At 38.5% G+C, this 288,358-nt stretch overlaps 2 protein-coding genes and 2 long non-coding RNA genes across 16 annotated transcripts; 3 read left to right on the plus strand and 1 right to left on the minus strand.

Moving 5' to 3' along the window:
* Positions 1–13,030: 13,030 nt before the first annotated feature.
* LOC120505822 lies at positions 13,031–31,201 on the minus strand. Its single transcript, XR_005628334.1, has 3 exons — positions 31,055–31,201; positions 23,863–24,046; positions 13,031–14,022 (listed from the first exon to the last, which is right to left on the minus strand). It is a non-coding gene; the product is annotated as an uncharacterized LOC120505822 (long non-coding RNA).
* Positions 31,202–33,433: 2,232 nt separating this feature from the next.
* DGKH (diacylglycerol kinase eta) lies at positions 33,434–193,284 on the plus strand. Of its 6 annotated transcripts, XM_039716582.1 has the most exons (31): positions 33,434–33,754; positions 39,439–39,624; positions 113,618–113,728; positions 115,952–116,032; positions 131,716–131,820; positions 132,139–132,271; positions 138,835–138,941; positions 140,040–140,165; positions 141,330–141,432; positions 143,122–143,284; positions 145,700–145,808; positions 146,103–146,242; positions 147,822–147,906; positions 150,252–150,337; positions 151,744–151,843; positions 153,056–153,329; positions 153,786–153,914; positions 158,204–158,338; positions 160,089–160,206; positions 160,653–160,763; positions 160,918–161,014; positions 163,462–163,569; positions 166,430–166,543; positions 166,833–166,967; positions 168,065–168,231; positions 169,360–169,465; positions 170,283–170,375; positions 174,516–174,635; positions 175,028–175,136; positions 176,528–176,658; positions 182,436–193,284. In XM_039716582.1, exons 1-31 carry the CDS (start codon positions 33,698–33,700, stop codon positions 182,523–182,525), a joined length of 3,729 nt encoding a protein of 1,242 aa, XP_039572516.1. In that variant the 5' UTR covers positions 33,434–33,697; the 3' UTR covers positions 182,526–193,284. The 6 variants fall into 6 exon arrangements, with proteins under 6 accessions (XP_039572516.1, XP_039572517.1, XP_039572518.1 ...); XM_039716583.1 differs by lacking the exon at positions 176,528–176,658; XM_039716584.1 differs by lacking the exons at positions 113,618–113,728; positions 115,952–116,032.
* A 15,024-nt stretch (positions 193,285–208,308) lies between these two features.
* Positions 208,309–252,912, plus strand: AKAP11 (A-kinase anchoring protein 11). Of its 8 annotated transcripts, none has more exons than XM_039716676.1 (12): positions 208,309–208,360; positions 217,006–217,113; positions 222,691–222,807; positions 226,263–226,310; positions 227,724–227,858; positions 228,702–228,966; positions 229,423–234,070; positions 236,396–236,551; positions 240,264–240,377; positions 241,092–241,138; positions 243,549–243,709; positions 248,600–252,912. In XM_039716676.1, exons 2-12 carry the CDS (start codon positions 217,054–217,056, stop codon positions 248,744–248,746), a joined length of 5,898 nt encoding a protein of 1,965 aa, XP_039572610.1. In that variant the 5' UTR covers positions 208,309–208,360; positions 217,006–217,053; the 3' UTR covers positions 248,747–252,912. The 8 variants fall into 8 exon arrangements, with proteins under 8 accessions (XP_039572610.1, XP_039572611.1, XP_039572612.1 ...); XM_039716677.1 differs by having other exon boundaries at positions 240,294–240,377; XM_039716678.1 differs by having other exon boundaries at positions 236,441–236,551.
* A 26,152-nt stretch (positions 252,913–279,064) lies between these two features.
* LOC120505829 lies at positions 279,065–281,015 on the plus strand. Its single transcript, XR_005628339.1, has 3 exons — positions 279,065–279,240; positions 280,027–280,145; positions 280,848–281,015. It is a non-coding gene; the product is annotated as an uncharacterized LOC120505829 (long non-coding RNA).
* The last annotated feature ends 7,343 nt before the right edge of the window (positions 281,016–288,358 follow it).

A 288,358-nucleotide genomic window follows, 5' to 3' on the forward strand; every position in this document is an offset into this window, starting at 1 on the left:
ATCCAGGCATTTCGTACTTCAGGAGGAATTTGAGTTACTCCGGAGTGATGTTTGGCTTAGATGTGAGATTTTTGTGAAAGGTCACGTTGCAGAAATAGACTTCAAAATTGGCATATTCCAGCTAAAGGTAATGCTCTTGGATTTAAGTAAAAGCTCAGGAGTAAATGTTAGAATAATTTGTGGAAGCCTGAAGCTTTCACGATAACTAAGCTAATTCCAAGGAAAATCAAGTTGAGACTTGGTTCTCTGCACCAGTAGAAAGACTGTGGGGGACCCTTATGGAAGTAGAAGCCAGAGTGAAGCCACCACCTTTATCAGCTGTACTTCAGGTTTTGGCTGTCTCAGCCGGGAGGATTTTGCTCCCACAGACCTCCCATTTCCTGAATGTTTCCAGCACTGAATAATTATCCAAAGGGAAGCCTTTAAAGTGGGACCTAAGCATCAGTTTAAACATAGACAACCTAGACTTCTTAGCCCCCATAGGATATTATGAACTAGGAATGTTGGTCTCGTCCTAGATGTTTCTGCAGCTCGGTGTTATGTGCATTAAACACTTACGAGAGGTGAAATTTCACCTCTTCGGCATTTCCTTTTGGCTCGGGTATTGGTTAGGTGTGATTTCTATTCTTAGTACCTAATATAGGTCTGTGAACCTGTTTTCTGGGTCTAAGGCAGGATAAACTAAATTGAAACATCCTTTTATGGATATTGCCCTAATTTCTTGTAAGCTGAAGATCACAAATGCTGTAGGCTAAAGATAGGCTAAGTAACAAGAAAGTCTGTTGGAACAGACTAGAAGGCCAATGAGGCAAAATAACAATAGAATGGTTTATAAATATATCTTAGCAATCTGGGATATTAAATTAGAAGACTACATTTTTCCTCTTTGTCATAGCTATATCAAAAAAGAATAAATAGCAACAGATACGCAAGCGATTAAATGCATCACCTGAATGCTGCATAGGTTTATGCTATGCTGAAAATAAGGAGACATTTCAGTTTTGTACAGGTTCAGTGTTTTCACAGTAATTTCACACTGTGAATGTACAAAGCCTCCTTTTACCTCTGTGTGTGTATATGTATATGCACCTGTCAAGCTAAATGCTTTAAATTTCAGCTCATTCTGAGTCATGTATCTATAAAATGTTTTGCTTTTTAAAGCATTGTCTTAAAATTCTAAATTAATCAACTTTTCCAAAACTTCAAATTCAGCCTGAAGTTCAGCATCCAACTTTCCATCTGAAAACTATACTTACTGATTTTCAAACTGTTGCTGTGAAAGATATAATGGAAACATTGTAATCTCTGTGCATAATTATGGATATGGCAATTTTGTTGCATGTATACATGTATACACAAACACTTAGATGCACAACTTGAATGTTACACTGTTTTTAGGCTATATGCTCAGTCCTGACAGCACTCAAAATTTAATGTAATGGTGTGAATGCATAGAATCAAGCTTTTTCTTGTATACGTGTGAAATTTTTATCTGGCTGCACAATATGAAATTATTGCTTGAGTATGGCATCCGCCTCACTTGCTAATCATAACTGATGCATACAGGCTTTACATATCTGGTACTTGCTCAATCCTCTCTGTGGAAAGCGTGATTCCGTCAGTGGTTCGGTGCTGTCATGAAGTGAAGGATTTAGCAGTCTGCATCTGGTGTGTTTGTGAAGGCTTTCAGCAAGATTTACAGCACTGGTAACAAACAGCAATTTCATATTTTCGTTCCCTGACTTAACAGCACTCTTATTTGGAATGTCAAGTTTCTTAACAAAAATACTTTTCCTTTGATTAGACAGAAAAGAACTTACTCCAAAGAGTGAGAGCTCTAAAAGCATCCCTCTGAGTTGACAGTTTCCAGACTATTCTCTCTAGTAGCTGTCAAGTACTTTGCTGTGTAGCTCTAGCTGCAAGACTAAATTAGACACAGGTGCAGACTGTAAAGAACAATGCATCATCTCTGCCTAGTTGTAGTCAGTTCTCCTACACCAGAAGAGAGAAGCTTAGATGAAATCCTGGCTTCATCTGAACTTCATAGGAAATCTCCCACTGAATGCACTGAGGCTTGAATTTTACTGAAATGGTCTGGCTGGACTACAGTAATGGGAGTAAGTCAGTCTTCATTTTCTGTTAAAGCTTTGTCTAGAGGGTAGGTCTAACATTAAACTCCTTTGAAACTATGTCCAGAGAATGTGAAGAAACAAAAAAGGGAAATCTCTTAGAATTCATACAATTCCCTAGTGGTGTGGATTCCGTCTGGTGATGCTAACAGAGAAACTCAAGCCATTAGTGGATACAGGGCTTCCTTACCATTAATTTTTCTGAGATCAGGAGGATACTTATGTATAATTTCTTTTCAGTTAGGCAAAATTAGTTTCCTTGGATTAAAATTTAGAGTTGTTCTCCCAAATTAGCTGTAGCTGCCTTAAATAGTAGATGTAGAGAGAGACAGATTTGTTGTGTATAAATTTTGAACAAATATAACTATTATTTCCATGGAGCCACTCTAATTCTCTATAGTGAGTCTTTGATATACCAGAAGGTGCTTCTCTTGAATTATATAACATTGATTTGTAACAGTATAAATGAAATAGACATGGAAATGCACAGCTGTTTCTTTGTTTACTTGAATCCTAAATTTGTCCCCCTGTTTAATCCAAGTTGATATAAAAAAATAAATGGATCCACCAATAATATATGAAGGTTCTAATGTAAAATGTCTTATCTCCTAGTTCTTGCTAAACTTTCATTCATTATGTCTTTCTCTGTATCCAATGGTTGTTAGAATATCCACCTCTTTCCTCTGCTCTCTTATATTATAAGCAAGAGTCAGTGCTATAATTTGTTCTACAAATGGTGTTTATGATAGATCTCCCACCCCAGAATGTATAATTACTACCTTTCTTGTTAAGAATTGAAAGACCTTTTTTGTTAAGGATTGAAAGATTTTTGCTATCTGTTTGTATGGCAACTTCCTTCAAGAAATTAAAACCCACTCTGTTAAAATCCACTCCATTAGCTTTCTTGGTATCTGTTCAGACCCCTCTGTCTCTGAGTTTTTCTGTGCTGTTTGCACTGTTACACTGAATTAAAACAATGAGTAAGGATAAAGTCATTATTGATTTTTGTAAAAAATAATGATATTGAGGTAAGGAGGTTCTTGCCACCTGATTGCTGAGTGGAAGGTTGACCTAATAGCCTCTAGCTACTTGGAAGTACATTTCTTGACGATCAATATTACAGAGAGAAAGTCTGGGGATTTTTTGGTTTTTGGGCTTTTTAAAAGGAACACAGAAGGTAAGAGAAGTGAGAACTCTGCTGAGTGGTAGTACACATTTGAATATGTGTTACGGTATAAATGCTTAGAGAGTATAAAGGCCATGAGTGATGGCATCTGTAATTTCTTATGCCAAACTCCATCTGTTTTCAGTAGTTTGCTACTCCACCATTCTTTAATAATTTGGGCAGAAATTTTTCATGCTGGATTTCTGCCTCAGGCAGAACACTTCTTTTGAAAACTTGAACAAAAATAGCTTAGCGACTTTTCAGAAAAGAAAAGAGAATGTTTTACTCAGGAGCAGCTATAACCCCTGCATGAGTGGGAAGGCTGCATGGCAGAGCAGCCACATCACATGAAGGAAATGCTTACTGCTTTCCCTGTTGTTACTGGAAAGTGAAGGAGAGAATAAAGATTAAAACCTTTGTCCTGCCTGATAAATCTGCAGCTGGTTTTACCCACATGAAAACAGTTCTAAAATTAGGTACTTCACTATACTTCACTTTTAGATCAAGGAGAAGAGCTCTGCTAAGAGAGTCATTCTGGTTTCAGAAAGATGCTTTTTGATGATACCTTTTTTTTTTGTATGTGTGAATCGTGAGTTTCTGAAAAGTGGGGAAATAGATAATAGTTTAACAGGTAGGTCAACATATTCTGTTTATAGAAAGGATAATCTACTAGAAAACTGCACTGGTTGAGCCAGACTTCCACATCATTTCTCCTTCTGTGCTTCTTCAGAGCAGGGGGACCAGGAGCCAAGCTTAAAGGGACAGTTAGAAAATTGTGAATTAAGTCAAGGAACCCGAAGGGAAAGGAGGCAGGGGAGCATGAAACCATTACATGGATGTTGGGTGAGTGTAAAAAGTTATCTCACAATCACAAAATAAGCTAAGTTGGAAAGGACCCTCAAGGATCATCAAGTCCAGCTACCTGCCCTGCACAGGACATTGACAAGTGTCACACCATATGCCTGAGAGGGTTGTCCAAACTCTTCTTGAACTTTGTCAAGCTGTGATCGCTTCCCTGGGGAGCCTGTTCCAGTGCCCAACAACTCTCTGGCTGAATAACCTTTTCCTGATATCCAACCTAGACCTCCTCTGACACAGCTTCAGGCCATTCCCTGGGGTCCTGTCACTGTCACTGTCACCACAGAGATCAGTGCCTCCCCCTCCTCTTCCCCTCATGAGGAAGCTGTAACTGCTCCCCTCAACAAGGGCTCCCCTCGGTCTCCTCCAGGCTGAACAGACCAAGTGAGCTCAGCTGCTCCTCATACAGTTTCCTGTCAAGGCCCTTCACCATCCTTGTCATCCTCCACAGCCTCAGTTTAATGTTTTTCATATATTGTGGCACCCAAAACTGCACACAGCACTTGAGGTGAAGCCACCCCAGCTCAGAGCAGAGCAGGACAATCCCCTCCTTTCCCTGCTGGTGATGCTGTGTTCAATGCAACTCAGGACAGTGTTGGCCCTCCTGGCTGCCAGGGCACTGCTGGCTCGTGTTCAGCTTGGCATGGACCAGGATTCCCAGGTCCCTTTCCATGGCACTGCTCTCCAGCCTCTCATTCCCCAGTCTGTCTGTACATCCAGGGTTGCCCCATTCCAGGTGCAGGATCAGGCACTTGCCCTTGTTGAACTTCATATGGGTGATGATTCCCCAGCCCTCTGATTTGTCGAGGTCTCTCTGCAGGGCCTCCCTGCCCTCAAGGGAGACAACAGCACTTCTCAGTTTTGTATCATATGACAGCTTGCTTAGTATCCCTTCCAGTCACTCCTGTGTCCAAGTCATTTATGAAGATGTTGAAGGAGCACAGGGCCAAGGATGGAGCCCTGTGGAACCCCCCTAGTGACAGGTCACCACTCTGATGTCACCCTATTCACTACAACCCTTTGTGCCCAACCTGTGAGCTAGTTGCTCACCCATTGCATAATGTGTTTGTCCAGATGTGAGCTGGACATTTTATCCAGCAGGATCCTGTGAGAGACAGTATTAAAAGCTTTACTGAAATCCAAAAACATTACATTAGTGGGCTTCCCTTTTTTATCCATCAGGATCCTGTGAGAGACAGTATTAAAATTTACTGAAATCCAAAAACATTACATTAGTGGGCTTCCCTTGATCAATCAGGTGTGTTACCTTGTCATAAAAGGAAATTGGCTCTGATAAATGGGACTTTTCTCTCATGAAGCTGTGCTGGCTGTGAGCAATGGCTGCATTGTCTTTCAGGTGTTTTTCAATAGTAACAAGGGATGAGGTTAAGACAGAGGCTGAAAGGAGCATGACCATTGTTTTACATCTTCTGAGCACCACTGGAACCCACAGTACTCTTCTGCTGACAAAAATATTTTCGAAATCCACTGAAAGTATACTGAAATGGTTCACTCATGCTATTTGTCTGAGTGGTAGGGGCATCTCTGCTCTTCTGATGATGCTTTACTTGGACTTTGAGGCAGGAGTATTGTTTTTATTTAATTCTGTAATTGGTATTTATTTTAACTCTAGAAAAACTAAAAATGCTACAGTAAAAGAACATGGCAGAATTGCATGAACTGCATGAAGTCAAATCTTCAGGAATTAAATACCAAAATGGTATTGTTACATGAAGTATGACAAAATTGTTGATATATAACAATATGTGTGTAATATAACTATATTGTTATCATTGCTATTGATACAAAATTTTCTTACAGAATTAGTGAGATGACCAGATGCTGGGGTTTCACTGGCTTCACAGATATTCATAGTTTGACAAAGCCTAGCATGCATTGACAATGCTGATGTATGAGCTAATGGATTTAAGGAACGCCTAGCATAGTATTAACACTTCAGCAAAGACAATGACCCCTTCAAGAAGAGAGAGACAGAAAATCCACACATTGAGATCCTGCTGCTGTCTCACCTCCTGAAGAAGACAGTACCTGGATACTGAATACTACAGTCTGAGGAACACAGGGATGTGTGTTTAGAATTGTAGACTAATTTAGGGTGGAAAAGATCTTTGGATTGAGTCTGTTAACATAACGCTGCCAAATCCAGCATTAAACCATGCCCCTAAGCACCACACTACATGTCTTTTGAATACCTCTACCTCCCTGGACAGCTTTTTCCAATGCTCGTCAGCCCTTACTGAAAGAATTGTTTTCTAATATTCAAACTATACCTCCTCTGGCATGACCTGAGGCTATTTTCTCTTGTCCTATCACTGGTTACTTGGGAGAAGAGTCCAACCCCCACGTGGCTATGGCCTCCTCTCAGCCAGTTGTAGAGAGCAATAAGGTCCCTCCTGAGTTTCCTTTTCTCTGGGCTGAGTAACCCCATATTCCTCAGCTGCTCCTCATACAACATCTGCTCCAGACCCTTCACTAGCTTTGTTGCCCTTCTCTGGACGTGCTCCAGCACCTCAATGTCCTTCTTGTAGTGAGATACCCAATCCTGAACACAGAATTCGAAGTGCAGCTTCACCAGTGCCAAATACAAGGGACAATCACTGCCCTGGTCCTGCCAGCCACACTATTTCTGATACACATCAATCATCAATGTAGGGTATCAGCTCACTTGTGTTTTATTTGATTTATCTGTACTTGCATCAGATGTATGTTTACTGTTGTCCTTCCTATGTCCTTCTGGCTGTCATGATCCTCTAAAACAAATCTGGTATCCTCTTCACCCACCTCAACACTGGTGTAAAATATCTGCCAAACAAACTTCACTGGTTTGTATTTAGTGTTTGACTTCATAAACGGAGTGTTATGCAACTGGTACATAAAGATGGTTAGGAGAGTGGGCAGGTAGTATCTGGGTAAAATACACTAGTTCCATCCCAGTCTTATGTGCCTATATTCTAAAGCTTTTTCAGACACAGCCCACAGCTCAAAGGCAGCCACAAAATGTTAGTAGAGCTGTTAATACCTTAAGAGATAAGCAAAATCTGATCAATGATTACCTGAAATCTTTATCTCTTTTCATGTTGAAATGGTAGGTTTCCTTTTTCCTTAAGTTGTAAACAACTTGGCTTTTCCTAATGATTATGTCTCAATAGACTGCCTTTTGCTGTCTGCAGAAGATTGCATGGAATAAGCTCCAAAATGTCACTGGTGGCATGTGCCACAGATGCAACATCATCAGTAAAATGCCAGATTTCCTGAAGGCAGGAATAATGTTGCTCCCCTATAATTCAGCGTCATCCCTGTGAAGCACAAGCTAATTCCGTGTATCACAAAGGTGAGGTTTCAATAAACTGTGAGGCAATCTCACAAGCTCATGTTTGCTGTTAATGAATACAACTTTGCTGTACTCTAGCTGCAGAACATACAACATTAGTGCAGTAGAGCCTGAGGCCTTTCATGGGGTTTACGTATTCCCAAAAGGTGAAAATACTTATTGCCTCATTTCTGAACCTTTCACCTCTCTGTAGTCATTACTTTTGTGTAAAATTGTCAACACATCTGGCTGGTCAGAGGGCAGAGCTGTGAGTGGCACACAGTGAAATATTTACTTCAGAACGAAAGCTGAGGTGAGCACCCAACTGTCCCACTTAGACATTAATATCCCAAGTCCTTACTTAAGGGAGCTGCCAATGAATTCCCTGCTGGCATATGTTCTGGGTCCATCTAACAGGAGAGTTCACAGTCAGCAGCCTGATCCGTTGACCTTGTCAATGTAAATAAAATACACAAAATTGCGCCTTCTGTGCTGTCATTTGTGGGAAGAGGCATTGTGGCCTGCATGTCATGACTGCATTAGCATTACATGAACACAAATGAAAACCTTCACAGGCTATACATGTATGAAAATGCAGATTTAAAATAGCTCTAAATAACCTGGTCTGAGATTTGAAATCCCACAGAGTTTCATTAATATAATCTCTTGTGTGTAATATAAATTAGAATGAATGACACTACTTTTTTTTCTGGGAATTTTAAACTGAAAATTGATTAAATCTTTTTTTAACGTGAATGGCCTAAAATTTTTGGAAAAAAAAAAAGCCAGCTGTCATGCAATCATGATAGGATTTTCTTTCTAAAAGAAAAGACCTTGAAGATGTTTGTCATTCATCTCTTAAAGTCTACATTTGAAGTGAAGCACGATCTTTACTTGAAATCAGGGCAAGACTGTTTAACACAGGTCCTCCAGGGAAAGTCTAACTAAGAATTCTCTTAGTGTTTTTAATACAGCAGCATTGTCTTTTACACAATAGGCAAAGACAAACCTTTAACAATCTGATTGTTGTTTCAGCTCTTTGTTTTACTTTTCCATTACGTTCAGATGAAACAGTTCACACTAAAAATTAGAGACATTAACTGCATGAACCAAGGATAGATTCCAAAAGAAGATGCAGGAGATACAAAAACGTCTTTCTTTTTAGGTCAACCAGAATTTCAGTGTGTGAGTATGAAACTTACTTTCACTTGTTCTCTTTGATGTACTGTATAATTTTATCAGACAGTCTCTCTGGGAAGATTCGATTTTATGACAAGTGAAAGAAATGTGAAAATGGTAATTATGGGGAGATTAAACTACCTCTACATTGTTAGCTCATGCATTAGGAGATGGATTTTTTTTCCCTTTTTTTTTAAGTGGCTGTGTGGTAAAATAAACACTTTTAAAGTCCACAATGGAGCCTCTTAAATAAGAAAAGACCTCCAATTCCTCTGAATGTATTTTGACAATTGAAATGTGATATCTGTCTGAGTAGAACAGAGCAACCCAACCCATCTCAAATTTCACTTGCTGTCCTCAGCAATGGTATTTTTCTGTCCTAATATCTTAAATGGATTAATGTTCTAAGAAAGCTTAAATGGGATTGTGAAGCTTTTGTTTGCACTTGGGACAATATTCTTCTTCATTGACAAATTTTCTCTCAGTGTTCATTGTTGGTTCTTTCTGAAGGTCAGTTTAAGGACATCTTAAAAGTCTTGCCTCCATTTCTACTTTTATTTCCTTGCTTCATAGCGTGCTGAAGTAGTTCAAGAGCAGCACAAAGCATGTCAGATGCAGTTTTGTCTTCAAAAGCTCAGAATTTAAGGGCTTAAGCCAGTTTGCATGCAATTAGTCAGTCATACTTTGATTTCAAAGAATGAGTACAGTTATTCAAGTGGGTAGGCGTTAGCAGAATCGGTCCAAGGAGAACAATTACACAAGTTCACAGGAGAGAGGATTTTTTTGTTAAAACTTGAGAGTGCTTTGGCTGTGTTTTCTATTGCACAAACAGTAGCTGACAATCTAATTACCACTGTGTTGTGTGCTATGGAAGCAGGGAGTACAGTGGGTAAGAAGGGAAGGTACTAATGCCCTCTTATGCAATTTTTCATTCCAGATCAACGCCTGAAATCCCTTTCCAAGTAAACATAAAAAGGGGAGTAGGAATAGGTATGAGCTCCTCTCTCCACTCTCTAAGCTGGTCCAAGATGAATCAGCTCACTGCCATGTGAGGGAACAGGCCCAAGTAAAAATGTGGTAGCTTAGTATCTCAATATGCAGGAAGTTGACAGTGAGATTTTTTGCTATTGTTCTTAATTATTATTCCCAGAAGTATTAGAAGGAATTTGAAGAAGGGGAGGTGGGAGTCCAGTAAACAGGGAACAAATAAACCTGGGTGTAACTTCACAGGTAGTTATGAAGAGCAGCTCACACCACTTATTTAACTTCAGATTTAATTGTGCAGCTAATTGCTTAATTACATCAGAATCTGGTTTATGTCCTACTTGAACAGCAGTGTTATCTGGGTTGAGGACAAAAGGAAAGAAAATCAACAGTATAATTTGAATGTATTCACAGGAAGAAACTTCTGCTCTGGAAGAGTTGTGCCCCTTCAGACATAGCAGTACCAGTGGTCATGAGATTTTCCTTCTTCAGATCTGAGTTTGTAAACCTGACACCTCTCGTTTGCCTATAAAATACAGCAGTCACAAAGATGTTTGGCAGCCTATGCTAACACTAACAATATTCAGCAATAGTTCAACTATCAGATCTTATTTTTTCTTCCCTTCCCACTTCTCTTTGCCAAGTCCACTTTTTTGGCTGCCCTTTCTTTTGCAGTGTAAGATCTTTGAGGCAGGAAATAAGCCTTTCTGCTGTAGTTTATAGATGTTAAACACAGAAGGGCTCTGATCCACCACAAAACCACTAAGATCATGATGCAGATTATACAAATAAGCCCAAGACAGAGTTCTATGTTGCTTAAAATTAAATAAATCTTCCCCAGATTATGTATGGATCCTTTGAAAAATAAGACTAGGCCACATTGTCTTATATTCATCAAGCAATAGAATATATCTATGTTGCTGAAAGATGATACTTGCTAGAGGCTTAGACAAGGCATTCCATATTTGTGACATGATTTAACTGTGCCTATCTTTATTTTGTTTCACCAGGTCTTAATTTAGACCACTTAAAAGGCTGCTTTACATAGGCCTCTACTTATCCAGTCCCTGAAATCATCTAGAAGACAGAAGAATGACCAAAAAGCAATACAGTATAATTGTATTTTTTAAGATGAGAAGAGGATTGAGAATACTTTGCATGAATTGTAGCCCAGACAGCTGATACCTGGGGCAATAGAAAGAAATACAAGTTTAAATGATGCAATCATCAGAAATGAAATAGAGTAATTGCTGTGTATAGATTATTCAATTATTATAATAACATTATAGCCACACAACACCAGTGATGGAAAAATTAAAAATTGAAAATAAAGTATCTGCTGACACACAAAAGGGGTGATCCACTAGAGGGAGACAAACGGAAGAAACTATTGTAGTTGAAAACATCAAAGAAATTAGGTGGAACAAACAGGGAAAGTGTTTAGAGAACTACACATAGTGAATTTTTATTCTTTTTTGCATGTGTGTGTAAGTAAATCAGCATTTTTACTTCTCTTACTTCTTTGTCAGTATCACGAAATGTGTGTTTTGATGCTCCAATTTAGTTGTTATCTTGCACTGGGTGATTGGGAATTTGCACAGAATAGTTTTATATTGCACTGTATAGCTTATGTTACATTATGTGGTTTGTTACCCCATTTCCCCATCACATGGTCTTTCCCTCACCTATCCCTGTACCCCCTGGTGGTCTCTCGCCTGGGTTACCCCTCCCCTCACCACTCCTCACTGGTATCCCATTGGCTGTCGACCTCTCCCTCTGTCCCCATCCCGGGGTATAAAAGCTCCCTGCCACCAGGGAATGTCCTTTTTTCTCCCATAAGTTTGTCCACTTGATGTATGTCTTGGAATAAAGGACAAAGCTTCCCACGCGGAGGAGAGCGCTTCTCAATATTTTACCTTCATCTATGAAGTATCATGTGGGCAAGGGTCTGTAGCTAGCTGGAGTGGACCCCAACAGCCCAGGAAACATGATTCTTCAAATGTGGAATTTAATTTTAATTTCTTGCCAAGTGGTAGCTCAAGGAAAAGGTTGCCAATAAAAATATGACATCTGTATTTTACCAACCCTATTACTTGGTTCTGTAAAGATTTTTCATTATTAACAAGTCTGTGGGAAAGAGCCATCATTTATATTCTTTCTGTTTCTTGATGGAAGAAATGAGTAGTGCAAAATATCTTTAATGATAGCAGTATTTCAGATTGCTTTTATAGCTCCCAGGGTTTGTAAACAATTGTTTATCAATCTTGTAATTCAACAAGTTGATCTACAAAGTCCTCCCGAAAAGTAGGTGAAATAAAGGATTTTAGTACAAGACTGACCAACACATAAAGTTGGTCAGTCCCAATTTATGTGGTGGATTGACCTTGGCCAAGTGCCACTACCTACAGAGATGCTTGTTTATTCCCTGTTTCATGTGAGAGGGAGATAAATGAGTGGCTGTGTGGGTGTTCAGGTGTTGGCTCAGGTTCACTTACTACAGTCCTCCTGGACCCAGTACAAAAGTCTTCCTCATCTCAACAAGATATTGATGCTTTTTGTGGTGACAGTGCATATCCTGGGCTGCCTAGTGTTGCTCTAACTGGAACAAATAGAAACATCACCAAAGTTTGAGCAGCCAGCAGAAGGTCCACATTATACTCAGAAAAAATAGCAGACAGCCTGAAAGGACATTTCCTCTTAACCTAAGGCAGGTATGGTTCAGATGAATTTCTTTGAAACATCTGTTTCCTTCCAGTGGGAACTTTACCTCACTAGCTCAGGTCAAATGGGTTACTTTGAACACCCAAAGGCAGATGAAGCAAACCCAACTAACTACTTACATCTTTGTCTGATTTGAATCGTTCTTTTTTGTATGCATTTGAAACCTCTTCAGCTGTGACAATTGACATGCCCTGTATTCTAGTTCCCCCTTATCCTAGAATTAAAGATTTTCCCCTACTTTTGCTTTTATATTCTCAGTGTTTTTTTTCCTGTGTTCTGACACTATTTGGAATAATACATACCACTTTATTTGGTAGCAGTTATTACAGCTGTCTCCTGCTGTACTGGTTAAGCTGTGGGCTGAGACAGCCCAGCAAAAGAAAAAAAACTGAAAATTCATCAGTGACCTGAGCTAAATTTTCTCATGCTTCTATGCTTACTTCTCCAGTTTATAGATAATCACCATATGTAGCTCAAAGTATTTGCACTCCTCTCCCTTTATTGATGAAAAGGATATTTTTTTGTTGAGGAGCAGAAAGAAAACTTTCCTTACTTGTTTGTCAGGACAAAATACAGATACTGGGTCACTAATTATCACCAAAGGAGTATCAGGGACAGACAAAGGTGATACAGAGACTTTATCATCAGAAGGTATGAAAAGGCACTTTATTATTAGAAATTCACAGTTCTTATAGAAACAATGACTTGATTGGCTTTTAGGAATCTTCTCTCACTTACTGGTCAAGAAGGGACAACTCCTTCTTGTAAACATCTTTGACAAACAGAGATTGCCTGTCAGGTGCAGAGATTGAGATAATAATTGTTTTAATTCTTTCACTGAGCTTTCTCACAGCTTCTCAGAGTTTCCCAGGAAAATCCTGGGAGAGCTATGTCTCTCTCTATTCAAAGGATATGTGATTACCACACTGCCCCACTTTTATCCAAAGAAATCCAATTAAAATGTGTCTCATTGTTTGTAACTTTTAGAGTATTTATTTTCATTGGGGTTTTTTTGCACAATTGGAGGCCCTAAAGTTTTGAAGAAAAAGGACTTTGCTCAGGAGGAGTTCAGTGACACCACTGCATGGCTAAATATGCCCTCCTGTATTTTAAATCCATCCTTCTCTCCTTCCTTCCTTCTCTCTCTACCACTTTTCTCTTCTGTCTGATCCTCCTTCCTTTCCTTCTTTATTCCTTCTCTCTTCCCTTTGTCCTCTTACTGCTTCTCTTCCAAGCCTTTTAATCTGCTAACTGTGTTTTGTTTCCCACATAACCACACAACTTCTCAACATTCTATTTTTCTTTATACTACCTCTGTTTCTTCTGCTGGACTGCATTATCACTGCTACTCACGCATTGCACATTAGAAATCCCAAATCTTGTCAGTGAAGTTGGATTCAAAATTTTGATTGAGGGCAGGGCTCCATCTCATCTTACTGAAAACAGCAGACTTAACTCTGCCTAAAACAATCTAACCCTAACCCACATTTGAGACTCACATTAGAGCACCGCAGTAGGTTCTGCAACTTTTAACCTGAAAGGCAGGAAGTTACTGGAAAACAAGCTCCTGTTTTGCAGTCCCAGTGGATAACACCCACTTGGATGAAGTTGCCATCTGTTGTTTTCTTGGGTTATGTCAGAATATGTGAAATAATCTGGAAGAGAGAGAAGCAAAACGACAGAAAAATGCAAGATGGAAATTATGTCTGGAAAATTACTGCTGGGGCTCTACAAAACAAGACAAGGACACAAAATATTCTGGTTTAGATCTGGAAAATACCTGCTGGAGCAATAAATGTGATTGCTCCAATCATCAGAATGTGGCTGGAGTATAAATAAAGCTCCCTGGCTGCTGTAGATCCAACGTTGTTATTGTTTTTCTTTTTCATATAATTTCCTAGGCATAAATGGACTGAATACTGTCAGTGGAAAATGGGCCCAGAATCATCAAGAAGGACATGTAAAGAAGCAGCTAGATTGAACAGTGTGTGTATCTAATGATGGGAACTAAAAGTGTGACATTCCATTAGTCTCTTCCTTCCAGCAAAACTGAATTGTAATAAAGAATCCAGCCTGCACCTTATAGCCTGCCTGTAGTTACAAGGCAGGAAAAGGGGACAATTTGAGGTATAGGGTTACTATCAGAAGTTTTATCAGTTAAGTGATATCACATATATTTTCAGTTTAAATAAATTTGAATTTTAAATAAATTGGTTTAGGATTCAAAACCAAATAACATGATATCTGCTGGTGAAAATTAAATAATGCTGTTTATCCTCAGAAGCTTTGTTTGTTTTTCTCCCCCCTGCTATCAAGGAATACAGACCCATAATATACAAAGTACACACAGATATATATTATGTGCAGTATTGCACAAGACCCAAAACTGCTGTATTGTACAGAACATACATGTCCTTAAAATATTTTCAGAAATGTTTAATAGCAAATGTTTCATCAAACTGTTGTATCATGTTGTATATGAAAAGAAAAAGACTAAAACAGAGGTAGTTAATTTGTTAACTTCTGAATTTAACCAAACACTTAATATACCACTAATATTTATTGTTTTTATAAATGTTATGCATGTCTCTAAGTGGTATTTAAATCTGATTCTCTTAAGCTGAAACAGTTTTACTGACTCAATGATACAAGCATTTCCTGAAAAAGGAGGACATATTTCCTGTATATTGTTAATATTTGACAGCACTGATCCTAAACGAGTAGAAACATGACAGTGATTTGCAAGGCAGCCTTTAAAGTACAGTTGAAATTCTGTATTATTGTATCCCACGTAAACTCATTTACTGAGCAACAATTACATAATAAATTACATTTAAACCCCAAAATAGACCCTGTTGTCCTTATTTCAGTGATAGAATTAAGCAGAGTTAAAAAGGAGAGCCGATCCTGCAAATGAGCTCTCAGCTGACAATACTTTGTGCCCGTGCACTGAGGTTTCCTCAGTTTCAGAGCACACAATCTGCAGAAGTCAGGTCCATGCTTTGGGTTCCTCAGAGGAGGAGAGTTTTGCCCTCAGTGCTCAGTTTGAAAATAAAACCCACCAGATCCCAAGAAGACTTCTGAACTAATCTTCACAGAAGGGACAAGGTATTGTAGGCTTTTTAATGTTAATACCAGTGTTTGCAACAGCATTCTAGATTCTACAGAGAAGGCAGTGGGAAGTCTTGGATCGAAGAACTGACAATTGGTTGGTGATACTCAGCAGGGACATCTTGTCTCTGAATTTGCAGTGCATCAGGTCCAATTTGTGCAAAAACCTTCACAGGATCTTAATTGTAGACAGGCTACCTGTCTACAATTACACACACTAAAATAATTGGATTAATGAAAGTGGAAAGAAACACATAAGCACTATTTTCAGGAACAAATAGTGTCACAGCTTTCCTCCTCACTGAAGACACAAGGAGATCCTTCTGCATTAACTGTAACCAAAACACAAATATCAGAAAAGAGCTCCTTGGCCCTTCTACCTCCCACAAGAAAAAAAAAAAAAGGCATGTAGCAGGAGCCTATATTGGTCAAGAGAGTAAAAACCAGTTATTACTGTAAAATAATAACAACACAGTGCAATCAATCTTCTTGAAGTGTTGCCTAACAAAAAGTTTGATTATATCTTGATCACAACTTCTAATTCTCAGTACATGGAATAGTGATTTAGTTGGAGAGGAGTCTGTCTTCCTACACAGAAATATGCCAGGAATTCCAATGATCAGAAATTAAGGCTAACTTCAATGGTGGAACAAATAATTCTGATTGCTTTGTAACCTTTTGATTCTTTTTTTGCAAGTCTGGTGGACATTCAGTGTTCTGGCCAGTGTCAGTGTTGGCTGCAGTGTTGCACCAATGTCAGAGATGATACAGTTTCCTATTATACAGCAAAGATTGTGTCCACCCTTACTAAGAGGATCACGCTGAGAGCATATGTTCAGTCTCTAGCTTCCATGACCTCAGATGCTTTGCATATTTCTTCAAAGTATTGTTTAGCACATGACTGCCCTAAAACTTTCATAGTTAGCTTATCAAACAGCTGAGAGGGCTCACTCACCTGTATTCTGCAGTATTTGCTATTCCTGCAAAATTTATGTCATCTGGAAACAGTTATAACACAGTATGCTTGCTTGCTTTCGAATTAGTGATGATGGTTGAGAATAACAGCAAATCCCTTTTAGGACCTGAAGCAACCCTTTAAAGATAAGGCACCTTTCAATCAGTGGAATTTTAAACCACTGATTATTATCTTAATTTTTTATTGTTTTAAATTCTGTTACCATGCCAAGAGGTACCAGATCAGATGCCTTATAGAATAAGCACATGTGTCCACACTTCCTCTTTGAGCTTTTAGTTTAAAGACTTCATCCCACACTATTTGCAGAATAGAGAATTTATAGAATCACTAGGTTAGGAGAGACCTTAAAGATCATCAAGTCCAACACATGCTTGTGCCATGGAAACAATAAATAGAATGTAAAACAAGAATAGAATTGTATCCCTAATCTTTGTAACTTTGACAAGATTCAAGTAAATATATTGTGTATATCCAGTGTCTTTGAATCAGAGAGTCACTATTATAAGGCTGAAACACCCTAGGTTTTACTCCAGTGCTATCCAGTAGTTTTAAAATAAATACTATGTATTTTCACAGTAGTATGCTATGCCCCAGATAACCAATCTAGACTTTTTTAAGGTTAAAAGCTTCCCTACTGCCAGAAGAGGATAATGTCTGCACGTTTTGTTTTGTATAAAATATTCCCTTTATCCTCTATACAACTTGAACCTGCCATTTTCAGTAAGACTCAATAAGTAAAGGCTTTGAAACTCTCTTGGCACCTCTTTAAATGCCACTTTATACTGTCATGTTCTAAGAATCCAGTCCTTTTTCTTGTACTGACAAAAAACTAAAACTACTTGCCTGGTCATGATCCTAGGCATTATTTTTTTTCTATTCAATTTATCTCCCCGCTTCCTGTTTCCTTTTTTGAATCTCTTTCCAACATTTCATTTACAGCCAAGGTGAAGTTGTTGATCAGTTGCTTGGGTAACCAGAGCCCATATTGCTACACCAGTCATGGGAGGACAAAGTTCCATGAGAGCTTTTTGCCTACTACTTTCTGGAGTAGGTTGTAAAATAGCCAATTCTGTGAATAATCTAATTTAAATCTCCAAATTCAGTTCAGTATTACTGCATGGGTTTTCTGTAAATCCTTGTTGCAAAAATTTGCAAACTCATTCTTTAGGTTGTTTAAATAGAAACTTCTCGCTCTATCAGTGCCTATGAAATAAAAACTTGGAAATCCCGTTTTATATGTATATATAAATATAAAAATTTTGTAAAGATTAGTTAGTCCTATCCTCCTGCTGCTTCTATTTTTCTGAAATCTGGATTTGTTTTGCAGGAAAGTAAAAAGTGAAATCACTTTGTGTGTGAACACCATGCCAAGGACAGGGATAGTTTTTAAAAGTGTGGTGATAGACGAGTACTGATGCAAGATAATGCCAAATTGCACCACCTACACTGTACCACTTGACACATGAAAGTTATTTTTGTAACATCCTGGTGAATAGTAGCTTGCAGTCTCTTCCCTTCTCTTCTCCCTTGAGATCCACAATTTCTTGTGGAGGATATTTCAGTTCTCACCAAAAATGCAAACAAAGAGATGAGACTTCAGTCATGCAGCACAAGTCTACCCAGACTGTCCTTGTACTTCTGATGGAGAAGACCACTTTTTCTCTTAAAAATATTCTCTCCATAATCTGCTTCTATGCCAAACAACCTGATATAAAACATAAGTTAGAAATTCAGCAAGACAAGAGGGGAGTTGTGTGGGTGTCTTAGCAATAGCATTATTCTAAAAGAGAAATCATGCCACATCAAGTGATGAAAAGCAACCCTACTACATGTGGGAGCAATATGAAAGACTACTAATTCTGCTTAGTTTTGGTCTTTAATGAGATGGGATGCTCTTCACTGACAACTGGTTGGCTTGAATTTCTTCAAAATTGGAATGAAATTCAAGCTTCTCTGAGGAAAAAAAAGGAGAAAATATTATTTATATCAAAAGAAAAATGCAAACAAAAAATAGTTTAATATGTCAAGACTGATTCAATGGAAGAGGTTTCTTCAGAATTTTCCCAAACAATATGTCAATTAGCATCTCACAGGCATTATCTTTAAAGGGAAAATTTGGCAAGGCAAAGCAACAAAGGGTAAAAAATAGTTTATATGGAATTTGTCTTCTAGGTGAGCTGGGTGACAGCACAGTACTGTATTGCATCAAGTGTTTTATTGTGTAGCGTGAAGATGATGAGTTTTAACAAGTTAACACATTATGATGAAGTAAAGATGTTGCATTAATTTAATGGCAGGAGGTGTATGTTATTCTCCATATTTCCCTCAGTCTACAGTGGTGCTACCAAGATCTCTGAGAGAAGGTATCAAGAAAAAGAAATTAAAATAGACTGCTCTTGTTGAAATTACCTGTTGTCTTTATTTATCATTTGCCAAATATTTTAAAATCACACTTGACAACCTATAATGGCAAGGGAAGCACCTTAGGATTACTGCTGTTTGTTCTTCCCTTTCTTCCTGTACCTGGGAGAGACTGCAATATGCATACTTAAATTAAAGCCTGAAATTCAAGGATATGAATTTGTTGTGCAGGTCATTTATTTATAGCAAGCTGGCCATAACATGGCTGGAAGGGGATGAAAATGCATTCTACATGCGTGAAAGGCAGCAGATGGATTTATTGACTTCAGATGCAGTCAGAAGACACAAAGTGACATTTATTCCTTAAGAACCAGACACCGCAGAATTTATCAGTCTGTGTATCTACACTAACACAACAGATTGTGACTGAAAGGTTTAGCCTCCTTACGCACTTGTGTTTAATTTAAATCCGTTATTATTGTGTTCAATGTTTATGTTTCTATCCTGCTAATCCGTTTTTTTGCTTTTTTTTGATTACTTTGTATGAAAGAACTTGAATATGAAATCTGTTCCATATTAAAGATTAGTGACTTCCATTTGTCCTTCCATTTGTCCCCCTTTTTTTATTCCTTCAGGAAAAAAATCTAAGAACTGAGTCCACGTAGGTGTGACGTACAGCAAAATCTAGCAGATGGATGTCAGACATAAGCTAAGAAAGAACACAAGATAGCAAATTTGGATTGCCCATTATCTACCAGAAAGTTGTCTGGCATGATGTCACTTGCCTTTCATGTCTTTCTGATTTTCTCCTGTCTGGAACAAATAAAAATGGGTATAATAACTTTTTTTGTTCTTCCTGTACTGCCTGGAATTGCACAATTGTACTGTGTATTTCTAAACTGTTTTTCCAGTTTTCTTCAAATGGAGGTACTTTTAAACTTTCATTTTATCACTCTGCAAATATTTTCCTTTTTTTTTAAGTAATTCCCTCATTTGTACTAAAATTTTCAATCAAATATTTCCTTGAGTTTTCTGAATAACCATGATCTAATAGAAGTAAACAAACAAAGCACCTCACCCTTAGGACTGAGCACAAACTATTTACACTGCATTTTATGGATGCCAAGAAATCACTATGCAATACTGTAATGTACGCATGAAGAAGTAATTTCATCTTCACTGCCTTCCATGGAGCTGCAGAAATTATACATTTAGTCTGATGATCCTAAGAGTGTGAAAGAGTGTCTGTCTTATTTTCTAGTTTGTTTTGGTCTTCTTGTACTCTCTTGCTTACTTGAGGTGGAAAGGAATGGTATGGTTGAGTGAATCAGAAAGCTGTATGTGAAAAAGAAACCTATATACTCTTTTAAATTCTTTGTTGATGGGAAAGCTATGCAGAAGCACAGAGCACAACACCACAGTGCTCTCTCTGCTGGATACATACACACCTCCTCTATTCAGTCCTGTCTTCCCGTCCCTTCCCTTTAGCTAGCCTTCAGTAGATTCTCATTTGCATTTTCCCTCCTCCTTCCTGCTGCTCAGTTCTGCCAACATACCTCTCCTCATGACTTCCACTTCCCTTCCCATGCAGATAAGTACAGCTGAATAACTGCATGCCTCGGCCACTTTTACATTGTAGTACCAGTCCCCTGTGATAACTCTCAACAGCTCAGTCATTCACTGTGCTCCGGAGAATCCAAGAGCACCAGCTACATGGAACAGGAGGAAGTGTGAAAGGAGATGCCACTCTGCCTGAGTACAGAAGGGGAAGGTTGCTGAAATCTTGCCTTTTTATGGCAAAACAAGGGTTGGAGTGATGGGACTGATCTTCCCATGCACCTATAGTGGGAACCAGATTTGAAAGGATGATTGAGGTCTTACACCTCTCCCCCTTCTACACCCAGCAGGAGCGTCAATTGGAAAATAAAAAAGAAGGCTGATGCACCCTTGAGGGAAAGTTAGCTGCTAAAGTCAGTGATGAAGTACCTCTCTTTTGCTGTTTGTCCTCATTTCATTTGCTAAGTGAGAATTTTCCTGGGTCTGTGTGGTGTCTTAATTTAAAAATGTTCCCATTTTTTTGGCAGCTGCAGCTTCCTCAGCTTCAACGATTCAACGTGTAAAATTGCTATCAGCACCAGGCAGGCTCTGCATGCTTTTACCCTGTCTTTTTGGAGGGAGAATTATCAGGCGTCTTATCCCTGTAACTGCAGATTACTCAGGCTCCTGAAGAAAGTGGAGGCTACAGACTATTGCGGATAACCTTTGTAAACCGCTTCACTTCAAAGGAGTTGTAGCTAAGGTAGTATGACACAAATAAGCAACATGTTTGATCTCATAGTAAACAACCAGCTTATGAAAATAGTGGTGGGGAGGGAAACCATCTTTCAGCTTCTGCTGTAAGAAGACCCATTCAATATCATTAGGTAGAAAACACAAACTCAGGGCAAATCCTGCAGCTCTCCTTCCCAACTCCAGAAAGTCTCCTCTCACTCAAAGACACAGGACTTAAAATAGGCTGGTAGGGCTCGTCTTCTTCACACTCCCACAGAAGATGTGTGAAAGGGCTGCTTCACTCCTTCAAAGGCCAAACAGAAAGATTGCAACAACCAGAGCAGAGTGTCTGAGGCTTCTTGAAGCTATGGTGCTGCTTTATTTTTTGCCATTAGCCTAGCAGGTTTGGGAGAGGGGAGAAGGGGAGGGATGTTTTGCTTATTTTAATGCTAAGAGAAGTTCTGCAAAGTTCTGCATGTCAGTGCCTTGTTTGTCCCTGAATCTGTTGTAACCCAATGCAAAAGAGGCTATTTGTGTAGCTTAGGAAGAAGTCAAATTATACAAGTTCTATTTATATGCCTAGATGAGTCTACGAAAAGGGTTAACTGTATCCCAAATACTTGGAATCATTAATCATTGCATCATTAATAGCAGCAGCACCGCTTTGCACCCATTTAGGCATCTGTTTTTCCATTGATTTCTCAAACAGAATGTCTTTTATGCCCTGTTCAAAGGGTTTGGGTGTTGGGATGTTTTTCTACAGCCTGGTACTGATAGTTGCTGGCTCATAGAAAAAACACAGACCTGGTATTTAGATGAAAGTCTGCTTGTCCCTGGGACCTGTGCTGTAGGATTTGGCTGTCTGAAGCCAGGAAGGATGATGGAAGGAGGGATATTCACTGAAGAGCTTTGGTGCATTGAGGAGCAGGATTTTGTGCTTCACCCAAGAAAATAACTCCACTTGGTAGTTTAAGGCATACAGCTCTAGAACAGATATTGCTGAGTAAGGATCAAGTTTTCCTTCCTATGGCAGTTGTGAAGGGTATACTATGTGAGGCAGAAAAACAGCTGGTAGCATCTGTAGCTCAGGTTGCATAGTGCTTTCCACTGTTAGGGGTATCAGGGCCTTGTTAGAAGGGAGGTGTTTAAAAACACAGCAGGAGAGTTCCTTAAAGTGTAGATGATCTGAACACAGTTTTGTCACACCAGTGAGGGAAAGTATGCAGTGAAGTTCCGAGCCAATTTTCTTTGTCAAGTGAGCCATGTTCATGCTGACTGACTTTTCCTTTTTTTTTTTTTTTTTGGATGGCAAGTATAAGCTAATAAGTCACTAAGAAGAGTGATGAAAATTATGAATATCAAGAAATACCAAGTGGTTTCTCATCTACTAAATATCTGGATGTACCTGTAGCTGGAATGAATCAGGAGATAAAAACATGTGATGAGACACTGGCTCAGACTAGGCTTTTGCACAACAGGACCATATTGAGTTTGCACAGACTGCCTTAATTTTGGCATTGCCTACCTCTATGACTGCTTCATTTTGTAGCCTCAACATTCTTTTAAGGCAATTATTCCACCGTATGCAGTGCACAGCTCATACTAGGAACTTGTGCAGCTTATTTGTGGAGGCACAGTCTGTCACAGGAAATGTTGAATACCATGTGGGTTAAGGAACATTAAAGAAGAGTCGAGTCTCTTGAGGGACACATGGGTGGTATTCCCTGGAAAGCATCCCAAAGTATTTTTAGCTATGTATTTTCTCAATGTAGGATGAAAATAAGCCAAAAAAAACAGGCAAGATTTATCCTATGCACTGTATGAGTGCATGAGAGACTCTGCATTCAAAACTACAAGAGAATGGAGCTCTTTAATCTCCAAGTAAAAGAAGAAAAAGACCATTAAACTTCCTGCACACTTTTGTTAGGTGGTGCTTTTCAAGGGTCTTCAAAGATTGTCTAGTAGCACTGAATTTTGTGCTTTGAGGAGTTGGCATGCTACTGTTAAATCTACCTTGAGGTTAACGAATCTTCATAAAGACATCAATATTTGTGGATTCACATAATAAAAGATGTGTGAAATTCAGCAGATCAGAGGTGAAGCTCCCCTTTCTGGGCTGTTCCATGCCCTGAAACAGGTTTTTTAAATTAATTTTCAAAATGTAGAGCAATGACATAGAACCTGATCTAGCTATCTCCATCTGCCTCCATGAAGGTAAGTGGTCTCATTCCAGAATTATTCCAAAAAGACTGTGCTCATTATCTGTCCAGTCTCTTTTAAGTCCTTGTTTCTCCTGTTTCCTACATCATAAATTCTGGTGTTGTAATCCCAGACTGGCCAAGGCATTCTTCCTTAAAAATCAGTACACCAAATTCCATTCCTACAGTGACCACCCTGATGTTTGTAGTGCCAGAGTGTTATGGAACACTCCCTCCCAAGCTAATTTCAAAGCAGGTCCTTGTCACCACAGCTTCTTTTGGCTTTTAATAATAGTATAATCATTGTGACCCAACATCCAACCAACTCACCTTTATGGTTTCTGAAATTTTTCAGCCAGTTGACAAAGAAGTTATTAATTCTTTTACATTATTCATTTACTAAGACTACTACCATCCTTAAATTAATTGGTGTGCCCAGCTCACACAGCACCCTCCCAAACCACAGAACTCAATGTAGGTCAAACTGGAGGGAATTCAACCTCTTCCAAATAATGCTCTACATCTAAAGACACTCAACTTGACTTTGAAACAACAAGTTCAAAGTAAACCATTCTTACCTCCAGCTCTTTTCCTGAAAGTGTTCCTGTTATGGCTGAAGAATTTCCTTTCCTTTTTTTCTTTTCAGAAATCACTGGCAAATTCAAAGGTATCCCACGGCTTGGCATTTGTTGATGGAGAAGGCACAATGAGATTGCTCTTTGGTATCTCTGTTTATACTCTCAGTCCAACTTGGCTGTCAAGCTGTGGTTTAGCAACACAGTGAATCAATTTTTTTGGGAACTTAGTGTCAAATCTCAAAGCCATTGTAATCATAAGAATGCATTATGTGGGTGCAGAGTTATTCCACTGATTTGTTAACAATAAATTGAAGAGAGAATTTTGTCCTAGCAGATTAATGTAGATTTAATGTGGAGCAAGTAATTCTCTGTCTAGGCAACTTTACCTTTATGCTGTCTTCCTAAAGCCAGCATAAAATAAACATAAAATTGTAAAGTGGATGTAAACACTCTGCTGTGTGCTCTGGCTAAACCAATTGAAATGTAGTCATATGCTCTTGCCTGATTTTTATCAAATTTGTACTGCTAAATGATGTACAACTGTGTAGAGCTGGTATTTAATGATCACAGAACCACTGTCTGAGTAGTCTACCAAAAACAACAACTCTGTGGTTAGAGAACTGAAGACATTTCACCTTAACATCTGCTCTTCACTGAGAATTACAAACAACCTCATCAGTGGAAGCTGTCATGTCTAATAAAAGGACAGCTTCAATCATTGCTATCTAGGAGATCATTGGAAGAATAAGATGAAAGATGCAGAAAATGTGCATCCACTGTAGAATTTTTAGTACTCTGGTATTTATTGTGACCCATACTTCCTTTAATGATAAAATATATTGTTTTTGTGGCAGGATAAGGATACTTGTATGCCCTTATTTGCTGTAATAAAATAGATTATTTTTTTTCTCTAACCTAGAGAAAATATATCATATTTCTGTGATTATAAAATCAAAAAATTCCCAGCTGATTATCTGGTCAGAAAAGATTATACACCATATATGCTACAGGATATTTTACTTGCTATTGTGGGTTGACCCTGGCTGGATGGCAGACATTCATCAATGCTACTCTATCACTCTCCTCTGCAGCTTGGTAAGGGAGAGAAAATATAATGAAGGGTTCATGGTTTGATATAAGGATAGGTAGACATTGCTCACCAAGTACCATCATGGGCAAAACAGACTTGATTTGAGAATATTAATTGATTTTATTACTAGCAAAATCAGAGCAAGATAATAAGAAATAAAATAAACCTTAAAAACACCTTACCCCCACCCCTCCCTCCTTTCCAGCTCTATCTTCTCTCCCAATGGCTCAAAGAGACAGGGAGAGGGGATTAGGGTCAGTTTATCACATGTTGTTCCTGCCACTGCTCAGGGAGAGGAGTCCTTCCCCTGCTCCAGTGTTAGGTCATCCTCACTGGAGACAGTTCTCCACAGACTTCCCCAGTGTGAGTCCATCCCATGGGCAGCAGTTCTCTACAAACTGCTGAAATGTGGGTCACTCTTTCATAGATAAAGATATATATTTCCTACAAAATTTTTATTTCAGTACAAAGTTTTGCATTTTTCTGTTTAGAAATATATTTGCTTATGTTCACCTCATCAGGCAATCCAAAGAATTTGTTTTAATGATTTGTCATTTTCATGGTTTATCATCCCCTTGGTCTTCATGACATCTACAAATATTGTCACTTAAAGTCTGCCTGTCTCTAACTCTTTCTCTGCTTGTTTCCATGGGATTCAGATGCTTTTATCTTAGAAACAGTTGCCTAATAAATCTGGCTGACCAGGAGCTGCTCAGTCTCTTCTAAGTTCCTCAGATTGGTACTTTTCCATCCAAAGCACAAACATTCCCACCTGGCACAGTTTCACCCACCAGGTCGCAAACATGAAACCCCCTCTAAGCTTCACAAACCTCACACAGGAAAAAAAAGTTGCTTGTAAATTGTATCACTGTTCTGACATTGTAGTAGTACAGAAAAACATAAAGCATAAAGCATCTTCAAACTTTGTCCTTAATTTACCCTTTTGCTATTCACCTGGTCAAAACGTATATTCTAGTCCCCATTGCCTCACTCTACCACTCCTCACAAGGGAAGATTTAGCTCCTCAGGTATTCACAGCCTGGTGGATCTGTTCACAGTGACATGAGCAAACAGATCTGTCTCCCATGCTGCACAGCATCCTAGCAGGATGACAAACCTGTCTTTCCCAGCACTCCACACCCTCTGTGGTCTGGACTGGCAGAACCCACCAGCAGTCACAATTCTTCCATCCAGTGACGAGAAAGTTCCATGACTGTTGCAAAAATCTCACTAGTCTTATTTCACCACACTGTGAAGTAAGATTTTTAGGACCAACTAGGTTCTAGGGAATATGGTTGCTCCTAAAATATCAAGGAGGGGGTAGAAGTTTACATGCCCGAACATGCTTTTATTTGGCAGTAATGGAGATTGGTAAATTCTATTAATAAACTCCTTAAAGCTGCAAGTCGCTAATAGTAGCACATACTTGCTCATTACACCTCACTGTAGTACTACTAATAAAAAAAATTTAACTGTGCAAATCTTCACTAAGACAATAAAATATTTTTCTCTAAAACCAAACATTATTCACATGCAAAGTCTGTGGTAAATGACACAATGATGTCCATGTTCAGGACCCATTAACACCAGTCCTCACCCCTGCACATTCAGCTTTTCTAATCTAAAACATACAGTAATGTCCTTTTTGCTTAGTTTTTCATTTATCTAAAATAGGTTTGGTTATATCTAACCAATGTTAATTTGGAGTTCTCCCATTCACTGTGTTTATTTTGTGGATTAAGACTATTTCTTTAAATTAGAAATATACCTTATAAACAAGGCTAAAATAATATGAATTTATTTTCTTTTCTGGTAAGTCATGTTACACCCTCTCTTTATTAGAAAGCAAAAATAGCTATACAAACAATCCGATGGGATCCCTTGAAAGTAATATGTGGGAAGACTATTAGAGCAATGCCAGAATTTCAAATCCACATTAAGTTAATAGAACCTATGAAAAACTTTGTGGAGCGATTTGTCTCTGAGATAATTGAATTTAAATTACAGGATTTATAGTAAGAATTATTTTAATCTTGTTATACTTGACTCAATTGCTAAAAGCATCCGTTTTACTTAATATTGGTCTTTGTGGAGTTACTAACATATTTTATTTGTTACTGTTAGAAAAATGTCTCATTTTAGAAAAGTAAACAGGCACATCCTTCATTCTCTACTGTTTCTCATAGTCATCTTCCTTCCTCTCATACCTTCTTTATAGAGCAGATATTTCTCCTCTGAAATCTGTCAATTTGCAAGGTTCCCCACTGAGACTGTGTTCTTTCAGCATATGCTTGAAATGAAATAAATGGGACAAACTGCATCCTTAAAAGTAAACATATACTTCACTGGCTTGGCCACAGAAATACTCTGGTTTTTAGCACTACATCCACCAACTCTTGGGGAAACAGTTTTCTAGGGTTTTTTCTTTTCTGCTAGGACAATATTTGTCTCAGTACCCCCTAGCTCATCTCCAAAGAAGACCAGGACCATGGATGTGAGTCCATTATGTTACTTATTCAGATTGGCCACATGAATGCATTCATACTCATCCACCACATTCACACATCTAGTTGCCTCTTCCTGTCATTTGTGCAAGCAATAAAACTCCTCTGGGAAAATTCTGTCTCTTTCCTCTATTAAGCAGGGCAGATTGAGAAAAAAAATATTAAAAAGTTTTAATTTTTATTTGAATATGTACCTTGATACACTTAGGAAAGAAAAATTACCAAAGTAGGAACATTATGTACTGATTTGTTGTAATTGGAAAGCAATACTGTGCTTATTAGAACACAATAAAATAAATGGTTCCATCTAAGTGCCAGGCTATTGGGTGAGCTAAATTCTTTCCTTTTTCCAAACAAATAATTTTGCCACCTGTTTTCTCTTTTTAAAGTGTTAGGAGCAAAGCTCTTTTCTCCCACTCTCGTTTTTCTTTAGTTTTTTAGAGATTGTTTAACTAAAACCTCTACTTTAGTTCTGAGCATTTCAGAAGTAGTATATTTATAAATTTTTCTGTGATTTTGAAGTATCACATCAGTAACCTTCATGCTTTACTAATAATTTGTTTTTCTCTTTTAGAATAAATGTTTGTCAAAATGTTGTACCTGCAAGGTCTGAATGAGTTCAAAGTAACGGATGCAAAAGTTTGTGCCAGGCATCCCAAAGTGGGCAACCACAAATGAATGCTCCATCAGAGGTGTTTGGTTCATATGTAAAAACAAGGTTAGAATACATCCTGTGTTTAATCATTTCAGGTCTTTCAATAGGAAATGAAACTTTAAAAAAGGATCAAAAGAAGGAACTTGGGAATTACTGATCCATCACATAAACTTATATTCCCCACAAAATAAAAATAAAATGTTCCTAATTACTTACAAGATTACAGGGAGGGGTGTAACTAATACAGGCTTTTCATGGACAAATAATGTCAAACAAATCAGGCCTGTGGATGGGATAGACTCACTGAAGCTTTTGAAACTGATGTGATATTTTCCTAGGAAACCCTGTTTCACCTGAAATATTCCCTGGTGCTCACAGATCTAAAAAGATGCCACCAGGAGAAAGGTCTGCTTTACACACAAACAGGAAGGATGTCTGAGTACTCTCATCAATGGTCAGGATGATCAATCAAGGAGTACGTCCATCGCATCTGGGCAAACCCAGGCTGATGTTATTTAAGGTGAGGCCTCAGCTGGAGCATGCAGCTCAATGGGCACTGCATTTCAAGCAAGCCACAAGCAACATCTCTGAAGTGTGAGCTGAGAGGTCTGTGATGAGAATGAAATTAGGTTGGTTGAGAGTAGAAGTGTGTGACAACAACCTCTAAGCCCAACAAAGTTATTAGTGAAGACTCACGGAGTGGTTTCCACATATTTATGGGGAATGAGATAGAAATTGGGCAACAGGTTTAGGTCATTTACTAGCTACATCCTCTAGGAAGGGTCTAAAGTCCTTGTCATCAGGGGTCTAAGAGATTGGAGTGAATTGCTCTTTCCAAAGGTGTTTTTATGAAACAAAGCTATTGGTTCACCAGTATCCTTAAATAAATTAATTAGTACATGGCCACAGCCAGGAGTACTGGCAGAGGTGGTTAGTGAAGGTTAGCAGTGGTTTGAGGAAGCACCACCTACAGCCATCTGTGCTTTCATGTCATTTTCCTTCTGACTTTCAGAGTATCTGTTGACTTCAGCAGAAAGTCAGAGCAGTCAAAGAGGTGGGATGACAAAAACACCCTCCCCACCACCCCTGCCAGATGTCTCAAAATAAAGTCCACAGGGAAAATACCATTCAACAATGTTAGTCCCTGATGTTGGCACTCAGAAAGAGGTGTTGAAGTAGTTCTCCATGCCAGCAGAACAAGCAAGAGGTGCTAATAGTGGTGGGGGGTGGGGAATTTCGAAGGGGAAATAAAAATGCTGTGAGGAAAATGAAGTGGACGGTAGATTGCCCTTCCATGGCTCTGCTGCTGTTCCAGTAAAACACTTTTTCCCAAGGCTTTTTTCTCAGTGACTTCTTTCTTTCTGAAGCACTTCATTTAGAAAGTAATTCTTCCAGCTGCATAAATGATTTCCCACTTGTAAAACCCAAAAATCAAGGGAATTGTTAAAAACCATCCTGTTGCTTACAGGTAGTTAGTTGTGTGCTGAAGCAGTTGTTAGACTAATGAGAAGAAAAATAATGATGAACAAGAATGCACATGTTGGAGGAAGTCCATGAAAGAAAACTGTAGGCTGAAAACATTTCTCAGGTGCCAGTGTAAGTTCCAGGAACTAGGCCATGTAAACTGGGAGAAATGCAGAATTTGTTCAATAGTTTAGATGCTCTTACAAACAGAAAGTAGTGGATTTGAAGGCAACTATCAGAATGTTACTGAAAAAATATACCTTTATTTTTTAAATGACCCAATTTTAACTTCAGTTCTATCTGAAAGATACCAGAGAGGTACGTACATTTTGCTCTGCTTTTAATATATTTTTCATTTTAATGACCCAGTGCAGGTTGTTGCTACCTGTCTGGCTGGCAGGAACTACCATGTTGATGAAATCATACCTTCAAGTGTTATGCAAAATTATTTTTAAAAAAGGCCAACTGGCGTGTTTACAGTGAAGAGAATAAAGAACAACATTTCCTTGAAGAATTTACTCTAATTAGGTTTGATAACTATATGCAAAGTAAAGTTGAAAGTTTCATGTTAGCATAAATTGATGAGAATTAGTTTATATTTGCTATGTAATATACGCTGAATGCAATGCTGGTGGAAAAATACAGAAAAATATTAAAAAGCTCATTCTTTTAGTGTCATTTTACTTCAACTTAGGAAAATTATTGAAAGCTCCTTTTTCCACCCCCAGAGAAAGGAAATGCTTGAAGTGGTGGGGACCTTCTTGTGAATGTCCAACCACAGCACTGGAATCGAAGTTCATATATTTAAGTGTGTCAAATATATCCAAAATATTTTGCTTAGAAAATGCAGGCTATTTTCAATTAACTTAATGTAAAAAAAAGTCGATAATGAAACATTTGATTTGTTGTTCAAGTTTTCACTGAGTCATTGAGGGCAGGGAACAAAAGAGAGAGAGGGAAAGGAGGCAACTTTGAATACACTAGATAGAGTAGCCTACTACCAAGAAATTAAACCCCTAATGTCTAGACTGAGTTGGAAAAATTGGAAAAGATTTAAAAAAAACCCAAAATAATCCAAAGAAACAACATGACTTGGAAAAAAATATAGAAAATCAGAATGAAATTAAATTGACCCCCAGGCTATGTTGGAGATGTTTTGATGCAGTTTGGTAGACCTGATAGGAGAACTACTGCTCCTGCTCCAGCTGCCTCCAACAGGTTTTTCTCCCAGTCCAAGGAGAAGGAAAGCAAACAGCTGGTCACTCCTTGTTCCAGCAGGCAGCTCCTCTACCCCTCACTAACACATCTTGGGTGTTTTCTTCCCCATAAGGATTAGTTGTCACATCCTTGCCTTGGGCCTAACTTCAGTTCCCTTGGCCCCCTGTAAATGCAGCAGTATGCTCCCAAACAAAAGTACCCCAATAATGCTGTGATTCTGACATCTGTCTTTAAATTCTTTGTTGGCTTTGACAGAATTACCTTTTCCAGCAAAATCCTTCGCCTGTGATTTTCAACCAGTTCAGTCAAGCAGCAGAGAGACCTTGGTCTCATCAGGAACTGTGTTCTTCAACTCAGTGAGCAGAGGGAAATCACACAGGGCAGGCCTCCCTTAGCAAAGACAGCAATCTGTCATCCTGACAGAAAGAACGGAAAAATCAGCTTTGGCATGCAGGAGCCCAAAAGGGCAGGGCTGAGCTGAATTGCATTGCATAGGTTGCACTTAGACCAAGCAGGATCTGTGCAGCAACTGATGCCTGTCCGTATTCAACAAGACCTTGAAATACACCTCCAACCTAAGTAGGTTGTTATAATCTTCTGGGGCCTATACTAGCTTTCCACTTATGGAAACCAAGGTTTGAACTCCGGGGAATGAAATGAGGTGAGCACAATTGCATATCTAGTCACAGGTATAATTCAGGACAGAAGAAACAGAAAATGGGGCTGGAGGCACAGTAAGAATCTGAATTTCAGGGCAAAAGGGGATGTATAGTGTGTGAACTGAAGTAACTTTAAAACTCTTAGAGTTTTAAGAGACTCAGTATTTGTGGTTCAGCAAGCAAGGGAATGTGAGAGACTATATATGACATATATTTGATGGCAGGTGACTTTCACTACAAAGCTCCAGCATGACCAAGGCTAAAGAGGCCAGATGTGTAGAGGGATAAACAATAACCATGTGAGATCCTCCAGTGCATCATGAGGAAAGGAGAGGAACTGACTAATCTTACTCTGACACTCCTTCTTAGTGTAAAGCCCTTTATAACATGACATTCCTCAGTAGCTTCTCACACTCAGGGAACAAAGGGAAGGAGGCCAGACATCCTTGGGCAACTGTTGCTCACCTTTAGCTTCAGAAAGCTTCCTTCCAAAAACCAAAATGCTTTAAGTCATCTTGTTTTCTTCCTTTTGAGGTTACACTCATACCATCAAGGCAGTTCATCAACTGACTCCTGATAAACTTATTATCAACAAAAATAGTTCCTTTTTCTGCATCTGGAAGAAGTGCACCAATTTCGGTTCCTCAAATGAGGTGAGCTGCTGTGGCAATTCTTTGGGCCTGGCTTAGTGGCACCATCTCAACTTCATGGGAGTATTTTATAGTCATAGTTAAATGAGTAGATAAGTAGACTAGTAGATTCATCTTTTTGCACCAATAGTACGCCTACATCTTTTAAAATTGATGGATTCAGCAAAAACTAAAGCTCAGATGTCAGTGTGCCTTTTTTTGGTATGAAAAAGCTTTAAAACACAAAGAAAATTAAAATACATTTTTAAAAACCAATTACAAATACAAATTCCTTTATTTTTTCTTCTGAAATACACTTTCTTGTCCATGTTTGTGCTTACCAAGTAGATGACCTGAAGATAACTTGTTGTAATCAAACATGGTAGCTGCAAATTCAAAAGGGCAGGCTGAATGTAGAATGAAGTACACCATTATTTTGGATGGTGACTACACAAATTTTTTTCTCTCTCCTTTTCTAGATTTTCACATATCCCGCTATTCCACAAAAACAGGGAGAAAAAAAATGAGTGAAAGTGTTGAGTTCAAAGGAGATACAACATCCACTTGAAGGGTTTTGATGCTTTGGCTGATGTTCAAGAGGATGCTGGTATCTAGTAAACCGAGAAGGCTGAAGTATACACACTGTGTATTAATAAAAGGTGTAACAGAGGGTAGAGAAATCCTACTGCTCCATCAGGTTGGCATGGTGGCCCCGGAAATTAGGACCCCACTGTGTCAGACATGGCCTACACACCTGTGCTGTCTGTTCCACAGTGGCTCTGCCGCGTCCCAGCTCCCCGGAGTTTGTCTTAACGTGCCCGTGGGACCACCCGGTGCCGCTGCGGGGGAACGAGGCGCTGTTCCACCCTCAATTTAACATCCAAAGGGTGTCAAAAGCCCAGTACTGAGGAGTGGGGTCAGAGGGCTGTCCCAGCACCAGGGCCTTGACCCCGGCCCCTCCTGGCTGGCTCGGGGCAGGGTGATGCGAGAGCAGCGATGCTCCCTCCGGGGCTCCCCGCAACGCCCAGCGGGGCCCGCCGGGGCCGCAGAGCCCGCGCTCCGGGCCCGCTCCGAGGCCGGCGGGGCCGGCCTGGGGCCAGGGGAGGCGGCGTGTCCCCGCGGGGCAGGAGCGGCTCCCGGCGCACCGAGGGGCTTTCTCCCCTCGCCGCGGGCGCATCCTCGCCCGCCGGCCCCGCCGCGACGCCGGCAGCAGGAGCGGCCGTAAACCGGCTTACGCCAAGGCGATTTGCCCGTGATCCGCCGGCTGCCCGGGCGGGAGGGGGCCGGGCGTGCGGGGCGGCCGGGACAGCGCGGCGGGCGGGAGGCGGCGGTGATGTGAGCGGCGCGGCAGCTGCAGGCCGGCTCCCCCGGGAGCCGGGCTGAGCCCGGTGGCCGTGGGAGGGAAAGGAGCCGGGCGGGGAGGGAGGAGGGGGCCTGGACATAGCCGGGGGAGAAAAGGGAGGAGCGGGACCGGGGTGGGGGGAGGACGAGCGGCGCCAGGGAAGCGCTGCCAGCAGGAGCAGCGGCAGCGGCGGGAGGGAGGCGCAGCCCGGCGGACCCAGCTCCGCTGCCCGTCGGCGCTCTCCCCGCGGAGGTTGGGGACCTGCTGTGGGGTGATGGAGGAGCATGGGTACCCTTCCTATAGCGCCCGCAGCCCCGCCTGGGAGGAGCTGGTAGGTACATGCGTGCCTTGCTGTTGCACAGGCGTTTCCAACCCTTTTTCCTGCCTGTATTGTTCAGCCGGGGGGTCGGGCTATCATCCTTATCTGTGCCCTCCAGCCCCCCCTTCCCTTCTTCCGACCCCGCTCCACGCCAGAGCCCTGCCGCCGGCGCTCGTCCCCTCCCCGCGGGGAGCGGGGGGTGGGAGCCTTTCGCCCCCGCCGTGTCTGGCCATTTGCTGACGAGCTCGTCCCTCTGGGAGACGAGGAGTTCATTGCCCTTTCTGAGTTTCACTGTCCGGGTGGAAAGCCTGGGATTAGCACCGAGAGCCTTGCCTTCAACTTTGCCGAGGGGGGTGGGTTGGATGTTGACACCGTTAAACTCCTTCTCTTAGCACCGCAAAAGCAACGTGTCCAAACAGCGTTGGGAGGCAGCTTTCAGAAAGAGACACACACTTTCCCCCCTTTCTTCTTCTGGAGCTTGGCTGCGAATTGCTCCCATCGCAGCGGCGAAGCGGCACAGGGCTGGGGATACCCCGCTGTCACCCAGCCGTGTGGGGAAAGTGTCTTTGGGCCGCTGCGAAGGGAGGGGAGCGCTCAAACTGGCCAGGAGGAAAGCTGAGGCGAGGTGCTTTGCGGTTTGTTTAAGCAACTGGAAGACCCTCCTTCCAACCAAAGGAAATCATGTCACCGGCATCCTCAGCAGGCGATAAAATCAGATTTCCCTTTTCAGGGCAGTCTGGTCCCGCTCCTGGGCTTTTCTCCATTGTGCAAACACACACACACACATCAGGCAGGGAGGGCTAAAAATAGGCTTTGGGTAGCTGCTTGGGAGATTTCAGGCTATCTAAGAGGTCAAGGCTAGGCTGCCTCTGGCCCTGAACTTGGCGAGGCAACATGAAGCATGGACCCGTGCCACTGCTAAGCTCCCCTTTAGATGGCTGTACCATGTTTTGCTAACTCGTTTTGTTGATCCAGGTTTTACTTATAAACCCAGTTTTAAAGAGCAAACGGGCGAGACCCATTCTTTGTGTGGCTTGGTGTGCACACCCTCAGGAAAGCAGCAGCAAAGCCCTGGAGATACCCACAAGGAACTAAGCTCACTCACTTCCTTGTTAGGATTTGTAGCACTCACAAATATATTTTTACTGTCCTAATATTTGTTGTTAAGTTGAACATCCCCCTTCGCTGCCCTCTGCAGTCCTCAAGCCCCAAAACTGTTGCCGGAGATGCAGCTGTGATAGGGAAAACAGCTGTATGTGTGTTCCGGTAACATGGAGCTGACATTGAAAGGATCAGGCAAGGAAAACCCAAGATTTTTGCCTGGAGAGATGAAGACATCGTGGGAGGAAGGCAGCAAAGTCAATTCCTGTGAATGTGTTATCCTATTAAACAGTGACATTTAAATTGCTGCCGTCATCCAAAACTCAGCTGAAACTCAGAAGGCAGATGGATTGCAGCCCCTCTCCGCTTGGAAATGCAGAGTCCTGGCTGAAGCATCCAAGCCCGGTTCCTTCCGTGCACACGGCTTAGATAAACAAGGAGCATATCTTTTTTTTTTCTCCATTTCCCCCTCCCCCAGTAAGGGCCAGGATTTGGGTCATGTCTATAACTTCATTGCTGCATTTGTTAAAGAGTACATCCATGAATGCAGTTTTAAGGTTAACCACTGCACTGATTTCCTTTACAAGACTCTAATTTCAGCTGATCCACTCAATCCTTTACCTGGTAACCTGATGGTAACATACATGATCTTTGTGGCAAGAGCTACATTGTTCTTTCCATCTGCTCATAAGCAGGCTTTTTATGATAATGGGGGCAAAGGGAGATTTAGGTGAAGACCTGAATGATGAAAGGGAAAACATATTATACTCTCTCCCCTGCTCTTAAAACATGAAACAAAGGGCAGTAAGATAGGGAAAACTATTTTTTGCAGGTTTTGTATCTGTGCAAGTTAATAACCTATGTAAATTGCCAGATTATTGAGAAATGCTCTTCCTATAGCCATTCTGAGAAATAAGTTATGGACATTACATGCAGTGACAAGTCCTTTGCTCATCAGGGTTGGATTTGTCTGTGTACTGCTTCAAATTTCTATAAAGTCCTTTCCTTAACTCACACCACACTTTTTAATGGAAAAGCTCTTCCTGAATCCAGCAAGAGTTGTTCAAAACCCCATAATGGAGCTAAGTAAAAGTGACTTAAAATGTAAGGCTCACTCTGCATTCTTGCAAGGGAGGTTTGGTGGCTTTGTAGTACAAATGGGCAAAACACATGACTCACAAAGCTCTGGACACAATTTTCATATTTTATATGAGACCTGAGTCTTGGCTTTACCTTACTTTTCAAATGCATACCTAAGTCCTAACACAGTCACAAAGCATCTGTTTACTTTTATTACCTGCCCTGGTTTGGACCTTTTAACTTCGAAGCACACAACATAGTTTATTAGTTTCCTTAATATTGTAACCTACAGGTTATAGAATTCCCTTGGCTAATCCCAATCCAGACACAAGTGATGTAGTTACCATTAACAGTGGTATGGATACATGTTGTTATATTTTGGCTTCCTCTTTGCTAAGTAAGGAAGTCGAGAAAGAATAGTATCACTAATTCGATCTGCAGAGGGAGTTCAGACAGGCAGATCTGAAATAAACTTGTTCAGAGTGGGGAGTCCAGCTGAAAACCACAGCTATCACTAACCACCAAAATTAAGAAAGATTCAATAAAATCTTTTAAAGATGGTGAATAATGCATTGTTAATCTGACACACTATTGATTCAAATTCCCTCAGAAAAGCTTTCTGAGGTGAAGGATAGAAAAGCATTACCCTTTAGTTTATAGATGCCAAAGTGACTTAGAAAAAAAGATGTGCAAATGTTTGTTACAAAGGGAATGAGTTTTAGGGCTGAAATCCAATAGTGCAGCAATCTGTATTATAAACTATAATCTTCAGTGCAGCTAGAGTGCATGTGTATTTAGATTTTGTTCTATATTGCATATGCATTTTAGTGACACATGTCCTATTGGAACTCAATGTGGTTGAGTTAGAATGTTCTCACAGTGTATATATATGTATGTTAAATGTACACAATATCACAGTGTAAATATGTATGTACTGCATAAAGGGCAGTTTATCAGCTGATATTAATTGCTGTAGCACAAATGATGTCAGTAGAGCTGTTTTTTGTTGTTTGAGTGTTTTCCTTTAAATGAGTATCCTTTCTTTATGCTTTTTAGTCCCTTGCTTCAGTTAGGAAATTTAAGGTCATTACTAAGAAGTGTGAAACTGTTAAGTGAAAGACACAGCACATGCAAATACTGTATGTGTTTTTAATGGCTACACATAGTCCCACATTGCTCAAGAGCTCAACTTGCAGAAGTCTAGTGGTACCATTTGTGCCAGAGTATTTGTAGCTGTGGTCACTGGGCTGAAAGGTGCTATCCAATATTTCTCATATTGAGTCTGACATCGATCACCTGGGAGAAATCCAGCTGCGAGATTAATGGATAGAAGTCAACAACTGCAGACTTTATAGCCCATAACGTCACATAATCCACTATGTACTCCACAGAAACCCATGTTCTCATATTCTTGTTGAAGCGTTCTTGTGGGACATTTCTTATCATTTGCAGACTTAGGTTATTGCTACTAAAATCTACTAAATACTAAAATTAAGTAAACTGAGAGAACATTCCTAGTACTTTTTGGTTTTTTCATACACTCTGCAGTTTACCAAGACATGAGGAAAGAGACTTGCTTGGAAGTAAAAGGCTTCCACAACCACACTTTTGTGTTTGGATAGTCATGAGTGAGGAAGAGCACACTGAGGTAACCCAGGTGAAGATGCATGGTACCCTCTGCATGGTGCAGAAAGTGTGCAGCTAGTAGTGCTGACAGTTGAGCTCTAAAAATGAACAGAAGTTGAAGAATTGTATTTATTCTAACAGTAACTACTACTGTTCAGCCAGCACTATTTAATTCAGTTGAATTAAATGTAGCCAGTCTTGCTTGTGTTCCATTAGAACCAAGTGTTTCTCAAATCACAATTACTATTATGTGCAATATGCTAAGAAACTATATCTTGTTGTCCCCTTGTAATATTCAAAGACATTTACCTTCAAAAGAATTAAGGAATTACAGTGAGACATGTTCTGGCATAATGTGCTGTTCTCTAAATTCACATGGAGAAGAGGAAGAAAGGAGGGTGGAAAGACAGTGTCCATAAACATTGCTTTTACTATCTTTCTTCCTAGCTGTGCCCTAAACTTACGTACTGAGAGCAATGCATACTTGCACCTGCTCAAGTTTGATCCCATGCTTTGAAAAATGGAGAACTCCCTCTCAGGTGAAGAGTGAGATAAGACAGAATTAGTCCTTAGTTTCACAATCATTTTGAGATGAGGTATTAATGATAGGATTTAGGCCTTATTAATATTTTGATAGAGCATGTAGGTAATTTGATCAAAATGCCTTTGAAATAGAACTTAATAGATATTTTGAATTTTTAAATGTTACTTTTGATATTTTTTAAAATATAACCTCCACAACTGGTCCTATGTGGAGGTGGGCAGTAGAATTGTATTGGAAGTATCTGCTGCAGTACACAGAAATAAGCCACAAGAACTCCAAGACTTCATGGAAATATTGCTTTCCCCTATACTACTAGAAATAAAAACCCTAATAAAAGAAATTGGCTGGACTATACAAACTCTGGACTATTTGAAATTCAGACTGTGGCAAGGTGTCTGCAGTGTAGGATAGGTTGTACAGTTGTTTACTTTTCCTCATTAAATGGTTTGTATTTAGGTACTGTGGCATTATATTAGCATGTTAAGAGATGTTATTTCCCTTCCTGGAAATATAAATAGAATTGTGGGAATATAGAAGCCACAAGCATTGATTGCTTTCTTATGCTTAATCCGGTCCATGCAGCTAGGATTTGTGTGTTTTATTTAGTATTGCTGTGATTTAAACACTTATTTTGAACACTGACTACATACAAGCCACAATAATTTCAAAGTCCCACAATTCAGAACATGTGGTGACATTTCAAGATTGTGTGAGCTGCCAGATCTGAGATGAAAAAGGAAAACTGACCCTTGCTTTCCCCACAAGTAAGGGCTGCTCTTTCACAAAGACAACAATGAACAGAACAAGAAGAAAATTAAGCTACTATGAGAAAATAACTGGAAAGCAATAGATACATCTACTAAAACTGTCCAAGGCTTTGGCGCTGATGGATAGTTACCACGGGGGCCGGAGGAATAGCATACAGATAAGGAGCCACTCGCACCAGAAGCTGTCTGTCCCAGTCCCGAAAGACATCCTGCGCTCCCCAGGGAGAGCGGCACAGCCCTCGGCCGGGACAGGGCAAGGTGCGGCACGGCCCCCGCCCGCTTTCGCCGTCCTTGCGCTCGGAGCTCGCCATTCGCCCCCTCCGAGTGTCCCCGGGCGGCACAGCTCCGGTGCCGCGCCCCACCTCGCGGCCACGCCGGGACACTCGGGGAAGCCCTGGCAGGTGCGGGGGCGCCGGGCGCCCTCCCCGCTGCCCGGCCGGACCGGCCCCGGCGCTCACCTGAGGGGAGGGCACGCTCCTGCCGGGGGCGGCCCGCGCGCCGCCTCCTCCTCCTCCCCGGGGAGGGGAGCGGCAGCGGCTGCCCTGGCTGAGCCGGGCTCGTGTGCTTTCTCTCGGTAGGAGTCCGGGAAGATGGCCGGGGCCGAGTCGGGGATGAGCGGCGCCGGGATCCCGCTGCAGCCCCAGCCCCAACCCCCGGCGGCGGCGGCGGGGCCGGCGGACGAGTCGTCGGACAGCGAAGGGGAGCACGAGGGCCCCCAGAAACTCATCCGGAAAGTGTCCACCTCGGGCCAGATCCGCAGCAAGGTAAGGGGGGCAGGAGCCGGCCAGCCCCGCCGCCTTCACGGCCGATTTCTCCATCCCCATCCCAAAGCGGGGCTAACCCGGAGCCGGGGACAGCCGCTGCATCCCGCCCGCATCCCCGGGAGCGGCGGCGGGCAGGCGGGGGGGGTTGTGAGACAACCGTGCCTCTTCCTTCCTTTCCTCTCCCCTCCTCCCCGTCCAGCTGTTGCGTCCACATCTGTCCCCGGCTGGCAGGAAGAGCCCCCCGGGGCTGCGGCGCTCCGCTTGGCCGGAGGGGAAGCTGCCTGCCCCGGCAGCCGCCCTGCCCTGCCGGGCGTCCTGGGTGTGGGGGAAGCGGCGGGCTGCCTCCCTCCCTCCCTCCTTCCCTCCGGCTCCTCTTCCTCGGCGGCGGGCACCGCTGCCGCGGGGATCCCGCCCTGCCACCCTGCGGCGCGGGTGGGCTGGCTCAGCGAGCCCTTCCTCGCCACTTTCCATACCCGCCGCCCACCCTTCTGAGTTCCCCGGCGGTCCCGGGCAGCGCTGCCGTGCGCCCCGCCAGAGCGGCAGGCACCGAGCCCGCGGTGGCACGTCGGGCTCCTCTTCGGGAGCGCCGCCAAGGAGGGAAAGGCGGCTTCCACTTTGAAAGGCACCTCGCAGAAAGAGAAGTAAACTTCTATACATCCTCGCTCGTAGCATTGCATGCGTAAAGCAGCTGTCAAAATTTTAGGTTAATGCAGGTTTTTTTGGCTGTCTCGGGCTGCCGAAGTTGTCCCAGTGGAATTAACTTTTTTCGTGGATGTTGAATTTATTTCATTTCCCCCCCCCCCCCCTTATAAAATCAACAAGCAGGCATTTGAACGCATAAACATAATGAAACAGACTTGCTGTGTAGATCCCATGACTTTCTACAAACCGTGGTCCACAGTCAGTGATGGGCTCTGCACAAAACCCCCTTGGAGGGAGTTTATTGATGCAATGACATGAAGATCAGGGTTTTTCTTGGAAGTGTCTGTTTTGAGGGGCAAAGTGACTACATGCAGGCCTGAACTGATCACACTTAGGGTTTGACTTCTACACAATAGGTCATGTGGTGTTGTTTCCTCTACAGAGCACCCATTAAAGTTAGTTTGTGAAGTCCTGTCCGGTTGGTGCTGTTCTTCCCTTGGGCTTTTGCACCATGCACTACGTGCAAAAGGCCACCTTCAAACAGTGATTGTTAAACAGTAATGTTACTCCGTTATGTGAGGTGGAAAGCAGTTTTGTTCCTGAAACCTCCTAAACAAGATGTGTCATTTCATTTTGTTGCTAAATGTTAATTTTGCATTTACTAATGTTAGGCCTGGTTGAAAGGTTACTAGATTAAATAATATACAACTGTTTTATTGTGTTGGAAAGGTAGTTCTACACAGATTTTCAGCTTTAACACCCTTTTGTGTCTTCAGAACGTTTTAAAAGTTACAGAGCACAATGCCTTTATTAGCTGTACTGGTATTAATGCATTTGAGTGTTTGCTCTCGAAGAGGTTGATACTTGCATGAGGAAAACATGCCTATTATGAATGTTATCGACACAGGTTGGTGAGTTTGAGATCCCAGCCAATTCTTGCCAACTGTTACAGACGGGTGGGATATTCTGTATCTGAAGGTTGTGAATGAATGCTGAGCTGGGATCCCCTGAAGATCTAAGACAGCTCTGCAAGTCTTGCTTTTGCTTATCTTAGCTTCAGTCCCAGTTCTATTTCTGTGAATCAGATATATATAGGAAAAACTGACTGCTGACATAACTGGAGTTAAAATGTTGCTTTACTGGTTGCAATTTACAATAGTATGCAACTCCAAATATAAACATCTTTCTTTCAATTTAATTAAAAGTGATATATCATTGTTAAAGATGAGACCCATGTTAAATAATTCAGTAGCACTTTATTTTATAACTCACAATGCATTATTTAAAAGTAGCTATATTTAGACAGACAACTCCCATTTAGTTTAAGGGTGTTGTATGTTTGCTGTTGTAGTAGTTGGTGATCAGTGGTTACATGAAACCACTACAGCAAGGAACATCAGGGAGCTGCTCTTTTACCCAGCCAGTCCCTTTCATTCAAATTAGATTTGTTAAGCTTCACTTACTTGGTGGATGTGTTTGTAAGCTAAGGTTTTAATTAAATGGATTGAGTTTGTTTTGCATCTAAGAATAGACTTTTGAAAGAACCCAAAGCATGTATATTACATTTATCATTGATGCTTGTGGGCCATTTAGGACTGTGCTATTTTTCTCCAGAGGTTGCTTATTTACTTACTTGAAGCATTTCAGTGATGTGGTATCGATTCCTTAGCTCAGAACTATACCCAAAAGTCTCCACTGATAATTGTTTTTGTTTTACTTAAGGAAGATGTTATTTTTAGATGTTTTGGTACAGTTGATCATTTGTGAAAGCTACCATATGGTGATACTTTGCAGACAGAATCACTCAGGAGTGGATTTTTTTAATGTGTGTATAACAAGATTTAGGAAATATACGTACAAGAACAAACCACCCCTTTTACTAGCACAAACAGAAGCCTAAAAACTTCTAACATCTGTAGTTCTCAAAGGCAGTTTTTACTCTTTGCTCTTTTCTTCCTAAATAAAACCAATTGATTACTTAGCTGAGGGCAGGGGGTGAATAAGAGAATGAGAAGATGCAAAGCAAGAGTATTGTATTGGCAGATGTAATTACACCAAAGTTTATTGCTTGTTTGTGATATGCTAATGATTGGTTCACAGTTCTGTTTAGAAGACTGTTGTCCAATTTTGCCATAGCTTACCCACAGTGGATAGCAACTTCCTTGGCAAGCTGTTAGCTTGATTTCAGTGGAACTACTTTTACAGTCAGTTGCTAAGAAAAACAGGTTGGTGATATGGCTGGACATCATTGTAACTTCTGTTATGGGTGCAGTTTTAGTTTATGCATATCTATCTCTTAAATTTTTAGAATACTTTAAAGCATATCTGTGTCAAAATGTGGCCATTGTTAATTACACCAAAGAGAAAACTTGAAGATCAATATGTGTTTGTGTCTGCCAACTTGAGAAGGAGGGAAGAAGTAGTGGTGTAAAGGACTATTCTTTAGGCCAACATGTTGCTTGTCGCTAGGAACTCTTGGCTAAAGCCTCACACTTGGCTGTAGAGTGACACTGTAGCAAGTAGGTACCTTTAAGGAAATCAGGACCAAAACTGATTCAGACTTCTGTAAAATTAAAGCCAGTATCTTTAAGTGTCATCCTGGAAGGTTTTTGTATCTGTGGAGTTTGTGTTCCATGGAGGAAACACTAGTGAATAAATGGATGACAGGTATGCTGTGAAGTTTGAGCACTTTTGAGCCAAAATCCCTAATGGAAACAACTCTTCGTTTTGTAATGTCTACTCATCTTTCCCCCTCATTTTGGGATACCTAAATATTTAGCACATAAAACATGCCTGGGTAAAAAAAACCAAAAAAACCAAAAACCAAACCAAAACAAAAACCAAAATCAACAAATATTTTAAGAATATATATTTTGGATTTTTGAAAACTTTTTAAAACTGTAGTCAGACAGTTTTGAAGTAGTGTATATGATGATACTGTGTTACAAGCAGGGTTACACTGGAGATTGAAGTAATGGAAAGTTCTCCATGTGTGTGTTAAATTTGGCTTCTTCATTTTTAAAGATGCTGGTTAAGACAGGCAGAGTCAGTGCCTTCCTTAAACAGATGACTTCAGTTCTTGGGGCTACAGCCTGAAAACTGCCTGTCATCAGCTGGCTTCTAGTTGCTTTAAGTTAATCGCTCTAGTGCAAAGCACATTCCTTAAAAAGATGGCCTTTCTTCAGTTCTTTATAGCAGAAACGTGTCGACAAGGGAAAGTTCAAATTAGAGCTCACACTTTTTCTCTTTGAATTCTCCTCACCTTGAGGATCAGAAGATTAATAAATGAAACAATCCCTGGGCACGTGGAGGTATAGTTGTCAGATGAGCACAGTTACAGCTCCCACTCTTGTCTTGAGTACTGTGCAAAAAACTGCGTATGAAGAGTAGCACTTTTATCACTGACCTAGCTTCCTATTTTAATGGCTCCATATCCAGTTAATGCAAAACCTCTGTTGGATATGTGTTTTGCTCTCAAATCTGCATTGAGTAGCTGGCCTCTGTTTATTTTTGCATGAAGCAGACATTCTGGAGCAGAAAGTACAATTTAGGAAATGCAAGAAAATGTGGTGTATTGAGTAAGATAAATACACTTGTAAGGTATGTGGGACAAAGCTTTCTTCCTCTCCTTCACCCCCAGTGGTTTTTGTTAGTAATGAAATTGCTGTAACGTGGGAGATATTCTGAAGCAAGGCTGTGTTATAATTAGTGGAGATAATATAGTGTTGCTTAGTTAAATTGCAAGAGTTGTTACTTGACTTTTCTTATCTGAGTTATTAATATTTTTTGAGGTCTTAAATCATTATGGAGTAATAAAAGTAAATTAATTAAATTCCCCAATGTGGTTTTATTTGCCTTCGCACCAGCCATTTAGGAACTGAGCCTTCAAAAAGTTTCTAACCTTTTCCATATGGTGACATTTGACAGTGCCAAGTCCCAGCAGTCACTTCCTGTTTGTTTCTGGTATACATTTCTCTCGGTTCACCATAGCTTGTTAATTCACCTAATGTAAAGTGCTGTGAGTGATAGCAGTCTTCAAATGCATGAGCATCATTCTTTGCAATGTGATCTGGTTTTCCTTGTTTTAATGGTTCCCAATTTACTCAACTAAATAGTGGTTAAGGAAACGTGATTTTTTATGCACCAGAAGTTCTCAGGAAAATACCATGGTAGCAAAGTTTACCCCACTGGAGATCCTTTATATGCATTAGGATTGTGCGACTCTGCACAGCTTCAAAATGCACTGTGCAGTGGTTCATTCCTTTCTGGTTAAGGAAACGTGATTTTTTTATGCACCAGAAGTTCTCAGGAAAATACCATGGTAGCAAAGTTTACCCCACTGGAGATCCTTTATATGCATTAGGATTGTGCGACTCTGCACAGCTTCAAAATGCACTGTAGTTTGTAATGTATTCTGCAACTGCAGTAATATGAATAGTGTCACTAGCGAGGAAGTGCACAGCAACTGTCCTCAAGTTCTTGGCACCTGCTAGTGTTCACAGAACAGACTGAAGGGTGCTATGGGATATCTGTCTTCAGTATTCGTATTTAACATTATTTTCATTCTGCAATTAAATTTGTGTACTGTATATGCATCCTTACTAAAATATCTCACCACCTTTTTTTTCCCCACAACTGTTGTAAAATCAGGCAAATTTGTTTCTCTCACCACGTCCTGGGGACTTTAACCTATTTTTAAAGTGGAATATTCATTAATGTGTATTCCTGATACATGCAACACACATATGTATGCACAGGGCAATATATTTAAGTTTTGATATGGAGATATATATATATATATATATATAAATATATATAATTCTGTTCTAGAGTATGCCTGGATAAAGCAAACCAGTTTCTAGCATTAAATGGTGTGCAGTATTTGTTGCTTCTCATAATTGCTGTGTGTCTACATAAGCTTTCAAAACAGAGTCCATTAAAGGAAAATTTCAGGCGAAGACATGATAGTTTGGGGAAGCTAAAAATGACTGAACACACTATGTAGAAGTAAGCAGGGTTAGAATGGAAAGAGTTACACTATTTAAGGCACAGTGGTCATTACCACTCCAAATTCTGACACATGTTTGTATAAAACTGAAATGAAATCTGCTAAGGCATTTTAGTGATGCATGTATTGGCAAAGCTTAAATTGCTAGCTAAGTAAAAGAAAGGACGAGCTTGTAACATTTTACAGTAGGTATTTGCAAGCAGGTCTTCAAAGAATGTTGCTTTTGAGGTTTGAGTTTTTTTGTGGTTGTGTTTTTTGGGGTGTTTTTTTTGTTTTTTTTTGTTTTTTTTTCTGGAATCTTTAAAGTATTTTATTTTGTACTGTGAGATAACATGAATTACCCTTTTTTTCCTCCCAGCCAGCTGGGTGAGCTGTGAAGGTGGAAAAAAGATAATCACACTTTCATCTTTAATACAAGATTTTGATTATTTTATGTTTTGTTCCAAGGAGGTGGAGAATGCTTTTCTGCAAAAAAGATTGGGTGAAACACTTTGAGTTTATTTTATACTTTAAGGAGAGTTTCTGTTTTTTAAGAAGCAAAAAAGAGTCTTATTCAAGAATAAATGATAACTGGGAATCCCTTTCTGAGATGCCTTATCTTGCGGACTTCGTGTGCAGAGTCTTGGAGACACAGAACAGCCATGCCAGAGCTCAAGAAAGGACTATTCTATAGCTGGGTCTTTATCCATGTAAGGCTATATAGATCATTTGCAAACATTTTGAATTGTTTCCAGCAGTTACGTCAGAATGCAGGATGCAGCAGTGTTGTATGACTGCTGTATGACTACTGGATGACTAGCTGGACTAGCCAAATTAGTGTGGATATCTAAAGCAGAATACCTAGAATTACAGTGGTTTTGTATTTGAAGTAGTGATTAAAAGAGCAGTCTGTCTGGCTATCACAAAGCCTTTTTCTGGAGGGGACTGGTGAAATTCTCTTGACTAGCTGAAGACAATAAAAGGCAGCTTAGACCAGTGTTGCTCTGGAACACTCAAAAGGCTATACATATATATTTCTTTTAAAACAATGTTCCTCTTATATTCTTTGAACTCTGATCAGCCATACTTCTCGTAAGGGATCTATAGGAGAACATATATAGTTTGTAGACCTCAAAATCTTAGCAAAGCAAGAAGGTAATGTGTGGATTCATTGATGCTCAGAATATGGAGTTTTGGGTATAAAAGAATGCTCTGTAGTCATGCTGTTTTGGCTGTTTTCCTCTGACAGGGATAATTAAGACATAGTTTGATGTCTTGTGAGAGCACTTCAGTAGCTTACTTGCAAAGGAACCACAAGACCAGTATTTTGTTCTGGTTGGCCATTAAATTTTTGAGATTTTTTTATTATTTGCAAAGTAGGGTGAAATGATGTCAACAACTGCTTGAAGTTGTTGACAGCATGCCTAGTTTTGTTTGGTGTTTTTTCAGTCTGATACTTTGGTATCTGAACTTTGCCTTTATTAAGAGAGAGAACCTTTCTTCGACCTTTGTATTTGCCACCTTTTTACATTGCTGTTCTATCCTTTCCCCTCTGGCCTTGAAAAAATCGGTTGCATTTTCCAAAATCTTATAAAAATGTAAACAAGGTACTAAATACGTGTAGTAACCATAACTGTATCATACTAAATTCAAGCCATGACTCTCAGTTTGCTAGCAATGGCACACACACACATAAAAAGGTCTGGCTTGGGGGCATCCATAAATTATATTCTCTATATCATATTGAAAAGAAGCCTCATTCTTTCTTAATGTAAACACTGCATTTATCACTGCAAACAAGCTTAATGCTGATCCAAAATAAATATTTCATTGATATGCTAAAAATAAGAGCACCACATTAGATGCTATTTAAAATGAATTAAGAGATTTATTCTATTACACCATTTGTGCACATACTGAAACACTTCAGTCACCCTGTACACTTCTATGTGACTAATTACTTCTTAAAGTTAAGCTGGTGCTTAAGTGATCATCAGATGTGGGTCATAAAAATTTTGTATACAAAGTCAAATCATAGTTAACTTAAAAAAACTTTTACCATGTAGGAATTCTCATTATATACTGCACAATTAAGAACAAAGAGCAAAAATATTTTTTTAGCTAAGTTTTTTGTTTGAATAATATCCCTGTTTGGGAATATTTCACCACTTAGATACTGAAAGCACATTAACAAAACCTGATCTTGTACTCTTGGGACAGTTAGCATTATTGTAATGAATTCAGCAAGCTTTTACATTTGATGAGAATTTATTTGTTTATTAGATGGGCAGCACGAGATTTATGATGATCTGGACAATTCATTTCCTTGCTTTTAGGCACTTGGGGTTTGCAAATTGTGTGAGATCGCTCTACTTTATTGTCACTTAGCAACCTGAATAGAGTTTTGAAACTGAGTAGTAGCATGTGGGTGGCCAGTCTCCCTCTACATTTTCCAGGTGGGAAGCAACAGGAGCCCCTCTGTGGGCAGTCCCCAGGAGGATGCGTTGCCAGGGTCTTTCTAGATGTGCTCACCGAGGAGAACCGGCTGTGCCCTCGGTGTCATTTTGCACTTCTGGCATAGTTCCATGCTGGGAAGATCTGCTGAGGTTTTTCATGCCTGCAGAGATTTAAGTGGTTCTAAAGACTGTCATGCTGCTCTGGTCAGTTATGTCCTGTTGTGTGGTTGCTTAAATTTAGTAACTGAGTTTGAACGGCTTCAGTTAGACTGCTGGTAGTCCTTACTGCTGCTGTGATTCTCTGCAGTGAGAGGAAGGTCAGTGGCATCTCTGCTTGTAGGAAGGGTGGCTTGCTCTGGTTCAGCTGAGGATGTTGGCGAGGATCAGCATGGCTATCCAGCAGGCCCAGATGCCCATCAGGCAGAGACCTCTTTCCTCCCTGTGTATACTCTCTGTTGACTGTGAGGACGGGCACATACTTCTGTGTTTGTTTTAACGCTCCCATAGAGACATCTTGCATTGTGTTCTCTCCCTTCTTTCCTGCCTGCTGCTCTCATGGTTTCTTCAGGAATTTGAACAGAGAAGGGGTGACATCCCTTTTCCTTTTAGTCTATGCCTCTTTAAGATTTCTCCCAGTAGTTCCCATAAGGAGACTTAACTGCCAAAGACCATGAAGTTTGCTGCGTGTGGAGTCTTGGAGAAGGTGCAGGTATATGAGTTTGCTTCTTTTAATAGATTCACCCTTCACTGCCTCCTCCTTCAGTGGTACTGATCAATCCTGGGAGCAGATGGTTCACTGTGGAGCTATTGACTTGAAAATTAATGCACCCTTTTTGCTGATTTTTCAGCTATTGTCATTTTTTGCCTGAGGCGTCAGGGAGCTTCACATGAGTTGCTCTCTAGACAAGCATTGATTGGCCTCAGTCTCAGAGATCTATTAAAGTGAATAAAAGGGAGCACAAAGGGTAAAAGGGGGCTTGTGAGTCAAGGATCTGAAAGAATATAGTGGTGTTCATGGTGTAAACAGTATTTTTTTATTATTATTGTATATAATGATACATTTATAATATGTGGATTCTGCCTGGGATGAATGCAGAGGGGATGCAGATCTGTAATGGGGAGCTAGTGTGATTTACTTGGGTGTGAGATGAAGAACCAATGTTTCTGATTAAATCTGAACTTTCAAGGAAGTAAAAAATATTTTCCCCATTTGCACAGCTTCTCATTAAAGACAAAACCAGGAATAACTTTCAGAACCATCTATCTGATGTTAAATTTGATTTTCTTTCCCCTGAGTGAAACTTCACTCAAGCAAAATGTTCATATAACAGATAAAACCAGGAATAACTTTCAGAACCATCTGATGTTAAATTTGATTTTCTTTCCCCTGAGTGAAACTTCACTCAAGCAAAATGTTCATATAACCTAGAAGTTTGCATTATGAGGGTTTTACAGGGGGAAACCAGAATTTAGGAAAACCTCTTTGTGTGGCTTAGTGGATTCTTGATTTTTTTTTGTAGGTTTGTTTATTTTTAAAAATTTGGTTATAAATGAATGTTAGGCTAATAAACATGATTCTGTGATGCTTCTGGAAGCAAAGAAATAACTTTTACCTGTACAGAGTCCACTGGTTAGCATTTTGTAGAGAGAACATTGACTAAAATGTGCCTCAAAACTATGTGCAGGTAAGATGAAATTTATACCTGAGATGGTTTGCTGCTTAGGCTGGTGGTCTCCAATCCTCCCCGATCCACTGGCAAATAATCTGAGAAATTTAAAGGCAGGTTGCACAAGTTAGGGTCTGTGTGTGTATCCTGTCTACTAGATGACACGTTTTTCCCCTGCCCAACTTGGTAATTCTATAAAAGGCATTTAAAAAATCCTTCAGGCTTCAGTGGGTTGTCAGGTTTCTATCTGTGCTGTTCATGCTGCATTGCAAGACTCTGTTCTGCTTCTTCTTCAGCATTTCAAAGGAACTGAAGATACTAGTAAAGTACAGAACTTCTGACGAGCTCCTGTCAAAAGCAAGCTATTAAATGTGCTGGCAATGTCAAGCTGTATGTTTAAAGACCTGTCTTTAAAAATGCTTTTGTGTGTTATCTCATGTTACCTGCTGTTGCCAGGTAAATGCAACTGCCGTGAATAGCTTTTTTTGTAAAAAAGAAAAACCCAAACATATTTTTTATTCTAGCTTCCTCAAGCTTTGCATTTTTCCACAGTTGTGATCATGTGTGTGTTTCAGATGATCTTACTTCTTGCATAGAGAACAATATTTAGAGCCCAGAGTTCTGTGTGTGTGTATATGCATACAAACCAATTCTTTATTTTTTTTTTTCTTACATTGTTTAGGGTAAAAAAAGAGGTTTTTTTTCCTATTTGAAATATTTGGTTGCTGTGTGCACCATTGAGGAGGAGATAAAGAGTTAACATCATGGGCTCTACTCCTTCATCAACCAGGGATCTGCTGCCAGCAGTTTTACAAAGGGCTCATATTTCAAATTACCCTTTGAGATTTTGATAAATCTGTGTCCCTGAGAGGTTGTCAGGGTGAGGTGTTGGAAATTACAGGGAAATCTTGTATTTTTCTATTTGAGTAAAACAAAATAAAAATAAGTTATAGCCAGAGCAAGAGGCATATGAGCTTCTGCTGAATTTTCTTAAAAATGATTATACCTTTCCTGTGAAATATACCCCAAGGTTATTTGTAGCTGGTTTACAGTTTAAATTACTGTGTGTAGGTGTAAGAGGTTATAGAGAGGGACTTCTTATAGGAAAAAAAAGTTTATGAATGTTTCAGGATCATAAAGGTAATCTGGGTTGGAAGACACTTTGAGAGGTCATCTGTCCCACCCCCATGCTCAGAGCAGGGACATTTTCAAGGCAACCAACATTTGGTTGCCCAGAGCCTTTTCTCTCTGAATGTCTTACAGATAGATTGAATGTGGTTCCTGATTTATTAAAAATTAGGTATTCTCTCTGCCTTTTACACAATTGATGAGGATAACCTGTGTCTGCTGAGGATGATTTGTCAGTATTTAAAGGCCTGATTAAAATACCTTCAGGAGCAAAAAAAACCCCACCAAAACACAGCCCTCCCCCCAAAAAAACTCCACCACTAAAACAAATTTAAGAAAGGTCTTAAAAAAGGAAAGTGCCTTTCTTTTTCCCTCCCATGCCTCATAACATGTGGCAGCAGTGAAATGATGTAGTTGCTGTCTATTTATAGATTCAGTTATGTGCTAGTGTACACTTATTACACCTAATTAAGAGTATGCTAAATGACTTGTTGTTTGCATTACAGATACAGCTATATGATTGCAGATCAATGGCATGGAATTATGTTATGCCTTATCAAGGTCTAAAGTCTTTCTCCTCTCTGTAAATGAAACCTCCCTGTCCTGATTGCTTTTTTTGAAAAGTCTCCCTACTGTGGCTGTGATTTATTTGCTGAGAGACTGTTTGTATGCTGATTTAGTTAATATTTGAAAGCTAGATTTTGAAGAGGGACTCAGGGCTCGGGAAAGCTGGGATGTGTTGTAAAAGGAAATTGCAATAATTTAAATAATTGCTTCCTTTTATTTTTTTTATCTGTTTGTTTCTGGTGTAATTCTGTATTGCATTTGATGACCTAGGATTTGACAAAGGTGCAGTTCATCAAGATGCAGTTGAGGGTGCCTGGATAGTGCTACATCATTTTGCTCATTCTTCTAACATCACTGGGTCTGGCCATGGAGGCTGATATTCACCTCTTGGAGGTGGTGACAAATGACTCAGAAGTCATGAGTATGGTACAGAAAAAGACCAACATAAATGCAGCAACAAAATGTGTGGCATTGGGACTTGATAAAATGTAGACTTCTTGACTTCTTGGTCATTCATGTTCTGGTTATACTTTTAATGCTTTCCCTCTGGTAAGTTTTTTATCACGGAAATGGTTATCAAGCTGTTCAAGCTGTGCAGTTTAGTTGATAGACTATGTCTTTTGTTTGAGCCCAAGCTTCATCTTTCATGTTATTTAACCTTCTACTGCATAAACTTTGTCAGTTGTTGCCAACACCACTCATCAGTTTTACCACAGCATATGATGATGGAGAAATAGTGATTTCAGCTCTTCTCCCCAAGGAGTTAAGCAATACTAAACCTCTGATTCTTGGTGTGTGCAGAATTCTGTTATGTACAGAAAAGCACTTCTGTGTTTTTCTTTTACTGTAGAGATATGTAGTGTAATTTAAACAAAAATAAATTTATAGTAAGCTATATGACAAAAAATATGCAGTATCCACAGGAAAAACAAGGTAGCTGGTAGCACTGAATTTTGCTTGAAAAATTTGATCAATGATTAGGGCCTAAAAATGTATGCAATGTTGTATTAGAAACACATCTAAAAGAACTTTTGTTCTTTAAGTAGCATACAGTGTGTAAAATTATTGTTCATCTTGATAGTTGCAAATAAGGAAAAATGTTCTAACACCTAAGGTTTAATGGTGGCTTTTGTTTTAATTTCTAAATTGCCTTATTCTTAGGTGGAAAGGTTGACAATCACTATCAGTATCTTACAATAGACTTAGTTTTTCTGTTCTTTAGAAACTTCTAAATTTCATTGAATCTGCACTTAATTTTTACTCTAGGGAATGGAGTTTTCAGGGGGGATTTTCCATACATGCTATCTGAAAATTGCTTATTCTCAGTTTTAACAGACATACTATGATGTTTTTAATCGATAAAAATAAAATTGTCCTTTTATATATTGGCAATAAAATGAATTCTGAACTGAAATGAGAATGTGGTCTTGCATGTTTTATTGCTCAGAGATAATATATAGTGAAAGCTCATCTGAGAATATTCAGGAAAAAACACTGCTCATCATTGCAGTCTCTTGGCAACCTGTGCTGGGTTCATTGCATATAGGCAAGCAGCTGCCTGAGCATTGGTGGGAGGTTATCTTTGTTATTTTCACAAGTTACATAGAGGAGAGTTTGATTTGAAATGTCAGCATCCTGGGATTTGAACAATGGGGATATATCTGCTTAACGTTCCTAAAAGCTTCAGTGTAAAAGAGTGCAGGATGCAAAGGGCACTTTGCACATTTCATCAGTGCAGTTGAAACAGAATTTAATGTGTGGAACAGCTTTCTTTTGAAGGTAGATCAAAGCAGAGGCAGAGGATTGTTTGCAAACAAGAAAGTAATTTAAGAACACATTTTTTGGGGCAATGTCTTGGAGTCCTGCAAGTACACATCCCAATGAATACTTAACTGTCTGTCTCAGTGACCTCTAAATCTTTTGTTTGGGCCTTGACATGGGCATAATGTTGCCAATGAACAGGACTGCTCTTACAGCTTCTAAGGGTGTCTTCATGTGTCATCACAGCCAACAGAAGCTTAAGTGAAGGCTTAGTGAAAGAGAGGGTGTTTAGTACATCAGCAGGGAGGGATGTAGTACTTATATCACTCGTATGTAAGCCATGCTTCAGACAGAGAACCAGACACACAGAAATAAGGAGTATCTCTGGAGTAGAAGTAAGAGTGAGAAGTGTGATTTTAGTGCTTTGTGCAGAGTTCTTAGTCTACTAACCTGCACTTATAGTAAACAGATCACACTGCAAAATTCTATAGCAAATAAGCAGCAGGATTGAAGTGCCTGTAGATTTTGCTGGCTGCTGCACATGTGTACCCAGAAATACCATGGGCAGCTTGCTCAGGAAAATGACCTGTGGGAGTTCCATGTCCTGCTCCATATCAGGTATTGCCTTTTGTAATGTCTTTGTGACAGCTTTTCTCCAGGAAGAGAGGTGCTTACAGGAAGGACTTTATTCTGTGGGTGGATCTTAAAAGGGACAATATTGCCTTGAGGGCAGTGTTTGTTCTCTGAAATTTTTCATTCCTTTTCTGCAATCTGTAGCTTCTGAGACACTCCTTGTTTGTTTTCTTTGTTTTCTTCAGGTGGATCTCTTCCATGAATTTAGTATATTTCTAATTACTACTGTTGGAGGCCAAATAGAAAAATGTGACTGCTTATCTTAAAAATCCAGCTACCCCTTTCAATCTTTCAGGAGTGAAATCATGATGTTCTAAGCTTTATATGTGTTTTGACGATAAGAACATATTTTGATTTTAAAACATTTATTACTCTAATCATTTGCTACACAAAGAGGGAAGGTGTAGTAATCTCGTGGGACCTGCCATGAGTGAGTTGTTTGAAGCTGTTTTCTGTTCTTGTCGCTTTTCTTTTCTGAAACAACTGGATAGCTTCAAAGGGCCTGTGTTGCAATGAACACCAGGGAAGGGTGCTGGGCCACAGTGATGATCAGATATGGCAGAACACGAATCAACAACTACTTTCTTGGCTGGGACGAATGTCATGACCTGTGGTGAAAGGACCTGTGGTGTAGGAATCTGTGCTAGGGCAGGATCTGTGCTCTGGCTGCTCATCAAAAGGAGGTGCTCTCTTCCAACTTTGGTGAAATAACCAGCCTTTTTGAGGTGTAAGTGGATGTTCTCACCTTTCTTTTTACAGCATGTACTTCATAACTACTTTTCCAGTAAAACTGTGCCTCTACACGTGGTGGTGATGATGATTATTTTTATTGCATCATGCTTTACCACTTCAGCTGATAATGTCAAGGAGGTGTCTCTCTGGAGGAGAGCAGTGCTGCAGTGAGGTGCCCTAGGTAGCCCTAAATAAACTGCTTGCCTTCTGGATCCAGCGCAGCCCTCTTGGGCTTTGTTCCTAACAGAGCTAATTAGTTGGGGTATTACGTCATGCTAAAGCAGTTATCTTGCTTCCAGTTCCAACGTGCTTCATTTAGCAATAGCTCACATATCTCTTCAAAATACAACATTGTATTGTTTAGGCCAGTCCCAAAATACTTAGGAGGAGAGATTTATAACAGGGTGGTCAGTTCTGCTTCCTTATTTCTTTGGACTTCGCACAGTACTGAATTAGCTCCTCATTTTGGGGGGATTTCTTTTACACTGCTTGCAGACCTGTTTTCTACTCCTCCTCTTTTTTTGCTTGTCTTTTTTTGTGTCACAACCAAAGTCACCTTTCTGCATCCTAACCAGCCCTTGCTGTTTTGCTTCCTCACTCAAAGTAATGATTGCTGGAGGAGTACCCTGCCTTCCCTTCTCTCTGTGCTTATTTAGGAGTGTGGTAACTGAAAGATTACATGAGGAGGGAGAGGGTTTTGTGTTCTTGCACTTGACCAGGAGAGGAGAATCCAAACCTTAATGTGTTCTGTGTAGGAGCAGTATTTGCCTTTTACTGCCTGCATGGTACAATGAAGTACCACTGAGCAATGTGCAGCAACACTTGAGAAGCATCCTGGTAATCACCTTACTTCATTCAGGATCTGAGATCACTGGAAATGGAAAATGGCAGGGGGTTGGACCTAGATAGTCTTTAAGGTCCCTTTCAACACAAGCTGCTCTAGGACTCTATGATTCAATGAAGAACTCGTATTTTCAACCTCTTCATTTTTTTTTGTAACCTGTGTCCGCAGTAGAGAGTTAGTGTAAAGCTCAAGGAGAAGTAGATTAAAAGTGTCCTAGTCCAAGTAGAAATGTTGATACTTTGAGGTGGTCTAATCAGGATCAGAACTTCCTTGGTACAGAATTTTCCAATGTGTGTTTGTTGCCTTTTTTATTTGTTTGTTTTGTTTTTAATTGTCCATTGACCTAATAAATACAGTTATTGTCGCTAACAACACTGCTATAGCACACAGTGACAAAACCCAGATAACTTGAAATTGGGCTGACACTTGATCCTTTACTCACACTATTGTTCCATAATATTTTTTCCTCCATGACATCGTGAACTATGAAAGTGCCAACATTTTTTTTAAACTGCTTAGCCTTTTCTTCCTTCATGCTATAACCTTTATGATTAAAAATAAACTTTTTTCCTTATTTTATTTAATTTTTTTTTAAATTTAGTGTACATTTCAAGAGGATCCTGGTGGCCATGTGAGAGTGTTTAACATCTGTGGTGCTTTACCACCACATATTCCAAGCAGTTGTCACATACATTTATCTGCAGGGGTACAATGACATTTTTCTCAGCAGCTGTATCCATGACAACAACTGGGAAGGTCCATGCCTCCCCTTCAGTTTTGCAGAAGAAAGTGAATTCTTACCTTCCTAATGAAAGGCCCAGAAGCAAAAGCTGTGTGATTTTAATTGTGGCATATTCTCTTCAGTCATTCAGTAATGACCACTCCCAAGTGTTTTAGGATCAAGAGGTACAGAGAGAAGAACAAGTGTCTGTTTCATGACCTGCTATTACCAAGGAGGAATTGTGGAAGTATTTGAAAAATGAGGGTACTCAGGAAGTTTATTTTATTTTCAGTATGGAAGTCTGTACAAGGTGTGTAACTTAAACACTTATGATCCGAGATATGCGGGAGAGTGTATCATTTTGAAAGGCATTTTTGTACCACAAAAGAACTGCTCTCCCTGTATGCCTGATAATCAAAGTTCCTCCTGAGTAGTGCACTGTCTGTCTGTCAATGTCATCTTTAAATCTAGTGAACAGTATGTCAAGTAGTACAGAAGCAGTAGTTGGGTCAGCTCTTCAAGAACACTCAGCATCCAGCAAATCCAAAGTGACTTATTTGCATGCCTGAATGGAACTTGTTGGTGCTGAATGCTCTTGAAAATTTGAGAGTGTTTAAAGCAGTTTGGTATCATGAACAGAGCAGAAGATGGAGAATAAAACAAGTAACTTTATTTTGCCTTTAACAGAAATCTGAGTTCAAGAACAAGACTAATATTCACATGCTGCTAATATGTGGGCTGCCAAAAAGCCCAAGTAATTTCTTAGGAGATGAGATTTGGATTGCTGTGAAAATGAAGGTATGAGACTTATTGCTTTGGGAGACTTAACATCCATTTTGACACCTCTTCATAGTGTCATACTTTGTAGGCTGTTCTCACAAGTAGTTTCTGGACTTCCAAGAAAAGCCAGCTTAACCAGATTTTCAGATCACTTATTGCTTTAAGAAAAAAAAGAAACACTATGACAGATGGTAGAAGTATTTAAATTGATTTATTCATAGTTACCTGTACAAATACTGTCTATTTTTTCCTCAGATGAATGAGAGTGTGGGAAACAGGAGAGGAGACAGTTTGCTTACTGTTTTCTGTGTCTTGCTTCCTGGTGAGGAGTGGGGAGGGCAAGGGGAATTGGTACCTTTAGTTTTTGTTAAATTGCAGAACAGGGAGGCCACAGAAATTATGGAAGGAGATAGAAGGGCTTCTGAAGAACGTGTCCAGTTGAGGGAAGCCCTAAGAATTGCCAAACTACAAAGAGATTTACCCTTAACTCTTTTTATGTGGTTGGGGAGAGGTTTGCGTGCAAAGCTTTAAAATGCCTAGCTTGGTAGTTCTGAATTTTCACTATTTATAGCTTTATTATACATTATAAGGAAGTATTATTTCCAGGGTTCAGAGTTATTTTGTGCCCTTTGCTATGCTCACCCAGAGGAAAAGGAGCTAGAGGCTGGCTGGCTAATGGTTCTGTTATGCCACCAAACATCAGTTCATGACTGTTTAGGCTAAGATCAAAAGCTTTTCCATTCCCAGGCAAGAAGAAGAAGAAGAAGAGGCAGCTATGACAAACTTAGGAATCCCAAAGGACAACCTGGATCCTCCTCTAGAGAGAAATCATTCCCCAAAAGAGAGAACAGAATGTCTGGAAAGGCTGTTACAAAGCCATTACATGGAAAATCTGTCTGTTTACCCATCAGGGCATACACAACCCTGGCTTATCTGATGATTTGTGAGAGAAGTGGAGGCAACATAGGAGCCCTTGGGAAAGGGAGAGAGAGCCAGATTTACATGGGTTTTGGAGTGGAATAGAGAAGTCTTTTCTACCTTATTATGAAGCTTCTGAACTGTTCCATCAGAGGAAGTTGAAAAGACTTCTTGCTGGAAAGGATGTTGGGATGATGTCTGTTTTGTTTTGAGCTCCCAGACAAGCAGCAAAAGACCGCTGTAGATCTGTCCCAGTGATTCAAACCCCAAACCTTTAATCTTTTCTTGTGAATTCTAGTGAATTAAGTAAATGGAAGTTCTTAATCTTGGCAAATTCATGGGTATGATAGAGAATATGACCCTCTTATCCTTGCAGGAAGTGAAGAGAGCCTTGGAAACCAATTAATTGGAAAATCAATTAAAAAGAGATCATTTCTGTTGCATGAGCATAATTACCTTTAAGAAAGCTTTGATTTTGATTTTGCAAACAAAAGTGGCAGGGTAAGAACTGGCTGCTTTCCTGAAATCTCCGTCGCTCGAGTAGTTTATTACTGTGGTAACAAAGTAGTTTATTGTGAAATGTCCTTAGTCCTGGTTTTGTGTCCACAGACAAACTTCTGTTGGAAGTGTTTAACCAGAAGAAATGTATGTTACAGTAAATGTCCATGAGTTTTCAATAAGTTGACTCCAGAGAATGACCTTTGGATGCAGCACGTTGGCTGGGCATCTGCCAGGCATTTAAGGTTCCTCTCTGTTTCTCAGCTATGCGTGGCATGGTTGGAGGGGTCAGCTTCCCTTTTCTGGCAGGGGGGGAACTGATGGGCAGCACCTGTCACAGTGAGTCAGCAGGACTGGACTGGCATTGGCTGTGGCATTCCCGCACCTGTCAGGAGCAGGTGCCAGCCAACCTTTGACAGTCAAAGGAAATAGTGATTCAAGAATAGTGGCACACTCTGCAGTCAGTGTTTTACTGCTGTACCCTGGGTTAGTGCCCTAGGAATCTCCTCCTATCCCTGTTTCTGGGAGCGCTGTGCTTGCTTCTGTTCCACAGCTTAGTTTCTTTTAGCTTCTACATTTGTTACATCATTTCATTGCAAATGATGTTTGGTTTATGCTGAATGCATACCTGATGGAACTACTCATTTGAGTTCTTGGTCTCTATGCCAATAAACAATATACCTTGGCAGCACCCAGCATTTTTTCCCAGTGAACATGTCAATGGCTTCAGGGACTGGATGGCAGCAAAAACTCATGGATGACCTTGAAATAGGTGTATTTTTAATAATCGCTCCACTTTGTTGCAGTTTTTTTTCACTTTGTAGTTTTTTGTCCAACAAATTTATCAAAGCCAGAACCATAAGTTTTCTGAGAAAAAACTGTATGGAGCCATAATTCAGCAGTTCAATGAACTTCTTGGTTTCAAACCTTAATATTACTTCAGTGAATCAATTTATCAAGAGAACAGGCTATTTCACTAGAAAGATCTGAAAGAGGGATAATTAACTCTATAGCTGGTTCTGTCTGTCTGTCTTTTGTCCAGTGGAGTCTGGAAGCAACTTAATAGAATATAAAGTATTTAAAATTTCATTATCTAAAATTGCTTTCCTTAATTCCATTCACTTTACATGTTGTAACACTGAATTAGTATATATTCTGTTCAGAGCTGCTAATGAACTACATTCTCTTTACCTGGTTATTTCTAGGCTTCTCTAATAAAGTAATGAACTAATAACCTTCAGAGCTGAGGTACAGCAGATGTATCTGGAAAGGTGTCTGGTAATAATGGTGATAATAAACAAAACAGATCATCATCTGTTTTGTTATAGATAACAAACAGTGTAAAAGTTGAAAAGAGTCTAAACTATGGGGGTTTTTGGGGAGTTTTCTTTGACACAAAGGAGTCTATTTTTTGATATATATAATTTTCCAGCTAAACCTTCTGCCACTTAGGTTCACATTGTCCACATATCATGTCCATGCAACATTTGTTAAGAAGGTTTTTTAAAATAATTGCTTCATAAATTCAAATATTAATACATTTTTCATTATCTTTTGTAATGCTTTGCCTTCAAGAAAATGCTTTATGATGCAAATAAATATAGATAATATCTGTCATCTGAAATGCTTTTAACCATCTGTCTGAATATAAAACCATAGTGCTTTTTGAGGTGAAAATAGATTGTCAGAAAAGCTATATGAAAAATTAATTTAAAAGCTATTTTTCTAAACCAAATTGTTTTACATAAAAGTTGTGCAATACATAGAGCTAACATAAAGTAATACAGGGAAATGCAGCTTTTGTGTTGTGAATGGGATTATCTTTTCTATAAGGAGTAGTTAAGATGGGATTCATGTCTCTTCATTTCACTGATACCAAGGTTAGTCATCTACCTTGTTACCCAACTCCCTCTATAGCTAGTGGAAAAAAAAAAAGGAACTTCTCCAAAGCAATTACTCTCATTTGCAACCCCTATATTTTGGGCATCCCTTTTATTTTTCATCACTTCCTATTATCTGGCCAAATTATACTTTTTTCAGTCAGTGATGGGACTTGCTAACATGGAGCCTGATGTATGTCGGGGTTTCTGTAGGGTATTGCTCCTTCCCTCATCCCTCTTCACAGTAATTTAGTTTGGGTGTGTAGTAGCCATTCATTCTCTTCTGCTGTAATGTACATACCTGCTCCAAGTAGTTGGAGATGATCTATTCCACTTCCAAAAGGGTGACAGGTTTGGTGCTCAGTAGGAATGGACTTACCAAGTCCTACCTAGCATTTAGGTCACCTCCTAAAATGCTGTATTAATTACCTTAGAAGAGCTGGTTAAATAAGAACCTAAACAAGGTGGTTGTGTATTTGGATAGCAAGAACAATTCAATTACAAATAACTTTCTGAATACTCACAGTCAGGTTTTCATTCCCTGTTCAAGGCAAATTTCACAGATCTAATCTTTCTCATGTCCTTTCCCACTATACAAAAAATTACTTCTATTAGGGTAGTCCTACCAGTTTAAGACTGATGTGTAGAAGTACAGTGTCAAGTGTTTTGTGATTTATTTTGTTACTATCTTAATGGAAGGTATGAATCAAAATAGCAAAAGAAAGGGAATTGTGTTTCATTTTCTAGGTGTATAAATGAATTCAATTAAGAGCTCAGCTGACTTCTGCAGAGGCAAGATCTGTATATTAGGCATTAAAATTGTTATTTGCAAAACAGAGAAAATATATCATGTAAGGAACACCAGAGCAATTTTACTTTCCTTATGTATAAGTAAATAGGTGGTATGTGTAGAAGATGCACTTTTAATAAGAACAAAGGCGAGTGCCATTCCTTGGTGCTGGAATATAAATAACTGTTTTTTCTTTATTAGAAGATTGCTTTAATCAACTCCTGGTTTAGACAATAAAAGATACGATTTTTATTTTTTTTCTTAATACAGGCACTAGGTAAAGATGTTAATAGAAGCCTATAGGATGTGTAGACAAGTTAAGGTGTCGTGTCAAGTGGTTGAGGTGACCTGGGAAGGGAGAGGGCTTTTGTTCAGTAAATATTACAGTATTTTCACTACTTCATGTTGCTTCTATGCTTTTTCATACCCATCCTTTACTCCAGTGCATTTGGACGTCACTTGTGTCATTGCATCCATCCTCCTTTTTTCTTCCTTTGTGTCATTATCCTCCCTTTTCTGTATTTTGGATTCACACCTGTGTCACTTGTGCTTTTCATATTTCAGTCCTTAAATTACCCATGGGATAGAGGTCATTTCAAGGAGGCTTTTGTGGGAACATGAAAGCTGCTGGGAGATGAGCAGAAATGCTTTCTTTTCTGTGTTTCATTAATTTTCTTCATAACCCCCCCATCTCTTACCTGACCCCTGGGCAGGCAGCGAGGATGAGCAGGAGTGGCTGCTCCCTCCTTCAAATTCTTGGATGGCTCCATCTCATGTTCCCCTCCAATCTGAACCACGCCAATGCTGATAAGAAATGCAGATGCTTAAAAATATCGCAAATAGCTGAAAATATTTGGAGTGTAGTTTTTTATTTATTTGTAGATGGAAATTCTCTTTTCCTTCAAAATGTTGTGCTCATGGAACATCCTAAACTGGAAGCTCAAAATATTGCTTTATATAGCAGCATTTCACTCTGCAGTTTAACCAATCGGGTGAATTCTTTCTTATTAGATTATGTGGCAAGTAATAGATCTGACTGAGGGCAGTGGCATATAAAAACCTTGAGAGGCAGAATAGCCACAGTACATACTTGAAATCCTCTATTTTGCAGATTTGTGGGAAAACTCCTGGGAAATAAGAATTAGACTAGACTTTTGGTTTTGTCAAAGACATAGTTCTAGAGAATCAGTGAAGCAGTAAGTATTGTAAGAATATTAAGCTTGTTAACTCTTAGGTGTGTATCTGTAAAAGCAGATTTCTCTATAAAGGCAAATGTGTTGTAGAATGATGGATTTTAACTGAGCTAATATGAACAGTAACATAAATTCAGTAAACTTGTGCAGTGAGCATAATTTCTTCTAAAAAAGATGTGTTTTATAATCAGATGTGTTTTATATGTTGGAAGAAATCACACTGGTTTCAATATTTCTCAGCTTTTCTGGTCTTATGGCTATGAATGCTGTATGTTTTGTTTCGTTGTAATTTTTATGTTATTTTGTACTAATCTACAGCTGTCTTTCTCTGTGTAATGCATGTCATTATCTGTACCTGATTTACCTTAGTAATATGAAGTGGATAATTTGTTATTTGTGTAGCATCTGTCTTTTTATATTTTCTTTAATTGGAGGTATATAAATGTCACTTACTTGAAACTATTTTACCCTCTTCCTCATACTGTTTTCTTCTCAAACTTTTCATACTCACCAGTAATAGAAAAGATCCAGAATATTGCTGTGCAGGAATCAGACTTACATCTTTGTGTTGCTGCTGGAGGTAAAAAAATATTATCATAGTTTTATTTCTATCCCAATTTTTATGATGATGAAAATGATTAGTGATGAATGTGTAGTGTAAAACATTTCATAATGAGTTATTACAAGAGAAATGCTCCATGGTTTGTGGCTGCCTTCATACTGATTTGCTTAATTATTATGTCAATTAAAAAATACATTTTGGCAACAGCTAAATCATTAGCTTTCTCTTGAATCTTTTTACACAAAATTCAGATACTTTAAATCTTACTTTACTGAAATAACTATGTACTTGACATTGTTGGAACAGGTATTTAGAACCTGTCAAGGATAGTATTATACTATGTTGCTGAATACTTACTGATGTGTGCTGGTAGATAAATTGGTGGTTTAAAATACTTTATTTTCAAAGCACAAAGAAGCTAGATAAGTTGCCTGTTGAACACACAGCTGCATTCTTCTTTTACTTAAGTTACTCTTAAATGTGACTGCTAAATGTCAACTCTTAGCACTGTATAGTATTGAACAATTAAATAGGTTTGGTTTATTGATGTTTATTATTATGCAGATTTTGTCTGCGTTGCTGTGAAGCAGGCATGTTCTCTCAATATCATCATCATCATCAAAAAACATCTTCGTTAAATTGTTAATTTCATTGTTCTTTAATTGTTCATTAAAGATTTCTAGTGAAACACTGTAAAATACTAAACATAAAATTAAATCAAAGAAAAAAATTTCCCATCTCAGTCTTGACTAAGTTTCCCATGTGAGTACTATAAGAAGTACTGTAAAAATGGGAAATCTATTTGGAATCAATGAAGTATCCCCACAGCAGGATGGGAAGGCTTATAGTATCATATCTTGTTATGTACTATCATATAGATGAACAGACAGACTTCCCAAAGATGAAGGCAGATTAAGCACATGGGTTGTGTCTGTCATGCTCATGTGTTATGGAAGATCCGCTTGCTAGGATGTAGAGTGAAAATGCTGGATAATGAAACAAAGGGAAAACCTGAAATGAATCTGTCAAAAAAGTGCACAAGTAAATGCATTCCATTGTTTGCAGGAGATTTTGGTTAGTTCAAACTTGTGTCAAAGCCATGAAAACTATCAAGTCCATTGTACAATGGAGCTTTTCCTGGTCCTGTGTTTGATACATCTGCCTTGCTAAAGAAGTTACTCCAGTGTACTTAACTAATGAGGTTGCATGACTTGCTAATGTGTTTGAAAATTCCATCTATTTTTTCCTCATCTCAGCTTCACTGAAGAGCATATTTTATCAGAAAGCTTACCATTTTTCTGTGGTTTGGGCAGAGTTTTGCAAAACCATTAGGAATTGCACTTTCCTCTGATTTCAAGTGAGGTTTTGCAAGTTCTTTTTCTTTTGTGTCTTCGTTGCAATGTTATCCACTCCAACTACTGGAGTGGTGAAACCATACCGATTCTATTAATTATTGGTATCTGCATTCAGAGATGAATCATAGAATCATACAATATTCTGAGTGGGAAGGGACTTAGAAATTAATGCTTCCCATGGTGCTTTACTTTGAGTTTTTTGGTTTGTTTTCTTTAAATTTTACTTTATTTTGGTGTTGCCATTTGCTTCTTTTAATTATGCTGGTGAAGTTTTATGATTTTCTCTGTAAATGAGATCTTTGACATGATCTTGGATGAAAATAACTTAAGAATTGTTATTGTTATTTTAAACTCAGTTATTTCATTGATCCAGGCTGAATCACCATAGCTGACAGAGAGGTGGAATATAGGTCAGTGTATGGGTGATGGAGAATAGGAAGGAGAGGGTGAGCATCTTTAGTTTGCATGCAGGAGCCCACCTGTTGTGCAACCAAGTCTCCTACCTTGTCAAGAGAGAGAGGGAGATGCCTCTGAAGGCCTCCAGAGGGAGATCCTGTCCACCTTAGTTGAAGTGCCTCAAGTTTAAAGGGGATTCAGAGTAAAACTTATAGTATAATTAAGATTACCATACCAGCTGCTGCAGCTCCAGCATTAAAAATGTTTAAAATTAAGTGGATTCATTTCCCATGAAAAAAAATCTATTTAAATTTATAAGTTATAATAATTTTTATTTTAACCTTATGATGCTAAATTTCACTCCTTATATTCAGATATTCCTCTTTATAAACATAAAACTGCATGTCCCTAAATATATGTGAAACAGAGAATATGTTTTATTTTTCATCTGTGCTCTATGTTGATATCCAGATTGCTATTTAAGGAAATACACTGTAAAGTAAGGAAAAACAACTAAAAATAGGACCTACTAACTAATACACACTCATCCAAATAGAACATGTGGAAAACTTCCATTGAGCATGCTGGAGATTAATTTTACAAAAAAATTATGTTAAACTGGGGATAAACACAGCCTTTTAACAGAGGAGGGGAGCTACCCCAGTCTGTTAGTTTAAAACTAGCAAGGAAATGGGGAAAGGAAGAGGGAGGTTTGTGCAGCTTGTGTGGTGAACTTGCTCCGGCTCAAAAATAATTGGGGAAAAAAATTAGGGAGCAGAACCAAGTGAGAGGAAAGCTGGGATGTTCTCTTAGGGTGTGTCTGTATATCTATTGTTTTCATGTTATATCAGCCCAGCGGTGTTAAGTATTTTATTGGATTATTAAGTCTAATTAAAAAGGTCAGATAAAAGAGAAACAATCTGTTTTGAAATGAGATGGGGGAAGAAGATATTAGCAAAAAAAGTAAATACATTTTGTTGAAAAGGCGGAAGATTAGAAGGAATGAGTAAGAGAGAAAGGCATGATCTGTACTACCAGTGTTGGTTGCTATAACCGAGCAAGTTGGAACAGACCTGCAGTGTACCAGGAAGTGAAGACCAATTATTTGTAGAGCATGAATTATGTGGGAAGGAGAATAAAGTCCAATCTTTCTGCTTCATTTAACCCAAGTGCTGAAATTTGTACAAAGGCCTGGTTGCACTGCCATTTTGGTCTATCACTAGAGTAAGGATGAGGTTAAAATTTCCATCAAAATAAGGTAGTATTTTGGCAATAGAGTAGATGCCAGTATCTTGGATTGTGTTGTTAATTTAAATCACAGTTTAATAAGCATACCTCCTTATTTTGCTCAGTCTTATCTTGATAGTGTAATGTATCCCCATCACTAGGTTCAGTTCTGCTTTTAGGAATACCAACAGTTTCTGTGATACAAGAAGCACAGAACCCTGGAATGGTTTGGGTTGAAGGCACATTCAAGATCATACAGTTCCAACCCCCCACTGGATCCACTAGACCAGGTTGGTCAGAGCTCCGTCCAGCCTGGCCTTGAGCACTTGCAGGGATGGGGCATCCACAGCTGCTCTGGGCAGAGGCACGAGTCCAGAGGAGGGCCAAAAGGCTGATGTCTGTCCTGTATTGGGGAGCCCAGAGCTCAATGCAGTATGAACAAAGGGAAGAATTTTTGCCAACAGTTTAAGTATCTTTGCTTTTTTTTTCCCACAGAAAACTACTTTTGAAGAAGTTTTCATTTATACATTTTTATAGGATATTCAAGGGAACAATTTTAGCTTGTATGGAACATAAAACAGAGAAAATAAATTCTCTAACTGAGAAGAAAAATGCAGATTGTTGACTGTTACGCATCGAGTAGATGATGTTTGGGGGTTTGGGGACTGGAATGTTTTATTTCCTATGAGATTTTTTTTTTTTTTGTAGTTTAAAGCCTGTCCTAACCAGATTACCAAGCAATGTTTCCTTTTTCATCCAAAGGAGAACAACTGCATGCATGGGACTATATATAAAGTAACTGTACCTTCATATTGCACTGAGACATTTTACAGCATATGAAATTCTGATGTGCAGAACTGAGCCCACTTGACTGTGCTGATCAATAAAAACATGAAACATTAATTGCTTGAGAAATAATTGAGTGTTTACAATTTGTAGAAAAGAAAGGGATGAATGCAAGCGAAAAGCAGTAACTTGTAGGAAATAGAGTCGATCATTCTGGAGACAGGCAGCTCTTGCTATTTGTTGTGAATACTCTGGTTTAATGATTATAACTCTTGTTAATTCAGACAACAGGTGTTAAGATGATGAGAACAAATCCATTGTTGTGTTTTGCCAGTTCTGTTGTGAATTTTTAGTTCAACTTCAGTAAATAAGGTCCCAGTGCAGTTAGTGGAAACCCTGGGGTAAGAGTCAAATGAAGCCTGCAGACTCTGCTCAGCTTCCCTTAGTGCATTACACAGCTGGATGAAACTCTGCATCAGTGAAATGGTGGTGATAACCCTTCCATGTCCCCACAGAATGGGAGCACAGTCAAGTACATCAGAGGGATGGGTCAGTGAATTGGAGATAAATTGGTACTGCACCCAAATCTACTGCTTGGTTTCATTTTTTAAAAAAATAGTTATACTGTTCTTTGACTCATCTGCTTCACCTACTGTCTGTAGTGGATGATGGAAAGTAGGGGGTCAGCACCTGACATGTGGAGCAAAAAGCCTGTGTTGTCAAGAAAAAGGAAATTTAAAAGTATGGGGTGAGGAGTGACATGTAAGGGTAGAATCTGAGAGCTTAATTATTTGAGGCGTAAGTAACAGTTGAAACTGATATTCATTGTTTTGAAAGCACTTTAATTTTTGACATTTTTCTTATATGTTCTGATAGCTTTAAAAAATTTAAGCATTGAATCAAATAATAAAGCAATTGAATTAGAGATGTAAAGAGGCCAGTGAGTAATCCCTGTAAGTAAAAAAGGCTAGAGTTTTTTCTTTGCTTCAATTGACTTTCAGATATTCACTTTCATAAATTTCTAAGCTATGGCCTATGAATTAATTAGTGCTTTTGGGGACTTTGCAGACAGGAATACAGTGTAGTAGATCTCCTAATTTCCATGCTTGTCAGTATTGAGCAGCAGTGTGAAAAAGAGGACTAGAAATAAGAGTGGTTAATGTGCTCTGCTGTGGATGCAGGCCACAGTCCAAATTAAATTAATCACATTTTGTTTATCTATTTATCTATTTATTTATATATTTATTTATTTACAATCTGGCTGTCTCCATCCACAATTTACCTTATTCTTGTGATGCAAATTTTGAGAAAGAGATGTAACTGATGTCTGTGTGTGCATATATGAAAATGCATTTATATGCATATTCACATTACACAAATATATACCAAATAAGCATAGCTCTGCTGCTTTTGGCTGGGATAGAGTATTTTTTGGTGCCCATTGTGGAGCTTGAAGGGTTCGAGATGATAACAGATTTGATAGGAGAGTGCTAGATTGAATTTATATCTGTTATTGCTGTTTAGCTATTAATTGGCTTCTATGTTTGCCATGGGGCTTGCTGGCCTGTTAGAGTCTAGTGCTCCTTAGTGGCTGCTTTTTTGCAGTGATTGTTGTGGTTTACCCCCAGCCAATAACTGAGCACCATGCAGCCGCTTGCTCACTCCTCTCCAGTGTTTAAAAAAAGACTGGCTGTGGCACTCGGTGCCATGGTCTAGTTGAGGTGTTAGGGCATGGGTTGAACTTTGATCTTGAAGGTCTCTTCCAGCTTAGTGATTCTGTGATTCCAGTGGAATTGGGAAGAGAAGGAGAAGGCTAAGTGTGAGAAAACTCATGGGTTGAGACAAAAACTGTTAAATACGTAAAGCAAAAGGCGCACACAAACAAAACAGGACAAGGAATTCATTCCCCACTTCCCATGGGCAGGCAGAATTTCAGCCATCTCCAGGAAAGCAGGATTCCATGAGCACGTAATGATCACTTAATGCTGTCATTCTGAATTTCTGCCCCTTCCTCCTTCTTCCCCAGGTTTCTGTGCAGAGTGTGACACTGTAGAGAGCATCCAAAGGATGGCAACCAGGATGGTGGAGGGCCTTGAGGAGTGGCTCAGGTCACTTGGTCTCTTCAGCCTGGAGAAGAGGAGGCTGAGGGGCAACCTCATTGCAGTTACAACTTCCTTGTGAGGGGAAGAGGAGGGGCAGGCACTGGAACAGCCTCCCCAGAGGCTCAAGAAGCATTTGAACACTGCTCTCAGGCACATGGGGTGACTCTTGGAGATGGTCCTGTGCAGGGCTTGGAGTTGGACTTGATGAACCTTGAGGGTGCCTTCCAGCTCAGCATATTTCTGTGCTTTTGTTACGTGTTGTGAGATACTCCTTTGGCTGGCTGGGGTCAGCTGTCCAGGTTGTGTCCCCTCCCAGCTCCTTGTGTGCCCTCAGCTCACCCATTCTTGGGGTGGCATGAGCAGCAGAAAAAGCCTTTATGCTGTGTAGCACTGCTCCACTGTAACAAAAACTTACCTGTGTTCATACTCTTTTCAGCAAAACACTAAGGCTTGGCACCTTCCTTGCTACTGTGAAGAACTTAAACTTTATCTCAGCCCGAACCAGCACATTAGTTTTTATAGATATTTATATTGAGATTTGTTTTTTGTTTTTTGTTTTTTTTTAATTATATGCATACATGGAGCCTTTTATACACATATAGACTGTACTCCGACATGTGTCTGTGTGTATGTATATCTGTGCATGCTAGATGTGTGCACTAGGCATGCATGGAAATTTTTAGGGAATTCAGGGGTGTTAGGGGTTTTTGACATATTTTGCCAGCAGAGGAGCATGTGCGGATTTTTTTGTTCTCTATTTTCTACCCCCAAAAAAGTCATTGAGATGAATCGACATGTAGTGGCATCCCTGCTTTACCTCAAAGAGGAGAAGATTGTTTGGACATGATTGTTGGTTAGAAAGGCCATGTCTTCATTACAGCTTTTAAACAGATGTGTAATTGGTGGATGGGGTTGACTGCTTTCTGTCAGGATTCTGTGAGTCACTACAGATGAAAGTTGACAGCATCTTCTGGATCATGGTTGTTTTCTAATTATCCATTTCCACTGTCTTGCCTTTAATTTAATTAGCCTTTTTTTTTTTTTTGTATGTGTATGTGTGGTTAAGACTGAGTTATTAGAGGTATAACTGTCCCCTTAGTTACTGAATTTTCCTTGTAGAAGTATATATATATCTTACATATAAAAATCTGCTTAGCTACTATTCAGTAATAACCAATTTCCATCTGTTTTGGAGGCTGAATAGCTAGTTAGAAATGAGAACTGAGGCTAACTTTTCCTTTGAGTCTGGAAGGGAGAGAGTAAACAGTCGTGTCTTTAAATGATCTTACTGCATTAACTGGGATCCTGTCAGGTCATTGTAAGAAAATATTAAAACCATTAAAGTGGGTCTGAAGGCAAATGCATTTTCTTAAACAAACTGCTGATGAATGTTGATATGAGATCCAGTGATGGAGTCAGCTAAGTAGGATAATCAGACTAATAAATGGAAATTTTCTTTTCATGTATCAACTTGATTGGTTAGCTCAAATAATTTTGAGACATATGTTTTAGAGACAAGTCTTTAGTGTAGTATTTTTGTGAGGTCATTAATAGAATGTTCCTCACAGTTGATACTAATCTTCATAGTTCAGCATTGTGCCTGCTTTCCATCTAAAACACCTTTACTTCCAACCCACAATCCTTTTCAAAGACAGTTTTATGCCGAGTTAAAAGATCTATAAACTGTGGCCTGATCTCAGGTTCAGATTTAGTCTTAAATTCTTTGTGCAGTATATTCTGGGTGGTGTGAGAAGATAATTGGTTTTGTATATTTTTCATCATCTCAATTTTATTGTGCTCATAGTCTGCTGAATGATACTACTCGTATTCTGCCTTCATTTTGCTCCTTTATTTTGCTCTTAATCGACTTTGATAACTGTTACTGGGGGGGGGGGAACGAACCCAAAACTTTAAAAACTTGGTTTTATCTTTGCCTGTTTTAGTTTGCTGAGTTAAAAACTGTAATGCAGTATGTACACTTCAAGCATTGGTCAGAGATATTAAACAGAAGTTTAGTAAGTGATCTGTTTCTCTGTTATCTGCTATATTAATTTTGTCTTCCATGTTACATTTGTATGTGTACATCAGCAGATACTTTCACCTAACAACTGGCAACATCTGGAAGAGTCATCCATGTAATATTATTGTTACTTTTTTTTTCTAAGAAAAAAATACCTGTTTAAATAGCTAGAATATTCAAACAGACTTATTTTTAAAATTTATTTCTGCTCACTGCTGCCCAGTGATCATTCTGTACATCATTCCTTTGATTGGAATGTTTTTTTAATCTCAAATTGATGTTTTGATAGAAAAGCTGCTTGTAAATACAGAATGACATAAAAATGTAAATTCTTGAATGTTAGAAAAAGCTATTTTTAAAACTCTGCTTTAATGTTCCAGTGGTTTACTTTAAGGAACAAACAGTTCATTTTTAAACATCCTGCTAGATGCAACTTTTACCAAATGAGCTGGACTGGGATTTTTTTACATGTGTTCCTTCATTGCTCTCGTACGCTGGATGTCCTCATACCTTCCCTTTTGGGTGTACAACTGTATTTCCAGCGTGTGAAGGTGTCTGAAGGCTGACAGATTTCTTAAGCTTGTCTGCAGTGATCTGGAGCATGAGATTAAAGGTTGGCTGTCCCCAGCAGAAGGAGTACTTGACATTCTTGGCTTTATTAGACATATGACTGTACATTTTGAAAAGAGTTTAAAATCGCACAGATTTAAATAGTCAACTATCAGTGGATTTGCTTGGTCCATATAATGTTTCTAATGATGAGAGAGTGCAAGAAATCAGAGAATGTATTTTCAACCATTGACCAAGTTAATCTCAGATTTTCAGCTCTTCAGAATTATTGTTATTGAGATTCTTAGAGCAATTGTGTTGGGGTTTTAGGGGTTCTCCTTTTGTTTTTGTTTGTTTGTTTGTTTTTTCACATATTAGTAAAGAACTGTTATTCCTATTCTCATATCTTTGCCTGAGAGCCCCTTAATTTCAAAATTATGATAATTCAGAGGGAAGGGATTTACATATTCCATTCCAAGGGAGGCTCCTGCCTTCCTTAGCAGACACCTGTCTTTCAAACCAAGACAATTTGATTTAATCACTGAAGCATATATAAAACATCATAAAGTAATTTTTTTTTTTCAGGGAGGTCTAATGTAGTTCTCTTAATTCTATGTATGCATTTTTGTGGATGACCATTATATTCTGCCTTCCTGTTTTCACTTTAACCATCAAATGTGGGAATTGATACAGTCACCCCCTTCTGAAACTGTAGAGACCTCAGATAAAAACAACTTACAGTGGTTGTTAGCAATCTCCTGAAGCATGACAACTAAGATACCTACAAATACTGTTTTCAGCTACTTCAGTCCCAGTATTAATACACTTTATTAAAGAAGAAGAATGTAAGAAATAAGTGGTTTGAGTTTGATCTTTCCTATGGACCATTTTCCTTATTCATCTTCAAAGGGAGGAAGCAGCCAGGCAATGTAGGAGCAAAGCAGAAATGAACACATATAATGTACATGCAAAAATCCCAGGAGTCGGAAATATAATGATGAATACCTGCAGTGGGTAGTAATAAATAAAGCCTACATATTTTTATTTATTTATCACTGTTTTGCAGTAACTGTAATCCCTGCACTGGGTGCATCATCAATCTTTCTGGCAATTTGTATGCAGACAGAATTCTGCCAAAACAAGTCATCTGCTTGGATTTTCACTGTCAGGACTGACTTTCATTTGCCTTGATCAAAATATATCTTGAAGTTTACCGTAACCTAACCTCTTGATCTAAATGTTACATTTGTAATTAGCTTTGTGTTTGTGAGTTGGTTTGTGGTGGTGATGAGGGTGGCTTGTGTTTGGTTGTTTATTGTTTGTTGTATTTTATTTAACTGAGATATGGTATTTTTCATGCAGAGAATCCAGCTGACTTTTAAGCATGAGTATCAGATATTTGAGTTTGTAACTCAGAGAGAGAATTAGCAAAGTAAAGCAAACAATAAAAAACGCAAAGCAGAAATGAGTCTAGACCAGCAAAAAATGACAGTCACAGCTAATATTCATCTCTCCTAATATTGGGCCTGTGATTTCCACTTTATAATCAGCAGAGAGAGACAGGCATCATTAGGATGATGTCTGGTCTGCTTTAGACACTTCAGGATAAAGCACATCAAATATTTATATGATATAACTATATCAAATAATATATTTTATATATGTATATATATAAAATATATAAATATATCAAAGAAAAGGGTTTTCTAACCTTTTCTCCACTGTCTTCCCAGGCAGGCTTGGGGGAGTGGTTGGGACAGATCCCATGGTGCTGCCTCCTACCTGCATCAGCTTTTGCAGGAAGAAAAAAAGGGTATGAAGAGAGGTGCTTTGTCCACACAGTCCAAGTGCAAGGTCCTGCACCTGTGTTGGAGCAGCTCCAAATAGGAGTAAAGACTGGGAGAAGTCACTGAGAGTGGCCCTGGAGGGAAGGACTTGGAGATTCCTGTGGGTGAAAAGCTGGACATGAGATGCTGGACATGAGCTAACAGTGTGCACTTGCAGCCCAGAAGGCCACGTCCTGGCCAGCATCAAAAGCAGTGTGGCCAGCAGGTTGAGAGAGATGCTTCTCCTCCTCCTCAGCCCTTGTGGGACGATACCTGGAGAGCTGCATCCAGCTCTGGGGACCTCAGCACAAAGCTGTGCACCTTGTAGAATGGGTCCAGAGGAGGGCCACAAAGATGGAAAACCTTCCCTACAACAGAGCAGGCTGTGAGAGCAGGGTTGTTTAGCATAGAGAAGACTCCAAGGCGACTTTATTGCAGTTTTACAGTACTTTAATGGGGCTTATAAAATGGAGAGAGAGGGACAGGACAAGAGGCAATGGTTTTAAATGGGAAGAGGGCAAGTTTGGATTAGATGTCATACGGAAAAGTGGGTGGTGAAGCACTAGTGCAGGTTGTCCAGAGAAGTTGTGGATGCCCCGTCACTGTAAATATTCAAGGCCAGGTAGGATGGGACTTGGAGCAACCTGATCTAATGGAAGGTGTTCCTGCCCACAGTGGTGGGGTTGGAACTAAGTAGTCTTTAAAGTCCCGTCTGGCCCACTCCAGTCTGTGATCTTTATCATATTGCTTCAAGTCAGGTCTGTGGTACAATCGCAGGTAGGATTCTGAGTTGCAAAGGAACCAGCCTAATGACTCACAAAATAAAACTCATTAGAGGAAAAAGCTTTATATCTTTCAACAATAGGGAGAAATCTAACGAAGTGATGACAGTGGGTGAAATAACATTTTCCATCTTTGTCATGTTAGTAGAGTTCATCCCATCCTTCCAAAAGAGGATTTAGCTGTACTCTTCAGTACATGTTGAAAGCATAGTTAAACATCAGCTACTTTTTTTTTTTCCTTGGGTGTATTAGTCTAGAGAAAGAGCCTGTGTCTCTTTTGTTACTGAATATTCTATTGACTAAATTATTTCTGTGCTTGATGTGAAAAATGAGAGGTGATTTCCTCTTGCATAGTGTTTGATAGATTTTCTTTCCTATACCACTGCTGGGGAGTATTTATGGGAGGGATAATGGACATACTAGTCCCCTTTTATTGTCCCCGTCATTACATATGGGCCACTGATTGCCATAGGGAGAACAGCTATGTAGCGTGTCTCCACATCCATATTTTGTCTGTGTCCAGCTGTGTCACTTCTGTTCTCTCCAGTTCCTGTTGCGTGGAATCATAGAATGGTGTGTGTTCAAAGGGACATTAGAGATCATCTGATTCCAGCCCTCCTGCCATGGGCACGGACTTCTTTCACTGGATCAGGTTGTTTGGGGCCCCATCCATCCTGGCCTTCAACACTTCCAGGAATGGGATATCAGCAGCTTCTCTGGGCAACCTCTTCCAGTGCCTCACCACCACCCCAGTAAAGACTGTCTTCCTCATACCTGATCTCAACCTGTTCTCTTCCTGTTTAAAACCATTCTCCCTTGTCCTATTCAATTGGATATTTAAGGTCCCAAAATTATTTTAGGGACAGCTGAGACCTCGGATTGCAGTTGTCAAAGACTTTATTAGAGCAAATCATAGCTATATCAGAGACTACCTTCTGTCTATGCTTAGAGAAATAAGTTTAATTTTAGTAGCTGATCAGACATCGAGGGGAAAGTGCTTGAATTTCAAGAGCAGTTTCTAGGCTAAAGAGGTGCATTTTTTCCCTGTCCCACGATACGACTAGATTTACAGAGGAACACAAATCCCTCTCGAGTCATTAGCAACAGTGCTGTCTCTTTTAGGACAGTCTAATGGTATATTGACATTTCAGAGCAAGGATTTCCTATGATTCAGAGCCAAATCAAACCTGATGAAAACATTTAAATAACAAAAGTTTTGAAGAAAGATGGCTCTGTGTGGATGTTTTGTAATGCTGAGAGGATGATTGGACAGGATTACTGAAAAGTCAGTCATTTGGATTTTGGAAACAATTAATCATAATCTTCTATAGTCCACATTTTCTGGTGAAGAAAGGGTGCTGCTTTCTCACTGTGTTTAATATTTTGGGCGCAAGGACAAGGAGATTTCAGTGTCACATGTTACATAAAGTTTGGAGTCTTTGACTGTGTGACACCTCCCTGCCTTCCCCCTCTCCCTCCCTCTGCTCCCCTTGCCAAGCTGTTTGAAGCTGCAATGTAGAATATTTTCCATAGAAACCTCCATGGAGATGTCTTTGTGCAGTTTTCTTTGTAGTTCAACACTTGGGATCAAAATTTTGCTGGTTCTTGGTGGTAGCGGGTACACTTTCAGTAACTACCAATTCTGACATTGTCTCTCTCTCATAGCTGGCTCCCTCTGCTTTCCCTGCCTGATCTTTGGGCGTGGGTAGGAAAAATCAACCATGTACCAGAAATTATACAGCCTCAGACAACTTTATTTTAATTGCATGTGGTTGATAGACCAGGAACAGTATGAGATGGGAAAGGAAGAAATGAGGTCAGCATTGCTCAGATGTGGAAGTATCATTTCACTGAGATGAATTTGGGATTTGTACACTATCTGGCCCACGGCTACTGCTTGAATTCAGACTGCTGCTGTCTGATGAACTACACTTTTAATTATTTTTTAAGGGCATCAAGAGTCTGCAGTTGATGTCCTTTTCTTCTTGTCTAGGTTGTCTAACACTTCATTAAAAAAGATTTTTGTACCTCTATTAAGTCTGTTATTTACTGCAGGCCTTTGGAAATCAGAAGAGATAATTGCAAAGCCAAAAAAGTGCTTTTTCTTTGTTGCTTGAAATCCTAGAGTGTTTTTTTTAGCTACGTTACAAAAGATTGAAAACAGATACTCTTTTTCTCTTGTTGCTTTTGTTGTCTGCAGAATTTTGGCAGCTTGTCAAAACACTGCCTGAGCACAAATATTCTTATCAAAATCTGGTCCTACACCTTCTGTCAGCAGCGTACGGTGCTTTACTGGGAAGGAGGGGGGAAATGGTATCACTTGGAAGAAGAAATTTGTATCACTTCTTCAAGAAGGGCAGGGCTTTTTCTTTTTTTATTTTACAATACATGGTTAACAGATGGACAGAACTCCAAAGGTTTGGCAAGAGTGAAGGCAAGATGCTGGGGCTGTAGTCTGAAAGTGCCATGTCTCACCATGTGTGTAGGGAAGAGATTACAAGGATAGGAAAGCTGATCTTGTGAATGAGATGAGTGATATACAAAGGAAGACATATATGAGTCTCACTTCCTCTTTAAAGGACTAATTAAAACAACTTCAGCATGGATGGCCACTAAAATTGCAAGTTGTCTGCATTTTGGATGTTATTTGTGGCAGAACTGGACTCTCACAATTTCTCCTGAGGTACATGGGAACATTACGTGATAAGTCCATCTGTGAACTACAGGAATGAGTAGTCTGTAAAATTGTGACTGGAGACAAGTTTTGAAGTTCTGTCCCCATCTCCATCGGTGATTCACTGCCCTTATTTATAGAAAGGGAAAGTTATGTTCTTATTGCACAGGGAAGATAAGAAGATAACATGCACTGATGCTTGAACGATGTGATGATGAAAAGTGTCTTCTTTAAAGAAACTTAACAGTTCTGAAGGCAACAGGAAGACTGGGTAGTGTAGCATCCCCAAATGATCAGGATAAAAATAAATAAATTATTTTCTTGCTCTTTGAGCAGCTTATATTCTTCTCACTGTCTCGCCTGCCAGGAGTTGAGGCTTCAGTGGAAAGAAGTAGTGTATCATTTTGTAATTGCAGATCAGTAAAAATACTTTTGGCATTTACAGAGCTAACTAACAACTGCTCAGCCAAACTCTTCTGATTTAGTAATTTCTTAGTGCTTGATTTTGTCACTTAAAAAATTGTTCAGTGACAATATTTTTCAAATAAAGATAGAGCCAGTATAGATACTCGTTTCTTTGCTTCTCTTTCTCTTATAAATGTAAAAAGGTTCTCATGGTCCAAATAGTAACATTTGTGTTGCTACTGCTGACCGTATAATCGGGGCTTTTAATTTCCTGTGAGAAAAGTTGGACTGGATTTTAAAAAAAATTGTTTTGTGTAAATAGTAAAGTGCTACAGAGTGTAATTAAATGTCTCTGCTGGCCTGTCATACTCAAGGAGATAGCTTCTCTGTTTTTGGTGTTGTGGATAGAAGTAGATGTTTTGCAGGCTGCAAGGGGATTGTATCAAACTTTCTCTCAGGGTTCTTTCAGCTAAAGCTCTTTACTAAGAAATTCTAGTAATTATTTCAGTAGGAAAAAAATTCTATTTATAGCTCAGCTCTCTCTACTCACATGTTTTGGTGGTTCTTTTGTTGTTGTTAAGTTCCTAGAGAGCTCTAGGAATGAAGGGAAAGTACATCTCCCAAAGTCTTCCTTAAACAGACTTTTCATCTTCTGCTTATTCTGCAAAGAGCACATTACCTGTTTTTGGGCAGTCTTCTCCTAATAGGAATAAGCAGCTTCCTGTTATAAACTCATGTCCTCCTCAGTCTGTTTCTTGGAGAATGGGTCTGGTAATCAGGATTTTCCAGAGTGTACCCCATATTGTAGAATTGATCCTCCTCTTCTCTGTATTTAGTTAATTCTTAGAAATGAAGTCTTCTGCTTAGCAAAAGAAAATTTCTGTGGAAAAGAGAAGATACTAAATTATTTGATTTAATCACTTTCTGGTGGCCCAGTAGAATGTCTGTTCTTGGGACAATGCACTCTGAAGAATTGTTTTGTGAGGTAGTTCTCCAAGCTGCATTGGATATCCAAACCTGTTTAGTTGCTGAACCACCATTTATTGTTTGGTTAGACTAAACTTGTTCATCAACCTCTTGGAATTTGGTTCCTTACTGTATAATAAGAATTATCCTATACCTGAAGATGCAGAGGGGGAAGACCATTAACTTCATGTCTGTTTATTTTCTTGGTGAATTCCCCTTCCCCTTCCCTTCCCTTCATGGAGAGGTTAAATAAATTTTAATCTGATTTAAAACAAAATTTAATTCTTTAGATATGCCCGTGTCTGTGGCACCCTAACTGAACTTTGGAAGACTTGTTCATTATAAAAGGAAGTGAGAGAGCAATTAATGTCTCTCCCTTTAATGGTTGTCATATAATGACTTGTGAAGCATTCAAATTCTTTCAGTTCTCTTGGCTGAGTTAGAACTTTCTTTCAGTAGAAATTCGGGCTCTGAAGGGTAGTAGGGTGGTTGACAAACTATCGTGTGGATATGGGAAAGGAAAATTAAAGATGGAATAGAAAAGTTTTAAATTTTGTCATTTGGTAACCAAGAGAACTGTTCCTTTGGAATGGAACCTTTGATAGAATCACTGAACCACAGGAAAAAAAAAAGAAAATTATATTAATGATATATGTTTGTGATTAGGGTGATATCTTAAAGCTTAATTTTGTTTAGCAATATTGTGCATTTTCTTCCTTTCCTTAAACACTTGACCCCCTTGTGCAGATGGCTTAATCAGCAAAATTTAAGTACTGTAATCTATTGGGTAGACTTTATTCAAATTTCTCAGCTCTTTTAGAATAAAATTATTTGGTTTTCTGACCAAAAAGGTCTAGAAGATCTGCTTCATGAGAACAGAAAATTCTTTTGGTACTTAACGTGATCCAGGGTAGTACAGGCTTTAGCCTTCTTCGGATCTCAGTCACATGTGTTAAATTAGTTCTACATGAGATACATATGTGAAACTTTTGTCAATAAAGTAAAGCACAACTTTCCAAAGATGTACCCTGCTCTGGCAAAATTGCGGGACCAGGCATTAAGTGCAAAGTAGCACTACTTCTAACTCTGACTTGAGTAACTACTTGAACTGTCATTTGTAAGAGCCTAAATAAGAGATGCGGGACTCCAGGTGGCTCTTCCAAAATGCAGTTTATTACATGCAAGATGTTAGAGCAGTCCAGGGTCGTGGCCGCCAGAGCCTGTGAATACCTCTGTCAGCTTCAGCTGCAGGCAGGCCTGGAGACCCTTAGTTTAGGTTACAAATGCATTATATACTTTTCTTTGCTGAGCATCTTAATACAGTAGAACCAATCTATACCTTAACTTTTATCTATAGCCTATCATAATGAATACAATTACCATATTCATGTTGGTATTCTCCAATCACTAAATGTTAGTACATTACAGTTTTAAGCTAGAAGTTGTTTTTCAGTTTTCTTGCAGTGGAAAATTCTGAGACCTTTTTTCTACTTGCAACATTTGCTGACTTGTTTGCCTATGCTGTCTTTCTGCTTGGTAAAAACATCTTCTTGTTTGAGGTGGGTTTATCCTTTGTTCTAAGTCATAAAAACCCCCTTCTAACTAACATACCCTTTGCCTCCTTGGTTATCCAGTAAGACTGGCTCAGCAATTCTTTTCTTCTATATCAAAACTTGCTTCCATCTCTATTCCTTCCTCAGCTTCTACATTCAAAAATCTTTCTGCTAAGCATACATATCTGTGAGACTTTCTTGTCAAACTTTCATCCTTCCCAACATCCATTCATTTTAAAACCTTGCTGTATTGTGGCTTTGCTTGTCATCTGCCAGTAGAAGAAGACTCCAAGGAAAATAATTTAAATCACAGGTGAGATACCAAATTTTTTTGATGTAATGCAATAAGTTTCTGGCTCTTAGTAATCAACTGTACATAGTAGGTAAAGAGGATCATGCCAGCTCTTCAGTTTCTTCTTTTAGTGCTTAAAATCCTTAAAATCTTTTGCAGTGTCTGCAGGCACAGTTTATACCTCTGTATATACCAGGCAAATATGTAGAATGATACACGCTATAGTGTATATGTACTGTTGACATTTCAAAATTTAATTAAAAAATCTGTTCAGATACCTGCTGATACTGGTTATTTGAGAGCCCATTTTTCAGTTATGACCTTCAAATTCTTAGAATCTGTATGTAGCCCATATTGCTTTTTTAAAAGTCACGTTTCCATTTATATTTTTCCCAAGCAAAGTTTCCCAGCCACTTTTACAACTATGCAAGACTAACTTCTTGTCTTGTGATGAACATGAGTTTTAGAACATGTTGCTTCTCTGTACCCATGGGTATTGTATTTTTCTGTATTTTAGTAAGAAAAATAATTTGACCATTATTCTTTGGCTCTTTCTTTACCCCTCTTTTTAACAACAAGGATGTGGTTTTCTCCTTGGTCTTCCTGAGAAGTATTGCCCTGACTTTTCAAGGTTATTGCTGATGTTCTGTCATGAATGCAAGCACATATGAAGAACTGATGTCTTTTGCCACTTATGTTTGGGAAGGTGAGTGAAGGGGCTTGGAATTTTTGCAGCCACTGCTCGGCAGCTTTAATTTTCCCTTCTCTCCCTTCTCCAGCATGAGAAATCTTAATCTCCCTGAAGAAAAATAAGATATACAGGGTTGGGGTTTTTTTTTTTTTTCCTTCATTACAGTTTTTTATCATGTATTAATCTTGTTTTAATGACTTGCTGCAAATAGAAAAAAAATGCAGTGGAAAAGCTTTCCATTTGAAGCAGGGTTAGAATTAGATTAAATGATGAAACGATCGTTGTTTAATGGCCAGACAATTTCAGGAATAAATGTCATGCTGCAAAAAATAACCTCTTTAGTGTCCTTTGGTTATGTTAAGGTTATAAGCTCATTTGCCTATGTCTCTGTAGTCTGCAAGTCAGTGTCAGCAGAGATAGCAAGTACAGGCCATAATTACTGGTTCGTGGCAGGATGTTGAGTGTGAAAATAACTGGGTGTCATTGAAGAGGTTAGATTAACTGTTAGAGCTGACAAGATATAATTGCTTATGAACCACTTTCTTTAACAATGAACATTGTGTTACTTGAGGCTGTTTCTTCTTAGAATACTGTCTGTGTCTGGCTGTGGAACTGGTTTTAATTAGAGCTTGAAACAGCTGAGAATTAAGTGCTCATTTATTTTTAGCCAGGATAAATATTAACTAAAAGAGATTTTTCCTCAGAATAATATGAATAAAGGGCAATGTCAGACAAATATTTGAAAAAAGAGATACTGGTAGCTTAACTGAGTTTGAAACAAAGGACTTCAAGCTTGTAGTTTGTATATATATATAGAATGTCTTAATTGATTTCACCTTGATAGGGCTGACCACAGAAATTATCATAGTTCAACATGATTTTTTTTGATTGCATCAGTGTGTGGACTCTCAATAGGCCTTTCAGTTGTCTACTCTTGCACGGCAAGCTGGAGTTGTTAGTAGTAAAGTTTAAGTCTCACTTTGTCATAGCTACCTTACAAGGTGCAGGTTTGGGAATGAAGGTTTGTTACATCAGGGATGCTGGTGGATGCTAAGTTTTGAGATTTTAAAGTTTTGACAAATGACATATACAAAGAGGCTGCAGTTAATTTCTTATATTGTTCTGGACTAGATTTTATGATTAACTAATGCATGTTTCTTCTTTGTATTTCCCTTTTGTGGATCAGTACTCAACTTGCTGCACTTCATAGGGGCTTGATTTCTTCTGAGACATCAGTCAATGTGATGGCTGTCTTTGGGCATCCAGAACCTGTGATGGTTTTGTGCCCATCTTGTGCTAGTGTCTTTGTATCAAAACTTGTGCAATGGGAAAGACCCGCTGAAAGAACGTGAGAGCCCTTCCCATTTTAAGAGTGCTGACCAGCAATGGCTCACAACACAGAATTGATCCCTGTCTAGCTGGGTGCTATGTGAATTCTTCTGGAAGGTTGTTATGCCTTTTTCGTAGACATGGGATGACTATGCCTGGTCTACAACATGAAAGCTTCACCACATAGCCACATCCTATTTTGTATTCAGAATTAATGTGGTGGATGCACAATGCTTGAAACATTTCATGTGACAGTCTGGAGTATGCAAGAAAGGTGGTGATGAGAGGAGTCCATACTCCTTGGTCCAAATGCAAGTAAGCCTTGTGTTTTTTTTAAAATGTAGTATGGAAAGAAGTTTTGTCACTCCTTGAGTTGATATATTTTTATATGATATTTTACAGTTTGGTCAGCTAATGGTAAACAACCTTATGTTGTTTACATTCATGTTTTATTCTATGGAATCCATTTATTTTGTTGAAAAGTTGCTCGACTTTCTGCTTGAATTTGAAGAAAATTTGTCAATGCTTTTAAGAGGAAAATGTCGGTTTTGGACTTTCCCCTCTTTTCCTCAGTCTTTGAAACAACCAGTGAATGCAGAAACATTTTACAACAAATTTCTTGGGGACCTTTGGAATGGCTGTTCAAATGCAATCATTTTACCCCTTCTTTCTTACTCTGATTGATCTCTTCATCTCTCTCTATGTAGTCTGTACCTTCCATGGTTATGTGTCGAGTTAGTTAGGTCTTGAACGAGTTTTAGGAGAATTGTATAGCCACAGAGTGATTTGGTTTGCATTGGAAGGGACCTTCTAAAGATCACCTAGTTCCAACCCCCTGGCAAAATGCAGGGACACCTTTCACTAGAGCAGGTTGCTCAAAATTCCATCCAACCTGACCTCAAGCTTACAGGGGGATGGGGCATCCACAGCTCCTCTGGGAAACCTGTGGCAATGATTCATCACCCTCACTGTAAAAAACACCTCCTTTATTTCTAATCTAAATCCATCCTTTTGTAATTTTAAATCATTATCCCATGTCCCATAACTTTTTTCAATACAACTTCACTAAAGCTAAATCCGACCCCCAATTTTTTTTAGCTTTTGGGCTCAAATAAAAAAGAAAAAAAGAAATCACAGAAGTCTAAAGTCGCGATGTCTGGACTTGTAGACAACTTGTACAGATTAATACAAAGCAGCATTTCAAAACAGTGTGGTTGAACTTGAGCAATCCTGTGCTCAATTAAGTTTAAATTTGGTTCATTTCAGTATATTTTATCTTAGTAAAAATACTGGTCTGAACAGAATGTCTGCGTTTTAAACTAGTCCGTATCTTTGGCAAGATCCAAATTAGGGTTTACTTTGCACTTTAAATGAGACTTCACCTTTTAAAAATTTCAATCTATGCTCAAGATATCATAGGTTGGCTGATAGAGGAAGAACCTAGAGTGGGTAAAAAGCCATCAGGGCTGAAAAGTTGCCAGAAGTCTCCTCAGTGCTAATTTTAACTGGGCTACTGTGAGATTTGTGCAGTCAGAACCAGAGCAGCAGGTGACTGGCAGAGAACTTGCAGTTCATCAGTTGATACTGCTTTGAAGTTCTTCTACTCTTAGTGAGTAGGTAGTCCCGAAAATGTGAGATGACTTTTTCAGATACAAGAAAGAAACACTTTCCCAGAAACCCAATAGTGCCTTAGAAATACAGGAACAGGCTACCCATTAGTGCTTTAAGGTAGATTAGGAGCATGAAACTTTTCACCTTGACATGTCTAATTTGCTTTCTGTCTGCTTCTCATGAATAGCTGACCTGGTTAGTGTTGATAGGTGGACATTCAGAGCTACTTTATTGAGGAAGTCTGCATTGTTATTAAAGGATACTTTTCTTTCCTGGTCACAAGCTGGAATACCACACGGAAAGTTTAACTGTTAGGATACTAAAGCTGAGCTTTCCAATTCTGTTGGCACCATCAGCATGTATTTTCTTGGGAAGGAGTCTCAAGGTGAAATTTTTGAATGGTTTGTATTTCCTTTATAGTGACAAAATTATGCTTCTGTAGCCTTTTGGTGAGGACACATGAGTGAAAGAAAGGTGCTGCAGCTCAGCTAAGGAATTAGAATGAAAAGTGCATTTGCAAAACTGAAAAGTGAACTGAGGTATTTGATGGCCACACTCTAATCTGCCTTCTGTGTGTGTTCTGTTTTTTTTCTTTTGTTCTGTTTTGATAAGATTTTTCTGAGAGCAAGGAATCCAAGCCTGTGAATATTGGGAAAGATGGGTATCATAATGTGCTGTTTAATGAACATTTTGAGAGTGAAAGAGGCTCTTTGTTAAGATCATTTGCCAGGAAACATCTTGCTTTGCTTGTGTGTGATGCCTTATTAGCTTTTAGCCTTCACTGGTATGTGCATTGTGCAATGTAGGAAAGCTTTATTTGAATTTAGAGTTCCTCAAAACCACTCCAGCCTGGGTGGCTTGCACAGGAGACTGTCCTTTAGGAAGAGAGTGCTCCAGCATAGGTCTTCCTTGGGGTCACAAGTGTTGCCAGGAAACCTGCTCCACCATGGGCTCCTTGCTCCATGAGGCCACAGGTCCTGCCTGGAGCCTGCAGCAGTGTGGGTTTCTCACTGAATCACAGGGCATCCACCTGCTCTGGTGTGGGGTCCTCTGCGGGCTGCAGGTGGATCTGTGCTCCCTCTGGGACCCTCACGGGCTGCAGGGGCTCAGCTGCCTCACCATGGGCTGCACCGGGGGCTGCAGGGGGATCTCTGCTCTGGTGCCTGGGGCACCTCCTCCCTCTGCTTCTTCACTGACCGGGGTGTGTTTGCAGGGCTGTTTCCCCCACAATCTCAGCCCTCTCTTCTGGAGAGTTCTAGCTAATGTTGGATTCACAGTGACCTAATACAGCACATAAATTCTCCAGTTTTGGTAATATTCAGGTAAAAATCTGGGCTGTCCAGCTAGTCAGAAAAAGATCAAGCCTAACAGTTGGAGGATTTGACAAATAACCAATCATTTCTTGAGGACAGGCAGTCATAAATACTTGCTTTACTGAAGTTGTTGGTGAAGGTGCTTCTGTGCAAAAATACACTTTAAAAATCATTATAACAACATGTAAAAATACCAGTATTTAATAATAAAAGCCCTGTAAATTCCGATGACTGTATTGTAAGCTAACTTGAGTGATTGCTAATTAAAGGGCTATCTACACTTTTGAAGTGTAGATAGCCCTTTAATTTAAGATATAGGTACTACTAGGAACATCCTTAAATCAGGTGCTTGATTTGATTCTTTGCTATGGATTAAAACTCTGAGATTCTGTCTATCTGAGCTTTGTTCCATATATTACCTATGTTAGATAATCTATCCTTGTTATAGTTTTTAATTTCTGTTTAGATTTTAACAACTTTGCAGGTATTAATCTAAACAGTCTTAAAACATTCTTTGTGGGAGTCCTGCAGCTAAAATTGTGCTCTTCATCTAAACAGTTCAGGTGAAAATTGTCTGCTTTGTGTAAAATTTTTTAAACACAGAAAGGTTGTATATTTAGAAAGAAACTGTGTATTGTACTCTTGAAAGTCTCTGATTACAGCTATACTTTCTCCCTTGTGTGAAGCAAAGCAATGTTCCCACATGGGTAGGCTATGTAGTAAATTAAAAAGCTGTTGTCATATATGCAGGTGCTGAACTGCTTTCCAGAACACAGAAGTATAAAACAACTTTCTTAAATTATTTAGGAAGATACATTAAAAACATGTAATAGGACAAGATACTATTTAATGCTGTGTTAAATTCATCATGCCATGCTGTCTTTTCACTTCTCATCTGGTGTGAATGCTCTTTAAAAAAATATATGACTCCCTTCTAAATGTTCAATAGACTGCAGTATATATTTATATTGCATAAAAATGATTTGAAACTTCTGCCTGTCTTAAATTCTGGATATTAAAATGTCTCCCATGGCTACTGTATCTGAATGAATCATCAAAATAACTAAATTTATCTTTTCCCCGTTCTATGAATAAAAAGGTATTTTTTGCTATTTTAAACTCTGAAGCGAATGTATAAAAGAGAAGTGAGAAGTTACTTAAGGCAATCACCAAGAAGCCTATAGCAGATGGGACCTGACTTCCTCTTCCTGAATCACAAGCCATGCCTTTGCCACCCTGGTATTTACAGGCTTCTTACACAGTTTGGTAAATTCATAATTTTTCAGTACTGTTTATACTCCATAAGAAAGCTGTAGTCATTAATTTACTTTCAGTTTTGACATAAAACTGGGCAGTGTGTAAATGGTTTCCATCCACTCTTTATTTCAGGTTCCTTGTTTGTGAGGTGACATTATCAAGCCTCTAAATTGACTCAAACACAGTAGTACATGTGAGCATTTGGAAGAGATGTGAGGTGTTATTTTTAGAAATATTGTGACAAAGGCAAGCTAAGAAAAACAGGTGCAGAATATAGATATTATTTGCAGAGTCTCTTTTTGAATTTTTTTTCCTTAAGACCAAATGCCATAGAATAACAACTTCTGACATTCTTATGTTCTTGGATCAGATCTGATTCTACTGAGAATAACTTTTACATAAATATATGAGCATTTTATTTTCTACAACACAAGTGAAAGCCAAAATGCCACAGTCCTAAATGGTATCACTGACAGAAATGTTAATGAAATAAAAATATAACAGTAATTTTGTTTCCTAATTATTTATGATTGACATTTTGGCCTTGACTGCTTGTCATTTAGAGGAAAGTTTGAGAAACGTATTTCAGAAGATAGATATTATCTTAATTGTTAAGATTCATATATGTAAGCTGCTGTTAAATATGCAGTGTACTAGGTCTATTGTCTCCATCTCTATTTAAAGAAAGAATGAAAGAAAAGAGTTTTTTCGAAGTGCAATTACTTTTGTTTCTTTATTTGTCTAGTGTGTGAAACTTCCTTTTTATTTGATTCTTTCATACTACAAACAATTTAACAAACACGATTTGCCAACCAGTAATTTGCCAAAGAAAATCTGTTTGCAGCATTGTCTGAAACAGCTGTCCCCAACACAGAAAAACATATGATTTTAGTCTGCTGCATTGTTTTTTGTAACTAAAAACCCCAACATTCTGAGTTTAGGTCACAAGAAAGTGAGATGTGATAAGCTGTTCTGGACTAGTCTAAAGTACAGTAGGCAACAGATGGAGTAACACAGATGGTTAATTCTTCATGTGTGTCTGAGTTAACATGAGGTTCTGGAGTGCTCCCAGATTTGTATCTAAGTGGGGTGTGCAGAAATGGAGATTTTTCTGTTCATACATTTGAGCTAAGAATAGGAATGTGGGATGATGAGATAGGATGTTGTGAATAGCTGTGTATGTCCTGGGATAAAAGGGTACTTAAAAGGGAAGCTGAACTATGAATTCTTTGGGAACCCAGCCATCCTCCTCCCATCAAAAACAAAGGAATTTTTGCTGTTGACTTGGAGAGGACCTTGAATAAAATCTGGGCATAACAGATTGCTGTGTCTGCCTTTGGGAGTGCTGTGTCAATGCAGAAAAGGAAGAAGCTGTGTTTCCAGTTAGGAGTTCCTGCTGGAAAAAAGAGGAATTTGGCAGCTATACTTAGAATTGCTTCCCTGTGCATGACAGAAGTATCCGGATGTATAACGCAGGGTGTCATATGCTTTTGTTGTGCCTTAAACAGATGTTATCCTCTCATTGGTATTAAATAGCTCAGTTACTCAGGGAAGCATCTATTTGGCATTGTCTGCAGCCTAGACATTAGAGTGTTAAATTGGTGAAAGGGGGTTGTGGGGTTTTTTTGCCATAGTTCATTTTAAATAAAGAAAAATTTCAGCACCCAAAGTACTTGTAGAGATTAAAAGCACCTTGAGGAGTCATACACTCATGTGCTAAAACCAGATTATTAATTGACGAATGAGTGTCAAATATAGCATTACACATTCAAAACGAAGTTATTTTTGGGTACTGGTGGTTATTTTAAGGTAAGTGGCATGTTGACAGTGTAAGAACAATAGGGACAGGAAACTCAATATACAGATGAAAAGCTGGTATTCACAGGTTTTTGTGGTCTAAATGCATCTATAAAACGATATTTTTTATTTAATTCTGGAAGTAAAACTGTGGGGTTTGGGGTTTTTTTTTTTTGACAGAATGGTTTCTGGGAAAGTGTCTGTTGCCTCATGGAGCCATGCTGATTTTTCAGAAGCCCTTTGGACATTGCTAAGTATTTTTTGCCAAGTGGTGCACCTTCAGCTTTGCTGTAGGCAGTTGCTTCCTGACTAAACAGTTTCTAGTGAAGTTCTTCCCTTCAAAAGGGGCATGAAGCTGAAGAGTGGAGTGCAATAATGGGTTTCTTGCATCATGGGACACATTAAACTGTGACCTGCTGGACCACCAAAGCTTCTGTATGTCCCTCAATATAAGTGATTGTGATGGCTCTTCTGTGCTTCCCTGGGGGTATGATTGTAGGCTTTGTGCATGCTGACAACACCTGCCAGATCCAACACTTCTGGGATATTTTGGGAATCCAAAGCCTGTTTCAGTGTGTGTATCTGGACCAGGCAGATGTGGTCCAATGTAGAATTGTAGAATTGTAGAATCAGAGCCTTAGCCTCCTATACAGTACTTTACTATTTGGAAGCTGAGGAGTCTGAAGAACCAGGTGGTGAGGGGTTTTATTCCATCATGTTTTGGGACCCTAAATAGAACTTATTTTGTCCCAAGCCAGAAAAATTAGCTTCTTATTCCACCAGCTGAAATGTCTGTGGAGGATATTTGTCAGCTATCAGGATCATGCTCTGATTTGGTTTTGGTTTTCTTGAGAGAAAATATTTCACTTTTTGGGTACTTTTTCACCCAAAAGCACAGTGTCTGTAAGAAAGTTTTCTTCTGTATGTCCCCCTTCATGCTTGGCAGACATGAGGAGAGTGGAGGGGAGACACTTCTTAAAACTTATGTTGGACAATGTGTTTTAATGAACATAGATTTTAGAAGTGTTTGGTAGACAGGATAAGAGGATTTGAAAGCTATAATGATGTGCTTCTTATTTGTCTTTGATGCTGATTGGTGTGGTTGTACTTTCAAAAGTGCAAAACCAGTACCTGCATCAGTTGTGGTATAGATATATTAGAGATATATTAAAGTAGCACATGTACTTTCAATTACTGTAGAAGTAAATTCTTTTTACCTCTTTTGCTTCTGTAGAAGCATAAAGCATTGTAGAAAATGCAATAAACACATAACTTTGGAACAAAGCCTCCAGTGTTGTTCCCTAATTTGTCAGGAAGCCCTTAATTTTGCTTTTCCCCATTAATTGCTGTTGTGCTGTGATGAACAATCAGACATCATTGGGATGGATGGCAGTGCAGACATTTGCGTCCTTCTGTATTATTTATTTTAATTTTGATATCATACTTGAGGCTGTTACTCATGTGTAGGGTGAAATCTTGTATAACATTCAGGTTCTCTTAATTATATCTTCTGTGGTTTTACTACATGGAAAATTATTACAAGGATGTCTCGAGGTTGTGTTCATGGCTGAAAGTCAGCAGTTTTACTCAAATGTTTAATATTTAGGAATGAGGTTTGTCTTATTGTGTCTTCTAGCCTTGGACTGTCAGTAGTGTGATTGTATGAACATTGGTTTTGCCTTAGGGCCTTTTTTTGAGAGGTTATTAATTTTCCTTCTTTCTTCTATGTCCCCATGTTTTTTAGTTGTTCATTTACCTTCCAGACCTATGATGGAAACCTAGATGCTACATGCCTGTAGCTATTTTCCTCCCCCTTAGAGAGATTTATGCATGTAAGGTATGTAGCCTGTATACTGTTGCTAATATGTTTCTGATGAACAAAAGCTAGCTTTTCTTATGATTATTTTTAACATTTATCCCCATCTTTGATCTTTGCTGAATGGGATTGTGCTTCTTGCAAAATGCTGTGGTTATTCACTGAATTAATGTTTCCAGATATGTCTGTATGGGACAACTAGAATTTCTTGAAGAAGTGTCCTCAGTGATGTGCCTGATTGTTAAGCTCCATTTTGTTAAATATTACTTTTTTCTGTATATGTTTTTATTGAAGAAATTTGTGTCAAAAATTCAACTCCTTATTTGCCGCTCTCATTTTTATTGAAAAATAAAAGGTTTGTATTAAACGCTGAATTTTCCTAATAGGTCCTGTTGTACCTTTTTTCATGCTTGGATTTTCCAGGACAGCATAAGTGGGACCAATAACTTCTCTAGTTTATCACTTGAGAGTGGAAACCTTGGCACATCAGTGTAATGAGAAACGTGACTGTGAGAATCATGAGCATTAAATAGACTTGAGACATGCTTTGGGATTTGAGGGGGAGATCAATTTTTTTTTAAAATTTTCTTCACTTTACCTTTGGCATTTTGCCTGTTTGATTCTTAGCAGTGTCAGAATTTTGCCCACTGGGAAACCTCTATAACACTGGTGACAGATACCTTTGTTTTGGAGTATTTACACATGCTGTGCATTCTTTGGGAGCACAGTATTTATGATTCCCTTTACGGAGCCACGTTCTGTTCGTGCTTACCCGTGCGTGCATCTTCGGTTAACAGGGCAGTGGGAGTGGCACGGCTGCAGAGAAGGAATGGTTTTTGTAAAGTGGAGAAGTGGAGGTTCTGGCAGCTGCATTTGGTTCTTGCCTGTCACCCTACGCTAGGCATGAACTCTGCTCTTTCTTCTAACTGTGCAGGGGGGTTCTTGCTGTCTGTATCCCGTGTTAATTGAATTTGTAAATGCGTACAAACAAACTCTTCCAGGTCCTCTGTTGAAAAGTTTGCTATTAATCTTTAAGGATTGCTAATGCAGCTGTTAAAATGCCAGCTGTCCATCAGCAGTGGTTGTTTTCATGGGAATGAAAAAATCCTGCTTCTAAGAGAGGTATGGTAGAATCTTTGCCATTTGCCTGTGGACACAGTGGTGTTTTCTTGGTGATGTTTGCCCTTCTTGAGTAATGAAGTTTAAGGCTTTGTCTCACTTCCGACTGATCACTTGAGGGAACATATGCATGAGACATGCACATTGTCCCCCTTGTGAAAATGTGACGGAGATTGGGAGTGGATATTTTATGTATACTAAACAATGTAGTACGACCTGTGCACTTCACTATGGATGTTTTGTTTTGTTTTGTTTTGTTTTGTTTTGTTTTGTTTTGTTTTTTTTTTTGAGAAAGAAATTGCTCTACTTAAACTCAGAGCTTAACTAAATCCTCCCACAATGGGTCACATTTTAGCCTTGGCCTCTGTTTCCTGTGACCATGATGCTTAGACATGTAAGGTTGAGTTATTCCATCATCTTGACATAGCCTTGTGCTGCTGGCTGTTATCCAGAAACCTTAAAGAAATATATTTTCCCCTAAAAATAACAGCTTTTGATATTTTAATTTTTTTTTTCCATGTAGAGATGTGATAATATGATCCAGTTTAGGCCATATTGCAACCTGAATAAATTAGGATTGGTATAGCACTGCTTAGCCTCATTTTTCTTATACTGTGAGCTAATATTTTTTTGTTGTATATGTCAGAGGTTAACTTACTAAACGCTCTTGAAAGTACTCCTTCTTGGTATTTTATGCCATGAAAGAAATGGAAATTTTACATTTGATTGCAATATTAATTGTGTTGAACATTTATAGCAGCTATTGAATGTGTTGGCTGGCCAATTAGAAGTGCTCCGAGGTGCCTGTTCTCTCCACAAAAGTTCACCTCCCACCACTGAACCGGGTAGGTTATGGAGTCTTGCCAGCGAGAAATCTTAAGGGAAAAACACTGTGTTCAGAAAATGCTGCTGTATTCGGAATCCTAGGACTTGTTCTAAAAATAAACTTAATTGAAAAGATTTGTTTTCTTTTCTAATGTGGTTTGCATCACTGTTTTATTAATATTTAAATAACAGAATGTTGTAACCCGGAGTACAGAAATACTTCTGTACAGAGCTCCCACCAGAATCTTGGAAACCTTACACAAAGCATTATGATGTTTATTTTGCCACTGGCAATTTTCTTGGTTTAATGTTGCAGTATAAAGGAAGATGAAACTCTGGGCTTTCTCCAGAATGAAAACCAGATGATTAATGGGTTAAAAAGGAAAGTAATTAATTTTGTTAAGTCAATGTGCATAGTACTGAATAAGGCTTTATTTGCCAGCATATACTTGTGTGACTCTTTGGAAATTGCTTGGAAATTTATTTTGGCTTGAACCACACCTTACAACCTGACAAAAAACTGAATATAGATAATGCAAATTTCGATAAATTACATTTTTTATTTGCAATTATTTTACTATATTAGACAAAAATTTCTTATCTTCCTATCTATTTCCAAATAATTATTGTTTTTCAGTAGTTTGAAGAGAAATAATAGGATTGATGCAAAGCTCAATGACTGGGTTATAAATGAAAATCAATTTTTCCAAAGGAAAACATTATTTTTAGTAACGTTGAAGTTGCAGCTTCAACTGAAACCTCTGAGCAGGTTGGCCTCTCTTCCAGTGCCTACCTATATTAATGTCTATCTGTTTAGTGTATTGATTTATATTTCCTTTTCCCCCTCCTATATTATCCTCCCATAACCTGCTATGCTTGTTATAAATGTAGTCCTGACAAAAATAGTTGCTTGATAAATTCAGATGCAATGAATCTAAGGTCAGTTTGACATTATCAGGAGCTTGCTTATGAACAGGTTTATGACACAGGTTTTATCTTAGAAAGTTTGAGTGGGAGTACAGAGCAATTTGGGGACCAGCCAGGGATTTCTATTTGCCTCTTGAGTACTAAAGTAACAGTAAAGCGGTGAGCAGTGGTGCTTTATAGTCATTCTTCAAACAGTTATTTTGTATGTGTGTACAGAAGTTTCAGTTTTGTTATTATTTGATAATTCAGTGTATAAACTTGAGGATTATCTCTGAATCATTTTTAGCTATGTGAGAAAATAAGAGCAGACTAAAAATGATGGCAGAAGTGAAAGCTTTTTTTATGGCCAAAAGAAATAATGTTAATTACTTTTTCTAAAGTAAATCATTACTTGAATGTGATAAAAATGAGCCATTTGGAGACTGTATATTTGTTTCAGCTCCAGGCATCCACCATTGACTGTTCTATTTGAAGCGATGTTGAATGAAGTTGAAGAGGCAAAACTTTTAATGGGCTTTTCCCCCCACAACTTTAAGCTGAAATTCTGCTGATTTTAATGGAAGTTATACCACTTTGTTATATTTTGAAGACATTTTATCAGTGTTTTAAAATACTGAATTGTGTAACTTGGCAGTGTGACTTACCAGCAGATGGAGACATAAAGTAAACCAGACTGCAGTCACCTCCACTTAAAAGAACAGTATATTTTCATTTTCAGCTGTTCAGGGCTTCAGATCAGCTGCTGGTTTTAGCAAAATGTAGTAAAATTTAGCTGTTTGCCAGAGATCTTATCTCTTCCTATGTAAGATCACTTAGGTGGAATTGGTGAGATGGTGGCCTTTCTTTTTCTTTTTATGTTCCCTGTCTTAAGCTGAGTAGAAAATTCCTTGTCCTCTCCTGTTCATCTGCCTATTTTGTAGAGAGATCAATATGTATGATATACAATGAGGAATGTTCTTTCTCTGATTTTTCCTCTCATCCCCTCCCAAAACCAGAATTTCCCTGCTTCTTATAGCAGTAGGATGTATGTGGTGCACAGTTCCTTAATCTTGCCCTGAAATTGTCCACAACTTTTCAAATTTCCAGGAAGTTCCTCAAACTTCCCATGAAGTTATCAACAAGTGGTCATTTTTGTCCCAATTGCCACTTAGGATTTTTTGTTGAGTGGCTTGAACCTACTGATTCCAGATGAAGACAGGTGCCACAAGGGGAAGGTATTCTTTTGTTGTGGGGAAAAAAACCCCTGTCTTGTCTCCCAGTGTGACTTACAGAGGAAATGTGGCATCACTGTGTGCAGGTACACACTTGCAGCATAGAGGATTTTGGTAAGAATTAAGCATATCACTTGTGCTCACCAGCTCACACTCATGTGTCCATATGAAAACTTCTTTTTCCACAGTGCAGCAACACTGTAAACTACTTGCCATGTTTACCATGTATTAATTTTGCTTTAAGTCTAGATGTAAATGTTCAAAACGTCTCTATTTCCTTAAGAAGCTATTCTATGAATTTTTAAATGTCTTCTGATAAAGGATATCATTGAGTTGAAGTAAAAACAATTAAATACAATTTCTGAAGATCTATTGAAGTAATAATCTGTCATAAATCATCCGATTACTGCAAGCATGAGGTGAAAGTTTAATTTGAAATTATGACAGAAATACACACATTGCATCCAGACTTCTCCAGTTTTTAAAAGGTTATAATATGCTGTAATTCAAAGCAAAGGTTCTAATATGCCCTAATTCCAAATTAGAAAAGAGCAATTAACTCAAGTGAAACACTTTTGTGTTTTTGAATGAAAAATAGGACGAAGGGTTAGAGCCTTCAGAATTTTCAGTCTGTTTTCGTACTCATTTTCCAAACAGTTTTTTCTTGCTGATTCTAAATTAGGGGTTAGTTATTTGTTTTTAATTTAAAATGGCCTGATGGGTTGAAATTAGCCAAGTTACACAGAATTGCTATTGGTTTCCTGGTTGCATAAGCCTACCAGGAAGGTTGTAAGAGGTCATGCTGCTGGGGAGAGCGTGGCTGCAGTTTGGGTGTGCTCTGGCTGAACTAATCAGAAAAAAAATGTTTGTAAAGCAGGGAGTGGTTCTGTGTTAGTTTTTGCATGAGGAGAGGAGCTACTTGCATCTATATTTCTGTTTTCTAAGGCAGTGAGAGAAGGCTCAGTGAATCCGGTTGTTTAGTGTCTTTTGCATTGCAATATGACTTTCATTTATAGGCACCTACAATATATGTCTTTAGGTTTCTGTAGTCCCATGGGCACAGAGTTTTATGAAATTTGCAGAAACAGTTTTAGGTACCTGCTGTTCCACGTATTTTAGTTACAAGTAATGTAGCAATTAGAGGAAGTGATAATTCTTCAAATGTAGTTAAATCCTATTCTTGTCTTTTCTGTAATACTTTCAGCAAACTTCATGCGAAGTCCTCGTCAAGAGGGGATGTACTTGGAGTTGTCTTCTGCCCTTCCCTCAGAATCAGCATTCCTTTTGAAGAGTGCGAACATGCATAACCTGTATATTCCTTCAGCTGTGAAAGATGGATCTAGCTCTGTTGTGGATCAAACAGAAATGGAGGAAGGGGTTTAGCAAAGCAGCTGTCAAACCCCTAATTTTACTGTGTAGATAGAGATGCAAATTTCTGATCTCAGTAAATAGAATATACTGACTTTTTTGTTCCACATGACACATGACGGATCAGTGGAAAAAAAAAACCCTGTTCTCTACATGTTTGAAGGCTTTTATTAACTACTACAGGAGTCTACATTAGTAGGGTAACTGAGAAAAAAGAGCAGAAAAATTGCACAAACCCCTGTTTCGTTACATGCCCCAGAATATGGAAACTATGCAAAAACAAGAACTAAAATTACACTTTGATGTTTTATCACACTTCTACTTCCTTCTGAAATGATGATGTTTCTTTTACAAACCTCTCTCACTTCTTAAAATGTTTTCAGATATTTTTTGATTACAAAATTTATCTTCCCTTAGAGCTTGTCTTGTGGTATGAGTAGTCCCTTTTTCAGAACAATTGATCATAAAATATTTTGAACCAGCAATGAAAAATCATTTATTTTGGTAAACTTTCCTTTTTAAATACACGGTAGTGTTCTGTGTTAGAAAAACACAGAAGGAGGTGTAAGAATAATACATTTGCTGGAGATCATGACTATAAAGCTGTGTCTTCTAATAAGCAAAAAGTAGTGCATTCTCTGTGAGTTATGATAATTTGGTTTATATCCATTGCAGGTTGCATTGAAAATAACCTGGCACACTGTAAAGCACAAGGAGATCAAAGGCTGTGTACAAAGGTTAAATAATGACTTCCTTGCCTTCTCTGATGGTGGAGGCATTGTCTTCTCCTCAGCGTCTACAATACAAGTCATGGGAAACAGGGGTGCTGGAAGATGTTAAAGGCATTCCAGGATTACTAAATGAATCTGTAGGGAGGGTTTTTGATTTTGGAAAGTTGATCCCATTCGCTGTTTTATAAAGAAAAAACCCAACATTTCTGTACACTGAGATACATAATTGAAAATGCCTAAGATTTTTAGACTTATTTCAAAATTGTGACTGCCCAACCAATGAATAGTATCAAACATTTAAAGGGTTTCTTTCCACTGTTGTGTCATGTGTCTAACTGTGGAATAAAAAAATCAATATATTCTATTTACTGCCATCTGAAATTTGCATCTCTATCTATACAGTAAAATTAGGGGTTTGACAGCTGCTTTGCAAATCCCTTCCTCCATTTCTGTTTGATCAAGAGGGCTAGATCTGCCTTTCACAGCTGAAAGAATATATTCCTAGGTTATCCATCAGTGCTCAGTTTGCTGGTCTAGGGTACCCCGTGCTCTGAGTCAGTTTATATTTTAAAACAGGTATATGATTTCTGAGCAAAAGGATTGCTTTTACTGCTATATTAAATAATGTAGTCTTTAATTCAGAAGTATTTTTTTGTGGAAGAGTACAGTCTGCACTAGCATTTTATGAGGCTTTTTTTCAGTGTTCTCACATTCAATGCATTGCATTTCTTAAAGATTTGTGGACAGTTGATATTGGAGTTGTTCTCCTGGAAATGGAACGTGAAGGTCTTTAAATTGGATACTGGCTCAAACTAATTGAAACCATTTCAGGCTATTTATAACTGAAACCATTCTGGCTATTTATAATTATCAAGTGAATGGAGTGTAGAGTCTCATAATTCTTTACCATTGATTTGACTTTAATTTGTCAAATTTGACTGTTCAAAAAACCATTTTGGATTTCATTCCTTCAAGGGATGGATTAGAATTACACAAGTGCTCTTAGGGAAATCTTCAGCCAGTGTCTGCACATCTGCATAGAGGTTTGGGATCTGTGAAACCCAAGAAAAACTTCTTGTTTGTGAGGAAGGAGTCAGAGTATGATTAATGTTTCATCAGGAACCTAAACAAACTATCAAAAACCACCAAAAGCTTTCTAGTACAGTTTGTTAGAATTATTTCCTAGTACAGTTTATAATTCTTCAGACAACTGATGTAGCTTACACTGGCAAAAATTCAGTTTGCTAGTATATGTGTGAATTTCACAGCATCTGTGAAAGTCTGTTGTCATACAGACACGTGTCATTACAGCTCTACCTCTTTCCAGTGCTACTAAAGTTGAATGGTTTTAAAAGTGCTATTTTAAAAACCTTGGGGGAAGCAGTCAGTAGATTTTTCTTCTGTCTCTTTTCTTTCTTCTGGGTTTTGAATGTTTCCTGCTGTAGCACCTACAAGTTCACAGCCCTCATGTGCTCCCAACTGGCAGCTAATTTTCAGCTCTTGAGCAATCAGTAACAGAAAGTTTCACACTGGTGTCTTTAGAATAGTGAAGAGGTGATGTGGCCCCATAACCACTGCGTGTTCTCTACTGTTCTGAATTTTGTTCTTTATCTTTCCTTGGTTTTATATATTTTAATTTCCTCACATACTAGGTTTGTTTTAAATATTTTAAAATATGTAAATATATCTTTTAATTATCTTATTATAGTCCTTCAGGCACTTTAAGAGGGCTTCACGAGGATATTCTTTGAACAGTACAGTAACCATTTCACAGTCTGCAGAGTGTTTAGCACAACCAGGTGTATCATGCCTCTGATTTTTGCTGTAGCAATGTAACATACAGTTTGAGAAGCCTTTGCGTGATGACTTTGTCCAGGCAGAATTTCACATTTTTCCTGCTTCTGATAATGTGACTGATAGTCTATGCTGCTGTAGCCTTGGGAGGTACGAGGAAATTGCAACAGAAAGATAAGAAACTCAACTGTTTCCCACATGCAGCAGTTAAACATATTAACAACGGAGTATTTTGCCCCTTCCATTTGGTTCATTTCTGAATGAAGACATGAAAGAGAATTTTGTAAGTGGAGCAAACACCTGCATTTTAAGGCAATGCCAGAAAAGGCTATGTGACTTCCCGGTCCCCTTAAGAGTTGAGTTCTTTCTGGGCTACATTTGGTTACCTACCAACCAAACGGAATTGTCTTCTCCCAGCCCTAAGACCTGCATGGCTTCTGCAAGGGTGGCTTTGCTGCATTTATGACGCCCCAGAGAGGCAACTCTTACCGCTCTCGGTGAAGTTTGAAGCATGGAGATTGACAGATTTAGGTATAGTGTAGAAGGGAAGCCCTTGGCATTTGTGTAGTCTCTTGATCTGAGTTATCTATAACAGTTGGACACAGAGTAAGACACTCTCCTACTTTCAGCAGATAACAGTGGAGCTTTCAGTGATCAGATTTAAGCTAAGATAGTTCTTTTCTGAAGTGCTTTTTTTTTTTTTTTTTTTTTTAAGAGACCTCTCATGAAGTTGGGAGAATGAACAGGATCTGTGGCATCATTTATTGTGATCTTTTGGGATTTGAAATGGTCATTTTGCATGAAGAAAATAAGATATCTATTTTTTTTTTCCCTGAGCCAGAACAGATGACTCCTGAAGAATTGATTTACAGATGTAATGATTCTTCTGTTTTAGCTTATGTATTTTGTGATAGGGGTCTTGCTTTAAGAAATAGATTCCTAAGAAGATGCCTTAAAGCTATTTCATATCAGTCAGCAGGAATGCCCAACCTGACTCATTTATCTAGCATTAAGCAAGGATATCCAATATGACATGGGAAGTGAAATCACAGAAGTTCATTAAAAAGTAGTGAAATGTCTCCTTGGTTGATTTACAAGAGTGGGCTGTAACATGAAAAATTCCAATTACAGAAGCAGCTTCATGATTAGAGTGGGTTATTGCATAAAATACAAGCAGAGTAACTGGCTGTGGGAAGTGAGTCAATTCAGAAGTTTGAGAATGGGATTTGGATTTTGATCGACTGTTCTGGTGGCGCTGACTCACTGTGACCTTACGCAAGTCAGTGAAGTTTTCTACATATCAGCAACTCAGCCTAAAAATATGCTATTCCTCTTACCTTTGCCTGCAAGCTTTCACTGTTGCAAATAAAAGAGCAGAAGTACCTAAAAATTATAAGAAATTTTTGAATCTTGTTCTTAAAACACTCCCTAGTTTCTCTAAGTTGCATTTTCCTGTTTTATTAGTGTTTTGCAATGTCTTTCTCTGCTGCACTGTGGAGAGTTTTATTAGAGAAAAAATTGTCTCTTTGACTTATTTTTCAATTAAAGCAACTGTTTTGTAAAGTAATTAGCAAACACACAAACTAAAACCATTAATAACTTTTGTGATCCCCTTTGATAATGTTTAACACTGGCATTTTAGTTACCATGTTATTTGTGCCAGAACAAACTGCTCAGCCTCATCTGGCTTGAGGAGGGGGGGTATTAACAACAAATTAGTTCCTAAGTGATAATATTTTATTATTTAATATTAATTAATATTTTATTATTAAAAATGTAAAGTCATTCAGATAAAGTGAGATAATTGTATTGATTAACCAGGCAGTTAAATTCTTGATTAAAAACCTCTCCTTTTTCAGAGAGTTAATGTGGCAAATAAGTTTTGTGCTGTTGAATTTTGTTGTTAGCTGCTGCTGCTACCCTCATTTGTCTGCTCCATCGTTTTTTGTCATGAGATACCTTGTCACATTCTGAGCTTTTTTATTTCTTCTAGTGTTGATTTAATGAATCATCCTGACAGCAAAAAAGTTTGTTAGCTGGGGATTAATGCAAACAGGAAGGTGATGCTTTTGCTTGCGGGTAAGAGTGACTGCACATTGGGTTACTGCTCGCCTGTTACGCTTTTGTGTCAAACGCTCCCATCATGTGCACCAACTTTCAAGCCTGGGCAAGCCCTTAACAATACTTCTTTTGGTTTTAGTATGGTTCCCAGATTGTAGGAAGGCAGGACTTTGACTTGGTAACGTATTACTTGCGAAAGCACTGAGGGGAAAAATGACTGGAGAGGAACAAGTCAGTGGGTTATAGTTCAGCTTGGCTTGGCAACTTCAAGACTCCTTTCTTTTCCTGTCTGTATTCTTTTGGCAAGCTCTGACTGTATAACAGTGCTATCAAATACATTTGGGACCCCTATATGTGTAAAAATAATTCATATTTCCAATGTATTCTATTATATATCAAAAATAGAATATCTTAGAGTAAAACATTAAAAAGTCTGTGAATCAATGTAGCTGAATAACAACAAGATATGGCACAATCAGTTTGTTATAATGCTTAGCTGAGCTGTATCTTCTATGTACTTAGAGCTATTTATACAGCTAGGAACCACTTTCACCTTTTTTTCTCCTCTATTATGTTGTGTACAGTACAAATCTAATAAATATTTATATACTTTAAAAAGGCAAGTGACTTCCACAAGACCAACTTTTTTGAGTTATGTATGATACTGGCTGATGTAACTAAGGGAAAAAATGATTGACCATAATTTACACTAAAAAAAAATAGGAATTATCTTGTCTTTTAATAACAGTAAAGCCTGAGCATCCTCTTTCATGTAGAGAAAATTCAAAAATATATGTAAGAGCAGAAGCTATTAATCATGTATAACTTAGCAACTTGCCTGAGCAAAAATCTTTACAGTTCTGTAATTTAGCAATTGAAAATGTCAACTTTCAGTAAATGACTGCCAAAGCTCTTCTATGTATATTCTCACTAAATGTTAATTTGAGGCTGTTCTGGTTTTCTATAACAAAACCTGTGTAGAATGAAAGGATAACTTATGACACTTCCTTGAGTCTCAAAAATTTCGTATTTTGATACTGCAGTTGTCCACATGTATATATGCTCTATAGTTAAAATATTTATGCTATAAAGACTCAAAAACCTACTGCAGAAATGTGCTTACTTCACGCAGCCTGAGTGCTTGCACTGCTGTGTGCTGCTGGGCTGCACTTGAGCACTGCATCACACTACTACCCCCACGTGGTCATTTGCTATAGAACAATTTTTATGAAAAGAAATGAAAGTTCTTGCCAGTTACTTTAACTCAAAAGGTGGGGATAATTTTTAGAGGAACACTGTGTTTGTGTTTTATCTTAATATTTGTTTAAGACATTAGATGGAGAGTATTGGGAAACTGCAAAATTCAGCATGTGTTATCCTTTTCACATAATAGTGTGACAAAATACTGCTTAGGCAGTTGCTAGAAGAACTACCTTTTCCAATAGTTTTTATGGCTTCATTAGAGAAACAACACCTGGAAATTTCAGGCATAGATTTAAAGCAATTTTAGTAAGTTGTAAAACATAAACCTGAATATATACAAACAACATTGGCATGAGATTTTCATTGGTATCAGCTATGCTGTATTATACTATTCCTATAACACTAGGCACAATATTTTATTCTCAAAGTAGTTTTTATGTGTAGAAACAGTATATGCATTGGAAGTGTCCATGACATTTTGCTATGTAAGAGAGTACAGTAAAAACCAAGAGTACTCAAAAATGTTCATTATTTCCTAGTAATTTCTTAGTACAATTATAGAAGGTAATTTCTAGGATTAATTATAGTATTTGCCAACCATTGAGCCCTGGACTGAACCTGATGCATTTTTCATGTAGAAATTAGCATCGTGTACTCTGCCAGGGCAGTTTGTGGAGAGGGATTTTTCTTCCATCAGTTTCAAAAACCTGTCTCGATCTTCATTAAATACAAAAAAGTGCTTAGTGGTCATAATTTCTTATTCAAATCCTGATTTTTAGTTAAGAATACACGAATCAGTCTTAAGAGGTATGAAAAAAAAATCTGTATTTACATTATCCAACAATTGCTCTGAAATAAACAGTGCTTTTCACTTTTTCAATTTTTTCCCTGGGTTTACAGTTTATGTATCCATTTATACTCTAATTGGTCTCAGTTCATATGTTCTTATTTTTCATAGTAGTGGAATGTTAGTGGAATTTTAAAATTGGTTGTATTTTTACTTTTTTTGTGGAACTTCTTCAGACAGCTGCTTAGAACCAGCTTCCAGCTGTCCTTAGAACTGGAATGTTTTACTTTGATACAAAGTATATCTCCTCACTACTGGTAAGCAGTCTCTTGTTTAATACTTGTGAGGCTTGCTTATCCAGAAAGATATCCCTACTCTTGATAGTGCATATTCTCTCTGTGGTTCAATATTGATCCTGTTTGCCTATTGAAAATGTTTCTAGGTAGGTGAGTTAAACAGCTCAGCTGGATTGTATGGCATCAGGGACATCATGTATCCACTAACAAATTCATGTAAAGACCCCAAAGTATAGTTTTTCTCAGTCATTGATTATTCATAATGAACACTGTTGTTCATATGAATAGCTGTTGATTGTTCATAGCATATCTGAATGGCTGCTGTAAATTGGAGGATGTAATCTCACACTGCAAGAGACCCTTGTTGATCTGTGTGTGACTTTTCCCACATTATCAATGATGCTCGACTTAATAATCTTTTTATCCCTTGCTCTTCTTTTGTGCCAGTTCTGCCTAAAGAATCCTCTTTCTCATTTCACTCATATCGCACCACCTTTGTCTCTCCACATAACTGTCTATGTCTACTTTTGGCATACAAATGGCAATATAACTTTCGTTGGGCCCTAGTTTAAAACTGACATATTCCTTCCTCAGGGTGTTTTACTAAATCTTTTACATATCTCAATTGTTTAAAGCTGCTCCTTGGGATGGTAATTCCTTGTTTTGTGCCCTGGACCAGATTCAGCCCATTTTTGGGTTAAATATAAATGGTATCAAAAGGATGCTCCAAGTCACAGCAAGAGCATCTTGCCTTCATCTTTGGTGTTTAAGGCAGCAAAAAGTAAAACTACTGTATTCTTGAAAAAAACTGACGAACTTGAAAAGAAAACAGTTCCCTGCCTTCAATCACCATACTTTATGTACAGAACAGTACGTTTTAGTTGTGTTTTTCATTAACCTATCACCCCATTAAATTTGAGTCTTTCACAGAGGATTATAAGTGATAACAATTTAAAAAATTATCTATATCGGAACTGTAAAAAATTGCATCAATAACCAGCCTAACTAGTAAAGTTACAAGTGTGCAGATGGCTTAATTGTTTGAGAAGCATCTCTGGTGAGATGAAAAAAAAAAGGGGGGAAAGGAAAGAAGGAAAGGAGTATTAATCACATTTGTTCTCGGACTTGTTGCTGGTATAAAACCATATCAGGAATCTGGTTGGAAGAATTGAGTAATAAGTTCAGGTGATTACTCAGGTGATTCAGAAACTGACTCTTGGTATGGGTGCTTTGACTTCGTTGTCATGTCTCTTTCATCCAGGTCTCTGTGATCAGTACCTCTGTCTACTGTCTGAAACCAATTCATAAACTCACAGTACCTCTGTCAAAGGGCATTTTAAACTAGTGTTTTTCTCTTAAAATATTCCTCTTCGAGAGGTTTTATAACAAGAAAAGTGTTACAAAAAGTAGCTCAAATTACTTTCCTTGGAATTAAGTGTAAGACCACAATTACCTAGCCTCGTCTTTGGAGCCTTTCTAATTTACAGGAGAGTAAGGATCATCCTGTAGTTTTAAAGTTTTTATCACACAGCTTTGATCTGATTAATATATTTTTGATTATTTTTAGCTTGTTTTCTATGGCTTTCTCTGCATGTGGAGAAAGTTCTAATGTATTTCAGCCTCCAGTGCAGAGATAATGGGATGCTCTGGCTTAGAAGTTTTGGTGGGTTTAGTGCTCAGGAGACCTAGTCTGCCTTTCTGCTCAAAATTACAGGTCCCAAGGCATGCATGTTGTACATCAGTCATTGCAGCATCTAAGGGTACTGTCACAGCTCAGACTTAACTGCTTGACCTGAAATACTTCAGAGTGGCTGCACCCTCCCTTCCATGACTGTCACAGTGTAGGAGAAAGCAAAATTTTCTAGGGTGTATCTTAAAAAGCCCTCCAGCTCTTGTTGAAGGGAAAAGATAGCAACTCCAGATGTCCCTTAAGTACTTAATGCTTAGAAATGGGATATATGTCAGAACTTTTTTGTACCTGTATTAAACACAAGTAAGCAACTATGAAGATAAAGGTATTTTAAGCAGAATAGAGTAGATACCAAAGAAATATGACCAGGAAATCTTAGAGGAAATCTGATTAACCATATATATTTTTAAAAAAATATTTTGCATGCTTTTCACATTTATGTTTAAAGGGAAACAAGAAAAGTTTACAGAAGGGAATCAATTTTAGTGGTAAAGAATCTCTGTAACTGAGGGCTTTATGAATGTCTTAGGAAAATGTCTTCTGGGAATAGCTCAAGGGTAGCTGACAGATGAAGACTTCATTCAAATAGAAAGAAAATAAGGGTGGTGTATTTTTGTAATGACAGATCATGTGAAAACTCAGTTTCTAGAGCCCCCGTGATTCTGTCTAGGGATTCTATGATTGGAAACTGAACATGTGAAGATTATCTTTACAGAAGCAGTGAATGCAGTCTTATGAGATGCTGTGTCCAGCTGTGTCACTTTCGTGCTCTCCAATTCCTGTTGCATGGAATCATGGAATGGTGGTGTGTGTTCAAAGGGACATTAAATATCTTCTATTTCCAACCCCTATGCCATGGGCAGGGACACCTTTCACTAGACCATGTTGCTCAAAGCTCCATCCAACCTGGCCTTGAACACTGCCAGGAATGGGGAATCTATAGCTTCTTTGGGCAACCTGTTCCAGTGTCTCAGCACCCTCACAAGAAAGAATTTCTTCCTTGTATCTAATCTAAATCTGCCCTGTTTCAGTTTCATTCCCTCTTGTCTGCCATGTCCTGATACTACATGCCCTTTTAAAAAGTCCGTCTTTCATAAGCTCTCTTTAAATACTGAAACTCATCAGCACAGGTAATAAGCTGTTTCCTATATTTGTAATGGTTCAGTAGGTACATGTGTAATATTTATGTGTAGCTGCATAAACAAGTGAATGTACCAGCATAATGTCTCTGCTTACAGAAGGCTGTTAGTGGCCTGGAAGTAAACTTCAGATCTGTTTGGCACTTACTCAGTATTACATCACAAACTAATTTTCTCCAAAATATATCAAGCTATAAAATACTCACCTACTAAATTTAATAACTCCGAAAGAATTAAGATACAGTAACTGGGACTGGAATTTCTGGTGCAAATTTGGCCTCCAGACATTGTCTAGAACTTGTAGATTTTCATAGAAGAAAATCTGCATTGAGAAAAAATTGTTCAAGGTGTAGGTTCCTCAGTAATATTTGTAAGGAATTCTAGGAAAAGAAATCTTAGAAAAAAGGTGCCGTTTTGCTCCATGGGATTTCACATTTAGAACTGATGGAAATAAAAGACAGAGAGAATGACTTTTGTCACAGTCCCAGTCTTAAGAGCAGTGTACTGCATGGGTGAACAGGACACTTATGAAAACGCTTACATTAAAAGGAAGTGTACAAAAACTGAAAGCAATGACAAGTGATCCAGAAGGAATTTAGAGAAGCAGTCATGCATGAGTGGGATTAGGAACGCCAAAGCCCACCTGCACTAGAGTCTAGCAAGGGATGTGAAGGCCAATGAACAGGTCTTGTGCAAGTACATCAGTAGAAGAAGGAAGAGTGGGGCAAACTCATGGCTGTTGCTAAATGAGGCATGGGACTTTACCCTGGTCTTTACTGTTCACACCAGCCCTCTGAAATCCCAGCTGCCTGTGACCAGTTGGAAAGTGCTGGAAGGTGAAGGAACATCAAGTTTGGGAATACTTAAAGTGCATGAACACAAGTCCAGTGGTCCTTCTGGGCTACTCATCTCAGTGCAGTGCTGAGGGAGCTGCTTGATGGCGGTGCAAGGCCATTCTCCGTTACCTTTCCAAGGTCATAGCCACTAGGGGAGGTTCCTGAGCATTGGAAAAAAGCAAATGTCACTCATATTCAAGAAAAGGAAGAAGGAGGATCTGGGGAAGTACAGACCAGCTGCTCCATCTCTATTCCTTGGAAGGTGATGGAACAAACATGTGGTGATTAGTGGCACAAAGTCCAGTTAGAGGTCAGTCACTACTGGTTTATCCCTGGGGGTAAACCAGTAGTTGGGTAAACCCAACCCTGGGGTTGTTACTGGGGTCAGTGCTGTGCAACATCTCCGTTAAGGCCTGGATGATAATGCAGGGTGTAGCTGCCAAGTGTATGGACAATGCAAAATGAGGAGAAATGTCTGATGTACCAGATGGCTGTGCTCCCATTCAGAGAGGGAGATGCTGCAGGAATGGGCCAACAGAAACCCCATGAAGTTCAACAAAGGCAATGTCTTACATTTGAGGAGGAAGAATCCTATCCCACTGTAGCAGTGGGCAGGCTGGCTGACTGATTGGAAAGCAGTGTGGCAGAGGAGGGTCATGGGACAATGAAGACCAACAGGATGCTGGGCTGTGTTTGGGAGAATTTCCAGCAGGTCAAGGGAGATGATCTTCTACTCGTCCCTGGTGAGGACACACCCTGAGTGCTGTGCCCAGTTCTGGGCTGCTCAGTACCAGTCAGACATGGCCGTGCTGGAGAGAGTCCAGTGGCAGGCCAAAACAATGGCTAAGAGGCTGGAGGATCTTTGATATGACAAGAGGCTGAGAGATCTGTGACTGCTTATCCTGAAGAAGAGAAAGCTGGAAGGGATCATATGAATAAATACAAATGTCTGAGGGGAGTAAGGAAAGCAGTCAGGCTCACTGGTACCCAGTGACAGGGCAAGAGGCAATAGGCACAGATTGAAATACAGAAACCACAACATTTTAACACAAGAAAAAAAATTTTTTTTGACTTTTTTTTATTTTTTTAATTTTTACCCTCCCTCTTTTGAGGGTGATTGGACATTAAAACAGGTTGAACATTTGCCTGGGAAAGTTGTGAAATATCTGTCCTTGGAGATACTCAGATATATGTATGGATATACATAGATATTCTTGGGTGAACTGCTCCAGGTAACTGCTTTGTGAGGTGGGCTGGACTGTATGGATCTCCAAAGATCCTCTCCAATCTCAGCTGTTCTGTGATTCTGCAACAGCCATGCTCCTTAATTGTAAATATATTGAACCTGAACCAACACTACCAGAATTAGAGTACAAGTATTTAGAAAGTTTTGTGCTACGTTATGTCTGAAAATGCTTTTTTTTGTCATGCAGCTTTGTTTACAAGTCTGTGTCTTTCAACATTCTTTCCTATAATTTTTTCGTCTGTATGAATAGGAATTGTTAATGACTTTATAGTTTCACTTTTATTACTTCTGAAGTAATCCCTATCTTTAAAAAAGCCATTTATGAAGATTTTTGATTAAAATGAAATGTCACCTCTGCAGTTGAGAGAGGGTCTGGATTATTCTGGTAAAGGAAGAAAATCTCTCCAGCTGAATGCTTTGACTCTTTGAGATTTATTTTTTATATTTTTTATTTGTGAAATATGTACCATATATATTCTTCTGTCTCAAAACCAGTTAGACTTAGCTGGTTTAAATCTCTCTGGTCAGAGCATGTGCAATTTAAAAGGAACAACTACTGAAACTCCAAATGGTAGCTGTGAAATACTGCTCAAAGTTAGCTGAGTTGTGTTACAACACCAAAACTCTTAAATCTTTGGCACCAAGTTGCAGTCCTGTGAAGTGTTTTATCCTTTTTCAGTGAATTGCAGCTGTTTCATGCCCTGATTAATGAGAACAGAGAGTGAGAGCAACATGCTGTACGTTAGTAGAAATTAGGAGTTTAAATACTTGAACTGCAGATAAAGTTTCTTCTTCATTCTCAATCTAGTATGAACTTTATATCTAAAATAGGGTATTTGTTTATTTTTTATTTTTTTTAATTCCAAGTGTAATGTTTTATCCTAATATGGCAATATCTTACTCATATTTGTTACCTGCTATAACCTCTATTTTTAAATCAGTCTGCTAATTGCATTTCACATTGCTACTAAGATATTTTTATTATGGCAGTTTCTCTGTAATTTCTTATTTACTTCATGTCTTACTGCATTACCATATGTTCCAGTTAGAGGAAGTTTAAAGATTTCTAAAAATTATTATTTATTTTAACAATAGTAGTGCAAAAATCTGTTTCCTTGGCATAGGCTGGAAGGGATCATGAAGGGAAAACAAGGTTGAGGAAGAAGGACACTGCACAGCTGTATAATTGCGTTTATTTGTATTGGAGTTTTACTTAGGTTAGAGTCCATCCACACAAATGACCCCAAAATATTGAGTATAAGAATAACTTCGGAGAAACATGGTGTTTATTGTTACACAGAAATGGTTGTGTTTACTCACAAGTTAGTGTTTTGGTGGGGTGTGTGACTGGCTTTCATTCTGAGATTTTGGAAAGCTGTTTTCTCACAGCTAGCTGGTCTGGGGTTTTTTTCTTTAATAATAGAGGGATAACTGTCATCAACAGTGACAGACTGAGCATGTGCAACTTGCTGCATTTTGAGATTTCTGTCACTGGTGTAACCTGGAGGATGTGTTAGCAGCAACAGCCTGGGGCATCTCAGTTGAGGCAAGTGTTGTGCTTTAGGCACCCCATGATACAGCTCCATTTGCTCCACTGAGCTATCAGTTCTTGGTGATTTTGTTTTATTAAGATTTTCTTGATATTAAAACAATGTTAGTTCATCAACATACTGATTTTCAAATTTATTTTGATGCTTTTTAGCTGTATAAATTCATAGATTCATTGTTTGGTTTTAATTTTCAAATGTTAGGCTCCCTTCACTGTGAACAGGAATCTTCAATAAAAATGTAACCTTGCAGTAAGCTGCTGCTGAAGTTTTTTATTCTTGGTAGATAAAATCTATTTTTATTTTGACATAACTAATGAAAATTCTGTCAGCCTAAGTGACAGTAATGGAAGCTGCTATACAGAGATTGTCAAGAAAATCACAGGCTTGGAGTTCCCGAGTCATAATTTTAATATAAATCAAGTGTTTGATTGTCACATTTTTAATAATAAAAATAACTTTCAATCCACTGAACACATGGAATATTTTAAGGGCTCTGAGTTACTATGAGCTGTGAGATTTTACCTTGTAAAGTAATGAAGACACTGTCTGCCTAAAGCCTTACCTGTGCAGATGGTAAAAATGTTCCAATACTGAAAAGAAGGGGGTTGGTTTTATTCTGGTACTCGACAAGGTCACGGGAATAGGAATTATTACAGGAGAGAATTAATATCAAAGAGTATCATCATATAATCCCTCTCTCTTTATTTTTTTTTTCCTTTAATTGCCTGGTCTGTCAAGAATCCAAATACTCATTGTTATGGTAAGTGAAGGCCTAGGCCCACTTGCAAATACGAACATCAGACTTGAAAGCAAAAGAGATGCTGTCTACATAACAGTGGAAACTCAACCTGTGACATTTTTTGCTTGGTTGCACAATAATCCACTTTCAGCAGTGGAATAGAAAAGGCTGTTCAGGAGCAGCATGTGAGTCTGGTGCATTCCCATGGTACTTTCTTATGGCAAATTAAAGGGACCACGTACAGCTACACTGTTCTTGAATTTGTCCATTCTTTTTTTGTGCTTCTGATGCTGTCTGCCTGTACAATCTCTTGTGCCAGCAAGCTTCACAAAATCACTACCTTCTGTGTAAAGATGTGTTACTTTTAATCTTTGCTAAGCTGATCTCAATGTAGTTTTGTCGCATTCCTCCGTGTTATAATGTTGTGGGCTTTGGTGAGCTATAGTTCTTCAGTCAGCTTACTTTTCCTTAACACTTTTTTAAACGCTGTTCATATCACCCCTTGGTCTTCTGCTCTTCAGTCTCTCGTGTTGTGAGGCAGCTACTGTTCTGTGAATCATTTGTGTTGTCCTTCTCTGTATCTTCTCTTAACCCCATTTCATGAGTTAGAAAGAGCAGACTGTCTGACACAACAGTGTTATAGAGCAGCAAAATTATATTCTGTCTTGGGTTTGTTGCTTTTTTTAGTGATAGGCAAAATTGCATGGCATTTTTGGCTGTGGTTGAGCTTAGAAAACTGTGAACTGTGACTCACAGATCTCTTTATTCGAAGTTGATGTGAGGATGTTAATGAGGTTTAGCTTTTTCCTTGAAACAGCTTTCAGTTCCCACCGTGCCCCTTTTCCCAATTTAGTTCTAATAAAATTTCTTCCGTATTCTTTGGAGGGAAGCCTTGTCAAAGGATTTCTGAAAATCCAGGTCTACAGGATTCTAATTTATCTATTTGTCTTCCTCTACACCTCCTGAACACATGGTAGGTAGCAGGGCAGTATTTTCCTTCACAAAAGCTTTGTTGACTTTTTCTGATTGGATACGTATGGGCTCAGCAATATTCTTTTGTGTGGACTCCACTGTCCTGCCAGGAGTGAATGTTAGTATCAGTGGTCCTTTTGGGACCCTCAGGGCTCCCAGTTCAATGCCACCTGGCCCACATGACTTAGTGATTTGGTTGGTCTACTACTTCCATATGTGCCCTCCATGTCCATGCAGCTGTTCTGATGTTGTGGAGAACATGCTGTGTGAGATAGTACCTCATCATCTTCATTGGTAAAGGCAGATGCCAAGGATTTGATAAGCTTCTTTCCTGTAGCCTTCTCATCCTTGAGTACCCTTCTCACACTTCTGTTGGAAAATTATCCTGCCAACCTGCTAGCTGTGTTTCATCTTTCAGAGCTTTATGAACATTTTGGTCTCAGCATGAGCATCTATTGCAAGGTTATCTTAAAATTCTTCTTCATGGTCCTAATTTCCTGTTTGCATCTGGCTGCCCTGTTTTATGGCCTTTCCTGTTCTCATTTTCATCCTCTTCACTTTCAGAAATTTCCTCATGTTCTCTTATTCAGTCTCCTGATACATTTTGTGCAGCATGTCCACTTATTTACATGAAAAGAAGTAGAGGGTAGACTAATCATGTAGTGGTTTAGTTTGTAGTTGCCAATAATCAGTTCACAATTAGTTTATTATTTTTTAAATTCAGAATATTTTCTCCTTTCTTTCTGTCTTTCTGGCAGCAGCAGAAGTAAAAAATTTACCTTTGCAGAAATGTGGGGCTTTACAAAATGAGTGAATTAGAAGTAAGGCAATGTGGTTGGTTTTCTTTTAAATAAAAATTGTTGGTTTGACTTTTCAGGTATTATATACTGGACACTATAAAATCTGCTGATAAAAAAGAGGATGTTTCTCATTTTTAGTGATCCGTATACCCCCAAATCCAATTTTTTTTTGTTGTTGTTGAGATTTTGGAGTTGCAGAGTTGCATTTGACATTCTTGGATAATTGAACACATATGTACTCCTTAATTTTATGAAAAATGGCTGTGATTTTTATAATTAGATTTCTTCTGCAAGATATACCCCAGTGGAACGCTGTGATGTTGTGATTGTAATAGTGGCAATAATTTTCTTTACTAATGGCTAAAATAGTAAAGATTGTTAAGGATTCTGTTCTATTCTGTTCTAATTATAGTTCTATACTTCTGGAGGGACATTGTATTACTAGATGACATGAGATGCAGGATGGGGAAGTTCAGAGGTTTTGGCAAGCTGATGGGAGGTAGTTCTGTAAAAGTGAAAAGTAGTGTGGGATTGTGGGATCTGTACTTCTTGTTTCTCCTAAATTACAGTAGGAAAGAAGTTAATGTAATTGGAGTGATTATTGCTTATGCTTCAGATTTAATGTCCAGCTGGGATTAATTATAAAAAGGCTTCTCAGAACAGTGAGATCTTGCAGCACTGTCTTAATTGCCATGGGGAGAAGAAAAATAACTACTTTCTTAAGGTGTAGTTATAGCCTGATCATTGCTTTTGAAAAACTTAACATGACCTGTGCCTAGGAAATAATGAGGACCCAAATTCAACAACCTGGGAGGTCCCTTCCAATCTCAAATTACTGGAAAGGCCCTTACTTGGTATAGACTCAGGAAAGTATTATTAGCAGATTACTTAATGACTCATTGGCAGATGGAATTTTAAACATTTTAGCATCTAAATAAAGTTAATTAAGGATATTGGGCTAAAGCTTTGTGCTCAGTTTTGATGCCTGCAGCCAGGGATTTTTCTATTTAAGATGGTCAAACCTCAGCCCAATGTAGTTATTTTTGGTAAAATGTAAATTTCATTAAGTACTTCTACTTCTTGAGTAAATGTTGACCAGATTTAAAAAAAAAAATTATGCAAAAATAAATTCTGTAGAGTCTGCGAGGTTATTTACTGCCAGCATTAAGAAGCTAATTTCAAATGTCTGACTTTCAAAATAGATGTAATTTTGAAGGTATTGGTTTATTATTAGGGATATTGGTGTTTAAGGAGTAAGTAGGAGACAATGGTTTAGTATGCATAAAAATGACAAGAAAGACTTAACTAATTCTTTCATGAGTAATACATCAAGGTTAAGGGAGTGTTATGTTTTTTTAACAGAGTTTAAAATTCGCAAAAGTATTAAGCACAATATATGTTCTGTGTCTCCTACAATACCTAGTGCACTTTAGGGAGTGTGGATTTCCTTCCATTTAGGAAATTTTTGCAGTAAGTCAGTGTCTGTCATTAATGTGGAGTACCATTTCCTTGGAACTGAATTTCTCTAGTCTTAGCATCTTCTGACCCTTGAGAAACACACAAGTCGTCTGCTCCCATACTCGTGATGAGCTTCCAAAATCTCAGAGCATGCTATGAAGCACAGGTGCTGCATGGCTACAGCAGACAACTTTGAAGAAGTGCTTGTATTTGCTAACTGATTAAATCTAATTATATCACGGAAAACTAGCTTATCTTGGGGTCTGATCATAAAATTGCAAAGTGTCTTAAAATGGGGTTTGGTGAGCAGACCCTTTCCACTGAGAATTGCTATCCCTTAGCTAGAGCAGTAGGGCTGAGACTGAATCCACTGGTCCAGGCGTTGGCATGTGAAGGAAACTTTGACAAATCTAAACTTTCAGCTACAGTGTTTGATTGGAGAGGGTTGCTTTTTTGAGGGCATTAATTCCATTGCTTTGTGATCGTTGGACCACATTTTTGGTTTGTGACGTTAGGGCTATCTAAATTAAGGTTGGGATCTCTGTACATAACAGCAGTGTTTCTCATTTCGAGGAAATGGTAGGAACAGTAAAGTGCTTTCTGCTTTTTCTGTGTTTTTATTACTTGCATTAAAGTTCAAGAGAATTTCACATCTGATAATAGAAGATGTTTATAAACTTTTGGTCTTGGTTAAGTTTCCAGAAGCTCTAGAATAACTTCAAATGATGTTTGTCCCACATTATCCAGAAATTGTATTATAAGATTCTTACCATGTTATAACATTACAAATGGGAAATGTTCTGGAAATAGTAATTTTGCAATATAATAGCCAAACATACTTGCTCTTTTTCCTACATCTTGTGTGCTTCACCACTGAAGAAAATTTGAGACTCGTGCAATTATTATTCTGTGTTTCTGTAGTTTTGTCTAATTAAGTGGAGAATTTCTCTAATCGGATGAATCCCATACACACTGGTGCAAAAAGCACACATCTTTAAAATATACTAATTGGCCTCTTACTCATTTTAAAAATGGGATTTATATAAACAGGATTCAGTATGCAGTGGAAAGGTTTGGATCAGTGAGTAATTTTTTGCCTAAAAAGATGTACATGGTAAAAATATCCCTATCTGTTATGGCTCTCACACTTTCCAAATAATAATTATCTCTAATACTTAGCTGATTTCATGATGAAGGCTTCAATTCTGCAACACACTCAAAGTCTTGCATGACTTGCATCAAACTGGATTATTCCCTCTATTTTAAAGTCATTCTTGTGCTTGAATCAGACATATTTAAGTACCCTGTTGAATTAGTATTGGTGTGAAAATTGTTTTTCTCCTCAACATAATCAGTTTTGGAACTGGAAATTACCTTCTGTTGATGGTTTTAGTATTTTTTCCCATGTTGTGCCACCATCAGTTTAATATTTGTGGCTTTGCAGCTATCCAGACAATTGAATTATTTTGTGTGTATCTTCAGAATAATTATATGCCTCTTGACTGCCTCTGCAGTTTACATGTAAAATTAACATTTTGTCAACTTTGTAATTATTTAAAAAATAGCAATGCAAAAACTGGTGGTCTGAAGAATTAGTGTCTATTTAATGTGAATAAATAAAGTTTAAATTCACAGTTATATTGAGGTGTAACATAAATTTAAAAAATCATAACTTTATATGTGTTGTTTCTGTTGTAGCTGTTTCTACATGTTTCTATATTTTAATATTTTTCAGACAAGTATAAAAGAAGGATTACTACTGAAGCAAACCAGCTCTTTTCAGAGGTGGAAAAAGCGCTATTTCAAACTTCGAGGTCGTACCCTTTACTATGCTAAGGATTCAAAGGTAATTCTATGCTACTAGTGTCTAATGCCATTTACTTGTAACTTCATTTTTTGTTTAGGTTTACAAGTTTAATACATTTAATCAGTTTAATAATAATAATTTAATTATTAGTTCACAAATGTTTTATGTAAAAACTGCTGTATATAGGATATAATGGGTTAAATTAGCTTTAAGAGAGATTGGTAATATCTCCTGATTTTTTTCGTATGAAGTTTATCACAGTTATTTTAACCTTTTTGTCTATTCAGACAAATAATAAAGACATTTTAAGGAGTTGTGGGGTTTTTTGTGGCTCTCAGATAGTCAAAAAAGTAATAACTGGATAATGCTTAAAAGTTATCACTAAGGCTGCATTCTATTAAAACTCTTCTGCTCTGATACCCATAGAAATATTTACGTGAAATCAAGATAGGCTGATTTTCTGCCAAAACTGATATATAAGGGAAAAAGCTGTTTCCCATCTATTGAATTTTTTTGGTGGGAGAATTGGGGGTGGGCAGAGGGGAATACTTATCTTCTCTTTGAAAGGCATTTCCTTCCTCCCTCCCAAGGCTGAGGCCAAGAGCATTTTGACTGACTCAGATTGTGCTGTTACATAGCTGTGGGTGTTACTCTCCTTTACCCTGTGGGGTTGCAGCATCTCATGGAAGCTGTAGGTGAGGTGCTTCATGTCTCCATCATCTTCTGTAGCCTTGTTTTCTCAACAAAACTCTAAGTAAAGGCACAGAGATGTCTCCTTGTGGGACTGTAGGACTGCAGCTTCTCAGCGCACTGTTGTGTAGCTATAATGAATCAAGAAAAGCACCATTGCTTCAGGGAGCCCAGCTCTGCAGGAGCTCTGTTGTCAAACCTCTCAGCAATCGGTGAGACCACGAGCAGTTTATATACAAGATAAGCATGGCAGATAAGAGCTCTGAGAAAGGCAACCTCAAATCACAGTACGATGCTGAGATGTTTTGAAAATGTGAGCCTACCATGTTAGATGAGGAGTATGGAATATTTTGGGTCTCTGTTGGTCTCGCTCCAAGAGGTCTGTGCCCTTGCTGTCTTGGGAACCATGGAACTGTTGTAGCATGTCCAGAGGAGAGACCCAAAGATGAGCAGGGGGCTGGAGCACCTCTCTTATGAAGACAGACTGACAGATCTGGGACCTTGCAGCAGCCTTCTAGTACCTAGAAGAGGTAAAATGGAGCTGGAGGGGGACATTTTACAAGGGCACATGGTCATAGGACAATGGGGAATGGCTTTAAACTGAAGGAGGAGCCATAATATCCATACCTGGATATTAGGCAGAAAGATGCTCTTTACTGTAGGGGTGGTGAGACCCTGGCACAGGCTGCTCAGAGAAGCTGTGGATGCCCTGTCCCTGGAAATGTTCAAGGCCAGGTTGGGTGGGCCTTTGAGCTACCTGGACCATGGCAGGGGGTTTGGAGGTATGATCTTTAAGGTCCCTTCCAACTAAAACCATTCTGTGATTCTATGATAAAGATGAGAAAAGAGGATACGAGTAGGCAATTGTGCTGATACTCAAAGGCATGCTGAATCCAGGCATGCTGAAACTCCCCCAGTATTGATTCTCCTCCCTGTGGCATGGAAGAAGAAAAATATGTTAGGGCTAAAAAACCAGACATTTTTGTTGGACTGCTCTTCTGTGTTACAAAACCCATCATTAGCATAACAAAACCTAATTGATCCTTTTCCAGAGGCTGGAGTGTTTAGAGTAGACATAAATTTCTCATGTTTGAACATCAGACAAAGGAGTAGAGGGGATCAGTTCAGCCCTTTGAGATGCATCTTCTCATATGGATACTATATCATAGCTTCCTATGTGACTTTAGGGTTCCATCCTAAAATTAAATAATTAATTTACATTTTGCTGTGTGTGAATCTCTTTCCTCTGACACTGCATTTATGCTGCACAGTCGACACTCTAAAGCTTCATGTAAAAAAAACCCCTTCTTTTAAAAGAGATTTTAAAGCAATATGATTATTGAGCCCTTTTTTATGCTCTCATGTACCATTTAGAATAGCAAGGACTGTGTTTAGGGCCAATTATGAAATTTTATCACATCATCAGTGTGTTCTATTTTTTTTGCTACTTTTATTTTCTATTTTTATTTTGTAATTGGAATAGATGCAATGAAATTAAAGCACATTTTGTAAGCATAGCTGAAAGTGGGCCCAGGCTTAATTTAATGCTTCTATGTTCTTTTCCCTTCACAGTCTCTAATATTTGATGAAGTTGACCTGTCAGATGCCAGTGTAGCTGAATCAAGCACAAAAAATGTCAACAACAGCTTCACGGTATGGAACAATTTTAACACTGTTTTTGAAGGCTGTGGATAGACTGTTACTAAGAAAATCAAGGATCTTCTCAGTTGCTTATTTTCCTCTGTTTGGAAATAAAATGTCTTTTTTTGGAAATGCTTTAATGTATGAGAATAATACCATGTCAGCTATACAGCATTTTATTTCAGTGAGCAGAAATGTGAGATGACAGTTGTTTCAAAAGATGATGATAGAAGGCCTCAAAAACACAAGATTCAGTACTTAGTGCTTATTATGGGTTTGTGCTATAGTTTCTCTTTGAGGTGACATGCTGAATTAAATCAAATGTAATTGTGTTTTTGTTTTAATTTTCTTAACATTTTTGGTTTCTTCCTATATTGGAATGTGTTTTACTTTTTTCACTGCCAATCATATCTATATATGTTTTTAAGACACATGGAAAAGCTGTCCCTACAGTTGTACCTTGATTCTGATGCTGCTGTAAGAACATAGAGTACTGTTCTATATAATAATACTGGACTATTTCTCTGAGTTCACGGGTGTTTTTTACACAAATGATCCTTCATTTATTGTTCAGCTGTCTGTTAGAACTAAGTGATAATGTCTGACACAGTTCCTCTGCTGATTCTTAGCCTTTGGAAAAAAAAGATCTTGAACATGAGTTGGTTATGAGGAATACCATTGGTGAAGTTGTCCTTTTGAAGGATATCTTAAGATGTTCCACTAACTGTAATGGCTTCTTCTTCTAGAGACATTCCTTAACTGCATATCTCTATTAAAAGGTTAATTTTTGATTTTCCTAACATTTTTAATTCCCCAGGTGACCAATATTAGTTCATATTACCAGTCTTCCTTCTCCAAAGCAGTCAAATGCAAGCCTCATGAGAGGTTCATATTTTCTCTTTGCTGTGGTACCTCCCAGGCAGCTGCTGAAGCAGTCAGAGCACTTCAAAGATGTGCTCGTGTTGGCATTGACAGCCCAGTGCGTTGTGTCAGTCTAAGCTGCTTTACTGACTAAGAATGCAGTTAAAAAAACTACTTTGACAGAAAGTCTCAGGTGAGGTGGTGGCTGTGTAAGGTACTAGCCTGTCTTTTGGAAAGGTTCTTTCTGTTGCCTAAAAGTTCTGCTTCTTCAGAAAAGTGGGATGGTTTTTTTGGGGTTTGTTCCCCCCTGCTCATCCCCCCCCTCCCTTTTTCAATACTTGGTGTTTTGGTATCCTTTGTAATCCTTTAGGCCCATTCAGCATCCCATTCTTCACCAAAATCATGTTTTGCTTCTGGTATCAAGACTTCCAGGGAAGACAGTAGTGAAAAAGGAAATCTCTGGCTACAGCTTTAACAGCTTCAGAGATACTGTTTATTTTCATGTCCTAGGTACTTTAGGGCAAACAGTGTTTTCTCTAAGGAGTCCTTAAATTCATTTTGAAAAATTATTTGGATGTAAAGTTCTCCTGGATTGAAGAGTCGTCTGATTTGACTGTGAAATATGGTAATAGTCGTCATCTTGCTTAATCTTTTGACTTCTTTCTTTGTGTTTGCCTAACCCGGTCTCCCAGCAACACAGCTCTGTGAAGTGAGACATCTCTGACCTCGTCTGCACTGGCTTGGACTCAGGGGCTGGGAGTGGAGTGGGTGGTTAGCTCTCCAGCAATACTCCTTATAAATAAAAAGAAACTTTTCTTTTTGCATTTTTATCTTCTTCCATCTTAAAAAGGTGATTCTGCCTTTCTTAAAATTACTGGTCTTTTTATTTATGTTCTAAGTGATCTGTTAGCATTCTCTTTGTTAAAAAAAAAGCAAAAATTAAATTCTTAACTTTAGCCTACTCTAGTTAATGTACTCCTCTTGTTTCTTTGTCCCAGTAGATAATATTTTTAACACAAACTGATGTGGATGGAATATACACCAAAGGACAAATTTTCCAGGAAAACACACCTTTACAAATTTATATTAAAAAATATTTTAATTTTTTGTTTGAAAATAATTTTGTCATTTCACTTAGATCGCACCCTGTCCCCTCAATTTCCCACTCCCAGCTTGTAGAAATTACTGTTTTGCCTTCTTTTGCCCTTTCTAGTTTGTCTGTTTGAAGGCAGAGGTGTGTGTGTCAAGTTTTTCCATGCTCTTATTTTGGATAAAACTCAAGTCCTAAAATTAGTCATAACACACAAATTTAAGGTTGAGTTTATTTGTAATGCACAAGCTTGCAGAATATTTTATGTAACTAAATGCCACTGTTTGTTCACCAGAATTGCTTTTGCTATCTCTCTGCAAACAAGTTGAAGTTAAAGGAAAATTTGAGGTACATAACATCTGTTAATTAAAATACAGAGCTGATAAACTTTAATCAGCTAATTTGTTTCATTTTTTTCCTTGTTGCTGATGATATTACCTTTCAGTGAACAATCAACTGACTTCTAGCAATTAGTTTCTAGTGTACAACCTTGCCTTTTAAGAGTTTATAATTGTTTTGTAGTTCTGAGCATCCTTACCTAGAGGTTAATAGGTAACCTAGAAGGAAAGGTGTCCATTGACTTCAGAGCCTTTATATAAGACACTCAAGGCTGGGTTCTTCCAACTGCCTTGTTAGGTACTAGTGTCCCAAGTCTATGGGAAGAGAGAGAAGAGATTCCAGCAGCCAGTGAGAGATTTGCATCACCCTGTCCATCAGCCACATCAGGAACCCAGGGGGCGTTTGCTCAGCCCATGGCCAGTTCAGTGGCGTGGGTGAGTGCTGAGTCCTCATAGTGATATTGGGTACTCTGTTTTCCCCCAGAACTTTGCTTCTGCCTCGGGGGCTGGTTTATGTTGGCTCAGCACAGCCAGAGGAGTGTAGCTGCTCAGCATGTTACCCCTTTGGGGAGGCTCCTGGCATGAATCAGTCTCCCACCCTCATTGCACAGAAGCAGATGGGGCAGTGACCAGTTCTGCTGAGAGCTGTAATTCCGTGTTCATTTTGGTTTGCAGGGATGCAAGTAGGCTTGTTGGTACCTTGAGTGCATTTAGACAAATCCTCTTTATTGTTCTTAAAACAAGATTTGAGACCGAATGGGGCTGAAGTGTTCTCTGGTGTGCAGGTGTGGGCTTGCAGAGCAGTGGTGGTGTGCTTTTGTTCTAACAGGTATAAGGGAAGGGATTTTAAAATACTAAAAGGATTCTTGAACAGGCATATTCAGACAATGTTCCTCAGGGCAACAGAGGTGATTATGGATTGTGATTTAAAATGAAACTATCTTTGGTGAAATTTGGGCTTAAGTTTTTTCCCTCTGCCTTGCTTTTGAGGCTGAAGAACTATGCATGTTGCTGAGGAAAAAAATCTGTAGATGTTAAGCATGCTGGCCCTCAGTAGTTGAGCCACATGGTTATATAAAATGCACTGGGCTACTATAAATCTGTCTTAAAAGTCTCGTGTTAAATGCACAGGCTTCATGTGGCAGCACCTGTATTTTAATCCATCCAAACTTTTGTTTGAAAGTCTTAATTCAGTTATGGGTTTTTTTGACAGTAAATGTGATGGAAAATAATAATACGATAAAATACTGGTTTTGAGGCACTACTTTGTATAGCTGGCTTTATCTAATTGCATCTAAGAGTAACAGAGGAAATAATTTCTCTGACATTCTGGAAGGTCCCCTCCAGGAATATGAGAGTTAACATACTATGTGATACTCAGGATAGGGATTCAACTTGTTCTAACTTCTGGGTGGGACTTGATGATGGGTTTATAGGCCCCTAAATTTAGGTATCTAAAAGAAAATTAATAGGTCTTCAAAGCAGATTTCTGTAATTGCTCAATTCAGTTTAGACTCCAATGATTTATTGACTGATTCTCCCTTAGCTACAGTAGCAGCTTTGTCATCCAGGACACCTAAAATGTAGGCCCTTGCTTTCAGCTTTCTGAATCAGGTGCTGAATCAAGTGCTTTTTGTTAATATTCATCTTCTGAAAATTGTCATCTTGAGGGGGAGGAAGCTGCAGTAGGCAGATCTGCTATCCTGGAAAGCCTACTGTGAGTTTTAGTAATTAGAGACTGGCTGGAAAGGAGACTTTATGTTCCAGCTAATAACGCTGATTACGAGGATTCTGGATATGCTTGCAGAAATGTCTAACATAGTACATTTTTGCTGATGTATTGGTTTTAGCAATGCTTCAGACCATATAGACCATAGAGTCCTGATTATTTATTCTGTGAAAAAAATACTTCCATGGAGAACATTTAAAGTGCTGGGCTTTAATAAAGTTTTCTCACCTGGTGTTATGATGCAAAGGCAGTAGAAACGTATAAACTATTTCAGTTTTATATTTTATATTTTTTATTACCTTCATTTGATTTAACTATTTTCCAAGGTAAATAATATTTGTCAACATTCTTCTATACTCTTACCTATTCTTGCTGTTCTCCTGATTGTTACTCTGCAGCATCATCTTGTAAGTGATGTTACATGCTTGACACTCAAGGAAGCCCAAGTCACAGACATCTGGGATTATTTTATAAATTAATGCTCAGTAACATTCCTTATGGATCCCAAGATTTGTCTGTTTTCTGCAGTGGCATAGTGTGAATTTTTGTGTCCCGTATTTTGGTACTAAGATCCTTCTTCTGTTAATTTGGAGCTGTCTGTAACACATAAATATTTAATCTCTGCTTCTGTGGTGTGTATTTCTTTGTTTTTACTAATGCTGAAATTTTTCAAGTCACTGTACTCTCTACTTAATACATTGCTTGGCTCGCTTTGAAGTGGCTTGGAGATCAAGAGGGGGAACTAAGTAATCAAAATTTTGTGCTGTCTGCAAGTATTCCTGTATTGCTTCTTTACACTTCTCTTACAGTTTAAGAATCATGCCACAAAATTTTGTTGGAGAATAATAAGCTCCTTATTATCTATTAATATTTTTTCATATTAAAAATTCTTTTTATTCCTTCTTTTTAAAATCTCTTAGCTTTTAATCTCATTGCATGATGGTCTTTTCAGTTTAATAATTGGTCTTTTCAGTTCAATGACTGAATTAAACATGATTATGGATCAGCCTGATCTTTTAACTTTCCTGAACAGAAGTACTTCATGTTGTTCAATTTAATTCCTTTAATGAATTAATCCCTTAATGGGTTAATTTTTTAATGTATTTTTTCTTTTTATACTAAAAAAGACCCAAACAAAATGAATGGCATTTCATTAAACTTAGTCCCTGAATGTAACTTTGTTGCAAAATTTTTTTTTTCTCTGATTTCCCCTTTTTTTGGTCAGACGTATGAGTTCACTTGGACTGAAAAGCAGGGAATTCAGCTTAATATGTTTTAAACAACAACAAAAAGATTTTGCAGCTGTCTATGGTTTTCTTGGTATTCTGTAAATTTTGATAGATTTTGAAAAACCAAAATATTTATATATGCTGATTATCCTTGGATATATTATTTTTAGACGATTAGGTTTTTCTATAGGTTAGTGAAACGAAATATTCTATTGGAGCAACTGTGCTTCAAGTGTAGTTAAAATTTATATTGTCGTCTTCTAGTTTCTATTGTTTTCTTACAGACCGTTGATTACCTTATTTCCTATCCATATTTCTGAATGTAGCATATCCTATGTCTAGGTTGGGGATGTAAAGTTTATTGGCATATGTCTTATGTGGAACCAGCTTAAAGGATAAAGTAATTCTTTTCATCTTTGAATCCTCTTGTGCAGCTGCTGTTTTAAATGGGAGGTGACCCAGTTATACTGGAAGCCCAATTCTTCTGATTTGTCAAGATTTCAAGTTGAATATTGCAACCAGTCCTGAAAGGCAGATTGTTCTTAGCACTTCATTTCAGTCCTGTTGCTTCTGACATCAGTCAGCTTTGTTTGCATCATGGAGATTAGCTACTTCTAACTGATTTTAGAGAATTAACTTCTAATATTCTCCCTGGGCTTGGGAGACAGAGGGTTGGCAACACTCTGGCAGTGTTGCCAGAGTTTTGTTATGCGTTTCACAGATAGCATTAATTTCTCTGGACTTAGACATATTTTGCTTCTTTCTTGCTACTGAGATCTTTTCAGAGTTGTTGTTGAGGGACTGCAAAAACTTCACAGAATGTGTGAATTGCTTAACCTCCCCTAAACCACATCAGGAAGAAAGAAGACAAGCCTTTTCCCAAGAAGTTTAAAACCTTTCGTCTTTGGGTTTGGGCACATATTCTGTCTTTTCAAATATTAAGAGACAAAGAGAGATATTCCTAAAGCTGGGAATAATTATCCTAAAACTTTTTTTTTTCTTTTTTAAATTCAAATAAGCTCACATCAATTTTATTACTGACTTGATTTGCCCAGAGTTCAGGCTCTTGAGCTTTATTTAAGTGCAGAAAGCTTATGGATTCTAGTGGAGGTATTCCTCTGCTGCTGTCCTGCATGTTTACAGAATCTAATTTATTGCAGTTGCATCTCAGTGGACATCAGGAGATAGTTTCTTTGCTGATAGCCTCAGGCCTCTTTCAGATGCTCTTCTATCTCAGTCTGGTTTGGTTTTTTCCAAAGGGCTGCTCACCTGAAGGTACACAGGTCTTTCTCTGGTCTTTCTGCTGCTTTTCTTTCACTTTCTTACTTCTTTAGTTTGGTGAAGTCATCTTGCTACTCCTCTGTTGGCAGGCTCCTAAGATTCTGCAGTCAGCCCTCGAAGTTCCAAACTTGATGTAAACTCCCTTGATTTCAGCTATTGCTAAGCAAACATTGCCTTGTTTGTAGCCTGGATCGATTAATCTTTCTGGTTTGCTCTGTAAGAATACTCTGGAGCACAGCTATCCATATTTTTTTTTCTTTGTAAAAATCTATTTTGAGTAAATGTCTATATATAGTCTGTGTTGATGTTCCCTTGAAGGGAGACACTCTTGCTTGACTTCTCCCTTTAATAAACCACAGGGACATGCAAGGAATGGGTTTGTGTTTGGAAAAATGTTTCTGGTTTTTATCCTTTAGATCTGCAATAATCTCCTGGGTTGGGTATGTTTTGAAATTTCCTGTGCATTCCAGTTGTGTGTTGATGTTAACAGTATATACTGATGATGCTGGGAGTTGAGACACATTTGAAGAAGACTGCTTTAAGTACTGTCTTCTGGTGAGCTAAATCCTAGTCTCAGAGGCACCATATTTTAAATTTTGCCCTTGGGATTATCAGAAGGGTCAGTGCATGGCACTGTTTAAAGATGGGGTAATGGCACATCCAGATGTTCCCCATGCCCTGTTGGCACTGTAGAGCAGGGCTGACAGATCCTGCAGTAACATCTGCAAAGGTGCTGGGGCCTCTTCTTGTCTCCAGGAGGTACAACATGTCTGGAAATGGCTCAAGTACCTCTGCTGGCTTTACCAGCATGACTCAGCTTTGCGCCAATAGCTGACTCTTGGAATGGATTTACCTTTTCCCTGGTTGTGAACTATCTGCTGTTTCATACAGATGGTGATTAGCCTCTAAGTGATGTAGGCTTTTTGATGCTCCCAGCCTGAGCAACACCCAAACCACAGAAAGAGAGGGGAAGTGCTTTGGATTCCATTTTGTTCAATTTTCTACTCAGGGTTGGGATTTTTTTTTTTCTATATTCAGGCAGTTTAGAAGTAAGACAAAAACTGAAATAGCAAATTAATATGCTTAGGAGAAGAAAAATTAGACAAAAGCAATTAGTGTGCACTTGTGATGCATTTAGGGTTTTTTCTTCCATTTAGCACTTGCTCATTTCCCCTCCCCTTCCCCTCCCATCCTCTGACAGTGTCAAAAAAAATGTAACGAAGCTGAGAGCTCTTTCCAAGTTCTAAGCGCCTTATCTCTGACTTGATGCACTGTCCCTTTCCCTAGAGTGTCTGGAGATGTTGAAGCTTTAAGTTTCATTATGAAAAAGCAATAAAACATTTCAGCTGTGATGCTAAAAATCCATAGATAAGTTGCTTGAGATTGATCTGTTACAAGGAAGCTGAACACTTTTCAGAGAGAAAAAAGGAGATACTTAAAAATGTGACCATTGCGGTCTATATTGTATATTTGGATTTAAGTTGCATTTGCCTGGAGCTTGTTTTCCACACATTTCATGCTTGGCAGAAATTTTTCAAAAATAGCTTGCAGAAAATTTACATTTTTCACTGGTGAAGCATTTTGTATGTGTGAAGTATAAGCCAGATTTCATTCTTCCTGCACTTTTACTCATAACCTATTCCCTGACATTTCTTTCTATTCATGCTTTAAAAGTGGTTAAAATACCTGGATAAACCTCAGATAGTATCCCTCACTGCAGTTCCTGTTTACCAGATAATTTTATAAATAAAGTCACTGGTGTAAACTTTGAAAAAATTTCCTGTTTCTTGTGAACAAGTATCCCTGGCTTTAGGCAGCTGAACGATGTTTAAACAGGAATCTGTTATTACAGACAGGGAAAAAAATCATCCTTTGCTGGTTTATTTTGTATAAATTTGCACCTAGTGCCATTAAATATATAACTACATGTTTTCCCTAAAGCTGAGAAGTCATCCCATCTGATAGATGTGTAGTGAGCTGGTGAAACCAAAGCTAAGGGCACAGCAGTGTGAAACTAACATGCTGAAGAAGTCTTTATGTAAGGACTTTAAAGAAACATGCAGGCCTTGAACTAACTATATATAGCAGTTTCCAGTTTACATTTACAAGAATGGTTTATTGGTTTTGCTGTATTTAAATGCTGATTTAAAATAAATTTCCAATTCTTTGGTCCAAATCCATGGAACTTTCCTACCCTGCTTCTTATAATTGTCTCTTTATAAAGTTGTACTTCTGCAGGAAAAAGGTTTTTCTGTTAGCAGTTGGTTGAAATTGAATATATGAGGTTGATTTGTGGAACTGGATTTCTGACAAAGTGATGTTTGCTGGATACTTTAGCAGTTCAAGGCTGAACATGTAACTGGATGACTTGATTTACCTGGATTCTGTTTTCACAGAATCATGAAGTGATTTGTGGGTTGGAAGTGGCCTCTGAAGGCCATCTGGTCCACCCCCTTTGCTGAAGCAGGACTACATAGTCAAGGCTGTGTCTAGGTGGCTTTTTAGTATCTCCAAGGGTGGAGACTTCACAACTGCCTTGAGCAAACAGTGCCAGTGCTCAGTCACCCTCACTGTAAAACATTGTTTCCTGATATTCACAGAGAGCCTCTCATGTCTCAGTTTGTGCCCATTACCTCCTAGCTTTTCACTGGGCACCACTGGAAAGAGCCTGGCTCTGTCCTCTTTGCATCTCCTTTCAGGAGTTTACATATATAAGATACCCCTGAACCTTCTCCAGGCTAAACAGTTGTAGGTCCCTCAGGCTCTCCTCACATATCCCATACTCCAGTCCCTTCACTGGAATGTCTGCAGTATGTCCATGTATCTCTTGTCCTGAGCAGCCCAGAACTGGACACAGTACTCCAGGTGAGGCCTCACCAGGGCTGAGTAGAGGGGAAGGTTCACTCCCTGGACCAGCATCTTAGGATATCCCTGGCCTATTTTGCTGCAAGGGTATGTTGCTTGTTTATGCTCCATTTGTTGTGCAACAGTACCCCAGGTCCTTTTCTGCCAAGTTGCTTTCCAGCTGGGTGGCCCCCAGGGTACATTGATGCCTGGGGTTGTTCCTTCCCAGGTGCAGGACTTGGGACATGTTGTTGAACCTAATGAGTTACTGCCAGCTCATTCTCTAGCCTGTTGAAGTCCCTCTGGATGGCAGTGTGACCCTTGAGTGTATCAGCCACCCCTTCCCAGTTTTCTGTCATCAGTAAACCTGCAGAGGATACAGTCTGCCGCATCATCCAGATCATTAGTGAAGATGTTAAACAGGCCTGGTCCCAGTGTTGTCCCATGAGGTACTCTGCTAATTCCTGGCCTCCAGCCATGCTCTGTGCTGCTGGTCACCATCCTTTGGGCCTGGCCATGCAACCAGTTTTCAGCACACCTCACAGTCTGGTCATCCAGCCTATACTTCATCAGCTTCTCTAGGAGGGTCTTAGGGGATAGTGCTGAAAGCCTTACTGAAGGCAAGGTGAACGATATCCACCTTTGTCTCCTCATCTACCAGGTTAGTCGTTCCTTCACAGGTTGAAAAAATATGCCTTCCCCTTGGTGAATGAACCCATCCTGACTATTCCCAACTGCTTTCTTGTCCATGTGCCTGATTATATTCTAGGCAATGCTCCTTCATTTTTGCTCACTATGGTGTAAGATAAGCCACCTAAATTACCCAGGCTGGATTCTACTGCAGAATGAAGTCCCTTTACCTTTTTCAATGATATAACTATTTTTGTACTGTCTTTTAGCTAAGCTCACTTTTTCTGGTGTTGTATTGTTGCAAGAGATACTGTGTGGGACTAAGCCTTTTCTTTTTCCTCCTAAGAGTTTTTACTGTGGGAACCAAAACCACACATTACATCAATATTTGTGAGCTTAGGAACAGTGAAATAGGAGAAGGCCAGGAAAAAGAGGGAAGCAACATTTTAGTGGAGAAGACAGAGCTAATTGTTCTGATTATAAATTCTGCATTGTACTGAAGCAAATGTAATAGCCATTTATTACCCGTCTTGCTTTTAACTCCTCCCTTGCCTTTGTAATTTATACTTTTGCCTGGCTTGACTCATCATGAAAAATAACAGTGACAATTCACCATAAAGCACCAGCTAACAATACCTTTGACAGTGACAGTGCTGTTATAATTTATTTAGTGTACAGAAACCAAGAAATTATGAATAATCTAGAAAGATGTCCAGCTGTTACCACTGTGATTTTTGCAGACAAGTTCTGGAAGGTGTGGGAGCATCAATGACCCCAGCAGTCCACTTCTACCATTGGTGGAGGTGCCTTCACCTGGCACACTCATACAGACCCACCTGCACAAGAACAGGGGAATGGAGAAAAGGGGAATGGAAAAGGAAGGGAGGCAGAGCATGTTATCCTGGTATTTGCCTTATTGACTTGCCAACATCTGTAAGCACAGAGAAGTTAGGAAGCATTTAATATTACACTCCTGTCCCAGACATTGAATATAGTCCCTAAGAAGAGAGTTGGGGTGTTCTCTCTGTATCATCCTCTCTTCATTATTTCCAGAAAGATATTTTAAAAATATCTGCCCAGAGAACAGGAAAACCATTTCCCCAGCTCCTTCAGATTCTATGTGACATTTCTACATTAGTAATTTAATTCAAGATCAGCTATACAAAGTGCTATTAGTGTAATGTCTGATAATAGTTCAGAGTGACAGAAGGTGCCTTAATGCAAATATCATGTTGCAGGAAACAGAATGCTTTACAGTAGCTGCTTTGTAGCTACTTAGGTATAGAGCACTGTTCTCTTGATTAGCAAACACTGTGTCTTCATTTCGAATTAGTAAAAGAAGCCAGAACTGGAGCTAACATGCTTTGGGAACTGTATTTTCTTATATATTGCTGATAGTAAAATAAATAGAATAAAAATTAGGCAATAGGCTTTAATCAAACGCTCTGTGATTTTATTTTATAGATTGTAAGTCTAAACCCACTGGGCTGAAGGCATGTAGAATGTTACTGGTTAGGTTATGCCCACTTAAAGAAGAAACGACTTTCAAATTTACTTTGAATTTGATGACTGTTTTTTTTTGATTTTATTTCCTTTCAAGATGTTAAGCTTGCTCCTAGTAAGTGTTGTCTGAAAGAAAAGTTGTAGTAGTGGTCCCAAACTTGACTGTAGAAATGTCATCCAAGTAATTTCAAGATGTGTATGTACATATATATATGCATATATATATATATTTTAAGAAGCCAAATTATCGTAGTGTTTGTGTGAAAATCCCAATTTAAGGCAAGACCTATGTGGTAGCAGAGTGAACAGTGATCTCTTGTTCTCTCCCTCATTCCCCATTAAAAAAAAATCCCCCTACTTTTCTAAACAGAACAAGAACATTATTGCAGTAATGGGTAGTTTTATTTCCCATTCAGACATTGTTTATTTCCTGGGATTTTTTAGGGTTTGTGTTGGTTGTCTTCAACTTCTAAGACTGTATATGCTCACTCTTCCCAATGCCCACTGCATTAAAGGTGTCTTTTATTCCAACTACCTCTATTTTATTACTTTCCAATATACTGCAGTGTCTGCTCTTGGTAATTGTCTTTTCCAAAATCAGCAGTTACTTCTTGGCTGCTTGACAATGGTGAAAAGTTTCAAAGGAAGGTAATCTTATTTATTTTTTAAGACCTTCTGACTGTCTTAATCTTTTGTGATTTGTCTCTTGCTTTGTCAGCATGTGAACTGTTGGCACCTGAGTTCCTTCAAGACGTAAGAGTGTTCTTATTTTTGCGTTACCTCAGTGGTCTCCCAGTGGTTCCTGTAACACTTCCTTTGCATTGTGTTATAGAGCTTTTCCCTCCCTCCCTCCCTCCCTTTCCTTTCCGTTGAGAGTTCAGCATAATCTGAGCAATATACAAATAGGCATATTTGGAGCAATGAAGAACAAAAAGGTAATATGTAATTGAAGAAAAGGTGCTGACTTGGGTCAGTAGAAGAGAATATACAGGACTGAATATGAATACATGGAATGAGAGAGTATTACGAGTTAAATTCAAATTTACATGGCAGGAAAATTGTTTTAATTTTGATTATGTCTCTATACAGGTTCAGTTGTCTATTGTGAATGAACTTCAAACATCCCACATAGTTAATCATAGCATTGTGTAAGCATTCAGAAGAAAGCATGCCATCTGTTTAAATGCAAATAAGAAGTTTTAGGAAGTCAATCTCAATTTAGGATAAACAAGAAAAGCTGTACTGAGTTAGTGTAAAGCTCATAAAAGTTGAATCAAAGTATAATAATAATAATAGCAGATACTAAAGAATGAAATAGAAACAGCAGAGCATATACAGTGATTCTTACCCTTGAGTCACTTCCCAACATTGACTCATTGTTGGACTTTTGAAGACCTGATAAATTGAAGATGTCAGATACTGTCTTCTATAGTATATGATGCATTTATTTGTGATGAATTTTCCAAATGCCTTTTTGGGCATTTTTACTTTTCGTCTCCTCAGCATCCTTTGGGAATACTTTTCAAGTTTAAAGAATTCTTTGTATTTAGGGAAAAACACTTGTTGTTTGCTAATGGTTTCCTTGGCTTCCTGAGTTCTTATGGTACATGAAATATCTAAAAAGTAATGAGAGTACATTTTCTCCATGATTTTGTAGACTGAAATAGATGAGAAGCTAAACAGGCTTCTTGGTTCCTATTTTATTTTATTTTATTTTATTTTTAAAATTTCAAGCATTGTTGATACTTCTTGCATATAATGCATTTTGTCTTTTTTCATGTTACTATGTACCATCTTGGAGTTCATTGTCACAAATATATAAATCAAAGAGAATATGTAGTTTAATTGTATTTACAAATATGTACGTCTTCCGACTTACCACTTTATTTTTGTAGCAGTAATAATTGATCCTATATTCATATGATTGACAGTATCCTGTTGAGCTGTTAGACTGCTGCAATGCTGTGAACTTTATTAAGTTTTTTGCACTCTGTAGTAAGAAGCTGGAATATATGAATTTCTGGTGTGTTTACATGCATTGGTTAGTAGTGTTTGGTGATGTGATTCGATTGCCAATAAATGGGTGTGCAGGGCATTTTGAAAGGAAGTTTGATGTCCCACCTTGGTTATTTATAGCTACTGTTCTGGTCCTCTGTCATACTTACCCCTCCCCTGCCAAAACTTTTGATACCAAAGGGTGTCTTCATTGGCACTAGGTAACTAGGTGTGAGCAACTGAACCAGGGCATACATTTCAGAGTGGGGAAGGGCGGAGGGATGCGCATTGGATTGTGACCAGTACTTTTGAAGACAGGAGTAATATATATCTAAGTATTACTTGAAAAGATCAAGACTAGTCAGGAGTTTTCAGCAGTATATGCAGCTGTTGTTGCTTAATGGCATTTCACAACATGTGGTTACTGGTTAGAATCAGTAATAACTATGGCAGGAGGATGGACATAATGTGCCAAGTCTTAGGTGGATTTATCATTATTTAGTCTGTACTATAATCTCATGCTATATAATAGGAAATAATCTGTGGCTTGTATTTGCCCAAATAAGATTTCTGTGTCCACTGAAACCTGGAAATTTCAGCAGAATGCTGATTGTTGGTGGAGCCAGGGTTATATTATGATTTAATGACTTTTCTTGGCTTCATTGGATGACCTGGCCTAGAAAAACATTTTGAAGTAATAAAGCGTCTGTTTGGCTCCAAACTAATGAGAGAAGCATTGCTCTTTGCATAAACTGTTCTTTAGGAAAAGCCATGGAAACCTACTAATAAACCTTATTAAATAGCTTAAGCAAGATTGAAGGAAACAGAAAACAAAGAAACTATTCCCTTCCATGTGAAGTGAGTACATTAAAAAAAAAAAAAAGGCAGGCCCAAAGGGTTTTTGCCTCCCCTCCATGTGACTTGCAGCCTGCTGCACTTCAGTTACGTCGCCTCTGAGATATGTTAAAGTGCAGCTCAATTTAATGAAGGAGTGGATAGGACAAATCAAGGCTAGAGACAATTTACGGCAGGGACTGGGTAAGTAACTGAAGCTGTAGATAAATGTTTACTAATATTGTGTATAAGTTGTAATGTCTAGCTTGTAGCATTTAAAGAATACTGAGAATTACCATTTTTTTGGTGGTCCTTTCTCTGTTTTATTTGATTTGCAAGTGTTGGTGGTACATACTAGGCAATAGATTAATGCATAATACTGATAAAGAATTTAATTTTATTTTTCAGACTTTCTATAACAAAACAAATAACATTCCTTATTTTCTTGTACTTGTTTTAAATTCTTTGCCATGTAAGTAACTGCTTTGGCTATTTTAATGCAGTGCTCAAAATAATTTCAGTGGGAGTTAGCTGATAGTTTCTGCTGCCTTCCTGTTATTTTGATTATTTTTCTGTTTAGAGAGAGGGGAGAGCAGCTTGTACTCTGAACCTCCTTGGTACAGTATTTTCAGATTTCTAGAATCCAACTCTAGACCACTGAAAAATTCCCAGCATCAACTTGTTCCAGGAATTCATTCAATTCTCCTAGTAGGATATTATTTCAACTGTTTGCTTTTGTTCTATGTGCCTTTTTATAAAGATTTGTGTCTGTTCTTATACTGAGTTGATATAGTTGGATATAAAAAGTGCTGTTTTAAATTTTTGTGTGTATAAATTTTTGTAAATATATTATCAGTATGCAAGATAGTGAAATATGATGACAGCTTTTGTGGTTGTTTAAGACTTCCAGGCATTTGGTTTTGATATGTTTTTATCTCTATTAATTGGAATGGACCTTGCAGTTGCTATGATGCAGTTATGAAATAGGATTGCAGTCTTAGTCAAATAGTCATTTACAGAATGGCTGTTTCAGCGTTTCAGTGCCTGCCATTTGAGCATTTGAATCTCAATGCCTAGACAAAGAGCTGAGAAGGTGTAATGGTCATTGTAGATTCCAGAGACCTGTACCAAAACTTGATTTGAAACTTGGGAACTGTACAAGGAAAAGCAAACTCTTGTGTTGCTGGTAGTGCAACAAATATTAAAGAAAATATTTTTAATGTAATATTTTATTGTTTAGGATCTTGCCTTTTAGGGCGTGTCATCCTTTTGCATCATCTCACGGGGAAGAGTACATTAAATATCATAGTCTGCCATGATATTTACTATCTGGATTAATCAGGATGTGTTATCTTTTTCAGATAATCACTCCATTTAGGAGGCTAATATTGTGTGCTGAGAACAGAAAAGAAATGGAGGACTGGATAAGCTCTCTGAAGTCCGTTCAGTCCAGAGAACACTATGAGGTAAGCTGACATCCCTCTCTCTGCAGCCTCTTCTGGCTCAACAGATCAAGCAGGACACAGAACTGGAGTAGTGTGAAAAGTGTGTCTAATGTCAGAGTGAACTTAATGTCTTAAGTTCACCTTAAGAACTTGCCAAAATGAGAGCTTATTATCACACTTCGGTTTAGAATTTGGAGGGAGAGCAGGCTAAATACCCTTTGGAAAATCCTTTTGATGAGCATTTCTCTATGGTCCCCTGTAATATGGAACCATGCGTAATGTCAGTCACCGTAGCTGTGTTCTGTACTTGCAAATTTGTCTTAACTTCTCCTTTACTAGACCGCACAGTTTAATGTGGAACATTTCTCAGGGATGCATAACTGGTACGCCTGCTCCCACGCCCGACCCACCTTCTGTAACGTGTGCAGAGAGAGCCTCTCTGGAGTCACTTCTCACGGCCTGTCCTGTGAAGGTAAAGTAACCATCCCTTCCCCCTGGTTATCATGCTATGTGTGTAGAGACATGGCTGCAACTTCAGTATGAGTAATGATCCTGAAGATGAGGAACAAAAGAGCTTGAAGGGAGAAAACTCTACATGAGAGTGACCTTCCTCCGGGCAGAGGGACTGCTAATGATCTGCCTCACCTTCCTGTTGCTCCAGGTGCCTTTTTCAATAGAACACTTCTCTCTGTTGCAGCAACCAGTTTGGAGTGTACAGGGTGGAGGCTTTGCAAGAAAAGATAGCATTTATTTGATTTGCACATCAAAAATGTGGAACCAAATAGTTGTACTGGTTTGCAGAATCAGGATTTCTCTGAAAAAAAAAAAATTATTTTCGGCCCCAAATCTAAAAGCATTCTTAACACTGAGCAAAGTGTTATGTCCCTTGCCCTCCTATTATTTTTTTCTCTATTGCTGCTGCCTGATCCTGCAGTACACACTGATTTACTGCTTTAAAAATACTCATGCTGTGAGGGAGTAGAGATATAGATGACTGCATTTGATGGTTCAACAGGGGAAATCCAGCACAAACAAAAAGCAAGTGTGGCTAAAACTTCAGCATTTAGCTAGAAATTATATTTAATTAACAAATAATTATAATATTTGTTAAATAAATAAATAAGCTTATTTTTTTATTCCTGCAAGTTCTGTGGAAAAGTGGTAACAAGTCTGTTTGTGTTAGGAGACAGCAGAAAATAAAGCATCTGTGTGACCTTATGAGATATATGAAATGTAGAGATATTTAATTACTAAAGTAGCTGACTGCCCAGAAAAGAGTTACAGTTACACTATTCATAATTTGATTTCTTTGGATGTATGTAACCTAACAGCCAATGCATTACTGTTATTGATGCTGTTATAATACTTGAGGATAATAATATGTATTAAGGAAATCTTACAAAGGGAACATTAACCCATTGTCCTAAATTGTCCGTGCTTTTAATGTAGCTAATGGTGCAGTTGCCAAGGAACAGGACAAACCCGTTTTGTAGAAATTAGAAGTAGCATGGTTACTTCCAGCCTCTCTGGTGTATGTTTTCCACTGTGAATAAGTCCTTTGGACAGTTTAAAGGCAATTATGGTATTCTCAATGTCTGATATTGACAGATGGAAGTATCATGTGCTTAACTAAAATGCAGTTGTATTGCCTCTGTGTACAAATACTGTTATGTTTGCTTGGGCAAGGGAAAGGAACGACTTTCATAAAGAATTTATCCATTCCTAAGTTAATACTATAGCTACTCTAAAAGGGTAATTTATCCAAAATTATCAATGTTAATGTCTGTAGTTCACCATTTTATGTTTTTCCAGTGTCTAATTTTGCATCTAAGTATGTTTTTAATATACAGGGTGTTGGCATTAACTTTACATTAGGGAAGTTCCCATAATTTCCAGATTTGGTGTTTGCCACCTTCTGTATAACTGATGATGAACTAATGCTATGTTTATCCACATTTCTGATGCCAGTTTTTAAAAGTAGCTTGTGAAAGTGATTTGGATTTCCTTTCACCGTTCTACAGTTTAATAATCTAGTATGACCTGGAATGTTTTACATGTAGATACTGTGATATTCTTTTGTCTATTAATAAGTTTGCCTCCTCTAACTTCTTAGCTTCTATTTTATATCTATTTTCTTCTTTTTTTAAAAAAATAAAATAAGATCCTTAGTTTTATATCTGATCTAAGTCATTTGACATTTGACTCTTACTGTTATACTTTATACTTTCTCTGTAATCATGTATTCATGTTAAAACCCATCATCTCTAATTTCTTCAGCTAAAAATGCATTTTTGTTTGATACTTGCTTCTATTATGTGCACTTCTAATGCATTTAATAATCTATTTTTTTTTCTTTATCTTACCTGTATTAGCAGTCTATACAGTTTGAGAGGACTATCTGGAAAGTTTGGAGTCTTAACATTGCCCAGATTTGTTCTGTGCTGCTTTTCCCCATTACATAATTTTAAAAACCTGTTTAAATATTCATGTCTGGCTTTTCAAACCTCCAGCAGTGCTTTATACTGGGAATCCATTTATATCTATACAAAATTCAGTTATTTGTGTGGTCATTGATCCCAGGCTACTCTATTATGCCTTGTATTGAAAAGCATGAGAGCCTCTTTCAAGAGATAATTGAGCTCTTCCTCCTGTTAGTGGGTTGGGTTACTGGCACACCAAGTTGTCTTGAAAGTAGCTTAGAGTCTTTGGGGTCTGATTCTTGACTCTTAATTATAGGTAAAAAATAAACCCCATTGCAGATGTCTTGCAGCTTTTGACAGTTTAGTTGTCCTGTAATATTTTAGTATCTTAAAGTTGCTGTTTTCCTGCACAACTACGTTTTTAAAGTCTGGCCACAAATCAAGCCTCATTTCTTTTGGAGATGGTGGGTGAATGGAGATGATGACTTTTTCTTCAGGGCACCTTCCATCCCAGCAGCCTTTGGCAAAGGTTGGCCAAATTAATTGCAGGCCACCCTGAAGACACTAAGACTTGTGGAAACCAGCGTAGAAAACGATGGCAGGTTAATACCTTTGCTAGGTGAAAGACTAGTGTGAACTTGCACCTTTTTAGAAGTCAGAGAACTGATATGTATCTCAATCTGAAGATGTAAGTTATAAAAAACCAGGCTTCATTCTTGCTACTGCTCAACAAGCAATTGACTTCTAAAAAAAATTAATCAGACTCTCCTTTGAGGTGCAATGCTGTTCTTCCAACAGGTTCTTTCTTTTGTCTTCTCAAAAGATAATCTACTTTTCCAATGTTGTCTCTGTGTTGTGTTGCTCTAGCTAAAGGACTGATCCCTGCAATGTTCATCCAGTCTTTGCTAGGACAGAGGAATTATGACCTCTGTGCCTTGCTTTAGGAATTATTCCAAATCAGCTGAATCGAGAAAGGATTTTGGTTTTTATGCTCCTGAGAGTTTAGCTTCAATATGGAATGTTTAGGCAAAGAAGCTTAAAGAATGACATATTATTATCTACAGAAACTCTTCCAGAGTTCTGTAACCTCAGTTACTCTGTGTCAATCCTGCATTTCTATCTAAGTCATTGCCAGTGGAACACTGCATTTATGATTATTCTCAGAAATTTACTTTTTCATGTAGCATTTTGTTTATCATGACAGGACCTTGATTGTTGAATTTCAAGCATAGCTAATAAGTGGGAGAAAGCTCTCTCTTAAACTGCATTCTCCTGTGATGAATCGCACAATGTTATAAGAACACTTTAGGATGATGAAGTCAATCAGTAAGAAAATACTGGGATTAAATTACCTCTGCAAATGCACTTTGTGCACTTTGTCTTTTTCCATTATGGCTGTGGGGTTTTACCCACAAAACCGTGTTGTTCTTACCCATTGCCCAGGGAATTGTGTGGGCGCTACTTGCACAGTCATTGCCTCTGATACTTTTGCCATATTTTCTGCACAGTCTGGAGAGTGAATAGTGAATGAAGCAGCAAGAAATGAAGGGATGCTTGTTATTAAAGAATGAAGGAGTAGTAGAAAACTGTTCTGTGACTTTATATCACATGTACACTTCTGTGATGCTGGGGAAAACATTTAAATAAGATCTTCGATCAAATCAGTAGTTGTGCCTTCTTTATAACCAGCAACCTGTATATTTTCTATTACTGAAGTCGCTGATGCTTTGAAGATATACAGTATTGAAAAAAAGTCTTAATTGTAGTAAGTGGGTGCAACAACAACAACAACAGCAATAATTAACAATAATAATAATAATAATAGTAATAAATACAACAAAAATAACTAATAATAATAGTAACAACAACAACAACAATAATAATAATTCTAAAAAGCCAGGAAGAAATTAATATTGATGGCTGAAAAGCAGTATTACATTAACTTTTGGTCAATAAGGCAAATACCTGTTGAAAATTATTATGAAGCAGAGTATGGCACAACCCCATACTTATTGAGAACCATCCATTACATACAGTGACTGAGAGTCCTGTTTTCTAAAAGTGTGTGGTCATACAACCAATGACTGCACACCTGCATTCAGAAACTATATTACAATATTAAGTTTCCTGAGTAACTTAACTTTTCTCGTGTTTTAGCTTTCATTGGCAAAGTAATGGCAGTTGATGTCTAGCCATATGTCTGCATATTTTCCAAAAGATTTCAGGTATCAGACTGATTCATTAATGAGATTCAGTGTAATCTGAGACAAAAGAAGCTAGGTCGTAGTGGTAACTAATATTGAGGTTTGATTCAAAATCTTCCTTTCTTTGCTTGCAAGTTGCATCTGTGTCTTAAGGTTATTGTTGTTGGTAATATTTAATGTTCAGACTAACTTAAATTGTTGTTTCATGATAATGAGGTTGCAGGGGGGTGACCCAAAGAGTCTGATCTGAAATTTGGTTGGTAGGTTATTTATAGTACTTACAAAGCAAACATTACTTGTCCCTTGCCATCTACACAGTGGCTTGCTGCAGCTCTTCAGAGCCTGGGATTGATTTTGTCTTTGCCTTGTTGAGAAATAAGCTGAACACAGGGTTCCTAAGATCAAGTCAGTAGGGTTTCAACATTCTATTACTTTGTAATTTGTAATTTCCTATTCCCCCTCATCCCTGATTTGTTGTATTTTGATCTGTGTGGCAAAGAAAGTGCTTATCATTTATGTGTAGGGGGCTGAATTGAGTGGCATGTCTTGTCTGAAACATGCAGATGGTGAAAACTGCTCATGGTCCATCACTTAAAAATATGGCCTTTATTTCTGTGCTTCTTTGAGATCTGGCTTAATTACATGTTTGGAACCATCTTAGGTTGGCAAACACACAGTGTGATGTTGAGCTGTTTAGAAAAAGTGAGTCAACCCTGTTAGTTGACAGTTATGGGATATTTGCATGCTTTGAGTCTATATTGGTCTTGCTCCAACAAGTCCATGTCTTTCTTAGGTTGGGGGCCATTGACCTATTTGAGTGAATCCAGAGGAGTACCATGGAGATGATCAAAGGGCTGGAGCACCTCTCCAGTGAGGAAAGGCTGAGAGAGTTGGGATTATTCAGCCTGGAAAAAAGAAGGCTCTGGAGTGATATAATTGCAGCCTTCCAGTACCTGGAGGGAGCCTGCAAGAAAGATGGAGAGAGTTTTTTTACAATGACATGTAGGGACAAGAGGAAATGACTTCAAACTGAGAGTAGGTTGAGATTAGAAAGTAGGAAAAATTCTTTACTGGGACGATGGTGAGACACTGGTTGCCCAGAGAAGTTGTGAACACTCCGTCCCTGGAAGTGTTCAAGACCAGGCTAGATGGAGCTCTGAGCAACCTAGTCTAGTAAAAGATGTCACAGTCCACAGCAGGAACTAAATGATCTTTAAATGTCTCTTTCAACCCAAATAATTCTATGATTATATGAATGCTTCTTTTTGAAATGACTCTGTAAAAGCAATGAAACTTCTTTGTTTTCTTTCCTTCTCTTTCTTTCTAGAAAGTAACAAAGTGAGAGCTGAGCACTTACTTTCACACATCTGCCAGAACAGTGAGGATTGCTCTCAAACTCAGATGTTGCTTACATAGTCTCAATTCACTTTTTAAATTGATCTGGCAATGGATCAGTGGAATTAAAATGGAAAATGTATTATTCACAAGACATTTTGTACTATGGCTTAATGTTTTTTAATGGTAGATAAGCGATGGGCCAAAGCCTTGATAATTTCCTGTCAAATATTTGTTTGAAAAGAGACTACTACTTCTGATCTACTGGCTAGTACTCATAAACCTTTAATGGTCTTTGCCAAAATAATTTATATAATGCACTCTAAATAGAATTACATCATGCACTTCCAGTAGAAGAAATACCCACGGTTTGGGTGCGTCAGTCTGTTTGGTCTAATATGGTATGGTTAACTAGGCATATTAATTGAGTTGAACAAAATTCAAATAGTTGTTAGGTTGTCCGAATGTCTGCCTAACTTGTGCTGGGTATTCTCTTTGGCAGACTTTTAACAAAGAATGCAGTAAAAAGTAAGGTTCTTCCTAATGTGATATAGGCTCTGGGAAAATTTTGTAATCCCCAGTATCCTGAAAAAAAATATCACCATGTAAACCCTTCATTTTCTCATGTTCTGAGAAAAATAGGCCCAGCATGGTGCCCTGAAAGCATCTTTTGAGCAAAGAAACAGAGCTCCTGTTTCCAAATACTCTTGTAAAACAGTCTTCCATGACTTCCTGCAAATTTAAGTCAGATATCTGAGTCATGTTACCGGAGAAACGGAAAAGGCAAACACATAGTTAAAGATATAATGTACCTTGCACCTGAAAAAAGGGGGGCCAATGTGGGTTTCAGGGCACATTCAGCATGGGCTACAGCTAAGCAGTTAACCCGGTTTAGAGAGTTAAAGCTGGAGTGATTATGAGCTGAATTTTCTTTTAGTTGTTTTGTGTCGTGTACAACACTAAGTGATATGTACTTGGCTATTTTACGGTATGTCTGTGTATAATTTTTTGAAAAGTGTGTATCACTGAAATACAGCAAATAACACAGGATATATATGTTTATCTATGTCTTGCAGTGTGTAAGTTTAAAGCACATAAAAGATGTGCTGTCCGAGCAACAAATAACTGCAAATGGACCACATTAGCCTCCATTGGAAAAGACATCATTGAAGATGAAGATGGTGTAAGTACTATTCATTTTTACAGTATTTTCCAAAGCTGTTTCTTCTTCAGGAAAAACAAAAAAAGCCCAGCCACAGAAATATTCCCATGTGACCCATTGAAGTTAATGGTAGGTGGCTAGTTTCCTGAACACTGTTCAAAGATTAACATGGTATTTAGAACAAAAGTTGCATTCCTATCTCACAAGACAAGTCTACCAACTGTGGGGCGCTAGATTGCAGATGTATTACAAGGTTTTAAAGGCCACATGCGGAGAAACTGCAGCTGGAGAATTGCTCCCAGAAGTTCCTACTGCTCTTAAGCTAAGGTGGTATTTTGCACTGTTACATGCTGTTTTGGCAATGTATTTTTTGTCCTCTTTCCCTGGAGCAGTTCCCCGGGAGGCCTGTTTGGAATTCACTGAATTGGGAGGGGATTTTGGTGATGAAAGCAGGAATTTTAAAATTAGCAGGAGAAACAACAAAAGCCTTTGAGAGGTTGATTGTGATAAATGGACTATTTTTACAAACACAGCTGTGTATGAACCACTGGTGTGAAGCTTCTTCTTAGAAGGCTGATACTAAGTTGAACACCTGAGTGTCCTGAGTTGCCCATGGTATTAATGGGAAAAAGAGTGCACTGAGTAAAGCTTTGCACTGCATTTGGGACTGCTTTAGAGAGCCGTGACTTACCAGCCATGGTGAGTGGGTAAGTGAAGCGACAGAGGAATTCTGCTGTCCTGCCTATTTTTATGAATTTTAGGTATTTTTAATTGGTTTGTGTCATGTAGTCAACATAACTGAGTGGGAACTTCTTTGTATGGCAGAGACTCTGGACTTAACTGCCCCATTGTGTTATGGTTTATTGCTACCATGAGTGAGGCAGGTCTCCCTTCTTCAGGTGTCGTGTTTTCTGACTAGCATGTGGAACACCAGAGTGGTCCATTCATTGCAGTTGCCTTCTGAGCATCAGTGTCCCTTATCCTGGCTGACCAGCATACCTGTTTCTTTGATGAAAGGGTACAGCCCTGAGAAATAGTTTAAATCCACCTGTATTTGAGAGACAAAAGCCTTTAATTTCTCTTTCTGGGTACTGAACTCTAATGACTCCTTCTCCACAGATAGCGATGCCTCACCAGTGGTTAGAGGGAAACCTGCCCGTCAGTGCCAAGTGCGCAGTCTGCGACAAGACTTGTGGCAGTGTTCTACGCCTGCAGGATTGGAAGTGCCTTTGGTGTAAAGCTATGGTAGGTGTGCTGAGCCACATCCAAGCATCTCGCAGTTCGACAGCTTTAGTGCTTGCCATTACTTTTGTTTTGTCATTCCACAACCTGCTTTTGGATTAAGAAGGAGCAGGCAGCTTCTGCAAACTCAGGTCTCTCTAGCATTCAGAATTTCTGATGACTGTCCTACTTGCAGAATCAATTTTAAATACACCCGCAGATGCAGCTTTTCTTTAATAGGTGTTGTCATCTCCAATGTGTTTTCTCTGCATTCTTCTAGCTGTTGTTCTTCTAGTTCATTCTGAACTGAATGTTCAGGTGCCTGATCTTTATGTGTAACAATCATATGTTACTTCCTTGTATTTTTTTTTGTAGATACTGCTCTATTAATATTTTAATAATATGTTATATTCATATTTATTAATGTAGTAATGTGTTTATTAGTGTGACATCTTGACTTTGTCTTCTTCAGGGCAATCTGTAGGTTGCTGATTGAAATTCTCTAACTCACTACTACTGTTTCCCCAATATATAGTTTTCTCTTAATTGTATCAACTTGTCTAAAAAGATGGATTTCTTATGCAAGTCAGCAGTTTATTTATTGTTGAAGTTTCTGGCATATAGGTGTCCAAGGCTCTGTGAATGAGTTGTAGAAAATGATTGGCATCTTCAGAGGTGACTTGAAATTTAGATGGAATGTAGCCACCTCTGCATGTGCCTCTCTTTCCAATATATGTGGAAAAGGCCTTTGCAATATGGAGTTTGTTTTACCCAACTTTGGGAGATGCGTCTCGCTTGGTAGGTGTGCTATCTTTAATGCAGATGTGTGTTCCAGAATGGCCTCAGTGAACCAGGCAGGTTCAGAGCTATTGTTTAGCCTGCTGCCATCAGCACAGATGCTGGGAGCTTGCTTCTTCCTTCCTTGTGGATAGGGGCAAGTGATTCCCTTGAAAGGATAATTCTTATCTGCTATAGTGGTAGCGGAAGTTCTCCAAAATAATGTTTTGTTGAGTTAGTAACAAGGCTCTGTGGTTGGACATTTGTGGTTTTTTCCTAGTCTCACTCCTTTTCCCTCTCCACCTAAATGTTAAATATGAGTCCATTTTTTGTTACATAGATAACATAATATCAGTTGTATTTTCACCTCAAAATTTGCTGAAAGAAAACAATTATTTGTTTCTTTTGTAGGTTCACACAGCCTGTAAAGATCTGTACCCTCGTAAATGTCCACTTGGCCAATGTAAGGTATCGATCATCCCTCCAACAGCACTAAACAGTATAGACTCCGATGGTACGTAATACTGTAGTGTGTTCAGTGGTACCTCTGCAATTCCAGTGCCTATTGAGATCCATGCAAATAAACAAGGCTAAAATCCTTCTGCTGAGCAGGTGAATGCAATCTGCAAATTTAGAGAGAAGTATAATTTCTGTGTAGGTTTTTAGAGAGTTATTCAACTGGCATGTTTTTTAAAGTTGCCCCAGCAGAAATTTTCTTCCATTTTATTTATGACCCTTAGAAAAATTTCAAGTGAATGATCAGAATCCTCAGATGAAGTGGGCTGATACCAGCCTAGCATACACCACTCCTTCTGTGAGTTCTCAAATTTTTGATAATTTTGTATTATGCAGAGATAAGTTAACTGAACAACTCAGATCCAACAACTACTTTACCAGGCTTAAGAGAGGAAGTGCTTCCATAGCTTCTCTAATTTATTTTTTTTAAAGATAAGCAGTGTAAAAATCCTGCAACACACAGATAAAACTCAGCAAATGCTCAAAACTCAGAGATGCTTTTTGGTGGTCCAGGACCGAGACACATCATCAGCGGGAGACTGCACTTCAAGGCAGAGAGTGGATTTAAAAAAGAAGTATCACAAAATCTTAACAATTTTAATTTTATAGTTTGTGTCAATGGTAAAGTAGACCAACCCCATGAACACAATTAAATAAATTTTGTTACATGAAGTTAGTGAAAGTGATTGTGTATGCTGTATATATTCACTCTATTTATTTGCTTTGAGGTGTCTTAGACATCATGCTGTCATTTATTACTCATGCCAGGAAGATTGTTCAATATGTGAAATTAGTTTTCTTGGCATTTAAATTAATTAATCAAACCTTATTTGAAATGAGACATTACGATAATATGGAATTAAATTAGCATCCCTTAATGAATTTTTTTATTTGTAGCTTTAGTATTTTTTTAGTAATTGAAAACAACATAATCATTTTAATACTGCTGGAGACAAATGTCAAAACCTATACATGTGATGTCTGATTTTGGAGTGTTGCTGGGAAACCATTACCTCCATGGACTGGTCATGTTAGCGACAATAATGTCCATTAGTCCTTCTGACTAAGGACCTTATAGAGAGCCTGCTGTAATTAGTTAAGCCCTGCACTGGCTTTAATAAGCTTTGAATGACAGCTGAAGGTCTTCTGTTGTTCAGTGATTCTGTTATACTGAATAGTATAACCTCAGTCTGAAAAAATGGATTTTCCGTGAGGTCTCACCTGAGAGGAACTGAGTACAAGTAACTTAAAATCTGTGAGTACTCTTAAAAAGCTCATACAGACATGACATGAATTATCCAGTTCAACCCAGTAAAGGAAAATAATATTGAAAACCAAACACTTGTAACTGAAATATATATTGAATTATGTGATAATAATCTGTGAAGATGAGACTTAAGTATTCTAAAAGGTTAATGGCAGTTGAAAAAAAATAAAGCTATTGTCTTCAGGATTTTACCAAATCTAGGCACTGAAAATACCAGAAACAAACAAAAAAAGAACTGGTAAATCTTGCGTAATATTTTTTTCCTTGCAGGACTAATACTCAGTTTAGCATTTACATTATGCATGATAAAATGTACTCCTTTTGTCCTTCATCCCTATCTTCCTCTTTCCCATGATTTCTTTTTGTGTTGTTCATATTAGGAAACCTTATTTATTTCATTCTTTCTAACTATGTTTACAGGTTTCTGGAAAGCCACATGCCCGCCATCCTGTGCCAGTCCTCTTTTAGTTTTTGTTAACTCAAAGAGTGGAGACAATCAGGGAGTAAAGTTTCTTCGTCGATTCAAACAGTCGTTAAATCCAGCTCAGGTCTTCGATTTAATGAATGGAGGACCTCACTTAGGGTAATGACCTTGGAAACCTTGAGCAAACCTTTCCACAAGGGAATTAGGTGCAAAGTATAGTGTTGTGTTCCCCTTGCTTTTTACAGTGTTATATCCCCTTGTTGCTATAATTCCATCACCAATATCTACTCTGACTTCCTAATTAAAATCTAAGAGACAATACAATTTCAAGATATATTTCAAGGTCTTTATAAATTCTGGTGTTTGAAGAGTTTGTAGGATAACATTTTCCTTCTAGAAAAGCTCGAAAATTCAAAACCAAAAGCTCTTGGCTAGCTTTGACTTCTGTTAACCGGTAAGGCTCAAAACTGTTACAAATGTGCAGATGTTTTCCTCTATCACAGGAACTTTAATTTTGCTTTATGCACAGTTGCCAGGTGCTGTTCTTCCATCTCACGTGCATAATTCTGATATTCCTCTGGCCTTTTGTTGTGTAGTAATGGAATAAAACTATTGTTTAAATGTTCTCTGTATCTTTTAAAATTCTAAACACAAATGTTAGCAGGGGGGTCTGCAGTGGGTTGATGGACAAGTACCTGAAAAATTTTTCACCTGAAAATTATGTCCAAAATATGGTTTGTGCAACATATGGAAATAGTCAAGAAAATGATCATCCCAAAGAATTTGGAGCAAGAACACAAAACCAACTGGCATTTCTCCCCAAAATCTAAGGGTTGATTGTTGCAGAGACAGCAATGAAATTTGCAGAGTGATGGCCACAACTCAATCATCTTTGCACATTAATGAAGATTAAATTCATGTCCATGTTTCTGTTGCCTAACTCAATTCCATTCAGGTATAGTGATGTGGTTAAATGGCCTAATACTATCAGTTACAACAACTAGAAGCACTAATTTTTGTACTCTTAAAGAGGTAGAATTATACTTAATGATAAAAAGTATATGGAGCAAATCCACAAAAATTCAGTTCAAGCAGTGTGTAAATAATACAAATATAATTGTTTAGAGCTGTGGATTATAATAATTTGTACTGTGTTATGGACACATCATAATAACTCTGAGTTGTAATATTATTTTCAATATGACCCTGATGGTCTGAGCTGAATCCAAGTCACTTTTAGCTAGAATTTTGTACATGTAAATATAATGACATATAACATTTGTCTTAATTGATTAGACAGTGTTTGAAAGGAGTATGAAAGTTATGTTTGCAAGTTCACTTCCTTCACATAGTTGTGCCATGGCTGAGATGACGCACTTTGATTTTGCACAGAAATTGCAGTTCATGTCAGGGGCTTTTAACTACTTCTCCAAAACAATTTCCAAGGAGAGATCCTTAGCAGGTATTCCATCAGATCACACTGATGTCTTCTTTTTTTCCTAATTGATCTGAAAAGCAGAGGTGCATGCTATGAGACAATGTATTGCTAGGGTCTTTCTCCTCTTTCTCAGGATAGGATAAATTGCTCTGGTATCAACATTTTTTCCCCTTAAGTATCTGCTTCTTTTGTTCTGACTAGGTATGTGCCCATTGTATTCAAGTACACATTATTTTCTCTAGAAAAAATAGAAATGCTTCAGAAATTTGTGATCTTGTTATGTTGCTTTTTAAAAATGGTTTGAAATTATACATATTCTGGAAAATAACATGCATTAAAACCAAATATCTTTGTTGTTAGTATTTTAAGGGTTTATACTTTCCAATTTTTTTTTAATTTAAGTGCCTTTTGTTTTTATCTTTTGCCTGCTTCTTCACATCTCATTCCCTTTTTCTCTATGTCTCACCTTTCTGCATTTTCTGTCTCTTGTCCTCCTTTTCTGTACTGTCCAAATGTTATTATGTTATATTCTGGAGATCTTAAAAGTTAGAGAACAGGAGGAAGAACAATAGGAAGTGAAAGCAGCATATGGCTTTAAGGATATAATATTAAATACTTGTATTGTCTTATATTGTTATGATCACCTTATGTTTAAGAATTGCTTAAATGGTGCTTACATTTAGTTAGCCCTGTGCCCACAAAAGCCTACTCGTATTGTGGAGCACATCCTGTCATTGTGTCTTAACCTCTTCTCGTGAAAAATCCCCAGTGGTGCATTATGCTTCTGGCTGAAGTGAGAAGCATGGAGCAGTTCCAATTTTATCACTTAAATTTGGATGTTTTAAAATATTAATAAAATCAATAAAATCAGACTTATAAAATCCTGAAAACAATATCAAGGGATTTTTTAAAAGAATAATTTGGCATGTTATTTATCAGAAATGTCAGTATAAGTGGAATATACAGCGACAGATGGGCTGCAGATAGGTTAATTAAATAGATGGTTGTATCCCCATACCCCACAACAATAAAAGGGTTATAAAGATGCTGTGCACAATATTTTCTTATAACAATTTCTAATGACTGTCACTGTTCTCTTGCTAATGGATGTAACTGGCTCTGCATTTTCTCTGCAGTTTGCGGTTATTTCAGAAGTTTGACAACTTCAGGATTCTTGTGTGTGGTGGCGATGGAAGTGTTGGTTGGGTCTTGTCAGAAATTGATAAGCTCAGCTTGCACAAGCAGGCAAGTGTGCATATTTACTTTCTTTGCCTAGACTGACTAGGCTTAATTTTGTGTGATTACCTTTTCCTTGACTTGGTTCTTTGTTGCATCTCTGTGTATGAGGAAAATCAATAGTTTAATGAAAGTTTTCAAGTTTTCAAGGACAAGTTGTAGCAGAATAGCACAATTTGATTTTACAGGCTTTAGACATCTTCTATGAAATTAACATTTGTTGATTGAAATAATAAGCATTTGTAAACACTTGTATTTTTTTCTAGTTTTCAATAGTAGATTTGTTTCTGTGTTGTGTTTCAGTGTCAGTTAGGAGTGTTACCCCTTGGTACTGGAAATGACCTTGCTCGTGTCCTTGGCTGGGGTGGATCCTGTGATGATGATACACAACTTCCTCAGATTTTGGAAAAACTAGAACGAGCCAGCACGAAAATGCTAGACAGGTAAACCTAAATGTGGATATGCATCACTTACTGTGAGATTTAAATTGTATTTATTTGGGTTTTTGATGGCCTAAAATCCATCTTGGAGAATTGGTGTTCTGTGGGATTTGTTTTTTGAGTGCAGGTCTTAATCATGAAGGAAGCTGCAGTTGTGATGGGGACAGTTCTTTAGCCTGCTTTTTAAACTAAAGAGTCAGAGGGATGAGTGGTTGATGGAACTGGCAAGTGTGCTGTCCAAACATATTCAAAAGTTGACACCTTATTGCATGGCTGAGGGAGCTGCATAACTGCCTGTTATAAAAAGTTGTGAGCATTAAGAAATTGTGTAGATTCAAAACTGATTTGAGAAATTTTATGGACTCCATTCATGCTTATTAAACACCAATTATGATAGCATCTTTATTTAGAAAACACCGAGCTCTCTGTCCTTGGATGTGGGGAATACTCACCTTTGTGCTTTCACCCTTTCCTGAGGCATCAGCTGTTGACAAGATGTGGGGCTAATTGGATCCATGACTAATATTTCTGTTTGAGGCAGTTTCTTAGTGAAAAAAAAAAGAGATCTTCCCCCTCCCTGTTTCATGGAATTTTCATCCATAAAGAAAGGCAGCAACCCCATTTAAAAAAAAACCCAGAGATGATGGTGATCACGTTGCTCCAATGGAAGTCTAGCACTGCTTTTCAGAGCAGTATTTCTTACACTATTCCTATCTCTCGTGAGTGCTTCTTTTCTTGCACTAGTTACAAACACTTGAATGTCATCGTAAGGAATTTTACTTTAGGTTATTTTTATGAAATAGAAAAAAGTGCTTTTTTTTATTTTAGGCTTTTCTGCAGACTACTTGATTGCTTTACAGCAAAGTATGTAGAGGAATGCTTGTTACTGATCCTCAGATTCTGAAAAACTTGTAGATTAAATCAAATTTCCCTTTTTCTGTAGCAAAAAAAGGGCTCTGTTTCATTTTTTTGTATAATTTCAGTAGACTTGCTCCCAAGACCCATCTGCAGTGGTTATTTGCCCTTTTCAGCAGGCTTTGAAGGATGTTGTTGCTATTAGTGCTTTCATACTATCTGTGCTGTCAAGTGCTCTCCTGGACCACACACAAAAAAATATATATACATCAAGGAAGACACTACATCATTTGCTTTGTTTTCATGCCTGCCTCCTCTAGTTGAGATGGAAAGCTAATGTCACCTTAAAGATTTTTCTTTAGGAAGATATCTAGTTTCCTTTGACTTCTGCAGTATGTTTGTATAAATTATTTTATAATGTAAGTGGTTTTTTTTCCAGAAAATCTTTATTCCCTTTATTGATAATCCCATGAGTTTTTCACAGATGAGACTGATAATCAAAACACTAAACAATAATCTGAGTAATAAAACAAATTATTACCTTTAATCTCTAATTTAATCTATTTAATCTCTCTAATTATTTCACCCATATAGTTTACCACTATAAATTAAGCTACTTTTTTTTTATACATAGCTATTCTGTGGTGTGACAGTGAATTTTATTTTTTTTGTTAATAAAGTGGAAAGAGTGTGGAACTAACAGTCTGGAAACTTATGTTTCTTTCAGGTGGAGTATAATGTCATATGAACTGAAATTACCAGCAAAACCTTCTATTCTTCCTGTGACTGCAGAAGAGTCAGAGGAGTGCCAGGTGCACTTTAACTTTTGTTTTGTGGTTTCATGTACTTAACTTGGAGCTTCTGGGATGACAATAGCCATAATTAAAGCATTTGTGTGAAAAATAGATGTTTTGTGATCTGCTAAATGAACTAAGGCCTTTTCTTGCTGTGTATCTCAAGTAAGTAAGGTTTCCAGTTCTATATTATTTACCTAAGGAGTTTCCAGAAAAGCTGTCTGAAAAATTTCTTCCTGAATATATATGTATATTTTAATATGTATTAAAAATTATACTTATATAGCATGTTAAACAAGAATGTAATCTAGTGTCATATTATTATGTAATATAATAATACTATATATTTAGATAATTCTTACATATTAGTATATTTTATATATATTTTTGTATATAATAGTATAATTTAGTACTATGTTACTGTACAACAATGTATATACTATGATAATATACATAAATATTTAAAAAACATTTTTTTAATGTACAAAAACAAATGTCTACTATGGTGAGTTTGGATTAAGCATTGAGAAAAAGCCCCCAGCATTTTGGAGGCAAGGGTTTTATTCCTAAAGAAAGACAGAAGCGTTTTGCAGCTTGAGTTTGATCAGGTGATACCACAGCTTTCTCTTTGTTCATTGAAAGAGCTCAAAATCCTAAGTATCATCAAAGAAAAACTTAGCCAGTCTTCCAGACTAGATTTGTGCTTGTGCTAGCTGATGAGGTTTCAAATTTGAGAGGAGATGCTTTAATCAAATTAATTGGCATGAAAAGTCTGACTGAAAATGAAAAAATAATATATTCCCAAGAAAGTTAATGCATATCAACTGTAGCTCAAAAGTACTTGAGAAGCCATAATTAATCAGCAGTCTCTTGAACAATTTAATAATTCAGGCTCTTTTAATTGGCAAGGAGGTTATAACCTTTGATGGATTGCTGGATGCAGAGATGCAAAAAGGCTGAGATTTTAAGGGGGTTGCTTTGCACACAGCTTGGCTTATGGTGTCAGCAATGCAAATCAAGGCTTTATCGCCTCTAATTTTTCAAGAGTTAAAATTTTCAAGTGTGTCTTCATCATCATTTTGTTCCAGTTATTTCTGGCTTTGAAACTTTTTTTAGCCCCTTCTGAAAATGGAAGGAACTGCTTGCTCATATAAAACTTCTTTTTTAGCAAATGTATTCTGTAGGCTATATTACCTGTCATTACTTGAGTTGGACAAAACCATTTGCTTTTGAGTACCCTGTTCAATCTCTATTTTAATAGGATTTTTTACATTGCTTACTGAGTTAGGCCATTTCAGAAAAAAAAATAATTAACCTTATAGTAGGTGTTGGATTATGCCACAGTTTGAAAAGCAAATGGAAGTTCATATATGATTCTTTTCTTTTTCTCTTTCCTTCCTCCTTTCAGGAAATTAATTCCACTTGGTTTCCTGAATTCTTGTACTGGTGTTTGAAAAACAGTAGTTCATTATTATGGATCAGATGTTTATGTTTTGTTTTCTCCTTTGAAATGAAAACTGATTCAATGTCAGAGTCCTACGATGAAGGTTTTAGAAGAAAAAACTGAAGTGGTATATCTGCCTGCTCAAAATCAGAGACAAAAGCATGCTGAGAGATTTCAAGAGATTCTTAAATGGAGCTGTCAGAACTGCATTTATTTTTTAGCTTTGGATTTGGAATTTTGTTGAAATTTTCTTTTAAAATTGAGGTCTGGATCCAGAGCTATTTTGAGATAGGATATAGTGTGTGAGAATACATTTTTGATCCACTCCAAATATTTTCCTGAGTGTTTTGTAATTTGTAATTTTTAATGTTCTTGTAAAGACTAAGCCCTAAATGGTCTGCTCCTTGAAGATTGGTTTTGATAACATTATAGCTGTTTGGCAGTCTTTGTTAGTTGTGGTTCTTGGGAAGTGAGAGCTCACCTGACAGTAAAGTGAAAATTCCAGATTACAACTGCAAACTTGAGACTTGTTCTTATTGAGCAATTTGTTTAAGGAAAGCTTTGCTTATTTTAGAAGTAAAAGGTATTAGGTTATAATTATGTAGGTTGTTATGAATCCGAGTAGGTAGATTCTTTTCTGCCTCACAGACTGATTTTAGCCTAGAAATAACTTACTGTTTTCTTTACAGGAGGAAAAGAACTGTGGATCAAGTTCTCAGATGCAGTCTAACTTTGAATATTAAACATCTGATACATAAAATACACATAAAATGCATGTAAAATCTTCATTGCCAAACACTTGGCCTTGTATTAGATCTGAAATGAAAATCCTGCTATTTTTGAGGGGTTTAAACTCACTACTTGGTGTTAAACTGCTGGAATGTGTGGAAATTGAAGTCTCTTTTCTCTCTATTTTCAGATATCTGCTTATGAGGATTCAGTTGCTGCTCATCTTGCAAAAATTCTCAATTCTGATCAGCATTCAGTTGTCATATCATCTGCCAAGTGAGTCAACCAGTTTTATGTATGATGTGGGGGATAAATTTCTTGTGTAACATCATCACCATAATAGCATTCTCTCTAAGCTTGATTTCCTTATGGATGGCCAACTGGCTTGGCTTAATATATCTTGATTTATATCTTTTAGAGTGGATGTTCTTTTCTGCGAAATTTTTAGATGGTACAGTTGTAATGGATGGCTTAATACTAAATTTAAAAAATAATCACACAGTATTTATATAAAATGCTGTTAAATCATTCCAAATCAGTGCATGGCTTAAATAAAAAAAACTTACTAATGCATAGATGTGATCTACTTCACACTGCATTTCTTCTGGCTATTTTTTGTAAAGCATATGTTTAGAGGACAAACAATTTCACCAGTGTGAAGCAGAGCTTAAGTAGCTTTGTTGTAGCCCTGTCTATATCACTTCAATCAATACTGATCTAGGACATTAATGGGATTTTTTCCCCAAACTGAAACATTTTGAAGTGAGAAAAATTTGGCAAATCATGGACATCATCTGAAATCAGAACTCTTCTGTGTATACCTTCTCTATGAAAAATATCTTATGTTTTGCAATATGCAAAAGACCAGTCATAGAATTTTAAAAAATACATCTGCATATCATCACATATTTTTTTTGTCATAAAAACAAGTTAACGAAATTTCCTTTTTAATCCTATACATAGCACATGTAGCATATTAAACTGCAGGATATTATTAACTCCAGATTCTAAATTCATTCTGTACCTTGTTAAATCTGTTTAATTTGTCAGAAAAATGTCAACCAAATGAACAGTACTAAGCAATTAACCTCACTTCATTAGTAAGTTTGCTGTCTCTCTGAGTGCAGGTAACAAGAACCAAGTATTTTCCTGATTTACACAGTGAAAATTCATTGCAGCTACTGTAGTTTGCACAGATATGGTTCAAAAGCATGAGCTATGCAGTGGGATGTGTGTGGCCATATGCTTTCATCTAAGAAGTGCTTCCTTAAAGTCAGTATATTTTCTCCATGGTTTTTAAGCTCCAACTGTGCATGTGAATTTGCATGATTGTGTCTGAAGTTACCAAAGGGAATGCAAGTTTGCAAAGTCCTCTCCTAAGGAAGGTGTACAAGCAAGGGCGTGGATAAAATCAGTCATGTTGATTTCAGATAAGAGGCTGAGATACAAAGTATGCCCAAGCTTAAGTGAAAGAGTTTTTGGTTTAAAGCTTATCATTTCAATTTTGGAAGCTATGGAAAAGAGTGTCATCTGATTTACAAGTATGATCATGGAGTTCAGTTTCCAATAAGAATAATTCATAGCAGTGTACATATAAATAAATTGCCATAAGAATTTAATATTCAAAACATATCTATTTAATTTCATTTGATTTCTTCCCTCTCCTTTTTTTTTACCTGAAGAATATTATGTGAAACTGTAAAGGACTTTGTTGCCAAAATAGGGAAGACTTACGAAAAACCAATGGAAAATGCAGAGGAAGCTGATGCCATGGCCATTAAAGTAAGATTATGACTACATTCAGGTTTAAAGTTGTTGGGTTCTTCAAGTTCATAGCTCATGGATGTTTAATTTTCATATTGCTCTAGAATGCCCAGCTTGGCTTTCATTTCAACCAGTGAGTTCAAAATTCTTATTTTCTTATTGCATAGAGTTAATTATTTCCAAACCGTCTTTAAACTCTGAGATCTCTTTAAACTGTTTACACTTTCTTTATTCATAAAGGATAAAGTTCATGGTAGCATACATAGAGATAAAAGGATTTCTTTTTGCATTAGTTATATTTCTAAGGATTAAGTTAGCTACAGGAAAACAATAGGATAATGAAGAGTATGCTGCAAGAATGAAGGGGAGACAGACCACAATGTTAAAAATAGTGGTTTAAGCTGCAAAATACAGAGATCATGTTGCAAAAACATTGGGAAAGAAAACAACAGAAGGATTTGGTATGAGACACAAAATTTACATGAGCTGAAAATAAAAGAAAAAACCAAAATCCTTGGCAATCCCGGAGTCAGAAAATATACTTGCTAGTGGCAATTTGTGGTTCACGTTCCCATCCGGTGCACATTTTAAAAAATTAGTTTTTCTTTTTAACTGTTCCAAGGCCAGAGAGTGTTTTCTTTCTCTTAGGTGCAGAAAATCCTTTCTTGTCCTTTGTACCTAGAGAGAACAATTACTTAGTGTTGGGGAGAGGCATTTGACAGTCTGAGTCTGGCTTGAGCTACTTGCTCTGTGACAACTCACTTGCTTAAATATACAGCTGTATTGCAGAAAAACCCCCATGTGTCTCAGTCTAAGAGCTGATAGATACCTCTCAAAATTGGGGTACTGAAAAACCATATGTGGGCAAACCTCTGGTGGTTTTCTGTGCTGCAAGTTGTTGGGAGAGGGGTAGGATGCAATCCATACAGTTGTGGGGCAGGCTGAGTTAAGCATGGAGTATTATTTGAATATAACTGGAGGGGTTTGTAACATGATTGATCTAGTATGGTTTAGTGTCACAGGGTCTGCAAAAAAAACTGTGCAGACCTACTCATAATCTGATATTCCAAAATGTTGAATCTCTTTTTGGATTTTACCTAAGAAATTACATAGACACTAAAGACACCTGCAGTTTCATATATAATCCGGTACCATATTTCGTGAAAATATTCACATGTTCACTGTTGAATTTTTTTTTTAAATGTGTGTGTCTTTTCCACTTTGTCTTAGTGCTCAGAGTTAAATGAAAAGCTGGACCTATTGCTCCAGGCTCTTCACACAGAAGCCCAGGCTGCTCCCATTCTCCCAGGCATTGCTTCCCCCATTGTGGAAGAAGAGCCAGAGGAGTTCTCAAGTGAAGAATCCCTGTCTGAAAGTAAAGAACAATTAGCAGAGTGTGTCTCAAAGTCTTCCCAGAAGCTCTTCAAACCAAGGCAACAGTTAATGCTCCGAGCAAACAGCTTGAAGAAGGCTGTGAGGCAGATCATTGAACAAGCAGAAAAAGGTGCACATCAGCAACATTTTGATCCAGACTGGTAGAATAGGATAGGATAATGATGTTTGTTTACTTGTTTGTTTGTCTAACTGGAATAAGTTGTCATTATAAAATTTGATTTCTATATTCTTACATAGATAAAATTATGTGCTTATTACAAGCTGCAAGGAAAAGAAATGCAGCTTGTTTGAATGTTGATGACTCTGCAGGTGTGACTACTTATGTATGTATGTGTGTGCACATATAAAAGTGCATTCCTTTAAATATTAGCCTCCACAAAATGAAAATTTCTGACAGCAAATCTTTATTAGCTGGTAAAGAATTGACTGACTCTTTCACTGAATTAATGATGAAACTCTTTTGTTGATATTTTAAAACTAAAAGCTACCAAAAAAAAGTGCTTATTTTAATGTATGTAGTTTTTCTTTAGAATCCTTGAGACTTTGTATTTTCCCTTAATAACAGTTGTGGATGAGCAGAATGCTCATAGTGAAGAACAAGTGAACCAGTCTCCAGTAGAATACAGCAAAGAATTGGATGAATCCAAAGAAGAGGAAAAAGAGGAAGATACAAAGGAACTTGAGTCTCCATCAAGTGAGTAAATTAGGAATAAAATAGAAATATTCCATCTCCTTATAGTTGTATTTGGAGCATAATTGGTTCCATAATTAAAAATACTAGCATCCTCTTTGATTTGAAACTACTCACAAATTCTAGTAGATTTTAATAAATAAAAGGTAAGTGAAAAATGTGGGAAAATATAGATGAACAGTCTTTTGGAATGTATTCACAAAGCTGAGAAGGCACTGTCATGGTTTGACCCTGGCACAATGCCAGGGCCCCCTCTCAACTTTGGGACACCAGTCCCCCCCATATTTCACCCCCTGGGGCCAAGGGGCCTCATGAACAGAGATCTTCCTCTCCGTGGAGACAGAGGGCATCCCACACCCTCCTCAGCTGTCTCTGTTCACGCCGCTGCTTCACTCTTGACTCCAAGGTGTTGCCTCCCCCTAAATACAGTCTCTGGGTCACAGGGAAAAAACACGGGTCTGTCCATGGCCATACAAGAAAGAGTCCAGCCCAAGGCCACTCCATCATCTCTTCCACCTAGGATTCTTCTCTCCTCTTCCAGCTTTCCTCACGCTTGCCCATTTCATCTCTCATCTCTCTCTCCTCATTCTGATTCAGGAGGATTCAGTATTTTTAAGGTTTCCATTATTCTACCAAGGGGTTAAAATCTTCCCTTCTGCCTGCCCAGGACTCCCACAGCTGCCGGGCACCTTCTCTCGCCGCATCCCCCACTTCTGGCCGGCTGAGCTGCCAGCACAGTCTCTGTCTCTCTCTCCAGGGGGGCTGCCCAGACATCCCAAGTCTCTTCCACCCCTGCAGTCTCCTCCACCCCTTCACCTTTTGGGGCTCCCGGCCTCCTCCTCACAGGCCGCATGGCCTGCCCCTCCCCTGCCCAGATGCAGCTGGGCAGGGGAGAGGTCCAGACTCCACTCACCAACGCCAGATTCCCAAAGAGGAAGTTCTCTGGGAATCTCCCACTTTTAACCCCTGTGTGTTCTCAGAGGTGCATCCAAACCTCAGTGGCCACACCAGATGCCAATTTTGAATTTGGCCACTGATTGGTCTGACTTAGACTCTTCCAGAAACACACTTCTGGGCCAAACCACGACACTCTACCCCCTGGCATTGTGCCAGGGTCAAACCATGACAGGCACTTATTGGGAATAGAAGTGCCTGAATTTAATCCAGCGTTTACACTCACCTTTCTACCTGAAACTGAGCAAAGACTAGAGCCTAGGTGATGGAGGTGATGGTGGCAATAGCATGTCTCAGTTGTAGACTGAGATTCTCAAGCTACATAGAAATTTTAGGAAAGCTGCATCTTAGCAGTGGAAATTTCAGTCTTTTCCATATTATCAAAATGGACAGTGCTGCCCTGATGGTGAGGCCACAAGATGATCTGTGAGTCATAAAGAAACACTGGTAGCTGGTAGGCATCAAAGCCCAGCCTCTAGATACTTGGTGAGCAACTTCTTGGGTCAAAATGAGAGAAATATTTTGGGATTTGCATCTCCTGTTTTTCACCCTAGCCCACACTAAAATCCTCTAAAGTTGTCCTCACAGGGCTCTGCTCTGAAGCTGTTGCCTGTGTCTGTAGCTCCTGCTTTGGAAATGAGAAGCTGTTGGGGCTTCTGTTGGCCCAGGATCTCATGTTTTCTCCAGAAACACATCAGGCTTTCTCCAGTGATTGTCTCTTCACTGGTCACTTTTATTTGCTCTTGGTTATGGGAATCAATGCCTGTTGGTTGTCCCTTTTCAATAGTAGCTCATAGAGGATGCTGGCCCTACAGATGACCCAATCCTACTGCCATAACTGTATAATAAAGATATTTAGGTCTAGAAATTTATTGAAGTCCTTGTATCTTGATGGTATAATTTCTGCATGTGGAATAGAGTGCATATTAATGCTGTCATTGGACGATAGATGTTTAGGGACAAAGCATGGAACATGAATTCAATTATCTGCACTGAAACATCAGTTTTACTCATTAGGGCTCTGTTGTTTTTATCAGAGCATTCACAGCAAAAGTTTATCTTTATTGCAGTTATTCCCATGAGTCTTATCTGTCAAATAAAGAGCAGCTGCTCTGCTGATTTTCCTATTTAGTACAACTGCCTTGTTTGCAAGTGCAGAGAGAACAGACTGTGTGAACAGTGTTGTGAATTTTTCAGTAGTATTATGAAAAATGAATGTTAATTTTGTTCTGAGTATTGTATTTTACCCTGCAAGGATCTTCCTGGTCATTTGATGAATGTTTTTCTATATGTTAATACCTTCATCTAAATATTTAATGACTCTCATTAGATATCACTTGCCGTTTTTATTCCTTTTTTTTTTTTGACATTAATACAGTGTTTTGTCATGCATCGATACAAATCAATGTGTTGTATTGCTACCATGCAATGTGGTAGCATTTTGTGATAGCTGCTACTGCTGTTATGCAGGTGTTTAAGTCAGGACATGAATATTAGTCCACTTTTAGTCTACTTAGTCATATAAAACAATTCAGAAAAATTTACCCACTTTTCCCACTTGTCCTGTGTATAATAATTTCTGTTTGACTTCAGCAAGTCATTCAGAAAGGTGTGTTATCTTACTTATGGATACAAGAAAGTAAAGAATTTGCCATTCCACTTACAGTTCTATGTTAGATTATCATCACTTAAAAAAATCCCCATGAATGGGCAAATCCTGGCCTGAAGTGATGTGAACACAATGTCTGAACCCTTGTTCTGGTTAATCCTTTTGTCTCTAGATTTTCCCACTCAACATTTTCTTTCCATTAGTGTCTTCATACAGTACACTCATTACTCTCAGGCTAAGGTATGATTGACATGACCTGATTTGTATCACTCCTGCCACTGAAAAGGATGCATTCTATGCTTCCCACCACATTCCTGGTGCTGTTTCCCTGCTGTTGTCTTGGTGCTAGTCCTACGAATTCTATTTTTGCTGGATTAGTTTTCATATTTTTAGAGGAAAAATCACATTATTTTGAAATTATTTCATTTTTTTGTTCTGAGCTTCTTCAGATGGTAAAGTTTGGTGTTGTCCTAAGCTGAAGTTTTTAACATGTGAGATAATTTGGAGCAGAGATAGCCAAGAAGTGTCTGTCTGTGACCATCTGTTGTGTGAGATTTCTACATGCACGTGGAAATGCTATAACAAAGCATTGGTAATACTCATACTTTTTTCCTTGGGGCACCAGTTTCTGGATATGTCTGATAGGGCTGAATTGCACAAAGATTAACTTTCCCAGGCTGAAGTCGGCACTGGCATGCTCTCTGAGGCTGCATGAAACCAGTTCTGCCAGGAAAGTAAATGACCGCACCCGAGGTCAGCCCTCTGCAAAGCCAATCCTTCTTCGTTGCCTCCAGAGGCAGCCAAAGGATAACTGGCCTCACTGAGCTTCCAGTTACTCCTTGTGAATATCTTCTCTTTCACTTTCATTTTCTTCCCTTTCCTTTTCCTGAGCTTTTGTCAATAACAGCTACTAAACATTGATATCTGTCAAGGTTTCACTGATCTAACTTCCGAAGAATTTCAATAAATAAGTTAATTAATTGGGAAGTTACTGGTTTGGTTTTTTTTCTGAGTTTTTCTGTGGAAAAGATGATGGAAAACTGATGCCCCCCACAATCTCTCTAAATGCAGAAGGCAAAGATGGACATGACTTTTTCCCTTCCTGCAGTTTTCAGTTTGGCTGTAAATAAAGATGTCAGAATTTTCTCTGAATTTTTAGCATCTGATGCAGGCATGGGCCCATTTTAGCTGCTTGAAGAAAATAGTGTAGGTGTTGATAAGATAGATATTCTAACCTACAGGCCATGGAACTACCTATATTAAAATTATTGTAAATGACAGCATACTGTATAATATGTGTATATTTAAAAGTAAACATAGATGAAATTTAAGTTTAGATTTAATTATTTCAGTAGTATGTTTATCAGAAGCTTACTGCAGTATTAAATACTGTTGCATTTTAAGGTGGATATAATAAATTTTATGAACATATTTCCATTTAATACATATAATACTTTTGCTGGTAGCTTGAAGTATAAGTTGGGAACTAGTCATGTGGAGTGCCATGCACACTTGCTCATTCTGATTTGTGTTTGTCACTTGATCTGTTTCTGAGTTTTCTTCCTGTATTTAGAAGAAAAGCTGTGTTGTGAGGGGGAAGGACTTTTGTCATGGAGTGGTAACAGATTAAATTAATGCTTCTGATATATTTTCAGGGCTGTAAAAATTATGTATTGGTAATGTCATAGTAGGTCTAATTGGTGTTCTTACTTTTGTTTTTTCTGCACAGCTAAAACTGCACCAAGATCTCCTGATAGACGCACAAGCCGAGGTATCCATTCTCAGACAGGTTCCTTCTCTGCTCCAGCTTTGGCAGCAAGCAAGGAAAACCTCCCAGTACTTAACACGAGAATTATCTGTCCAGGTAAGCTTGCTGTCAAATAATGACTATTACTTCATGCCCTGAATTAGTTTGAACTGACATACACATCTTTGTGTGGTACTGTATAGGAGAAAATGCATAATAATGTAGAATATTTCTGATCCTTTGGCACAACACCAGAAGTAGCAGAAGTGTCACATTTGATTCCGGAGGGTGAAAAGTAAAATTCAGGGTCATAGAACTGCTGAGTGGTTTTGGTTGGAAAAGACCTCTAAAGATAGTGCAGCTCTCTGTCATGGGCATTGACATCTTTCACTAGATCAGGCTGCTCAGAAAAGCTTTCAGCCTGACCTTGGACACTTTCAGTGGTGTGGCTTGTACAGCTTCCCTGGGCAACCTCTTACCATGTCTCACTACCCTCATCCCAAACATTTTCCTCCTTTTGTCCAACCTAAACCTACTCAATTTGAGTTTAAAATCACTGCCATTTCTTCTGTTGCTGCAGGCCCTGTTGAAAAGTCTCTCAATCTTTCTTATAAATCTGCTCTATATTTTGAAAGGGCACAATAAATTCTCCCTGGAGCTTTCTCCTCTCCAGGCTGAACATCCCCAGCTCTCTCAGCCTGTCTTCACAGGACAGGTGTTCCAGCCCTCTGATCATCTTTAGGGCCCTCTGTGGACTCGTTTCAGCAGGTCCACATCCTTCTTATGCTGGGGAGCCCAGAGCTGGATGCAGCACTGCAAGTGGGGCCTCAGCAGAGCAGAGCAGAGAGACAGAATTCCCTCTCTCACCCTGCTGGCTACGCTGCTTTGGATGCAGCTCAGGACACATCTGGCTTTCTGGGCCACAAGCTCACATTGCCAGGTCACATCCAATTTTTCATCCACCCAAATCCTTCTATCATTTATTCCTAATCAATGGATTAGGATGAAGAGGCTGAGGGACAAAGCTCTGTAAAGTTCAACCCTCTGAGTAAGAACTGTCTGTGGATATCTCTCTGGAAGTGTGTAACTGAAACGACACAAAGCTGCTCTGTAAAACAGTTGGAAAAAAAATCTGTTCTTACCTAAATTCAATTGATAGATGAAAAACTGTCTGGTCTGCTCCAAATGGAATTAATACTAGAGAGCACTAGTAAAACTGTTTTAATTAACTTTATTAGTATAGCTAAAACACAGTGGAACCAAACTTATGTTTTTATCTTTAGGCAAATTTAAGTGAAAGCTGTTAGTATTTTGCTTTGTTTACATGCATTACAGAGTATTTTGTAGAGTGAAATTGATATTATTCAAAGCAGGCATGTTGAGGCTGTGATCTTTTAAAAAATTAAGTTAAACTATGTCTCTGCCAGTTGTAAAAATGGTAAGAATATTCCTTATGTATGCTTCAAAAGGATAGGACAAAAGAAAAATCATGGACAGTTAGGAGATGAAGATTGAACTGAATGAAAAGCTCTAGCAGTCTTTTGGATGTTAGGTCACCCATCTGGTTACTGTACCAGCCAGTGAGTGTTGGCCTGAAACCCTACATTTTGTTTTTTTCTTTCTCCATGGTGGTACCTGAGAGAGCCACCACAATGCAGCATAGCTGCTTAAGAGAACCAGAGACCTGATAACTAGTTGTGGTAAAAATTGAGATAGAATCATAATCTTTCCCTGTACAGATTTAATGAATTTTGTTTCTCAGTATGTGGCTTATATTATATGTTTGTCTATTTATCAAATCCATTTTTTTATTATTTTCTTTCTGTTTTGTTTTGTTGGTTTTTTTTCTTTTTCTTTTTTTAATCAGGTTTAAGGGCTGGTCTAGCTGCTTCCATTGCAGGAAGTTCAATTATTAGCAAAATGTTGCTAGCAAACATCGATCCATTTGGTGCTACGCCGTTTATTGACCCGGATCCAGATTCCTTGTAAGAAATATTTTTTTTCTAAATGTACTATTTTGCTTTCCCTAAGGACATCCTTCTCACATTTTTGTAGTCTCTTATTTTTTTGCATTATGAAGTTCTTGTTTGCCATCATTTGGCAGTAGACCTCAATGTCTGAAAACAAACTGGATTGTATTGGGTTAGTTGTGAGCAGTGCAAATTTTTTTGCAGCAGCTGAAAGTAAGGGGAGACATTTGCTCATTTATCCCTTGCTCAGCTGGAGGAGGAGGACAGTAATCTTTCAGAGCTGGGTTTTTCAGCCCAAACCAGTTTACTTAGGAAGATTCAGAGGAAAGATCTCTTGAAGTATCTTAGTTCATATTCTGTGACCAGTTCATGTGCTGTGACCAATCACAGTTTTGGTAAAGATGTTTGCATGTCCAGGTTCTGTACAAATGTCCACCTGATTTTCTCTTTTCCTCTAACAGGGAGGGATATTCAGAAAAATGTGTCATGAACAACTACTTTGGAATTGGATTAGATGCAAAAATTTCACTAGAATTTAATAACAAGCGAGAAGAGCACCCTGAAAAATGCAGGTAATATAATTACTCTGCCAGTAACAAAGCCAGGATGTTTCCATTCTTTTCTTTTCCTTACCTCTTTATATGAATTTCTTAATTTTTTTCTACAAATACAAGACCTAATAATATGTGTACGTCAATATGTGAATCTTGTTTTGCCTGCTTTCAGAAGTCGGACGAAAAACATGATGTGGTATGGAGTTCTTGGCACAAAAGAGCTATTGCAGAGAACTTACAAGAACTTAGAACAAAAAGTTCAACTTGAGGTAAATTTTATTTATGGAGAGAGTTGCTGGCACAATGTGTAGTGAAGAATTAGTGCTTATTTTTGAAACCTGTTATTGTTCTTACATTAACCCAAGCTGACCTCAAAGGCACTGTGTAAAGATGTGCTATGTAAAAGTTGGTCCTCCAAGTCATGTTTTTGAGTAAAATGTCAGTACTTTAAGATCACAAAATACCCAGTATTATGTTTCTTGTAATTACTGGATTGCAAAAAGAGAATAAAGTGTGGAGGTAGGATATATTTCTTAATGTTTACTGTATCAAAAGACAGACCAGGTTTTAATGGCAACCAGAAAAATAACCATAAAATAAAGAGAAGAAAAGAGATAGGGAGTTTTAATCCTTCAGGTTCAATTTAAAGTATATGGAAGCTACACATGTAGGAAGAGCATGTAAATAGTAAAAAATTTCTGACAAAAGGGAGAAGATTCTGAATATGCATCGCAAGAAGCCCAGCTACAGCAGTACAGACTTTCTCTAATATTCACATAAAAAAGGAAGATATTATCAAAGCAACACCAAATTCCATGTCTAACATAGTTCTTATTTGGCTTTTAAGTTCTAACATAAAATCTAAGTCTTCCACATGGTACTGGAAACTTAAAGGAGATATAAATGATTCCCAAATGCAGAAAAAGACTACAGGATGGTTACTGTTCTATTCACCCAAAGAATATCTAAGGTGGATTTTGACAGAGAACATATATAATTTCTCTTTTTGTTTCATGCTAACTATTTCATATGGAAGTTTATGATATTTATATGAGGGTAACTTTTTAAGTTGAAAGAATAATTTTAGGTTACTGGAACTCTTTCTCACTCTGGGATTTAGAAGGATTTTGTCTGGTAGTGGCAGATTGCTGTTAGCTAAGGATTGAGTAATTATCAAGGAATTATGCAGTAGTTAGCAAATATAATGCCAGGAGAGAACGTTATGTATACTGCAGATAGAATTCCAATTTAAGAATCTTTTGAACTGGATTCAAATAAGATTCAATAATACTGCTGACCTTTCCATATTTTTTTTAATATTCCTGTAAGTAAGTCAGCAAGTCAGAATTTCACATTTACTGTTGTCTTGTGTATTATTGGATATATTATGCCTGCATATTCAGGCACTAGAGGCAGACTTTTACTGCAATACAAATGGCTGTGCAGCATCTATTAATATCACACCATATTTTGGATACTGACACATCTTGATTAAAACGTTACATTCTGTCTTGTTGCTAAGATTAAATCACAAAAAGAGAGCACTAAGCACATTCTGGAAATAATTTGAATCTCTTTCCCCTCTTGCTAAAGACGCTACAGATTTTGTCCTTATTTCTGTAGATTTTCATTTGTATAATTTTAAGATCCTTCTGTGGACTGGTAATGTGCGGTCATCTAGAAATCTTCATTAAAGGCAGCTTGACCGGCAACTTCATGGTCCATAAAGTGACACCTGGTATAACTTGCTTCAATTCCATGCCTGTGGCACTGCTGCAGGACTGCACTTTTGACTCCCAGTGGAATGGTTTGAGATCACTGGGCTTCCCCTGCAGGCAGTTGTACTGCTGTAAATCAAGAGTGATTTCACTGATGTCTGTAAACTTACTCTTGGCCAAAAGTGAGATTGATGCACATGATCGTGTTGAGCAGGACATGGAGTTGCTTATGTGTTTTGGGAGATAAAGCAGTAAGAAGGAAAGACTGGATGGTCAGAAATAAGAGTGACCTCTTACCTGCAAAATCAACATCTGCAGCCAGGGTGGCAACTGTGGGGTCAGTCCTAGATTTGTCTTTGCACTTTTGGGAGGAGAATGAAGTTATTTTTACAGGAAATCAACAATACATGCAAACACTTACAGCTAACCACATGTTTGTAGCTATGCCAGAAATATTCTTGGATATTCTTGACACCCACGCCCCTGCCCCTGGCTTAAATAGATTTCACTAAATAAAAAGTCGCAATTGCAATTTTGGGAATGCTGGTATAGGATGGAAAACTAGTTTCCAAATGTATAAATGAATTTTTTTTGTAATGTCCTTGGCAATCTTACTGTGTGCATTCAGGGAGATTGGTTTTCTTACTGCAAAAAGATTTTTAATCTTTGATGGACAGACTATGGTCAAAGTGCATGAGAAATTTCATAACAAGGGATGTGAAAATGTTTCTTTCAAGACTCATGGAAACCACTACTGTAGATACTTCAGCATGTAGATCTACATATTTTTGGCCTCTGCAAAAGTCAGTGCTAAGATTGGAAAGAAGGGGTTTGTTTTAGAGGTTCTTTATTGCATGGAAGGAGCAGTCTTGTACCAGACCTCTTAATGACTGTCCTCCCCTGCCAGCTCTGTTGAAGCTTCATGTGCTAAAAATTACTGTTTACTGATTACTTTTATTATATTATTTGTGTACTGAAGGAACTTTTATCCCTTACAGTGTGACGGACAGTACATCCCCCTTCCAAGCCTGCAGGGCATAGCTGTGCTAAACATTCCCAGCTATGCCGGTGGGACTAATTTCTGGGGTGGAACCAAAGAAGATGATGTAAGTAGCATTAAAGAGACTTAACCTTCTGGGCAAAACCAGCAAGAAATATAATGAACTGCTCTTCTCACTTGATTTTAATAGTAGTAGCATATAGTTTGGATAACAACTCTTGTTTGAGGAGGAGTTTCAGTTCAAACTGTATTGTCTTGCTGGTTTTTTAATTGAAAATATGTTCCATGATTTTTTACTGTCCATTGTGTTCTCTCATGTCCATTCCAGCAAAATGTTCATAATAAAGCATAATAATTTTGTTTTTTAAATGGCTCTATGAGTATTTCTAGAAATTAATTTTATAAACAGAGGCACTAGTAATTTCTCTCTATATTGTTTTACAGATGCCTGTAAATAAGGTTTCTCAAAACCTAGATTCTTCTGTTTGCTGTAGTCTGACAAGCAGCAAGGTAGACAGGATAATCAGTCAAAAGATCTTACCTTAATTTTCCTCCTGTTCTTCAAACAGCTTTGCTGTGGGGGATGGTGATTCAGAAAGCGAAGACTGATGCATTTAGTGACTTATAATTTAGTGGGAGTAGTAAGCTGGTTTTTGAATATTATTTTAAATGAACCTTTAAAATACTTTAAGGTACCTTTTCCCCCTTCTTTCTTTCAACTCCTAAGAAACATTTCACTACATGGATTCCTACATGCCGTACAACCTGGAACAGTGTTACTGCCCCTACCCACTTCACTCATAGCTCACCAACTGTAATTACTAGCAGATTATCCTAATCTGCATGTCCTGATTTAGTGTGTGATGTCTGAATCACCTAAAACTGTACTTGCAAACTGGCTTGTGATTTTGATGTAGACAATCCAGGACTCTTTTGCCAAAAAGTTTTATGTTTCTTGTGAGTTTTTATCCTTTCATTTTTTAATGCATACATACAAACGTACCTATATACAACATATGCAATTTAATATAACATCTATTATATATAATTGCATGTTTATATTATAAAATACATATATATTTGCATATGTATATATATAAGTTTTATATATGTGTGTGTATATATACATATATGTAAAAGTGAAAAAAGAAATTTAGACATGTTTTAGTGTCCTTTTCTTATTTTTGGTATATGTCGGAGGATGGAAATTCTGTTTATATTTGGCAATGGATATCTAAAGCTTTTATATATAGTCCATGTTCATAGTCAGAACTTGAAAGCTGCTCTGACATCTGCTCAGCCCCTGTTCAGGAGGGTTTTTTTCTCCCTGGACTGCTTCAGTGAGAGAGAAGATTTGCCCCAGCTTTCATACTGGTATACAGCAAATGTGTGCGTCCTGGAGCAGTTTTACTGATATTATTAGTCTTCTAGTGAGCAGATGTACCAGCTGAGTGACATGTTTGTTCTGGCCAAAGTTAGGAGCATAATTCACTGCTTTAGTGCAGTCTTGAATGACTCTTCATCAAGAGGTGGTGGTGGTGGTGGTGGTGGTCTGAAGTGCTGCTGGTTCTGCTTCTCTGGACAAATTAAAGATGTTGCCTTGACAGCTCTGATGATTGCTGAAACATTAGCAGTGAGCCAAGCAGGGCATCTGCACCCTGACTGGCTTGAGCATGGCATGCGATTTTGGTGTCCAGAAGGCAGGCCGGAAACTTAACCTGCAACAGGAGTCAATTAGAATGATGATCCACAGAGATTGGTTTGCCTTTAAAAGAAAAAAAAAGGATTAAAAAGAGATTGGTTTTCAGTACAGGTATTACTGGTGGAGAGACACAGCAGAAGACTTGGTTGAGTTTTTCCTGTCCTTTTACTGAAATGGCAACACAAAATAAATGAAATTTTACAACTACTTTTTCTTAGCACATGCCAGAACAAGCCCTGTAAATGTCAGTTACTGGATCAGGAACTCTCCACACTTTTTATCGTGGAACAGCAGAATCACCATCTTGGTTCTTTTCAAGATGTTTGTATGTGAAAAATGGAAAAAAAATCCATGGAAACTGGAAAAAAAATCAGATAGAGAAACTATGATTTTCTCCAGTCTGCTCTCAGGTGTTACTGATACAGCTTACTCTGCCTAAGGTGCCAACTGAGGGAGCCCAAGTACTGCTCAGAGGGGTGATCTCCCTACCCATTAAACTCTTACTGGAGTGATTCCTCCTGCTGGATTTTCTCTCTCATTGCTCCCTATTGCATATCAAGATGAAATGGCCAAGCTCCAAGTGACCTGGTAGCACCTGGGAGACCCAGCTGAAGTCCAGGCCGAGATCTGCCCTGAGGCTGCATTCCCTGGCAGCACAGCAGGTGGCTTTGTGAGAGCCTGTGGAAATGTAGTACCTCAGCTGCGCAGGAGACATCTGTTCCATACAGAAGTGGTTTTCTTGTTTACCGTGGATAATTAGCACAAACAAGATTGTCTTCAGTATCAAAGCTCTGTTAAACAAAGCAGTGCATGGACTTGGATGTTCATTTCCAGAGAATTCAGAATATAAAGATAAGCACTTCTGAGAAGAAAAGGGAAGCATTCATTTCTCTTACCTTCTCCTACCTTCAAGAACCTCTTAGATATTGAGTACATTGCCCAAGAAGATATTTTAATTGGCCTTTCATCTTGCCTTGAAAAATATTTTTAATCTGTGTTCTGAAACATGCCATCTTTCCTATATAAGGATATGCCTTGTCATCCAGATATTTCAAATGGTATCAGCATTGCTGTTTTAAATGACATTTGTCTGTTGTCTGTGGTATCTTACTCCTATGACTTTGGAGAAACAGTATAGTTATTCTACAGTAAAGAATTTAGAGCATTTAAATGATGAAAAAAAAACTGTAAATGAATCTGTGTTTCATAGCAATTTAAGCACTGGATTTGCAATCAAAAGTGGAATACTTTCTTTTCCTCACAGATATTTGGAGCTCCATCTTTTGACGATAAAATCTTGGAGGTTGTTGCTGTATTTGGAAGCATGCAGATGGCAGTGTCCAGAGTCATCAAACTGCAGCACCACAGGATAGCTCAGGTTTGTTGCTTACTTGCAAGCATGCAGGATGGTTGGCAACAGTTTGGGATTCTGACAAGTAGTGGGACTCTTGACGACCACCACCCTATACATTAATAAAGCACTGACATTGTTTTGCTTTTAGCGGGTAACAAATTGTCCTCAATGATGAATGAAGTATAGGAGAGCTTAATTCCTGAGACAGCTCTGGAGAGAAGCCACAGCTCCTCGTAATCAACAGATTACAGGTGGCCTGTCAGTCTCAGCAGTATTTATTGCCCTGTAAAATAACATGTTTGTTCTTTTCCAGTGTCGGTCAGTAAAGATCACCATACTTGGTGATGAAGGGGTTCCAGTGCAAGTCGATGGAGAGGCATGGATCCAGCCCCCGGGAGTTATTAAGATCATACATAAAAACAGAGCTCAGATGCTAACACGAGACAGAGTATGTTGCAGAAAGAGCTACCATTGCTAACATTAGTTTCTGTAATAATTTGTTTCAGTTATAACGTGAACAAAACAGTACTTATAAAAATATTTTGTAACTGTTTACATAATTCATACAGTTAGTTACAGTGATATAATTTCTATAATGAGCCGGATAGAGAATTAATTTTTTGTATAAGTGGCAAAGTTTTGTTAACTTTTATTTGTTTCATTAGTGCTAATCCTATATTCTTATTAATATATAGTAAGAATGGTCAACATTTTATCTATTCCTCCCTCCCTCCCTTTCTACTGCTTCTTTCTTTTTCTCTAGGTGTGTTATATCAGTCATATACTGGAAATTGTAGCACACTTGCATAAATAGCAAAGTTCTATACTGTCCATTTTCCAGAATAGCTTTCCACAGATTTCTCTCTCTCTGTCCTACCAGTCCTCCCTCTCCCTCATGATCCAGTCTCAGACAGAAGAGACACGAGTACAACCTAGTCACAAAACCACTGGAGAGTTCATGCTTATCTAGGATTATTGTGTGAAAAGTACAACTGCCCCTCAGTTCTCCATCCACTAGCTGGATCCTGAATTTAGGGTGGAGTTCAGATGGAATTTGAACTCTATTTTAGTAAATTTGTTTTTTTCTCCACCATTTTTAATATTTGAATTCCATATCAGGATAATATTTGAATTTCTATCTTGCTATCCACACAAAAGGTGCTTGTGTTAGAGAACCACAAAATTCCATAATTATTTAGGTTGAAAAATACCTCTGAGGTCATTGAGTCCAACCATTATTACTGTCTTTGTGTTCTTATTGGTTTGGAAGACACATTTTGAAGACTATGAGGAGGAGACAGAGAACAAGCTTTCAGAAGTGGCTTACTTGCTAGACTAAGTTTTAAAAATGTTAGGTGTAAAATTATTATTTAATCAGGTAGCATTATTTATATAAAATTAAGTCAAGCACCTGTTTATTCGTTAAGTCAGTTTTAACTAAAATAATATATAATTTAAATTTATGTAAAATGTAAAATTAAAGTTTTCAATGAGTAAGAATACTCCCAAGTGCTGTCAATTGAATGTATAATTCATTTTGATTAGGCCTTTGAAAACACCCTGAAGTCTTGGGAGGACAAACAGAAGTATGACTCCTGCAAACCTGTCATTCGATCCCCCTTGTACCCTCAGCAAGCTGTTGAGTTGGCTTCAGATGAAGAAGTTGCACAGATCCAGTTGTGCTCACAAGCTGCAGAAGAACTTATTACCAGGTACAGTAAAATTAATAAGTTGGATTGGCAACCTAGACACCAAGACTGAATTATTAATGCAAATTCATACATACAGAGACTTAGAAGTGTACATTTTTCCTGGTTTTTGATTAAAGTTTTGTTGTCACTATATCAGTTGTTTTTTTCTAATTTAAAAATTTAGATTTTTAAGGCTCAACTTCTTTTTGTGTGCTTTTCCTATGTATTTTTAAAAATTTAATTTATGTGATTTTGTGTTGCTTTTCATTTTTTTCTTGTAAAAACCAACTTTCTGAAGTAGCAACTCAAATGGAAAGCTGTAAAGCTTCTTTGCAAAAATTAAAGCTTCTCTTTTTATGACAAAGCAAAAATATAATTGGGAATTACTGGAAAAAAACCTTTAGAAGTCAGCTCTAGAAGTCAGCAGGATGGATATTTCAGTCATTCATATAGGCGGAGATAAATAAAAACTTTTTTTTAAATCAGAACATTTTATAAAACTGCTATTCATTTTATCATAACAACTAATTATCTTTAGCACCAAAATCCCCAGTAATATAAGAAAAGAAGGGCTACATACTCTCCTTATACTGCAGTCACAGACAAATAATTTAGTTTATCAATTACTCAAGGTGAAGTTTAGCCAAGACATCTTAAAAACATTACTGTTCTAGAGATGGTTTGGAGGTTGTAGCTGCAATTGGATCTCCCATAATGTCAAATGACTGCAGCCAATTTTCATGTCACATCTGAAGGATATGCCTTGTGAAATATCTGTAAGGGTTTTTAAGATAATTTCAAGTAAGTTATTGTAATGTGCTAGAGTTTTCCTCTGTAGTTTACTTGAATTAATAGGACCAACATTTTTTGGTCCATTTTGTATAGCATTAATGTTCTAAGACAAATAAATGTATCTCAGTATTTTGTAGCATCATAACTAATCTGTGTGATGGATATAATTTCTATGAGGTGCTATATTGCTTGAAGAAATACTTACCTTTCAGTTTTTTGTTATAAAGGACTATAATTTTCCAAGTATTTTGTGAAACATGTTCTTGTGTATTTTCTCATCTGATAAGTTGTGTACTCAAGAATTATTATTCAAAGAAATTAAGAAACATTATTCTCCTTTTTTAAATGTGTTTGTAGGATCTGTGAAGCAGCAAAAGTACATGGCCTCTTGGAGCAGGAGCTTGCTCATGCTGTTAATGCATGTTCACATGCATTAAATAAAGCCAACCCAAGGTTTCCTGAGGTAAAGAAGAACTGAGATTTATATAAATAAGCTATAACATCTGGTGCACAAGTTTGTGGCATGGGGACTGTATTGTCCCCTGTCCCTGTTTGAAAACAAGTTGGATGAGAAGGCAGAAGATGCAGTTTCTGCATTCCCCACTGTCCTCCCCACCTGGTACTGTGCAGGCATAGCCTCAGAGAGGGTGGAGGCATGACAGAGGCTGAACCAGAGCTGTTACTACGTAAAGGTCATTTTCTGTGGATGCTTTCACAGAAATTTTCATGCTTAATTGCTATCAAAGTGCTATACAGAGAAGGCAGAGGGGAATGAGTTTCCTGGTTTCTCTCTTCACACTGGATAATCTGGGTGTTTTCTGGGATTGGACCCAGAACTGATTAATTAGGTAGAGGCTGTCCACACCTAACCTAAATTGACACAGGGTAAATATGTTAGTTGACCTTTGCTTTTTGACTTATGGTTAGTAGCTTGCTTCTGCTGAGGATAATGAAAAACTGAAGTCAATAGTAATTGTTAAATGAAATTCACAACTTTTCTGCTGGCATTTGTCATACATGGATCGATATAGTGGCTGACCACCTGATGATCTTCAGGATTGTATTAATGTCATACTAAATAAAATTGAGGAAAAGACAGCAAATAGATACTATATTTTTGGTTTCTGTTCTCTGTGCTGAACAGGTTGTGAGTTTAGAGCTAAAGTGATGTATATTTCTCCTAGGGGAAAGCACTTAAGATCTGTCCTGTAAGGTGAAAGTACTTATTCTCAGTCTGACTTGCATCACTTCAAAGAATGTTTATGCTTCTTATTCCCTAGAGCCTTACCAGAAACACTGCCATGGAGATAGCTGTCAATGTGAAGGCCTTACACAATGAAACAGAATCTCTGCTAGTAGGAAGAGTTCCTTTGGTAAGGTCACAAAGCACATGGTTTTATTCCTTCATGCAGATCATCTGTGATTTCTTCTTTGCTGGTGTTTGTAAATTGGTGCCAAAATGAGGACTCACTGCAAGAACCTCTGCAAGGTTGATAGATGATTACACTGCATTTTTGGTTGGATCAGAATAAGTTTTGAAATCTTCTCTTAGGCTGGAATCCATCTTGCCTCACTTCAGATAGCTAAGTCATTGCTTGTTAAAAGTCAGTGGAGAGAAATAGGAATCCTTGGGAAGCTGATTCACAATCAGCCGTCTTGGAGGCGTATGTTAGAAAACGATGATTTATCTTCTGGAGATACAGCATTTAAAAGAATTTCTGGAGAACTCTTATGTGACCATCTTCAGAGTTTAAGGGGAGCCTGGGGTGAGAGATGTTTAGACTCATACAGTCAACTTCTGCAGACCTAATCTGGGCAAGTAAATATCCCTCAAAGGTTCTAATATCTGTCAGGAGTTATTTTATAACCTTCAACTAGTAAGTATTCAGTAAACCCCTAATGGTACTCGAAAACATTGCATCTTCTTTGGCAAGTGTTTGTGCCTAAAATGATACAGATTTTTCAGAAATTGTATCTGGATGTATAATTAGAAAATTTCTTCTATTGACATTGTGAAGAGAAGAAAGATGTCAGGTTTTCTATGCTGGTCCAGTTTTACATTGAGAAGATGCTCAGTGGGAGCAGTTACATTTTCTTTAGATTCAAAAGCAGATTCATTACTAGCTTTTTTATATAAGTGTTGTAATTAAAAATGGATATTAATAGGAATATTTTCATTTAGCTGAGTTAGGATATAATACTTACTGCAGGTTCACATACTATACAAACAAGTGATAAATCTGTTTTAGAGTAACCAGAAGTAAATATAGTCTAAAGGCTAATAATTGTTTAAGTTATAGAAATAGTCAGAGATTAGGTTCACATGTTTTATTTTACAGTGTTTCAAAAGGAAAGTTATTTCATTAGATGTGTTTGTCCAAGAAAAAGGAAAAAACACCTGCTGATTTTTTTTCAAATTGCTATTGCTAATCCCATATATTTCAGATTCAGCGGGGAATTAAAATAGAGACTTAAAAAAAATTAAATTGTTTTACAAAAGTAATTAGAAGAAGACATTTAAGTTGGTTATTTCATACTAGGACTAGTAAAATTTATCGAGACAGTTTGGAAATAATGTATTATGGAAACCTTCCCATTGAAACATTACCTTTTCTGCAGCAGGTTGTGATTTCATTGTGTTGTTGAACTGGGCCTTTGTTCAGGCTCCAAAGCTTAATTTGATTCATTTTTCTGTTTCGGAATTTTTACATGTTGTACTTCTGCTTCTCGTTATGATTATGCAAATGTCTTCATGAGGCTACATCAGGCCCTTTTTTTTAGTAAAAAGGCTGTTTGGAATGTACCAAGACAATATTCTAGAGGTGTTCATTACGCTCATTTGACATTGTGCTCACTTAGCTGAGTATTTCAGTCACAGTAACAAGGCACTCTGGTTAACCTTATTGTTATGTATTTTATAAATGCTGCAGTTGCCTCTATGTTGGTCCATCATTCTGTTAAAATAGAGATGAAGTGTAAGATGTTGCATGATGCATCAGCACTCCCATCATAAACTGTTCTTCTAAGGATCTTTCTTCTCTGTCAAAGACAGACATTCTTTCCTATCTTCCTCTAATTTTTTGGTGTCTTCACTTCTCCCACATCCCTCTTACCTGTGGTCAAAGCTCTTGAAAGCAGTAAACTCATGTCTTTGGTGCTTATACTATTTGGTTTAACCCCAGCCAGTGACTAAACTAGGACACTTTTTAAGCTGCTTCTTTGGCTGCCATTTACTGGCTATTGAGTTTTGCTCTTACAGCTCCTGAGGAAGAGAAAAAAACTAAATAAACATAAAACAAGTCTGTGATTCCTTCCACCTCCTGTAAGAACTATGATTAACAAATTCATACTACAGTAGGAGTGTTAAATCACAACAAATGGTAAAATACAATCTTTAGTGAAATGATAATAACATAGGATCACAGAATGATTTGTGGTGGATGTGACCTTAACGATCTTCCAGTTCCAACTCACCTGCCATGAGCAGGGACATCTACAAGACCAGGCTGCTCTTGTAGATGTCCCTGCTCATCTACAGATGGGACAATGAAGCTGATTTGTGGGATCTCTCAGATGCTTATGGCTGGAATATAGTTTAGAAAAATTAAAAATACTGTGTTTTGTCTATATGGCCCTATGTCCATTTTTTCCAGTCTGGAACCAAGCACAGTTTTCAAATGCATTAAGGAAAAAGTATGACAGGCTGTTTCATTTCAACAGAATAAAATTATCTAAACTCAATGAAATAAAATATTTTCATATAAAAAATTTAAATAGAGAAGGAATTGAAAAATCCTTTATTTTTATTTCTTCATTCATAGTGTGAATTTTTATCTTGGAAATAAGACATTCCCAGATGTTGTAGGAGAAGAGAATTTTCCCTGAATTGCTAATTCTTTCTATACCAGAATTATTATTTTGGATTTATTTCAGGAGCACCATCAGATGAGCATTATTTTGTCCCCAGGCAAAATGTTTTCCTCTGAGAATCAAGCAATTAGATAAGTACTTGTTGAGAAAGACAGAATTCTTTGCTTCATCCTTTTATAGAAAATAGATGATTTGAGTAATTTCTCAGAAATGACAACACAAGAAAAGTTGTAACTTCTTCAAAGACAAGTGGCTTTTTCCCTGTGCTCCAAATTAACTGAACTGTTTAAATGGCAAAAAAATGATAAGTCAAAAGACAGATCAAAATCTGCTTATGGACACCAAATTCTCTGAGCTTCATCAGAGAAAATAACATGATAGCAAAGGGAGCTTATATTTCCAGTATCACTATATTAGACAGTAAGATTTTACAAAAGATGGTCTCTCCTTTGAAAGATGGGAACATATGCAGACTACTGAAACAAAGACATTTTTGTTAGGTAGGATAAATCAATGGGGTTTGTAATTTATCACTAAACTCCAGCAATGTCAAAATATTTTTCCAGCACTGGAGATCCAAGATTTTCTTATAACTCCATTTAAAAAATGCAGTCACTAGGATGTAACAGAATTTGATCTTTTCAGAAGGATATTCTGCACCACTTTAGGATTACTTTTACTTTAAAGAGAGAAATAGATGTTCAGATTGCTTTATTAATGATTCCAAGCAACTTGGTCTAGGATTCAACTCTTTACCTCAAAATGGTGATTCAGCAATTCCAGCTCAAAACAGCTTTTCAAGGGATCACCTACCTTCCTTACCTCTTCCACATGGGTTTCCTCACACAACAGCTGCAAAACAGTTTACAGACTGGAGTTTTAAAGGAAACAGGCATCTCTGTGGGGTCCTCAAAGTCTTAGTAGAGCCAAATTCACATGCATCGTCAGGTCCCTTTGGCCTTTACTGATGTCCTTTACTGATGTTTTTGTCTCCTGCCTGGGAGTTCTTTCCACCCTTAGCCAGAAGCAGTACCTATTGCTCCCTACCTCATCTCTTTAGAATGGGTAGTGCAGGTATCATATCACCACTGGAAGACCTTTGGGAATGCAAATCTTCAGCAAGATCCATTTCTTCATACGTGAACATGAGAGAGTGATTAACCATCTGAACACCTGTGCAAAAAATAATGAAGGCTTATTACCATCTACTCAATTTTTGTACACCACTTTTCATACAAAGATTTTTCAGCTGCTTATTCTTCTCATCAGATTTTCTCTTCCTTCTGTAGGTAGTGTCCATTTCTAATGTGTCCTTTTAGTGGTGTTATCAGATAACTCTTGCTCTGTAAAGCAGTGAAGGATGTGCAGTGAAGGATGACAAGGATTGACAACTATGCCCAACTGGTCTGCACCAAAAGTCTCAGCTGTCTCCGTCATCCCTTTGTGATTGGGACTGTAATAAATGTAGTATGAGGGTGGTCTCACACATCTCTCAAGGAAAGTCTAACTTTGGATGATTATTTGTCTTCACTATTTGTTGATACTCACCATGAAGTAGTCATCTCTCTGTGTGTGGTAACAAGATATCTAGACTTAAACCTAATGAAACTAAAAGTCCTATTTTTCTGGCCTGTTTATAACAGCAGTTAGAAGCTCCCCATGAAGAACTGTTGTCTGATGCTTTGCACAGTGTGGAAATAGAGTTGAGAAAACTTGCTGAGATTCCTTGGCTTTATTATGTTTTTCAACCAAATGATGATGAGGTAAGTTTGAGTAACACATTCTGATTTTAACTGAACTTAATTTTCTTTCGATAGGGAAAAGTAAATTACAATTTTTCTTGATCTCTTGTGGCACTTTCAGTGGTGTTGGTGGATCATTTCTGTCTGGTGTGAACAGCCTTCAATAGTGCTTTTTTGTGGTATTTTATTCCCTTTTGTGAGTGTAAAGGTTTTGATTGATAAATAACTACATGAAACAGATATTTTAAATTTATATTTATTAATAGAAAAATGTATAGAGTTAAATCCTAACATTATTCTTTACAGAAGTAAATTTGGGTCTTACTTTTTGCGATTAAATTACCATCACAAGCATATAATTTAACTGTTGTTTTCTCTTAATTAAAGGTAACTATGCCTCTTTTCTCATGCAGGATCCCCCTCTGGATTATGCTAAAAGAAACAATAGAAGTACAGTGTTTCGTATAGTGCCAAAGTTTAAAAAAGAAAAAATTCAGAAGCATAAGACCAGCCCTCAGCCTGGTATGTGTTTTGAAATTGCAAGAAAAGTAATAACATTTGCAGTAAATATGATTTTATGGAATTTTTTTGGTAAGAGGTGACATGATTTACCTAAGACTAAAGTCAAAGTGGAAAGCACCTGAGCTAACTGGCATCTTCATTAGAATAAATATTTCTTTCAGTGCATTTGGAAAGCATTCAATAGGACCCCAATACTCCCAAGTGAACCATAGACCTACTGTGAAAATACTTTAAAAGTTTTATCATGCAACAGGATCTGTGTCTTCGCTGGTGGTTACATTTGATTTACTCATAGCCATACAAGCCATGGGTAAACACATTGTTTCCCTGTGATGCTCCAATTCACGTTTTTCAGGTTAGTTTTAGATGTGAAAAAACTTTTATCACACTGGTTTAATTAACCAGTTAGTCTTAATTTTTGGGTGGGTTATAGGTTCAGTAAGTGAGACAGCTCAAACAAAAAATGATGATAGTCAATACTGATTTTTTAATTAGAAGTAGAACAAACTCCACCCTCCTCTCTTCCCATTTTTATTTGTGAGTTCACGTCCTTAAGATTATGTCCAGGATGTAATCAGTGATTAGATGGTCCTAAAACTGTTTCTATATCTTTATTCTTTCAATGAACAGTTGATCACAATCTACAAAATCTTGCAGTTGTTGATCAGATTTAAGTTTCAGATTAGACATCAGATTTCTCTTCATTATAAAGTGAAGCGATCAGCATTGAATGAACTTGCAAAATTATAGCAATAAGTAGCATAACTATTTTTTTTAATATATGTGGTCTTAATGGGACTAATGTGGGCAACTAACCTTAGAGAACAATGTTTTACAGAGAGCTTTTTAATGGCCTGTGTAACACAGTAGCTTAAAGAGTACTTTTTGTCTTAATTAAGAATACTAGAATCTGTTAATTAAAACTGGACTTGCTTGCTGCCATTGCTATATTTGAGGTACAGTCTCTATTTTAATTTTACATGTTAATTAGTTTTTGAAGGCTTCTCCTCTCCCTGGATGACTACTAATAAATTAATGGCATAAAGCAGAACAACATTAGACTTTGCATCACTGATCCTAAGCTGGTTTAATGTGAATTTGTTGGGACATGATGTTTTAAAGGCTTTACTGAAGAAACTGGAGTAAAGCTGAAAGCATGGCTGCAAAGCAAAGAACCCCAACTTTGTTTAGATACTTCCTTGTGTTAACTGCTAACCTGTAACCTGCATGTAAAAAGGAAATTGTCAGTTTTTGTGGAAAAGACACCTCTAACCTTTCCCTTTGCTAGCACGGCAATTCTACTCTGTTTTCCACTCTCTTTGGCCTAACCTTTGCTTGTGATGCGTTTGAGCATGTAGAAATTAAGGGGGTTTTGCTCTTAACTTTGGTAGTTCAAAAATGGGGCACAGATGAAGTTGCTGCTTGGCTGGATCTGCTCAGTTTGGGAGAGTACAAAGAAATCTTCATCAGCCATGACATCCGAGGCTCTGAGCTTTTACATCTGGAAAGGCGAGATCTTAAGGTATTTCCTTTGTGCTACTTTTCTGCTATTGACCATTTTCTTTGACAAAACAACAACCAACTTTTCTTCTTTCCCTGCACCTGTCATTGCTTGTAGCTTGGCTTACACTGTGCAAATATGCAATAAACTAATATGCGCTGTCCTTGGGCCTGACTTTCTGAAGTGCTGACTTGAACTCACAACTGAGAATATCTGTATTATCCAAAATTTCTTTATTTTTTTCCCCCACCTTATGCAGAATGATATGATGCAGTAGATGCAGTTTATGTCAGAAGGCATAGGAGTAGCATTTGATATCTTACTGGCATCTGTGTAATACAGTGTTTTCTTCAAGAGTTCACTGTTTCCATTAAACATGATCAGTACGGATCAGTTGATGGTGGTTGTAATTATTTTGAATCTATCTCCTGCAGGGGCTGATCCGCTCCACATGATTTGTTGTGTATATATTGGACATAGTGGGTGTCAGAGAGATAAGCAGCTTAATAAACTGCAGTATTTGGCTTACATGGCATTGGTGTTCGTGTGTCAAAATAGTTTTTCTCATCAGTGACCAACCTTCGATTTTGGCTGTATAGATTTTTTAAAAAGAGTATTTTGTTTTGACTCAAAATTGTAAAACCTTTTTCCTCTGAGGTCAGATAGATAAATTTTGCAGGGATAAACGTTATCCAGCAGTTTGAGGCTGTTATGTGAGCTTGCTGGTCCTTTTCAGGAATGACTTAAGTGCATCCATTACATGTAATAGTGGTTATATCTTTGGGGATTCATTAAATGACTTTTTCCAGGAACTCGGTAGTAATGAGTTCTTGGTAATGGGTTTTGCAACTGCTTTTAGCACATAAGGGAGGAAATAGGATATTGTATAAATTGCAAACATTTACATTTAGAGTGCAAGTCATTGTTCTAGCCACAGTGCAGTAGTCTCCAGGTAGAGACTATATTTTCAGACAAATGTGTTATTTTATGTAAAGTTTTTTATATTGTGTGAAATCCTGATGTTATAAGGTAGTGCTTACATTGTGTGACTGTTGCAATAGAAAGCAGCTGCTGAAAATAGCTGTGTTTGAGATAATCTGTTTGGCTGTTGTGTATTATTTTACTCTTTGGTATTAGATTGCCTGAGCTTCTTTCCATGGAAGTTAAATTCCTTTCTTTCAGGATAGTTTCTGACAAGGAGGGACAGTTTAAAAAAAAAACTTTAAAACTTAGAAAACTTTAGAAATAGAAGACTGTCCAAGCAATCCACCATAGTGTTCCAGTGATGGATGTTGCAAGTGCCTGTTGTGAATGAACTTAAAATTCAACTGAGAAACTCAGCATCACACAATGCATAGGTTTGCTAAAATGTTAAGAAAATTTTAAAAGTCCAACTTGTTGGAATAAATTATGGTGGGTAAGATCAGCGTTAAACTGGACATGGCTTCTGGCCATGCCTTATTTCTCATGAGTACCAATTTGACTGCATGCCCAGTGGACTGGCACTTTAACCAAGTAAATATCTGCAGCAGGGCAATTATCAACCCGTTATCCCTGTTGCTAGGGCTCATGTTGGTTTGGTGTATATAAAATCCCATCACAAAGGTCTCTGCCATGAAATATCTAAAGGCTTGTCTTGGAGGGCCTGCAGAGAGCCTACTGTCTCCTCTATGCAGTGCTGCCTGGTGACACGTAGGATGAGGAGCTGCTCTACACAAGTTGCCAAGGGCATGCCCTGAGCTAACCAAAATCTCGCTCCAGAATCGCCCCATGTGCTCATTAGCAGATGCTGAGAGCTTCCAAATCAGTGCCCTTCATAAGCTAGGCCAGGTTTTTGGCCAGGCATGGCTTGCATTCTGTGTAACAGCACTGAACTTAAATAGCAGAGTTTAGTGCTCATCCTGCTGATTACAGGGTAGGGTCTCTGCAGGGAGCCAATTAAGGATGGCTCAGGCAGCATGCAGTTTTCTTCAGCGACCTGAATTGGTGTCAAAATGTGCCATGTGGTATTGGGAAATGAGGAACACGTCACAAGCTGCCCTGTGGATATTTCCTCCCTTTGGCTATCGAGGTGTGCAGATGAGCCTTCAGTGCTCTTGCAAGCTATAATCTGTCTGCAGCCTCTCTTCCACTGCAAGGCCTGTGCTTCCTGACAAGCTAAATGAGATCCCCATTGATTCGTGCGCTCCTAACTCATGTGCAATACATTTACCTCTATTACCTTTCATGTCTGCAGCAGGAAAAATTGCTGCCTGTTTTAATTGAATCCTCTGAGCCCACCTTTCTTTCTGTGGTCAAAAGTAGAGATAAAAAGCAGTATGGAGAAGGATTTGATGAAACACTCTTTTCACGCATCGCTGGAACAGATTGATATGCTGACAGAAGAATTGGGCACCTCTAACTGTATATCTGCATAGCTTGTGGATCCCATTCTCAAGGAGCTCTGTGTGGCAGCTAGCAAATGAAGAACCACAATACCTCCTTCCACCCAGTCCTTGCAGTAATGTTCTTTCTCCAGCCTCTTATGCCTGATTTCATTTAGGGGGATCTTAGAAATTTACACTCATATGATTTTCTTTTGCTTGATGAATGGCTGGGCAGTAAATTGTGTATTGTTCTGGAGAAACTGTAGAAAGAAGGCATCGTTGTGACTTTTTTTTAACCTTATTTTACAAGCAAACTTACTGAAAACTAGACTGATTTTTCTGAAATAAATATTGGCATTCTTAGCACTGATAACCATGTTCCTATGCAGGCAGCTTAGTCATAATCAGAACTGCAACACATTTGGTAGGACGAGGGAACGATGTCTCCTTAAAGATCCTAAAGCGTTGGTTTCCTTGGAGAAAGACTTTCCATGCCACAGATCAACTTGATAAGCAGTGCCAGTCAAAGTAAAATCTGTGACAAGGACTGTGACACTTCGTCCCTCTGTTTTACAATACCATGTTTTGAAAAAGTTATTTTATGGAAAAAGTTTTGTAAGATTTGTTAGATTTCAGACATGCTAAATGACCTTTTTCCCTGGGGATGCAAGTAGGGTAGATTTCACATTTAGAAGGTGTTATTATTAAGGAGTTCTTATATAAATTGTTTGCTAGTGGTGGTACATTTGGCCAGGAGGTGGTACAGTGATTGGGGAGCGCAGGAGGAGAGGGGTTGCTGTAGTTCTAAGGCCATATCTGGGAAAAAAGAAAAGCTATTTTTTTTTCTTCAGACTCTAGCTAGAGTTTCTTCTTCAAACCTGTAGTTTAGTCAAATTGAGTTTTTGTTAACTATATACCAATTAGATATGAACAGATTATGTCTCATGCACAAATATACAGAAATCTTTGAGGCTCTCATTCTTTGAATGATGCATGATATGCTGATGTAGCAAATCCTTTTAGTCTGAGATGAGTAAATTTCAGCAAACTGTTCTGCATGAGCACTAAACTGGGGATACCAAATAGCATCTAGTGTCATGACTGTATAAATTCTAGTTTTCACCAAACTGAAAAGTATTATAAAAGCATAAAAATTCTGAGTTTTTGGCTGGGTTTTTTTCCCCTTGGAAGTATAGCAGAAAGGGGTCCCCAAAATTTTTGATGAGGCACTTGAGACTTGCTGTTCTGATATGCATTACAGCAACTTCAGCTGGAAAATAAATAAACCCAAAATCCCTTGCCTCTGAATCAAAGGTGTTGTGAAATGCTTTACAAAGGCTGGTGGGAAAAGTGTCTGAGTTTTTTTTGAATTTCATAATATATTTCTTCCTTCTGATTTTGAACTCTGGCAACATCTCACTATATTGCTAATCCAACAGAAGTTCTACTCATGAAAATATATTTGTTCTGAAGATTTTGTAAGTTCTTAACCTTTAAATTGTGTGGTTTGTTGTGGTTTGGAAAGTATCCTTATGGGTTTTCCCTTATGCAGAATTTCTTCCATGTAGCAACTAGGGTATTTCATTAGTTTCAGTAGTCATGTGTGGGTTTTTTTGATTCACTTGAGAATTAAATTCAAAATAAAAAGGACAATATTACAGAAATGTAAAATTATAAATATTACTGTCATTTTAGGATGAATTTGACTACTACCTACATTAATGATCTTAAATTAAAAATTAGTACTACATTTGTTTATAAGTGAGATTACTTGTAGTGAAAATAAAATATAAATTTATGTGATGTGGAAAATCATGAGGTTTTTTCCAGGTAGTTTATGAATAACACTTGCTTTGGGAACTTTTATGAACAAATTGAACTCCTTAATAATGACACCTTTGTGGCAAAGTCCTGTAAAGGATGACTATCTATTTATAGTTTTCAACTGAAGAAACAATCAAATATTTTTTCTCTCCAACATAACTAGAATTCAGTCTTGACTCTGTGAAAATTAAACCATCAGTTTAATCTTGGCTGTGCTACCTTTATAATAAAATAATTAATTCATGCCCATTTTACCACCTCTTTCTTCCAAAATTAAATGCATGCTAACATTTTAGAGTGATATAGAATACAGATTTTTCTGAGGTCTCTGTGGCTGTAAAAATGTAGATACAGTCTTTGTGTAGAGTACATAGAGAATAATATATATGGTTTCATTTTCCACTCTTGATGAGAAAAAAAATTTTGAGCTGCCTAATTACACTCTCTTCTTTTTAATGTCTCTGTAATGGAAAAATCTTCCAATTAAAATGAAATTACTTGTATTTCAGAAAAACAGTGAAACTTTTCTAATTTTTTTTAGTTATTTAACCACAATCTATTTATGTAAGGTTTATTCTACAAATAACTAGTGTTTGACTCTGCTGATTGCTCAACACCACTAAAACATGGATTTTAAAGACTTTTTCATAGCTGAGTTTTACAGATAAGGGAAGCAGATTTCCACCAGACAGAGCTGAAAATTCATTAGTGTGATGGGAGATCGTTAGCACAGCTGGGCATCCCATTCTGTTTCTCTGATCATTGGAACAGCCAAAATTGAAAAAGGATGCTGCTAAAGCTATTACTAATACTGGAAGAAGTTTGCTACAAAAAATTCTTGTCTGTTGTTGCATACAGAGACGGGTCTGGAAACCAGTAATAGAAACATTTCAGCTGATGTAAATGATTTACGGGCTACAAGGAGATTTACTCTTGTGCTTTTTACATTTCCTTTGGGATATGACTATCATGTTTCTGAGAATTTTTCTTCCAGCTCTCTAATCAGGAACATCCATGCTAGGAGATGTAACCTTTTTGGAATGAAAAACAAAGGCTTACTCTTTCTATTGCTCTCTAAAGGGAAGTTGTCCTACATGCCTGTAGCCACTACATCCACTTTCCCTTGAGAAACTAGGGATATATGTTTGTTGATTAAAGCAGGCATCATAGGGCCTCATATCAAGTGACATTGATGGACAGAAGTTCTAATCCATCCCATTCTACCAAGCATTTGGTTGCTGTGTTAGAGAGGAGGGGGAGATTGTTCTCTTTATTTTGCCAGAAATTGTGAAAGGTGTTTGTATTTATAAGTCAAGCCAAAGATGGTTTTGAGGTATGTTGAAGTGCCCTGGGTTGTGACTGTTGCAGGTAAGTAATTTTTTGTCTGCCAGACAGAGAGGGATTCATTGTATGCTCTAAGCAGTCTTTCTGTAAAGAAACTCTTGTTAACACTTCCTGGTTACTGTTGATTGCAGTGAGCACATTTCTAGACATCTGTTGCATGGATAGGTCATAATCAATGGGGTTTCTTTTTCCCGTTTTTAAAGTAAACTTCCTTCTTTTTCTTCTTCTCTTTTTTCCCTTTTCCTATTTTTAAATTTTCTGTAGGACCTGGGGATAACGAAAGTGGGTCATATGAAGCGAATTCTCCAGGGAATTAAAGAGCTCAGCAAGAACACCCCTTTGTCTGAAGTGTAATTATGCTGGTGCTTTTCTTAAAGAGAGAAGAGAAAGTTGCTGGAGAAGCAAAGCTGTTGCAGGCACTTGGCTGTCCTTGTAGTTTATGGAAGAATAAGCACTGGTGTTTGTACAGGCTAGCATCTCTGAATTCTTGTGTGGTGAAGAACTTGCAGCAAGAGTACAAAAGGATTTGTGCCAAAACAAAAAGGAAAAGGTGATATGTTCTGCGAAGATGTTTTCTTGGTGTGCAAATTGGCCAGTTCGGATAAGCCCAGTTTGGTAAATTGATGGTGAAATGCACTGACTGGAAAATATAATCAAGGAATGACTGCTTTGCTTACATGCAGCTCAGTATGCCTCTCTTTATGCTGCAGCAAGATGCCACTGTACAGCATGAGGTCATCTGGTTTTCCTTCCGAGGCGTAGCTCTGTAAAACCTCCTGTGCAGGAGACCAGGAGGTTTGGAAGGTTCAACACGTGAGCCTGGCAGTGCCGCAGGTATCCAGCACTCGCTGGCCATGCAGAAGAGGGGAGAGATACCTCGTGATACCATGAATGCAAACTATAATGCATGGTGTGCCTGCCTGAATTGTCTGTTGTTCTGTTGCATGACACATCTGATACTTTAAACACTTGAACAACTTTTTTATCGGTTTGAATGAGATTTAATTTATTGCTACTTGAGTGTCTTTTTTTTTTCCCTCCAATTTCAGGCACTTTTCTATTCTTCAGTGTTGTGTTATGCCTAAAATGTGTTCTACGGCAAAGGGTGTGTGGGTGTGGAAACTTAGCATTTGTGCCATATTCAGCAGATTATATATGATTGAAACACTGTACAGTTAGATTTTTAAATATATCATGTACAGAAGGTTTATCAGGTAACTAACTTATGAGAATTTTTGAAAGACCGGTACCTCACAAAAATATCAATTGGCTTCCTGCATGGAAAATGGTAAAGAATTTTCTCTGGTGCATTTTAATGTAGTTATTCAGTTATCTTAAACATTTGTAGCATATTTGAACTTGTAGGCACTAATGGTTTTATTTATTCTATTGTTCAAAAACAGGTTTAAATATTAATGAAATTTTCTTGAAAATTTAATTTTATTTATCATACATAAGAAGATATTTAAAATGTAGCAGCTGATTTGATTTTTGTGGGGTAGACTTTTACTTGTTGCTAATTAACTATTAATTTAAAAATGCATCTATGTGCATTTCTTTAAAAAGGTATCAATTTGTTTCTTGACAGCACTCCACCATCAGCAGACCATAAAAATAAAAAAAACCAGATTATAAGGTTTTAGGCTATGCATGCTAAGATGAATCATGCAAGAGAGTAATCCATGAGTGTAAACAGGTTAAAAAAATTAAAACCATCGTTGTTTAGATATTGCTCTAGACCAGTGTTTGTAAGGTTATTTACACTTTACTTAAATGAAACAGGTTCATAATCTTATTTCCTGGTTAACTTTTCACAAAAGTATTAATATAGCTGGAAAATAAATTTAGATATCTACAAAAAAAATTCTACCTAAATGTCTGAGATTAGATGACTTTGCACCACCTGCCAGAAAACTTGCACAGAATTGCTCTCTCCTTGCTGTTTCTAGCAATTGTGGCATTACAGCACGAGGAACACTTGACTTTCACCTAATCAAGTAGCTTTGATGTTTCTTGCATGTTAAAGAGTATCTTAACATCTATTTATGTTTCACTCATGGGCAGAAGAGTAAAGTTTCATTTGTTTTTACCAAAACGTATTTTCTTGTATAAAGGGGCCAATGTCAAGTACTGCATCCTGGTTTTGCCCTCCATTTCTCATGCATATGACCAGAGTTGATCCATGGCAAGTAGATGGGACTCATCCCTTGGAAAGTAAAATCTATTATACTCATCGTTTTATTGGAGAAAAAAGAAAAAATAATCAAAATAGGCTTAATTTTTATCTTATTGTAGTTCTTTGTGTTCTTGCTGCTGTAGGTTCAACAGGCACCACTCTGGGAGTTCTGTGTACATAATGATTATTCTGGTAAACAAAAGTAAAAGTAAAAGGCTATATTCTGTTAGGTTTTGCATGAAGAACAAACCAAAATGCATTTGCCAAATGATATGACTTTCAGGCTGTTGTATGAAAAGCATATGAAAAAAATGGAAAGTTAGGCAAACAATGGAAAGCTTGTTGGTTTTGGTTTTATTTTAATGTACTTGACATTCACCCCTTTAGTGACGTTCAGGTGACATCTGCCAAGTCTTTGTAAGCATTATTTCCTTTTCTCTTTTGTTTCTCAATAAGCTACACTGCATTTTAACATGTGGCAGCATCTTAGCATATTGACATACAGTAGACAACATAGCTAATCTTCTGGTCTATTCAAGGACATAATACATAGCAGAACTTTCTTTGCTTTCCCGATTGTAAGATACAATCTCTTTACAACTTTCAGCCTTGCTGTATGTAATGCATTAAGATGGGCTATGGCACCAGGTCTCTTCAAGTCACTGTAGAGGTCTACACTGAGTGTATTGAAAAATGGGAGCTGCTTTTGGGCAGGGAAAAATGGGAAAATTTTGTTTGTAACACAGCTTTCTTATGGCACTCCTCAAATTACCTCAGTATAGGACAACTGATCAATGTTCATTTTTCTAAATGACCACCAAAGAATTTAACTTTGATTCTCCTAAGCAGTTTTTTTAAACATGTGAATAGAAAAAAACAAAACTGTAAGTATCATTTATGCTGTATTTATTAGATGCCCAGGAGAGCAAATTTTATGCAACTCTATGCCTTAGACTAGTGTTGTCTATGAAATGCAAATACATCTGACAAGGAGGCTCAAAATATTTTTACAGGGGTTCTCCCTGGAGGTCATGGGTTGTAGCTGTGTTTAAGTGATGTGGCTTTTTCGAAGACCTGAACACAGTTTTACTCTCTCATGGTTACTCTTAAGTACTGGGTTTTTTCCTTACTGCTGTAAAAGTCCCAGCTCCTAGAACTAAGTACATTTTTTTAAAACAATCTGTGTTCTCCCTAATTTAATCCTGCTGTAAAAAAGGGCTTCAAAGCACACATCCCAATATCTTAACAAAACCAAGGTAAACACATCCCTAAAAGTACTTAGCTTTTTAGAAAACAAGATCCTGTGGAGCCTGATTCAGCATGCTAGATTTATCAAGCAAACTATACAAACTTTACTGGATTAAATTTTTCCTCCCCAGTCAAATACATGCGATTTCTGTGGTCAGTATACATTAAATCCTGAAGGGAGTGCAGAGTAATCTGCATTTTTTTGTAGTGGCTGGTATTCGTGTAGTTGAAAAGCTCTCCACCTCAGAGAGAGGAACACAAGAGGTGCATGTTTTAAAATTGCAGCACGTTGCTAAATATAAGTTGCTGTTTTGTCATTTTCAAATAGGATTTTCTCAGTTCACTGATTTGATTGCTGTAGCAACCTCTCATTTGGGTCATGCAAGTTTTGTCTTTATAAAGCCTCATGACTTCTTTTTGGAAACTGAATGAAATCAAGACAACTCATGGTTTTAGGTGTTGGGGATGTTTTCCAATACTTCAAAGAAAAGAAGATTCTGAAATCAATTTTTTATAAGATGGCGAGGGAAAATTTTCTTTGATACATTTTTATGTCTCTCCCCTTAAACACTATTCTTTTCTCCTGAATGTCTCCTTCTTTCGAAGAAAAATGCTTTGAACTTAGAAGAACAGTAAAGTGTAAAGCATATTATCAAAAACCCTCCCAGACTATTTCATTCCAGTACATCTTATTTTGGGACTAGAATTAATATGCTTGGTCCTGTAAATAAAAAATAGAAATCATCTTTATCTCTCCATCCCTGCCCAAAATAATTAATACTGCAATGCTGCATCACTGTAATTCAAAGGAGAGGCATTGATTTTTTTTCCTTCATAAATGTCAATTTTATATTTTCCCATGCTTTTTGTAGAGAAATAGATAACCTGCCAATTTTACTTTTTAATTGAACTTGCTCATGCTATTAATGAATATTTCATAAAGTCTTGATAATGAGCATTACTTCAAGGGTAAAATTATGAGTGTTTTTCAGTGCATGTGGTCTTCATTTCAGGAAGACTAGCAGGAGACCTTTCCACATGTAATGGAAAATTAATATATAAAGCCAATATGAGAGGACGTTCCATAGTTCTACTTTAAAAACAGATGTAATAATGTACTTGCAAGACAAAACCCCCCATAGTGATTCCATTTTGCTTGATGCTTCCTGTTAGTGATTGCATTAGTAGTGTTTACAGCTATTTCTGCAGCGCTCTCTGTGTGCCCCTAAATATTAAGTTCTTGCCTATGAGTTCAACAGTTCTGGTAATTAATAATTAGCAGTGCAAGAAGTCTTTGTGGAAGGTAAAGTCACAAGGAATGTATCTCATTGAGGATAACAGCTGGAGCAATTTGTTTATCTTACAACCAGGAAATCATCTTGTCACTTGTATGAGTAAACGAGAGCCACAGAAAATAAAATTAAAGAAGTAATTTTAAATTTATTTTTTCACCCCAATAACTTAAGTACCTCTCAACTGCAGCATCCTGTATACATTTATAACACAGGCTATCCTGTATTTTTTATTCTGTTTTCATGTATGTTTGTGGATTGTATGTTTTGTGGTATGATTTTTGTATCATCAAGGTTTGATGATGCTTATTCTAACTGCGAGGATGTAATGTTTGCCAGAACTGTACATGACTGTGTTGCTGTCTTGAGGAACAAGTTTTTGATGACTTGAGGAAGCTGAGGAGCTTGGACCGTATTTAAGCTTTGGACAGGACTTAAAATATCTCTGCTTTCTCTTCAGAGATGAATAGTAGCATCAGCAGGATTGATAAAGCATCATTTGGTAATTGTCAATATAAATTCTTTACTGGTTGTATAAATTTCTGTATTTATATCTAGAGTATAATTTGGAATGGATCTTTTTTACAAAAAGAAAAAAGATTTTCTATTTGTTTTCTACTACTGTTGCATTAGTAGAATTTGCATTTCATAGCTCTGTTAAGTGTTAGCTTATGTACTTGAAATGTTTGTTTCAGCCATACAGAAGACCAGTGTGTTTCTCAGAAATTATAATTCATTTGGAAGCCTCTGGAGACCTTTAGAGGACTATTTCTGTAGCCAGTTGGAGCTAATACCAAAATTCATAGCAGCTTCTGTAGGTTTAATAGGGATCATCCTCAATACTTTAACTGAAAAAAATAATTTTGAAAGGTTTGTGGTTTTTTTCAATGCATAGAATTAATCTTAAAATATCATCCCCTTGTCATATGTAAATTAAAAAAAATATTAGCATTGTTAACACTTTTGCAAAGAAGCAAAATGCTGATGAATACATACCCAAGAGTATTTCTGGACAAATTTTAATCAATTTAGCTGTAGTGGTTAAAGATCTATCACCTTCAGAACACTCAGCAGAAAATTCATATGTGCACGTGGTAGAATTACAAACATCTGTTTTAAATAATTAAAGACTTGTTCCCCAGTTGACAAAAACTTGATGAACTCTCTGATGGGATTTTGAGTTCCTATAACCTATTGCTTGTATTAGTGAGGCAGAAGAAGCTGGTGCCTCATTTATGTTTAACACCAGTCATGCCTTTTTTAATGTTTTTATGTTGCTTCCCAGCTCCTGTGTCTGGATGAGCTCCCAGCTTCTGGCAAGATGAGACCTTTGCATGTCTCTCCATGGTTTCTGTTCAGAAGAGCTGGATGGGCAGACCAGGAAAAAGTTGTAGGGTCAGGGAGGAAAAGATACACCAAGACTTCAGGCTCCAAAGCCTAGCCTAGCCAATTTGAAATATTTTAAATTATATTTTTACAGTTCCTTCTGGAAGCTTTATCTAACAGTTAACACAAGCTACCAGAATGTCCTTGGAAAGAGAAGTGTTTTGGCTAACTCTACCAGCTGTGTAAGACATTGCAAGTACTGAATATTATGGTAGCTATTAGCAGGACAATATCCAAATGGCCAGTAAATATTTTATTCTGTGGAACAAATACTTTGGAAAAATATAGTTTGTAGTATTATTCAAAGACTAGTGTTAGACTAGGATTGAAAAGCTACTGAATATAAATGCAATTTGGTACAAAATTTTAAGTAATTTGCAACTATCTTTTTCCAAATTCATTGGAAACAACTATTTTAGGGAGCTGTGTTTGATCCAGGTAGACAAGAATGTGTGAACTGGATGGTGGGAACAGGAAGAAATGAACTAAAAGTAAAATTGGATGGTTTGTTTTCATTATGGAAACTGTGTGTAAAGCCAAAAATAAATTCTCCACAGTGCCCCAAATCCCTTCTATGACTTTTTAAAGGGAATAGCATTTTAAGTCCCAAATTGTTTAAACTAAATCATTAATTGGATAAAAACCAGTTTAATAACCTGACAGTGTCATTAACAGGGAAAGAGTTAGAGATACAACTGTTTTTCTCCTGGTGTTAGTTGAAGTAAGCTCTGTTTGGGACTGATTCTCTTTGCAGTCGTGGTCAATTGTTTTGTGAATGGGGAGATTGAGGAAAGCCATTCAAAGCTGCTTGGTCTTGCCTTTCAGGGATGGGGAGAGCATGTGTGCTGAACAGTAGGACCCAAAAGCTTTTAATGAGAATTTCAAGGATACAAGATTTGCTAGTTGGATACCTTAGGAAGGTTTACAAGGAGGACAAAGGCATGCAGATTCTCACTGTGAAGGTTCCTAGTAGCACTCTTCTCACAAGATGCCATGTCTATACATTGAAACAGGCATTTGGACAGTGTGCCTAGCCACATTCCAGAGGATTTTCTACAGGCATCTGTCACTTGTGGTGTCTGTACTTTCTGTCTTGGTTTTATGTCTCCTTAACTTGGGTACCTTGAAAAACACAGTTGTCCATATTCGACAAAAATTACCATTTTTCCCATTCAAGGAGCACAGCTTGTGAACCTGTCCTGAAATAATTTGTTTCATTAGCCACCTTTTTACATCATATTCTTTGAATCCTAAAAGAGCTGAAACTCTTTTAGGCACCTCCCTAGAGCTGCCAGTTACGTCAGGAATTTGATATGCTTGTATTTCGATGGGATCATCAAATAGCAAGGTGATATTCACAGTGGCGATGAGACATGCAATAGATGGGATTTGTACATAAGGAGTACAAGCTGTTGAGATGCTCCTGAAGGGTGAAAGGGGCCTGATCTCTGCCCCTTCCCTCTGGTTCTTCTTTGTTGCTGTCATCACACACAAATAATTTAACATCATATAATATTAGCAGCTTCTTCTCTTAATTCATGGTGACATCAAACCTATCAGTCACTACTAACAAAACTTCTCAGTGTCACTTCTGTCTGTCTAGAGCAGGTATCTTCAAATATTGAGCACTATGGAATTGCTTTAATGTATTTTTAATGTATATTCTGGCATTTAAGAAAGGTAAATTTCATCCGAAGGTATTTCAAAAGTTCTGAGAGGATCCCAGCCCAGCATGGCTGGTTCCTGTCATTAGCCAGGCTTGTAACTTAGACTGGTATTCCAGTACAGCTGTTAGTTAATTCTGTAGTAACATCCACTTACATGCATGAGTGGATGCATGAACTACACATGGAAGCGTTGCAGAAATGTGACACTGTCTAGTTCTCTGCATAACTCATATTTTTGGGTCTAAATGGCAGTTTGCAGCAAAGAGCTAAAACACATGTTTTCCACTCAATCCAAACCTATGTTCAATTGAAAATGAAAACATCTAACATGGTTTGCATGGGTTTAGGTAAAAACTAGTGTGTACTCCGTAGTTTCTGCCCTTTGTTTCCTCTTCTTCCTGTTCATTCCACAAGAAAGTCCGTCATCTTTGCAATCATATAAATATTTTAGGACTTAGGCATATGCTGTGCTTTAAACAGTACTTTAGCCCCTTGGAGATTGTTCTAGTATTTCATTTACAGCATTTACATTTAAGCCTACAGATGATTTTCTTGCAAAGAAAATGCTCCTCACATAAGAGAGATCCTCAAATTGATCATGGGTAGGCTTTTATGTGCCATACCTATGAATGTCATTCTCTTGCCAGTATTTGTGTGGATGTGTGTAGATATGTAGTACCTAGTTCATAGTGTTTATGTGAGAGCACACCTGTACATAGAGATGTATATACATACCCTGGTTTTGCCCAATATAACAATGCCAACTTGTGTGTAGAGCCAAAAAAACCTTAAAACTATACAGTGCTTGAGATGCTGCATTGTTTTTATTATAGTATTTTTTATATCAGATAAATTGCAGGATGTTTACAGATGCTTATTAATATTTAACTTATACAATGGGGTGGAAGGATGTTTATGATTGTTGTCAGCTAAAGAATTGTATATGATTCTGGGTGAAATTTTGGCTTTTTTGAAGTCCTTGGCAAAACTCCCATTGATCTCTGGGGGCCAAGATTAAACCCCTCTGAATCTATTGTTTACTGGCTATTTTCCTACTGTGATAATTTTTTTTTAATGAGTGAAATGTATTTATTTTTTCCCAATGTGAAATCTGCAGTTTCTATTTGGATTTTTCTATGGAACCTGCAAACTACAACACAGGTGGGAATATATGCCTCAGAGACTGTACAGAATTTTTCATTGATCTGGTCCTTCAATATGTCTAATATCTTCTAAAATAACTTTTGTAAGATTTAATACAGAATAATCTAAAAAAGAGATCACCTTTCATGCCTCTCTCCTCTCACAAAGAAGGAATGCAATGTGGCAGGTGAATTTGAAGAAATATTCATTGATAAATAAAAAGTAGTCCTGTATGTTTCTGTACCTACTGATCTCATGCAGCTCACCTGTCTCTGCAGATCTGGTATGAGACATTTGAAGTACCTTATCCAAAAGTACCTTATTGGGGAAAAAATGTTATATAGTAAGTATGTGGCTTTAAGCTTCTCATCAAGACATGGAAGTATCTTCAGAGTCAGTGTGTTGAATGACTTTTTATATTCCATGGATCAATTAAAATTACGAAAATGTTAAGTGGTAAGGCAAGTCAGACAGCTGCTTGACATTAGAGAAATCACTTGTCTAGAGGCAGAAGGAACAGTTCTTTAATAGCACAAGGAGGAAATATACCATAAATGCAGCGCTTCCTAAATCCCTTTCCAGGGTATCTTTTAATTACATATGCTCAAAGTGTATTCTTCCTGTAAAAAAACCATATGGCTGTGAAACAGCTAAGTAGATGTATCCTAATTTCTTCATCTAAGGCTAAAATACCATTTTCAAATAAGAGCTGTCGTGCACTTTGAAATACATATGTTGGGAACAGGTAAGTTTATATTTATCATAGATAGTCATCCCAGGGATAGCGGGACTTGTAAAATGAGGTAGTTATGTCAAGGTTATCAAAAGCTGAAGAAATAACATAGCAGACACCTTCCTTCACAAGGCCCTTTCTGAAGACATCTGTGCAAATGCCCACCACTTCCAGGAATCTTTTCTTATAATTTTGTTTAAGAAAGGATCATATTCAGATTCCTATCCTTCCCCTTGCTAATAGGGCAGGAGGTTTGCACTTTGGTTGAATTTTCTAGGAGTTGGCTGTAGAAACAGACCTCAAAAGAATAGACATTTGAGGCAATCAGTAGGCTTGTGCAGGATACACAGGGCTCTGTCTGGGCTCGTTAGTCTGCTAATGTGGCTCTGATCACAGATTAGTGGGGGAAAAGCTCCTGTGGTGCTCTGCTTCACTTGGTGGCAAGGCTCCATGGTTGTCACTGGGGGCAGACGGGTGCCAAGCCAGCAGACACCTTTCCTTTTGCGTGATGGTTGGGTTTCTGCCATTGTAATCAGGGCTGGAGTTCAGGACACAACTTTATTTGTCTGCAAGGCCATGTGATAGCTGAGGAAATGAGGAGGAAATGGCTGAAGGTCTGGATTCTGCCTTTGGTTTCCTGCCAGTGGAGCTGGTGTAAGACTGGGGGCAGCATAGTTAACCTTTGAGTGCCTCACTTTCTCCGCCCAAGGGAATAGGGATGCTCACCACCTCTGTACAGCCCCCTTGAGTCCTGTAGGAGAGCAGTGTTATGTAAACTGCTGAGTTTTACCCATACTATCATATGTAGTGAAAATAAATGACTTCTGTCCGTAACACTGCAAGAATTGCTTTTCCTAGCTCCAGTTCTCTTTGATGACCTACTATGTCCTGGGCAGTCGGTTTTAAAGCTTAGCAATTGCTCTAATACTTAGAATTACACACATAGCAGGCTCTGTTTGCTGCAGAAAAGAGTAAAACTTTAAACAGCCTGACAAAACTTGCCAATGAAGTATATTTAACAGAGCAGGGGTGTAACTTTTGGCTTTATTTACTTGTAATAATGGTAAGGAACAGTGAATTTTGTTTGTTTACATACTGTTTACAATGGCACAGTTTTATTTTTAATATATAAAACAATTGAGGTATTTATTGCATATACTATTTTAAAGATGTTTTATGTGTTTTCACCTTTGGAATATATTGTTACATTTCCTTGTACAGATAATTTGGGTGGCTTTGTTAATATAGTTAGTAATTTTTATGACTACTAAGTGACCAGTTTTCTGTGCCTTTTTATTGTTGGATGCATGATTACATATTTATTATTGTATGGAAGTCACTGAGATGTGTATTTTTGTATTCTGCTGGAAGCAATGGTTGATTTTATTGTACATGATAAGAGATGCCTTCCATAACAGGCACTCGTATGAGATCTTCCTTCTCAAATAAACAGAATGCATTCAATGTATGTAAGTCCTTGAATTTATTTTGTGTCTAGAAATCACTGGAAATGTTTGAACATCATGGCACTGAATTGTAGATGTTATCCACTCAAAATGTGGGCTGCTACCAATGTCATCAAATCTAAACCAGAATTCTCTGATTAAATCAATGTAATGGCAACTCCTTGGCACAATCTAAGACTTTGGAATTTAAAAGAAAATTCAAAACTACATAAAATTTGGATGAATGGATACCGAGCATCATTTCTACTCAGTCTGCCAGGGACTGCCTGAAAATTGTTTTAAATTCAGGGCTTTAAATACAGCATTTATACATCCTCTACATGGCTACGTGCAAACCCAGATGTAAGTAGGTCACTGTGCATGTAGGTGTTTACATCTGCAGGGATCTTCCACTGGATCTTGCTGCCACACAGCGTATTAAGTGTAAAAACAGATTTGCATTTGCATCCATGGTAACAACAGCCATTAAAACAGAACGTTCAGGAGCACATGTTTTCCACGGGTAAGTGGCAGTAAAGCAAACACGTTTTCCTCAGCAGCATGGGCTGTGCCTCCCTGGCACCAGCCCTGACACACACTCAGGGGGGCTGGTCCCAGAGGGCCATTCTGCAGGCAAGCATCAGCTGCTGGGTTGTAGGTCAGTGGGCTACGAGGCTAACACCCGATGTGATGTGAAAGTAACCACAGCCAGTGGCATATACAGAAAGAAAATTACAGTGTGTAGGAACCTAAGTGAGTTCATGAAGGCTGTAATCTTGTGATCTATGAAGTTGTCTTGTGGTTGGGATCCCATTGTCCTGAATGATCATATGCTGGAGACGCAATTTTATGGATAACCCAGAAAGCTTACAGGTCAGTGCTGGGGGGTTCAGTGCACCATGAATTCCAGGTGCTTACAATTCTTTTAGGATTGGAGCCTGTACTTCAATTTTAGGTGTGTTTTGGGAGGATACAATTTCTTTAACCAAACTGAAATAGGTGGTTTCAATAATCAAAGCTGTGGTATAAAGGAGAGGCTGTAGTAGGAGAAATAACTCATCGGGTAAAGTAGGTGGCACCACTAGGGATGGCACTCTGCAGTACATGAGGAGATGGTGTGTGATGGTGTTTGGACACTGGAAACTCTCCAGAATTTCTTCTAGAAGCTGGACTGCACAGTAAGGTAGGCTTCCCACAGTTCATCTTGATGAACTGTTCATGCCTCATGTTAATACTTCTGACTTATAATCAATCCGTTCATCTCAGTGGCACCAAATAGCTGATCATGAAGTCTGAAACTGTGCTTTTAACTTATATCATTAAATTAATGAAAATCTGAAAAAAAGAAGGTTGTAGACAGGCAAGCATTGGAATTGCAAGTGCTGAAACAAATCTAACAAAGTTATTGCCCAGAGTTATTTTATCAAAAAGGGCTGCATGGATGTCTTGGCTTAAACAAAATATAGTAGCAAATTATTTAACATGTTTAGTGGGGATGGCATGATAAACTACAAGGGCAAAAATGAAACTGGTGCAGTATTAACATTTCATGTTAAAATTCAAATATTGGAACAGTGAGCATGGTAAAAAGTGAGAAACAAAAAATATTTTTAAATTATGCCATTCAGGCCTCTAAAAGTTTGTGTTTAGATTAAATTCTGCCCATTCTGGAGGCAGATATAGGAGTATGGCATTAGTCTGAATTGACTGTGTATTCAACTAGTTGTTTGCCCCATTTCCTTTGGAGTTATTGCAGACTTTTTCCTAATTACACAAATACTATTCTGATCATATTTATAATTATACTTTTTCAAAGTAAAATATGTCAATGGAGTCATGACCTCAGTCATCCCTAGCCATCCAATGCTAAGATGTCATGGACTGAATCCATCTTGAAAGCATGACAAAACACAAGGCAGGTGCAATAGCTTCTGTCCTGGCCAAATGCTCACAGATGAGTGAAAGCAGCATCTGGCCCATGCCCTCCTCCTTCAGATGAGAACCAAGGGGATCTACACGGAAGTGCATCTTTCTTTTTATAGAGGGAGAGATGGGAGATGTCATGGTGATGAAATGGGACATCCTGGGATGTGGCAGATGCCTCACTGAGGCAGCGGGATTTTTTGCTCTGGCTTTAGTTTCCATTTCATTTCCCTGACAGCAGTGCACAGCTGTGCCTGCACTTGCCACTCTGAACTCATTCCTCCCCTCTGCCCTTTTGCTGCTATTTGCATCTCCCATGGCTCAAAGGCTTCAGCCCTTCTCAGGTACCTACCGTCATTTCCCAATTACACTTTGCCAAGTTCAATTTCCTTTCTTCAATTTCATTTAAAAAAAAAAATCATCCATCTGCTGCCTAGTGACGTTAATGTAACAGCAGATATATGTTCTCCTGGCAGTCAGGCTATCCTCTGAGTAGAGCAGTTCATTAATTACAATCAGACATGTAATACCTCTGAATCCCTAACACATGGCCCTTGTAACAGTAATAATAATAATCATCTGCTAATGGTGTTACGATTCAATCTATGGTGTGTTTTCCCTCCCTCTGGGGGAGCACAGCTTTGCTCAGACTTCCTGGGCACAGCTTTTCCAGCCTGCTCTTGAAGCCATCAGAACTCTGAAGGTCAAGTCACACAGGAGCCTGCAAGTGGTGCAAGAGTATGTGCTTCTGATTTATGCCTGATGACTTGTTTTCCAACTAACTTGCATAATAAAGCATTAATACAGTCAATCAGAAATCTTATGGGGCTATTTTCAGTTGAATAAAAAGGATAAAATGTTCAAGAAGTTGAAGATGCCATGGAGCTGTTCCCAAAACATGGGTTTTTTTGGAGTGAGGGGTAACTGCTTTTTTAAGGATTGTAGGTGCAGGGGTCACTTCAGAGTACCTGCACTAAAAGCTTAGTAGTAAGGTTTTCATATTCTTTCTCCTTCACCAGCTTCTGTAAACAGTGGGAGGAGCAGGTGGGGTCTGGGGCCAACTCCTCATCCAAGGCAGAGCGACAGTGTAGAGGAGAGTGCCTTACCTGGAGTGTGTGGGCAACCCCTCCCTGAAATTAAAACCCATGCACTTGAATAGAACAGCAAGTTATAGAATGAGTTTTCTTTTCCAAGCACTGACTTTCTATGAAGATGAGGCTTACATAATTCTGCTCTGGCACTCCATCTCTCACTTCCCCTCTTTTGGGCCTTCACCTTCCACACCACTGTGTTTTGAGCATCTCCTTACAGTACTCCACAGACTGTAAACCCAAGGAAATGTAGGGACAGGGACAACGCTCCGGATCAAGAGGAGGGAGAGTATCAAACAGCATTGACTGCCTTGTAAAATATTTTTCTAGATGCCACTTGAATTCACACCTTTCATTTATTATCTTACTTCATCAAAAGAAAATAATTGAATGAGTTTATATATGGATAAAAATCAAGTATGTTCCCTAGAGAATTTATAAAGGAACTGGGCAGCTACACAGGGAGAGATGGAGGGGACAATACCTGTGCCAGCTCTGCTCCATCAAAACATAATGAACAGCATAAATTTTACAGTTGCAGTGTAAAACCTTCACAGAGTTGTCTTAGGAAGGTATATACTGCTTTACAAATCAAATGTTCTCAGAATTAAAACTTCAATATATCTCTCTGTGACCACTTGGCCATAAAAATGATTACTCTGTAATTCCCAGAATCTTAAGCCTATTTAAATTATTGACAGCAGTATTAATTAAATCTTTCAAACATTGTGGAAAGAGTAGCCTGGGCAAATGAGCTTAAATTGTTGAAAACTACAATAACAATTAATTATGTCAGACCAATCAATCACTATTTATTTCTCAGTCAATAAGAACTACTGTTAATGGTTGTTTAAGCTCAGTTAAGAATTGATGGAAGCACTAGTTTTTAAATAGAAGTTAAATTATTGTATTATTTACTAGCAGGATCAAAAAATATATCATGGCTTATTTTTTCAATATAAATTCCCTCTCAAAACATATATATTTTGAAAATAAGATTCAATTTCCTCAATTTTCTTACCTGTCTAGGCAATCTGGGCTTTTATTAAAGACTTTTTCCCTTGCTGGATTAAATGGAGAAAAACTTGAACATAAACCCTTGTGGTTCTTTTACATCTGTTTAGCTAATACCCAGTTTAAATGATTCTGATATTTAGACTAATCCCTGGGGGAGTGGAAAGAAATAACATTTTTCTTAATTTAGAGAGGACTACTATCCTCTGTAGACCACTTGTTTTATTTTTTGTAGGAATCTGACCATCAGGTTGCCTTTGGGTTGGTAGAGGGGGTTTGCCTGGAGGAATCACAGTGCTGAAAGGATGTTACATGACATTTTACCCATCCATTAATGTTCCCATTCCAGCTTCCAGGCTCCCTTGTTGCTGCCATCAGTTTCCCACCTCCCAATTTAAACAGAGAAAAATGAGGCTTTTAGGGTGCATGCCATGTTAAAATTCTGTTGCAGCTTAGTTTTTGGCAGTGAATGACTCTGATGTGTAAGGTATCAGTGAGCATAAGATATGTGCAATGATGCTGTTGACATTTGTTAAACCCATAAGATATGTGCAATGATGCTGTTGACATTTGTTAAATCACTTACTATTTCACCAAAGCTTTGTTTGCTTTCAATATTAACTGATTTTTTCTTTTGTTTATTTAGTGGTTCAAGGCCTGTGGTAAATCAAAGTTTTCCTTTTGCAATGACTGACTGTTTTTACTGAATGAATCAAAGTCATTCTTTGAGAGAGAGAGATACACAAATTACAACTGTGAGGAGGACTTTCCCAGAAGACATTAAATACCACAGCCAAATTTTTACTGGGCCAGAATCGAAGTCATTCTTTGAGAGAGAGATACACAAATTACAACTGTGAGGAGGACTTTCCCAGAAGACATTAAATACCACAGCCAAAATGCAGTTTCTGTGTCTGAATCTCACACTTTGCAGGTCAGCTGCACCTCTTACCTTGCATTCTCCTCTGGCCTTGGTGTCTTTGAGGGCACCCAACGCCAGCACTGATGGTGTCTCTTCCTTCCAACACAGGATTAGGGTTTTACAGAGGTGATGAAGTTTTAGCATGACTAGCACGATGCATAAAATACACGCACAACTTGTGCAAATTGTACTTTTCATCTTCTCTTTCACACAGAAACGGATGGGATTGCCCATTTCCTTTAAAAGCAGGCCACCTAGTGCTTGCAGAGGTTCAGCACAGAGAGAAGCCCACTGCCAGCACCTTGGTTTGCTCCCTCCCTCATTTTTGCACTCCCTTCAAACCATGCTGCTCACCTACTTTTCAAAACACATTGTGCCACCATGCATCTTAAAATAACAGAAACTTCAGGTTGTTGAATTCACAGGCCTGCTTCCTGTCTGGCTCTCTGCTACTGCTTTGCTCCAGCGCTGGGTTTTGTCAGACCCCTCTGTCAACCAGCATTAATGCCCTAATATGGCCAGGAAGCATCAAGGAACGTGACAGCGTGGTTGGGATCAGCTGGATTAATGAACTAAGCCAAGAGTAGAAGGATCTAGCACCAGGAGTGGCCCAGTGAGGAGGCAGTACTGGGAGAAAAGGGGAAAGACAAAAGAGAGAGAGGGGACAATATTCCCCTTTCACCACCACCCGCAAGCTGGCAGAAACCGCATCCTCAGATTCACCTGAGAAAAAGAGAATTAAGGTAGAAACACTGACAGCTTCTCATCCTCCAGACTGACACCAGGGCACCGTAAGAGGAAAAAAAATATACCCCGGTCCTTTACATAGGCTATTAAAAATGATGAGCCAGCAGTAGCCATACTGGAATGTGACATCTCCAAGGAAAGCAGGAAGGCACAGCCTGGAACGGTGTTACTAATTCTGTAGCTGTATGACTAGACATGTAACCAGTGTCCCAGGAAGATACTTTATCCCAGCATTTTGCTGGAGCTTCCTTTCCTCCTCCCAGTGAGACAAGGAGAAGAGCCAGACACCTGATGTTATTAATGGTCCTGTGGCACTTCTTAGAGAATGTCTAAATTCTGGTGAAGGTAAATCCAGTCTGAATTTCCTTTGGATAAATTGGATAAATCTCTTTGTGATAGGTGAGTTTGGGGTGTTTTGTGCATGTGTAAGAAGTGTAAATACTGAGCTATGCAGCCCTGGATTTTGTGTAGCGCAGCTAAATTCAGTCCTGCATGGCTGCCAATGTATTTGGCAATATTCTCCTTTTAGTGCAGGGTTTCAGCCTTTTAGTTGAAATGAAAATCAGTAATTCTTCATTCTAATCTGTTTTTAAAGATGTGTAGAGCTCTTATTTTTATTAAAAATGAAGAAAAAAGGAAATGTAACACTAGCTAGAGGATCAATATCACTAACAAGAACATTTCTTGTTAGATATGTTAGGAAAAGCTGTGTCTTAGACTGTAAAACTTGATAAAATTATTAAAAGACAGAAGTGATAAATAAATGTTTTATATATTTGGTCTGCATTGGATAATGGGCTCCTTCATACATCTTTTGTTAACTACAGCCAAGAATACAGGCTGAACTGTGGGATCTGGGATGGAAATCCTTGACATTTCTATAGTGGTAGGAAATTTAATAGAAGAAGAGTTCTAAACAAGCTTCTTTCAAAACAAAAAAAAAGCTGCAATCTCGCTCCTCAGTGCTTTGTCCTGTTGGCAGAACTTTACTTTTCACTTAGGATCATTTCACATTAGCTCTGTATCATCATGTCAAATCTGTTTCACCTGCAGTGTGTATCATTATCTTTTTTGAAAAGAAATGGAGAACACCCACACTAAAAAGCCTCAGCAGAACACTTTATTTTAGTGAATAGAATGTATTTTCTCTAGCACCGTGTGTATTTTCCACTCACATACATATATATAATACCCTCAAATACACCATATAGCTATGCTGTTGCAATTTGTTATTCATAGTAATTGTAAATAATAATTTCAAATTTCAAACTCATCACCTATAAAGCTGTAACTAAGTTTACTTGGAAATCCAGCCTCATAATCAATCATCAATATCTATCAGGTTTCTGCAATCTCACCAAATGAATTTACATTAAAAAAATTATCCTCCCCTGGCACACCTGAGACAGAAGGAGACCAAAAATTCCAGCCTTGAATTAAAAACAAGCCCAAAGGCAGGAAGCTGTAATTTATACTCTGGATCCTGGCACATTTCTCATTTCACATACCAGCTATCAGGAGTGGCCTTGTGTCTTCTAAAACTGTCCCTCATAAAAGACCCCAAACTTCTATTTTTGTGATAGGGAAAAATGAGCCCTAAAGCTGGAAAGCTGCAAAAGGCTCCTCCTCCTGGATAATGAAGGAGACAGGAGGAGAAAGGGTGCCTTCGAGCAAACCTGTCTTGCCAGAGCCTGAGGGAAGCAAGATGGGAAAACAAAACATTGGATGGCTTCCTAGCAGGAGCCACATGCAAAGTCCTCCGTGATTCTTCTGAAACCCTGGAGTTCTTCCCCACACAAATCATTCATATCCATCAGCTCCCAATCACAAAAAAATCCTTTTGATGGCCTAAAAGATGAACATATTTTGCCAATGAATAAGCAAATCAGATCAATGTAACTTCATTTTCTGGTATGAAAATAGTAAAGCTGGGCTTGTAGGGGAATGGAAATCCATTTCCATTTTTCTCCTTTGGTATAATGTGTTTTAAAGGGTATATTTCTAAAGAATCCATCATCAATATGTTATTGTAACTTACCCTTCAGTGGCTTTTTCATACTCATAAAGAATTGGGTGGTTCAACACACAGAACTTTTAGCACAAATTAAAGAGATATAAATATTATCAATGCTTCACCCACTAATTTCTTTCCTGTATCCCATCCTCATTTTCCTTAGGGAACCAAAAATCACAACTGATCAACCCTTATATAACTTTTAGTGGCAGGAAAATTTTCAATAAACCTTTTGACTGCAATCTCTCAAGATAACCAACTTGTAGGGACAAGCCTCAACACTTCCATGTGTTCAAAGCTGATGAAATTTAAAACTACTGGTAATTCTGGAAACTTTTTTGGCAGACAAAGGAAAAAATAAATTAATACTTTTACAACCCAGCTTTCAGGATCAAATTCTGATTTATCTATAGCACATCTGTTTTATTATGTAATGTATGACCCAAGCAGTTATATGAAAGCAAATATTAATTCTTATTGTCCATTAATTTATAGGCAGAACAATGTCTTTCCAGCTGTAAACAATGACACATTGTTGAAGTTCAAACAATTTGATTTTAAAACACTTTTGTTATGTTTTCAAATACTCCTAATGTAGTTTCTTGCAACTGAGCAAAGAGGCAATGGATTAGTCCCCTTTTGACTGATGAAAGAGATTTTGACTTTATATAATAAAATATATATTTATATTATGTTTTTTTATATATATACATCCACAGCTTTAAAGCATAAGTGACCACAAAGAAGATACTTTCCTTTCAAGAAAGGTAAAAATTAACTTCCTTAATTAGAAGAATAACTAATACTTCAATGGTACGTGGTCCAAAAGGTTGGACCATGGACTGTGGTTCAATGGTAGTACATCCAAAATACCCAGTAAAATACAATGTTACCAGGATGTATAATTTTAAACTACACTTTGACTCTTGAAAACCTCAATTTACTGTCACAATCAACTGAGCTTCAATTTAAAAGCAGTTTAAAAATTAAATTTATCTGGTTCTCAGTAGGCCATGTAAATGTAACACTTCTGAGCTGAGACATGTAACTAGAAAAATTTAACAGGGAAAATGAAATTGCCTTCAGTGAAGGTAACTCAGAAACAGTTACTCAGAAATCTTACAGTGGTAGGGAAGCCTTCACAGCATTTCTTTCAGGTATTTCTGTTCTGTGTTTCATTTTGGCCAAGATTTTGTGTCTCCAAACAGTAATTTACAAAGAAGTCCCTGGAAAGGATTGTACAGTGACTTTTTCACAATGGCAACCCCCACATGATAAAAATTCCCTCTCCCACATGAGGTTTTCAGGATCCTTTGTATTACAGCAATATTTTATACAACCACGTGGATGGCAGAAAGAGGTACTTCTAGTTTGTCTTAGGTGATGGTTTCCTGGTTTCCTTGTCACTCCTATTTTTTCCTTTTTTTTTTTCTTTTTCTTTTTTTTGAGGGAGAGAGCTAAAAACAAAACAGTTTGGGAGAAGCTATCGAGCTATCAATACTCCTATTTTGCTGAATGGTCCATCCAAGACATGTAAGGATTTGGTAATTTCCAGTCAATATTTTGATGGAAAAAGACAATAACACTATGATTAATGTATGCTCATGTTTAAAGACCATTTCTGTTACAGAGGGAATCAGAAGGGAAATTAAATAATCTCTGAGTATGTGGCAACACTGAGGAAACAGAGAATCAGAAGGACTTAAAAGACACACAGCAGCAGTTATTCATGTGTGGAATATAAACAAGACAAGCCAAATGCTCCTATTGAGACTGACTTAAACCTTAAGCATATGCTCGAGTTATTTCATCTGAGATGAAGAGCACATTTCAGGGTATGCTGCAGCAGCACACAGCAAACTGTGTAACAACTCCAGCAGAAATGAAGGAGAAAGCACATCATAAACATGACACTGAACTATTTTCATTGTGGGAAAATACTCACTACAAAAATGATTTCCAGTTCAAGAATAAACTCTGTAAAACCAGTAATAAACTGGGCCATGGTTAGAAAATAAAAAGGTCACTGAAAACTGACAATGAATTAATTTGGAATCCAGATGCTGTAGCATCTCCACAGTAGTTGAATTAGAGAGAAAATAAGTCACATTTGTTTACATGTGGAAGGCACAAGATTTGAAATGTGTCTCAGTAAAGCATCTGGTTTTCTTCTAATTTCACAGCAGGAATATTAGAGACTACTTACATAGATGAAGTTGCAGAAAATTTAATTACCACTGAACATTTACAAGGAAATTCATTGTTCCCTGGAGTTACCACAGTTGTGGTAAGGATGGTATATGACATCTCTGGGATCTAAAGAGGAAGTATAGGCAGCAACTGTAAACAAACAAGGGATGCGTATAGTGTGTACAATGTCTGCAGATCTATGGAATTATAACATTTACCCTATAATAGAAATTATCTAAACATTTAAAAAAATCATTTGAAAATACCTTTTATGATGATGCCATAACCGTGAACTACAGGAAGGCAAAGATGTAACTTTTTTTTTACAAACTGATCCGATACGTTTCCAGAAATACACCAAAAGGGAAAAATAACTGGAGCATTACAAGAATCCTGCAAAAATGTTTAGGTTTAGGGTTACATTAAGCAAACAGCTCAGTACTTGAGCACAGCTAGCTCTGACAGAGAAGGTGCTCTCCATATCGGTGTTGACCTCCGCATCACCAACTTCCCAATGAAGATCAGTATCACTTCACTAGTGCAGAAGATGTTTTTGCCTTGTAATTGCATTTTAGCAAGTTTATCTTAAAACTTTGCAAATATGGGCTGAAGACAAGGAGACAGTGTGTTTTCTGATAGCAGACAAGTGTTTATTCCAATCTCACACTGTACTGCCTGCAGTAACTGTACAACTCTCATTAGCAGGGCACGCACAGGCAGATGTCATGAGGTATTGCTGGCACACAAGGTTATTTGAATGACAATCACAAAACCAGCAGTGAGGGACACTCTGAAAACTTCCTCATGGGCTTGGGTATCATCATTAACCCTCAAGAAAAATTCTTGGATTTAATCTGCAATTTAATACAAGCAATAGATATGTGCCTAAGTCACAAGGCAAAAGCTGAAGAAAGAAACACACAAGGAACAGAAACTACAGTAGAGCTAAATCCTCTCCTGACAGGAGCCAATTATTGAGAGGCTGTTTGGCCATCTTCTGATTGAACAGATTGGCACTGGAAATTCTGGATTGCCCTGGTTCCATCAAAACTTTCTACAGAAGCTGTAGCCCTGATCTGGCTGTGGCTGCTGGCCAGGCTGGCTTCTTACCGTAGTTCAGCTGACTGGCTATACAGCTCCCTGGCATCAGGCCCACTGCTCAGTTGGTTTCTTGGCTTCCCAGGCTTGTCAGCTGGCAAAGAAATAGATTGTTCCATTTTTGCCAGAAAGGCTGCAGAGCCAACGTGTTTTGTTCCAGCACTCAATGAAACAAAATATTGACAAGCTGGAATTTCCTGTAGAATAAAAATTTCTCTTCCCAGCCAGCTCCAATTATTATTGTATGGTCTTGTGTAACACAGTGACGGCGTTTATCACATCCTCTTACAAACACAATGCACAGAAAGGATGTGAATTCAGGGAGCTTTCCAAGGCTTTGGATAATAATCTCATAGCATCTGCAACCATCTCCATGGAGTACAATGCATCTTTTGATAAGGTTAGCATGTGATGCTTTCCATCCTGCACTAAAAGGCCTCCTAAGCGGGCTCTCAGAACTTGTCTGTCAGCAGGACATGACTGGCCAGTTCAGTACAGCACAGTGGATGACATCCTTTATGCATACTGTTTTGGAAACTTACATATGTTACAGATCAAACTCCAGGGAAAGACGAACCTGTAGTAACTACAACATGGTTACATATATGAAGTTTATTGGGCTTTCACTGTTGAAAAAATAATGAGTTAAAATACCACAAACATGCAAATAAAAATGACACCTCAAACAAGTCACTGGAAACAATGGATTTGAGAAGGATTTGGTGAAGAGAAACCAAAAAATGCTGTCACATTATACCATAATGCCACAAACCCAGCCCTTGCTGGAGACAAAACACCGTGGTCCAGCCCAGGTTTATGACAAGATGACTCATAGAATTACCCACTGAGACACAGAGTTCCAGTTTTGGAGGTGTCAGGGGTGTCAGGAGACACTGAACAGGCACTAAATGGCAAAGCAACTCAATGCCTGGGTGTGCACTTGCAGCAGAACAAGACCATTTAAGCTGTGTCTGTTCTCAGCTGTCTGTGCTGTCCTCAGTGCCACGCTGACACATTTATTATGCTGGTGAACTGGATCAGCAAAACGGAAGGAAAGCAGGTTGTTCTCTGGTCCTCTCAGTTCAATCCCATTTATCGCCTGATTTCACAAATGTTCACGCTGGCACAGGCCACAAGCAGCGCAGACACAGGAGCAGGGAGCTGGGCTGCAGGCATGAAGGGTATGTCACAGACAGATAAGCCGCTAGAAGTCATTCATGAAATTATTACATTGTGAGCTATGAGCTTTAGATTTTTATTTTGAGAGGGTGGGGGGGAGGAAGAAGGAGGGTGGAATATTTTCAAGCACGGCAGATCCTTCCCAGCTTGCTGCAAGGGGATCAAAGATCAAAGGAAAAGGCTTACAGGTTTTAAGACTGGAAGAATATGCTCCTCTTGTTAAAGGCAGGAATAATACTATAAATTACTCATCTGCCCTTGTGAATGCAATCCTTATTATAATAAATGTAGCTTGTAGGATATAATTTCAGGTCTGGCCTGAACTTAATAAAGCTTTAGTTATAGAGGGACATTTTCCACAGGTAGTATCATCATAAAAACCCAACAAAACAACGCTGACACAATCATGCAAGTGCGTAGTTTTCATGCACTGAGGGGGAAAACATAAGTAAGTGACTAGTAAAAAAATGGACAAAAGAAAAGTCACATAAAGCCACAGACTATTTCTTCAACATCTTCCATAGATCTTCAACACATTTTATAGAACTGGCATTTAATACCTGAGAGACATGACATATAACTCACTCTGAGACAGCCTCTGAACAAGTTGTTCCAAGCCAGTGATCCTGAAATACCAAGCTTAATAGACAGGTGCAGCCAGTGAGTCAGGATAGTAGCAGGACATGACAGTAGTTTTGACAAAAATATTCTAAAGATGCCTATTCCTCCTACCAAATGAGCAGGCAGAAAACATCAGAGATGCATGGGCAGCTCTGCCTGTGCCGATTCCCTTCATGGGGCCTGATCCTGACCCCGACACGTGGACTGGCTGGACTAGACCCATCCCTGTCCCCACAGGAGTCTGATGCCCTGAGCTTGCCCTGCTCCCAGGCCAGGCTCAGTGGGATGGACTCTGACTGGTCAGACCCTTCCTTGAAAAATATCAAATTCACAGGACACAAAATACCAGAGCCCAGAAACCAACACTGTATTTCTTCATAATTAATATAAACTTTAAGAAGTGTTGGGTGACTAGACACATTTCCTGTGCTTTACCATAGGCAGTATTTAAATAAAAAAAACCCCAAACCATTATTGCAAAGCTATCCCCATTTTTATTATTGTATAAAAAAGGAACTTTTTTTTTTTTTGTGACCAACAATGGCATGCCATGGGTTATGTTTCATAGTTTCCTGATGAGGGTAAACTTTGATTTTTCTCAAGGTTTTGGCAGGGAGCCATAGGAACTCATTATTCTGAACAGTCTAAGGGGAATTCTAAAACAAAGGGAATAAAAAGCCTGAATTTATTTTTAAAGCATGCTTTTTCATGTTTGCATTGCTTCCATGGCTATTTTGTTTTGCAATTTTTTACCTACTGTTGATACATAAAAAAAAATGATATATTAAAAACAACAAAACCCTCTTACATAATTTTTATCTTTCTTGAAAACTAAGAAGTATATTTAATGATGGAGTTGGTCAAAAGGAGATATTTTGTTGTGAAGATGAGCAGACTGTTAAAATGTCTTTATTCAAAAGACAGTGTATTTCCAAACCAGGCTGGTATCAATAGGCACTGAAATGATGACTATCTCGAGTTAAATTTGAAGCTATTCTTCATTTACTTTTTTTCCATCCCATAGGGACACACAGTATGAGGGACATGAGGAACACTTTATTCGTCCCACTTGTGACATAGTGTGACACATTTTAGAACCAATCTTTTGTTGCTTATATATGTGTAGCTTGTTGCACAGTTAGCAGTTTTTAGGGTAAATGAAAATGTAGTTCACCTACCTGCTGGCAAAAATGAATAGGGACCCCCTGACTTTTGAAGTGTCTAAAGTGATTGTAGAACTCAAACAGCCCTTCATGAAAGACTAAATACAAATAAAAGCCACAGCTTAAGGAAAAACAGAAAATAGGCTGGAGCAGGAATTATCTAGAAGAGTCAGGGAAAGCCAGTAGCAAAAAAATTCTTATATATTTTTAATAGGCCTTAGCTGGTATTCAGAAGAAAATGCAATTTTTGAGGGGGCTAGGGTAGTTTCTGTCCTTGTCTCTGTAAAACGGGGCTGGATAGAGCTTGAAACCACCCAGCACCGAAATAACTACAAGGGTGGCATTCTTTTAATTACCTTTTTCTTCCCTAACCCCTTCCCTAGTATACGAAGATTGGGATATTTTTTTTTCCTCTTTTTGTCTGAATGTAGCTTTGGGGTCTCTTTCTCGTCTGCCTTGCAGAAGCTGCAGCAGGCACCGGCTCCACCGGCGGAGCTCCGGCTCTGCGGCTCCCCCCGAGCTGCCCCTCACGGCCGGGGCTCTGGGAGCCCTGTCCCGACCCCCGGAGCCTCTCCTTTGGGGGGGCACAGAGCTGGCAGCCCTCACTGCAGAGCAGCTCGTGAGCAGGTGAGGTTCTGTCTGCCGGCCACATGCACACCCGATGCCCGCAGGAGTCCTGCAGAGCGGAATTCAGGAAGGCAGTGGGAAAGGAAGGGGGGCACGGGATTGTCAGACAGGGTCTCAAGAGATTTTTCCTCGCCTCGTCCGACTAAAGCCAGGCTGCAGCCGCCAACCCACGCCCCGTGCTGAGGCCGCCGCCCGGACGTGAGGGGCAACCCCGAGCAAGCGGGCGGAGACCCGACCCCGACGGAGCAGGCAGCAACAGCCCAGCGCCGGCAGGCACACGGCTCCCGCGGGGAGGGGCTGGGACGGGACAGGAGCCGGGAACAGGACATGGACATGGACATGGACAGGGACCGGGACCGGTCAGCGCAGGGTCCCCGCGGGGCGTGGCCGGCACGGGCCCCGCGCGCGCTCCGCCACCGCCTCGGCTGCTTCCGGGGCGGTGCCGCTTTCCCGCCAATGGCAGCGCGCGGCGGGCGGCGGGCGCAGCCACAGCCACAGCCACAGCCACAGGTACGAAGCGCCCCTTCTTCTTCCCGCCCCCTCTTCTTCCCACCCCCTGCGGCCGCTCCCCCGCGGGCCGCCCTGCCGGGGAGCCCGGGCGCAGGGCGGGGCGCCGCCGGCCTGTCAGCTGGGGCTCGCTGCCACAGGTCGCCCGGGGGCTCCCGGGGAAGCGCATCCTCCGCCGCCCTTCCCAGGGAAGAATCCCCTGGGGCGGCGAGCTCCCGCGGGCCCCAGCGGTCTCCTGGAGCGGGCCAGGGGCGCGGCCAGGCCCCCGGACCGCAGCGCTGGGCTCCGGGAGCGAGCGAGCGAGCGGGGTGGGCGATCGCAGGGCCCCCCGGTGCCCCCTGGGGCTGGCCTGCCCCTCCGCGGGCTCCCGTGCGGACTGACCGACCGACTGACTGACTGACTGACTGCTGCTGCTGCTGGTGCGCGGCGGCTCCGTGAGTTTGTGTTCCTGCTGCGTTGTTTGGGTTGTGGTCGGGGCTCAGTGAGCTCAGCCTGTTCTCAGCATTTCGCTGTAGAAGTGTCTCCTCGCCCTCCCTGCCTCCCGCCGCATGTCCTCCTCCCAGTTCCTCTTCTCCCTCAAGGGAGGAGGAACAAGGAGCGTTCCTCCTTTGCTTTCTTGGCTCTTTCGAGGGGCTTTCTTTGGCTCTCTTATTACAACCGAAGTACTTCTGTCTGGTTTCCGAAAGAAATCCAGTATGCAAAAGGGAAAAAAAAGGGAAAAAATTGTAGATTCGAACTGTGTTTTAAGATTCATCTTTCTCCTCTCTGATGTATTGCCGGAGTGAGATAGGGAGGAAAAAAATCCCACTTATATTTTATCTGGAAAAGATCAGTGACACTGAAATAAATGGTAAGAACGCTTGAAATTTGTCCGGGTTACACTTGAGAAGAGTCGTACTTGGATTTATGTTTTGCAAGATTATTTCAGAATCATACAGTTAGACTTCAGTGGTAGATACCACCTATATTTAATTAATCCTTGAGAACTCAACAAGGTATTCTCTGGTGAAATTTTCTCTAGGTGGGAATAAGTTTTCTTGAGAAAGTGCTGCAGCTATTAGAAAATAATAGCCCCACCTTACTTGGTGTAGTTCTGTTATGTACAAAATAGTCAACAGACTGAAGTACAGAAACTTAAAGTTGATTGCATAAGCCACAAAATCCAGGCCAGTGGATATCCCTAGTACATCAAGTAACATTTTTTTCCCAGGAAGTGTTTGAGAGTCAAGACCTGGGACTGGGAGGAAGCTGTGGGTGATGACTAGCCAGTAATGACGTAGAAAATGATTGATTCTTTTGAAATTGCTGCTTCTGTGTGACAGAAATACAATATAAGAGAATTAAACCAAGCAAGAAAAAGAGGATCCAGCCTGCCATTATTGCTTACCATAAATGATGTATTTTGCTTGCTTTTGATGTGTTTTGCTCGTGTGGGTGGCTGTGGTTAAGATAAATTGTGTTTTGTACCTGGACTTTTTCAAGACTGCTGACCTGATCAGTAAAACTGATAAATCATTAGAAATGAGAAATAGAGAAGGATCCATTAGACTATTCTGCCTCCTTGTCAATGTAGTTTTGCTTAATTTGGTTTTTAATAGCAATTGTTTGGTAAGGTTATATAAATATATATATGCAGGACAGCTGGGGAATCAGGCCCAACCAATCTGCATTTACAAAAGGAAGGTTCTGCTTGACCAGTCTGATCTCCTTCTGTGACAAAGTGACCTGCTTAGATGAGGGAAAGGCTCTGGATGGTGTCTGTCTTGACTTCAGTAAAGTATTTGACACTATCTCCCACAGCATCCTGCTAGAAAACCTGGCTGCTCACGGCTTGGATGGGAGCACTCTTCTGTGGATAAAAAAACTGGCTGGGTGTCTGGGCCCAGAGGGTGGTGGTGAATGGAGCTAAAGCCTGCTGGAGGCCGGTCACTAGCGGTGTCCCCAGGGTCTGTTCTGGGGCAAGTCCTGTTTAACACCTTTACTGGTGATCTGGACATGGGGATTGGGTGCACCCGCCGTAAATTTGCCAACAGCATCAAGTTGGATGGGAGCGTTGATCTGATTGAGAGTAGGAGGGCTCTACATGGAGACTGGACAGGCTGGATCAGTGGGCTGAGGTTCAACAAGGCTGAGTGCCGGGTCTTGCACTTGGGTCACAGCAGCCCCACTCCGTGCTGCAGCCTGGGGGAGGAGTGGCTGTAAAACTGTTTGGTAGAAAGGGATTTGAGTGTTCTGGCTGACAGGTTTGAGTGTTCTGGCTGACAGTTCCCAGGTGGCCAAGAAGGCCAATGGCATCCTGGCCTGTAACAGCAATAGTGTGGCCAGCAGGAGCAGGGCAGGGATTGTCCCCCTGTACTTGGCACTGGTAAGGCCATGCCTTGCATCCTGTGTTTGGCTTTGGGCCCCTCACTTCCAAAAGGACATTGAGATGCTGGAGTACATCTAGAGAAGGGCAACAAGGCTCGTGAAAGGTGTAGCACATCTTATGAGGAGTGTCTCAGGGTGCTTAGCCTGGAGAAGAGGGGGCGTGGGGGAGATCTCATCACTCTCTATAACCACCTGAAACAAGGGTGTTGTGGGCCGGGGGCCAGTCTCTTCTGCCATGCCTGCAGTGAGAGGACCAGAGGAAATGACTGGTTGGGCTAGATAATCATGCAGGCCTCTCCCAACGTTGATGATTTTATCATTCTAAAAGAGTGTTGTTCTTAAGGTATTTTTAAATTTCATATTTGGAACTAATCATTCAAAGCTAAGTGTTTCGTTGAGCCTGGGTTTTTGCAAATCATCATCAGAGTTCTCTAGGCTGAATCAGGGCCACGTGCTGAAGACAAAAACAAAAAGTACTTTTTCTTTAAAAGAAAGATGTCTGTTTTTGCTCTAGTAGTACTAAAACCACCTCCTTTTTAAAACATAATATAGATATACTATTGCCATTGCCTAGATCCTTTTATTTTAAATTTAATTTTAATAAGGCCATATTACATATATTTTAAATTTATTATTCAAATTTGTCATAACCTATATGTGGTTAACATAGGTGTGCACATGTCCACATTTGCCTCTGTAGCAATTGAAAAGATTTACTCAGCACATTTACAGAAAAAAGATAAAGTTTCTTCTTTTCTGCCAGCTAAGGTTTGTCAATATACACTGACCTAAAGTAAATTTAGGCATGGGATAGACTTACACAAAGAGATTAAATCCATGGCAAATTTCCTGTTGGATTCCCTTAAGCTGATTATTTACTTTTGCTCCTTACATATATTCAAACAAGGATACATGCATATGGAAAAGCTAGTGAAATGCTTATTACGTGCTCAGCAAATCACTGGAAAAATGGGTTTATAAATTTATAGAGTTCTTTGGGCTAGAAGGGACCTTTAAAGCCCATCTTGTCCAATTACCCTGCAGAGAGCAGGGACATCTGCAGCCAGATCAGGTTGCTCAGAGCTCTGCCCAGCCTGACCTTGAATGTTTCCAGGGATGGGGCACCTACAATGTCTGGACAGCTTGTCTCAGTGCCTCACCACCTTCAGTGTAGATTTCTTATATCTCATCTAAACCTACCCTCTTCTAGTCTAAAACTATTCCTCCTTGTTCTGTTACAACAGGTGCAGGTAAAAAGTTCATCCCTGTCATTCTTATAACGCCTTTTTAAACACTGAAAGACATTGAAAGCTCTTCCCAGAGCCTTCTCTAGGCTGAACAGCTCCCACGCTCCCATCCTGTCTTCATAGCAGAGGTGCTCCATCCCTCTGATCATTTTTGTGACCCTGCTTTGGACCTGCTCCAGCAGGTCCATGTGTTTCCTGTGCTGAGGACCCCAGAGCTGGATGCTGCGCTGCAGGTGGGGTTTCACCAGAGCAGAGCATCACCCTGCTGGCTACTCCTGCAGCCCAGGACGTGGTTGGATTTTTGGGTTGCACTCGCACATTGCTGGGTCATGTCCATCTTCTTGTCCACCACCACCCCCAAGTCATTCTTCTCAGGGCTGCTCTTAAATCAGTTCATTCCACAGCTTTTATTGACACTGGAAATTTTCCCAACCCAGGTTCACGACCATGAGTGTGGTCTTGTTGAACCCGATGAATTTCATATGGATCCACTGCTGGAGCTTATCCATGTCCTTCTGGATACATCCTATCCTTCAGGCATGTCAACTGCACCACTCAGCTTGGTGTCATCTGCAAGTTTGCTGCAGGTGCACTTGATTCACTTGGTCCATGTCATTAATGAAGATACTAAGTAACTGGTCCTGCTGTGAACTGCTGCGGGACACCCCTTGTCACCAGTGTCCATCTGGACACTGAATTGTTGACTACTCTCTTCTTCCATCCAACCAGCTTCTTATCCACTGAACATTCCACCCATCAAATCCATATCTCCCCAGTTTGGAGAGAAGGATGGAGGTTTGTGTCGAAAGCCTTATAGATGTCCAGATAGAGGACATCTGTAGCTCTTTCTTTGCCCCCTGAAGCAATCACCCCATCACAGGAGGCCACCGGGCTAGTCAGGCAGGTGACACTTGGTGACACTGTGCTGGCTGTCCTGAATCACCTCCCTGTCTCCATGTGTCTTAGCAGAGCTTCTAGGAGCATCTGTTCCATGATCTTCTCAGCACAGAGAAGATCTGAGGTGATACCAACAGGTCAGTAGTTCCCAGGATCTGCCTTTCTGCCCTTTCTTTAGGTGGGTACAGTGTTTCCCATTTTCCAGCAACCTGATTGCCATGACTTTTCAGATATAATGTATAATGGAGTGACTTGGTAACTACATCAGCCAATTCTCTCAGAACTCTGGGATGTGTCTCCACAGGTCATACAGACTTACGTACATTCAAGTTCCTCAGGTGGTTGCAAACCTGATCTTCTCTTTGCTCCTCCAGTCCATCCTCTGGAGAGGTGTGGGAAGAAGGATTGCCAGTGAAGACTGAGGCAAAAAAGTTTGTTGAGTACTTCAGCCATCTCATCTGTTGTTACTAGTTTGCTGGTTGTGTTTGTTGGTGGGAGTGCATTTTCTTTGACCTTCCATTTCTCTCTGACATACCTGTAGAAGCCCTTATTCTTTGCATCCCTTGCCAAGTTCAGCTTCAGCCTCACCTTGGCCTTCTAACCTTATCCCTCAAAACTAGGCAGTGTTTTTGTACTCTTCCCAGAATACCTGTTGCTGGTTCCACTGCCTGTTTATCTCCTACTTGCCCTGTAGTTTGAGCTCAGCTGCTCTTAGTTTGGTCTCAACTCAGCAATGCCAGTCCCATGCCTTCCTTTCCTGGTTTCTTACACCCAGGGATTGATACCTCTTGGGCTTTATGGAAAGTGTCCTTCAAGATCTGCCAGCTCTGTCCTGCTCCCATATTTGAGAAAAATGTCCCAGAGGAGCCTATGGATTTAGCTCCTTGAACAGCCAGAAGTGTGCTCTTCCAAAATTTAGGATCCTGTACGTACTCTTTGCCTGTTCCACGTCCCTCACGGCTGCAAACACCACCAATGTGTGACTCCTATGGCCCAGGCTTTCACCAGTCTTGTTACCACTGATGAGGTCACTTAGGTTGGTGACTAACATGTCCAGTGTTGCATCCCTTCTGGTCAGGATTGTCTTATTATGTGTCTTAGGAAGCTGTCCTCCATGTTTTCCAGGAGTCTCCTCTTAAAATAGCTTCCTGTGCTACTTTTTCAGTAAATTTTGGGGTGGTTGAAGGCCTCCAGCAGAACAAGACCTTGTGAACATGATGCCTCTTGCAGCTCAGCAAGGCTTCCTCAATAGGCTTCCCTGGATCAACCACCACGTTGACTTGATAGCTTGTTATGTTTCTTTTGCCAATATGCTTTCAGCCTGCTCGTGGCTGTTCTTCAGAGACAGCCCTTCACACTCTATCCATTTCTTGTTGTGGAGAGCAACATTCAGCCACTCCTTCCTAGCCTGTCCCTTCTTTCTTATCAGCCTGTAGCTATCCACAGCCACACTCCAGCTGTAGGATTTTTCCCTTCAAGTTTCAGTAATGGCAGCTAAGTTGTAGCTTCCTAGCAGCGCAGAGGCTTCTGACTCCTCTTGTGTATTGTCCATGCTGTGTGCATTTAAGGTGATGCAACTTGCTAAAAGGTAAAGATGGTGTGGGCGTTCAATAATTAGTTGTGTGATCAATTTTTCCCCTTTTTTTATGGTGTCTGACAATAGTCATTCAGTAACAGGAAAGTCCTGTTGCTCTTGTATCTGGTGCTTCTGCCATTGATTCCCTTTTTTGAGTTAACAATAGGAGGAAATTAAATTTAACAGTCAAATTCAATATCCAGAAGTAAAGGCAATTTTAAATCGTAGGTTTTATTTATACAAATGATCTACTTCCAGGCTGTTTTATTGTCAGTGTTTTCACTTCCTTTTCAGTTAGTGTTAATGTTTGTGTATTTCTCACATGATTGAATCATTGCTGTATTGAAAATGGATAATAATTTTACATATTAAAAAAACCAAAACCCTTCAGGTTTTACTGCATTGTTGGACAAGTGGGACCCTTCAGATTTCTCTGAAATGTGTGACAGAGAGCAGAGATGCTGTAGGTACTATAATATCAGTGTATATATTAGGACCTGTATTATTCAAGTACTGAAGGACAGGATGCAGAGAAGATAAAACATTGTTGTGTTATAGTGATAAACCTGTATGGTTTTTGTCCAGGATTTTTCAGTGTTCATACTGTGATTTACAAGTCTGTTTGTTTTGTAGGTAGGGGACCCTACAGGTTGATGTTCAGGTCTCCAGAGTTTAGTAGCAGATGACAGAGGAAAATGCTTAACCTGAAGGCAGTTTACAGTGTAACTATGAACTGCTGTACCTGAGTAAACACTGCAGCACCCAACAAGGTTAGAAGGTCATCTCTGTAGCGTGCAATGTCGGCCTTTGTTAAAATTGCTGCAAGGAGGGATCCATCCAAAAATGTACAGCTGAAGTATCTGTTCGAAAACCCAACTTTTACAGTAGATAGCTTTTTCTTAGGACAGGGAGTGTCTAAGAGTATTTCCTCAATATGCTTTGGATTTTTACTGGACCAGCCATTTAACATAGAACAGTACGGACAGGTGAAGTGGATATCTTTTTTATTGCCTGGTATTGTTGTATTTTTTTTATTTTTTTATTTTAAACACATGAGTTTTAGGAGAATGATTGTTGTGTTTAGTCTTCTATCCACTAGTTTACTGTGAAATTAATTTTTTATTTGTATTTATTATACTTATATATTGTATCTGTAATCTGTGGATCATGCACCTGGCTACTTCATGTAATTGTGTGAATTTTCCAAGCATTAAACATTCAGCTGAGAGAAGCTGTGCTCTAGAGATGAATATGTTGCAGTTTATTTACCTAAGTGTAATTTCTTTTCTAAGATTCTAGCAAGTTCTTTGTGAAGGAAAGCAGAAATCAAAGTGAAATGTATTCACATTTTACCTAATAATAATACTCTCAGGTGTACAGATGTACCTAATAATAATCTCTTGCTGTTGTATTCTTTAAGACGTTTCATAATCTCTTGCTATTTTATTCTTGAAGAAGTTTTACTTTTAGAGGTGCTGGGGTGGAGAAAGGTAGTTACTTCATGACACTACTGATCTTCTTATTTAAATGACTTATGCTCGAGAGCAAACCCATATAAAACTTTATTTCCCATATAAAAATTAAATATGTGCTTGAGGTGAGATTGGCAAAACCAGTCTGGTCAGTTGTGTGAAGACCCATACTCTGATGTCGGGGTGTTTATTTTCTTTATCTTTGCAGTCATTTTTACATGCACTTGCTCCTTGCCTTGTTTATTTTATATAGCCTAGGAGTTCTTTTTCCTGATTAAAGTGTGTGACCATGAGAAAAGATAAAGTATTAGTTTCCATAGAACTTAAAAGTTCACCACATGCTTTCTGTCTTTAACACTCTATATTTATTGCCTATTTTGGTGGATGCAAAGATGAATGAAACAAACTGGATCCATTGTTGCTGGTTAAAGAGGGAAACTTGAAAAAATACCTTCATTGCTGTTTTTTTATCTTCTTGTTGCTAGAATTAGACTTAGGATAAATAAGGGCAGCTGAGTCAAGCAGAAACTCTTGTGACCTACTCAGTTGAGAGTGCTGGTAAATGCGTGTGGTCTGCTGTGTTTTGCCAGGAGAGCCTGGGCTGCCCAGAGCAGAACCAGGGAACAGGAGTGATGATCCATGTTAGCCATGTTCCTCAGGGGGCCAGACATGTTGGCTGCCATGGTGGGGGAGTTGTGCATTTGCCTTCCAGGATTGTTAAGGGGTGGTTGCAGTGTGTTGTCTTGTATAGGAACCCAGTGAAAAACCTTCCAGCATATGAGCGACAGTGAATCAAAATTTAATGTCATGTTCCTCCCCACCCCCAATGCAGCCTTGAAATCCTAGTTAAAGGAAAACAGTGAAACTCACTGCTAAGTGTCTGTGTTCTGCATTTCATGAAGGTCATTAAGGCAGTACTTTTTTGAAGGCAGCTGTCAGTACGGATGGTGTGCTGTTTAATCTTTAAATGCTTTTCAATTTTTTTTTTATTGGTTCTTGTTTTGTCTACTTGCATTTTTCCACTTGCATTTATATTTATCCATTTAAATGGATAAATAGAAACTAATCAAATATAAATGTTTTTTGCAGGCACTTTTGAGCTGACGTCTTTTATCGAATACCAAGATTGGTAAGATCATGGACATGTGCACCAGGGCTCAGGGCAATCGCATGAAATCAAGAATATCTGTTGAAAAGGTAATTATTTGTATTTAAATAAAAAAGTATCTCTGAGTTTTTCGATCTAATAATGAAGCAAATGAACTGGTTTATTTGGGGTTTTTGTGGGGCAGGGTTTAATATATTTTAATTTTGGTTGTTTGATGTTTCAAGGAGACAAATTGCCTTTGCTTTGCATTGTGGTATATTTAGGGTAATTGAACTGAGAGATAGCATCATTTAAGGAAAGGGTGCTTTTGTCTTTCAAGATGATGTGATAAAATTGTGATGTATTAATTTCCTAGAAATCACCTTGTTTATTAGAATATAGCTTTTATTTTAGAGCAGATTTTTTGAGTTTATATGTAATAAATTAAAATACAACTTCATAGTCTTATTGAGTTCTGTGAAGCCTGTATTAGGGCTTACTTCTAATATCCTTAGATCTTGGTGTCTTGTCTGGTTTATCCTTGTTTTTGTATGAACATTTAGGAAGTGCCTTGGTGAAAGGAAAAATATATCTAACACTTACAAAGGATATTAGGAGGCATTTCTAATATTAAATTAAGTTTATTTATTTTTTTAAATTTTGTCACTTCAACTTGGAGAACATAAATACTGTTTGTAAAATTTTCTTGCAACTTCTGTAAGTGCTTTATAAAGTGAAAGTTGCTGTTTATCCTGAAGGAACAAATTTATTTATTTAACTGTATTTCTCTAGGTAGTTGAACACAGATGAGTAATTTTATAGGTTTTCTTTGGCTATGAATAACTTCTTTATTTGCAAGTTGATGAAACAGTAAGAGAAGAAACTGAGCAAGGAAGTAGCCTATCATATGAAAATTATGTTATTTCAGGAGCACATTTTGTTGTTTTAAAGAAACAGTGTCTGTGGTGTATGTCCTGTTTGAAGGCCGAGGGAAGGTGTTGTGAGACAGCCAGGCTGGTAGGCAGTTGTTCCAGGTCCTGACATGGAATGTTAACTGCCATATATTAAGCAATTTGTAATTATGGGTGATAATCTTTCACTTTAAGACACATGGTATAAAACCTTGTATTTTATTGGTTTATGAGGACTCTTCAGCTCAAATAGAGATCTTCACCTACAGTCAAGTAATTTTGCATCCTTAACCTGGACATAAACTTACTTTTAAAGGACTTTTAAAATCTGCCCTTTTTTTGGTTTTGTTTCAATTTACTATACAAAACAAACACCACCCTCCCTGCCCCACCAGGTTTTTAGACCTGAGGGTTAGAGAAGCATCTCTCTAATAATGACAGTGACCAGTGATTCCTCACTGATTCTAATAGTTACTTAAAATATTATTGCTGTGAAGTGCTCCATTAATTGCTATTAAGCATTCTGGACTGTGAGGTTCTAGAAACATTAATTCAATCCTTCCTGCAGAATTCTGCATCTTCTTGCAGCCCAGACTCCATTGCTTTGATCTGTGGCTGCCTCCTCTTGATGTTTACCTCTGAGGTGTCTATTTAGATTATGGTGTAGAACTTTCATTCTCTTAGAGCCAGGCAGTTGGGTAGTCAGAACTGCACTGTGTTTCACCTTCTGTTGATTTACAGAAGATTGCAGTCTGATTCCTGTCCTCTTCATAATCCTTTGTCACAGCTAACAGGAATTGTTGCAGTAGTAGCTCTTGAAAGTCAGTGCACAGTTATGGTGTGCATATTTGAAGCCTTAGTTTCTATTTTTACAAAATTACCTCAGAATATTCAGTCCCTTTAAGTCTTAGGGCAGATGAAATCAGGAAGAGCTGCTTTGTTACTTAAGAGCAGAGGAAGTGTGACTGTCCAGCACTGCACTTCATTTCTCTAGACATTGTGGCATCTTAAAGGTTGTTTGAAATATTAGAAAGCAGTTGTTGTATAAAACATTTCATGAGACCAAATGTCTCCTCCAATGTATTGTGATAGATTTGTTGGTAATGACTTCTCTATTTGCTGGAACAATGCAAATCTTTCAATTGCTCAGCTGAGCTAGAGGTGTGACAAGAATTTCCACTGTTCATGTCTGAGCACCTTGACAGTATTTTTGGTTTCCCCCTGGCAAAACTCTGTAAATTTGAAATCTGTGCTTGTGAATGAAATACTATTTCTGGCAAGAATTTATGTGAGGAAAGAATTCTAAGCCCTAGAGGCCTACCAAGTAGAGCTTTATAGATTGCTTGGGTGTTTTTTGCCCATATGTTGATGTGTGTTAGAAGTGTAGTAGTTATAAAAAAAATTACATCCTTTCATTGAAGATGACCTTTTGTCCTTAACTAAACTGAGCTGATAGTCTTGGGAGCTTGGTAATTTTTAGTTTTTAATGTAGTTATGTCTCCTAGTTCGGGATTGTGAGAGAGCTTGTGTCATCATCTGTTAGATAGGAGGATTTCTCTGAAATTCAGGGTTCAGTCCTCTGCTGTCACAAGCACAATTTTGATAATGATAAGAATATCAAAAGCTTACTAAATATAGCCTCTCAGTTAATGAGGGCTTTGAAACACCTCCCCCGAAACCTACTGCTGGTTTTGTCTTTTTGAACCACACTGCAGTAATAACTAAGACTTAAAAATTTCAGGCTGAAGCAAATTTATACCTGTTTGTTTATGGATATCCTTATTCTTCTGCTTGAATAATTTTTGTTCCTTTGCTTATGTTCACCTTTCTTACTTTTTTAAAATTGGTGATCTGTCCTCTGTTAGCCTTGGTTTTTGGAAACTGTGTAAACTAAGGTTTTAGTCTGCTTCTGTATGAAAGCCTCTGCATTCCAGTGATTATCCTTCATAGTCCTAGTTTCTCTGCTTGCTATGAGTTAATCTTCTTTTTATATGTGGATAATACTCTATGTGCTATTACACAGGATGTCCTTCTCAGTGACTCTGATGTCAATTCTTTCACTAAAGTATGCATGTTTGCTGTTTTCAGTGCAGTATCATATTGACCGTTCATTCATTGCTATGCCATGATCAAGAAGTCAGTTAAGGTATTTTATTTCCCAGCTTGTGAATTTGCAATTCAATTTTAAAGCTTGCTTTTAGTTTTTAAGGACATGACTTTTTGTTTCTTATGGTTGTTTTTCAAAACAGTCATGCTGAGCAAGTTCTTGCTGTATGATTTGCTGTTCTCCTTCTTAGCTGATGACACCTGCTTACTTCAAATTATCAACAGTCTTTATTTCATATTTACTTTTTTTCCTAATTAAATTTATTAATGATAATGATGCTTGACATCAGTCTAAAGATAAATTTTGAAGAAAATTTGTTGCTTACTGACCTACATCAACTCCCCTCAAAACCCTCCTTTTACTATCTCCATCCAGGCAAAGTCTTCATTTCCAAAACCAGCTCTTTTAGTTAATTTAGTTAATAGTCTTTGTCTGATTTTATTAACGCTTCATATATTTAAGTGATCTACAGAAGTCCAGATAGATGGGATTTTTTCCTCTGTGCATGTAGTGTGCCTGTTAGTTTCCATATGGTTATTATTTTTGCATTCTGAGGGTTTTTTTATATTCATTAATATGATCTGAAAAACATGCAACTTCACTCCTCATTTTAGCTATGGATATTTTATCTCTGCAGTTGCATAGTGCCACCACGGGCCACCAGAACTGCATACAGTTTTGAATGCTGGTCCTTCCAGACCTTAGGGAGATTTTTCCAGTTGTTTCATCCTTCTTCTTCTCCCACTTCAACGTAATATTCTCCAAAATATTGAATTGTCCTTCACCTCAGTAGCTCTGGTTCTTAGTTACCCATTCTGCCTTTCAGATGTTGAACTAGGGTAAGGTACTTGTTTATAAATGAGGTATATGTAATAGTTTGCAGCTTTAGAAAAGCCAACTAGAGAATAACAATGATCACTTCAGTGCTCAAACTGGAGTGCTGCTGGCTTGCAGAAAATTAGCATGTCATATAAATATATTTTTTTCCCTAATTACTATTTTGAATGTTGTGACTGATTAAATTATTATAAAAGCTGAAAATGAGACATTTCAACGTGCTTGTTTGGCTTCACAAATTACTTTTGTACCAGATGAATGAAGGAATTACAAGGGAACAGTCTTTGAGCAACAATTGGTATTGCAGCCTCCTGTAAATCTGGAAGATCCAGAGAATCAGAGAGAGGCACTGACAGCATTCTTAGGAAAGTACAATGTGGGAGTAAATTGTAGCTAAACATGTGGGGGCAAGGGAATGGATAAAAGTGGAAATTAGGTAAATGCTTCATTAATGTATTTCAAATGACCCAATAACTGCCTAAAATACTTTATGAAATAGTTCAGCTGTTACTTTTATAGAAAAATTACTGTTTTGACTTCTTTAGTGTTACTTGACCTTGGCTGTCAACGTGGCAGTCTGAGCCTTGTTGGCTAGTATTCTGAAAAGTATTTTGGCAATTTCAAAGATCCTGAAGTTCCGTTTTCATTCTAGAAGTGCTTTCTTAATTTTGTGTTGCCATGAGCATAACCACAGTGACACTGGCCCTGTTCTAATAATTTAGCTTTCAATATAGTAGCATTTGATACTGCTTTTTACACAGAGAAAAAATAAAATCCTTATTGAGATTTAACTTTAATATGTAAAATCACTTTTTACTAAAAAGGGATTGTTTTTGTTGTGGGAGTACCAGAAATGTGAAACATTCTCTGTCCAACTTTGGCTATCTAGCACTTCTGCTGTTGTTTGAGAAGGTAGGCAAATTTGAAATACTTTGTCGTAAGTTGGACACACTGATTTCTCACATCATTTTTAACAGGACAGTCTTATATAGAATAATTATTGGGTTAATAATTTTTAACCATGTGATGTTCTTATTTGTCTTCTTAACCTTCCAATTTGCTAGAGAAGATGAACATTTTAAATTTAAAAAAAAGAAGAGATTGCTGACTTCCTAAAAACAATTCAGATGATACTGTCTTTTTTACGGGTCGAGTTTTTGTTGTTCTGTAGTCTTACTTGCCTTCATAGTGTTGATTCTTTTGTTCTGCTGTGCTTCGTTACACTGGAATAAAGTCTTGGATTCTTCAGCCTTTTTTAACCATCTTGGGTGCTTGCATGTCACCATAACTCTAATTACAAGAAATGTTACAAGAAGTATTTACATGGGATTAAGTTACAGTTGTTTTATATTCTTCATGGAATGGGAAGGAGTGTCATGTGGATTTTGTTGGGCATGTTTGTTTGTTTGTTTTCTTCCCCTCTGACTTCTGAAGCCACCTCCACTACTTTTCTTGGCTAAAATTGCTTTTCATCCTATTTAAGGAAAAGGTGAAAAAGTTCCATATAGAGGCTGCAATGCAAGGAATAGATGGGATTTGAATTTCTTCTTGGGTTAATCTGTTTTTTTTTTCCCATGTCTTCTCATCTTTCCTTTTTTTAATACAGAATGTCAAACTATTTTGGAATAAAAGTATTGCTTGAGGAAAATGTACCTGCTTCAACTTCATGTCCTGAAGTAAATTTAAACTTCAAACCTGGTGATTTATGTACAAAATAATTTGAAATAATAATCAGAATAGAAAAACTTGTGGGGAGCAGAGAATAGATGGATGGATCATATATCTGAAACTGAACATACATTTTTTCTTAAATATTTTTCATTGTTTTTCAGAGTTTTGGTGAAAGTATCCTGCAGTCTATGAAGTCACTGCTACACAGCAGGAAAGAGTTATGCAATGTATCAGCAGAGGAATGCTTAAATCAGGAAGAACAAGATAATTTTATTGAGGTTTGCCATAATATTCCCACTTTTATATATTTTGTGGCTATGCTAGAAAGCCATGTCTCTTGAAACAGTATGGAAAGCTGCAGGATAGTAAATGGGAACAATGCTGCAAATTACTGGCCTTAAAATCTATGCCCCTACTGTCATTCTTGAATTTAGTCACTGAAGTCTTAAAAAGGCTGTAACATTTCAAGGTGACATTTCTCTGCTTCGGAGGATTTGTGAAACTAGAAAACCTGGGTGTGTGAATAGATGACTTGGGTGGACTGCATTTGTGAGCACGGCTGTGATTAAGGTTGTACAGATGATATCCTAACAAACTAGCAAAGTATCTTCAAGTCCTCAATCAACACTTTGATTGAGGTCTGAAGATAAAAGCTGAAGCCTAAGAATTGCAGATCTAGACTTATTTTATGTGATTATGAACGGTCTGAAAGCTGGGCAAGCTCTGGATGAAGTAGACCTGACAGAATGTGAGACTATGTAGGTAAATTTGAAGCTGTAGGAGGAATTACTAGAACTGTTTGAGTTACAAGGCTAACAGCAACTTCCCCAAAGGGAAAAGAAAAAAAGTAAAAGCAAGGTATACCATGTACCTTGTATTATGGGTTTTACAAGACTTCTAATTAGTAGTTGACAGGTCTGACAATGAGCTTATAGAAGGAGAGGCTGACCTGAACAGGTCATGCAGAGAAGCTGAGATAGGGAGAAGTGAAGCAAAGACAACTGAGGAAGTGGTTAGGGGAGACTGATAATTGCATAAGCAGTAGTAAGAGGCAGATTGATGAGTTAGGGTTGCCTGAATAACACCAGAGGTTGTGTAACTGAATGGATACACAAGTCAGGGGTTGAGACATTTGGGAAGCAGGCAAGAAACTGAATTTGTGAAGGATGAAAGCTATGACAGATTAAGGTAAGGAGGAAGAGCTGTGCAGTGAAGGTGTGAGCAAAACCTTGTCTTTATCTGATCAGGCAGATCATGCTTTAGAATCGATGAAGATTTTTTGTCTTGTAGAAAATACCTGTCAGATAGCTGGGAACATGTTTTATATGCCTGCGGTGATGGTCCCTATGGAGAAAGATAGTTGACTATATTTAGTTACCTTATGAGATCAAGCAATTAAGAGTCCTCTGGTTGAAATGTAAGAGGGTCAATATCCTGTCATAGAACAGCTATTTTTTTCTTATGAAAATACAGGAAAAAGATACTTACATGGAAGATGATATTAGAAGAAGTCAGACTTGAGAAAACCAGAATTTAGGTTTTCCTGTATCATTTCCTTTGTACCTATGGCTTAATTGTCTCATACACTTATTTTTAGTTTAAAGAAAGGACTTGTGTTAATGATGACCTTTTTATTTCCTTGGCCTACTCCCCAACAGCTTTTGAACTGATATATGAACTTCTGACATGTTCAAGGTATTAGAAGGTGATTTTTTTTCTGTGAAAATTGGAGTTTGACCTTAATAAAGAGATCCAGATTAGCCTCATCATTGAGGCAAAAATAGACAGACTCAGTAGTGGTCTCTTTGACAGCAGTTTGTTGATCTCACTGTGTAATATTGCCCTTCATTTGTGTGAAGCTATGACTCCTGTTCACTGCCCTGTCTCTTACAATGAGTTATCCCATGGGAGAAGATAAGGGTTGGAATCATTATCTTGAGGAAGGGGCATGTAAGAAGACAAAAACACCCATTTAAAAAAAGCAAAGCAAAATTGCCAAAAAATCCCAAACAGCAACAAACTCTAGAGCTTCTCAAAATGTTCTTTAGAGAACTAGGTATTTCCCCAGGTAGCATAAATTGTTTGATATTTTGTCCCTTCTGTGGAGTAATTCAGTTCGTATTGTGCTGGTAAAAGTTCATACTGTACAGATAAAAAATGTAGAAGTTGAAGAATGTCTTGCAGATGTTGTGCAGATGAATTGTGTAGGAGTTGAAGAGAAGGTGTAGGAGTTGAAGAGTAACATTGCTCAGAGAGGATTGTTTCACAGTTAACACAGTGAATACGGTGCTGCAGATGTGTAATTTGTCTGGAGCTATTTGGAATGCTATGGAAAGGCATTATTTCCTTTATGATTTTGCCATATCTGACATAAGGATTAGTGGATGTAAGCAGGAAGATATTATCTGGAAGAAGATCTTTTTTCCAGCATGAAACCCTGTGAAAGAAACAAGACAGAATTTTTCATAGTATGATTTCAGTTGAAAATAAAGTTTGGGGTTTTTTTTTTTACTCACACTTTGAAAGGACAAATTCAAAACACAAGAAAAAGGTTCAAAATAGAATTCTGGCCATTTCTTTTTTCTAGCTCTGTACTTACAGAGATTCTGTGTATGTACAAACAGGTAGCTGAACCAGTTAAAAATGTATCAATATAAACATAATGGTGTTCTTTGGAGTAACTGGAGTAGCTGCTGCAAATTTATGAGTTATGGCTTAAAAATTAGTCTATTGCATAGTGCTCTGAAAAAATGGAACCAAAACCATGTAAAACTAAATTTCAAACATCAGTGGAACTATTTAGTCTGTGCTTTATTCCATATCTACAAAATGGAAGTAAAGCTTATTTTCTGACACCCTTGTTTTGAAGATAAATATCTTGGGTTTGGTGTTTTTGAGTATGCAGATGGCCTTTGAATTTGTTGTTAGGGAAATAATAAATGAGAACTAAGGAAATCTGATGTTTGAAACAAAGTTTAAGCAATGGCTTAAACTCTTCAATCTTTGTTTTGAATGGTACAAAACACCTGTAGACAGAAAAGAGGGACAAGATGTGATAAAATATCTCCCTTGTCCACAAGCACAAAAACTGATATTTCTGGCATACTTTAGGTTCCTGAGCCTGACAAGACCCTTTTTTTTTTTTTTTTGGTATGTTGAATATTTTAATTCTTTTATGTTAGGGTTTGTTTACTTGGCAATGGCATGCAAACATGTGGTTTAAGTAATCTGTTGTGTTTTGGCCTCAGGCTAATCAATTTACATGGTAAATTGCATAATGTGTTGGCATTATGCTTATTCAGTATATCCAAATGTATAACAGTTTATCAGCATGGATGGATTTCAGACTGAAACTGTTTTATATGTGCCCAGCCTGAAGCAAGGATGGATAAGCACTGATCTTTCAAAATTGCCTTTATTTTAACTGATGTAATGAGGCTTGTATGTGTTGCTCTGTATATATCAGTCACTAGAATAATTCTTGTGTAGTGAGTTGAAATGTTGTATATGCTCTTCAGTCTGATCTGAGCTTTCTTAGTCAAATAGTATAGCATTACCATTCTTTATGTATGACTGTGTGCTGCTGTTTGAGCAAGCTGTGCTGCCCTAAGGTATGTTTTTGTGGCAGAAGAATGCTTTAACTTTTAGTCTGCTGAGTTTTTAACTCTTAAATATCTGCAGGAAAGAAAAAAAAATTCCTGTACTTGACTGTATTCTTGAATTTATTTTACAGATTACATTTATAGGTTTTGCAGAAGGGATGGGAACTGCTCACTTGCAGGTACAGTATTTATCTATCTATATTGCAAAATTTCTTCTAAGTAGCACCTAGATTTTTAGATGGAGGAAATTTGGTGTTCAAGAAGTGGAATAGATGTATCTTAAGTACTTAAAAGCCTAAGTTTCAAATGTCATTGAAAAGTTGAAAATAATTATTTTAATATGATAATCTGTGTTTTATATATATTTACAATGTTACCTGAGTCAGTCTTTGTATTAGGATGTTCTAGACCAACTTAAATGCAATGCAGGGGGGTGTTTGGGTGAGAAGGGCCTCAGTTGCTTGTGTTTTTTGTGTGTGCTTTTTTTTGGTTTGGGTTTTATTGTTGTTGTTAAAAATTTGTGTGTATCAGTATTTTGGTTTGTTATCTTCCCCTTATTTGAGTTGTTCTTATTGATATGGTGCAGTAGCATGTGTGAAACTAAACTGAACTTTACTGATCTGACCTCTTGCTGTGAATTGCTGATGGGGGTTTAGAAGTCAGTATTATGGTTATGTCTTAAGATGTTCTTCTGGATATTTAGATATATAGATATAAATATAAAGGAAATATTATTTTAAAAGGTGGAGTGCAGCAAACTACGAGGGATATGATGTGCCATTTACATAAGTTAAGGATTTAGCCTTCCTGTGCAATTTACATATCAGTATAATTCACAACATACATGTTCACAGTAAAATTGTGTTTCTAGTCTGTCTAGAACTTAGTAGAGATTGCTTGTAATAGTTTGCTATGTTTTAAAATGTAAAACAGAAATTTTGAATCAATTTGTGTTCCATATTAGATCAATGTTGCTAATTCTTCAAATTATAACACTAGACATTCTTCCAATTATGGATAAGAACTGTTTGATTGTTTAGAGTTAGATGGAATGTAGAGAAAATTGGACAGAACAGGTTTATGGAGATTTTCTTTGAACCATAGGGATCGGTAGTGTTTGGACTGTTGGAAAAAAAATTGGAACTCTTTTGTAGGCCTCTTCTGTATTAGATAAATCCAAAGGTTGTCCAAGGTCATGTTAAGGAAGTGCCTTGCTCATGTTTTTGTGATAGGGAGCTAGAACACTGTTCCAATGAAGATCATGTAGAGATCCACTGAGAACCATCATTAGCTGAGGTCAGTGTAGTTGGGTATTTTGTAGGACATGCAGCTGCTTTTCAGCACTTTCAAGACTCTGCGTTATGACTTTTAGGGATCTTCCATGTTCGGAGTGAATTAAATCTTGTTTACACAAGCTTTACATCACAGTTTGAGAGAGTAAGTGTTGGACAGAGTAAGAAACAGGGAAGAAAAGCAAACTTTACCAGAATTAGCAACGGTTAGGATTTAGGGGAGGTATGAAATGAACCCCATTGTCATTTGTATGCTCTTTTTTTGATTTTGTATTCTCAATGTTTTTTATTTAAATTCAGGAATTATCAGCTGTTTCTGTAGAGCTTCCAGATGTTCTGAAATCTGTCCAGTTGCGCAAACTAAAAGAAAATGAGGCTGTTTTTCTAAAAGATGTAAAGAAAACCTTGGCCAAACCTCATGTCATGAAACATCAGGTAAAATTTTTGTGTCTTCTTGCATGTCAGAAGCATTACATTTTGCCTTCTAAAACATATAGTCTTATTACACCCTGTCTTGCTTTTGGTTTTGGGCCATCTTAGCCACACTGGTATTAATATTACATTTCTGTGGTTTCATGAAAATAAACTGTGTTGTATTGCTTACAGAAAATACTCAACAAATATTTAATTATGGTGCTGATCCCGTGCTTCTGCTAGGCTATAGTCCCTTTCACTGGCAATTTGGAAAGAATATGAAATTTGTCAACTGAACTATCTCTGCTCTGCTCAGATAGCATTAGTCTTCAGCAGACTTTTTTGTTAAACCAGAGCTGCCCAGAATTAAGGGAATGTCTGGTGTTCATAAAACTCAGTGATCATTCTTAAAAAAAATTATAAATGCCATTAATGATAGAATTTCCATTATTTTTATTTCTATATTGTTCCCATTATTACCATGCTAATTATATCCTTTTGAATTACAAACATTGCATATAAGATTAAAGATACCTCAAAGAAACAGATATCCTATAAACTAAAATATTGTGTGGCGTAAACATGCTCTGAAATACTGTATTCCTCCACAAATTTTTAACATGAATTCTTTAATAGATTCTTGGGTACATGTTATCATGGTTGTGTTACTTTATTGCAGTGATTTATTCAGAATGCAGACCTTACAAAAATGAAGAAGTTATTCTAGCTATCACTACACTTAAACTATTGAATTAATTTCCTTGTATTTTAAATATTTTGAAATTATTTACTCTTCATAACAATGCATTGAATGAATCCCTTGAACATTGCTGTGTTTGTTTTCTTGTTGCTCTCTTGTTCAAGAATCAGCTTCCTGAAGTGTTTTGTGTGATGAGACTGACTCCTTCATTCCCAAGGATCAAAGTTGATTATATATTCACCTTGCTAAGCAAGTATACTGCAGGCATAAGATATGCAGTGGAAATAAACTCTTCACAAAAACATCAAACAGAGACAGCCCATGGAGAAGATGATGACACCAATCAGTCAGTTTCTTCAATCGAGGATGATTTTGTCACTGCTTTCGAACACTTAGATGAAGATGAACCTTCAAAGATACTAAGTGCTGGTCAGTTCTTGCACATTTGTAGAAGCTGGTATTTGAAATTTAGGCTGTTAGAATTTAATAAAAAAGGAAATGTAAATAAATTGTAATTTATTTTTACATTAATCATGCTTTGTAAAGGGATATTATGCAATGCCATTGAAAAATTAATTTTTTGCTCTTTTCACAACAGTTTACCAACTCGTGAACAAACAATTCTAATCTCAGTGTCAGATGGATATCAAATAAAATCTTGTTCTACTTTGTGTGCTAAAAAATGCATTAATTTGTCAGTGATTAGATATGTGTAATAGGATTTAAAGAAAATTAAAGATTGCTTTGATCATGAAAGATGAACTAGCATTTTGCAACAATAGTAAACCTAGAAGTTGCCATTAAAATCTGTTCAGTTTGCTGTATTTCTGTGGAGATTCTTGGTTTTGAAGCAACCTGTTTTTACCTTTTTTCCTTTTTGTTCAGGTACATGCAGCTTTACTTCTCAAAACCATCGAGATGCTTCTTCACAGACTGTCCCTGCTCAATGTTTAGAAGCTGTTGACTCAAAGATTGTTGTGGGTTCTGCACATCGAAAATCATCTGCCAGATCTTCTACTTTGATTGATATTTTGGGACTTAAGGAGCTGTCCTCAGTAAGGAATTCAGTTACAACCTCAATTTCTGATCCCTGGATACAAAGAAGTTTTTATAAGCCATATAATCCTTCTGATCAAGGTGTTAATTTTTTACGCAAAACATTGTTTTCTTCCTCTCCAGCTGAATCCTCTGAGTCAGATTGCTCCAGCCCAAGCCCCATCATCTTCTTAGATGAAGAAGGGTATCAAAAAAGCTTGAAGGCAAAACTTCAGCTGCCTAAAATTCCAGTAGTAAAAGATGGTATAGAGGATTCAGACTCAGAAGTGAGTGAATTTTTTGATAGTTTTGATCAGTTCGATGAGCTGGAACAAGCCTTGGAAAACTCTTGTAAAATTATTAGGGATCCCATCCTAGGGAATCCTGCCCAGAAAAGGAGGACTGCACATGAAAAATTATCTTCTGCAAGCATTACAATGAATCCTCAGAAGTTCAAGTTTGATCGTCCCACTCTCCCAGCCAATGTAAAGAAACCAACTCCTCGTAAGCCAGAATCACCATACAGCAGCATCTTCGAGGTGCCGGATTCCCCTCGCCCGGTTAAAGCATCAGGGGAAGAGAATGGAGGCTTCTTCAGCCCCATTAGGACATCGGCCTTCAGCCCCCTAGGGAGCTGTGGTTCTTCCGAATGCTTGTGTCGAGTTAATCTAGGTGGAGATGGGACAGGTCAAAGTCACCGTGATGCTGCCTGTGACAGTTATTCAGCATATGCTGACAGTGTTTCATGTGAAATACTGGGTTCTGTTCTTTTTTCTGAGTCCTCATCAGAACAGATGTGTGCAGAGAATGATTCAAAACACAAAAGGATGGTTTTAAAACAGAAGAAGAGGCAAGCTGCAGATCTTAAAATGAAAACTAGTAAGGAACCAGAGAAGCAAACGAAATCTAAACATAAGTCACTAATGATAAGAGATAGCATTCAAAAGTTTGCAACTGAATTGGTTGAAAAAAGTTTTGGCAGTGCATTTAAGGACCTCCAAAAAGGTGTTTCTTCATGCACAAATGCACTTTGCCATTTGGCTGCTAGGTTGACTTCTTCAGTCTTTCAAATGGCTTTTTATGAGATTGGAAGACGTAGAGCAGTCTCGCTGAAGGAGCGTGCCATTAATGGCATAGCGAACTTTTTGGTGAGCGAAGCTATAACTGGTGCTTTGAAAGAATTGCGTCAGGTAAAGAAACAAATATTTAACAACACTGTTGCACGGTTTGCAGCAGACCTTGCTGAAGAGCTTGTGTTTGAAGGAATCATGGAAGTATGCCAGTTTTCATATCCATCAACACCTACTGCACAGCCCTCATCATTTGATTATGAAAACAAAGTGGTAAGATCCTATGCCCGAGATTTGTCTGAATCTGTCATTCAGGAGGCATTTATTGAACTATCTCAGGTTGATGTGACGTTCACAACCCAAGCAGCCATTAGTGTTTCCATGGACAATATCAAATATGTAAGTGCAGAAAGTATGTTAGAGTCGACACAGACTTCCACAGTTTCTCCTAATTTTAATGATAGGGTAGCACAAAAGCCAATCCAAGACTCCAAGAAGGAATATACAGTACAGCAAGCTCTATTTTGTACCTCTGGTGTTGTGAGTTCAATACCGGTGCCCTTAGCTGGAAGAGCCCTTTGTCAGCAACAGGTTTCCTCTGATGCTTACAAAGTGAAAGTATCCACTGTTCCAAATGCTGATGACAGTACAAAAATATTCAGAGACTCTACTCATCCATTTTTCACAAGCAGAATGAGAGAGGAGGAAGTGGCTTCTTTCAGAAATATTTATCTAACTTCAGAACACAGTCAAAGTACTCCATCCCTCTTCTGTAACCAGAATGACACCAAAACAACAAATAACAAATCTGGAATGAACAATAATTCAGAATTGACAAGTGGGTCAAAAGGCATTAATACTTTCTCTGGAACTATGGTAGATATGATAGTAAATGAAGCTTATGAAACCATAACCTCATCTAGAGTAACAAAAGCAGTAGAAGAGTATTCAGATTTTTTAACAAGAAAAGTAATAGATAAAAAACCTTGTGTGCAAGGTACTGGTGAAGACACCCCCAAGAGCACGTTTGCAGATCATTTGGCCAAGTATGTCATAAAACAATCTGTGGAAGAAAGTAAAACTGTGTTATGCAACACCAGTGAGAATTTAACATGTAATGTGAACTCACAGATTTACAGAGATACCAATCAAAAAGAACAATGTGTGATAAAGAAGCAAGAGGCTGAGAAACAAAGCAATGTTTCTATAATTGTGGAACAACAACAGTTGCCTTTGAATAATCCATGTAAATTTCTTACTCCAACTCATTCTGTTCAGTGTATTTTAGAATCTAAAAATTGTTGGCAGGAACAAAAAGGAAACAATTTTTCTTCAAAATCACCACCACCTTGTTCCACTGTGACTTGTGCTAGGCATGTTCTAGAGGACTGTACTGACTCAGGGAGCTGTTCAATAACATGCCTAAACAAGCCTTCCAAAAAAAGTGATACCCAGAAACTCTTAGCAGGAGCTTTGAATTACAGGCAGACTGATTGTTTTCAGCATGCAAGTAGCTTTCCTTCAGAGATGTTTGGCAGTGAAGGTGCTTTGCAGATGGAAGAAAAATCAAGCCTGAAACATGGAAATACCTGTTTAATGCCCGATACACCCCCACCAACTCCTCTAGTACCATGTCAAGGTAGTTGTGAAAGGAACCTAAGAAAACTGTCCAAGAAACTCAAGGGAGAATTAGCAAAGGAGTTTGCGCCTGCAACACCACCTTCTACACCCTACAATCCATCCACTACTGGTTCGTCTGAAACTGAGCATGACTCTTTGGAAAATGAGGAATTTATGCTGAAACTCATGTGGTCACTTTCTGAAGAAGTGGAAAGTAGTGAAGACGAAGATCATTCTGAAATGCCTGTTGAGAAAGAGGAGCATTCAGCAAAAACAATTCAGTATGCAGATTGCCTAGCTAGCCACATAATTTCAGTAGCAACTGAAATGGCTGCTTCCCATTTAGGTGGTAAAACAAATGAAAGAGAAGCTGGCAGGCAGGCTCAGTTAGGGATGCAAAAGAAAAGATGTAGATATACTGCATTTGTAAATATCCCAGAAGAGACATGTAATTCCCTGTGGAATTATGCAGGTGATATGGCAGGAAAAGTCATTAATGAGGCCAAGAAAGCAGTGAAATCAAGGCATTGCAAGCTGTTGAGGTTGAAGCAGGTCAACTGCCAGGTGGATTGCTTTTATGTGAATAAAGGCGATAAAGATAGTAATTCAAAAGAATGGTGTGGCCCAGTACAAGACCAGGGGCTGGGAGAGAGAGATTCATCTGGGCTTCCTTTACCACAAGGTTCAGGCATGGCAGGTTTGACTTCCAAGTACCCAAGCTGTGAAAGTGTGACTGATGAGTACGCAGATCACATTATCCGGGTTCTGAAAAGAGAAGGAGGCAACGCTGAGCTGTTGGTGGATCAGTACGCCAGCAGACTTGCTTACAGGTCTATCAAATCAGGCTTGCAGCAAGCTGCTAGAAAAAACAAATTCAGATGCAGCAGAAAGACATTTCCTGGGCAAAATGCACAGGTAAATGGTAAGCTGGAGCTGATCAAATCTGGGAATAAAGATGCAGTACAGCAAGTGAAAAGCAGCATTCATTGCTGTGAAGGCCAAATGTTCGAGAGGAGTGTCCGTGCACAGAGAAGGGAATGTACAGAGTTGTTACATTTTTCCGAATCCCTTGCTCACAGTATCACTTGTGATGTCAGGAAGAAACTGAAAATGTCGGGAGCATGTTTGCCGAAGTCTCTGACAGATTCCTGTCTGTATAAAAAGACTGAATTTGATGAAGTCACAGGGGATCTCATTAAAACAAGGTTTTCTAGAACATTTCTTCCTTTCTCCCCAGATCATAAACTCTATCATAGTACAGGTAATATAAATGAAAATGGCTACAGTGAAGGTATAATCCAAGCTATAGAACAATATGCTAGGAAAATAGCAGATGATACTCTAGAAATGAGTTTAGAGTCAGCTGTTCTCCATGTGGCTGAAAACAGAAAAAATGGGAATAAGCTCTTGTACACTGAGAAACTGTCTCCTTTTTCTGGAACTGTCTGTAGATGCTGCAGTATGAAGGAACATCGGTACTGTACAGAAAGTATGTCCCATCATCTACCTGCACAAGGATCTTGCATTCCAGTGAGGCATTTTCTTCATTCTGGATTGGGTGGTGCCTGTCAAAATTCAAGAGTGTTTCAACTCGATATTCCCAAAATCCACGTTGATGTAGAACAGAGGACAGTTTTTTCTGACAAGGGAGCTACTGCAGCCGTAGAGAAAGCTGAAAGAGAGCTGAGTTACACAAGTCTGACAGCTGACAGTGGTATTGGACAAGATGGAGTCAGTTTTGCTGAAAGCCTTACTACTGAAATAATGACATCCGCTATGACTAATATTGGTCAGGCAGTTACCATAAGGTAATATTAATTTTCTCTTATTGTTGCATTTTGTACCAGAAAAAGGATTGTTAATACAAATATGTGCTCAGAAGGACTTTTAAGGTATATTTTCTTAGAAAGATGCACTTTATGTTCTGAATGTTTTCTTTTTGTTCCTCTGGTTATATTTAAATGACTCAGAACTAGGGAAAAAAAGCTTTTTTCCACCTATATGAGCTTGAAACCAAGGATACTATGTATGTCAGCATGTATGTTCCAGTAGGTGACTAATAAGTGGAATTTTTTTTTTCAACTTCAAAATAGTACCTGCAGTTGTACAATACTAATCCTTACAGGTTTTGTTGATCTATGAGCCATGACAGAATCCAGGTTAGTTCCCTGTTCATACTTCCTCTTCAACATCTGATGCTGGTCAAATGAGCCATTTTTTGTAGTATGAAGACTTCATTTTTTTATTATGGCTGTCTTGTGGTAGTGTCTTTACTACTAGAAAAAAAAAAAATAATCTGGTACTTTAAGACAAAGCAACCTACTAAACTACACTTTAGCTTATAAAATAGTAGTACAATAACGAAGGAATTTGAAATTTTTGTGTATTTAACAAAGAGTAACATACTGTTTCCTTTATTAGGTCTATAAATAGGAAATATTTCCCACAGTAAATCTGTGGCAAACAACTGTTTCCTAAAACAGGTTGTGCTGTGAAAAGAGTGAAATCTTTTCTGGTCCAAGAGCAATCCGTACCCTTTTTTTTTTTCTTTTTGAAGTAGTATTTATATTCCTACTACTTTTTCTTTTTTTTTTGAGGTGAATTCCTCACACTGGTTTCTTTGTCTGGTGTTTAGAGGGGCATCATGATGAACAATAAAAAAAATCTATTTTATATAAAATTTTAAAAATTAAATTTAAAGATTTTTATATGTTCAGTGACTAAAGGCCACAGTGGGACTGAACTAAATTTTTCAAGGTTTGATATGAAACACATACATACTAAGAGCATAAAAAATGCTCTTGAGTATATTGTTGGTCTTTGCACAACAGGGTTGAGTCTTTACTTGATGTGTGACAAAAGAAGAAAGTCATGTGGTGATGTTTTTCTGTGCCTGTGGTATCAAAGATGACACTTTTATTTAAAAATTCTAATTAGAATATGCCAACAACAAAATGCAGGGTTCAAAGAGATACTGTTTGTTATTAAATTTGTGGCAAGGAAGCATTATTAGAATTTTGCTGTGACAGAATTTATAAATGTTTCTTCTGTTGTCATCTAGCATGTGGAATGTAATGCATATGATCCTTGAGAAACTGCCTTGTGTGATGTAGACAACTGGTGCTGGTATAACTGTAAATAAAAATGAGAAAAATTACCTTTTCTATTACCCTGATGGGTTTCAGTTCAGGAACATATTTGTGCAAGTTGGTGCTCACTGGAGCAAAGTGTTAGGAATGATGTGGTTGAGGTTGCCTTTTTAAATAGTGAATGTTACTGTGGCTGCTTGCTATGTGGGAGTAGGCTGATCATTTTTCTTGAACTTCCTGCTGCTTCATATATACATATATATATAGATAATCACAGTGTGCACATGAAAGTTAGTTCATAACTGCATGTTCTCATTTTGTAAGGGTTTTTTGGGTTTTTTTTTTGTTTGTTTTCTTTAATAAGGAATTCAAACTTCTTTAAATTAATTTTTTGAAGTGTCTTCTAAAGATTAACTTCTGTGGGGTATGGTTGCTTGATTGGTTTTTGGATAAAAAAATTAAACTTCCTGAGGGTAAAAATTCTGTACAAGTCATGCATTGTTACGCTTTCTTGAAGGAGAAAAACAAATCTTTTTTTGCAGAAAGCTTTCTAAAAAATGGAATCCTAATATTTTAGTCACCAGTTTATACTTAAGCACTTTGCCCTCAGTAGCAGACCACTTTAAGTGCTTGTACTGAAGGCAGGCCAGGGAAAATAGCCAAACTGTTCTAGGGTGAAAAAGTTCAGAAATGGTAAGTCTTCTGCTTGACAGGTGTACCTTGATACACAGTCTGCAAGGCTGCAGTGCCTTCTGTGCTTCATAGCAAATAATATTCCAAATGAGAGGATTCTTTGTACCACTCCCTTTGATTTCTAATGAAAGACTTCCAAATAGCAATGTCTGATGTCAGCCTGTTGATGCTTCAGATTAATTTGTTTGCACTATTTCTTGTGTTTAGAAAAGGGCCCAAATTAAGGGATTCCCCACTTTTTTTTTTCCAGTGGAATTTAATGTCTTTGAAATGGGGTTAAATTGCTGTGAATGAATTAAACACAGATCAGCATGAAATGCAGTGATGTTTTTGTCTTAAATTTTTGTTTAGCTCTGTTGGAAGAGAAGGATTTCACTCTGTTGAATCTGTTGTTAGCCAGCAGATGAGTCTTAGTATTGGTGATGATAGCACTGGGAGTTGGTCCAATCTAAGTTTTGAAGATGAACATCCTGATGAGAGCAGCAGTTTTCTTCACCTAAGTGACAGGTAATTATAAAGATGCTAGTATAGTTTAACAGTTACCTTGACATCAAATAACTTGTCATCAAGTGATATTTCTCCTGGGGTTTGGGGGAGAAGAGATTATTTTTGTCTTCAACACACAGACTTTTTTATTAAAAATAGCTCTAATACCTTGATTTTATTTTGTTACAAAATGTTGGCCGTGAATGTTCATACTCTGTAAAATAATGGAGAGTGCATTGTCATTGATGCCAGGGAATCACATCAAGTAAAACTGTACATATAAAATTTAAGTATTAGCAAAGATGTAAGCATTTTAAAAACAACCACCCTGTGTAAAATACAGCTTGAGAATATAGTTTATAAGTTATGCTCTAAAATATTAAAATTTAATCCTTGAGAAAATGTTTTCTATAAATTCATTTATTTTTGAAAAAGAAAAAGTAATAGCTTAATTTGCATGATGAGCTTTTACAGCTATTTTTGTATTTTTTGGGACTGGAATTTATAAGCTGCACTAACTGACATTGGTGGAGTATTTATATACTGCCAACCATAGACTTGCAGGTGTGTAATGCTGGAACTTACCTGTTCAGAGTAGTAACTTTTTCTACAGAGCTTCTCACTGTACTGTTCCTGGCTGATTGATAACTAACAAAGATTAGAATGGCAGCTCTAAAATTTGCAATGTCTCTGCCTGTTTCCAGGGAGAATTATATCGAGAGTGGTGGCCCAGCTTCTAAAGCAGGAATGTATGAGGAACGAATAAACTTAGTTTTTTGTGACTGATGTAAAAAAGTTCAGCATTTCTGTTGAAGAACAGCAGAAATGGGAGAGAGATTTTTCTTTAGTTAGTACTTCCAGCATTGCTGACATTAAAGAAAGTATGGGAGACATGCTTGTTTAAGTAATATCTGAATAGGTTATTTGGTACCAATGTGAAACTTCTCAGTTAAATATCTGCAGTATTTTTCATGTTTTGCTTAACTAAATAATTTAATCAAACCACTACTACAATTTATCATTCATACACCTTAATAACTTTGTAAAAGAATGTAATAACTCAGAGTTATTTTAGCAAAACATGATCTCTTGAACAAGTGAAAATGATGATGAAAATCTCAGTATAAGGGAGAATATTCACTATATTGGCAGTTACACAATAAAAATATAGATTAGTTGATAAAGGGAAAAAGTATAAAAACTATTCTGGACCAGTAGTGCCTGTGTTGTATTTGTGATTTGTTTATCATTCCCAAAACAGATGTAAATGAAAAGAAGGTAATTTTTATAACTTGGAAGAAAATCTGTGGCTCATTAGAGGAGGAATGACCTGAGTTAACATGTTAGTCCTAGAAAGGGAGGCATCATTTGGATAGTAAGGTGCTGATGGAGGAAACAGGCATGTGCAAATTGGTGACCTGGTTTTACAAAACTAATTGTGGCTTGGTAGCAGCTCGTGTGTTTGTCTGTGTTGCTGAGGTTTATTACGTGGAAGAAAGAATCTGGGGTTTTTGCCTTGTGTAAAATAAGATAGCCAGGGGGAGATCTGTTACAAGACCAGCTGCAGTAATAATACCCTGTTGTGGTTTAACCCCAGCTGACAACTAAGCCCCACACAGGCAGTCAGTCACTCCTGCCAAGATGGGATGGGGGCAAGAATTGGGAGAGTGTAAGTGAGAACACTCATGGGTTGAGATGAAGACAGTTTAACAGGTAAAGCAAAAACCATGCACAAGCAAAGCCAAACAAGAAATTAATCCACTGCATCCTGAGGGCAGCTCCATTAAGATGAAAAGTATTTAGAGAACTTGCTAGTTAGTTATGCCAGGAAGTGCTTGTGTCTTCTGCTTTTCCTGCCTAAATCTGGTGACTTAAATTTAGAATTAAAAAGTTCTTAAGCTTTTTCTCTAGTTGTTTTGTAGGTATAAACATAGGCATAGACATAGGCTTTTCATCCAGCATCCAGGTTTGGTTATAACTCAGAGCAGAAGCCTCTTGCTTTTCTTGTTATTCTTCTGCTGGCTCTTGTTGAAGAGCTGTATGAGCCATTACAGAGGCATTATAATGTCTTTGTCTGCTTATTGCTTGTTTTGTGGTTACAGGAGTTTATTTTAAAGACTGCTAGTTGGGCTGTTAATTAGGAAAAGGTCTCATCCCTTCCTCATACATCACTGTAATCATATGGCTCAATATATATGATTATTTCAGACCAAGATTGACCTCTGTAAAGTGCATTGTCTCTTACCTAATCAGAACAGTAGTGTGCAGAGGTTACTCTGTTTGATTACAAATTCTTTATCCTTTAGTCTGCGGACCAGTGCAGCTTTTACTTCTATTTTTGTTTTGCATTTGTAACTTCCAGTGAAAGAGGCACTGTGAGTGTAAAGTATTGATACCAATAGGCTATATTAAATTTTTTTATACCTGTAATTTAATAATTTAAAGCCAAATTTAATATTTTGTATAAAGTGTGATAGTCTCACACAGTTTTTTAGACCAGGTTTGCATTCTCTGCAAATTGGTTTCTTCAAAAGCTTCTGCTCTTTAATTTTCTTTTTTCTTGTTAAAAAGAGAAGTCTGAATTTTCTTTGGACATGAAGGCTAAATAAGCAACAATGTACTGAATAAGACACTTGCAACTTCTTAAACTTTTTTCATGTTATTTGAGTGTGTTTATATTGTAGCTTGCTAACCTGCTGTTGTTCACTGTTTTGAGATTGGGATCTAAGCATTCATGCTGGAGAGCAAGGGACACTGATAGGTGATAATGTTACTGGCAAACACTTGAAAGAGATCAGTGTCTGTCTCTTGAAATGTTTTCTTCCCCCATTCTGCTGTTTGCCATGACTGGAAATGAGCTTCAACAGTCCCATAAAACTTAGGAGAAAGCAGCTTCCTGCAGCAGTTCTTCTCTGCAGTTACTCTGTGGCTTCTCATGCCAGCTCTAGTAGGCAGTCTGCTTTCTTGAAAAATGCTGGATATTTGGAAGTCCTGTTCTTGGAAGGCTTCCAGACATGCTCTGGGGGTGTTATGAAGTTGGGGAGTGAGATTTAATCATAAGAGTTGCTCAGTGTTGTACGTATTGACAGGCTTAACAAACTGTGCTATTTATAATGACTGAAATTAGCGAGTGTAAGAACATGCTCAGTTTTTTCAGTCCTTTGTATTGGGTTGAATGTAGTCATAGATAAGTGCAGTATTTTTGTGAACTGTGAATGATCTCTTCAGTATTGTTTTCATAGATTTAAAAACCTTTTTTTTTAAAAATCAACTTGCAGAACAGTATTAATTTTTTAAAAAAAATTCTTTATTCTAGGAATTTCTTCTCATCAGGCTGTTGGAGATTGTTACTGGGTTTTTGGAGTGAGATGGAAGGATTTTGTATGTGAAGTTGTCTTCACAATGCATAATTTTATTAACTGTTAGCTGCTCCTTAAGCAAATAACACAGATGTAATCTATTTTCTTCTGAGTAATCATTTTGAAATTGTTAGTTTTTAGAAACAACAAACGATGTGCTTAGACCTGAGTACAAATGAGTACAAATTAATACTTTGACCAGTGTACTGAAACCTGCTAGTTTTGCATTATTGTGCACATTGCTGCTCTGGATAGCACAGAGTCATGTTTGTTCCAATAAACCTAGGAAGTTTCAGTGCTCTTGTGTTAAATGTCTTAATAAAAGACTTGTAAGGAAAATGAAGGTTCTAGTTTGAGCTATTGTTCTTTTCTAGTTCAGCTGTCTTCTCTTCTTCTCCTGGCAGTAATGGTAACAGCAGTAGCTGGAGCAGTCTTGGTTTAGAAGGGGATATGTATGAGGAGAATTTATCCTTTCCAACATCAGACAGGTTGGTTGAGTTGAGAAATATAAACCAGATGGGTTCCTCATAATTAATGCATGAAATCATCATTTTTGACAATAAAAATACAGTACATTTTTTATGCTGATACATTATTCACACTCTTCTCACTTAATCACAATATGATTTTTTCATTAATTAATCCACCCTGAATGATTAAATTTTTCTGTGCTAAAACTGATTAATATATTTTGCTTGCAAAAGGGTCCCTTTTTTGCATGTTTTTGCCTGCAGTTTTATAAGTCTTTAGATTTACTTTTTTTTTTAATGCAGACTAGAGCTTGCTTCCTACAGGATTTCTGGGGGTTTTTTCCCTTTAGCTTGTGTAAACTTTCAGAATTGCATAGTAATTGGTTTTAATAGACCACTTAGGCTTACCTATAGCTATTGATGTCTGTGATATAAGGTGGCTGAACCTTTTCACATATGAAGCAAAGCTATTAAAATCAATAAGTAGCATCTTTAACACCTTTCTCATTTCTCTCTTCTCTCTTCTTTTCCTAAGAGAAAATCTTGTGACGTTGATGATAAGTCTGTTTACAACATGAAATGGTGTGAGAAGCAAAGCTGCTTTTCATGATCCCTCCTTAATTATTTTATGATTTTCTTGTTGTTTAACCTTCATTACAGTCTTAGAATTTACTACATTTACTGCATATATTGGATTGTATTGATAGTTTTGTTTTCTTAATTAAAATACAGTGATGGAACAGAAGATAAAGATGAAGATTCCAAGGATGCTGTAGAAGGTAATGTCAGTTCCTGCATATACTACTGTTCTTGTCCTGTGCACTGTACATTAATTTTTTGTTAATAGTTTGCCTTTGTAGTCTGCAAAACAAGGTGACAACTCTATTATCCGTATTCATCGTAATGAATATCAGTCGAGCGTCAGAATGTTTGATTAATGCCCTACATTATCCTCTTAATACGCTGAAATTTGCAGCCTTTGGGAAGTGCTAATTACTTACTGACGCTCACATGAATTTAATAACATAAGGTAGGGAACTTTTTGATCAGCTTGTTGAAAGTGTGAATTTATATGCAGAGCTTAACTTCTTAAAAAAATATTTGTTGACGATCCATGGCAATCCATCTGTGTGGCTGTGTTCAAAATGCTGAAGAAGTTACTCAAACTGGGCACATTAATCTTGGGAGAGAGCCAGGAAAAACAATAGAAATCTTGGATTTGATGTATTTGCTATTTTCTCTTTCTTCTTAGTGAAGTATAACATAAGGTCTATCCAGAATCCCAGAATCTTGTTACAACTTTGTGGTTTGTTAGAAGATCTCTGTGCTCTGGTTCCAGTGCGATTGATGTGCCAAAGTTTGTTAACTGAAATGAAAACAGCCTGAATACACACTGTGTGAAGATGGTGTTAAGATGAGCTGATGTTAGAACAAGTTGTAACAGAGCTCTTCTTTGCGTGTTGGGTGTTCTGAAGGTAAAGTAAGCATTTCCAGGAACCTCTGCTGCTTCCTTACAGAGGATATTCTGCCTTGTTGCACATCTTCAAGTAGTCTGAGTGTAAGCAGAAAGATGTGTGGGTTTATGGTTGGTTTGGAGTTTTTTTCTCTCCTTTTAAGCTCCTGGAAAATGTATATAAGTGACCAACATCTCTTAATTGTATTAAATCAGATGTGACTCTAAGGATATAAGAAAATAAAGCTATAATAATAATGAGTACTTTTTCCTCAGAATAATTGTAATTAAAATATTTTCTACTCTGTAGGTTTCATCAGTTCTGGCATCTCAAATGCTCAAATTGCTCAATTAGGATAGTGATGGGATTTTTTCTTTACATGGTTTAGTGTCACATATTGTCTGTAGTGCAACAGACTACTTTATACTGTATGAAGGATTTTCTAGTGAAATTTTTCCAGTTTAAGTTCCTTACCCTCTTACTCTTGTTTTGAAAAGGCTCTTTCTGTTGTGTAATTGTAGGACTCTAAACAGTGTGCTAGGTAGGACACTTTGTACCTGGTCTTGTACATTTGGAAGTTTTGTTTATATACATGGAAATGTCTGGCTTTTCCTAAGCTGACTGTGCCTTGGTCACCGAAGAATTGGAATCAAAGCCTTATTATCAAATGTACATCTATTTTATAATACTAAAAAATGTACCAGAATTTCCCAGCAATGTTACCACAATGCTTTCCACACACTGTCATAATTTAAAAAAAAATTGTTCTTTGTCCTATAAAGAAGTTAAATTTTGGGGCTCCTAGACAAATAGTCTGTTATCCACTGAAAGCACTGTTTTGTTTTACAGTTTTGCTAGTTAATTTTCTCTTGCTTTTACTTCTGGGGAATCTGTTTCAGCTTGCTTGACTTTGCCACTTGGGAGTGAATACCTTATGTACCTCAGTTTTCATACCCTTAGTTGGAAGAGTATTGAGATTGAGCTAAACTCAACATGAATAAATGGTTTTGTTGCGAATGTATTCCATATTTCTAGTCAAGTTCAGTATTCTGGAAGCAGTGACTTCAACTTGGAGAGCACTACATACGTGCCTAGTTGTTTCTGGGTGTGTGGCAAAGGATCTCTGTGGTAGCTGGATACAGAAACTTGCTTGGGAACAGAAATTGACAATACTGTAGTTCCTAAGTGTCATTAACACAACGAGTCTTCTAATGTTGTACAAATTTTTGGAACTTATGCTTTAAAAGAAATGTTGAAAAATTGGATATGCCTCAGTAAAACCAGCAGTATATTTTGGAAAAGTTCAAGAGGCAGTCTGATCAGTGCAGGAAAGAATTCAGAAATACACACTTCTTAAAATGAGTTAGATGAAGGCATAGCAAAAAATAACAGCTGGAAATGGAAGGAGCTGATGGACCATGTGAGAGCCATTGCTGTTCAATGAACAGCAGTGAAAGTCTATGCTAAGTTTCTTGTCATTTGGAATATACATTATAGTTTAAGTATCTTTTAATACGTAACTATGTTTGCACACAGTTGTAAATGGGATAAGCAATACTTCCTAATGGGAAAGTTCTGAAACACTTGAGACCAATCTAATTTTTTCCTTTCATATTATCTGTGTGTACTAAATTGAGGGTTTTTTTAGATAATACAGACTATAAACAGTGAAATACAGAGATTATTTGGAAACAATTTGAAGCTACAGATTTGCTTATTTTATATTTAATGTTAGGTTTGGAGCAAGTTCGAAAGACTTTATCAATAATGAATATTGATCTGGAACCAAATCTAGTGGACCCACAGCTCAGAGCAGCACTCCAGTGGCTGGCAGCCTCTGAAACAGAGGTGTCTGATCTTCACTTTCGTGATGCTGATGCAAGGGAATTCGTCTTTGTAAGTACTTGGGCTTGATGGGTGGTGGGAAAGGGGAAGGATTTCCTTGACTTCCATTTGCTGTGATATACCCACTGCTATTACTTCATTTGCTGTTCACTGCTGAGGAAAATCATTATTTAAATCCTGAGAGGTAAAGTGGAACAGCATGTTTTGCCTGTGTATATACCATACATAAGCCAGTATTCATCAGGCTGGTTGTTTCACTTCTGCATTTACAAGTGTTTTACGCCAAAAAGGATGCAATTACATAATTTCTGTTTGGTGAAAATTATATTTTTTAAAGAATTTTTTACTTAGTATTTAATTGTTTAGAAATTGAATCTTTACGAGAACTTGGTCATGCAAATTGTTTTCTAACTTAATGTGTTCTGCTTAGGGCTGTTTTGTTTTGGTTTGTGGGGTTTTTTTGTTTGTTCATGTTTTGTTGGGATTTTTTCGTAGCAAAGATGCATTTTCTTGTGAGATAGAAGTTCAGTTTTGAAGTAAATATTATGTCTTCATTCTGTAAGCTACTAAAACCAAAACTACTAAAAAGAACTCTCAATAGGATTGTGTTATTCTTAGGTACCTTTACTTTCATTTTATTAATCAAACTTTCAAAGAACTGGGCATTAGCAATTTGTGTGTCTTTGGAAAAGCTCAGTATTTTGGTATGAATATGGTCCTGAGTATTTCTATCAGAAAGACATGAGAGAAACTTATTATTCCAATAAAATTGTAAAACCTATTCTTTCATGGCTGTACACCAAACTACACATGATAATCTGGATTTTCTTACATTAAACCTGTATTTTTTAATCAACCAAGAAATTACTTTAACATTACCTTGTTATGGAAAAGCTAACTAAATAGATTTATAGGCATTGTCTCTAAAGATGAGGTTCATAGGAATGATAATTATAAAATATTTGTATTTTGTGACCTGATAATGTGAAAAAGTGTTAATGTGATGCCATTAATAGCATTTTAACAATTAAGATCTTGTCAAAAATGCCTTACTGTACTTACCAGTATATTAAGGAAGAAAAAGCTTGCTCTCAGTTCTGAAATTTAATATTGACTCTTCAGCATGGGGCTTCCCAAAGCTTACATCATCATTTCAGGAGAAACGTGCAGTTACTGGGAGGTAGAGGTCAGTATGACAAAACAGAGTCCCAGAGCTGGATGGATGTGTGCACTGATGGTGCTTAGTTACTGGACACTTGTGGTAAGAAAGTGAAAGATGCCTAGAGGCCAGTCTGGATCGTACCTGGTCTTCATTCCCCTAAAAGAGGCTCCTGCCTTGCTCACACACAAAGAGAATGGTGATTTTGGAGTGTTTTTCTGCCTTTGTAACTGTATGGAATGTGTATTTGATTTTGAGAGCAGGAAGTTTTGCATTCTTATTTGAAATAACCCAGAAAGTTTGGAAACGTTATTTTGGCGTGTAGAAATATATGCCCTATGTTCCTTTCCTGGAGCTTGGTATGTTTGATTTAGAATAGTTTCAAGAATATATTTGGCTGTGCATTAATTCTTATAGAGTGGACTTTGTGCTTCTGTAAACTGGAAGGCAGTTTGAGAATGCTTTTCTGTGTTATTTGAAATTGTTTGGTTTAGTCCTTATATTAATATGTTTCTTCTTTGTTACCGTTTACAAGTGCCTTAACACAAAGAAGAAAATACATCACTTTTTCTGTTCTCACCTGCTTGCCTGAGCATTTTATGGAGGTTTTTGAAGGTTTTGTCAACAAGTCGGGGTTAGGGATAAGAGTCATTCTGACCTCATGAAGTTATTTGCCTTCTCTTGAAGATCTGTTCATCTGTTTCATGTTTATTGCAAATACTCAGGTAGAATAGTGGTAGGACCCACAAGTGTTAATAATTTATTTTCTGCGTATATGAGACACGTGTATCTAACAGTGTAGTATGAAGGACACAAAAGAGATGGCATGTGCCTCTTTTTTAAATTTTTCCATGAGTCTCTCATTCTTTGGCCAGCTCTGAGTTAAGAGACTACAGAGCTGTGGTGCTGAGATTTGAGCCAGTGCTCCAGGTCACACAGGAAAAATATTATTAGCTGGCTGAGTATCTGAGCACGACTCCAGCTACCTTAATAAGAGGACATACCGAGAAGAGCACTCTGGAAAATAGCAGTGTCTGTTTTGTGTGCCCTCCTAAAAAATGATAATATTTTTCTACTTGACACTTCATTTATAAATTGATACAGAGTTGACACCTGAAGGTAAAACCTTGGGGCATGCAGTAGTCCTGCAGTCCGGAAAATGCTACAGTAGTTAATTGTTTCAGTTAGTTTTAAAGATTAGTTTTAGTTGTCCAGATGCAGTTATAGTAAAATAAATTAAAATTTTGTTTCCCTCCCCGGAGGCAGAGAAAAACAGATTACCTGTTTTTTTGTTCCATCCCACTTCCCAACGGGAACGATCTCCGACCCAGACCGAATTAACCTGGCGCGGTCATTCCCGAAATTTTGTTTCCCTCCCCGGAGACAGAGAGAAACAGATTACCTGTTTTTTATTCCATCCCACTTCCCAACTGGAACGATCTCCGACCCAGACCGAATTAACCTGGCGCGGTCATTCCCGGCTCCTGTGGGGCCGAGCGAGCCCCTCCAGAGGGCGCTGCAGCCCAGCGGGAAGGCGCGGCCGCGGCGCTGCTCCTCGGAGCCGCGGGCTTGGGCAGCTCCCGGGCGGCTGCCTCGGCTCCCTGGGGACCCCGCCGGGCTCGGAGCTCGTCGGAAACAGCTATTTGCTGCAGAAGTAGGTGGTGAATTCTGGAAGGGAGGAAAGGCCTGTGTTAGCTGATCGCAGCAGGGTAACGAGGCGATGTGGCTGCAGAAAGGCAGAAGTGCTCCCGGCGTGTGTCAGGCAGGGAATTACCTGCCGCAGCTGGATGGGAGCTCGCTCTTTAAATACCTATGTATGGAACAAAATACATTTGTTAGGAACACGTGGCGTGTGTCAGCTGGATGGGAGCTCGCTCTTAAGGGTTCCTGTTATGCTCAGCAAGGCAGAAGGATGTTAAATACCTATGTATGGAACAAAATACATTTGTTAGGAACACGACAAGAAACCAGTAAATTAGAATAGATAGCTCTTGACTTCTGGGAGATGCCTGCTAATGTGGATATGCAAATGCCTGGATTAAAAAATCATATGTGTTCAATTTTTAATGATACCTTACCTACTTGTTTTAGGATTCCTGTTTTGAGTAAACTCTAATATTTCACTTGTCTGGCAGTAAGAAACAGATTGGTCATCTAAAGAAACAGTGAGATTAAACCTCGAATTAAAATTTAGGTGCCAGTTCTGTAGGTTTATCATGGTGGAAAACCTATTTGGACTGAAGTTTTATATTTTATTTGCTCAAGTAGGTATTTGGACATTAGCCACACTTTGCCCTGGCAGAGGAAAGAAAAATGACCATTCTTTTATAAACCAGCAAACATCATTTACAAAATTGCATGTTGTAGACTATAAAACTCCTACTTCCTGTGCTTCAGATTCACAGAAATAACTGCAGATTTCAGTCTCTTCTTATATAGAAAAGACGTCCTTAATTTCCACTGAGAAAAGTTTCCAGTGTTCAGAATAAATTATGCTCAGGATTAAAGAGGATCTTTTGCTTGTTCAGGTTAATGGTTTTCTCAAGAAGTTAATTGTTTGATACGTGTTTTTATGCCCATGTTCTTTCTGTCAGTCCTATCACCTGCCTTGTTGCAGTTGGAACATCAGCTAGGTAAAGAGGCAGGGAAAAATTGTCTCCGTTTTAATTTGTTTTAGAACTTTATTTGCAATCTGGTAGGTCTCACAGTAGAAACTATATGACTTTTTAATTTTGTAGCTGTGAAAAATACTTCCCTGCACACTGTGTATTACTTTTTTTAAACTTAATGCATGGAATGGTCAGCTAGGTAAAGAGGCAGGGAAAAACCGTGTCCATTTTAATTTGTTTTAGAACTTTATATTGCAATCTGATAGGTCTCACAGTAGAAACTATATCACTTTTTAATTTTGTAGCTGTGAAAAATATTTCCCTGCACACTGTGTATTACTTTTTTTAAACTTAATGCATGGAATGTCTTGGTAGGGACTATAAAAGGGGGTAAAAATTTACAGCTCCAAAGAATAAGTAGGATGGCTAAATTGTGTTTACAAAATTCAACAGTGACAGGTTGCTACAGAGAATACTTTGTTTGTGTTGGTATTTGTTTATTTATTTAAGCTAAAAATTGTTAGGTTTTTTTACTCCTGGGCAAGCTGTCAAATTCATTCTTTCTTTAGAGTAGGCTTTCTTACACATATAGTTGAGATTGACACATCAGCAGTGGAAGATTTTTTTCTTTGGATCCTGGGGGAAAAGAAATGTTTTCAGCTACACTGATCTCTGCTCCTGAGTGGTAGTTTAACTTAATCATCACCTTTTCCTCTTCTCCAAGATGTTATAATTTCCCAACTCTGAAGAAACTGTTTTCATTGAGGGTAGTGTCTGTGCCGCCCCAACCACACTATATGTTGTGAAAGGAAAATCCACATCCTTTTATTAAGACAGAGTTTTGTCTTTTTATACATGCATTATTGGCATGGGAGGGGTGGCAAATGTCTTAATCTTGTGTTCAGAATTTCCTGTTTTCTGCAGTCTTGATGAACCACAGCCCTCATACCTGTGGCACCACATAATTTGAAAATGGTGCTCCCTCCAGAAGAAAGTTTTATGAAGACTGCCCTAAAGTGCTTGATTCTTGCGGAAGTTTTTGTTTTTATAGATGTGGGAATAATGATTAACTCATTACAACTGATCTCTTATGACCTAATGTTTCAAGAATAACTTCTGTAACTTAATCAGGATGTCCTAGTCAAAATATTTTGCTTTGTTTTTTCCTTTTAGCTTTCTAGAAGGCTGAGAGAAAGAGATTGGAAAGTTGGAGATCTCTTGCAAGCAGTGCTGAAATATTATGAAATGATAGAGACAGCAGCTGATGGAGAGCAAGCTCTGAGTAAATCTTTGGTCACTTGGCTTCTGGAAAATGTCTGAAAAATCCAAAGATATTACACTCTTCGCTTCATTCCTCTTCTGAAAGGAGATAGAAGGAACACAGATGTGTAAAGTAAAATTCAACTAGTGAATGTTTAAGTAATAGTCAGCATTAAAAGACTTTGAGGTGAAAGTCAAAATAGCTGTGCTGTGCTTTGTGATACTGTGCACATGGTATGTTTATTCAGTCCATAATCGGTGTTGTCCACCCACGCATAAATTGTATTTACTGCTGTGTTCATACCACTGAGATATTTATGAACAACCCTTGTCTATGATCGTAGTCCACAGGAGACAGTCTCAGACATGATATTCAGGATTCCCCTTGTGCCAGGATAGCTCTTTCTCCCACTCCTATGTGTGCTATATTCACAGCAGGACTAAGAGCATTGATTTCAGCAAGAGTCTGCTCTGGAATACCTTGCTGCAGACAGTGGAAAAAATATTCATCTTGGCCAGGTGTTGGTGCCCAAGAGCAGCATGGCCAGGAAGAAAATTGTGACCTGCCCAAGCAGCCCCTTAATACAGTGGCTTCATAGCCACCTTTATCAGTTTTAATTGCATGTGAAGATGGGAGAGTCTGCTCTGAAATTGCTGAGCTGCAAATGCAGCTCCTGTAGAGCTGGTAACTTCTGGTAGAAGGGCAGAGTGAGAAGTTGAGCATAATTTCATATGTAATTCTTTAGCAAGGTTTGCTGAAGCTTGTCAGTCAGATTTAAATTGCTAAATTTTTTACTGAGGCTTTTGTATGCAAATACTTCTATGACACTAGTTCCGTGTCAAAGAATTTGTACATTAGTCTCTTATGCAGATGTGTTAAAAGCAGAAGATCGACATTTCTGAGGATTTTGGCCATAATTTTGAATAGTTTTAATTCCTTGCAAAGGAGCCACATATGAATTTTTTTTTTATGAATAATGACAATGTTGTTATTCAGTGAGCACAGAAGTGTTTAGCAAAGAAAGCTAATAAAAATGTAAAGGGGAAATTTCTTGCAAATTGCTTTTGCATTTTTGTTAACTACCTTTGCTGAATTTTTTTAAAGGCACTTTTAATTGAATATTTTTAGCAGTCTTGTCAGGTTTCTCACCAATGCTGCTGATTTGCCTTTCTGTCTGAAGGGAAATCTGAACCTTCACTTTTCCTGTGGTTTGAAAATGTTTTTTGGGATTTGTTCTTTTATATATCCTTTGAGAGAAAAAGGCATGTGCTGATGATTACCAGGTTGCCACCTAAAACTTGGTAAATAATCATAGAGCGTTGCTGATTTTGGATGAACAAAAAAAAATCTTCATAGCTTTTTCACAGAAAAATATACTGTTGATGTGGTACACAGTTTTGTGATCCCAAACAAGGAGAGATATTGTCTCCAAATCTATTCCTGGTTTTTAATGGCATATGTACAATTCTGATGACCCCTACCCCATGAATTGCTATGAAGTGTCACACTGGTAAACTCAAGAGCACAGTTCTTGCAGTGTCTTTGTGTTTCAGGAAAGCATTCCATTGGCCTCTTTGCAGAGGCTTGGTTGGTTTTAGTCCTCTCTTGTCATCTGCATTTCTGCCTTGGATCTCACAAAGTTCACCTTTCTCACAGAGCCAAAGATTTTTCATGTTTTTGTATATGCACATACATGTGTTCAGACATGTGAACGCACACAGATATGTTCATCTCTTTGTGTATGAGATCTCACCGCTGTGAACTCCTGGTGCAAACTTCTACCACTAAATTAAAATTCTGTTATGCTCAGTTTATTTCCTCACTTCATATATCATTTCACTGATTGAAAAGTCAATGTATGTGGCAAAAAGACCAAAAGCCACTTCAAGGTCTTTTGTATTGTTATAGGTAATATAATCCAGGCATCAGGAATTATTTTTCTCCAAAGGCCAAAGCATGTCAGGGGAAGTTATTTAATTCCTGTATTTGGAAGATAGTTCTAGTAGCAAATATTTTTAAAGTGTTGTACAAAGGTTGTCTGGGTTTTTTCTTCCTCTCCCAAACTCCCTGTATTCCTTTCCCCCTTTTTTTTTCTTTTTAAGGTTGATTTTAAATATTGTTTTAGACATACATAACACCTTTCCCTTAACACAGCAATGATCTACTTGTACAAATTTACCTATAAAATTGAAATGTCAAGGAAATAAAATGCTAAAAGTAGTGCCTCATGACTAAATTTTTCTCACCAAGTGGAATTTCAGGGCATGAGGATATAGTGCAGTATAGTAACGTGTTTCTGTACAGTGGAGAAGACATTAAAGGTATTGCAAATGTATAAAACCATACCTTTAAAAAAACCTACAACACAACCAACAAAAAACACTGTAGGAACAACCTACCGTGAGGCTTTTAAACTGATTTATTCAAAATGATGGATTTTGTAAACTTGGTGAAGTGCTTTTTCATTTCATTTACTTTTTTGGAGAAAGGCAGAAAATCGCGCCATTCACAAAGCTTACAACTATTCACAATGTTAAGTGGACAACAGTTGCACTGGAAAACGTTTTTATAAATGGAATCCTGTTTTCAGACTGGATCAAATATGTTGTGTAACTATTGATTGATGTTATGTTAAGGAAGAAATGGTTTTATTATCCTTTGAGGAAAGTAGCATAGTTTCCAAGTTTTCCTGAGAAAAATGTTATAAAATACTTCATTTTTACAGAAAACAAGCCAAAAAAATCCCAAACCTGTTTTCTACACAAATTGTTTTAAATTTGTTTGGAATTACTTGACTTCCCTCTTTCTGTATGAAGTTAAAAAACATTAGCCTGGCAAAATTATTACAGTTGAGAAATTTTAATAGTCTTTGAAAACCATACTCTGACTGTATTTAACTGGTGCTGTCTGCCATATTAGTGAGAAAGCTGTTCTTTGCTAATGCAAGTCTTAAATTACACTTTTACTGAGTTTGTTTAAAACTCTTGACCACAAATACAGAAATGTAAGAGAAAACTGTAAAAACATGAAGGGCCACATTCTGGTCCCTTCAAAGCATAAAACTCTGCTTTATAAACAGACATAATAAGGTAGAGTTTGTTTCATCTTGCATTTTTTTTCTGTATGGGAAACCCTGGTAATTTAATTTTTAGGTTGAGAAAAATATATCCTAAATGTTATTGTTTCAGAAATCACCCAAACACTTCATAAATACATTTCATATTCTAAAAAATGGAAGTGTTTTGATGTTTTGTAAGATTCTGTAGAAAAAGCACTTTGAGAAACAATCCCTCTGTAAAGCAAGTTAGCAGTGGCCATATTTAAAACTAGTTTAAATATTCAGAATGGGGTGTGTAAATAATATAAAGTATGCATAAAGCCTTAAAATAAAAACAGAACAAAACTCAAACCCATATTCTAAAATTAAAGAGGATTTGCTGTCTCAAAACAAAGATGTGAAAAGGCAGCTCAGACGATGTACGTGAATGCAATTTCTGTAGTATCTTTGTTCTTGACTTTCAGAAGATTGTGTAAGCTTTTTAGAAAAAAGCCAACCAAAACCCAGAAACCCACATTCCGAGACTAATTGGGTCTCTCAAAAATGGTATCAGATTTTGAGTGTTGCTGGGACCTTTTCTATGAAGAGAGTCAAATTGTTGGAGATGGGAACACAGTGAGTAGTAAACACCAGCGCAAACCCCTGTAGTTCTAGACAGTCGATTTGCAAAGAAAAATACAAGATTCAGGAATGATTTTTATTGTAAAAAATTTGACTTTTCAGCAAGAGCCACTACTGTCAAGCATTTACTGTACTTGAGCTCTGAAGAGGCAGGTACAGAGCCCAGCCACTGTAGTCACTTTATTTTGTACCATCTTTGTACATTCCTGTGGTATAGCTGGTGTTGTAGTTTTAGAGGGCCTTTGTTCTAATGTCTGAACAGTATTTAATAATAAAATTTATTATAATTTGCTGGAACTGCAGCTTATTTGTGCAGTGTTACAGTAATTCACAGCCCAGTTAGTGATGCAATTGTATACCAAAAGCAGTTTGAATAACTAAATGTAACTGTACTCAATGAATATGAAGGTCTTGTACTGTATAATGGTGACAAGTTTTGCCATTTTAGTAATTTAGGTATATTCATTTTTCAGATTACGAAATCCAGGTTGCACTAAATTCGTCCTTGTTTTAGCAGTGGCTTAAAATAAAACACATTTCACTGGCTTTGAGAGTGCTGTCGTTTCTTGTAAATTCATGGAATATTATTTTTCTTTCCAGCAAACACAGCTAAGAGTGGTCTTGGTCGGTGGCTGTGTGAGAAAGGCACTTGAGGAAGGGTGTAGTAAACAGTGCATCAGTAGATGGCATACTTCTTTCAGAGTTAAATTGGAGTCCTGCAAGGGGTGAGGACCCTGCTTTACTGTCTTTGGGTTGAAAGGTGAGCCCACAGTTGCACTGACATGCAGTAAAGTGTCACACGGACTCTACTCACAGCACGAGGGGGATGTAAGAGCCAGTCAGCTCCATCTTGCCTGGAAGCTGGGTTAGTAAGGTTGCCTTGATATTTCCCTGTGGACTGAGGTTGCTTTGTCCAGTATTTGGGAAACTAGCTTAGAATTCAGCTTTAGTTTTCTGGACAAATCCAAGAATACTCTTCTAGTGAAAATGTATGAAACAGGGCATGTTGCAGGCTTCTTCGCTATCCTCAAGTGTTTTAGAATTTTGTGAAATCCCCCAAACTGCATATTATCAAGTACCCTGAAGTAGTAATGCTGAGCAGAGATGATGTGCACAGTACCATTTCTAAGATTCAGAAGTATTGCTTTGCAGCCAGCTGTCCTAATGTCCTGATGTATAAGTTGTGAGTCTACTATTCTCAGCTAGATTTCATTTCAAGAATTAGGAAATTTTTGCTGGTTATATTAAAACCAGTAAGCATGAGTAACTCTCCTTGATTATTTTTGCAATGGTTGTTTAAAGGAGGTTTCTTTAGTATTTTAAGATTGCTTCCAAAAGGAGCATTCTTGTGTTTCATTACCATATCTGTTTCAAAGATTTTTTGTTTGGGTAATGCCTCATGGTCAATCACATGGAAAATGTATGTTAACTGAAGCAAGTAAATAATTTACTCCTCAAATCCTGTATGTTCAAAAAAGGCAAGTAGTGAGTTGTAGAAACAAGGAAAAGATTTTCATAAAGGGAAAGAAGATATTCATGTGGAAGATAAATCTGAGCTTTTTTCTTCCTGCCTTGGACTTTATTTTTCTTTCATTCAGCAGTCTGGTTCTGGCTGGCTTCATTCAACCACAGAACAGTATCCATGCACTTTGTTTAACCTTGGTGTATTAAATTGAGAGTTAAGTCTCCAGCTAGTCCATAGTCTTCGCCCAACATGTGTGCTACTCCATCTCTTGCTGCTGCTGGTCAGACCTTCCTCTCAGTCCCAGCCTGAGCTTCTGGTGTCACTGAATTCCATGCTGACTGTTGCTCCGTGCCTCTGATTGGAAGGTGGCTACGGAAAGTGAGTCATGCCAAGGCTGCAGAAATGTACCCAGATCTCTGACCTTACTGGTTATTGAGCACCATATTAATCAAATGCTGTCTCTTCCCCCTGCTGTTGAGGCAAACCATGAAGCGTGTGACTGCTAGGGGCAAGGGAACCAACAGTGACAAGCATGAGACCATGGCTGTGGTCAGGGTACTGGCCATCTAGTCCATGACCACACAGCACCTTTCCAAAGAAATAGCAAAAACTGAAATTAGGACCTTTATATAGTCAGAACATATAGTCTGCATTGCCTTTATCCCTCTGAAAATTGCTGCTGCTTGTAGGACTGTGAGGGAGCTTTGCGTGCATTTGCTGGGGTTAGTTTGTTTGTTTTTAATTAAGAAAGGGCAAAAGAGAACACTTGTGCAACTCATTTGACTTAGGTTTTTGGAATTCCGGTGCTTCAACCAGGAATCAGATGATACTGAGAAAAGAAAGTGTGTGATAATGTGGTACTCTTTCTGCTATTTGCCCCTGTAGCCCACTCAGTTCCAATCTCTTATTTTGTACAGCCTCCACCTCATTTAACTTCTAAGTTAAATCAGAGGCTCTTCCTACACTTTCCTTCTGGCTGTTGCTGGTTTCTACCTTTTTTTTGTCCCTTGTCAAGTCTTGTGCAGCTGTCATATTCAGCTTCTCTTTTGACCCTTCTCTGTTGTCCTGATGTGACTTCTGGCCTTCTTATTCTTGTCTGGTGGAAGTGGTTAAAAACCAGCAAGGGGAGTCTTAGCTGTGAGGCTATGGAACAAGGCTTGCCTACCAGAAATCATCAAGCAGTGAAGAAGAGCTAAACTTGCTTTTGGCTGAGTTTTTCACTCCCGTAGGAAAGTAATCTGTGGTTGCTTTGGTTTGGAACCCAATTTACTGTTTGCAAAACCCTTGGATTTTATGCTGATCTAAAAGTAACTTTTAAGTTGATACTGAAGTATAATATAACTCAAACATACTCCATAATTCGTGCTGCTGTATGTGCAGTGTGCTGCTAGGTGGCTTCCAGACACAGGGCAGAACTCAGTCCTTTGGAAAGCTGGCAAAATCCCAGTTGTATCAGGTGTCAATTTAGATAAACAGTAACCTTTAATAGCAAATAGTCAAGAGCTAAGAAGGTCATATTTTCATATTATTTCCCCATAGTATTGTGTTGTGAACAGATGCTGCAACTGGATTGATAACCACACAAAATCAGACATGATGCTGTGAAAATGCTATCAATATGGACAGAAATATAACAAAGAACCATCTGCTTCTGCTGCAAATTGTAGTTCAGAGGAGACGCGTGATGTTTCCGTAGGAGATTAGAATATGGCTTGGTAGAAACCAAGTTGTAAAAGCAGAGAAATCATGTCAAGAGAAATGGCAATACTTAGGTGTCCTGTTGAACTCTTCACAGTATGTTACGCAGTATGTATCAGAGAGTTGGAGTTCACAGCTAAATCGATTGCAGTTAAAAGGCACTGGGAAGAGGAGAACATCCAAGCTAACTGTTACAGGACTGGGAGATGCTTAACTAATATTTCTGTGGCAACAGATCATACACATTTTTCGTTCTTTTAGCTTAGGAGGTTCAGAACTTGGCTTGTGTCCTAATTTATTGCTGTAAACCGCAATGTGAATATTTTATCTTCAGGGCAATCAGAGTCTTCAAAGGGTTAAGCCTGCAACATCCTGACAAGCTTAGTACATGCTGGCATCTTCAACAAAATCTCTTTTCTTGTGCCTGCCTGAGAAAATAAAGAGGTGGGTGTTGGAAATTCTCCAAGGAATCAGTATGATCAAAGTACTTGCAAGAAGCTGCTAGAGACATGGTTTCAGAGAATTTGGTATTTTTTTTTTTAATTATCTTACAAGATTTGTTTTGTCTTCTGCAAGTGTTGGAATGGCACTGCTTATGGTATATGCCCAGCTTGTAGTCTGTGTGTTTAAAATATGACTTTATTTTTCTCCGTATATTAGCTTGCCACAACTTTTAAGAAAAAAATTAAGTACACAAAAAAACTCATCCTTCCTGCTGCTATCCAAATTACACTGGATGAATGATTTAGATTAATTTGGGAAATAACCATTAGTCTGAATATATGGCAGCAATGAGAAGGTTCATTTTTTCCATAGTACATTTTCAATTTTCTTTCTTAAAATGTAAACATTTTCCAGTAATTAGACTGGAAGTGCAATAAAGCTAAAGGTCATGAAATTGTCTTTAATTAACAAGAAGAAAATGAAAGAGAATGAACTGTGGTCGCAGTACCATCTTGACCTCGGACCTCATTTAATTTGAACTTAAATTCATTTCCTACCGACTGTCAAAAGACAGTTTGCAAGTTTGTTTGCAAGTCAAATATTCAAACAGTTGTGTCTTAAATTCCATATCTGTTTTTAAATGTACAATTTCTACAGTCTTGAGTTGTTGAGAAGAGTAAAGGCTGCAAAGGTTTTTTTTCTTTTTGGTTGTAGTGTCCTTACTGGGTGTGACTTTTTAACTAGTCTGCCTTCTCAGTCTAACTAGTACCTTTCAGCAAGGGTTATGGATTGCATTGACCCCACAAAGACTCCTTGGCACCTATTCCATGGAATTTCTGCATTTTGCTTCCCTCACTTGTTTTTTATACTACTCTCTGTTCCTAAAAGGTCTCCCAGTCTCAAGTCTTATGCTGCAGACACTTCATTGACCCTGAAGAATGTTTGATACCCTCAAAGAAGGGGAAATCTGTTGGAAGGAGTCAGTCTGTAAAATGGAACAATGATCCTGGGCTCTTCTGAAGAGTTTTGGACATTCACAATGACTTATTGTATTTACCAAATCCCACAATAGTTAGCATTTTTATTACTCTCCCAAATGTGATCAAACTAATATTTTACAGTTTCAGATACATTCCTGTAATAATGTTTGCAAACTGTGGGCCTTTTGAGACAAATGTGAAAATCACTCAGGGACTGTCCCAAACTGGTTGCATGTAGAAAAATCCTCATCATTTTGTAATCACTTTGTAAGTTCTGCTCTGGGCCCCCCAACATAAGGACATGGACCTGCTGGAGTAGGTGCAGAAGAGGTCACTAACATGATCAGATGGCTGGAGCACCTCTCCTGTGAAGACAGACTGAGAGACCTGTGGCTGTTCAGCCTAGAGAAGAGAAGGCTCTGGGGAGGCCTTTGCAGCATCTTCCAGGACCTAAAGGGGTCTGCCTAAAGAGCTGGGAGGGGAGCTTTCTACAAAGGCATGTAGTATAGGAAAAAGGGGAATGGCTTTAAACAGAAAGAGGAGGCATTTAATCAGATATCTGGAAGAAGTTTTTCACTCTGAGGGTGGTGAGGTGCTGGAACATGTTGCCTTGAGAATTTGTGGATGCCCTATCCCTGGAATTATTCCAAGGTCAGGTTGAACAACCTGGTCTAGTGAAAGGTGTTCCTACCCACAGCAGAGGGGTCAAAACTGGATGAGTTTCAAGGTCCCTTCTGACCCAAACCATCCTATCCTTCTAAGTATCTGACTAGTTTTTTTTACCCTTCTGTGGGGAGTCAAAAGGATAAAAAGTCTCACCCTGTTCTAAATGATGACTCACCTTCAAGGCAGTAGCAAACCCATGGCAACATGAAAGTCTAGGAATTCCCAAGATAACACTAAAAATAAAAGGACATTTCACATTTCACATGATATTATCCCTCTTTGTTTTGTTTTCCCAAGGGCATGATGTTTTAATAAAAGCCACAACAGTAAAGACTGCATTAAAATGTATGATGTTTCTAATACCATGATTGCGTGGAATAAGGGAATGCTCTGCTCAGCTCTGACATGGGGCTTCTGGAGGATCTTTTGGGTAGGTCTACTGTCTTACTCTTCTTTGTTTCTCATTTTGTGAAGCTGACTGATGCCTCCTGCCCTTTGCTCAGGGAGGTGGTGGGAATTGTCTCCCTCTCTCCTCTACATGAACAAGAAGTCTCCTGCCAAGCTGAATTTGATTGATGAGGCTCCAAGGAAAGAGGTCATTGGCAGAGGATGGTGTGTGGCAGATGGATGTTAACAGGCATGTTAGGTGGTCATGTGTTAATTTAGGTGCAGAGAGCTAATTTAACAGCTAATTAACCACCCCTTGAGAAGACCTGAAATAACCATTTCAGAATTGCAGTCCTCTCCCATTGAGAATGTATTGGTCAGGGGTTGATGTGATTGAAAATTACAGCATAAAAGGGAAAAATGTTCTTTGTGTTGTGTTGGAAAGATACAAAAAATACTTTAGGTAGAGTTACATAAATAACTGGGTATTTCCTCTTGGTGTATGGGAGTTCAGACTGAAAATTCTCCTTGTTAGCCTTAAAATGTGTTCTGATGCCTGCAGCCCCTCCAGAGAATGGTTCTTCATCCACTCTATTTACAGCTGAGCAGAAGAGAGGCCTCCGGGATGGTACTGAAGCACATATTATAGCAACAAGGAGATAAAACCATCCCAGCTGTGCTACTCACCTGACAAATACCGTGCTCTCCAGAAAGCCACAAAAATGTTTTGAAGAAAGCAGCATAACCACTCTCCTGCTGGTGGTTTGGTGAACCTCACGGGGCGGCCCACAATCGGATGTCGGCCATACTTTCCAAGCGGCAGCAGGGCTGGTCAGTGGTTTGACATAAAATGCAACCAGGCTTGTGCTTTGGCTCCAGGTAATGCCACCACAACCTGTTTAGAATGTTTGCTGTGTTTTTGGTTAGCGATGGATGTTATGGCCAGACTGGACCATCACAAGGAACCTCACGATGAACTACTTTGCGCAAATTGCCCTGGTCGTCGTCTTTCTGGCTGAATCTCATGCAAATGCTAAATACTTGAATTTTCACCCTCATAGAAATACAGAGCTTTGATGCTATAGGCTTGCATGGTAGCAGACTTGGCCAGGTTTTCAGGCAAGGCCAGTATGTTAAATTATACTAAATGTAGTGCATGCTTCTCTCTGTAGCTTGATAGCTGTAATTTGTTAGCTGGAAATGCACTATTACATACATGCTGAAGTTTTGTGGATTTCCTGGCTTCTTTGTTACAATGAGGACAAGTGATTAATCATGTAACCTGTCTAGTGATGAGTGAGTACCTCCGGTCCTGTTTTTATTGCTGTTTTATTTCACTCCCTTTTTCTGTACCTCTCTAGCTTACACATAGTTTTATACCAGTTCTTCTGCTCAGCTTTAATCTTTGCACTAATCACTGAAAATTTCAACAGCCTTTTAAGGAAAAGAATGACACAAAAATAAGGCTTTTAAATGCTAAGAAAATTGTTTATACTCAGATCTATTTTTTTTTTCTGTGGAGATGTATTCTCTTAGTAAATAAGAAGTTTTAATTGTTCATGTCTTTTACATTAAGGATGAACATAGAACCCTGGATGTAGAAAGTAAAATTGTGGGCTTTGACATTTTCTGAAGTCAATCTTTCCTATCAGGTCCTTTTTGTGAACTGTATCTGTGAGATAGATGTGTCTTTATTTTCAGCAGCCTTAAGTGATCTTCCACATCTTCCACCTGCCTCCCACCCTCACTTGACCAAAAACACTGTCAGTGAGACTCAGCATCTGCCAGATCCCATAAGTAATGTCCTGGGACCTTTTAGAGGATATAAAAATGGCCCATTTTTAGTTCTTTACATTTTTCTGCATCTCCTTTTAATAGCTTTGCTCTGGAAATTACAGTAAAACCTGGCTCATAATTGAATTTACTTTCAAAAATCTTTGCTTTGCTTTAAAACCCTGTCACCTTTCTCCTCACCACAGTAGAGTGGCGATTCCAGATTGTAGGAAATATGTTATGGTTTTGTGATTTCAATGCTAGAATTAAAGAAATGCAGATTTACCCAGCTGTGAAGATGACAGAGGTGGGTTTCTGCAAAGGGGATTTTCCCATTTGATAAGTGTTGCAAGAGAGTGAGAAGAGCAATTGGCCAAGAGGTGAATGAGGTTACCCACAGGCACCAGTGGTGCACCCAATTTGGCTCAGTTGCTGAACTGTGGGTAAATGGGTCAGTGAAGAGGAAGAGATTACTGGAAAAACAAAGAGGTGTTGGAGATGGGGAATTCTAAGTAGCAGCAAAAATAGGCAACATAACGTGTCAGAGTTTTAATGCAAAAAATGAAACCAGACAACTTAGCTGTGAGTGCTCAATAACACATCTTTGGAGAAAGGCATGGATCTCAGCCTGTGCACATGCACCTCTAGTCAGTGTGCAACCAAAGAAGAAAGTGTCACACTTTGCAGAACCAGAAATAAAGGTCCAGATAGAGGTAAAACTACAGGCTTGGTGAAGCCCAATATCAGTAAGAGATTTTCAAAGATGGGTGTGCTTACTACCTATGTCATCAGATTTGGCATTTTCTACTTTGTGCCTGCTTGTTCCTGAAATTGGCTATAAGCATAAGCTCACATTTAGCTGAACACCTGAACTGCTATGAATGTGCAAACACCCAGGTTTAAACCCAGCTGAAGATGTGTACATGGTATATCTAGCTCTAGATATACCATGGAAGCTTGTCAGTCCACAGTTTTTAGCTCTTTAGAGGATGTGTGCAGTGTCACCAATCCCAGCTTTTGTCAGGATTTTTTAGGTGGAGAGAGAAGGAAGATAAACAGTGTTCTCAAGTTCGCAGTTTCACAAAGCTTTTGGAGAGATGCATTTGTGTAGGCATCACAGATGGCTGCAGTCTAAGGATTTTAATGATGAAAATCCTGGTCCTAATTTCCAATTAGGCAATTATTTAAACTGGAATTTATAGTTATTGGAAAGCCTTATAAGACTGATGGCATTATGTAAATACCAGAAGATTTTTGGAAGAATCATGTGGGATGATGACACCTTTGCTGTTGACCGCTGCTAGAAATATAAAATGAAGCCAACAAGGCTTGTTATTCCCATGGCTGTTCTTACCTTGAGCTTTTATAAAAGCCAATGCATCTGACAAATCAAGATGACTTATGGATGGCTAAGATGGAGATATCTGGCATCCTTACTACTTAACAGTGAGGTCATTTTCTATAGAAACTTCTACGTATCCTCCAAGGTCTGCCCTCTGTAAAAGGGGTCAGTCAAATGCATCTGTCAAAATGAGTGCCTGTTTGGAAAATTGCCACTTTGATACACTAATGGGTATGAATCAGGAAAATAAATAGCTAGGACTCTTACTGGGTTATTGGCTTCTTTTAGGTTTCAGAGTCAGAAATAAACACACAGCGGTGTCATAGATTTACTTTATGAGACCAAAACAATTACTATCAGAATTTAAAATCAGTGTGTTTATGTAGGCAAAATCTATTTCTTCTGTTAGGGGCTAATTTTACAGCACTTAACTTTAACTTCCCAGAAACATGCAGGGCAATGTCCTTGGCCTGTGTATAAAAACCAGTATTTGACAATATAGTAGCATGTACTGCTGAAAATGATCTTATGATCCCATTAGAGCAACGCAGACATCTCTCATCTCAAAGCCCACCTCTGACTACCTCTCTTGGTTTGCCTGTCCTCAGGTTTGAAGGCAGCTTGGGAGCATTAATAGACAGGCTGAGGACCTGCTATGAGTCCTGTTGTGTGCAAACTTCTGCAGTGAACTTCTGAATGGCTGAGAGGATGAAATGCCTGAATCTGCTGCTATCTGGATATCTTTATTTTCTAATAACATCTCCCCTCCATTCCTTTTAGCATGGCTGACAGCATAAAGCCCCAGCCAATGAATAGTCAGGCCAAGATCTGTATACTGAGGTGGACCTGGAAGGACGTTTTCCAAAGCATTTAATGCTTCATTTCAAGAATGGGCCTGGGACTCCCTTTTGGCAGCTCTAACATAACTGTTTATGCATTTTCTCCAAAGCAGCTTAAATGAGACATGTAAAATACATAAGCAGGCCTAGAAGGGAGGCAAAGACATTCTCTGTCTTGAGAGAAGAAGCCGATTTATAGTGCTACAGTCAGAACACTCCTCTTATTTCTGTTGCTCATTCTGACATTCACAGGATATTTTGCAGCAAGGCTTGGTTAGAACTGTAAAGTCAAATTTTGCTGTAGCAGTACAAGTGCCTTGGTGGTTTAAACCCCGCTCAGAAGAGACAGGCATAGAAGAAAGTGCATTCTTTCTGGGAGTAATGTTCCAACCAAGAGGCAAGTATGGGAGCAGCAAGAGATGTCGTCTACAGATCAGACAGTCTTCTTGGCTGCAGATCTCCTGTGAGTCATCCTTTAGACATTGCTTAAGCAGAATGGTACTAGCCTCCCCACTGAGGAACCTTAATAAGGCTCTGAATCCCTTCTCTCTCCAGTCTGGAATTACAGCAGACATTTGGGGTATAGCTGAAACCCCAGCCATAAAACCTGCAATGTAATAAAAGACTCCTACTCCACAGGAGTAGTCTCTATCAGAGCTGAAATGTCATTTATGAGAAATATATGCACATAAGGTGATTCACCTTGCACTTATGTTGGAATCAGCTGCTCTAAGTTCCCTGTAGGACTCAGGGGAAACAAAACCTCCCTCTGGAGTATGATTTATCTCATTTCTTGGAGACATTTGAAAACAGACTAAATGTCTCTATTTCTTTTAACAATCACAAAACCAAAGAATCCTAGAGTTGTTAAGGTTGAAAAAGACCTCTAACATCACAGAGTCCAAACATTAACATAGTACTGTCAAGTCCATCACTAAACCATGTCCCTAAGTGCCAGATCGACATATTTTTGAATACTTCCAGGGATGGAGATTCCACCACTTCCCTGGGTGGCCTCTTCCAATATTTGACCATCCTTCCCGTGACCAAATTATCCTCATATCCAATCTAAACTTTTCCAGGTGCTACTTGAGGCCATTTACTCTTGTCCTGTCACTTGTTATAGGGATGGAGATTCCAGCACTTCCCTGGGTGGCCTCTTCCAATGCTTGACCATCCTTCCAGTGAAGAAAATGATCCTCATATCCAATCTAAACCTTTCCAGGTGCTACTTGAGGCCATTTACTCTTGTCCTGTCACTTGTTACCTGGGAGAAGAGACTGACTCCCACCTTCATACAGCCTCCTTTAAGGTGGTTTTAGAGAATGATAAGGTCTTCCTTGAGCCTCCTTTTCTCCAAGTTAAACAGCCCCAACTCCCTCAGTCACTCCCCATAAAACTTGTTTTTCAGTCCTTTCACCAGCTTAAAACCATAAAGGAGTCTGGATTACTAGTTAATGTGTTGATATGTATCACAGAATCATGGACTAGTCCAGGTTGAAAGAGAGCTTGAAAGATCATCTAATCCAATATTCTGGGGGAAAGGGAGCCTTAATAAAGTTATCTAGCACTCTGTCAGGTCATAACTGGAAAATCTCCTGTGATGGGAAAGCCACCATGCCCCTGTGGAGGTTGTTCCAACAAATGATGACACTCACTGTAAAAGTTTTCTTTCTTGTACTGGGATGATTACAGTAGTTGTTTGATGTTAGTAGAGCCAAGTCCCACTCTGGACATCTTTGGATTAAGTGCCCAGTCCCATAGGATATTTGCACTAAATTTCTGTCTATATGACCTGCTTGAAGGACTTTTTTGGGAGTAGTTATGAGATTACCATATTCCTGGAAGAAACTGGGAGCAGGGAATGGACATCAGTTGTAGTCAGTGCTTGAAGTGGAACTGCTTGCTTGTTCAGAGATACTGCCAAGCAAAAATAGGCTGGAATATTTTCTTATGGGAGTTTCTTCTTAGAATAGCTGCTATAAAAGAACTCTGCATTGCCTTCTCTGGGGCAGGTGATATTTGTGTACTGCCTGAATCTGCCTGTAAGAGGCAATATAGAAAACCAAATGGCTACTCTTGGGACTGTTCTATCAGAGAGAGCATAGAGAATGAAAACACATTAGAAAATGCAATTTACCTGGGCACTTCTGAAGAATGTACCTTTCCTTACCAGTCAACTCAGTACAACTCTAAACTCACCCTGTATTACTTTTTCCCAAACCCTTATGACTCAGCTAAGTATTTTGATAGAAAAGCCCAACTGCCTAACTTTATTTCCACAAAGAGGATAATTCCAGAAGTCTCTAGCCATAGCAGAGAAAGTAATTAAAACCAACCAAACAGCAGGCTGCATGTACTTGTGTTCTTTTCCATCCTGGTCGGTTATTGGTGGTCTTGAAACATTGCAAAAGTTCTGTGGCTAACAAAGTTAATCTTAAAAAAAATAAAAATCATAATGTCTGTCAAGGGAAAGACCTATTTGTTTTACAGTTGATGCTTAAAAAAATAAAATATTCTGATAATGCGGAAGAACATGTCTTGGAGCTGGGAGAGGCTGTCTCACCAAGGAACCTCAGCCCCTAGCATTGGAGGCCTGGCATGAGACAGTAAACCACATGTTCCCTGGGATGAATGATTATTAGTGACAAACAAAAGCAGTTTTGGCAACCCCAAACTTTCAACACTCATGAGTCAGGACCCCAACCAGTCAAAACTGAGAGATGTGCAAAGAATGTTGTTTTTATTTTCTTGCTGGTGGTTGAGCATTCAGGGCTTACATTTTTGGTTTTTTTGTGAGATTTGAGATAGTGAAAAAATTCTTGCTGTTGGGTGTTAGGGGTAAAAGGGCTGGCTATCATGATACCTACAGTGAAACCTCAAAAGGTTGCAAACCCACATTATTTGTTTTGAACCTGAGCTTTCTTTCCATTTGCTAAGCAATGATTCCTGACAGTTGTGGATATGTTTTTTAGCCATACTTAAGAGTTGCTTGGAAATTCTATCTTAAAAATGGAAAATGTGGCTTTCATAAAAATCAAAATTTACCACAGGAAGATGGTTAAAATTTTTTTTTTTCTGACATGTTTCCATCAACATGTAGCATTTGTTGCCTCAGGTTGGGAGGATCCAGGATGCTTGGTGAGTTGCTTGACAGAATCCAAACGGAAAAAAAAAATTAGTATTAATATTAACCCATGTCCTCTGAAGGATTCTTGGGTTCTAGAGCCTCCTTTTTTTTCAAAGAGTAGAGCTCTCCAGTTGCCATTTCAGGTTTTTAACATACATCTTCTCTATGAGATACATCACAGATATCTATGGCTGTCATACAGCATAGAGGTATGGTCTGACCTGATAGCCTAGAGAGCTGCCTGAGCTATAATTTCCCTAAAACACAGAATTCACACTTCCTGTATTAGGAAGCGTGATGAGGTTTGGACCTACTCCATTTTCTCATTAGAGAGCAATTCCTCTTTTTCATTAGCTGTGTTCACAGGTATTATTGAATCTGTTTGCATAAAAGCACTTCTGCATACAGATTGTTGAGAAAAGGTTCATTTTGCCTCTTCACAATATAGTTTTGTTAAAAAAAATGGGGTGGCTCCAGTGACTGGCGTGTCCCCCTTGGCTTCCCACACACCCACTCCACAGTCAGACTGTGTTTCTTTACCAGTTTGACCCCAGGTTTCCCACAGCAGAGTCTCAAGCTTCTGGTTCCTTTAAGAAATTTTATCAATTATTGGAGCTGGTGCCTTCAAGGACGGATCCTGAACAAAAGAAATCCCAAGTTTTTACACCCATTGTCTCAATGTGCACAAAAATCTGGATTTTTCCAGTTGAATCCTTGGCTCCTGCCATGTGTCTGAGTATTTGGTCACCTGGCTGGTGCCACAGGTCCTGTGCCCTTTGTTATGCAAAGGGTCTGCAGTCCCTTGCCTTGGGCTCCCACCACCCAGAGCTCAACCTGCAGCTCCCACTGTATCTTCACACTGAGCTACCTGGACCAAATGCATTCCTCAACAATCTTCAAATATTTTGGAAAGAAAAAAAATTAAAGTCCCACAAGAACCTCCGTTTTTTTTCTCTCTTTTTTAAGTGGCAAGATTTACCAGAAGCTTTAGTTACCGAATTGCCTTGGCTCTCACTGTAGGCAATGGATTGATAGAGGCATATCCCAAAGAAGATAAGGCAGCTCTCCCAAAGTTTGAATTGGCTTCTGGATGTACTTGTCCAGTTGCAGAGACAGTGGAAGGATTCTAAGAGTATGTCTACACTGTCAAATAAAAAAGGGCTGGGAAGTGAGCCCCAGTTATCCACAGTGCTGAAGAGCTGGCTTGCTCTCCATCATGGTTTCAGACTTCCCACAGAGGTTGTCTCCAGGGTAAGCCTTCTATAAAGAGGAGGTTAGATTTGTGCAGTGAGGACAAAGGCCCATCTGGATCCCAGTTCAGGCATTCACCTTCTTTCATTTATCTCTTAAGACATCAAATTGTACAGAAGAGGTAAAAATCTAACACAAAAATGTTACAAAAATCAATGCTCTTTGAAAATCCCCACATACAAATAACCCCCTATTTGTGCTGTATCAACAACTCACTTTTCTTTTAATCAAAATTTTCTATGCATTTGTCTAATTTGTCATGATGGATAAATTATTAATGAAAAACTCATCTGACAACAATGGCCTCTCATTTTCAGTGCCTCAGCTATTTAGAGGATTGACTAGAGACCAAGAATTTAAAGGAATCTGTAACCAAAGTCAAGGGAAATTGCAAATAGTTCTTACCTTTAAAACTTTGCTTGGGAAGCAGCATGTTAGAAGAGCCTGAGGGGGAAGGCATGTAAATTAAAAACATCCAGATTTTTAAAATCTTGTAAGACTTTGGCTACAAAAGCACACAAGCAAAAAAGATGGGAATGATGAGCCAGAAACACATTTCCACCTTAGTGTTTCTGTTGGGAAGAAGCTAAGTGATACATAATCCTAATCTTCTAGGTTTTCTATTACCTGGCCATCTTCTAGAGAAGAGTAGCAAGTGGTCTTTGACAGTATTTGAGACCAGACTCTCCTTTCATTCTTTTTCAATTAAATTAGTTGCAGTTCTGCTTCAAAATAACAAAATTGCTACATGGTTTCAACTTGAATTGTTTTGAATTCAGTTTTGTTGTTCTTTGGACTGGTCCCCTGAATCTTTGTCTTTATCACTTCCTTCTTATTCCCCCTTCTCTCTTGTTTTCATGTGCAATCATGGTATAGCAATTAGTATACACTGGCCTGGCAGTCATTAAGTGCTTCTTATGCTTGGCAATTACATGCTGGTTAAGCCAAACCAGGCAGGACTGTGTGACAAACCCGTAACATCTGTGTCCTGCCCCATCATGTCATTAGAATGTATATATTCATGGAGTATGGTGTGCTGTTGGCTGGGAGTCTGAACAACAAACCATAAATAGGATAATGGCTTTCCTCAGTACATTATCATTATTCAAAAAACAAAACCTCACTTGTTTTTGAGGACTTTCTTGGTTTGTCTAAGTTTCTCCATGGATATGGCTTGCTACTAGGGATTGACAGAGGTGCACATTTGTTGTCATCGTAACCACTAAGAGCCCTGTGCCCTGTCTGCGGTGCAGGACATCCTCCCCGTGTCTCCTGTTACGTTTCCCGCCCTGCGCTGCACAGTCACTCCTGGCTCTCTGTCAGGGGGACAGGCAGTCGCCAGCAGGTCATCTCCTCTCTGCTCTGGCAAGTTCTTTCAGCTATATAAGGGGGCTCTGTAAACAAGAGCAAACCCTGTTACCTTGAGGTATGAGGAATGACTGTTACTTATTAGTGTATTTTGACTCCAACAAATTTAACCTCCAATGCAACCAGGCACCTGTTAATTCCAGGGCTAAATGAAGCATGATTTTTAAACTTTCTAAACAAGGAGATAATCAAGAGGTTGCTCAGCTTCTTAGACGGAAGATGCTGGCTATGCATATGGCTTGGTGCATATGCATTCCCATACTTTAATTTGTAGGAGGCATTTTAGACTTTGTATATACAGGATGAGATGGATGCATTGACCTCAGTTAGGTAAAACAAATTAAAACAAGCTTTTCTATTAATTTCCTAGGTTTTAATGATGTTCAGCTTCTTTCGAGATTAATTTTATAGCAAGTTACTCAGTGTATTATGGGGGTCCACAAACTACTCCATAGACTTTAAATGCTGCAAATAATTACCGTAGCCAAACACCAATGTTCTGACTAGGGTCTGCCATTCAGCTTTAGGCCTCACACTGCCATGTGTATATGGCACATACAGCAGCAGCTGAAAGTCAGATTAAAGCCTTTATATATATATTCCTTTTTTTTTTTTACTCAGAGAATACTATTTAGATTCTTAAATGAGGGGTTTTTCACTCAGGGAATCCAAGGCAAAATTTGCAAATATGTGTTGTATCACTAAATTGTTATGATGACCATCTGATCCCTAGCGTTTGGGTCCCAAACCTTCCCTCCTGTGAGCAGATGTCATCTCTTGTTGACCTGGCATGGATAGCTGGAGACTTTGTGTTATCAAAAAAGCTGGACACCTGGCTCCCTCAACAGGAATAGAAGACCCTGCTTCTGCCTCAACCTTTGATTTCACAGCCTGTGGCTGAGTTTGTGTATATAGCTGAGGCTTGATGCATTTGCTCTCCTTTTTCGGTGCATGCTGGGAACCAAATGGTTCTGTCTTTGAGTCTCATACCTTTACTGAACAGAAGAGTAGTGGTATTACCTAGTATATTGCTCGTGATTCCCACATGCAGTTAGTTACTTGAATTAAACCCACAGGGAAAGATGCTTTTCTTTTGGGTGGAACTTTGTTGAGCTTTGTTTTTGTCACTAGTTATTGGCAATTTAGAAATCAAAAGAGAAAGGTTAAAAAATGCCACCTGGGCTTTACCAACTAGCAACGTTGGTACCAGTAATCAGCACATACTGTGTAGGTACTGGAGGGTGGTGTGGCCAAGGGACCCTTCCAAAGGGAGGGTATTGAAGAAGCAGTGCCATTGTGGGATGGAAGAATCCATGTGTGCAGAGATTAATTGTGCTGTGCTTCCTGTCTTCGGGCTGACAGAACTAGCAGAGATGTACCTGGGTGTACAGTAATTTAGAGAAATATTTAGTATTCTGGGCAAAAAATGTTTCCTATCACAGCCCTTACACATCATTCAGATTTTGCCTTTCAGCTTTACCTTCACCAGAACATTGTAGAGACTTCTCCAATCAGATGGTATGCTGGAAGTACTCTTGCCTGTAAGAAAAAAAAAAAAAAAATATTCAGGAATGTTTTAGACAGCCTATTCTAAGGATGGTGTTTAGAGGAGAAGTGACACAGTTCTGACCCGCAGATTGTCTAAGTGCTTTTGGGGGAATTACATACTTGTATGCCTTGCTTTTATCATTGTGTTTCAGCAACAACAGTTAACTTGGTTCATCCTTAAAAACCCTTATACTCTTCCCTGCCACTAGCATTGCTGGTTCCCGATGGTGGGCAGCCTTCCCATTTGCTTGCTGATAAATATTGTGACAAAAGATGAGCCTAAAGCGCCAGACTTAAATTAAAACACATTTACTCATCTGCAAAGATGAAAGAAGTAAACTCTTGACACAAGTGAAATGAATCATGCGTAATAGGAATGATTTTTTTTTTTTAAACTGCAGTCTTTCACAGACTTTAGTTCCACAGAAGGGAATTGAAAAGTGCTTGGATGAGATGGAGAAAAGGTCATTTACTTACTTATAGACACCATCAGCACACTGGGCATGGCCTGATGGCTGAACTGAAGGGATGTGGGTCACAGGCAGGGCTGAGCTGCCAGGACAATCAGTGCAATAGGAAAAGGGGGCTGAGAGCAGCTGAGAGCACTTGAGAGCAGTTCTCAGGTGGAAACTGGAGTGAAAAACTGGCTGGAGCAGAGGAGAGAGAGAAAGAGAGAGAAAGGTGTTCTCAACTCCAAGAATGATTATCGGCATGTGGCTATGGGGGCGGAGAGCAGTTCTCAGGTGGAAAGTGGAGTGAAAAACTGGCTGGAGAAGAGGAGAGAGAGAAAGGTGTTCTCAACTCCAAGAATGATTATCGGCATGTGGCTATGGGGGCAGCTGGTATCAAATGCAACAAATGCAGAAGATGATTGTATGCCTCAGAGGTAAGACAGTGAGGAAGTTGGTCGGAACTTCAGGCACAGAAAGCTATGAGGACACTAGAGGGGATTGCAACCAGTTATGGGAACTCTGAGAGAAAAAAAAGTTTGGGAAGGCCTTTGTTTTGTCCTGTATTGGTCTTCCGTAAGTAGAAAACATGTTCACGAGCCTTGGCAAAGTCTGGCATGTGGCTATGGGGGCAGCTGATATCAAATGCAAGAAATGCAGAAGTAAAGGTAATTGTGTCCCTCAGAGGTAAGACAGTGAGAAAGTTGGTCAGAACCTCAGGCACAGAAGGCTGTGAGGACACTAGAGGGGATTGCAATGAGTTATGGGAACCCTGAGAGAAAAAAAAATGTTTGGGAAGGTCTTTGTTTTGTCCTGTATTGGTCTTCCGTAAGTAGAAAATATGTTCACGAGCCTTGGCAAAGTCAGCAGTAATATTGGCTGTGATAGCATGCATGAGAAGTGATGAAGAAGAGAGCCTTCAGGGGCTTGCACAGTGGGTACATTCAGGTGGGATGTGCTGGCTGGACCCAGGGAAGCTGTAAAGTTGGGGTTTCATGTCAGTGTTTGCTCCTCGTCTACCACTGCCCTGCTGCCAGGCCCACCTTGGCCTCCCTGCACCCTCTGTCATGATGGCATGGGTCTTGCTGCCCCGTGGCTGCTCCCTTCCACTGCTTGAAAACTAATTTAGCAAACCTAGTTTAAAATGACCCGATTTTCTGCAGCAGAGCACTCTTTCATGCTGGCCTGGTGCCCTCACAGAGCTGGCCAGTGGGTTGCTACCAGGAGGGTGGAAGGCTATCAGTTGCTGAGGAGGAAATGAAGTCTCCAAAGAGAAACTTTTTGGCCCATCAATTTGTCGAGTGACACAGCAAATGCAAAGTTACTGGTAGTGCAGCAAGAAACCAAGCCACCAGCCAGGCAGACTTTAAAGCTTTTTTTCAGAAAACTTTCAAGTGGGTGTTTTTAAGGCCAGGCATGCACTCTTGGCCCTTTTGTGTCACAGTGAGCTGCCAATAAAACATGGCTCTCAAGATGGATAGCCCATTTGAGACACTGAGGTCCTTTTGGAGCATGAAGTGATAAAATTTCAGGACAGGGTTCAAGGTTATTATTTTTCTTGAGGCTTTGAATGGCAAGCTGCGGATTTATTGTTCTGTATCTTCAGTCAGCGCATTTCAAAGCACTTGGAGGCAGCTATCAGTAAACCAGATGGATGGAAGACACACTCTTCTTATGTTATGACACGTCCTGCTGGTGCCAGGATATTTTGGTGCAAAAACAACTATAGGCAGGCTCAGCAGTTCAGAGGATCAAGACACTGTATCTAGAAGCTGGGATGGACAAGGTTTTTTTGATAAGAAGAAACACCAATCATCTCATGATCAATTTCTAGCTATCTCAATTCCTACCCTATCCGCCCACCCCATTGCACTCTGCCTCTGCTTGAAACCAGCCTAGTCACGGTATGGGTGAGATTTACTCAGATTGAAAGCAAGCAGTGGGGGGGTGTAAATTCCAAAAATGGCCTATGCCCACCACCCCAAGGCAATAGCGATGTGTGATCCCTTATGGCAGAAAACCTGGAAACTTTCTGTCCTTGATGTGCCACCTCCTTGACAGCATGAGGTTTGCTTGTAGCAATACACATTGACTTGCAAGAAGAGATGATGGCTCAGCACAAGAATCATTTTGGTTCAACAATTTCCAAACTGGTCTCAATGAAAAGAATCATTTAGACTATCTGTGGATATTAATTTTAAAGAACATTGGCTCATATGGAAGAACATGTTTCTTAGAAGCACACCTTCATCATTTGAAGCTTAACAGAAGGCTGAAGGTTACAAAAGTAACAAGTCTTCAAGACTTGAAGAACCAGTCAGGTTAATAGTGACAAGCAATAGCCCAATCTGCTCAAAACCTGGGTCAGACTCCAGCAAATCAAGACACTTGCTTAAGAATCATCAGGTCCCTAATATACTGAACTACTTTTTTTTTTCCTTTGTACTCACATAATTTCCCCTCTGTTCCCTTATGGCTTTTCTCCCGTGATCTCCCTGTGATTAAAAGGGCTTACAGATAAAAGGAGGTGGAATTCTCAAGTAATAAATAACCTGATTCTAGGGTCTAGGGCTTTAAGAAAACAACCAAACATGCTCAGTCCCAACCATTAAACCACAAATACTGGCAACACTTCAAGAGTAATTTAGGAGTTTGGGTTTTTGTTTCCAAGTTGTCAGAAAGTGATGTTGAAGCCCTCTGGAAAAGAACACTGTCCAAATGACTCCTCAGAAGCTGCTATGAAAAGCCATTAGGAAAGTCTGGGATTAGGCATACCTGAACTTCTCTGATTCCACCATCCCCAAGCTGGATAACCAAGAACTGGTGCCATCACACTTTTGAACAGATGAGTCTTCATCTCTCTGTGTAGATTTCGTGTTAGCCGATCTCAGTCATTTTCATCACCCTGACTCACTTTCTGCTCAATGGAGAAGCATTTCTATGGAGATATTAAACTACATGAACACTTAAAATAGGTCAGAAGAAGAGGGTGGATGATAGCGATAGGAGCCTTACTCAAAAGCTGACTACTGCATGGAACAGATGTAAAGCTAGGTGAGATGCAAGGCACAGCCAGTAATGGTATTTCCATTTCTGAGAGCAGGTGAGGAAGCACAGGATACTTCATGAGGTGTCATAAACACTGAACTGTTTCTTGGGTTCATTTCTCTTTTGCAGACATGGTGTGCTTGCAAAATGCTACTTTGCTTCTGAGTGGCAATATCTGGTTGATAGCTGTTGATGGAATTCGTGAATCTTGTTTCAAGAGCCCTGCAGATACTACCCATCCCTTGCAGATGTTTTCAGTTAAATTGGTTGGCTCTTCTCCTGGCCAAATGAAGCACACTGTGTCCTGACATTTTTATCTGCTGTCCTCTTAAATTTGAGTTCTTGTTTCTTGGAATAGGTTTGCAAAGCCTCCTTTGGACTGTCTTAAAGAATTAAAACACTGCAAGTTAGCTGATCCTGGCCTGGCTTTCAGTAAAGTTCTAACTGATTTTGTGCACTCAGTGAGTACACCCTAGTTAAAACAAATTGTACAGGACTGTATGACAAACCCACAGAGGTGGCCCAACCTGTTACAGCATTACAACCTGTATTTCTCAATATACAGCACCATGTCCGCTCTGACCCTGAAAAACAAACCATAAATAAGATAATGGACTTCCTCAGTGCAGTATGATTACAGAGACAAAACCTCTGTTATTTTGAGGACCTTTAGTTCTCTAAATTACCTCATAGATACTTTGGTCTTTTGACTGTCATTTTCTGCTAAGAACTGATGACAGAGGTATGTATTTTAACCACCAAAAACTCCCCAGACTCTTTTTGGAACATCACATCCTCCCCAAGTTTCCTCTTAGCAGGTCTGCCCCATGATGCACACACAGTGTGCAGGCAAGAAGAGGCACGACAAATTACTTTCTTTGGCTTCTGCTTGATGCTTTTGGGAAACAGGCTACAAAACCATACCATATGGACAAAGAAGAACCTCATATTTTCTTATCTATTTCACCAAGCCATTGCCTCTTTAGGTTCCTCCTTCACATCCATGGTTCACAAGCAGAAACCCCTGATTTCACCTCATTTGAGGATGGAGTCTTGGAAAAAAAAGGAGACCTCCATGTTGGGGAGGTATTAAAAAACAGAAGTGGAAAGGGATACGGGTGCTTGTAAACTTTTGGTGCTTAGGATAGGGGCCCAAAATCTAACGTGATCATTCTGGACATTCTCTATTATGGAGTTACAGGCCTGCTCTTGGCATCAAGGATCAAGCATGCTTTTGGGAAGCCACTTCCACCCTGTTAGGAGGAAGGACTAGGGATGCAGGGGTGTCTTAGAATCCCTACTCCTAGTAATCTTAATCTATATTTTTTCTAAATCTATATTATTTCCATAACACATAAGACAGAGAGTTGTGGCATCAATAGCTAAGGCAACAGATCTTCAGTCAGATGTAGCAGGGAGCTACATAGATAATGATCTTTGAAAAGTGCCTTGGAGAAATCATCAGTACCAGTATAATACAGGCTGTGGAATGAAGAGATTAGGAGTGACCCTGAAGAGAAGGACTTGGGGACATTGCTGGCTGAAATATTGAACATAAGCCAGCAACATGCATTTGCAGCCTGCAAGACAACCATGTCATGGGCTGCATCAAAAGCAGAGAGGGCAGCAGGGTGAGGGAGGCAATTCTGATCCTCTGCTTTGCTCTCATGGGTCCGGTGTTGAGTACTGTGTCCAGCTCTGGTGTTCCCAGCACAAGAAGGACATGGATCTGTTTGAGTGAGTGCAGAGGAGGGTCACAAAAATGATCTGAGGGATAGAACAGTTTGCTTATGAGGAAGGGCTGAGACAATTGCTTTTCTTCAGCTGGGAGAAGACTCTAGGGAGACCTTATAGTAGTATTTTAGTCCCTAAAGTGGACTAATAAGAAAGACAGAGACAAAAGTTTTACAAGGCGTGTTGTGATGGGACAAGGGTTAATGGTTTTAATCAAAAAGAGGGTCAATTTAGACTGCATATAAGGAAGAAATGTTTTATGATGAAGGTGGAGAAATGTTGAAACATGTTGCCCAGAGAAGTTATGGATGCCCCATCACTGGAAATGACAGGAATTAAATAGAAGAGAAAAGAATAAAATAGCTTATTCAGTTGGAAGAGACCTACAATGATCATCTAGTTAACCGCCTGACCAGTTCAAGGCTGACCAAAAGTTAAAGCATACAATTAAGGGCATTGTCAAAATGCTTCTTAAATTAAGACAGGCTTGGGGTACTGACCACCTCTTTAGGAAGCCTGTTCCAGCATTTGATTACTCTTTTGGTAAAGAAATGCTTCCTAATGTCCAGTCTAAACCTCCCCTGATGCAGCTTTCAACCATTTCCACACATTCTATTACTGGATCCCAGGCAGAAAAGCTCAGACCTCCCTCTCCCTTTCCTCTGGTCAGGAAGCTGTAGAGAGCAGTGAGGTCACAGCTCAGCATCCTTCCCTTCAAACAAGATAAGCCCAAAAAATCTATAGCTGCTCCTCATAGGACATTCCTTTTAGCCCTTTCATCAGTTTTGTTGCCCTTCTCTTACTGCATTTGAGTACCATCATGTACTTCTTAAGTTGTGGGGCCCAGAATTGTGTGCAGTACCCCAGGTGGGGCTGCGCCAACACTGACTACAGTGGGATAATCACCTCTCTTTCCTAGTTGGTGATGCCATGTTTGATGAACCCCAGGATGTGTTTTGCCCTCTTGGCTGCCAGGACTCAGCTGGCCCACACTGCACCTGCTGCCAACCAGCATCCCCAGATTCCTTTCTGCAGGGCTGCTCCCCAGGTAAGTGTTAAAGGTCAGGTTAGATGGGGCTTCAACCAGACTGAGTGGAAGGCATCCCTGCCCATGTGGGAGTGTTGGAATTAGATGGTTTTTAAAAGTCCCTACTGACTCAAACCATTCTGATTCCATGGTTCTATGATCCTTTCCTGCAGTGCTGTCTTACAGTGCCCTAGTGCACGAGAGAGTAGAGGACAAAAATCTTACTCTGTAGCTTACTAAGGTATTGCTTTGCCTTCAGTGTGCTCTGAACACAGACCAGGGCTCTACACTGGGACCCTTGCTGCCTGTGCCCAAGGGATCACCCACGTGCCGTGCTGGTGGAACAGCACGAGCCACCCGGCAGCAGTTCTCTGTCACAGCCTTGTCTGGCTGAGAGCTGGAAAGCTCTCCTGCGTGCCGTGCTGGTGGAACAGCACCTCCTGTTGTGCCCCAGGAGGCCCTGGTGCCTGTGAGCCACCCAGCAGCAGTTCTCTGTCACAGCCTTGTCTGGCTGAGAGCTGGAAAGCTCTCCTTTTGCCCATTTGGGACACGAGGCTGAGGGAGCAGTGCCTCGCTGGCTCAGCCTCCCCAGTCCGGGAAGAGGCATTCAGTCAGCCAGCCGCTCGGGTCATGGAGTAAAGCTCTGGCAAAGGTTATAATGAGCAAAAACTCAACAAATTGCTGTTGCAAACATTTGGGCTGACTCCCTTCTAGGCTGGAGTCATCTGCTGAAGGCGGCAAGAAGGGAAAGATTTTTCCTTTTTTATAGTCAAGCTGCTGCCTGCAGAATATGAGAGCTCTAACTAGTGTGCTGACTCTGGCAACAAGTCAGCCCCAGTGTCTGCATAGCTGTTGGCAGAGAACAATTGGACTCACAAGTTTTCAAAATATTTTCTTTTTCTCTCCTCCTCATGATTTTCTTTGTTTACCCAGGAGAAAGAGATTTGTTGGTAACCTCTGAAGATATAATAGTGTCCTATTTCAATTGAGATCAGAACATGTAAGCCATTTACTCAATTTAAAGTTATTGTATTCCAAGATCTATGAAGTACTGTATAGATTATAATTGCTTTCAACAAATATGTTAGTGAAATTGCAGTGTTTCAGGGTGAACCATATAATCAGTCTTCTTGGAAGTTTTGGAGACAGGAGTTAATAATGGGTTATCTTCTCAGTTATGCTATGATAGACCATTTCCTATCTGGAAATAGGTCATGTCAAATAGTAGCAGCAGTTTATTTTTGCTATTATTTGTAACCATCAGTAGCTGCTATCAAAACAGGAACCTCATTTTGCTGTGTGGATTGAACACGTGAGAAGCAAAAGCACCCCTTAGCCTACAAACTTTGCTAAAAGTGAAATGCAGTAAATGGATGGACCAAATATTTTGTTGTGGATTAGATGTAGCAGAAATAATAGCAAGGGAAGTATTGTTATGAATGCTGACTGCACGTGTAAAGCAGTTTTCCAGCTGCTTATCCACTTTCCAACAGCTAAGTGGTCTGGTGGTGCCAGGGTGGACATTTGGTTGGAGAACACCTGCATGGCTGGATGTTTTGGCCATGGCTGGCAGGAAACTCAACTATGCTTTGAAAACTTTGCTTGATGCGCTTTATTTTCCTGCATATATGGAGGACTGGCTTGAAGTGACCTTTGAACTTCAGGTATTACAGGGGAAACAATTTATTGAAGTGAATTTAGGATTGGGTTGGTGTCTTTGGGTGGTGTTTCCATAAGTATCCTTGCTGATCAGGGGGTGAGTCAAGAGCTGTGGGACTTGACTTTACTTTCCAAGTCTATACTTCTGACACTGAGGCAGAGTATCTGTCACTCAACCAGGAGCCATCACAATTCTTCCACATTTCTCAGAAATGTCACATCTCCCCCTGCCATAACCAGATAATCCATTGGCTTTCCTGATAAATATGAACTTGGTTGCTGGGAAATGAGTTCAGGCTACCTAAAGATATTAGGAATATTTTTTTCAGCATGTGAAGATGGAAGTGCACTCCTCACACTACTATAACGGGGGGATACTTTTACTTATTTTCCTCCTTTTTTTTTTCAATATTCTGAGAAAAAAAGAGATTTCAAGGGACTCAGAATTCTCAAATTAATGTGAAGTCATTGTGCTTAAACTGTACTTCGGCTTTGACAAATGATGCTATAAAATCAGTGATGTGCAGTCCCTTCTTAAGAGTGTCTTTCTGACTCAATGTCATTCACGCTGCTTGACAAACAGTTTTATATGTAATACAGGAAAGGACAAGCATGCACTCTCACAAAGTCATTCTTAGAGATGTTATAAGCAGAAATCTTCTTCTCAGAAAATTTTGCCACCTCATCTTACTGTAACTACCTTCTAGTACAAGACAGTGGGGGAGGTGACATCTTCCCTTGAAACACCTCGCTTAAGTAATTTCTAACATTAGAAATAGCGACACATAAATCAAATTGCAATATAAAACCAAATGCTGATATAATAACGGAGGACAAGTCCCACAACATCTAGTGATGAGTCACATTTCATTGTTTCCAAGAGCTTTGTGCACACCAGCATCTAACCACAGCCAGTCACAGCCAGTCACCTTTGCCAAGAGCATTTCCAGTCATATACCCCTACCAACTTAGGTTAAACTGAATCCTCAGAAGGTTGCAAATGCCACAAAGAGCTGATATGTATGTGACATATCACCATAGAAACAGTGGTACAATTCCACATTGAGGACCTCCTTACTAAGTGCAGCCAAATGAAAGAAGTAGAGCTGCTAGAAAATTGCAATGCTGTCTGACTTCATGCTCTGTGTTATTATTGCCCTTTCAGATTCTGTAGAGTGTGATTATTCCCTCCAGTAATGTAAGCAAACAAGTGAGTAATTTTTTTTAAAGACAATACTGAACAGGAAACAAATAGAGAAAACCACTATGTATTAATTCATCATAGTAAAAATATAATGCACAGTAGGCTACTTGTGGCTTTGCGCAATTCAGGGTTTCCTGATGTGCTCTGACATCTTGGTATGTGAATGAGGTTTTCTGATGCAAGTAAGTGCAATTCCCTAACTTGATGTTAATCTGGTTTAACAGAAAGTGGGGAATAGTAAAAAAGTCATTCAGAAGTCTCAGTGTTCACTCGCTTGACTTAAGGACACTCCCATGTGGAATACAATAGACTTTTACTGTACACATCAAAATTTTATCAAAACTCAATGTTCAGTTAAGAAGGAAAGTTTTTTTTTATTCAGCAAAAATATGACCCTTTCCACTTCGTTGTATCAGATGTCCCCAATTTGTCTTTTATAATGGATCTTTTCTGGACCCCAGGATCCCATAAAACCCTGGCCAAAATGACAGCTCATGGTTCTAAAACTTTGAAATACATTTTTTTCCCCATTAAAAGAAATTTCTTTTTCCCCAAGCACCTCAGTCTTTCCTAGATCAGAACCATTTCCAGCTGGAACACTTGAGGACTCGTCTGAACAGCAGCTGGCACACAGGTGTTTTAATAATATAAACTGAAATTGTCGTTTGGGCGTCCTCAGTCTTGTCATTACGCTGTTACCACATTCAGATACTTGGAAATCAGCCTTAAAATCCAGGATGTGAGAAGGAAATGAGCAAACGCATCCTGCTGTTGTTCTGCCTGCTTAGGGATTGCAAGGCAAATGTGTCCATGCAGGTCCAGCCGTTTTGCCCGCTCTCTAGGAAAGAAGATCCTGTTCACGGTTTGTAATTAAGACCGTAAATCTGTCATTTCTTCCCGCATTGCTCTTTCACTCAGCTGTCACTTTTCAGCTGCTCTTGCAGCTTGGTCCTGCCCCCACCAAATCATTATGCTCACTTCTTGCTGGAGCTCCATCCGCTTTCCCTTGTGCAATCTGTTCTCTTGCTCCACACATCCCTGTGTCCCTAAATCCTGCTCTCTCTTGCCCAGCTGTTTCGCTGTCCCCTCTTGATTTCTCCTTCCTTCCACCCGGTCAACTCTTCTGGATCAAGCCAGCATCCAGCTGTGGTTTTCTGCTGACTTTTTCATCCTTGTCGGGAATGGACATAGAAAAGGGGGAAGCGTCGTCCTAACCGAGACAGCGGGATAGGATTTCTTCTCGTTGGAAACAAGCAGAGACAGAAACCCTCCTCAGAGGCAGCTCTTTCATTTATTCCTTCAAAGGCTTGGGAAAGCAGGCAGTGATCTTCCTCTGGACAGACTTACTCCTACACTGCAATTCATGGAAACTGTTGACCATTGCGGATGAAAATCACAAATTCATGGGAATATTTCTGGATTTAAGACTACTAAAGGCTCTTTGAAAATTCCCATGTGAACAGAACTGCCAGAAAAATTTTCTGTGTGGCAACTTCTGAGGTTTCAGTTGTTGTTTCCATTCTGTGCTCACAGGAAAATACAAGTCTTCATTAAAAATGAGAGGTGGTGGGATATGGTCTAGAGACTGGCAGCTGATAGACAGCTTGGAATAAGGTGAGCACACAGTCAAGAGATTAATCTTTTTTAGTAAAATCAAAACTGTATGGAGAAGGAACTAGACTGTGCCTCCCACAAGACATTGGCTGTCACCTCCTCTCTGCCTCCACAGACGCAGGAAACTCCTGGGAAATTGTTTCTGAAGTAAACGTGAGTTTTGGAAATGCAGAGTAAAGAGCCAAGTTTATATGGCAGCAATCATAAACTCAGTCCTTGTATCTGCCAGAAGGTTTGGGCAGTATTTTTAGATAAATCCAGAAATATTTGGGAAAATGCAGAAAAAAGGGTAAGATACATCCAAAACTTGTAAATATTTTGCAAATCTTAAGAATTCATACCTTTTTTAGCTTTATAAATCCAATCTTTCTATTGAGTAAATGCACAAAATCAAAGCTTTCACTTAAAAACATACGGAGATGTCCAAGCCCCTAGAGCTGCATAAAAAGCTATTTTGAACTGTGAATCCCAAGAGTTTGAAATGTTGAATAAAAAGAATTCAGCTGCATAACTTTTAAATATGTTGGGTTTCTTCTAAAGCTGCTGTAATTTTGGGGTCACACCTTACGATTCTCGAATGTCTGAGGTTAACACGTTATGGATGGCTAGTGGAGGGCAGCTTTACACTACAGCCACATGTCACTGGGTGGGTGGAATATCAGGAAATGAGGGAATAACTCAAGCTTGTGCATGAGGCATACACAAGGGAGTGAAACAGTGAGAGAAAATGCCATTGGTAGCTGGTAAGAGAAAATTCCTGGCAGTAAGAGCTGTTATTTTGTTGTTATTTTGTCTGACATTAGCAGTGAGATGAACTGAGTGATCTAGGAGTGTTTTGTTATCTCTTACTTCTAGGAACCCTGGAGCCACAATGCCACTTGGACAGGATTTATGGACAGCTTTTCAAAACAAGCAGGCGAAAAATGCATGTGCATCCAAAGGAAGCTTGGGCAAAGATGGCTTTGGTTTTCTTCTTTGTTTTTGTTTACTGGTAAAAAGTTGAACTTTTAAATAAATGAATAATTAGGCACCAATTTAATTGTTTCATACACTACACTGTTAATGTTTCATATGCTACACACCCTTTTCAATTACTTGAAAACCCCACAAGGGTCTCTGTACCTTCTGAAAGCAAGATGGCATTTAAAAACTAGAAAAAACCAAATCCGATGTATTTTGAAAGTGGTGGAGTTTCTGTCAGCTCTTTGTCTCATATCCAGAGGTCACTAATTTTTCAACTGCAGCTCTAAGTAATAAGGAGATATGACTCCTCTGCAATTGTGTATTTGAAAAAAATAGAGGTTTAAATATGCATGTGCCTCAACTGATAATTTTCTGTGCCCTTACATATTTCAGTGTGCACTTACAAAGGGGATGTAACTATTTTCAGTTTTTGAAAATCCTCTTTAGGCACTGTTTTTTGCTCCTATTGTTGTTCTGTTGTTATGGTAAAGCTTGCAGTCTTACAGCTTAAGCCTCAAAGATTTAAATAGTTAATCAAAAACCATCTTCACTGGGATAGCATAGATGTATTTAACATCCATGATAAAACTTTACTCCCATTGTCCATTGCTTGTAAGGCAAACATATACTATAAAATTAGTCACTGCCTTGCTCCTTAATATTTCATTAAGCTAAAATTTGGACAATTAATAGCTAGAAATGCTTGAATGGAATTTATCCATTTAGGCAACAAAGCCCCACTAGGAGTGCATATTTAATCACAGATATTACATGCCAACAGACCTATTCCATGCTGCTCAATTTAAGCATGATGGACATTTTTTTTAGGCATACATTTATTAATTTTGAAAACCATAGTGACTTGGCATTTATAAAATAAACATATTATCATTCTACAGTATTTTCATGGCACTTAAAAATATTTACACTTTTGGGACTGGAAATCTTGCTTGTTTAGTTAGAGAATTCAGACTCCAGGGATTTTTGGGGCAGACTTTCCCGCATTTGATAGCAATTTTCAGTGGCTTTCTTTCAAGCTCAGCAGTAAATATTTGCATGGGCTTCTTTACATCTCTTGACTTCATGTTGTAGCTGTAGCTTGTTGCCTTTGTCTGTATTTTCTTTGGCTGAGGAAAGATGGAGTATTGAGCACTTCTTTTCCTTTCTTATGATCATTGCCATTAAATCCTTGAAACTTATTGTGCTTTGTTAAAGCAATTTTAATTTCAATTTCGATTACAGATTTGATTCTTTTAAGCATTTACCTACAGTCTTGGGGGACTATATTTTAATTCCTTTTTAATACATTAATACATCTGCTTTTTAATGCCATTCTAACTGAATGTGTGGGTTTTGTGGTGATCTTGCATTGAGCACACATAAATGTGTGATTTTATATAAGCATGTAGGAATGGCTTAGCTCTTCTTACAGTGTTTATGTAAGCTTCATATTAAATATGTCTAGGAAATTCAAAAGCTGCAAACTATCCAGATTAATTGCTTTCCTTTTGCATTGACTGTCATACTCCTACTGTATTCAGGATGAACTTCATGGCACGTGGAGTATACTGCTGGACACTGCTGTATGGAAAAGACATCTATCTTTTCTATCCTTTGGCAGAGGAAAGCACATGCTGCATCACAAGGGTTGGGGTAATTACAGTGTATCTGGAGCTGTAGGCGTTCAAGATGGCCACAAGCAAAATTCGTGTGAGATGCTGCAGAGTGTAATACCCTGTGCCATCTATAAATTTAGAATATTTAGACTTGCTTTTTATTTTTCTTATTTTTTTATTTAAAACCAGAACAGAACATTGTTTCCTGCATTTGGGGCCCAATCCCCCAAACCCTTATGTAAATTATTCCATGGGCTTGGCAAACTTCTGTTTTCTGCTTTTTTTTTTTTTTTTTTTTTTTTTTTTTTTTTTGTTTTTTTTTTAAAAAAAAAAATTCAAAAAAATTTTAAAAAAATTTAAAAAAAAAAGGGGTGGGATGAAAAGAAAGTCTGTTAGATCACCCACTAACAAAATGTGTGGATTTGGTAATTTCATATCTCAAGGAGAAAAACTTCTGTTTTCTGCTTTTTTTTTCTTTTTTTCTTTTTCTTTTTTTTTTTTTTGGCATTGTTTTTAACATATAACATTCACATAGTAAATACCAAAGGACAAAATACAGCTTGTGCAGACTGTGTTTGTGCTGTTAAAGTAATTACAGGCATAGGCTGACCGCCTTTGTGGCCTCTTGGCTGTTTTAGGGGCTCTGCACACGCAGTCACCTGGTTCACACATGCCAAGGCAATTGCGTTAAATTAGCCATGCAATTTTGTTTGGAATTTAAACACATGGCTGCAAAAGCCATGGTGATTTGTGAGAAAAACATTGACTCTAAAAGCATCTGTGTAGCAATTTGGGGTATTTAATACTTCCCATTCTGTAAACTGGGAAGTATTGCCTTTATGCCTCTTTTTAGAAAGCACTGGGCTCCAGTGTTACCTCACCTGTACATTTGGGACACAATGGAGCAACACTAGAAATGATGAGTCTGCTGTGTTTCTGCACCTCTGATCATCATCTGCATCACACTTAATTCTGTAGCTTTTGGCAGTGTGGATTATTCCTGTTTTGGAACAACATGCTTGTATCACCAATCTGAACGCCACAAATACATGGTTTACTGCCTCCCCTCTCTGGAGTAACCTCATGCTTCCTACCAAAATTAGGCAGTTGATGTTGGACTCAAAAATCTCCTTTTTAAAAAGAATTTAAACTCTGTGGAGAGCTCTGCATTTATTTATTTTTCTGCCACTGATTAATCCCTTCATTTCGGATAATCTAGTAGAAGAAGCTGTCCAAGACAGGAACCAAAAGCTTGTCATTAAAGGAAGTCAAACCAAGAGAGGTGAGGTTCTTACCTGAAAGGAAATTGCCTCCCCAAACCTGTTCATCTAAATCCTGGAATAGAAACTGGAAATGGCTGCATTCATTCTGGCATCTGGAAAGGGGATACAGAATACAACAGTGAATTATATCCCAGAGTCTTTCAAAATAAGTATATTTTGTGGTATCCAAGGTCGTAGAGAAAAGTAAAACTGATGCTTCACGGTTTTTTTTCTAAGTTTAGTTCTGAGTAGGATGAGCTGGTTCAGTACTGATAAAAGGCTTCTTGTTTGGAAGGCATCCCTTCAATCATTTCTCCGGTCTTTTTGCAAAGCATGTTCCTGTATTTGGTTTGCATAACAAGCTTTTGCTAGTGGGGGGCTGCAGGTGTACCTTCTGTGAGAAGCTGCCAGAAGCTCCTGCAGTGTCTGACAGAGTCTATGCCAAGTGGGTCCAAGTTGGACACACCTCTGGCCCAGTCCAAACCCATCAGTGATGGTGGCAGTGCCTGTGGGACAACAGAGGAACAAATTCCTGGGAACTAGAATGAGAGTATGTGAGAGAAACGGCCCTGCAGACACACACAGGTCAGTGAGGAAGGAGGGGCAGGAGGTGCTCCAGGCACTGGAGCTGAGATCCCCCTGCACCCCATGGTGAGGCAGCTGAGCCCCTGCAGCCCGTGAGGGTCCCAGGGGGAGCACAGATCCACCTGCAGCCCACAGAGGACAGGTAGATGAGCGAGGGAAGCTGTGAACTCATGGGAAGTCCATGGTGGAAGGACCTGTGGCCCTATGGAGAGGGGACCCCACACTGGGGCAGGTTTGCGGGGAGGATTTGTGATCCTATTGGGGATGACTTGTGATCCTGTGGGGAACCCTCTCTGTACCCCATGGGAGGGGCCTATGCTGAAACAGTTCATGCAGAACTACAGCCCAGGAGAAGGATGTGCACTGGAGATGTTTTTGGAGTACTGTCTTCTGTGGGAGGGAGCCATGCTGGAGGAGGGGCAGAGGAGTCCACCCCTTTCAGGAAGAAAGAGTAGCAGAGAAAACATGGTGAAATGACCACAACTCCCATTCCCCATATCTCTGTGCTGTGGGGCAAGAGGAGGGAGATTATTTGCACGTGAAGTTGAGCCTGGGAAGAAGGGAGGAGTGGGAGAGAGGTATTCTATTATTTGCTTTTATTTCTCATTATCCTCCTCTGATTTGATTGGTAATAAATTCAATCAATTTCCCCAAGCTGAGTCTGTTTTGCTGTGGTGGTAACTGGTGACTGATCTCTCCCTGCCCTTACCATGTACCCATGAATGTTATATTTGGTTTTCTGTCCCTTGTCCAGCTGAAGAGGGGGACAGTGGAGCAGCTTTAGTGGGCACCTGGCATCCAGCCAGGGTCAACCCACCACAGTCCATCAGCTATGGAGATGTTTCCCACCAGGCCCATCTCCTCTTACCTTCGAACAACCTTATTTTTCTTGGCAAAGGCATTTGGAGCAGCTCCAGGAGAGAAGATCGTATCCTGAATGTCACTGCTGCCTGACTGCATTCTAGTAAATGGAGAATATTTGTGTCTGGGGGTGGCTTACTCCATACTCACTCCAGGCTGTATGGATTTATGTGCCTATGTATGTAGACAGTAAATCCTGAACAGAGACTCTAGGAGCACTTTGCACTTCTCAGATACAGATGTGCATCCAGCCACATCCTGACTACAATTTTGGGTGAGATTTTCTGCCTTTCCTGTGTCTCTTCCTCCTTCTCACTACTCAGAAATGTTGGTTTCCCATTGGAAAAAGGAAATTTAGTGAGGTGAAGCCTTTGAGAGCTAATGGCATTCTTCATTTGCTCCTGTGTCTGGAGTAATCTGGAATATTTCTGCAAACAAAGATTATTCACATGGGGGTTGGGGGGGTAACATAACACTTATCCTGTCTGGAAAATAAAGAAAATATGTATTTTCTCTTGGTTTTTCTTGTATTATTATTTTAAAAATCTGTGTGCCCCATTCTTGCTTTTTTGCCAATAATAATAATGCCATAGATATTACAAGTTTATTTTTCTGTGCTGTAGATACTTGCATATTATATCACTTTAAAATAAAATTAAAATGAAGAAATGGAGAGTAAAACCTCAAAGAAGTTTCCGAGGCCTTGTTTATGATTTTCTTTAGTATCTTAGTATATTTTCAAGAAAGAATAATATTTCTTAAGTATATTACTTTTTGCCATAAAGATTAAAAACAGACTAAATGAGATAATTGTTTTATTTTTCTTTTCAAGTAAAAGATTTACAGAATGAGGTTGGAAAATTGTGTGTAGGCTGATGTTTTATGTTGTAGCTGGTTATTACTCAGTGAGTCACTAAGTTTCCAGAGCTTGCCACACCTTAAGGTTAAACTGCCTCAAACCAGGCAGCAAACTGTTAGCTGAGGTGCTTTGAATGACTTTTTTAATGCAAAAATATATATATTTAAAAAATGTGCAAACTTTGCTGAGACTGCTCAGATCCTCTTTCCTTAAAAAGTTTTCACTGTACACTCTCTGTTTTCTCTCACAGAATTAAGCATAACTAAAATAATTATTTAATTGTCCTAGTTACTGGTATTTCCTAGGAAGAGTTAGAGGCCTCTCTATTGATAGGAAGGAAGCCAGTGCTCCACAGCATAGTCACACCAAGTACTTTTTGGGACTATAGAAAGACATGTCAGAAATCCACAGTGAAAACTGAGTGAGCATGTGCCTATGTCTGAGTTGTGAAAGAGAGGAAAGGAAATATATGGAGCCAGCATTCATCCGTCTAATACTGATGCCTCAGTGTCTGACTGGCTAAAAACTGCATGTGGTATTCAGGATAAATACTGAAACTACCAGTTCTGGAAACATTATTTTAAATGAAATGTAGTATTAAAATAATAAATATGGATTCAATATCATGTACTGTAATCCACCTATTTTCAGTAGGGGCTTCATTCTGAAAATTGGATGCTTCAGTAATCAGCCAAACAGAGAATATGGATCAGCTTAAAGCATATAAGCCACTCCCCCAGGCTCTGAGCAAGACCAGAATTGCACTTTATTCTCCTTTGGGTGCTGTATTCTCAAATGTGAGATATATTTTGAAGGCATTTTCAAATACAGTAGAAACTACCCTAAATTTCCTTTTCCCATTAAAAAAATATTCATAAACCTTCTATTTAAAGCTACCTTAAAAAAAAATAAAAGAGGAAAGAAAACAGGATTAAGTAAATAGGTGTTACAAATGTTGTCAGAATAGGTGAAAATTGTATTGAATTTATCAAAATAGAGGAAGGTATTCACAAGACAAAAGTCTGTCACAGTAAAGAGTTCACAAGAATGGGTAGCTAAGAAATCAATAAAATATGTAGACAGGGAGAAAATGAAACACTTTCCTCCCTCTTCTTTTTTATTATTTTTTTTGTTTGTTTGTTTCCTGGATATTTTCACCTTGAATTTCAGAGAACTTGCAGAAGCTTTTTAGGGAGAAAATTAAACACTTTCCTCCCTCTTTTTTTTTTTTTTGTTTGTTTGTTTGTTTGTTTCCTGGATATTTTCACCTTGAATTTCAGAGAACTTGCAGAAGCTTTTCGTAAATTGTTTATTTTATTGTTGCAATGCAGGTGTTAAATGTTGGTATTCACACTATCTTCAAGTAGCTACAGAGACATATAAATCATGTGAACTAGTAAGTGAAAGAAGGAAAAAAATCCCCATTTTCCCCAGATACTTACCATGTTTCTTCTCCTTGCACATTTAATGGTAGGCACTGACTATCTTTTAGCACCCAGTACTTTGCTCTGAACAGCAGGAGATGGCAACAGGAAGTGTTTTCTTTTTCTTTCCCCCTTTTTGTCCTGTTCTGTTGCTGTCAATGTCTCTTGCTGCTCCTTGGAGTACTTGTTCTGGAAATGGGAGCATGGGTGATGGTTTTGAATTAGCTTTTAGCTAGTGGTAAACATTTTTTACTTTGGGTCATGGGTTAGCCCTTAATTTTCTGGTGTTTTTAAATATATCTCAATTTTTTAAAAATGACTCTCTTAGGCATAGAGCAGTAGAAGATTAATGAAAATAAATCTTCATTATCTGGTCCTGTGGAAGGGCTGTTATATGCAAAACACAGTAATCACTTGCTTTTGTAACTTGCTGCATCTTGCCCAAGGGTTTTCGTGGTCGTGTTACTAGAGCTAATACACTTTTCCACAGGGTCCCTGCATGTATGGTGCATTGCTCTAGATCAGTGGAATGCTGAGAAAAGCAGTGATGCCTTTGAAGAACCCTGGAGAACAGATTCATTGAGTGGAAAACAGGTTTCAGCAGCTTTTCTCTCTGGGTGGATTAAAAGAATACTTTTAACAGCCCCTGCCAGTTCTGCAATCCTCTGTTAATGGCAGCTGAAGCCAACCCTGGAGCTGTTGTACCATGGCGTTGTCCAGGGTGCCTCCCCTCTGCTGGCCTTGCCATGTTTGACTTGAGGGTCATTCACTGGAGGTCGTATTAATTTGCATCTCA

The sequence above is a fragment of the Passer montanus genome, unplaced genomic scaffold (assembly GCF_014805655.1).
Source record: "Passer montanus isolate IOZ18808 unplaced genomic scaffold, ASM1480565v1 scaffold36, whole genome shotgun sequence".
Classification (NCBI taxonomy): Eukaryota; Metazoa; Chordata; class Aves; order Passeriformes; family Passeridae; genus Passer; species Passer montanus.

Bases quoted from the DNA above. Each gene is read 5' to 3' on its own strand.
- DGKH (XM_039716582.1), top strand. From the start codon at position 33,698: ATGGAGGAGCATGGGTACCCTTCCTATAGCGCCCGCAGCCCCGCCTGG. The intron at 140,166-141,329 runs GTAGGTGTGCTG...TTTCTTTTGTAG, and splicing joins GCCTTTGGTGTAAAGCTATG to GTTCACACAGCCTGTAAAGA. The intron at 145,809-146,102 runs GCAAGTGTGCAT...GTTGTGTTTCAG, and splicing joins AGCTCAGCTTGCACAAGCAG to TGTCAGTTAGGAGTGTTACC.
- AKAP11 (XM_039716676.1), top strand. From the start codon at position 217,054: ATGGACATGTGCACCAGGGCTCAGGGCAATCGCATGAAATCAAGAATA. The intron at 227,859-228,701 runs GTAAAATTTTTG...CTCTTGTTCAAG, and splicing joins CTCATGTCATGAAACATCAG to AATCAGCTTCCTGAAGTGTT. The intron at 241,139-243,548 runs GTAATGTCAGTT...ATTTAATGTTAG, and splicing joins TTCCAAGGATGCTGTAGAAG to GTTTGGAGCAAGTTCGAAAG.